The sequence below is a fragment of the Echeneis naucrates genome, chromosome 13 (assembly GCF_900963305.1).
Source record: "Echeneis naucrates chromosome 13, fEcheNa1.1, whole genome shotgun sequence".
In the NCBI taxonomy this organism is placed as follows: Eukaryota; Metazoa; Chordata; class Actinopteri; order Carangiformes; family Echeneidae; genus Echeneis; species Echeneis naucrates.
The window spans coordinates 17,137,696-17,426,053 of NC_042523.1; the positions used below are offsets into that span (position 1 = coordinate 17,137,696).

A 288,358-nucleotide genomic window follows, 5' to 3' on the forward strand; every position below is an offset into this window, starting at 1 on the left:
GTTAAACAGCAGTCAAACTTCCAGTCTTACAAGCTTGCAGTCACCTAGGTAATTTCTTTATGCTATAAAGAATGAGGTTACCATGATACATCTTTTTTTTTTTTTTTTTTTTTAATGAAACCCCTTCTTCAGTTTTCTGTCTTTGAACTTGAAGCTTGAGGCAGAATTAAATAACTTGGCAAAGGATTTGGGATTCATTGGCTTTGCCAGTAGATAAAAAGCAATAAGGCACTTAAAATCCCTACATTTTCTCAAAAATCAGCAGTGCGCCTTATGTATGAATTGTTGTTGTGCTTACTGACCTCAAACCAATTTTATGTGGTACACTGCGCTCAAAAATCTGACTTTGGTAAGCGACAAAGCCTCTCCACCTGATGGATTGTCGGAGCATTCCCAGCTGACACAGGGACGTTGTGTTAATGCTGGTCCTTGGTTGGATATGGGTTACAACGTCATACAACGTTGCATTACTAATTACGTAGTGCTGGCAACCAACCACCGTCCAACATTTAGTCAGTGTTACCTTACTATAAATTAGACGTCAAGCCAACGTTAGGTTTTTAACATAAAGCCTATTTTCGAATCCATATCATAATCCAATTATAATCAAATGTTGGGAGACAACGTTGTTCCAACGTCACACTAACTTCAGGTGTTTGCTATCGCTGGCAACCATAAACCAATCAGAGAACAGTACGCTTAGCTCCGACACTCTTTGTAATACCGGTACGTACTGTGCTTTGCTTTATATACGTTTTATCATGCGCCTTATGTATGAAAATAGACTTATTCGTTGATATTGCGCCTTATAATGCGGTGTGCCTTGTGGTCCACAAAATACGGTATATGTGGGTTTGCATGCATACTTGTGTATGCATTTTTGACTTGCATGGGCCAATGCATGTGTTAGAGACTGCTATCTTTGACTTCAGCATTGCGTCAGCAGAGCAGCGGTGTTACTGATAATTGTCTCTTCTCAGTCCTCTGTCTTCAGTAACAAAAAACTGTCTGTATTGTTCTAGCACGTCTGAAAAATCTTGGAATAGTCATGTATGTTTTATGATTGACATACATTCAAGTCTTCAAGATGGCAAACTTTGATATAATGTGTTCACTTTGGTTAGCTTAAATTTTCTTCTAAGGGGGAAATGTGCTTGAAGAACTGCTATTCTACTGTATCAAATGGATCACATTAAACGCAAGCCAGTTGGATAGTGTTCATTTGTGGATTTTTAATTTAAATAAGCACTGTAGCCAGAGTAGGATTAACTGATTGTTTATGTCACTAACATGCTTCATTAGTAAAGATGAACTCAGCCAAGCAGACAGACGCAGTCTGACAAAACGGGCAGAGTATGCAGAGAAATTTGTGTGGAGACAGGTGGTGAATTTAGGGTTGGACAAAGTTGTGGCACCTTCATAATATAGGACTCCTTTAATTTAATCAAATACTGGCTAATTTTTAGCTTTTTAATGAGCTTTTTAATTGCATTCACTTTGTGAAGCCAGTAAAAAAAAAAAAAAAAAAAAAAAAAGGAGCTAAAGGTGCTCAATGAAACTATTTGCCATCACCACATAACTAACATTGACAGCTGTTCTCTAATGTTTTCCAGGGCTTGAGGAAACATGTCCTTAGCTTCAAATTATATCCCAGAGCTATCCCATTTCATAACATCATAACAGAACATCTGTCTTCCCTCAGCTCAGCATGAGATGATAAAGTGTATTCTTATTCTAACCTATCAAAAAACAACCATGGCTGAAAGTGTTGGTAAGTGACCATTGTCACCATCATCATCTGCTGCCACCAATAAACCGTTTGTTGTAGAAAATACTTCCATATCAGACCTTTAAACAAAGTGAATAATAAAAGTTTGCCTTTTGTTGGTGTTAAATATCAAAGATGGAGATAATTAAGAAAAAGTGAATGAAAACAAATTGTTGTCTCCATCAGCAGGAGGGCTAATGGTTTGGTTGTGTGATAAAGTAAATTATAAATTGACAGTGAGACTCTTTTAAAGACGACAAAGAAGAGAGTACTTGAAGTTTTGACTCAGAAACAAATAACGGGCAAAAAACAGGAAAAGTATCTTGGTGAATGGAAGAGAGATGCAGCATGAGAGAGCTTTTCTCTGATGGATGAAAAAATGGGAGCAGTTTAATCTGATTTAGGAGGAGGAGGATAGGAAATCAGGGGTTGGAAAAAGAAGACAGGGATAGACTGACGACAATAATAGCTTCTTCAAGGGGGGAATGTGAGGCTGATCTTCATCCAAAAGATTTCACTCTTTCTATCAAAGACAGATTCAGCCAAAGCACACAATTGAAACAGCATTGCTTTTAAAAAGACAGCAAATGGAGAGAAAATTGTGTTAATGGCTCCAAATGCTTTTAACAGTCTTAAACACACAAGCTAGACTCCTGCCTTTTCCATCCTCCATCAATGGTACAATTTATGGCCTGTTTGAAATTTCGGTAAATAGAACAGTGACGTGTGAATGTTAGTTAAATTGTCTCTCATTTTGTAAGATATGCTGTTTTTAGTTTCAAATGTGAAGAAGCTGAATATTGTTTTTAAGGCACTACTTTCAAACTGATTGTATGAACATCCAGCAGAGTGTCAATGAAATCTACAGCATGGAGTAATTTATGTGATTGTTATTTAAGTACATGTGCATGAAACTCGATTGTTTTCAGATGTTAGGCAAACTATTCTAGGCGCCTCACTGCTTTGAAAAATATCCCTGGTCATTTAGCTTGCTCATGAAGGGTTAGCATATTTTTGGGAAGGGCAAGCAGAAAATAATGAACCTGAGGTTTTAATCTTTTTTTAATAAATATTTTCATGTTTTGTAATTTGTTTTATGTAAGATAAGCTGGCGCATGAAATTCCATTGGGCCTGAAACTATGTAGCCCTCGACGCTAACAGCCAATATAAGGAAAGCAGATCTTCTCAATTAGCAATCAGGCAACAAACACAAAATCACTGAGCTGTCTACTCATGGAAACTTGGCATTTGGCCAGTCTGATAGACTGAAAACATCTGAACCTATAGAACGCTGGTCTTTTTGCCTGTGCTGTGTTGGTGGTGTGATTAAAGTGTTGTACACTTCTCATTCACAATGGTAGTGTTTCAACCCAAGAATAAAAACAGATGTTTGGGGTGTTGAGGGGCTAATAAAGCAGTTCAGTTCTCCTTATTAAAAGTCAGTGTATCATCAAATGATTTTGATGCCATTGTTACGTTATTGGAACAGGGCAATTAATCTTACTAATGTTGCTGGACTGTTGCTTTTCCTGCAGGAATGTAAAAATGCCTGCTGGGAGAAAAACACATCATGGCCAGAAATATCAGCACCCCTACAATTCGCCAGAAATTACAGCACTTCTCCCAGAAAATTGTTGCAATAACAAATGTTTTGGTATTCACATGTTTATTTCTTTTGTTTGTATTGGAAGAACACAAAACTAAGAGAACAAAAAACCCCAAACCTGATTCACTTCTGTACTGGACAAAATTATTAACACACTTAACTTCATATTTGGAAAAAATAACTGAACTCAATTGTTTCCTGTAGCCATGAATGAATTTCTTACACCTCCTGACTGGAATTTTGGAGTCCTCTTCTTTTGCAAACATCTCCAGGTTTTTCAGATTTGAAGGATGCCTTCTCCCAGCTGCTATTTTGAGATCGCTCCACAGGTGTTCTATGGGATTCAGGTCTGAACTCATCGCTGGCCATTTCAGAACTCTCCAGCGCTTTGTTTGTAACCATTTCTGAGTGCTTTTTGAAGTATGTTTTGGGTTATTGTCCTGCTGGAAGACCCATGACCTCTGGTGAAGATGCAGCTTTCTGACACTGGGCACTACTTTGTACCCCGAAATTCTTTGGTAATCATCAGATTGCATGATGCCATTCGCACAGTCAAGTCATCCAGTGCCAGAAGCAGCAAAGCAACCCCAAAACATCTTTGAACCACCATGTTTGACTGAAGGGGCCGTGTTCTTTTATCTGAAGGCCTAATTTAGTCTTCTGTAAGCGGAAAGCTCTTCTGTTGTTTCATCTGTCCACAATACGTTCTCCCAGAAGGATTGTGGCTTTGCCACTTAAGTTTTGGCAAAAACCTGTTTGGCTGTTTGGCTGTTCGGCTGTTCATGTCAGCATTGGAGTCGTACTGGTTTTCCGACCATAGTGTGCCTTTTCATTCAGATGGCTGCAGATAGTGTGAGCTGACGCTCATCTATCCTGTGTCTGCAAGGCAGCTTGAATTTGTTTGGAAGTTGATTGAAGTTCTTTTTCCACCATTCAAACAACCTTCGTTTTACTCTTCCATCCACCCCCAGAGAGGTCAGCGACAGTGCCATGGGCTGCGCTCAGTGGACACATTGGAACATTAATACCTCTGGAGCTTGACTTGTAGCCTTTAGATTGTCCATGTTCTCCACAATTTTAGCTCTCAAATCCATGGACAGCTCTTTACTCTTCGTTTTTTCCTCCATACTCTACTTGTGCGACGCACAACACAAATGTTGAGTCAACCTTTCTCCGTTTTAACTGGTTGCAAGTGTGATTTACTATATTGCCCGCACTTGTTACTTGACACAGGTGGGTCTAAATTCAAATTACAGAAGCATCAGATGCTTGAAAAGCAATAATTTCTTACAATTTTGACGAGGTGCCAGTAAATTGTCCAGTGCATTTTTTGAGTTCTGTGTGGAGTTGAATCAGGTTTGAATTTTTTTTTACATCTGTGTGTTTTGTTCTTCCAATGCAAACAAAATAAATAAATGTGGATACCAATCATTTGTTATTGCAACAATTTTCTGGGAGAAGTGGTGTATTATCTGACAGAATTGCAGGGGTGCCGATATTTTTGGACATGACTGTATGCGAATTTTCTATCTTCAGTGTTTTCCCGAATGTTATAACTATTTTATGGTGTTAAATTGGCAAACTACCTTTAATCCCCTCACCCGGAGCCCTAGAGTTCTGTCTGACTTGAAATGATAATCCAAATTTTATAACAAACTTGGCTTGGTGAGGTTTAATTATTCTACTGTTACTGGAACCCATTTATTCTGCATTTTGGTTTTTATTAGTGGAGTGAAAAAACAATTTAATAAAAGAAAAGGGCTGGCAGTGTTAATGCATGAATCTCTATTGATTAAAAAGCTGTTACTGACTTTTTTTTTTTTTTTAAATGGCATTAATTGTGTGCTACTATTTTGTTCCTTCACAGGAACCTTAACTTGCCATTTAGCTGTCAGTGGCTTTCTGACACTTCTTACATTATGGAGGTGAATGACAACAATTTGCTTTTGATGGTTTGCTTTACAACTAAAACTACTACTATAGTATTTTATATTTCATACTTAAGGCAAGGCAAGCCTATGACTTTTTTTTTTTTTGAGTCGAAATAAATTGAATTGAATTGTGATTAATCCACAGCTACCGTGTGTTTAATTAGATTAAAGATGAATTGTTTGATAGCCCTGATAGCCCTGATGATGATCAAGACCATTTAGAAAAAACACAAAGTTTCAGTTACCAAGTTAATTATTTTAACAGTATTAACAGGAAAAGAAAATGACAATGGGAAGGCTTCACCCTCAGCTCAGCCAAAAGTGGAGAGGCAGTTCTGCTATCTGTAAGTTGTTCACAGGTTTTAAGCATCTTTCTTATAAAGACACGTCATCTGTGCTCTACAGACAGTGTAGTTTGCATTGATGGCCGAGGGATTAATCTGGGGACAGGTGTAATAGATGGCTAAGAAAACAGTCAATTACTATTGACTGCTGTCAAGTTCAACGTGACCTGTTGTAAGAGATGTCCTCACTGAAAATACTGATGAATAATGATCGTTTGGAGAATCTCCTCTGTTGTTGTATAGACAATTTTACTGAATTTGTGTATGTGCACTTCAATCTCCTGAAATGTAACTGATTACAATAGAAGATTATGCAGTATAATATGGTGGCATCTTTGACACCACTGGCATGATCTTGAGGGAAATAGAACATGTGACACATCCTGACATTGTGTAAATTATGACGGTGCCTGGAGAGGTGGAGATGCTTATAATTATAAATTTACTCTGCTTCACCATAATTGCAATTTTCATAAAATATGGAGAGATGATGCATCTTGTCACTGACTGGCCCAAGGGGTGCATATATAATATATCAAGCATGAGATATTTACTGTTGGAATGTGTTAAAATCTGTTACCGTGCCCATGAAGGATATTTTGATGTGTACATTAAATCCAGTGATTTTTGCCCCGGGGTGAAATGGCTGTTAGAATAGCCCTTCCCACTAAGACTTAACACCTGACTCTGTAGCTGTTTGTCACTCCGTATAATTAACACTAACATTTTTTTCATATGTTCTGTAAAGTTTCTATAATTAAAACCTAATGTAGTAGCCATGAGTTGAAGAGATTTCTCTCTGTAAATTGAAAAATGTGGATTTAGCAAAGGTATGAATCACAGTCTGGAAGTTTCCACAAACCTCATCAGAACGGGTCAGGCACGCAAACAGTCAGTGTAAATTATGTAGTTTAGGGGCATTCAGGGCAGCCAGTCTGGACTTTAGTTCGTGCTACTTAGTGTGTCTATCTGTTTTTATCTCCGGCTATTGTCTGTCTACTTAGATCCATGATATCACACATCATTATCCACATACAGTAACTACTATGTGGGCATGGATCTGTGTGCTTTGTTGTTAGAAATTGATTTATGGCAGTCAGTATGAGGTGTCAGAGAGCAGACTTCCTTTCATGCTGTAGATATCCTGCCTGTGGGTGTTGACATGCCACAGAATTTAATATCTCTGTACTACTCTGTGAATCCCAGACTACTTTAAAAATACACACAGTCAGATACAGGCAGTAGAGCCTGGCGTGTCCTTTCAACAGCTTACCAGATTAAATAAATATCTGTATTTTTCTGTCAACCACTTCTATTTTTGTCTTCGAAGGGAACTTTTGCAGTTTTTTTATATAGGCTTGTTCCAGTAAAAGGAATAGCTAATGTCCTGTTTACCAGACTTGTTCCAGCAACCTCTTTGCCGACACCACAATGATTACATTTTTCAGACTGTCAAAAAAAGATACTTGTGGTGGGGCATAATCTGTGTCACCTGTTTGTTTTGCAGAGGGGCCTGTTACTCTGAGGTGAATGGTTTATGCTGGATGTTTACTCAGCAGGTGCAAGTCATGCCTGAGTGGTTAGGCCTCGAGGATGCTTCAGATTTTCTGCAGGGATAATATAATTTGGACGCTGTTTTCTACAGACTGGTATCTATTAACTATTTTTTTAATTTTGTTGATGTTGAAGGGGTAAAATACACTATAGTAAAATTTGGGGCCATCTGTAACATGTTTTGTCTACTTAAATTGTGTAATAATAGCACACATACACAACTGCTCTACATAAAATGTAAAATACAGAGTAAATGGACAGTTTAATATGGTACTATGTGGAATATATTTCACCACAGAGTTGACTTGAATACAGTCTTCTTTGCTTTAATAAATTATTATGTTTCTCTGCAGAACTTAATGGCTGTTTCAACAACAATGAAACCATTTGTAACATTTATTTATATCTTGAAACTTTATGTGAACATCATTATTTGGATTTACTAGCTCCAATGCACTTCTGTAACTTTGCGCCTGTGGTTAAACATCAACAATAGGAAACCTAAAATTAAACAAGGTCTGCCATTACAGTTACATAAGTAGCTTTTTTTTAATGTTCAATTCAAGGAAACTTCCTTGGTGTGTGTGTGTGTGTGTGGGGGGGGGGGTGTGCAAGACACAGAGGTGTTGCTCATATTGCTTTAATATGTTAACACCATCCTATCATTGTGGGAATTTTTCTCCCTTTTAGAATCCCATCCATAATAATAATCATTCACTTTTAAGATAAAGACTTTTTTTTAAGGATAGACTTAGATTGGTTCAGATTAGAGTTTAAATTGGAAGTCGTCTGGAATTCAAAGTTTGTGTGAGTGTGGACACACAGGCAGAAAACCACATACATCCCTCCACTGTGGTTCTGGTAGAGTTTGTTTTTACGTTTTTTGGTTGTTTATAGGTTTTTAGATTGCTGGAAGTCTCATGTGTTGCTCAGTACTTGAAGGCAAGAGAAGTATAAAGTATAAATTTCTCGTGTATGAAATAATTTACTGCTCAGATAAAAGTAATCGTGGTTTTCCCATAACTGACATTCAGTTTGGAGAAAAACATGCTGTATTTGATTTTTAAGTATCAGACACTTATAAGACATTCATGTTACTGTAACAGTTCCTAGTCTTTTTTTAAGTTAAAATTTTGTGTGTTCAGGCAAACTGATCTAGTGCTGCAGCTATTGATTATTTCATCAGGCGATTTTCCCTATTTGAATGACAATGGTAAAAAAAAAATGTTTACTAAAGATGTTTGTTGCATTATTTTGCATTTCCTTGTGTTAGCTTCACTCTGTGGGCATGATTGCTTTCAGTTTGAGTGCTGCATCACTGAAGACCTGCTGTTATGTCTAAGTTCTGTTTTGCAGTGGATGCACTGCAGTGTTCTTGTTTTAATGCAACTTAAAATGGTCCCACACCTTTTCAGTTTTTTTCTTCTTTTCTGTAATTTCTTGGCTTTGTACCATTGTATCAATGAGTGTGCCGCTGAATACGAAAATGTTGTTTGTCAGTAATAACCATCTGTGTGAAACCTGAGCAGGTCATATCATGTGAGTGAAATTATTTAAATGAAGCTTCGATTCAAGAAAAATCTCCTCAATCAGATTTTGTAACTGAATTAAGCAACAGTGTGCCGTTATGGGTTTGTCAACTCCTATAATGTCATTTGTTTAGTTTGGTACAACACACATTGTCTTTGTGTACTAGAGGTGTGCAATAGTTTGTGTACTAAAAGAACCTATAGTGAAGACATAATTTCGTATAGATATTGAGCAATCAGAGTAGCACTTAGCTTGAAGAACTGCTGCACCTTATTGCAACCTTCTGTCTTGCCTCAATAGCAGTCGACAGAGTTGCTGAATTAATGATTCCTCATCTTTTTTTTCCCCACACTGTGAACTGTTCACCATCAGAGCTGATATATATATATATATATTTTTTTTTTTATTGAATGTCATATTGCCTTGGAACACATCTCTAAACTTTTTGTTGTCAATCAACTGACGAGGTCTGGTTTTTCTACTCGTCTGTGCTTTGAGCTGATTCGAGTTTATTGCACTGGAGCTATCATAAATCTTTCTGTGTTCATTTATGTATGCATAGTAATTGTACAGTCTGTTCCAGTGGCTTCAATAATGTGATAAGAAGCACAATAACCCAACAGCTAGTGTAACAGCCAAAGAAAAAGTGTGGTTTTTTTTATTTTTTTATTTTAGAGGTCTTTAGGCTCGCTAGCATGTGTTTCCTGTTTTTTGCATATAAATACATATATATATATATATATATATATATATATATATTTTTTTTTTTTTTTCTTTTTTTTTTCTTTTGGGTCTGACCAACCCCAAATCTCTCAGTTGGAATTCTCTCAGGCACACACAGGACATAAATTATTTGTAATTCACAGACAAACCAATGACTACACACATTCCTGTTTGAAGTGGTCATTAGGTCGCTAGGTGAAATATGTCTCTGTGATGAAGTTTTTCCAGAAGTTGTTATTTCCTTTGTATGTTGTTTTTGGATTCACTATGTTCTCTTCAGCTCCCATCAGAGGTGGACAGGTCAAGTATGATTCTCTTTGCAAGTGTTTTATTAGGGACACTTTACATTTTCTCTGTAGTGATATGGAGAATGAGTAAGAATTTAGTTATTTTTAAAAGAAAAGAAAGGATGATCATCTATTTTTATCCATTCTGCATAAATAGTTTTTACATTGACCCCCTAAAATATACATAAAAAAAAAAATCAACAGCTATTTTACACACACATTTTATGAAAGCACAAGTTTTATTGCCAGTTTAAAATTGTGCATATTGTTGGTGTCACTGCCAGCTCAGTTAAACATCATTTGCCTTCACAGATACACAGTGAGGTATCTCACCTTGGGAGTTTCATGCTGTCTTCAACAGATTGCCCCATTCCTACTGAGCATGTGTCATAACCTAACCTGTAGGAGTCACGCAGTGACAAGATTATCATTGGCACCGACCCGACAGTACTCTGTTTTCTGCCCTGGCTGAGCTGTGAACTGGACCAAGGTGTCAGCAGGGGATTATTGAAGCATTGTCTTCACAGTATAATGAAGTAAATCTCCGTCCCTCTGCACTTTTCTGCTCCATCTCACTCCCCATCAACTGAGCAGGGTGCTCAGTCAGAGAATGGTTGAATAGCCCCTACTTTGTCAAAGGTCATTTTAAACGATTTAGATTTGTGCTTTTAGCGTCAAGATAAGACTAAATACAATAAATTCGCTCAAAGTATTTATTTATTTATTTTTGGATTGTAGTTACATGCAAAGTATGCCCGTTTATTACATACCGTTTGTTGCACATGCTACTTCTCCTGCTGGAGACCCCTGGTGTCTATTTGAATTGCTTTATTTGCAGTTATATCGGTGTAGTAGTTGACAGTGAACAGTAAGGTTAGTCACAGGAGGATTTGAAAATTCATGTTGCCAAATTATTATATGGAATAAACTGCAGTCATCTCTGAGTTCTCACTTATTGCTGAAATTCAGCATCCTGTGCAGCGCCTTTCAGTTGTTTAAAGTATGATTATTTTATTTTATTTTATTTTATTTTTTTTTTGGTGCTTTTCATTCAGACAGTAAGTGGCAAAGAGCCCGCAGGAAGTAGGAAGAGAGAGAGTGGAATGACATGAGCAGTCATGCTCCATGGTTGGAGTTGAAGCGGGACAATGCGATAATGTGTCGTTAGTGCTGACCTCCTGACTACCTGCGCTGCCCAATCCCTTCCAATTATGTGTGTGTGTGTGTGTGTGTGTGAGATAAGAATGTTATTTTGTGCTGTTTCTCATGTTATCTCGTGTTATTTCTCATTTCAGTGCACTTGTGTGCGCTTGTGTGTGTGTGTCTGTAGTTAAGCTTTAGCATCAAGTAATTCAGACAAATGAATAGGCTGTAAGAATAAAGTGTTCCACAAAGTTCCTTTGTTTCAATAAATAACTCTTTTATTACCAACACCTGCCTCAGGAACAGACACACACACACAATAATGAATCACTTCCATCGCTTTAAGGTAACTCTGACACCCCAGGCCTGATGTTATTTCTTTCTTCCTCTACCCCTCTTCTTCATCCTGAACCCTTTGCCCTATTCTCTTCCAATATAGTGGCGATGCAATACAGTGTCCCAGGCCTGACTTTACAGTAACCAAAAACAAAAAAATCTTTATTTTACTGGCTTTGCTTCCTTCCATCCCTTCAGAAGTTGTGTGTGAAACTTTAAGTGAACACTTTAGCAAAAATATGAAGCTTGATAATTCATCACATTCCCCTTTTTTCTTTATACCACAAAATCCCAGTCATATGTAACACAGTAGTCTGTCTCTGCAGTTGATATACTTGGTCCCAGAGTCATAATGTGGAGAAACTTCAGTTTCTGACTGTTAGGCAAAGCATGAGGGGACACACACACACACACACACACACACCTCCCTTCTTCACTTGCACTTATTGTTAATCATTTATTTAATGGAACAGTTTGGATCTGCGAATGTCTTTTTTATCGAAATATATCAAATGTGCAAGTGAAGCCCCACAAGCAGGACTGTCCTTTTTCTCCTTATGTTGGCAGATTCCTCACATACGGTCTTTCTCCATTATTCAAAAGAAATATCTAATATTCATACCTAAATGAAAGCTGTTCTATAATGTAGTGTGAAAGAGGGGGAAGATGGGAGAAAGGGTGGAGCTGGAGGTCGAGAGGGAGAGAAATGATGGTGTGTCTGTGTAAACTGTGGATGGGTGACTGCTTATGCCTCTGTTTGTTTGAGTGCATTTTGCAAATTACAAGAAAAAAGCAGATAACTCTAGAAGAATCAGCCAAGGGGAAGAAAAGCTGGAAGAAGTAGGGTTGAAGTCAAAGCCTCATCTCATCTCTGAACAAACACTTCTCATCCTTGGAGACAATTTTTGTTGTCTTCTTGCACCAGAGAGAAAAGAAAACAAAGTAATCATCTCAAAATTATGATGCGACTGGTGAAATTGGGTGAAACTGGATGCAATACAATGCTGTCATTGTAATGCATCTTTTTATTTTTTTTTGGGGGGGTTACAAAATTGGTCATCGATGAGAAGAAGGAAATAACAGAAAGAAAAGGAGAAATTGACATTTCTTTGCCCATTTATTTCTGCTATATGTCAGCTCAGCATGTGCCGTAGGACAGAGCTGTCTCGCTACATCTTGTCTGAGTTATGGGTCATATTCTCACCATTCTTTCCAGCACGCCTCAATGACTTCATCAGCTTGCCTCCACCTCCTAATCATCTGTTTGTGTGTTACTTTCTCTACGTTTGTCTGGTGCTCTGAAACCCTCAGTCCTTAAGGCCTTTTTTCAGTCCATTGGTATTTACATCTCTCTACCAACTCCCTTCATTTCTTCTCTCCCAAGTCTTCCTGTCCACACTACCACAAATACAGCAACATGAAGTTGGTATCCAGGATTGACTTGAGCTGAAGCTCATGAGCACAACATTTTGCATTGATAAAAATTCATATTTTACTAATTCTGTGGGCGTTGTGGTTGGCCTTGAATCATGGGTGCTTCATCTGAGAAGAACTGTTAACTCAGTAACTCTGCCTTTTGCAAGAGGAGGTAGCTGAAAAGCTGTCTCTTCAAAAACCCTCAGAAATGACCTCCATGAAAAGTCCATGTAATGTGCAGCTGGTGTCCCAAGGGTAAATTGTGATGCCCTCACTACAACCGCTGGCTTAAAGAAAAATGGAAAAAGATTTGAAAGAGAGTACAATAAGATGGATAGGTATTATGTATGTCAGCGGCCACCCATATGATTAATACATGATGGTACGATTAAATATCAACATTCTCCTTAAATGTGTTTGCAGATATCCACTTAAAGTAACCTCATTAGAGAAAGGGAAACATGGGAAATAACAGACAAGCTATAAAAAATACAAGATAAAGGGAGACGGGTGAAATATATGGAGACGTGCTTGTACAAAGGTGATCAGATGTTTTCGCTCTTATGCTTTCATTTCCTAGTTTCCCAGGTAACAGGAAGGAGATTTGTCTTGATAAGAGAAATGAGAAAAGCATCATTAGAGGATAAGAGAAGTAAAAATATAAATGATAAATCCTAGTAAAAGGATGACATCCAAACCACTGTCGAAAGCTGACTGGATGGTTAGACTAGAGTTCAGATGATCTGGGACCGAATGAACCTAAATGCAGAATCAACAAATTGAATCATTTAAAATCCTGTTTTCTTTACCACTTGTCCCATTAGCTGGGCCTCTTAGCTGGTGTAGTGCTAGACACGTGTGTGTGTGTGTGTGCGTGCGTGCGTGGGGGGGTTTATCATGAACATCCTCCTCCATCACATGCTCACCAGATTGCTTGATGTAAAAAAAACAAACAAACAAACAAAAAAACCCAAACACAAAGGATCAGTCCAGAAATGAGAAGGCCTCATGGATGGGACCGGATTGTAGTCCTAAGAAAAAAAACAACAGCATGAGGGCAGCCTAATCTGTAAAACTAAGTGAGTTGGCATTTGTGTGTGTTGCACGTCTGCCCGTGAGGAAAAGATAAGAAGCTGCTGACAGAAACAAATACAATCTCTCTCTCTTTCTCTCTCTCTCGTATGACTTTCTCTCACTTTTCTGATCTTTTACTTACTATATCTCTCACCCTCTTTTTTTTTTTTTTTTTTTAACAAATTCTGCTCTTTTAATATAATTTTCATCTTCATAGACGTTTTCTAAATAATAATTCAGAACTATCCCGTGGAAGACTAATGGATGAATGGATGAACAGATGGATGGATGGTCAAATAGCTGGCTAGTTGTGGGATGTGACTTGCTGCTTGTATGAGGGTGACTGCTGTGTAATGATAACAGCAGAGGAAGGGTTGCCACAGCAACCAGCGAGACAGGAAAACAGCCTTGAAAGATAAAGAAAAGGACTTGAGTGGAAAGGCATGTAATATTTCTAAACAGTAAAATTTGATCATTGTAATCATCATAATTTAAATTAGCTTTACCATATCATATGGGAGTTGAAGTAAAAAAACAAAATTTTCTTCAATTTTCAATAAATCCAGTAGTAGTAATCCAGAGTTTAATAACACAGAATTACCTCCACAATGTAAATAAATGTAAATGCTTAAGGGTCGTTGCTTCATTTAGTCAGAGCGGTATTGAATGGATTGTGGTCCTGTATTGTCGGTGCAGTGCTGGTAGCCATGCTGGCTCCATTTCAGTGAATATTTGCTGCTACCTCGTCGCCACTCCCTAGTCTAGACAGGAATATCTTTTGGAATGATTGCCTTTTGGGTGCGTTGGTGGGAGGGGGGCACCAAAACGTTCATTCATTTTCATGGGTTGATCCATTTTAGTTATATTTCTCTTCAGTGATAGGAAAAGCAAAGTAATTCACATGTACAAAAAGTTGCGCAAGTCAACTTCAAGTAATGCCAACTGTAATTAATTAATAAAATGGGCATAAACGTAGACTGACGAGTTTAAAATAACAATTTTACCATTCACTGCAATTATCTGACTATTTTTCTGTTTTCTGGTGCTGAGTCACAGGATTTAGAGCATTTAATGGTGCTGCTACCAACTAGAGGTAAAAAACTGTGATTGACAGATGGTTGACTGGCACATTTATACGATCTGCCCCGTGACTACTACCCACAACAAATGCTCAAAGCGTGTGTGGCTTGAATGGTGGACTGTGTCTGCTGTTTGTTGTGGAAAAAATGGATCTAACAGCAAAGCAGGAAGAACAACCTCAGTCTCAGCAGGCTTCATTCAAACCCTTCCTTCCTTTCCTTTGTCTCTATATGCTTGTCTTTTCTTCTTTCTTCACTTCTCTTTTCTCTTTTCCTGTAACACTTCACAGGTGATCAAACAAAACTCTTGCACTCTATCAAATGAGAGCCACGTACGTCAAACATCAAGAACAAATTCAAATGGAGGCAGTGATGCAGGCAATACTTTATTTATCAAAACCAACCAGCTGATATTTTTAATAAAACAACAGAGAAAGACACAATAAATAATGTAAGGAAAGCACGTTTTTCTGAACACAGCAAAGGCAGGTTGACAAAAAACAAACAAACAAACAAAACAAACTAAAATCAGTCTTGTCATAGACTGGCAACTTGTCAAAGGGTGCCCCACCCCCTTCACCCATAATTATCTGGGCTGGCTCCAGCCTTCCAGCGACCCTAAAATGATAAGCACTAACAGGAATGAATGAATGAGCGGATTAAATCAGCACCGTTTCTCACATTTGAAAATATATTAGAACAACCAGTATAACTGTCAGAGGCAGAAGTTGAAATGAAAAGCTGTAATGTTCTTAACGGTCTGATGTGTGGTTATAATGCTCTCAGTTGAAGTGAACTGAACAAAAACATCCAAGCAATTAAGCAAGCAGTTTTAAATTTCAGAATTTGAAATACATGTGGTTCTGTTGTGAAGAACTGGAATGTACACACAAACATTTGTAATCCATAAATGTGCAAACGTCTAGCTATCTGCTGTTGGCAGCTGATTTCTTAAAGGCCCTCAGATAGTTGCTGGAACAGTTACTATGCACTTTACAGTAAAGCATCTTGGAAATTTACACAGTTCTCAATTACCATCTGGATTGGTAGCTATTGAAAATACAACAGTATACTGTGTGTGTGTAAGAGAGAGGGAGATTTTGAATTTAATTCTATTTATTCACTTTCAAGAGTTTACTTTTTTCATGATGTTTTGTGCACTGCTGCCTACTTGTACCTTTTTACTTTGTTTTACTGTGACAAATTTTGGTCAACTTTATGCCTTTTAACTATGCTGTGCAAGTAACATTTGATTTGACTCATATTCCACAATTGCCAAACAACATAAAAGCCACAGTTGCTGTCGTTTCACTCTGACTCTGTAAATCTTCTCTGTAGTGCTCCTCTTTGTTGTACAGAAGTAGTGCTTTCAGCTGCATTCTTCTCTGTGTGAGTCCCACCTATGAGAGATTATGTTGGAGAAATGACAGAAGATGCTGTCTTTTGGCTCTCACAGCTGGGCTGTGTGTATGAAAATGAAAAGCAGATTGTTTGAATGTGCCTAGTCTAATACGATCTACAAATAGACTAAACACACACACAAGTACACACAGTTACATCCTTGTAGATGTAGCCAGCTCTCACAAACTGTTGGTAACCTTCCGCCCTTAAAGACAAAAGGATCTGTTCCTGAGTCGTCAGAGTCGTACTGACTAGACACACACAAACACACACACACTCCAGTATCAGTGTTGTATTTTCAGTATTGACTGTAATCCCACATACATTTTTCAGATTGGGTAGCAGCGGTTCAGATTGTGATATATATCAGGATCATAAAGAAAAACGGGGGAAAAAAAGCTGCTCACTAAAAAAGCAGCTTGTACTGATTGAAATTTAACAACTTACAGTTTTTTCTGTGTTATATTGAAAAGTGGCTCCTCTCTCAGTTCTAGGAGTGTTGGTAATCTATGAATAGGCAACTTGATTGTCCCTTTCCTGTCGGTCACATCTCTTAAAAATACTTCCCCCCCTGTCTTTCTTCAGCAGTGTCTTTCCTCCGCTCTGTCTTTGGGGTTTTATCCATCTGAGCAGAATTCCGGTTAGCGGTTGGAATGCCAGGAATGTTCAGAAAAATGGGCCGAGCACGGCGGCCTGATCTGACATCTCCTTTGATGTGTTGGAGAGTAAGTGATGGGGTGTGTGTCTGTGTGTGTGTGTGTGTGTGTGTGTGTGTATGTGTGCGTGTGTGTGTGTGTGTGTGTGTGTGTGTGAGAGGAATGTAAGTCACTGACAGAGACTGAGCAGGAGGACAGTAGCGTATGATTTGAGGTACAGACAAAGAGAATTGTGAATATATATTCAGACAGGAATGTGCAAGACAAAGGAGCCCTTCCCTGAAAATAGAGCAGCGAAGAATTCAGCATAAATGACTACAGTTTTTGTCTTTGTCTTGTCGAAGCAGGAGTGGAAGACTGAAGTGTGCTTGTGTGCGAGTGAGTTAGTGAGCAGCTCAGATCTGGAGGGCCGTGGTTAGCCTAATTTCACATCAACGTAAAGTGTTATTTTGGTTTACACTTCCTCCAACCTCTTTCCTTCCCTCCGTCTGTCTCACACTTACTTATCTCAATGTGCTCCTGGCAGGAGAAGAGCTCCAAGTCTCTAGACACAGTCTTAACATAACAGGAAAAGATGTGAAAAGGGAATAAAGAAAGTGTTTACAAAGAGGTCTAATTCAGTTCTATTTCAATTTTGTTGATTTGGCATCCATGAAACACTCTTCATCAAAATGCGGTGTTATTAAGATATTATCTAAGATCAGATAACTTGTGAACAATCACAGAATATCTTCTGTAATGTTTCGTAGTTTTATTGTAGAGCCATCTTCTCTTCCCCAAAACACGCACACACACATACACACACACACACAGTATTGCAATATAAGTCTGTCATGCTGAAATGTAAATGTAAGTTCAATATAATATTGGTGCTTCCCTATCTTTGAAGTGGAAAACTTCACTTCATGGTGTACTAGTGTAAATTTGGTCATGTTGATTTCGAGTTAACTGCAAAGTGAAGAAAAGCTGAATAAGAAAAATGTTTGGCTGGAAATATTTTGGTTTAAATTTGGTTAGAGGAATGCACATAGAAAAGTAGGTGAGATCAATACAAATGTGTGTGATATGAGCTGCGATTTGCTAGTCAAATTGTTGCTTTCTTCTTTGCTACATGTCTCTGTTGCTGTTACTACATGAAGTCTTTTGCAAAATATATAAAAGTAGAACTTGTCCAACAGTTCCAGAAGCATGTTCCCATCTTGAATGCCTCAGCGAGGGGGCTGGGAGGGACACGCACACTCGCAAGTTTCATGGTGTGTAAGGAAGATCTCATCTATGATCCAATGCACCTGTGGCCTCCGATGGCGCTGATGCAAAGTGACCTTTGGGGCGTATTTCAGTACCTAAAGGAGACAGAGTTAAGACAGCAAAGATGAAGTGATGGAAGTACAAGCCTTTAAAAAACATTGGAAAGTCATAAGAGATGAAGGCAATACACATGTAATGCTGTGTCTTTTGAAAGTGCGTAGTTGATGACTAAACTCTTGGGGAGTTCAACAGAAAAGAGGAAACACTTAGATCCGTCACGAAAATTTGACAACTCAAGGAAGTCAAAATAAAGATTAGATGTCGAAGGCAAGGTTTCAAAGAAACCAGCATTATAGAAGGAAACTCTGAAAGCCATGAGAAAGCAATTTGGCGTCCCGTTACTCATCAGAGTGGACTACGCAGGAATCTGTGTGTTATTCGAAATGCATTAATTTAATGTTTCTTATTCCTTTGCAAGATAAGTGCGGCCCTTTCACGAAAAACATGTTCAAATGTCTCCATGTGCATGTACACATACATCCAAGTGCGAGGAGTCGTCGTTGAAAGACCAAATTACATCCAACACATTAGCAAAAGTCAAACATCAGGTATTAAAGTTAATGAAAGGATGTAGCAAAGCAGGGTACCCACAGATTACTTGTATGCACATAATGATACAAACAGTATATGCTGGTGAAAAATTAACATTGTGGTTTTTCAATTCTATTCGAATATCAAAGTAAAAAAAAAAAAGGAGTTTTCTGAATGTTTAAAGCACCAGAAACAATGTGAGAAAAGAGGCGACAAGGCTTCATTCAGACTCCCAACAAGTGTTTAAAAGTGCTGCAGAATGGATTCAGATTTCACTATTATTGCCTTTTCTGTCGATCACCGCCATGTTCACAGGTTCACAGCACTAAGTCCTCCAAAAGTGATGCACTGAGCCTTGTTCTCCAAAGCCCCTGATTTACATAAGGACTTCCCAGACCTGAAACAATGGTCCTGAGTAACGATGTATTTCTTCAGACAAGGAGATAAGTTATGAAAGGAAGCAGGGCATATGACTGTCTCCAAGGAGTGAAACGGAAAACAACCGTATGCGCATGTATAGTACACACAAAAGCACTGTTTTTGTGCTTTCAAAAAACAGTCACACACACTCGGATGCACATAGCACAATTACAGTCCAAATCTCACTTTTGTCTAAGTTCCCGTTGTATAATTTTTAACATTGAGAGAGAAAGCAGAGGCCCCTACAGACCATGTTTCAATAATGAAGCTATGCAAGAACAAAGGCACAAAGAGATGGAGGGAAAAGAGAGAAAAGAATGAATGACAGGCTTATAGAACAAGAATGGTGCATTGCAAATGGATAAATTGAAAATGGGAACTGGAAAGAATGAAAAGATGAATGAAGCCCAGAGAGAGTGGTAGAATGATGACAGTGCAATGAGAGAGAGATGGAGAGATTGGTGAGGGAACGACCGGGCCAGCATTGAAACAAATGGAGAAGAACAGAGAGCTCTTGAGGCTGCTGGTGCATTGCTGCTTCATTGTTGATGCAACAGCTGCCTCTGCACGATTTTTCACTGCATCTCCCTCACTCACTTCGTCTCACATGTTTTTAGCCTGCTTTTAGTTTGTACTTAAAATGTGCTGCGAAGTTCAGATGTTAGTCTTGTGCTTCAATCTGCCTCTTGTTTCTGGAGCACTTTGCGCATGGCTCAAGTATACTCTAACATATGCAAAGAGATATTAAATGAACATCTTTTTCCGCCTTCTTAAAGATGCCAGACACATTAAAAGTCATTTTGTTATTTAATCGTGTTTCCTTTGCATAAGCAGATATTAGTGTGAAAGATGTAAAACAATTTAATGACTGACTCAATTTACTTAATGCGGTGTTCGATCATCAGTCTCATTAATGCTAATGATATGATTGTCAAGGAAATGGTTTACATACACAATGGGAGTAATTAGGAATTACATCACACATCATACTCTAACCTCGTGTCCTTTATCTTTTTAATCACAAATAAAAACGGCTGTTTCTTTTATGTCATGCATGTTATATTATTTATGGCTGAGTGTGTCGCTTACTTCCAGAAGATGTGGCACAATGATGTATTATGGGTAGAAGACCCGCTGGTGCGGTGTCAAGCACCAGCAGGGGACAATGTTCTGCTGGCAAACCTCGGGCCCTGCCATTCATGTGGATGTAGATTTGACCTGTACGACTGACCTAAACATATTACAGACCCCTTCTTGGAGAGTGTCGCCTGATGGTTGTGATCTCTTTCAGCAGCCTAGTGCACCCTGCGACACTGCAAAATAAATTCAGGGAAGGTTTGAAGAATACAAGTTCAACAAGCTGACTAAGCCTCAAAATCCCTCAAATTTGAGTCCAATTTGGCATCTGCGAAATCTGGTGGATGAAAAAAAAAAAAAAAAGTCCAATCCATGGATAGCCCACCTCAGAACTTAAAGGATTTGCTGCTGATGTGTTGGTGCCATATACCATCCTCAGAGAATGAGTGGAGTCAACACCTACATGTCTCAGGGCTGACGCGCTGATGCAACATATCACTGTAGTGTAGGTGTGCCTATGTGGAGAGACATACCTCGTGTAGTTTGACCGCCGTCTTGGAGGCCTGACAGGTGCAGCCGTTGTTCCAGTTATTTGATCCACATCCACAGTTGCCTCCGCAACGTTTGACGAGCAGACATCGAGGGAAGAAAACGGCATTGGTGGCCTTCAGCTCCTCACGCAGGTTTACAGAGTAGTTGCGAGGGGTACAGCTGTATCGCTTGACGTCATCATAGAGACGGTTCAAATCAACTGGAGACAGGAAAGAAATCACTCAGTTTTGTTTTCTTTAAGGGAGTTTTTACATTCCACCTGGAATGACGTTATTTGCAATGTCCCACTTTTTGGCTTGCTCTTGGATTTATTTTTTCTTGTATTTTATGTTGTTGACTGTTCAAATCCAATTGTTTATTATGGCGCCTTTTTTTACTTTAATCCACTGCAGCAGGTGCTGATGTTAATATATTAATAGATCCCTTCTTTGTTGGAGGAGTTACACTTATGCTGCACAGTAAGCAACTGCACCAGATAAATAGTTACTTTTTTTTTATAGCACTGGCCAAAAAAATCATGGTATGAAGGAGGATAAGCGGAACGAAAAGCCATTTCAATCTGTACAGTTATGACTTTTTCTGTTGGTTCATATCATCATAAACAGAAATGTGTGGCCTATTGTAGACAGCAAAGAGAGAATGAAACAGAAGGAGGGATATAAATACGGCTAAAGGGGCTGTGATTCACTCATTCAAAACTACGCTTGGTATTGACTGAATGGAAGTGGTTGAGGAGGAACGACCTGCGAGCAAAATTGTAACAGCATTTGAACACATGAACATCTGGAGAGATGAGTGGCAGAGAGACACATTTAGATACAGGCAGAAAAAACAAAGAGCAGAGGAGGAAGGAAGGGTCATTGATTCACTGTGTGGATGTATTGACTTGTAGTCTTTCTTCATGTCATTGCTTTGGAGAAAAATCACTTTGTTTGTGCACTTCAGACCTTTGTTCACTAGCTTGGCTTTCAATGATTCAAAGCTAATTTCAGGAACATCAAAGGGGATTATGGGACAAGCTGTTGGTAAATAAGGTACTAAAGAAAATGTTCATAGGGGAAAAAACGAGGATCTCCAGAACCAAGAGTTTGATTAGAATTTGTATTTCAGTCGGTCCCACTGGTATTGAGAATAGAGACCCCTGAATGACATGCACATTGTTGCCCAGTACAAAGAAAGCCTGAGCCTGATTTGTAATGTGTCAAAGTGAAGAACCATAACAGTTATGTCCAGTGTTTTTATGGATTTTCTATGATGATGTTATACATCATATACAGGAGAGAATGTGTTCTCAGGTAAGGTGGTTCTACAGGTGAGATGTTTTCTGCTTGGCATTATTGCCTGATATCCCTCAGCTGGTGCCAAGAGGTCAGCTGCAAGGTCACCAGTCGGTCTAGGCACCAGCTGAAGCATCACAGGGTCACCACACAGAGGGGAGCTCAACCCAGCTCCAACCCACTGGGTGAGATGTCAGAGAAAGCGGAGGGGGTCATAAGCAGCTCTTAAGAGGAAGCTGAGCCTGAATTGTGGTGTCCTCCAGATGTCTGCCCAGGCGAGATGGCGTGATCCACTCAAGGTTAAGACACGCCTTCTCTTGTTTGAAGCTGAGGCTAATGGCTTTCGATTGGAGGTGCAGCATGTTGCGGCTGAAGAGGGACCCCAGAAGTAGAGGAGCTGGCCCGGCAACCTCTGGATGTAGCTGCTGGCTCAACCGTTCATCAGGTTTAGAAGCCTCAACACCTGATGGTACAGTGTGCGCTGATAGCCACACTTTGAAGGCAGTCATGAACATGGTGGGGGAGGTGGCACACCCCACTTCGACAGCTTGCTGCCTATTCCAAGCTGCTCTCATGAGTTTTTACTGCACGTACCGCACAGGGCAGCTCTTATACATCTTATAGGGAAGCCCATTAGGCCCAAGGGTTGACGATAACCTTGCCTTCGAAATGACCTCTCCCATTTTTCCCAACATAAGGAAGGGAGTGCTGGACGTGGGACATGCTCAGGGCGGCCAAGGGGTGTAATCTGTCTGCTGTGTGTTGCTCCAGTTTCTCCTTTGTGACGTCGAGCTTCCCACTTCTCCTCTTGTCCAGTAACTGTCGGGCATACTTGAAGGGATCTCTGAAGAAGCTAGTCTCCACCTTCTCTCTTCTTTTCCTCCTCCTTCTGATCCTCTTGACTCTCTGCAGTTCTGCAGGTCTTTGTGTGAACTCATCCCACAGCTCCTTCAGGCCAGCTCATTCTTCTGGTTGAGCTTTCCTCCAGTTCCGGTGGAGCTGGCGCCTGGTTCTGACTAGCTGCTCAATCTCCTTCTCGCTTCTTCCTCCTTTGAGGGGCTGCATAATTTTACTTACTGACTTCCCCAAACCTCTCTCTGCACTCCTCGAGGGTTGGTTTCTGCGCTTTTGCCGGGTGACACAAGGTGTCTTTCTATATCCTCAGACATCTTAGTGTGATTGGGTCCTGCAGCACTGTATTTGCTAGCTTGGCTTTGAGTCCCTGTTGCCTGACCTGCTTTAGCAGAGTGAGGTTGCTGGGCTGTCTGCCTTCTGCAAATCATCTCCCCCCTGGTGCATGTGTAGGCCCCTGGATAATGTCGCTTTCTGCCATCTAAACTATAGCTGCACATCATATTCAATTTCCAAAGACAATCCACAGTGACAGCAGTTAGTTTGAAGGACAGAAGAGACGGATCATGTTTTAAAAAAGAAAGCTAAGAGGGGGAATATTAAGGCTGGCAAAAGATGATCACTAATCAACAGCAGTTTGCTATTAAAATCATCAGGGTGATAATCACTACGCTGTCCATACCAAAGCAGGCAGTTTTCCTTGGTAGAGTAACTCTACTGGCCAACTGGATGAACGTTTCAGTGCAACATTCTTTAAATAACAACAAAATATGTCAAATGCATGGAGCGACTGTTTTCTCTACTGTTAAAATACAGAAATGATACAGACAGCATAGATCCTGTGCTTTAGATTGATTAAATACAACCCTATCTGTTCATTATATAAAGACCTAGAGACACAATTTTAGCTTATCAGAGGCACACGATCAGATTTTATTTATAACGCTAATAAAAAGAGGTGTGACAGCTCCTTAATGGGCTCCTGAAATTTACAGGGTCAGCCCTAGCCTATAGACTGTCACTTCGCTACCTCCAGGAAGCCTTTCAGGAAAGGCTGCTTGAATAACCTTTCAGCAAAAGCAACATGACAGGAAAAAATGACTGATGAATTCCCCTTAATGGTAGAACACCTCAGAGGCGAACGGTCTGTAGTCATGCAGGGTCTAAAGTATAATTTGCTGCCAAAGAATTGGCAACTGCCGTGTACAACTGTACAGAATTTCTTTGGCAGATCAAGGGTCAGTTTTTCTTTCAGGGGCTAAAGAATTGACACCATTCTTGTCTCGCTATAATAGCCATTCCTGCAGCCAGGCTAGCTGTTTCACTTTTTACCCTGGAAACGCAGAGGCAATTTGGAGACAGAGCTTGGGTGAATGGGAAAACACATTTTTAAAAAGAGTCAAATACTCCATAAACAAGACATTTTTTTGACTGAACATGTCTTAGGTCATTAGTTGAGTTTTTCACTTCAGTGAAGTATAAGACTTTTTCAATGTAAGATGAAAACATTCGTCTGCTGTATAATCTTTTTCAGCAGAGTGTCTTGCTGAGGTTGGGTTGCATTTTTGTGTTTGCTGCAACAGCTTCTCAACAAAAAGCAGTCAATAGAAAATAGGAACACAATAGAGACAATAGAAACCTGTTAATCCATTCATAGAAATTGCTTGTATGTTACATCAATATAATGATGACAAGTGTGTGTGTGTGTGTGTGTGTGTGTGTGAGAGAAGGAAAGCAAAGGGGGATTGTGTGTGTTTGTGGGGGGGGGATCTAATGGCATTGATAATCAATAAACAATTGGTCACAAAAGGAAATCTTTGCAGTGTGGGTTTCCCACTGACAGACCATGTGAAGAGCCATTCTGCTATATTACATGTAGCTTTACTGGCAGCTTTAGGATGAAAATCTTTCCTGTATCTCCCTTTATTATGAAAAGGCAGAGGTTCCAGAAAACCCCTGTTTTTTATTTTTGTGATTTAAGGAGCAAAATGCCAGATTTTCAGCAAGTGGAAACTTCATAGTTCATGGCAGAATTTAGATTTTTACACCTCCGAAGGCCATGCAAGCTTGAGAGGATGTAGTACTGAAGTACACATAGATACCCTCTACTGCCCTGAGTGCTGTTTCTTAACACTAAAATGGAAATCAGATGGTTGTGTTTGTGTACAATTCTTTGCATGAATATGAAGTCACGTGCCGTGTGTTGCAATCTATGCTTTGACTGTGCAGGTGTGTATAAGCTGTATTCAAATTTGTATCAGTACTTGTAGCACCACGCCTGCGTCTGTTTGAGGGGAATAAGAGCAATCTCAGAAAGTCAGTGGTCTGGAACTCTTGTCAGGGAGCGCGGGAGTGAAAAAGACAAAGACTGCGAGCAAGCAAGACTCTGAGAATCCATGTCACGCTCACAGCCACCAAAAAAATAAAAAAAGAAGTATTGTGTGCGTGTGAAGACTATATACAAAATCTTCTGCTTTAAACTTATATATATGTGTGTGTGTGTGTGTGTGTGTGTGTGTGTGTGTGTGTGTGTGTGCGCATGTGCGCGCGCTACTCGAGGTTAAAGTGTCCCAATTAATATTATGATCAGTCTTACTGTCCTCCATGGGAACAGAGGTGGGTGTGAGCCCTGATGTGTGTCTTAATGAAAACAAAGCTAAGCTGCTGACTGTGGCAGATTTCTGCTCTGCTGCACAAGTTGAATTTCCAATTAGAGCGAGCTACACTGGCACAGTGTATCAAATATCTGCAGCACCTATGCACCTCGCTGTCATGCTGCAGCATCCACAAACTCCCCATTTATGGAACTGCCTCATGCCAGCTGAGTACACACACACACACACACACACACACGCTGACAAATGGAGATAGATTTGCTGTCAGGTGCAAATATTTACTAAGGAACAGGAGAGCCTTTAGGTTGAAAGACAGAGCAGGAGGGAGAGAAGGAGGCACAGGTGAGAGATTGGATCGAAAGTCTGCTGCAAGCTTGAATGCACACACACATCCTTGACCACATTCTCTCTATAAGTGAGGTGTGTGTAATAAGTGTGTGCGCCAAATTTTCATATCTGTTCTGAACATCCTTTCTAGCTGTGCGTCCTCGGGATGAAATCTGTCGGCTCAGTGGCTGCGGGTTGTTGGTGCTGACAGTAAAGAATTGCCTTGAAATGCTGGTCCTGCCTCACCTTTAATCTGTCAGTGACTCATTATTTGTCTCAGAGAGGGGAAAATACTCATTTCATGATGCAACAACTTACGCCCTGCTGCTGTATCACGATACCAGGAGGGACTACTTTTTTCCACAACCGTCTTACTGTGCAGAGACTAAAGAGACAGACATTTCCTCTGCTCTTCTTCTTCCTTTTCTTTTCTACATGGCAAAGTTTATAGAATTACCTTCAACCACAAGACAACCGAATATAATATTAGCCCTTTATCTTACTTGACTCAGACTGGATAATGTGGTTTCAATTGAATATGCAACACTTCATTAGCACATTTCGTTGGCTGCCACCTGTGCTATAATTGATCATAAGGCAGAAGTGTGGCTCCATGATAGTTATTAACATCCTGACTAATAATTTTCCCCGAATTACTGGACGACAGACTTTTTGCTCTGCGATGCTGTATCATTGGGTTTTATGTATAGCCCAATATGTCACAATTGGCCTCCAGCTGTTTGGGTCTCTCTTGGTCAGCACAAGGCTGCATGCCCTCCCCCTCCCCCTCCGTCACACCAGCAACCAGCAACATCGACTGCACCAGTCTGCAGCAAAATACTGTCAATCCAGCAGACACTTTGAGGATCATCTGCAGCACGATAAAATGGGATGAGATCATCATTGCTCTGATCTTCTAGCATCAACGGTACCAAAAAAACATGTAATGAGAAGGCTGCGTGCTTATAATACTCATTCATTATCCACTATTTGTCCTTTACATACCTGAAGGGGCTGGACTCGGTCCAAGCTGACAACGAGTGAGTGAAGGGCACAGTTATGCTTTTAGTCACACCCATAGCCATGTGCAATTTAGAGCCATAGATTCACTTAAACTGCATGTTTTTGTATTGTGGAAGGAAGCTGGAGTAACTGAAGGAAACCTGCAGACATTAGAACATTAAAACTTCACAGAGGCCTCCTGGCATCTCTTATCATGAGATTTTCTTAGGGGTTTACGTGCATTCTTACGACTCGGACGCCAACTCTTTGTACATTTGTGACTGTTTCTGTGTGCTGTGTTGACAACGTGGCGCATGTCTTACCTTTATTATGTCTGCTTGCCAGATGATAAGCCCTTGATCTATAATGTATATGAGTTTGGGTGTAGATGCTGTCCAAGTCTTGTCTCCACGTGTCTGGGTTCAGGGATCTCAGAAGTTGCTCTATAGTGTCAAAGGCAGCTATGGTCCGGTCCAAATCCTCCAGGGAGAAAGGAACCTCTGTGGCTGTGACAGGCATCTGGCCTCCGCTGTCCTGTAAAGAGTAAAGATCAGGAGGTGAAGCCTAAATAATTGATTCCATTATTACTTTAGACCTATTCTAAAACCGATGCTTGGAAAGGGGACTAACATGTAACAAATTGTCAGAAGTTTGTTTGAAATCTGTTGAGAATATAGCATTTCTTCCAACATTGTTGTAGTACTCTAGTTAACAACCAATGGTGATACCCAGTAATGGACTATGTGAATATACTGAATATTTTCTTGTATGTTCAGTGGAAGCAAAGGATGGCTACACCTGTCCTGAAAAATATGGTTTTCTGAAATCTGAAGTCGCTGACAAATGTTCGGTGTGCGCTGTACCAGAGGTCAGCATAGTTTAACTCCAAAACGTTTATGAAAATACGCTCCGGAATTGAAGGGACAATTCAGACCTCCTCACCACCTCAAGGTCGAAAAGAACAAAGAACATATTTTATTTGTGACACTTTCGCCTTCAGATTCTTACGCAACAATTTAGACAGACAGTTTCCAGTAAAATGGACAATATATGTTTTTATCTATCCTCTTCCATAGTGTTGTTTAGATATTTGGTATATTACTCTGGCCATGTGTGTGCGCCTGTGCATATACACACACACATAATTAAACTAAAATGGTGGATTTAGTGTTACTGTAAATCCTTTGCAGGCACTCCGCATCAGTGCAATTGCTGCATATGAATATGAGAGTAGTCCGTCACTTAATGTGTGTCAAGAAATCAACTTGATATCTGGGAATTTTATTGCTCAATGCGAAGCAAGGACTGTACAGTGTTCACCTCAAATCAACAGCCAGCATGAGCATCTATTTATAAAAAATCATGAGGTGAAAATGGATAGTATATTTACATAACTGGTTAGAAATCAGGACAAATAAGAATCACTTCAAAAATACATGTCTACAATTTTTATACTTTGTACCATGTTTTTTTTTTTGTTTTTTTTCTGGTCTTAAGTTTTATACACTGAAAATGGTCAGTGTCAAGGATGCAATTGTCACACCGGTTGATTTTTAGATGTTCGCTACTCCCTGCTGCTGGATATTTATATAGATAGGAGGCAATTCCAATTAAAATTCTTACACTATATATGACTGTTAAGCCTGAGAGTTTAAGTGCCATAATCAGCACTGACTAGCACTCAGACTGCGGTACAAGGGTAAGTGATGAGAAAATGTCAGAAGCTTATAGAGGGGACATGATTCATTAGAACACACATGGGAACAGAAGCACACCTGTGAGATTTGCTAACATATATTGCAAGAGCTTAAATATAGTGAGTTAATAAGTATAAATTAAAAATGATACGGATCACTTGACCATGCTATAAAAAGTGAACCATGTAAAATAAATGGCATGCCAGCTCAACTGAGTATAGAAGCAAATGGTCACAAGCTTTAATACTTCATCCCAGCATCACCGTTATAATGACAGCACTGGTGGTGTTAAACTGTTGACAACATGAATGTTACTTAGAACAACCACAAGTCAATAAGAAAACAGCCCATACAGCCGGTTTGAATATAAAACCATACATGCACATCCTGTCTGCGCTGGCAGTGACACATCCCTACATGCAGAAACACCCACATACATATAACAATTATCAATCTAGGCAGGAAAGCTGCCACGCAGCCCAACGCACACTAATTATTATGATCACATAAGTCACTGAACCCCACTGCTGGTACACATGGATGCCCAAATGACACTGATTACATGTACTTATAAAAGCATTAGTCTAAGGAAGCATGTCATGTTACATCTCAAGCTTCATGCATAATGAATATGGTACAGCGCACACATGCATAAATACATGCTGTGTGGGTGAGAGCTGGCCTATGCAAATGGACTATACATCATGATAATTAGTTTTGCCACCATTCTTCACACGTGGGCTGATGAGGTTGGAGGTTGGAGGGGAGGTAGGCCACATGTTTTGATTTTATTCAAACAAAGTTTGCAAGAATTTTTTCTTTTTTTAGATCCTAAAATTGCAATTGTAATGCATATGTGCATGACTCACCATCATAGGTATTGTGACGGCCTCCCAGTTCGTGGCTGCAGGCAGAGGAGAGTCATACTACAAAGACAGAGGGGCCAAAAGATCTGATCAGTTGCATAGACAATGTATTAGGAATTATAATGAAGACATGACAAGGAAAGCAAATTAAGAAAGCTGTAAATTAATACTACCTCGATGGTACTTTGACTTCTCAGAATGTATATTTTACATCTACTCACATTGTATAGCTGCAATTTGTTGTTCAAGTTAGGAATGTAAAAGCAGATGTACAAGTTGGTCACAAGAATGGAAAGAAACCTCCATCAGTGTTTTTATAATTTCAGGCTAGCAAATATATTCATGTGTCCGCTCGTACAACTCAGGGACTCATGATTTCAGCAAGGAAAAAAAACCAAACAAAAACAAAAACTCCCGTGAAGCCAGTCAGTGTGCCTTTATGTGTGACTGCATGTGAAAGGAATCAGACTCTGGTCAAAGCATGCTTAGGAGATAAACACTCATCAGGCTGACATATTTGGCACACATTCATTCTTGGTTTTCCTCTTCCCCTCTCCTGCGCACACACACACACACACACACACACACACACGCACATACTCATTGTCTCTGGCATCACTCTCTTTACTCACTCGTAAAATCTCACAGGCTATCGAATCCCTTTCCTCGAAGAGTCTTAAATACCATCTCTGGTCTTTGTGAGCAGTAAATCTGTCACAGCTGCACTTCAAAGACACAGTGCCCTCACTTGTCTCCCTCTGTGGGTGTGTGAGTGCGCCTAAGTGTGTGTCTTTGAGTGAAATTGAGTTGACATCAAAGTCTGTCAGTGCACCAAGTTTTTTGTTTAACAGATTTTTACATGTGGCCTTTGGATAAATGCACTCTTACACACAAATGCCCACCCAAACCAGCTGTGAATGAGGTCAGAGGGTTTCCTGTAAGTGTGTGTGAGTGAGCCAGTGAGTGAGACGAGATGTTTACCGACTCCTACTCTTGTTTCCTTTTAAGGTTGTGCTTGACATTTCATGACAAGCACATCTAGGCCATTTAATATGGTTGGAACAAAAAAATAAAAATAAAAGATACACAAACCAAAAGTTTGCTTCGGCTTCTCTTTTTATATGTAATCTGGTTACTTCTGATATATTCAAAATATCTATGCAAAAATATGTTGCTACTAATTAAATTGATCATTAACTTTTGCATACAAATGATTACAGTACTGGCCAAATAGTGAAGATGCAGCCAGATGAGCTGATTCAAAAAGTGTAATATCTGCCATCATTATATTATTATGTGTATAATTAATACAAAACATTGTTTTTGTTTTTTTTTTTAGTTTTTCCAACGGTCGAAGACATTAAATGTTAGATAACTGAATGGGTTTCTGGGAACTAACTTGGATCTTCTTGAGTTTTCCCTATTGCATTTGGCTCAGCAGAATGTCCCAGGAATACCAATTCACAACCCATTGTTGTTGCTTACAGGAAAATCAGTATTGGCAGAAAAGACAACTGCAACACAAAAACAAAAGTTAAAGTCTGAACTTCCGAAGTGTTACAAGGTTAAACCTACTTGACAAAAGATATAAGTGGATTTGCGCACGCTTTAAGCATTTCATTGAGCCTTTATGAAAAAATAATTTAAAAATGTTTTATCTTAACCAACTAAAATGGCTCATTACTTTTGAAAGCTTGAACTGCAAATTAATATAACTTTCACAAAAAAAGAAAAAAGAATAATTTGGGTGAAAAACTGACATTATCAGGGAGTAAAGTCCTCGATTTGAGCGTCGCCTTCAGATGTTTAGCTAAGGATTGTTTTTGGAGAGGTGAGCAGCTTTATTCTAATACCACATAAAGGTCAATTTAGGTCACTCTCTGTGAAAATCTGCCCAAACTTGATGTGTCCAAAAAAACAAATATGCGTGTCAAAATCTGATCTAAAACAGATTTTAGATAATGAGGCTTGACATGAATTGTGGCTGATGTGATGAGCTCCTGTTCACGGCTGTCGTTTCTCATTTATTAAAAGAATAATATCATTCAAGATGCGATCAATATGTGCTTTGTTTTTCCACATCTGATTATAAGTGCTTCAGAAGTTACTTGACTTTGGCTAAAAATCAGCAGCAGACAATTAAATTGGCTCTTGAGAAATAAAGTTACAGCAATAACAGATGAGCAAATATTGAAAAATTTCGCAAAGCCTGACAAACTATTACTTTGCTTGCCATTTTGCGGATCACGTTAATGCTTGCATGGCTCGTTACACCTTCTGTATCACTGTACGTGATGAAATCTGTTGTAAACAATCAGCGTTTTTGATGCCTGCTGTATGTTCAGCCTGAGATGCACGAGAGCACAAACCCAGCAGCAGCAGGATGCTCCTCTGATAATGAGGTGGGATTTAGTTCCTGGGGACCTGGTCCCCGTGAAGACCTTCTATCGTTCACTGGATCTGACCAGTGGCTGCTACCACGAATGACAACAGCGTGCTGGTGTAACATATTCATGTTAAATATTGAATACAGCATCATTGATTGCAACAACTTATTGTGATAGCTCATAGTGTAAAGCAAACGCACACATTTGGAATCTAGCAAATTGCATTAGTTACAGTTTTTATTCAATCCCTTTTCCCCTGCGGGCTTCTATCTGAATCCATTTTCTCTCTCTTACGCTGGAGCCAGTTTGATTTTCCTCGTGGTTTTACTTTCATGTAGTCCACCTCAGTCCATTCTGTAGCTTTCACTCTCTCAGTTCAGGTTGTTTTAGTCATTAGCTGACATGCTGATACCATCTCAGACACCTGTTCTCTCCTTCCATTACTGTTTCTCCTCATTCTCGCTCCGGCTTTCGCTGTCTCCCTCCTTCCTCCCTGCCTCTCTCTGCTTCCTCTCCTCCTCCTCCCTCTTATCTGTTCAACAGGTCTGGAGAGAACAAATTAGACCTGCTAAATGAAGCCACACACACACAGCTCCAGTTTAGCTGAAGGAAAGGTGTTTGGAGTTTGTGTGCATTTTAAAATGGGGGAAAAAAAAGGACACATTCAAACAGCAGCCTTTTGAAAAATGGGTAAAAATGATCCAGGAAGATAAGCCTCAAGAGTTGGATTGTTTTTTTAAATGTACATAAGAGTGATTATTTACCACAAAGAATGAGGAGACAGGGAATAAAATAAATCTGCAGGACTGTCTGAGAAAGACTGATAATGCAGTTTAGGTGATGAAGAATAAAACGATACATGAAGTCATATTTGTGGTGTGTTTAGTTGGTCATTATATGAGACTGAATGTCGTGGACCTGCTCTTCAGTGTGTTGTTGGGGGTAATTAGGGGGCTCATTTTGCTCAGACATATGCCACAAAGCCCTGTTTCTTTCTGTATAACACATTTATATTGCCATAGCAACCCACAAACCTTTGACCTCATATCGTGTGGACCTTTGGGGTCATCTGTGTTTCTGCAGTCATCTTGATTTTATTTGCAATAAATAAGGACACCGCTTCAATCCTGAAAAATATGAATAACTGGAGTTTTTTGGTTTATTTGATACTGTATTCATGTAGAATTGCTCATACGGTAGTAGAAAGCCTCGTTTTGACATGCGTTCGCTCTACATTATGCTGTTAATACAAACTATCCTGTGGCCTTTTCAAATTAAAAGCTCTGAAGCATTCCCATGGGCAGAAAGTCTTCATCACTTAACAGGGCTTTTATTAGGAAGCGTTTCTTATCAACAACAGAATAAAGGACAAAACTAAATGATGAGAAAATAACCTCATGGAGGTTATTAGAGACCCGGCTACAGCTACACCTTTTTACTGAGAAAAAGATGATACATGTATATATTTACAGCAGTAAATATGTTGAGGCTAATACTTCCTTACCTTTAACACTTGCATGAAACATATTGCCTGGCATATGGAGACATTGTCACAATATCTCAGTGGCATTTCTGCTCAAAAACAGGTAAAAGAATGTCAGTGAGCTTCACCATGGCAGTTTTTCACAGTGACGTGTCAGTCCCATTCACCTCACCCCACTGACACATGAGCATACCAAATGTGTTTTAGTCCCCTGCTTAAAATAACTTTAAATAAATGAACTGCTTTCTCCAGTCTGAATTACATTTCCCTCCCCAAAAAAAACTTTTGTGTCCAGAGGTTTCAGGAAGCCTTGCCAGGACAATTGTTAAGTTTTTTTTTTTTTGTTTTTTTTTTTCTTTCACTTGGATGAATTTTGAGGCAATGAGAGCCAAAGTCAGTGCTTTATAACTTTCCTATCCCATCTAACAGATAATTGCTTGGTCATGCTGAGAAATAATATTGCCCTTATCCTTAAAAACTAGCTGTAATATAAAAATACCTGTTAAAGAGCAAGACGTTTCTGTGTGTGTGTGTGTGTGTGTGTGTGTGTGTGTGTGTGTGTGTGTGCGCCTGTGCTCAAATCACTTTCTTTTCACTGAAAATATGTGCTCAACCCCATCTATGATGCTATGTCTCTTCCCCTCCCTCTCCTCTGTACTTGTGGAAGAGGAAGCCAGGGGACATCTTTAAATGCCTCTTTCTCTCTCCGCTGCTCTCGCTCTTCCCTCTTCCCCTCTGATTATAGGGCAGCAGAACATCTTCAAATCAGATTCCCTCTCTGTCTTCTTTCCTCTTCCTGACAGAATGACAAAGCTAATCTCCTTATCTGTTCATTTGACAGCATTTAGGAGAAGACTTTCTCATCTTCTTTTCCCTCCCTCCCCCATCCCTCCCCTTATCCCTCTGTTTCTCCTCGACTGTCAAGTGGACATGAGAGAAAAGACCCATTGGCTAATGGATTTCGGCATTTTATGGCCCATGTTACCAGATCCTCCTCCTCCCTTCCATTCCCATCTATTTATCTCCCCATCATACCACCACTTGACTTTATTGTCAAATGGAGGTAAGAGTCAGAGAAGCTATTTACCTGAGGCATTGCAGTAGTCCTGTTAAACCGAAACTTAAAGCTATGTCCCAAATAACAGCTCTTGATTTTTCATTAGGTGTGTGTGTGTGTGTGTGTGTGTGTGTGTGTGTGTGTGTGTGTGTGTGTGTTTATCTCTCACCAGCAGTGAATAGTAGATTTTAAATCCTGGCTTTGCAACAAAGTAATCATCAGACTTGAAGGTGACTCTGAGTGTGTTGGTTTTGGAGTTGAGACTAGGTGGAGCTTTCTGCCCACACCAGCGACCCCAAATTATAGTACTCGTCTCGGCTTGGTCCTCCACTTCTACAAAGTCATACCTGGGGTGAAGTAGAAAAAGGAGTCGGAGATGATGTGTGACAGGGAAAAGGGGGAGAAGGTTTAAGGATAAAAGAAATTGAACATGTCCAAAAAAAAGAAAAAGAAGAAGTCACTTTTTATTCAAGGTTTTCATTCTTTATATTAATAACTTCGGCTGTTGGCAGTACCATTGTTTTAGCAAGAATTTGGGCATTAACCATTTGGGATTAATCCCATTTTGACCTAATGATGGCGCTAAAGGAGAAATCATCAGGATTAATTGTCTGCGAACCATGTTGTTGATATATTTCAGTCCGGCAGGTGCAGCAGACCAAACCACAGTCTGAAGGCTTCCCCCCCAGCCATGCTGCTAGTAGGGCAAAAAGATACAATTTGTTGTGCACAGCGATTTTCCTGAAGGACGTGCTGCATTTGGCTATTTGTTACCCTCATTAAAACATTCTAGATGATCTTAAGCTTTTTTCATTCGGCTCGTAACGACACAACTCTGTTGTCTCTCCCGGCCATCCTACAAAAGTACTTGACAGTGAAAATTTTCTTGGGAAAAGTTTTCAAACAACTTTGACTAAACACTCTGGCAATCAATGTCCTTGTCAATGAATGAGTCCATCTATCAACTCCTCACAGAAGCACACACACTGTGAATGTTACAAACAAGATTTGCAAAAGCAGCCAAAGCTGCTTTCTCCCCCTTTCTACCTTTCCACATCTTTCCTCCGTCTCTCTTTCCCCCTGCTGCTCCCCCTTGTCTTTTCAGCATAGTGCTTACAAAGACAGCTGAATTGCATATGGGAATTAAAAAGTCTATTTTCTCCCCCCAACCCTGAAGGACAGACTTCTTATAGTTCTTGCCAAGAAAGCAAACTTAAACTATCCGTCTTGCTTAGTGATTCCACCCCCGTATTGTCGATGTTTTTCTCTCACATCCTTTCGACCGCAGTTTATTGTTGGTGTGATAATGTGCATATGTTATTAAATCATTTTCACTGTTGTTTTACTGTTGTTTTACATTCTTCCAACTTCAGAGTAAAGTTTTCCTCTCCTTTTTGTCACTGTGCACAAACAATCTATCATTTTTTCTCTCACAACCTGGTTATTTATTTGCTCTTTCTTCCGTCTGACCTTTCTCCTTTATAGCCACTTGTAATTCATCGGTGCTCCTTTCATGATGTGCCTTTTACCCTTATCTTTCTTTGCTGCTTCAAGGTATTATTGTTCTCTACTTCTACTACTCTGTCTTTTTTTAATCTGAAGACATCTCATGTCATCCTGCTTCCTTCTCTCTGTCTTCTGCTCCAATCATCCATCTCCTCTCCCATCAATTTTTTTTTTTTTTTCTGGTTTTCTACATCGTGTTTTACCTGCACACGCCATTCTCAGCCTCCTCCAGGCCGAAGTGTCCATCAAACTTCAGGTGAATGCGGCTCCCTGGGGGGCACAGCAGTTTCCATGACAACAGCAGGTTGCGGGGGTAGGCGTTGGGGTAGCGTGGGCTGCTGATGAATCCGCCCGGTGCCGTTACCGTGATGTTTTCCTCTTTGTGGTACAAGTCTGTGGTGAGGTGATTGCTGTCTGTTAGTGATTACAACTTATCAGTTAGTTAGTCCAGCTCTAAGTAAAAAAAGCTGCCTGTTCACAGACAAACTCACATAAACATGTATGTTGACAGAGAAGGAAGGACGAACACTGAAACAATCAATCAAAAAAAAAAGAAATGTCTACTCATCACATGAGCTCTGCAAAAACAGGTATTTTCCATTCAGCTCTTAACAGAATATAAAAGACAAACCTTACACTGACATTCAGTCAGCATCCAGTTAGTTTAAATTAACATAAGGACTGAAAAAAGGTTGCCTGTTTCATGTTTTTAAGCATTTACCAAGATTCTGATATAGTCTGACTGACTGAATGATACATTTTGTACAATATTCAAAATGTGCAACAGATATAACATGAAAAACACGCTGAATATGGATCCTTCAATTTACTTTATTCTTTTCTAATGATAACCAAGATGCAGACTAAGTGGGGGGCTTTCTGCTGTGTTGGCTTCGAAAAATGTTACAGTGAAACAAAAACACCTCAAGTACAAATTGCTTGAGAAATGAGTCATACAGATCATCTATAGAAAAAATGGAAAAAATGCTGAGATATCCTGTTTTAACACAGGGTAGTTCTGAGTCTGTTAAATGGTTGTTTTCTTTGATTATTTCTATACAAGTTGGCAATTGGGTTGGCAGCACTTCTGGAGAAAAGGTTAAAGGGTCAACAAAGATATTCAGATTGATTCTGTGAAGGTCGTGAATATTGACAGCAGACAGAAAAAGTTGCCTTGAAACAAAATGGATGTCAAAGGGATAATTGAACCTGATAGTGTAGGAGTTCACAAAAATGTTAACCTTGGTTCTCTGGTGACCAAGAAGCCACACACATCGTTATAATAACTCAAGAGAAATATGGTTTCACAGATGGTTTGAGAGTATGCAGAGATAAACACGATATGGTGCATTACAGTGCGACAGTGCAACAAAGCATTGTTTCACATACACTCTAAAATGGGTTCACAACAGTCCATAGTATTTTTACCCCCACCATACTCTCACACACACACACACACACACACACACACACTCTTAAGTCAGGAGCTGTGCTGATGTAGGCTGACAGGGCTATATTTTCTGAATGCGTAATCAAGGCACCATAGCCTGCACCCAGTGGAGATGATGATGAAACGTTGGTCTGCTCCTCCACCTCTTCAATGCAAACTTCTTCCAATTTCATCCGATCTCTTTACTTTCCTCCTCTCTACTATGGTCAGTAATTCTGTCTCTTCAGTCATTCAGCTTTCACTTGCAATCTGTCTGCTAATTCTGTTTTCAGCAATGAAGACTCTACATCAAAGTGTATGTATGTGTGCATGCATGCGCACATGCTTATAGGCACGTGTGAATGAGAATGTGGACTTTCGCTTAGAAGCACTTATGCTTATATAAATGTATATGCATGTGTATTTGTGAATGTGTTGGTGTGTGCTTTGTGGCAGAGTTTGTTAGTAATAGGATTCTTCCGCTCTGCTGATCAGAGGCCTGGCTGTGTAGATCCATTCAGTCATAAAAGTGCTTATGTGTCAGGAACTTTCACCCACTAAGGTGCCTGGGGAACAGAGCTGCATGTGTGTGACTGCGTTTGTGTGTGTCTGTCGGTGCTGCACATGAGGAAAAGTGTGTGTATTTGTATGTAGTACTTTTAGTAATTTCTACATATATATGCTATATATCACCAGTGTGCAACAGAAGACCTTCTTACACATGCTGTGCTCCTTTGGACAGGCAAACTAAAGTTACGTCTTCTCGTTATTTTATGCGACTTTTCTGCTGATGTCAGCAGCCAAACGACAATCCTCCTCCTTCTGCCACACATTTCTTTTTAATTTGGTTTGATCTGTCAGTACTTGTCCATGTTTTTTGTCTATGTAACTGTTTTGTCCTTGACACTAAAAAGAGACCCGTCCAGCATGTCTCATGGCCATGAAAGTTGGTGATGGTTGGCTGAACATGTAATATGTAGTTTTGTCATGTTCCAAATCGAAGGTTATGATGAATCTAAAGCTCAAGTAGTTCATAGATACGACTTAAATCATTACTGGACATTATTAGTGGCAACACATCAAAAGGACTTCAATTGTGCACACACACAGAATGCGCTGCTCTATTTTGTATCCATGCGCATATTTGCAGGTTTGAAAATATGTGTGCACTCAATTGTTCACGTGTATAACTCACCAAGGTGCATTTATTTTAATATGAATTAGCATTTTGTACGAGAGACTAAAAGCATTAAGAGGAAAAAAGGAAAGAATATGCAAATATGCCCGAATACCACCCAGCTCTTTTGCATACTTCTCCTCAGTCACATCGTTGACCTTACTATAAATTATGCAGTGATGTCACTGCCTCCATGGCTAATTTGTGCAAATTAGGCAATGATGAGGAAAGGGGATTCTGCTAAATATCCAGTCCAAAGAATTGAGAGTGCTGGAAACTATACTTCATTGTATCACGTAAGGCTGTAATTTAGCTAGAGGGCAGAATGGGAATAAGGGAAGGGTCCTTGGGAACTCAGCAAATGTGTGGTGACACAGTGGAATATACTGTGCAGTGCAGAAGTACTAAGTCAATAACACAATTTTCTGTCAGGCTCTGGAGTACAGCACACTGGACTTGAAACTATGAGACACTGACAATGTTGTTTTTGATCGGTGGTGGTCAGTTAAAGTAAAGTAACTGCTGGTCTGATGGCTGATGTTTTTATCTTTTATGAAGAGAAACAAATTTTCCTCCCTTGTTTTCTATTGGTCTTATAATTCTGAAGGTCCTAAAGGTCCAGGCTGGAGACGCCACATTCACAGGTTGAATGTGTCTGGCCTGGGTGGGTAGTGTTTGGAGTGATGATGATAGCAATAATAGCCTTAACAAAAATAATCTTCAGCCATCGTTTCATTTATCTCTGAGACTTGACAGAAAAGTAATGTTCTGCAATCTCTCATAAGATGATGTCAGCGGTACTGATATTATCGATGACAGTCTGACTCACACCACAGGATTTCAATAAACACCCATCCACACCATGTCTGACACTGGCAATTAAGCTCTCAAATCCCTGATCTGACAATTGTAGAGCTGTGAAAATGATGCTGTATGACTTTTTTATGTGTGATGTGTGGATCTGTACTGTGAGTTCCAAGAAAAAGTCATCGCCTCTGTGTGTATTCATGGATGCTTGTCTGTCATTATGTATGTGGGTGCATTTTCCTTCGTTAAACTTGGCTTTCTCACCTCCAGCTCCAAGGTGTGATGTTCTTCCTGGCTCTGTGGGCTATTTCTGATCCAAGTGCCACTCACACTCACCCAATCACAAGCAACCAGTCCGCATGAGAGACAGAAAAATAGCTCAGTAGAGAAAGTGACAGAGTCAAAGGCAGAAAAAAAAAAGACAGAGATGATGATGAAGAAAAGATGTTAACCTTCTCGTAGATTTCTCTTTTGATTAAAACTAGAATTTGGTGAAGTCACAGGTGTACACCGGCCTAATATTATACTGGTGCTGTCTATTCTGCACAAAACAAAGCCTGTTTTTCCTGAGTGACAGTTTGCATATGATACATTCTCGCTCTCAGACACACTCCCACAGGACATTACCTATAACAAGGCAACCCCATTTCCTACATCTGCCATTCCCTGTCTAACACATCCTGTCTGACTTTCATCTTCTCAAAATCTATTCTCATAAGCCCTAACATCATCTTACAGGACATATAATTCACTCTCAACTGTGAAAATCTTCCCAGAGAAATGCAATGTCTCTGCTCTCACCTTTGGTGTCATCCATTTTCTATATAAAAATAGGTGAAGTTAGTTTAAACTACAGAATTGCAACTTATTCTACTGAATATTTAAACATCTGGTGAAATATTGCATTTTCATTTTGTATATGTATGTATAATTTGATTTACTAGCTCATTAAGTGTTTTCAAGTGAGTCTAGTGAGCCTCTAGTTTCCGGTGTTATTTAATTTGACATGATGCTTAGCTTTTAAATGATAGTCTCGTTAAGGGATTAAATGGACCATTAGGGCGTGGCTCCTCTCTGATTGATAGACTTTACCATCAATGGCACCCTGCCTGACATGCATGGATACAGTTGATCAGATCCACCTCTCATTTCCCCTCAGATCAACTTGACTCTCTAAGTTTGGTCTCCTCTGGTTTTATAGCTGCAGTCTACCAACCAACAGTCTACAGATGTGTGTCTGTTCAGGCTCCAACCACAATAAGAGGGTAAATTAAATGTGTTGTTATATTACGTAGATATAATAATGAAGTTATTTTATTATTGTCTTTTATTATTGTCAGACAGAGCCATTCCTTATGCTGAACTAACTGCTGAGCTTACCTTCCCCTTAAAAGCCAAATTCTCCACCACACAGTAAATAAGTGAACTTCACTAATGTATTGCTTTTAATAACCTTAAAGTTAGAAGGGAATGATGGGACCAGGGACTTCAAGAACTATTTCTAGCTGTAAGTACTCAACCTCAGTCAGTCAAACGAGTAAACATTGGTTATACCATATGCATATTTGAGTAATTTGAAAGCTCTAATTTATCTGCTAGTACTATGACTGCTAGTACTACAGCAGAACCATTTGCTTATTCTTGTATTTGGAAGTCTGTAAAGCTACTATACATGAGACTGTGACTGGGCGCATGTTTCTGTGTTCTGGTACAGGACTCTGTACTCGTACCCTCAGAGTATTTCCACCCATGAGAATTAACCAAAGCCTTTTCCATCTGGCTAAATGTTAGCTCAAGGCGTGTGTGTGTGTGTGTGTGTGTGTGTGTGTGTATGTGTGTGCATCAGTTACTGCCTATCAAAGCCGGTGCTGGCTCCACTATTTTGCCACTCTCTCATGACAAATCAGTTTTAAATATTCTCCCTTGTTTCTCAGTCACGCTCGCACAGGCATAGAAGCATGAAAAAGACACACACACACACTTACACACCCTGGGGATGAACACTGCATGCTGAGGGGTGTCAGCTTTGGTCAGCATCGCCCCACATCTCTCCTTCTCTCTTCTTTTCACTTCCGCTATTTTGGTTTACCTTAATCAATACCTGATATGCATTCTTACATATATATATATATATGGATATATATATATAGAGAGAGATATGTAACATTTAGAGAATAAAACCTGCATTCATTTATTGAAAATGGCTTTTAAATCAGTTTTTCATTGTATCTCTCAATTTCCCTGACAGATGTAATATTACTCTTTTTATTTTGATGCTGCTTCACCTTTGCTGCTAAAGCCAATTAACTTCCATTACTTTCTTTTATACAAAGACACCATGCTTTTGTACGGTTCCAGTGTCAAAGTGTGGCGAAGGGGGGTTCTGGAGTTTCGCGTTGGCATGGAGATGAAGGCTGAATATAGAAAGGACTGAGAAAACAGGAGGCAGCTCTTAGTTATTTGGTTTGACTGACAAAATTATGATCGAGAAAGAAAATGCACGTTGAAAGGAAGGCAGGGTGGAGTGGGAAGGGGTGTCCAGTGCATCACGTAGGCAATGCAGGCATTCATTCAGCTGTGGTGAAGATATCCATGAATTATAGAGAAAACTAGGCCTATATATATAATTCCCTTCAGATGGACACAACAAAGCCACTGCATTAGCTTAATGGCCACAGAGTGGTGTGAGAAATGTCATGGGATAACATGGATGTGAAAAGCATAAAGCACACGATACATGTAGATAAAACTCCTATTAAGAGGTTTCCTGGAAAAACTGGCATCAAACAGTAAAACATGTTTCTTGGTCCATAATGTTATTTTATATTTGATGCCGCATCTTTGCACACAGCCGTTAAAAAGATATTACATTCATCACATTTCACGACAGATGCGTGGATCTGATCTCCCATAACATTATGAACATTTAGTGAGCAATGTTTACTTTTTCGTTACAATGGCTCTTCTCATTGGGCGGGTTATTAGGCACCATGGGAACATTTTGTCATTGAAGTTTTTTTGTTGGAAGCAGGAAAAGTGTCTAAAGATACGAATGACTTTGACAAATTGTGATGGCCATACAACTGGATCAGGGCATATTCTGAACTGTAACTCAACATAGCCAGATAATTGTTAGAAGCAGGGCTACTGGAAGTAAAGTAAATAAATTGGTACCAACACATAACATGTTGTGTGTGTCTTTGTTGAAAACTTTGCAGACTGTCCGCGGCTAAGATGTGCACCCGTCAGCAGCTATTTGCCTCTTAATATCTACTGAAACTTGAAAGGTTTGTCTTGAAACATCTGTTCAGAAACATCTTAGTTGCCTGGTAACATAAGCACATCAAACTTTCTATTTCAGTGCTTCTGGAAAATATGGTGTCTGAGTAACATCAGAGAGGACTGTATTGTGGACTCCCCTACTGAGTGAAGTCCTCCACAAACTGCTTCACGCAATAAACACCCCACATGCAAACAGCTCCAAAGCAAATGGAATGAAGTACACAGTGTCCTGTATACAGCAACATGACACAATCTCTTTCGTTCTTCATTTACATATCAGGCAGACGGCTCATATTCTCTGGCTTTCTTTGCTTTTGGAACTCTTTCCTTCACTCATCAGTCAAGTTGCAGTTTAAATCCACGTCTGTGGGCTTATAATTTATGTACTAAAGACTTGAAGGAATTTCACAAAAGCTGTCTTACATAATTTGGGTTGTAATTGGGGGATGAATCTTTGAATTGGGGTCAAAAAGTGTGATTTCACAGTGATCTTGATCTTTGACAGCAGAACTCGTGTCAGTTCATCCTGGGCTGAAATTGGACACTTTTTCAAGAGGTTTCTGTTGTATTGTGTCTATAAGAATTGGATGAATGGATGGATGGAGGGGCAAAACAGATGGCAGATCTGACAACATAATGCCGCAATAAAAGTTCATCATGAACCTGGCACTTGTTCCTTTATCCCATGCCTGAGGAAAAATTCTGTACAATCCAAAACACTGTTGGGTGTACATCAGCATCGGTGATACAAACACTCTAGGAGTGTGTTTGTGTGGGTGGATGCTTTGGGTCTAAGCGCGTGAGCATGTGAGGAGTGGAAGAAATACATGTGCGCTCTGTGAGCACATACCAAAGTTTGGAGGTTTGGAACATTTTGCGTGAGGGCAGTTGGGTGTATGCTCCTGTGTGTGTTCCTTTGAAGCCAACAGAAAGGCATGTGCTGTGACACAGACATTGGAGGTTAGACAAACATTCACAGACACGACCCAAACACGCTTAAATGAGTCCCATCAAAAGTAGACTATATACCCATCAGAGTAGACACAAAGGACAAAATTAATGTGAGGAAAGGTTGAGAATCACGAATGAGACGGAGCAGAGATGAAGGACATTTGAATGGATGAGGGAGGGGGAGGAAGAGACAGTGATGGAATGATGTGGAAAAGGACAGGGGTGAGAGGAAGAGCAGAGGGAGAAGGAAACGGGGTGAGAAAATGAAAGTAAAGCCTGGACAGATAAAATGAGACAGACAGGGAAGCACTGCTGCTGCTATTGTAGTGTGAAAAGAACAAGGAAAGTCCACAAAGCCCCAAGATACCTCAACACATCAAACACTGTGCTGTCTACAGCAAAGAGCATGTCGGACTTAGGCTCATAAATAAGCAAAGATACTAACTGCCTTCTGTGCATGTTTGTGTAAGTGTGTCCCTTGCTTTGTTTGTGATGTGCACCAATTTGTGCAAATTCATCATTATCTTGCTTTTGCCATCTATCTTCAAAGGCAAAAACAAAAAGGAGACATCAGTGCAGAGCCGTGACTCACAATGCCTTTCAATTTTTTTCTTTGGCACTGGATCCTTTTAGCTGGTCCTTACATCTTCACCAGCAAGTCTCAATGGTCCTTTTGGGCCTTTGATTAGCATTAGCATCCACTTAGCTTTTGCAAGTGCCTCTCAGTCATCTATGCACCTGTTGATGGGAACAAATTAGCCTAATGGGTACAAAGTAGAAGGCTGAGCTGCTCTCTGCCAGCCGGGGCAGAAAATCTGTGGTTAAAGTTGAACAGATAAAGTTAAAATTTCCTTTCAGTTTGGGTAAAGCCTGAGTATTTTGAATTTGTTCTGGTAAAGTTCAGGGATATCAGTTGTTGAGAACAGGTGAAAGGACATAACTTATTTGTGTTGTTATTCGCTGCAGTAGAGGAAAACAGCAAAAGTTATTTTCGCTGCATCCCAGAAATACATGCCACTTTTGACCTGTGCGCGCGCACACACACACACACACACAAACAATTTTCAAAGCCCTTTTCAAGTTCCACTTGTAAGCCACAAATGTCAAGTTTTCCTGAGAAGTATTTTCAAAATCCATCATGTACTTGGAGCATCTTTAACTAGCATTTTTACTACTTATTTATATTTTTGCTGCTACTTGTGAATTTCTAGAGCTAGAAAATATTATCAACAATTAAAAAATGAAACATATTTTCTATGCACATTCTTTGTCTATATACTCAAGTCCAAGTAGAAATGTGTGCGAATGAGAATGGGACACATCTGGACTTGTTTCGACAAGCTAATCTTTGTGTTGCACTGAGCTAACATCCAGTGTTGTGGCAGTCCACTTAGCCTGCTGCCGTACTTTGATGTGACGTGCTCCTGTTTAACACCTAGGCTAAACCTGCTGAAAAATGCAGAGAGGACCAACACTTGCTGAGTCAGCGCCGAGGACAGGTCAGTGGAGACATTGCAGCTGAGCAGCTCTGGCAGCTGTGACACACAAATACAGAGGCGGCACACACGAGCGCAGAGAGAGCCACAATATAAGATGCGTGCACATATGGAGGCCACTGAAACGATGCATGTGTACAGAAACGGAGAAAGGGAGAGAGAGCTGTGTTCGCGTAGTTAGTAGTTGGTGGAAAGCCAATATTAATAATACTGATAACCTACATGCTGCTTACACATGCTGACGTGGGCACCACAGAATTTACAACAAAAGGATAATGCACACAACTCTCACTCAGTCACAGAGATGCGTATGCATCGTTTTAAAATCTTACACAGACTGAGTCATAAACATACACAACTACAGCGTTGCAGGGAGGGAAAGCAGTGGAAGGAGGGAACTGAAATAGAGAGACCGGAAGGAGTGACAGATAAGACGGAGAGTGAGAGTGGAGAGACGCAGGTGGGTGTGGGAAGCCAGCTGAAGTTGTAACGACAGACTGCGAGGAGGGTTTGAAGAAGGAGGATGACTGAGAGACGCAGAGGATGAGGGATGAGGGGAGGGACAGTCTTGGGTAACCTCCTACAACGTGATGGAGTGTATTTACCTATACTTCATCAGCAATATCCTCCCTGTGTGTGTGTCTCTACAGATGTATGACTTGACGCAGAGGCAGATTTGGTCTGCTCATTATTTTCCACGGTCTCTTTGTTTCATACTGAGTCTGTACCATTTAAGAATGTGAGCCAGGATGCACTCTCTCTGTTCACTGTTGGTATCAGACTGTGAATTTCTGCTTTGTACAAGTCTGCTTTGCCTAAAGGGTGCTGGTTTGTGAAACTTGTCATGCGCTGAGAAACGTCCAAGGATTCTTAAGATGTGTCAAACGCCTTCAAACTTTGTAAGGCTTTGTTTGTTAGGCTTGTTAGAGTAGCAGTTGGCTCCTGCTGACAGCTGCAGCAGTCTGAACAGCAGGGCTGATGAGGACAATCAATTAACCCTGCATCTCTCTCTCACACACACACACACACACACACACACATACAGAAAGAGTGAGAGACACACTTGCACACATTCACATTATTACTGGCAATGAATTAAATACACATCTAGGGTTACATGCAGTGTATACAGTCCAAATATAGTAAGCATTGAATATATCACAACATAATTGTTTTAGTTTACATTTCAATGATTAGAAAAAAAACCAAAAAACAACAAAAAAAAACACAAAAAATTCACTGCTGCTTTTCTGCATTTGTGTGTGTGTGTGTGTTAGTTCAGCCCCAGCTGGGGGTAGCACAAGTTTATCAAATATCAGCCTTTATCCCTCTAAGGGCTGCTTGGACGCTGTTTGCTAGATGCATGTTTGTGTGCATGTTTGCTCTGAGCGTTGTGTGTGATGCTGAGCAGATGCTGATGTTTTGACAGCCATCCTGCTTTCAGTCTGTCTGCCTTACATCAGCTGGGCGTCTGTTTGTGTCTGTGTGTGCGCGCATCACTAAATGCGCATTTGTGTGCCCGAGTCCAGCGTTGTCTGTGCGTGTGTGCGTGTGTGTGTGTGTGTGTGTGGCCAGAGTACAAGGTTAAGCAATGGTCTGACTGTCAGTGTGTGTGTCTGACCTTCCATCTACCACTGGGATCACTTATCCTGATGCAGGCTCCACTGCAGCACAGAACACCATCCCTGCCCCCTCCAACCTTCTCCTTTTATTTTCTCTCTCGTTTGCTTCCTTTTCTGCCTGTTAACTTTTCTTTCTGCCTCTTGCTCATTTTTTTTCTCTTCTGATATCCCTCTAACATGCCTTATCCCCTCTGTTATGTGCGCCTCTCCGTGCCTGCTATCCCCATTTCTCTCTCTCTTCTGTGTTTGTATTCTTTACTTCTCTCTTGCAGTTCCCACTCTATCATCCTCACTTGCTCTGCTGCTCGGATACCAAAATTCACAGAGTTAATGATGAAATGAAAGCAGGAAAGGGGAAGCTAATGAAGACAAGAAGAGACGGAGGCAGAGGGAACGAGACAGCAGGAGAAATGCTGAGATACACAAATAGAGAATCAGAGAGTGGAGGGGAATATGGGGAGAAACGCTGACAGTTGGAGAAGGAAAGATAAAAGTGTTTGACAGAAGAGGGGGAGAAAAAGAATCTTTTTCATTTGTGTCAGAGCACCATTGTCAGAATAACAAAGACATAGCTCTCAAAGTACACTAGAGGATTTGTCAAACTCTCTCTTGCACTCTCTCTCTCACACACACACACACACACACACACACACACACACGCACACACAAAAAAGAAACCCAAAAACCCCCCACATATCATAAATACACAGTGTTTATCTCTATCCTTCAGCAGGGATGAATCTCCTGGGGTGAGAGTGTCTCCTGCTCTCGTCTTTCGACAGTGTCACTTCTGACATTTGTCATGTTCTCACCCTCACTTAGCCCTGCTTACAGAGACCCACTGGCATCACACCACTTTCACCTGCATCAGTATGTTGTTTGTCAGCAGCTACTGATAACATTCAAAACAAGTGATTCCTTGGTATCTTTGCCTGCACTACTCCCCTTTTCAAGGGAGAGGGGACCCACAAATGTTATTCCCCGCACAACAAATGACATGGTTTCTAGATTCTGTGCCAGTTGTGATGTGTAGGGCCCACAATATTCATGAGGGCAATTTTGTTGCTAACTAACCAATTTGCTTTGCTGAGTTGCCCGTTCCTTGTCTTCGCACGACTGGATTGTGTTTTGGAAGACCATGAAAGTCCATTATAAGGTGGTGTCTGAAACAGTTAATCTCAAGTATTGATGACTTTTATTCAGTCACACACAATTATGTGCCTGGAGAATATGTATAGAGCTGATTTTGGAGTCCTTGTCACAGCCTTGAAGGACATACTAAAATCATTTGTGCAGAGATTGGGGAGGAACAGTGATAGTTTCTTTTTTGATAATTGACCCAATATGTAGATGCGTCGTCTTATCTGCGGCTTATTGAATGCCTTATGAGCATCGACAGTGCCAGGCCAATGCAGCAGCTGCAGCAGGTGTTTCCGATGAGCAGTGCCACAGGAATGGCAACAAAAGGTTTCAGCAAAGTGCAGGATTGTGTCCAATTTGGGAAGCTGAAATTTCTCAGTGCTGTACTACCATTCAACTAATTGATGTATTGATCAATGGTTTCAGCACTACTTGACTTCACTTCCAAGAAGCAAACCGAGTGGAGTTACTCTATAAACTTTACAAGCTGCTGAGGACCTTGTCAGTGGACGTGAGGAGTTTTAAAGCAGCAGCTCTCATAGGGTCGAGGGGGCTCATGTTGAATTGGTAACGATTTTAGTGGGCAGATCAACAAACACACTGAAGGCCACGGAGCCTCATACGGAGAAGAAACCTGTAATAAACAGATCAAAGTTAACATCAATCTGCCAGGAATAGGTGTGTGTTTAGTTTATGAAAATTGGAAAATACCTGTAGTTTACTGTCTGCCACACTGTATGTGTACATAATGAGACCGCAGCTTGATTCAGATCAGCTGGCTTTATCACTCTCTAACTGAAATCCAGGTTACTGCACAGCAAAGCTGCACCAGATCTTTTTAATTCCCCTCACAATCCTCTCAGAAAGCCTGTTTAAATGCAACGCCTTGCCTGAGGGGATATCTATGTAATTAACAAACTGGATGCAAATACAGGGCCATTGTCATACACCAGAGCTACTTGTGTAAATATTAAGTCGATCATGGATTTTAATAGAAGCCGCTCTGGGAGTTTGTGTTGGTCCATTACCTTGCAAGCGACACTAGTGGTTGCATTTTGCTTTAATTTATCACCCATCTGTCTTTTGTGGTTGGTTCCACAATTTCAGTAAATTTACACTTTGCATGTATTAAGTTGACTGTTGGAAACAAAAGCTATATTTGAACTGAAAGTCTCTTTAACAGCTCAGTAGATGTCAGACAAAATGAAGAAAAATAAATTAAGAAAAGTAATTTGCTCTGTTTGGATTTATTATTATTATTATTTTTTTTTACAGTTAATTAAGATCCCAATTTAGTTTCCCTTTGCTAATAAAGACCTCTGTTGCAAACTGCACAATATCACTGTACTTAGTTTTACCGAACAATTAAAAAAGCATACTGTATAGTTCTTACACTGCCACGCATCTCCGAACACATACTCCACTAATGGAAACACCATCAATCACAGTACCTTTTTTTTTTTTTTTAAAACCACCACTGCCTGTTCAGCACACCCCTTCCTCCTCAGGATCATTGTTTTCACACCTCTCCTCTGTCCCTTCTCATGGCCATCACTTGCTCCAGCATTTTTTCTCTCTCTTTCTTTCACCAGCCTGTCAACCTATTTTTTGTAAAACTCACGTATTCCAGAATGTCTCACTTCGCTTCTTCTGTGCTTTACCGCACTCAGGCACTCATCGTCCTTTTAATTATAACCTTCTAAGTGTTTAGTCTTCCTTTTCTGTTCATCTTTTTTTTTTCTTTTTTTTTCGGTTTGTCTTGCTAGCTCTCGGCCATCATCCACAAAAACTCTAATTTTCTTCTTTGCCATCTTTGTTCTCTTTGCGTTCTTCCTTTAATCTCTCCTCCGCTTTCATCCATTGGCCTCATCACTTTTTTTCATTGCTCCTTGCATCTTTCATATCCTTTCTCTGTTTCCTCCTCTCTCCTGCTATCTGCATCCACACAGTGCCAGTCAGATGGCTCAGCCACAAGAACAACTACACATTACAAGGACTCAACATCTGTCTCCCTTTCTTTTTCTTACAGCCTTGCTCTCTAATTCTCCTCTACTGTGTCCCCAAATGGGCTCAATTTCAGAAGTGCTTTATTGGCTTGAACAGTGAGTTAATATAGCAAAGGGAAGACAACAAACATCAGTGGAGATGAACGATTCTGCACAACTCACAAGTTTGCATTAAGAAGCAAGTGAGAGAACTCCCTGTTAAAGCAAGGCTGTAAAATGAGCTATATAATATAGACAAGTGTCCAGTTATCATAGAGCATAAAAACAGTTCAGTTATATTGCACAGTGATATAATCAATTTCTCACTATCTCATTCTCTGAGCTTTAAGAACAGGCCTCACTAATGGATTTCTACCCATCCAGGTGAGTAGTTGACTTTTTTAATCGTTTCTATTGAATTTTTGTGTCCTCAATAAAATTAAACCTGTGCAGAACTTTGGAAAGTGATGTTTGTGGGGATTTTTTAATATCCAACCCGAGCTGTATTAAGCTATTGCTATGAGTCTTCTAGCACAGATCATACCAGACCATGTAACCATACAGACCACAAAGTAAACTAAGATTAGCAAGCAAGCATTTTCTTGCTCAGGGGTCATCTGATCTGTTTCATAGCATTACTTTAAAAAAATCTGTCTCCACTAACTGCAATTTTTGTAAATTGATATGTTTGAGGTAAATCAATATTATATTATACTGGTCATGGCTAAGAGTAGTTTTGTTTTTAAATTATAGAGGAATCATCTATCAATCACTGTATTTAAAGAATAGATTGAAAATCCACAGACTCTTAAATTGAACGTAAATGTGATAAGAGAATAATAATTTGTGATGGCTTGTCTGACTGTCAGCCAGCCTCCCTTATTAAATAATCAATGAATTCTGTAATATCACTTGATATTGTATCATTGTTCTTTGAAACTATCACACAGACGTGAAGACGTATCATTACATGTTTGCTACAGTTTGTCTGTGGTCTTCCTGTGAGGTCAAGCCACTGAATGTTGATTAAGTCAAAATTATGCATTTCATTCTTTTTGCTTTTTCTCTTGATGCTTCAGTTTCAATCAGATAATCTGCTGATGTTTGGCACCATACTGTCCTGCTCTCCCCTTCCAGATGAATCTTATCTTTTCCTCTCTCCGCTCGTCCATTAGTTCTGCTTTCTTCCCCCTTGTCTCTTATCCTTTGTCCATTTTGCTTGTTGGTCCTGCTATCTCTCTCTTGAAGCTGACAGAGCAAAAAAGTAGTAGGACTGGTCTTTTCACTTGGCGTAACTGCCTTTTCTCTCTCCTCCTTTTCTGCCCTCTAACTCTTCTAAGCACCTTTCTAAACCTCTCCCCTGTTGCTCTCAGCCATCACAATCACCATCACACTCCTTGTGTGACTCTAATGTTGCACACACAACACACACTCCGTTTATGTTAGACTGTCCAAGTGGTCAACACCCTTTTTTTTATGCACAGGAGGGAAATACTGTCTGCCAAACATTGAGGGGTGGGGTAACTTTGGCTCATGCATAGACTGTGTTTTCATGTGAAGTGACAAGTGTTTGTTGGGGGATTCCCTAGAAAGGGAGATCCTGTAATTGTGATTTGTGTGTGTGTGTGTGTGTGTGTCACCCTTGGTGGGTGGGAGGTGAATAGCTGTGAGTCATGAATTCCAATAATCTCAGTTACACCCCTCCCTGCCATCACTTGTGTCCTGTAATAACTGATCAAGGCTTAATGTGATGAAATGGAGCAACCAAGTTCATGACAGTCAACTCATACCAAGAGCAATTCTGCATTTGCCTCCCAATCACTGAGGGACAATACATTTAGGTCACTTGAATTGTATTAAATAGTTTACATTTAGTTAACATGTACTCTACTAACTCTACTAAACAGACTTGGATGTGGCATTATTTTGTCGTCAAATGTACTATTCCAACTTTAAAAACTAGATGCTTGCTGCACGTCTTATGTTTGGATGCTGAAGCATGTCCTAATGTCCGTGTATGGGAATGCTGTTGACTAGATTTATACTTTTTGTGTGCGCACATATGTGTGTTTGCGGCTGAGAGGTCAGCGTGGCCTTGTGGTTGATACCACATGCAGAGTTAAGGACCCCATGACATCACAGTAAAACTAACAACACCAACACCAACGCCCAGCTTCAGAGAGCGCACATGCTTTTTTTTTTTTTTTTTTTTCACCTCAAACTTTCATGTGTTGAGGATCCGTGTATGTCAGCTGGAGCAGTTTAGCCAGTATATGTGTTCATGAAGATTATTATTATTGTTACTTGTAGACTCCGTTTTATAATTTGAGAAATTGGGCACAGGGGCATGAGGTTCGTTTCCACTGTTATAATTAGAGATAAATATGACACAAGTTCACAGCCGAGGCTGAGAAAAAACAAAAAGAAGAGTAGTTTCAGTGATTGTTGTCCTGGTTAGAAACTGAGCTCATCAGTAAACTAACTGCGAAGTCCTATTTTACCCTTAACTTCATTTGGGTGCAGACAAAGTCCCAAACTGTGTTGAACAAATATTAAAACCCAGTCTAATGAGTGTACTGTATGCGTTACAATAAATTATTAAAATTATTAAAATATTAACCAGCGTTACAGTAAACTGTGAGCTGTATGCGTGGTCAAAAGAACGCTGAGGTGTGGACAGTCTCACCAGGTGCAGGAGGTGGCGTACATACAGGTATTGGTTTCATACATCATTTATACATCTATCTTGAAGAGAGGACGGCGATGATTTTCAGCCCTATTGTTTTTCCCTGACAGATCATTTTTGAATGAAAAACACCTTTGCCATTTTGCTTTGGCTCAGAAAATGTGGGCTAAACCTTTGGGTGATATTGACTGATTCATCAGCCATCACCTTTTTCCTGCCCCAAAGTATCATTATTGTTTTGGCCTTTAAAAATCAACCTCAAGTTCACGAAGGTTGACTAAATGTGTTGTCCTTGTGCAAGTACATTCGTTTTGTCTGAGTGTGCCAGCGTGCAGGTCTGTGACACTGTTTGCCACGTTATATTTGCTCACAGAGCCAACAGGGTGAAGTAGCTTTTGATTAAAAAGAGCTGAAAAAGATTGAGGAAGATTGGAAGATAAAGACAGAAATGAGAACAGGAGAGATTGGAAGAGGAGGATCTGGAGAGATGGAGTGATATGTAGTGAGGCATAGACTGATAAGGCAGCATTGAGAGAGGAAGGCGACAGATAAGAAAAGAACTACTGGAAGAAAGAGGAAGAGAATCACAAAGATATGCCAGGAGCCTTAATAAAACATGTCACTGCCAGGAGAAGAAGCCATATTCTCCTTTTAGTAGAGTAGTAATTTGCATTATTTGACTAAATGACACAAGCACTGCATGCATGAAGGCTCTTGTAGTCTAGTTTCATAGGCTGACTACAAGTGTGGCCATTTTTATGGGCAGCACATAATTATTATTGTTTTTTTAATACGTGTGGTTCAAGTGTGTCTGAGTGTTACTGTGTCCGGGTATGAAGCGTGTCAGTAATATAGTTGCATAAATTTAGTTACTCTTAAAGTCAACCGGGTCACCAAAGATAACAAGACACTTAAATCTCCAGTAAGAGCACTTTCGTGCGACACCTTTGCTGGGCCTTGTTTTTTTTTTTTTTTTTTTCTATGTTTCTGCAACAGTGATTTAAAAAAAAAAAAAAAAAAAACTAGAGTGACTGTCTGGATGTCTCAATCTTCATTTGTATCAGCCAGAAAAGTCATATGTTACACATGTTACACATGCAGAAGGCTGAATAATCGTATAGCTTTTAGAGTAGCATTGATGTCATTTCCCCTTCTAGAGAAAACAGCATTGTCCTTTTAATAGGCATCTTTAATTGGCTTTAAGTAACAACCATAAGAGAAATTTTTATTGGCTTTGAAAATCTGAAAAAAGAAATAGATTTAACACGTGTCGAAGCTCTGTTGACGCTGATTCGGTTTCCAGCAAACGGCAGTCAGTGCTGAGTATTTCTTCACTTTGCGATGTCCTGCGTTCGCCCTGCCTGAGCTGATGGTTTTACGTTGGCATATAATCAATCTGCTTTTGAAATATATCATTGAAATAACATAGAAAGGTGCCACATTTACATAGTTGCTTTTAACCTGCTAACTATTGTTAAGGGCTAAACAGCCAGCTGGCTAACTGCACCTGCCCACAACAACCCATTCTCTGAGGATTCAGTTTTTAGTTCTCCACTGAAGCAGAACAAGAACTACTGTCACCAGCTGCGGTGGCGTTGGAGTCCATCTGCAGGATGAGGGATGTGCCAACAGGCAGGGTAACCCGGGGCAATGACTGAACTTTCAAGTTAGATTACTCACACTTATAGCACCTCACAGGTAAACAAGAGCAGTCTCAAAACAAATTCCCCCAAATGAACTAAGCCTAACTGTGAAAAAAAAAAGCATTGTGGTTGAAAAGTCACCTTAGATGTAAAAACTGAGAGCCTTTACTTATATATATATATATATATATATATATATATATATATATATATATATACATATATATATATATATATATATGGTCTTCTGAGTGTAGATGATAAGCTGTTCAGAGCAGAAAGGCCAAATAACTTTGGCTTCTTTCTGCATGTTTACATGTGCATTTCTGTGTTTCCTTTTCCAAAAATACACTGTCTCCTTGTGTCAACCTCCCTTCACGCCCACACACATTGGCCCACCCCCTTTTTAATGTGTGCGCACGCACGCACGCACACACACACACACACACACACACACTTCAATGGCATAAGAAAAGAATGAGCAAAATGCTGAACAAATGCATCAGAGAAAACCTTGAGGGGAATTCCTCAAAGTGAGCTAAGATATTCTGTCAGAACACACATACACACACACTGAAAGCACCAAACACCCTAACAGCTTGAGCTTCACCCCTGGATAAAAAACATCAACTAATAAGCAGCAGTCAATCAAATAACAGAACTAAGCTCTCATATTCTATATAAGCCGACTGTGAATACATAAACAAATGGACATGCACACACAGACAGCCCCCCCCCCCAAAAAAAAAGATACTGTCTGACACAGTGTATTGCTGCCCCATCTGAGAAACAGCCTGTCTCAGTAGCAGTTTAATAAGTTAATCATATTCTATGAACAAAGTACCTTATTCTAGTCCTTTAAAGATCTTCAGTTTCACAATCAGCGGTAACTTTAGGACATATTTATCAGCCCTCAGTGAGTGGTTGTCTTTCTTTACCCAGTGAATGACAGTATTCAAAAGAGGTTGAACCATCTCAGGTCAACAAGTGGTTGAAATATTCACAGTTCAACAGTCAAATGAGTTACTCATCATCATCAATAAAGTCTTCAGTTTCAAGTTGCTACCAAGATGGAGCATGTTATTGCGTCTGTCTCTCAAGGCAGAAACTTGGAGAGCAACACTTTTCAAAATTATCGGAGGGAGTTCCCGAATACCGGATTAGTTTGATAAATGGCAAGTGTAGACAGCTCTGCTGTATGTGCAACAATGAGTTCGCTGTTTATTTGGATTTCATTTTTGTAAGATTAATTTAAGAAACCTTAAAGGGAATGAGAAAATAATGGTTTTGCTGAACGTGTTTTCCTGTAGAAAGGGATACAGGCTACAACAAGACTTCAAAACTAAGATAAACAATGACTGAACAAGAATTAGGTCCATATCTTAGTTTCCTCACTTGGTATTTTTAGTAACAGATGCATGAATACAAATAATTACACTAAGTGAATAGAGGCCTTACACACTTATGGGTTTCTTTGTCCTCTGTCACTCAGTGAGAGAAAAGGGAAGGTTAATTCTCCAGGTATTTTGGACCTTGACCAGCTACAGTTAGTGCAGCAGATGCTTTTTTAACAGCACCGACTTTTAATTTCTAACGAGCCCTTTTTGTCATCACTTGCTACTTTTCCCTCCTGTCTGTCTGGGCTATAGCACAGCGCTGTTGACAGTACAGCTGTGACACAAAGCGTAGCAGCAGCTACTACAACGTGCTGGCATTCATATTCGCAGTAGAAAACTCTGCAACTGTTTTATGTTTCACAGGTATAGGTCAATGGCTGAAATATCCGTGGATGTAGGACATGCATGGCAGATTGGGTTCAAATGACTTGTCAGACAAGTCATTTTATGAACCGTTGAATGCAAATTGGGAGACAGGATTATTGAAATGTCTGCTACTTGAAGTTTTGACCTATCCCTCCATGTTATTCTTTTCTTATAAACACACACCGGCAGGAGTGTGAGGTGAAACAGGCCCTAGGGGCAGTCGTCCAGGTTAGAACCTAATACAGTGGTATTTTCACATTTCTCTGCCAAAAGAAGCCCAGCAGCCGTGTGTGTGTGTGTGTGTGTTAGTGTAAACGTGCATGTGTGTGTAATCAAAGTTACTGTAGCACTTTGACTTTAGCCTCAGGGCCAAGGGAAAAGTAAGCACGGCGCACCTGCAGGAAGTTAGATAGCAGGAGGCTCAGGGAAACTGAAGACTTCAGCTCTCCTCTAGCTGAGGAGTGTGCTGCCACCAATGCCCGGACACAAATACGCCCCATCGTCATGCTCCATGAGGGAAGAGTCACCTCACAGCTTCTTCCTCAGCAGCTCTCTATCATTTCACTCATCTTTTACCAGCTACTTTCCGTCAGTGGCAATAAGCATGTCACACTTTCAATCAGAGGGTCCGTCAACAAGGCAGCCTACCACAAGTCCATGTTGGAAAAATAGAATCATGAACAACATTGAAGAGCACTCAGTGAAATCACATCAGTATTCAGCTGAGGGAGAAAACAGGCCTGTTGGGAACAACGCTGCATCGCTTCCAGTCCACCTTTTATTAAACCTTTTAAAAAGATGTCCAGTTTAAACACGTTCATCACAGCAAAAACTACTCATCAGGACTTTCCCACAACATGGTCATCACTGCCGTTTCCCTGAGCAGAGGAGACGCGCCAATCAGCAGGAAAACAACACGCAGCGGCATTCAGAGAAACAACATGAGAAAGCGGCTCACCGTCTCTCCTGATGTTGCCCCTCAGCACTTTGGCTGTGGAGACCTGCGCCCTGCCGACCCCTCCGATGGTCCCCAATAATAACACCACCCACATCTGGATCACCGCCGCTCCGGGCATTCTGACAGCGAACTTTATAAGTAAAACTCTTCCACCAAAGTTGGTCTAAACTAACTTCCCAGCCTGCAGCTCCGCTCCTCCGCCTGCTGACTCCAGCTCCGTGTCCCGGAGCGGCCGAATACCGGACTGGTTGCCGTCAGACAGCCGGACCGACGGCAGGTGGAGGGTGATATAGCACCGATCACGGTCAGACCGGAGATCCCAGGCGCCGAACTTCTTATCAAAAATATTCTGTTCAGTCACCGAGAAATATCCCGCATAGTTTTCCCGAGTCGGTCTGAGCGTCTGCGTGATCAAAGTCAAACTTCGCCAAGTGAGTTGGCTGCGCTCACTGCGTGCGTGTGCGCGCGCGCGTGTGGGGACTATGGGTGTGTAACTGTAAATAGGCAGGAGGTGAGAGGGAGGGGTGTGGGGGATATTAGACTTCAATGGACATCTATCAGTCTGGCTCCTTAACACTTCCACGCATTGAAAGTGAAATGAGAACAAGGTGTAGTTTTGTAGGGACCTCCGGACAGCAAACAGTCCAGGAGCTCACTGAAGACAGTGGAAGTCTTAGTTCTTATTGGTAGGCGCAATTCAGACACTTCAGGAAACAGCTGACATGGGTTTGCTTGGATTTGGATGCCAGAGTAAAGTTTGTTGTTAGTGGAGGAAGATCTCTCTCTCTCTCTCTCTCTCTCCCCCCCTTTTTCATCCTGTTGGCAACCGCAGGATTGCTTCAGATGGTACCCTGCTGGTTCCTGCTCCCTCTCTATGTTATATAATCTTTTTTTCCAAGATCACTCGCAGCCTTCCAAAAGGACTATCACAACTAGTCTAACACAGCGCAGATTACATGATCGCACTTGTTGAAGAGTAAGTAAATCCAGGACATGGTCTGCCAGGAATCAGTCAATAGGCAGCTGTGTGTAAGCCAAAGGCAGACCACTTCAGACAGGAATCATGTTTGAGGTAATTTTAGAAAGTAAATACCACAGTGATTTATCTGCTATTGCGAAATACCAATAAATTGGTATTAAATGACATACCTGCAGCAAAGAGGTGCCGTCAACATTTCTACAGAGTTTGTGCAAGCGTGTCTGACCCTAGTTCTCCTATACGGTCATTCGTCTTCTCCTTCTGTGTCCTCACTCACTCAGAGGTTTTGGCAGATATTAAGTACTGTCAAATATCACGATATTTCCCAACGTATACAACATCCTTGACTGCTTCGTTGCTGCTTGCAGCTTTAATATTATAAGTATAACTGCATTAACCTACCCCACCGCATGACATCGAATATTGCAGGATTTGGGATGAACTGGACTGAGAGATTACGCTTTTGGTATCGCCCTAACCTCACTCTCTCTTCGTATTTTTATTTGCAGCAACCCTTCTTCTCTTTCACTTCTTTCAAGCCGTACTCATGCAACCATCATATCTAACACTGAGAATTATTTCAACTTATATTTGTGGAATGAACTTGTCAACTCGAGTTTTCTGCTGACTCAGCACAAAGCCTCCCTGTTGCGCAGAAAATCGCTAATGAGTAAGGATGCACCTTTAAAACTTATAACCACTTAGGGAATTATACAGGTTATTAATGGGGGGGATATTAGTCTACTCTGTCGAGCTTCAAAGGCATATGCACCAAGGGAATTAATTCAGAGGAGCACTTAAAGATCCCTTGCAGGCAGAGATGTATCATCCACCACACACATCCACACTGACCCACACAGATATATTTGAATCTCCTTCTACCTGCCAAGATTGAAAGTGAACAATATCCAAACCTCAACATGGACAATAACTTCACAAATGAAGACAAGAACACAGACAGATCTAAGCTCAACCATGTGATAGAAGGATATTCTGTAAACACTCTTCCAATTTAAGGATGTTTGGTTTTACTTGAATACAGGCTCAGTGAATTACAGTGCACCCCTTGTAGCAGATATGCTTTATAATCTTTTTCTTTGTGTGTGTGTGTGTGTGTGTGTGTGTGTGTGTGTGTGTGTGTGTGTGTGTGTGTGTGTGTGTGTGTGTGTGTCTAAATGACACAGCATTTGTCTTTTCTTTCCCCAAGCAACTTTGCAATACACAGAGGTACTGTGGAGCAACCTTAATAATATCAAATGAGTGTCTGAGTATATGCGGGCAGCTGGTTCGCCTCAAGGTGGATATGTCAGCCACTAAATTATAAGGTGCTGGTTAAATTCCCGTCACTGATAGAGCTGTCGTAATTGCTGAAGAGCCCTTGAGCTAAAATTTAAACAGTACTGTCTCTGGTCAAAGGACAGTGTAAAATTGAAAAAAGGTTCAAGTTTAAATTTGCCACACGTGCTTTCATAACAGTATGTCCTGTTTAGAACAAATTTGTGCGTGTAGTTATGGAGAGGCAGGAATATTGGAGGTAATTGCCGGGTTGTGACTCCAGTGATCTACAGGGCGCAGTGCACACATTCCATGATAGGTTCAATGAATGACTTTGGCAGAACACAATGACAAAGCAGTGGGATTTCATTTTTCCATCCAAAATAAGTTGCCATTTGTTGCCCCCACTATTTTAATTATTTTCCATGTCATGACAAAATCCTTCTGAGATACAGTTACAGCACATTTTATTTTCTTTGGTTTTTCAAAGAATGAACTACATGAAAAATGCATTTCTTTGTAAAACATGAAATGAGAAATTCCACCTTTTGTGCAACACTTTAAACTGAATAAAGATTATTTTTCATCCTGGCTTGTCACCATTGAATTTTATATTCCATTTTTAGTAACGTTATGTTTAAATTCCTAACCCCCCTGCAGGAGTGAGGCAGTACCTGAGGGCAGACAGCAGGGTTTTCTTGCTCTCTTCTAATTTGCTGACAGCCTAACACCCTGGCTTTGTCCCTTCTTTTCTAATTTTGCATTTAATTGTTATTACAATAATGCAAATGCTTTGATTCTTGCAGCGATTGAAAGGTTTTATCATCAAAATCAAAATATTTAAAATATGCTTTCTTGCGAATCTAGCCAGACCAGGAAGTCTTAGTTTTATTTACTGCAACTGGAATCAGTGAAACTGATCAACTCCTAAAGGAAAGGAAGTGGCAGCATTAAACAAATATGACTGAAATATATTTTTCTGTGGAAAAAAAAGCTATTACATAAAAAAAAAATCACATCTCGTTGTTTTGTTGATAGAATTGAGAGACTTTGATTGTTGTTGTTTTGTTTTGTTTTTTTTTCTAATTTTATTTACCTCTGTACTTTGTCTGAACCAACCTGTCAGGATATAGACAGTATTACTGACAACCCATTCAATTTTTTTTTATACAAGGGAAGGGAGCCCAAGTGGTTCACTTAATTAAGTGCATAGAGTAATGCTAACTCCTAACGCATCCCCGCTTCGAGTTTGGCCTGAGGTGCATGTCATCTGCTTCCCTCTTCCAATCTCTCCAATGTAGCATCCCAAAGAAGGCAAGAAATAGTCAAAAATATCTGCAAGAGAAAGTCTTCCATGCAAAGTGCAAATTAATGCAACTTCAGTGTAAAGTGACACCAAATACTTGTTTAGGAGACATATTTAGGTGCTATCCACTTGTCTCTATTTCGTACACACACTCACACTCCCGTTGTTATAAAAGAGTTTCTGGTTTTGGTCCAACCAGGCTGGTTTCCCAGAATTAGTGCAGTCCTTCCCATGAATGTGGTTCCATCAACATGCACATCTGTGTATATGCATACTGTGATGAAAGCTGTGCTTATAATATGAATAACAGACTTATTTGGCTGGTGTTTAAGGTTCTAGTGTCTGAGCCATTGTGATATAAAAACTTGGATGACATGAGAATTTGAAGGGAAGGAGGGAGGCCAAGGTGGAGAAAGATAAAAAGTTAGTCATATTTGGGAATGAGATACCAATACTGGAAGGAAAATGAGGGCAAACTCGTCTTTTTGGAGAAAAACATACAGAACAGGGGAGAAAGAGGGATTAAGATCTTGATTTCGTGAAACAGATGCTTTTGCCAATCTGTCAGTTGCCATTTGATACGTTCCATGCCACACATGTAAAAGTATCTTTCTCTACTCATTATTACAATCAAAAATGTAACAATTATATAAAAAAGTGTCTGCGTGTGTGTTTGCTCAATTGGTTTGAATGCATGCTGCCTGTCTTTGGATTCTGGTATTCTTGTTTTGCCTGTGTGGGCTGCAGTATGTGCGCAGGTAAGCGTGTATAAATTCTGCCCCCTTGGTTTTATTCTTGGTGGAAAATGAGTCATACATACGCAGGTGAAGAAAAGTGCCATGGTATTTGATTTTAGCTTGGTAATGGAAAGAATTTTAAATGCAACTCTAAATCTAGAATATGTGAATTACAAAGCTTGTCTTGCTGTTAAAACTTAGAGACGTTTGGCCTCAAAATGCCAACGTCTCTGAAGACACTTCATCATATTTAATGGCCTGGTGATGACAAGCCAAATGTGAACAGGTCAAAGAGCATTGGCTCCTTGTCTTCTCTTTTTCTTTTGTCTGCCTATTTCTCCTTTTGTTCTCACCCGCTTCTCATCCTTTTCATCCTTTGGCTTAATGTCAGATGTGTGGGGATAAGCTTTGGGCTGAAGCAGATGCGCCCAGTGTGTGGATGTGTTTATTGACCAACGTGTAAGCTACGACAGAAAACTGTGAAAACCAGTTTCCTTTGACTTATTCAGGCCTAAAAAGCCATCATGCAGTATTTGAGCTTTGGACTATACAGTTCAGCTGTTGTGTGTGTTGATCAGTGGCAGGTATCTGGGAATGGTGCTGCCTCGGAGCAAGAATGTTCCAGGTTTGAATCCCAGGTACGTTCTCTGTGTGTACGTTTTGGCATGAACGAGAATGGCCGTTTGTCTCTATATGTCGGATGGACTGCTGTGTTTGGAACGTACAGAGGTTCAGTCAAAGTGGATTGTGCTCCAAGTGTTTTGCACTGACTGTGGTTTAACAGGTCGTTTTGGCAGTTAGTGCTTGTTATTGTTGTAGAACGTGATGCAAAGTCAAGCTGACCGAAGCAGCAGCAGCTCTTCTCTCTGATGGACTTACTGAGTTTGAACAGCCTTTAAAGCCCACAGGAGGGTTGCCCTTTGAAACTAAAATCATATGAACACGTTTCTTTGAAAACTCTATTTCTGCTCCCAGTTGAGGTGCTTAGTTCATTTCCCTGAAAGTTGTCATTGTTTCACAAAATTAACCAAATATTTCTGCTGCCTACGCAGATGACTCACAAGAGTGAATATTTCTTTGCAGAAATTTTTGGTTTAAAAAAAAAAAACAACAAAAAAACAACATATGACCGTTTCCCATTTTATTTTTAATTTCTTGTTTGTCTTCAGTGTGTTTGTTCAAGTCAGATGGGCAGATTCCTCCATGTTCCCACAGTACCCGGCCTTTCTCGGCTCCCCTCTGGGAATCTCTTAATGAGCTCAACATCTGTGTGTCGATGAACATGCAAGTGTGTGCGTTTCACAACGTGAGTAATGAGGTGTGTGGTTTTTGTAAGATGCATTGTGTGGGGGAGTGACAGAGATGAGTGTACGTCTATAGAACATGTTGAGGATGCACGTTTAGGTAAGTGTGTGTGTGTTTGTGTGTTCTGCAGCAGTCTTGTACTGAATTTTCAGTAATTAGAGATTCTGTCACTCAGAGTTGTAGCATCCTGTATTTAACGTGACTTCACCTTTTGAGAAAGAGAAAAAGAGGACACATCAGCTTTAACTTTGACATGGCAGCATATTGATTCGTTTTTAGGCTACACTTCAATTTTTTCTAACTTTATGACTTAACAGACTGTTAAAAATGTAGCCCATCCAAAATCATAAACCACCGTTCAAGGGTTCATGTAAGTGATATTTTCACACCAAAAAATAACAATTAATTAATGAATAAAAATCATTCCAAATTCAGCCAACTAATGCTTGATTATTATTATTATTATTATTTTTTACAGCAAAGAACACAAAGACTGTGAACACTGTATTTTGAGGAACTGACATTCAGAACATTTTGATCCTTTTTGGCCATTCACTTGGAGGTCACCACTTCCAACAGTCTATGTATTTCTTATTGCCACGCTCTAATTTTTTCTTTTTTGCGTTGGATCCTCATCAACTGTAAGAGTTTCACTCAAATGTTATTTTATACCATCACACATAATACCAGTCTTACGTAATAGTGTTCTGGGTTTTTTTTTGTGAGTGTGAGTGCTGTGTGTGGTTGTTTACACATGGGTCCATTATTCATGCTTGTATGCTTGTGTTTGTCACAGATTATCTGAAGCTAGGTGTATTAAACTGACTTGATACAAGCAGCAGGGGAGGATTATTATGACAAGATTATCTGACCTCGGATTCCCTGCACTCCACTGACACACTTCTCTTGTCTCCAACTTTGCAACACACATTGCATTAAAATAACACAGTGCACGCCATATTTACACACACATTTCTGTATCAGACACGTACATGCAGATACTCACAGGACAATTACCGGCTCTGGAACATGAATCTTGACAACAGTGCATGTTGGCACAGAACAAACCTTTAGATGTTAATGAAATGTGAACAAAAACACATTAAATATACAAATGTGTACACACACACAGACACAAAAACATGCACAGAAGTCAAATTTTACTAAAATAGAAATACACTTAGCCTACATAATGCAGATCATGCCATGCTTCCTCTCACCCCCTCACACACACACTGAACTTGAACAAACAAAATACGAAGCGCAGACAGTGCTTTCTAGCAAAGCTGATAAGAGTTAATTGCCTTAGCTCCTTATTATCAAGCACACAACAGAGTCATAAAATGTTAAATTAAATCCTTTACAGTCATTATGAGGATGTAAAACACTTTATTTAGCGCCCGAGTGTTAAATACCGGAATAAAACATGGACACGGAAGGATCACACACACACAAGCAGAAATAAGATTTACTGTTACATTGAAAATTGTTTATTCTCCTTAATTTGAATGAGGCAGTAAGAGCATAGTAATCTCATCATACTGAATGATCCAAATACAGTCTCTTCTCTGTGATTCAAGGTTCGGGGAAAAAAAAAGAAAGAACTCTTACCCTAACATTTAAATCCTAAAAGTTTGCTTTAAAGTGGAAGGTCTTGAAATAAATTCACTTTAGCGAATTTAATCATCAAACTTTTGTGGTTTCCTATTAGACCAGTCATTGTCAACATCAAGAAGAAGACTAATGATATTGTCATAGTCGGAGCACCAAGACATGATTAATTAAACCCGGATGTCAGTAAAACAAAACAAACAAACAAAAAAAAAAAGACAAAAACAAACTACAAACAAAAGAAACAAACCTAACACACATCACAAAGTCCAGTTTGGATAGCGTGTTTAATTTTTTCATCTTTTCATGTCCCATGTTGAAAGTCGAAGGCCTCAGACACTACAGAAATTGCACATGAAATGCACCACAACAAAAGCACAAAACCATACAAATTTCATTTGAAAACAAATCCAGTTTATTTAGCAAGTTTACAAACAAGTATATTAATGTGCAATCCGTATGTGGCTTTTTGCTTGCTTATTGTGATGGGACTCCAAAATTATCCAGAATTGCGAACACACCTCGACAGCGCGGTCGTCATCACTCATAATCTGTGGGGATCAGGTGTTGGAGCCGAGGGAGGAGGTTGGGGGGGGCGATGTTGGCGTCGGTGGCTGGCAGAGCTCACAGGTGCTGCTAACTGGGTTCATTAAAGTCATGCTGATTAATGAGTGGCTGCAGCAGAGACAGTGCGGGTGATGCTAGCGTTAGGAGTGAAGCTTTCACGTTTAACATATTAATAAATGTATGAAATAATACCAATCAGAAGGCGACATTTTGGCGACAAAATGAATAATCAAGCAGTAAATATCAGTGAATCCGGAGTTGGAAGCAAAATGCAGCAGCTGGACGCTTCAGTGAAAAACTGTGTCAACCGATGTCAGCCTGTAGTGTTTGGAAAGTTGCTCCGTTAATAAAGAAAAACTCAAAATCAGCACTTGTAAGTCACAGGGTTGTAACGATATCTGAAGTTATTACTATTATAGGAGCGGTAGTGTAGATAGCAACACAATGGCTTAGCATTTGTTAAAAGCAAATACCGACATGCAGAAAACTGCCCTTTCTTTCCATATTGAGTTTTATTGCAGAGCCCATTTTGCAATAATGGAGTAGTACGCAGCCATTTGTGCTGATTCATGAGGCACCAGAGGCTACGGCGCTGAAAATGTTCTCTTAGCAAACACACAAAGTTCTAGCCAAAAAAATGACCAAAATGCCGCGCAACCTCGACTAAAAAGTGACTCGACTTGTCTACGATACAGCGTGGATGAAGCGGCTGTTTGCCCTTGTTTGGATAGATGCTCTGATGTTCCAACTATTCAGGCGCAGGACATGGCACTTAAATTTTATGTATTTTTGTGTATAAAGGACCTCACGGCTAAATTGTAGATATATTAGAGAATGATGGAAAAGATAAATGACCAGCCAAGGAGGTAATTTGTACGTATGACCCTTTAGGTTTTGTCCCATTACAAATTTAACTTGTCTGATTTAACTCAGCTGGTGTATCATTATGATTAATAAAGTGCTCATACTGAGCCGTAATTCAGCTGAATAGAAAGTATATTACTGATATTGACAATGTAACTGATAGCCTAGCCTCCTAGCCCCTCCTCTATAATCATAATATACATACACATCGATAATAAACTCTGCTATGTGTGTTAAATAAAGAGGCCGAGAGGTTTGAGTAACTCCTCCACTGTCAAATACATCGTATGCATCTGTTTCTGTGCAGTGTGTGTTTTTGTGTATGCCTGTGTGTGTTACTCTAATGGTTATGCTCTCAAGTCACAGTCGAGCATTTAGCTGCTTGAACTTTTCTCAAAATTGTAAGATATGTTTACACACCTGCAGCTATATGTGTCAGTGTATATCTGAGGATTCATTTGGCGCTTGTATATTTTTGTGTTTGCGTGTATGCGCCTGTGCGCTGTATCCAGCGTTGTGTTTCTTATTCCCTGCAGAGGAAACAGCCATCACAAATGTCAAGTAGACCTAAATGGTCCATTAATCCCTGTGCTTCACTCGGTGGTCTGAGAGATATTTAGCATGTTATGTGACAGGATAGCCAGATGTACTCAGTTTCTCTCTCGCTCTCTCTCACACACACACACACACACACACACACACACACACACACACACACACAGACACAGTGGAGTGGACAAGGACTCGTTTTCTGCTCCTCTTTCTTCTCTCGCCCTCCGCCTCCCTATAAAGTTGTGCGCAGTTTTGTTTACAGTAATTGTTGACTGAAAAAATTGCTCCCTGATGTCTAAACTTGCAAAATTCCAGCAAAGGCATCGTCTCAATTAAATGTAATTAAATCCTTTGATTTGATGGAAATGTGCCACTGACTGACTGAACAAGGTTTGAGCCTTTTATTCATTCTCAAATGAAACAATCTGAAATGCTTTGAGAGAAGGGAGCTCTTATTACATCACTGCTTTTCATTTCAGTGCGCATCTTAAGACAGGAATAAACTCCAGCGTGATGCAGTACAAGTGCTGAGCCCAATTTGTTCATTCTTTTCATCAATAGATAAGTGATGAGGCTACAGAGCAGGGGTGAAAAAGAAAAATTCCCTGTTGCAATGAGATATGCATTGAATTGTGTTTGTTTTATTGTGTAGGGAACTAAATTAATGATAGAGAGTAAGTGTACACAAGATGTTCATCTCTTTCCACTGACAGCTGTAATATTTCCCCTGCAGATTTTCAATCAGTTTTTCAGTGAGCAATGCAGTCACTATGGAATGCAATATTTCTGCAACATCAGTTCAATAGGAGCAGCTAAATTGCGTTGTTTATGTGGCCATGGACTTTTTATTGCCAACAGTGACATCAAAACTTTTGTGTGATTGATCGACGAAGCAGTTATCCATAGTTTCTGCAGAACGCTGCACACTGTTGGCGTTACCAGCAACTGGAAGACCATATATCCAACGCATGAAGGACCGATTAAGACAGAAATAACTAGATATTCAACTAATAAACAAAATTAGAGGCAATGAAAGGCAACATGTTGAATTACAAAGGTAACTGTTAGGCTGAACAGTTTAGAGATGTTGACCACAGAGCACTTTAATTATTTAGAAAAATAATTCTTCACTTCGCATTTCCCTCTTTCAGGGCTCAGTGGAAACAGATCAGTGACCTGTTTTCCATTAAATCTAACATTTCTTCAAACTTGAATCACCAAGGGGTGTGCCCTCAAACATTGCCCTCCTTCATAAACGTGCCCTTTGTGTATTCACAGCAGGGAGCAGCTGCTGACCGCTGGGCTGCTGCACCGACGCATTCGTGGGTTTTAGTGTTTTTGTCTGTGCTAGTTTTTTGCCAATTCAAGGGATCAAACCGATGATCCTCTTCTCAACGGCTTTCTTCTTTCACATTTAGGTCACCGCCAAACCCCAAACCATAGAGGAGCTCATAGCAGCACTCGTGGTTATGCGCTGTGAGTGGGGAACTCACTTTTATTACACACTAACCAGCTGGAATTGTACGAGCTTTAAAGTGCAGGTGAACGCTCACTATCGAGCATGTTTCACATTCAGTGTTTGGTTGTCTAAACTGCTCTCAGAGCCTGAAGTTGCCTAGAATATAACTGTTTCATCCAGCGCTTCCACCCACAGCTCCCATTCCTCTGGGGAGCTTGTCATCACCCTTAAAACTAATCATACCTTTGCAAATCCAACCACACAGCACCCCGTCAAAACTGTGAGTTGATAACAAACTGACCATGGTCCATGCTATAGTGTCGAATTATTTGAGCTACATTTTGCCCATATTGCATCATTATTGCAGGGATACATTTGGTCAGTGTAAAAAGTTTGTTTTTTTCCATTTAATCACACTTCAACCATCTTCTTTATTGAAAAAGACAAAAACTAGACAAAAACATTCACTAACCAAAGATGATTTTTCTTGCATAAGTTTCTGTGACATTGTAAAAGGAAAGAAGATTTCTTGGACTAGTATTACATCACAAACACAGCACAGACCTTTACTGAATTTAAAATCTAAATTCAGTAAAGGTCTGGGAGTGTCACAATCTTATTTGTTTTCATAATTTACTCTGATTGCATTCATTATGTTATAGAAATACATGCAATCATATATTTCCCATCATCATTATTCCACTTATCTTCTGTCCACTTTTCATGCTGCACATATTTCTAAAGTGCTCCAAATTCTAGAAATATGAGCAGCATGTCAAGTTACAGGGGCAACCAAGTGAGGCAGAAAACATAGATTTGTCTCTCTGTCTGGCAGCGCTGCCAGCCACTGAGCCACTGTGCTCCTCAAAGGATGCAGTACAAACCAAGGATGTTGTGTCTGAAGAATGAATTATACTGTACCGTAGGAGGAAAAAAAAAAAAAGAGGAAGAGGTTTCTGCAAGGAAAAAGGTACCAAACACTGGAGCAAATCTTTTATTTAGTGCAGGAAGTAGTGCTTAGGAAAAGTTGATGTCTATCATTACAACTTTCACTCTACCTTTATGTTTACTTGTATTTTATTTGCTTTGTCAGAATTTTGTGCTGATTAAATTGCCTTTGGGCAGTTAAGTTTGTTACTTTTTTTTTTTTTTTTTTACACTTTATGATGAGCCATATTTTTCATAAAAGCAGATTTGGCTTGGATGTAGGAGGAATATTGTCAAATCCCTGATGTTGGCAGTAATATATGTGAATTTTTTTATTTTTTATTTTTTTCTCCCCTTTGGCTCATGCATTCCTTTCAGCAACTATTGCTGAATGGCAGGAAAGTTTCATGCTGATTTGTAGTGTCCCACTTTTCCATGGGTTTTGTTTTCATTTACTAACCCTCTAATTATTGATTTTGGTGAAATCAATATGATTGGCACCGACTAAATGTGCATAGCTTGCCAGTTCAAGCGCTCGGTGTCTACCGCTATTCCACTCACTGCACCTTCAGGCACTCTGAATGAAAGCACCCACTTACATTCACTTAGTGTGATTACATTTTACTGTATATTTCCTTATTCTTACATTTAAGGCCCCTGGGTAAATAATTATTTGGCAAATTTTCTTTCTGAAGTAAATAAGTAATCATCTCTGGGTGGTTTTCACTGCGTGGTGATAAATTGGGGGGGGTATTTGTTAGTGAGAGGGAGAGAGAGAGGGAGAGCCTGTCAGGCTTCCAGACTGAATGAGGAGTGGAGAAAGGCAAGTTGTGTCTGAGTGAAACAGAGAGAGGAGAGTGGGGGGAGTTTTACATAAAAATGGGCTGCAAACCCCGGAGTATGAGCACGATGAGTATATCTACATCCAGCTGATTCAGCTGGGGTGATCAAACACTCTTGTCTTGCATTGCAAACACAGTGGCTGTGTCTTTATCTCTTCTGTCTTTTCATCTCTCACTCACTCTACCCTGACTCATTTCTCTTATCCTCTCTATTCCAGTTTTTTTTTTTTCTTTTTTCCTTTTTATGGATTCAAATTACGAGATATAAAACGGCATCCTTCAGAATTTATTTTTATGTGCTGCTCTGCAACAGCTCCAGAAGCGTTGTGCACTCATGTTATTTGATCCGATCACATTTCAAGTGCATCCATCATCCACTTTTCAGCTTTGGAACTGTTGTCAGCTTTCAAAAAAAAAAAGGAGGAAAGAAAAAGAACATTTTTTATTACATTTGACTTTCATTTGCTAATTAGCGACTTTTAGTGTGCAAATTCACCCAACTACTTTGGCATTGTATGATGTCTTTCTAACTCTTTGATCTAGCTTTTGTTAATCCCGCAAGTTCTTTAGTAAAACCTTTTCATCCCTTCATCTTTGCTCTGTTCCTTCTTCCACCTTCTGTCCATCTGTGTTTCCACGCCTTTATTCGCCCCGTCCTATCTCCTTCTCCTCTCCTCATCCTCTGTCCCTCCATCTCTCTGTGCTTTGCCACCTCCCTTCTTTTTCTGTCCTGTAATCATCTCTCGTTTTTTTAATTTCCCTGGCAGACAGCTTCTGTGCTGGTCCACCTAGTCCCAGGCTTTTAATTATGAGAAAGCAGATTAGACAGGCCACTCTCTACCCTGCTAATGGTAAATGGTAAATGCACACATATGCACATGTGCAGGCACAAGCACTTAAGGGCAATGTTATTCCTTCAGAAATGCCATTTCATGGTTTTGTGTTTGCCTTGTTTTATACAAACCTATGCTGGTAGCAAACTAAAGAAACTGCAATTGTATTGTTTTGAAATATTTATGCAGACACACACACACAGTGTGTAGTAGTATGCCCCGGGAACTCACTATGTAATTAATATTTATACTTCCTTTTACCTCCTTGTTGATGTTGCTATTGTTAAACTTTGTGTTTGTGCATATGCCTGTGCTGTGGTCCATATCAATCACCCATATCGATGTAGTCGTTCTGCAGTTCTGCTTTTTTTTTTTTTACCTATGTATTTGTGTTTCATTTGGTGGTTAGTACATCTGTCTTTCTGAACCATATAATATCTGATAATTCAAGGGTTTTTGAGTCATGGGTTATTCTGTGACAGCAGGGCAGAGCTGTCACAGTTCTCCTGACACAGCAGTTGAGTCATTCATGTTACTTGATTTGTTACTTATTCACTTGTAATGACAGATTGACAAGTAGAATAGCTATAGAGCCCGAAGTGAAAAGAAAAAGATAAGACTCGCTGAAAATGTTCTTTAATTGGTGTGTGGGAGGAACAAGACCATTCACATCCCTCATATCCTCCACATTTAAATTAAATTGATATTTAATGCAGTTGAAGTGTGAATAGAATGTATTATAAATGTGTAGCTTGTGATTTTCATGGTTTCATTTTTCACCTTTCTTCAGAGCTTCAGATTCAAAATGCCTTAGTAAGTGTGTTATTTAATGTAAACTCCAAGCAGATATGGTTGTGCAAATCAGCATCCAAACACTGCAGTTAGGAAAACTCTGAACACATTTAATACAAGTTATACTAAAGCAGATTTTCACATCTGACAAGAAAGTTTACTCTGTATATCTGCATTTTTGCTGCAGCTACTGCAGATTTGTGCAGAAACCTTGTTTAGATTAGATGAAATGTGTGTTGCGTCTTCCCAGCACTTGACAGAGAGTAAATATGGCTCTCTAGGGAGTAAATGTTTGCGTAGGAGTGCGTGCCTGTGTGTGTGTGTGTGTGTGTGTCTGTGTGTCTGTGTGTATGTCTGTGTGTGTGTGTGTATGTCTGTGTGTGTGTGTGTGTGTGTGTGTGTGCGCGCATCTTTTAACATCTTCAGGTGGTCATCAAACTCTTGTTATCTCCCATTTTTTTCAGCAGCCTACTCGGGTTTAGTGTTTGCATGGGCCTGATTAGAATGCCTAAAGCATATGAAGTGCTTCCTCTGTGTAAATGTGCTCAGTGCACACATGCACATATTATATTCCCACACATCATATGTGTGTATTATTCCTTCGAATGGTTCTGTGAATAAACATGAATCTGTCCTTTCCTGTTTTCTGCCCAGCAGGCAGCTTCTGTTGTATGCAACATTAACAACTGTTCTTTCTGCTGCAGCACAACAGCTTGATGGTGACTTGGAGTTTGTGGAGATCAGTGTTGGTGTTACTTTGAAAAAAAGTAATTAGTTAGAGTTGTTAGTTACTTCTCTCAAAAAGCAGCTGACTTAGTAATGGAGTTACAGTAGTTACAGTATATACAGTATACAGTCTCTACGAACCAGGAAAGTAACTATGGCCTTACATTTTTAATCTATATTCTGTATTCTATATATATAATATTTTATTTTTTTCCCTTTAATGAAACTTAATATAGACTGAGAGAAGCGGTGGTGACAGCTGTTTAATAAGCTCACTTATAGTAACAGTTAAGGTGTTGTTGTTGTTGTTGTAGTAGTGATGGAAGCAGTAATTACTTAGATTAACCGCCACTTAAAAAATTTACAGTTTATTTTGCCACCGCTATTCCCATCACAGGTGGGGATACTTTAGTTTTATATAAAAATATGTAAACATGCTCAGACTTACCAATTTTTGAGACAAGCTCCTTTTTTTAAGGTTTTAAAGTTTGACTCATTCTTTAACCTCCTCTTCTTATCTCCACCGACCTTTCCCCTCTTTACTCATTTTACTTGAATTGCACTTTGCTACTTTCAAATTTCGATCTGTTTATTTCTTATGTTCCACGAAGACACCCACACACATCACTTAAAATGCGACTCCAGTGCTGCTGTTTACTGCTACAGAGACTGTGATTCATACTGAGTGAATGCTCGGCATTTTAACAATACACAATTAACATCTATTCAACAGTTCACCCACTAAATGGTGACCCAGTGACATCAATTTCAAATGGCAAAAATTGACTGCTTTTCTCAACTTAATGTACTATTCATTTTGTTTCCCCATTCACACACATACATATATATATATATATATATATATGTATATTCATATGGTGCAGCTTTATCACAAACATACTCACACACTGATCATGTGTCTGGGGCAGTTAGGGCTTGAATATCTCAGCCATGTATACTCCAACGGGCAAAATGGAGGAACTGGACATTGGACCACTGACAAACTGCCTTAGTCCCATTTTACTCTTTTGTTTTTTATGTACACATCCATCAATCCAGAAACAAATAACCGCTCACACTCTCATCTGCAGGCAATTTAGAGTTACCAATCAACCTAAACGTGAATGACTTTGGACTTTGGGAGTGTCTGAGTATCGGAGCACACCCACGCAAAAAGAGCATGCCAACTCCACACATAAAGCCCCAAGGCCTGGTAATTGAGCCCAGAGCCTTGTTGCTGTGAGGCAATGGCCACGCCACTGTCCTGCCCCTTACTCTACACACCCTAAGATTAAACTTCACTCGCTGGTCAAATCAAACAAATATCTGTCACTCTTTGATAAATCATCTAAAAAATTAATAAAAAATTAAGTCTTTCTGATGATTTCAAGTCATTATTGAATTCATTCATTCATTTCTGCTCCTGGTTGTTGACTAGACATAATATCTGTCCTCCCCTCACAGTGACATATTCATTTCACCTTTCTCCTCTGCCTGTTCGCCTTCTTCTCTCAGCTTACTGGCAGTGATGAATTAACGCCAGTCAGAAAAACTGTCTGTCTGGTTTATTGCCTGCGTTCTCTGAGAGTTCACATGTGTATAGACGTCACTGCACATGTATGCGCTGTGCTTGTGTGTGTGTGTGTGTGTGTGTGTGTGTGTGTGTGTGTGTGTGTGTGTGTGTGTGTGTGTGTGTGTGTGTGTGTGTGTGTGTGTGTGTGTGTGTGTGTGTGTGTGTGTGTGTGTGCTGACTGATATGCCCTCAGAAAGCCAATATAGGACCAGCCCTCACTATACCAGGGATGGATCAACGCTGTTTTCTCTCTCACTCAGTCACTCACACACACACACACACAGTTATTAATTTCAGCTACACTGGATCAGTTCAAACTAGAGTAACTCTCTTTAGGGCTCTTCTTTCCTTGCACCATGGTAACAGCCTTGAAGCCTGGCACAGCATATCATCGACGTGCAGGCCACTCTGTATGTCCATGTGTGTATTTTGCTCTCATTCAAGTTCTCAGTCCCTTTGATGAGCAGTTAGGTGGCATGTTTATAATAAATCTCCAGTCAAAATAAACTCTGATTTAGTTGACTGGTTCAAGCTACAAATCTACAATTCTGACGGCATGGCAGTGAAATTACCTCACCACTATCTTAAGTTTTTGAGAAATCAGCTTCACTGATTTCTGCTGCTACCCTGCAAACAAAATAGTGTTTCAGGGGCATAAAATAAAAATAAGGTTTATTATGTAAGTGTCTATTCCTTCCATAGAAAGCAGCGTTGTGGACCATTCAAAGCAACAAGGACACCAAAATACATTGACAGCCCAACCAGTGGCATAGAATGATTTCACTTTGATGTCTTAAAATGTCAAACATTTATCATACAGCCATTAAATTACGCTGGTCCAACCATGACCTTGTCAGATCACAGAAAGAGGAGCCAAAATGACTTCATCAGACCAGACCTTCACACAGGCTGAAATATAAATATGCTGAACGCTACCATCTCAGTTTTTGCCCAGTTACAACGTGTCAGTCTTTTTCACTTTCCTGTTTTCTGTGTCTTCACTGTTGATGTGTGTGCACAATTAAGTTTGAGAAAAACAGGCTTTTGGAGCACCGGCAGAGAAAGATGAGTTAGAAAGCTCATTTAGCTGCAGTTAACTTCATCTCTGTCTCTGTATCAGCCATGACATTGCCTTTATCAACCATTTACCTTGAACCTCATTCTGTCTTTTCAGGACACGTACAACATACAAATATACACCAACACACACAGATTTCCAAATTCACTTTCAACACTTTCAAGTCAGGTCAACACAGAGATTTTGCATGTTTAAATAGAATCAGCTAAGATGTACAAAGGATTTAGTAACATTGAAATATAAAGGCCATTAATCATACGTTTACACACATATTCCATCTCTTAGAAAATACAGCAGAGGGTCTGACTATGAATAGGAGTTAAAAAGTGAAGTGCCACCCTGTCTGTGAATGTGAGTCCTCCTGCCTTTCATTCTTCAGGAAGGTCAGCGTTAACTCTGGAAAGAGAAAACAGTCAAAGCCAAGTCAGACTGCAGATATCTACTTTAGTGCACACATTCTCACGCAATTACACACACAAACCTACGGAGGAATGACACAATAAGGGGCAGTACCTGTGGGCCAGCGTTGTCTTCGCTTCGTCTAGTCTCATGAAGTTAAGTGTCAGTTTGTGTGTGTATGTCTGTTGTTGTAAGAGACGTGGGGGTTGGTCTGTGTTTGAGCGCACCAGTCAAACCAGTTGTGAAACGCCCCTGTGGATCAATAAAACCTGCACACCCACACAGACACGGTGGGATGCAGGTGTGGCTTTGTGCTGCCTCCTCACCACCTGAGCTGAATTGCTGATAGCACGTCTCCGCTGTTGGAATAGCTAATTTTAATTAACTGGTGCTTAGAAATAGGCCACATTAATCTGGAGTGAACACGATTTCCTACGAAGCCCACTCTGTGACCATTGTATGTTTACGTCGTACAGTTTTAATTAAGTCTCCATTTTAATTTCATTACTCCTACTCAGCCACCTATTTCTCTTCTCTTCTCTTCGTTTTTAACTATTTAGAAAGATTTTGAAGAGTAAAGGTGAAAAAGGACATCTGCGCTAAAAATTCACTGTACAGTCGGATGCTTTCTGTAATACGACGATTTTAATTTACAAATCTGCTTGTTGTGTTCCAGCACACGGGTTCATTTCATCGCCAATTAGAAAAACTCAGTTGCGTGTGTTTGATATTTTATGTGCGTATCTTTACTAAGCCTGACAAATATGTAATGTTTTTATGGTTTTATGAATGGAAATGTTCATGTGTTTCAGTAAATCAAAGCCAGTTTGGTATGGTAGTGGAAATATGACTTTCCTTTTTTTTTGTGTGTGTGTGTGTGTGTGTGTGTGTGTGTGTGTTAATTAGTGTTTATAGTGTTGCTCTCCAGCCAGTAAAACTAGAGCAGCAGTAAAACAACCTAATTGCCCTCGCAACCCCTTGAGGAAGAGAGGGACAGAAGGTGAGAGCCGATGGAGTCAGTGAAAATAGGCTGGAGGAAAAATGAATAAAAATAGAACAATTAGGTAATAAAGAGATTTTACTCTGTTTTAGAGTGATTGGACCCCAACTGAGAACAATTCTTAACAAATTAATTAAAATGACCTAAAAGAATCAAGTCTATATTTGTTTGAGATGACACATGATGTTTTTTAGTTTTTTTTTAACCAGACACACAGACATTTCACATTTCACTTTCTGCACATCCTGTGTGGTGTTTGAGTTGTTACACTATTTAATTGAGGGTTTTTTTTTTTTTCTTTCTTTTTGTGACAAGGCCAGTGACCAAGGAATTTCAGCAGACGCTACATGCTGTACTAAGGACTGTAGTGTAGTTGTGCTAGGTGGTTCAGCGACAGCCTCACACACAGATCAGAAATGAACAGGGAGTGGGTGATATAACTGAAGGTTGGATGGATCACTTCTGCACTGTGGCCATTAAATGGAATTATTTAATTAAGGCTCTTAATGTTTCTCCAAAAGATTAAGTGATTATGTTATTGTATGACTCAAATGCCACTTAATTTTTGTATCACTACGTGACATAATAATAGTTTGGGCACAGCTAATTTTACTGGGTGTCATCTTGTGCTGTCAGACAGCAGAGCAGCTGCTCAACTTTTTTGATAAACAATATTTTTATATTTTCACATAGGTCTTGTGAAATTAATAGAATTTTTGATTTAAAATTGAAACATTCTTGAACTTTCAAAATTTTTTTCCGTCCCCACCCATTCTTTTACTTTCATATCTTCACATGAACACACTCGTCCAATTGCTGTGGCTGATGGTTTGTGTCTGCATGTGTATTCAAAGCCAATGAGCAGGGGAGCCTTCGAAAAAACAACTAAGAAACCCCAAACTGCATTAACTTACGATAAAAAAATTGTCAGCATTGATTAAGGAATGCATTAACGTGATAGTAACGTGTTAACTTTCCCAGTATATATATATATGTGTGTGTGTGTTTGTGTTTGTCGTTACAGGAGGCATACACACACATATACATCTGAATTTGTTCAGAAAAGATATGTCACAGTGGATGTGTGGCTGTATGTGATGGTACGAATCACATCGTATCCAGTGTGCGCGTGTCTTTGTGCGTGTCTGTCGGTGTGTGTACCCTGGAGGTTCCCCTTGTCATGCATTCTGAAATTTGCCCTGCAGCTGTTCCACTGAACAGCTGCTCTCTCCTCAAAGGCTGTCTCACGTCTTCTGCTCCCATTCCTCTCCAGACCCATCCCTCTGTCTCTGTCCATTTCTCATTTCTCTCTCTATGTCTCATTAGGTGCTGTTTGTTGGTTCTTGCACTTGCTTCTACAAAGCAATCTACGTGGACGTGCACCTGAGTACCTCTCAGATTTCATTACACCGTTTGAAACATCACAAACTTTTCCTTATTACTCATCTCTTCAATCCAGGCAGCATTTGAAAATCGTTTCATCATCTGTTTCCACCCAGATGTATCATAAAATAATTCCAGTCGCCAACGCCACAAAAAGTTTAGGTCCATGTTGTTACTTACCCGCACTCAAGTCAGAGATCTGATGCCTCACTGTTTAAAACATTTAGTTGGATGGAAATCGAACACAAAAAAGATTTAGAGCATTGCCCCGTCCATAACTTTTTGAGAATGAATTAAAATCTTTGATTTTATTGTCATATGAGCTTTCTCTGATCAGATTTAGCAGATTTCAGCTGCTAACTTTTGTTTTGTTGTTGTCCGCAAATAAACTAATCCGTGACCAACAAAAGACAAATAGGAGGTTGTTAGGGGCTAGCATCTTTCAGACTTTAGCCGGACCAGGCGATCAGATTTAATGTGTGACTGTAGGCTGCGTCCTGATCCTCTGGAGGAAGTAAGCAAAGGCAGGCCCATGTTGCTGTCATCAGTGCACGGCGCATCTCTTAAAAGTTACAATTTAAGTTTTAAATGCACAATTTTTATTAGAATCATCCATCCCGAGTCAGTCCTTTGTTATTTCTTTATCTCTGTTCTGCCTCGCTTTCTCTCCATGTCTCTCTTTGTGTCCCACACCTCCCCCGCTCCCCTCTCCCCACTTTTCAATTACAGAAAGGATGGATAGAAGTGAAACATGACAATAAGGCATTTTTCTATTTCTGCTGGCCGAAATGGAGTAGGCTATTGAATAGTGGATGAGAGCAGATGAGTGGGCAAACCAGTGGCTCATATGTGGGGCAGGAGACGTGCTCCCCTCTCTCCCGCATGCAGGAACACAGCACTGCTTTTTCCTCAGCGTATCGTACCATTTTCATTAAATCCAACATTATACTTCCTCACGGTCTCATTGTTTCCTCCACCTCTCTTTTACCTGTCCATCTCTGCCTTTGATCTCACTCTGTCTGTGTTTCTGACAAACTCTTTTCCCATCTACACCCCAACTCCCCTCCTTCCTTCATGGGCTCTTTAGATTTTTAATGAGCCTATATTTAGCCTTGCTGGGTAGGAGGAATGTTTCTAAAGTATTTTACCCTGAACAGCATTTCTCCTGTCACCTTGGACATTTTTTTCTTATCTGCCAAATGCAGTTTATACTCGGATTTTTCATCTTCACCTTGTATCAACTCTTCTATCCATCTTTCCTTCACTCCAAGAGATTCATTACGACATATTAGATGCATTAGCAGAGGGAGAGAGGGCTAAATACGTTTGTATCCAAATAATAACAAGTTTTTTCCATTAGGAACTTTTCCTCCTGCTCTTGTTCCCATGATATGGTCTCTGTGTGTGTTTGTGTGCATGTTAGTGTGGATGTGTGTGGATTACTGGCCAGCATCCATACTCTAAATCCCCAGCAGAGATTTTGCTGCTGTTTTGAAAAAGAAAAAAAGAAAGAAAGAAAAGAAAACAGTTTGCAGAGGGCACAAAACTATTCTTCAACATTTCCTCAAGTGTCCTTGAACAAAACTTTCAGGTGCTGGTCTCACTCTTCAAAATGCCTGAATTTGTTCATTCCACTGATGTTCTGCATGAATTTGTACTGTAATGGTTAAAATGGATGGAAAACAATACAACTTCTGGCCCACAAGAGCACAAGCATCCATGATACATTTGTCACTTACTGTGAAAGGAAACTAGAGGGTCCACATCTCATTTGTTTGTGTAGCCATTTCTCTTCAGGAGTTTTTATAAACATGCAGAGAAAATACATGGGCAACCTGCAATATATTGATTTTAGTATTTTCTTAAAGGAAGTATACCATATTTGGCAACAGAGAAAAAAATAAAAGCTAAATTTAATATTGGCTGACCATGTCATGTCTACTTCTGAAACAATACAATACATAACTCCAATATCCAAATAGTTTCTTTGGGCCTAAGGCCAGAAACTCACTTGATGCGGCATGTGTGTGTGTTTGTGTTTGTGTGATGGCTGTGAAATGTCTTGGTTTTTCATTTGGGCGCCCCTTTTAATGTGTCTCCTCCTGCCTCAAAGATTAATTTTCATGATGTGGCGATGTGGACATCTCCCAGCAACACTAGTCATGGAAAAGACATCCTGGTGGAATTAAGATTTTTTCTGTCATAAATGATAAAAAACTAGTTTATACTGAGGTGAAACCAAACACTGGTGCAGGATGCAAACTCTATGTGGAGGGAAAGAGCAGTGGCAAACATGGAACAAGGCAGGAAGTGAGTTCCTGGTGATCTCTTTATATTTTAAGCAGTAACGGTTTGGAACTGATTTCTAAACAAAAAAAAGGAACTCTGATTTACTATCTCCCTTGTTTCTGCCCATTTTTAGATAAAAACATCATAACATCATAAATATTTCAAGCTCAAATATGTTGTTTCAGATGGGTGTTTGTAATGTGGAGCCCAGAGTGAAAGAACTCTGTCAGTGTTGTATCTTAAAAGGTTCCTCTGCTGTGTATCTATACGATCAGCTTTAGTCACCCTCTAAGAAAACGGAATCACGTGGATGTGTTATTAGGTATGTTTTAATGACTTAGGACGGCACATTACATTTGTTTATGGGCTGGAAAACGCTTTCATTCCTCCAAAAATGGCTAAATATAAGGGCAGTATGTACTGGACATTTCTAACAATGACCACCATGACCCACGACAAAAAGTCATGAACCTGTCATGGAAATGTTTGTTACTCAAGGTGGATAAGTTCCTCTGGCACAGATGCACACAGACAAATTAGTGCTGAACAATACAATAGCAGGAAACACGTACACACACGCGCAAATGCACTTACACACTAACACAACTGTGGAAAGAGGATGGTAGATGCACAAATGCTCAAGAGAGCAAATGTGCTGAGGAGGCTAAAGACAAAAATGACAGAGGCACACAGACATATGAATGTACAGGCACACACACACACAGTCGCACAAGCTCAGAGAGCTTTTCTCAGCCATTAAAACTGTTATCCAGTGTTGGTGGGGGATCAGTGCTGTGGCATTAAACTTTGAGGAGAGCTTGCTGTCAGGCAATGGTTCCTTTATCACCTTTGGATCCAGCATGAACACATCTGCTTCTCGTCTGACTAGGTTCTTTTTCCTCCGCAGCTTCTCTTCCAGACTCTTTACACCTCTCAGCACTTTTCACTGGAGGCTCACCTCTCCCCCGCTCACTTGCTTTAGATTTACTCATGACAACAGAAAATCTGACCTGAGTGTTTCACCTTGTCTGAAAATGTTGTCACCGCATGTCTGGTTTTATTGTTTCTGTTTTAGCTTCATTGGTAACCCTTAAGTAGCTCTTTTTGTTTGTCCCCTTCTTTTTTCTCTTTTTCTTTCAAATATGAACTGTCTCACACTTATTATCAATTACTGACATATATACAAATGCATCGTATCTATGTATCTAGAGCCGCAACTATTCAACCCCTGAATGCACATGAAGTATGGATAGTAGGTATGACTAGTGAAAGAATCTGAACTCAGACAAGCTTATATCACTGCTTTAGACTGAAAAGTTGTTAGTTTTGAAAATATGTGAATGAAATGATTTTAACCTGACCTAACCTAATTCAATCGCATGAAAGACCATTTAGAAAAACAGCTGAAATCTACTTTTCTTTCTCTAATTTTGCCACTCTAATGCCCCCATTTTTATTGCTTGATAACTGAAAGTTGGCTAGAACACACCAAGGACAGAGTCTGACCTCCTGACTGAAGCATAAATACACACACACACGTATGCAAACGCACTCAAACACCTTTAATCAGGAAAGGTTGGGTTCCTCTTAGAACACATGATTGCTGTATTCTGCATGATTGCCTGTTTGTGTGTGTGTGTGTGTGTGTGTGTGTGTGTGTGTGTGTGTGTGCTCACAGGTGATCAGGAAACGGGGAACTCCAGGAAATTCCTCAGGGCATGAGAGAGAGCATTCAGATGAAGGAATGCACACTCACATGTGCATTCAAACACAAATCAAGTTATTTATGATTCACAGCTGGGTGGTTTTCAGCAAGAACCCTTTTTAATTTACTTTTTTTAATCTGGCACAATGCCGCCCAAGCTCTTACACAAGCAGGAATATTAGTCAAAAGATGTTAATCATAAATAATAATAATAAATAAAAACACCTGTCAGTTTGGGCAATTAATTGTCCAGCAGTCAGATTTCCGAAGATTGCTAATATAAGATACAGTTGTAGGCAGAAGCAGATTAAGTTCTTCACCATCTGATGTTTGGTGTGAACAAATGTTTGTTAGACTGATTTTTACTGTAGCTTAATTGCACAGCGGCAAAAATGCTGAATGAGACTTGAGATTTTGGACATCAGTCTGTCTGGGCTTCGCAGAGAGTTTCAAAGCTGCAGAAAGAGGGAGTCTGTTAGCTGTTTGTGGCTGAAACATGAGCATCAGAGCTGAAAATTGAATTCATTTTGTATCTGAATCCAGTGTGTTTGTCATCTTGGCAAAAAGACATTCCACAATAAGTGCAAGGAGAGGAGATACGCAAATACGCAACGATTTAGCAAGATCACAGTCTAATTTTAAATGAAATTTAATGCCATACCATTAAAGTACGATACACGAGACGACATCTTGTTAATGCTTTGTGAAAAAATTATAAGGGAATTTCCTCCTGCAGCAATTTATGAATAACAAAAGAGTAGCGATGCCGCAATGTCCTCAGAAAAAAGAAAAAAAAGAAGAAGAAGAAAAAAAAAAGCCAGTGCCACAAAATATCAACACACCGAGTAATCTGTCATACCGTAACCTTAGTTGGAATGATAATGTCCTTTGTGGTCAAATGCTCCCAGGAAATGCAGCGATCTTGTGGAGATGGGATAACTGCCCTGACAAGCGTAACAAGAACTACGCTGCAGCGGCGAACAGGGGGGAGAGTGATTCATTGTTACGGTGAAGTATGAAGGTGGATTGGGGCTGCTGAGCCTACCTGCTGTCTGCAAGAGAATGAGAATACTGATGAAGATGAAGCAGACAGATGGAGTGTGAGAAAGAGAGAGAGGAAGAGGCAGACGGGGAGTAGATGACAAGAAAACAGGCCGCGGTAATGGCGGTGATGAAAGGGAGATAAATGGTACTGTATGAGGAAAGTTAATAAACATTGTGGCTCCTTTCCTCGGAGAGGAAGAACTGGAATAAGAGGGGAGAGACGAGAAGAGAAGAGAATAATGGTTGAAATCATTGCGTTCCCTCTGAGGTCGTCCTCATTGATAGATGATGGAAGAACCAGACAGACTGAACGTGAAAGACTGAAACAAAGAGCTTTAGAGGAACAAATAGCTCATCTCATGTGTTATCACATATTAATCACAAGCCAATTATCAGTTAATGGCACTCATGTGAATTTCCCCTCCCACTGGTTTTAATGTGAATATTGTTTAATAGTCACAAATGCAGAACACTTAACTTTCCTTCCATGACCCTTTGCTATTATAAATATTCAGTTGAATACAGCAACTTCTTCCGTTATCTACAGGCTGGTACTGTATATAGATAATCTATAGGCCTGCGGTTCCTGTTTGGAAAGTTGATTTTAAACTAATTTTTGTTGGTTTTCATTGTGCATTAGCAAAGAAGAATGTGAATTGTTTGTTTAAAAAAAAAAAAAAAAGTTTTAGATTTCTTCTTCTTCTTCTTCTTTTTTTTTTTTTTAACTGTTATTATTTTTTACTGGCCTTGGCATCTGGAATCTCTTGGCACTTTATCGGCGATTCTTTTGATTTAGTGTGACTTTACTGTATTATTCCGCCGTGTGTTTTGCATCAACCAGCAGCAACAGATGCAAAATTTGCACCAGATTCACAACCATTTAATGGCCTGCAATTTAATTGTGCACAAAGACCTTATTATTGAGCGGCACATGGTACTGTCGGTCGCGCTGTTGAAGGTTCTACATTGAAACCGCAGGTCTGAGGTATGTATCCCCTGTGCCTGCATGGGTTCCTCCCACAGTTCAGAGACGTGCATGTTTAGGTTAACTGGTGACTGTGAGCGTGACAGATCGTGTATCACAATATGTTGGTCCTGTTTAGGGTTCATCCTGCCCTTGCCTGCTGTCGGCTGGCACTGGCTCCAACCCGACGCCTCTGATGGATAAGAGCAATAAGATGATGTATGGAAAATGTCATCATGTCACTGAATTAAGTTTTAAGTGAAGAAATAATTTCTACTATTTCTAATAAAATATATATTTTCAATATGTTCTTCAATATTCAAAATTGGGATGATTCTTTTGACTTTGAAAAGTAGCTTTTTGCTGTGTTTTAAGTTGCTGCTGAACATTTTTGATGAGAACAATCTCACTATGAGAAGCTCTCTGCTGATATTGAGTGGCTCTCGTGCCTCGAGTATCTACTGTTATAACACTGTACCTGTTACCAACTCTTGAGAAAGCAAAATACGTGTGGCATGGTCACCACTTGTATACGTGCAGCTAGTGAATGTTTTCAGACCATGGACAGGGAAGAAAAGTAGAGGGAAGGCAAACCTTAACCACTTTGACTATAAGAGTAGGAAGAGTGCGAAGATGAGTAGATGAGCTCAGGAGCATGTGAAGATACAAACCCAGAAAGTGACACATACAACAAATGATGGCACAGATACGCTGGCACTTTGTCAACCTCCTCTGAGTGGGAGAAGGAAGAAAAAGGTGGTTAAGTGGCAGAGGGGATGCTGACACAGAGGGAGGCAATTAGTATGAGAGTGAAAAGTTGAAAGTGACACCGTGGTGGAGGAGACAAACTGAAAATGAGCAGGGAAGATTTTTGAAAGAACAAAGTAGGTAGGTCACGGAGGAAACCTGAGGGAAGAAACAAATTGGAAGCAACGTGCATATTCAGTGACTGAGAATGGGGGGAAAAAAATAGTGGAACACGAACTCTGATGTCCAAAACAGTATCACAAATATGTTTTAACCATAACAAATGTGAGTGCTGTACATCATAACTTTATCCACACAAGATCAAAACACTACAGGATTATATCATTTACCTAAATAAATCTGTTTTAGAAAGTTTGACACTTTGGCTAAGGTTTAGTTACGACACCAAAATAAATTTGGGTTGAAATGTTAGTTGGTGGTTGATGGTTCGGGTTGCCACTAATGCTTTGTTCATGTTATGGGAGCTTTGCTATTATGTTGTCAATAATGAACTTAAAAAATCTTAGTCCCAGTCTAATAACGGTGTCGATAGGTAATGCAGAGCTCAGGATGCTTTTATTTTGCTCAAACTTTTGCATGCGATGAGGCAAGCGCCGCCATTGAAATGGCTAATAACCCGAACAGAAAAAGCATTAGAAAGATGTGTTGACTGTGTGATTGAAACAAGTATTTATCTAAACCTGCTATTTTCAGCTGGGCAGTTGCTTTCTCTGGTGGTCATTGTTGTTTCCTGTCGTGAGAGCAATTTTGAAAGCGCGCAGGGGAAAGAAAACACAGATGTATGCCATCTTTACCCCCCACCTACAAATGTTCCACTGGGTAAAAAGATTACATAGTTTTGGTCAATATAATGCTCAATGCACAGTAACATCTTATTTCCACTGTAGCGATTCATTGTTTTGCCCAGGGTTGGTGCTGTGTTTTGTACTACTGATGGGTAACTGGATCAATACAGCCTCTCGTCTGGGATGGTTTTGTATCCACTGCTGATTTAATGCAGGGCTATTGAATCTTGAATTAATCAGCGAATTATATTTTCGCTGTCGGCGCTCAGCCTAAACTGGTCGTGGTGCGTGCCGTTATGAATGCTACAACTTTCCTGAGGCCAAGAATTGTTCGAGAACTGTTGTGATGAAGGTTTGGGCTCGTATTTTACTGCGTGTCTACCCAATTACCTCCGAGGCTTCCCACCATTCTCCCCTGTCTACATGGGTGTATGTGTGTTCCACATTTCCAAACAGTCCATTCAGTTCCCCTTTTGAGACATGCACTTGAGTATCTCCATACGAGTGTGTGTGTGTGTGTGTGTGTGTGTGTGTGTGTGTGTGTCTGTGCACATCCTGTATGTGTGTCTTTCACGCTGCTATGTGGCCACCCTGCTGTAGTCCTTCAGCTCCCCAGAGTTTACTTGTTTGAGAGAGACGGACAGAATGATCGAGACACATAAAAGGGGTTTTAAAAGGAGCTGCTGGAATAGAAAGAATGAAAGAAGGAACCAGGCAGAGAGTGTATTCTACAGATGAGAGGGAGTGACATTCAAGGAGGAAGACGATGAAGATGGCCCACATGCACATAGAAATAAAGACAAGTGAAACGTCATTGGGAATCAGCACTTCTCCCTCTGAACAACCCTTTTTTTTTCTTTTTTATACAAAATCATTTAAATACAAACATTAGCCCTGAAAAGCAAGATAGTAAAATTTGTCTTATTTTAATAGGGGAAAAAAAAAAATGCAGTTTTCTTATTTTGTTATTTGCACACACAACGACTTGAGCGAAATGAACAAGTGAGTGGGGAAAGATGTACTGCGGGGATAACAATGCCAAAGGCAAAACAGGGAAGAAATGAAAATTTCATTTTCAGTAAGAAGAGATGGAATTGGACACTGACAAAAAGAGAAAGAGGCAGGAGGCGGCCTATGAAAAGGATGACAAAACTGCTGAACGTGAAGATCAAAACACCAGAAACCTCGAGTGAAGTACAAGAGGGAGAAAAGTGTGAGAGGTGAAGAAGTGATTAACCGCACACATATCCTAATGTCGGGCAGCCAACTCCTCAAACTCAGGTGTTTGGAGAGGATGAGAGGTCAATGACGTGGAGTGTGTAGACGCCTAATGGCAGCGCAGAAATAGTCAACACTTGACAATTATTTTCATATAATTAAGATTTAAACAGCAGCTCCAGTCACAAGATTAATTAATCGTTTGCTCTCACTTTAATTAATTCCTTCACCTTCATCACCAAGCTTTGTGGGAACAGGAGTGTTTACTGCATATTGTTTGTGTTCTCTGTGTATGGCTTCACTACTCACTAAAATGGGTTTTGGATAAAGGACAGCGCCATGTTAAACGGGCTCAAGTAAAAGAGTAGGTTTACAGGACTCAAGTGATTAAATCTATTCTGTAATTTTATTACTGCTGTTACACAGTTATTCTCACAGAGCAAATGTTAGTTTAATTGATTTCTATCCTTACAGGGAAGCCATGATCATCAAGAACAGCTGCAGCACACAACTATCATCGCCAACATAAGATCCAGATGAGGCGATTAACAAAGATTTGGCAGTTCGACCTAGAGGAGGAGGAAACGACATTGCAAACATCAAACTACTAGGAGGGGAGAACAAGGTAATGAATGAATGAAGGATGAGCCATAACACATTTGGAGGAGGTTAATGGAGAAAATTTGAGTTTGAAGGTTGTTGGAGAACAATGCAAAAGTTTTTTGCCTCGTCAAAGGAGAGGAGAATGTAAGAAGTTTAACACGCAGAAACGGGAAAGTCTTAAAACCTACAGCGAAGAATGAGGGGCTGAATACGTAGGCAATTAAGGTGTCAGCAGAGTCTTCTCTCGTTGTGCGCGTACATTTTTCTGATCATTTTTGTATATTTAGTTAAAGCTTTTGTTCAAAATATGAGCAGAAGGCTCATGAGGCGCTTCAATGGAATTTACTTTCTACACTGTCACACATTAAAATGTAACTTCCCTGAGGCAAATAACACATTTGACTGCGGCAGTTGTGCAACATTCAGCAATCATACATATTAAAGTGTTTTCTATCCTCATTGAAAAGGCAGGCTGAAGCCATTGGGTGTAATAACAGAAGGTATTTTTCTGCCATTTTCCACAACATAGTGAAAATGCAGTTTGACAGGCGTGATTAATCCATTGGGATGATTGGTCCAAATAGACTACCCCCCCCCCCCAAAAAAAAAAAAAAAAAATAAATAAATAAATAAATATAAAGAAATATATACGTCTATATTTAAAAATACATAGATTTTAAAGTGTTGGCCATCAGTCGTCTGGTCAAACATCTGGTTTATTTATGCTTTTATTCATTTCTTCTCTGTGGGATGTGACCACTTGATCATCTCAATCAGACACACACTATCTTTCACACGCGTTTATCCAAACTAGTTTTCTCGAGCTGTGCACTTTGCATGAACTCACAGAACTCTGATTATTATTCGCTACTCTTTTTGCTCTCTTTCCAATCTGCACAAGAACGCTCACAAAGTCCAAAATACGGAAACAACTATAATAAACCCAGGCGGCAATTTACTGGCTGAACTTTCTCTCAAACACTTTTTATTTCTGTCAGTCATTGTAATCATCATCATCATCATTTCCTTATTAAGAGGACATTTTGGCAGGTCACTGCTGCGTCATAGCTCTGCTCACGACTTCAAGGTTCAGGCTAGTATTAGGTGTAAGTCAGGATAAGGGATTGGCATTTACCTCTAAGTAGTAAGGTTAAGGTCGGGGCCTTAGGAACTCATTGTGTCATTCGTGGCTGTGGTAATACAAACCCTCCATCTCTGTGCTGACCAGGATTTGGTGACAGGTGGAGAAGTCTCACCTATCAAGATGGTTTAGACTAAGATGTTGAAATGCCTTGTGGTTAGGTTATTTTTTTTTGTATTTTATTTGTTGTTGCTGAAGTTGTTGAAATGGCTCATCAGTTATGTCGGGTATGAATTAGGCTTTTATGAGACTTTCATTGGTCCAGTGCAATTCCACAGTTAAAATGTGCAATTGTGGCGTTGACTGCTTCTATTGCTCATAACTTTTGTACTGTATAAACATAATATATGGACATGCTAACAAGGTTAAAAAGTTTAACTTCATTGAAGGGGCGTTTTCAAATTGGGATCTTCAGTATCTACATTCACATTTTAGAGCATCACAAACTTTTGTAGGAAGTCTACAGATGAATGCATGTCCGAGATTTCTTTGCTCAGTTAGACTTTTCTACTGTCCTTCCTTTCTGCTAAACTCTCCCGCCATCCCTTGTTTCCTTCTCGGTCTCCTCTTCTCTTTGAGTCTTTAGTCCTCCCTCGCTGTCCTCTTCTAAGTCCTCTTCTTTTTTTCTTTTTTTTTTTTTTGTCTCCTCCTTTCACTCCTCCTCCTCCTCCTCCTGTGGCTCATCTCTTCATGTCGCTCCCTCTGCGCTGGGAGGTTGAAATTGAATGAAAGTAAATGAGCCCAATGGAAATCCCATCTGAGATGCTCGGGTCTTTGCAGTTATTAATTAGCTGAGATATTAATATTGGCATAAGCTGCAGAGAGGGAAAACATGAACAATCCTGCATGTAAATAGAAATGTATACACAAACACGCATACGGTACGCAGTAAGCACTAGGGTAAGGCAGGAAACAATCGGAACTTGTACAATACAATATTCAGCTTGGACACAACCCGAGGAAATTAAATGGAGCGGGAGGGGAGAAAGGCGAGACACAGACAGGGGGAAATAGATGATTTATGTGGCTTGGTTTTGACATTTTGTCCTTGAGGAACTGCATTTTAAAGGAATATTCCACTAAATAGTCACTCACGCCTCGATGAGCTCTGAAAGGTTTCTAGATTTTTCTTTCATGGCGGATAGGGACAGTCAGCTTGATCTTGAAGCAGTGACAGTAAATCCATGTAGTGACCTAAAATAAAAAATGTTGTCATTCCCCAGGAGAAATGTGGTTCATAAAAGGTGCTCCAGAATAGAAATACAAACATTACTACAAAAACAATCCTAGAAATATGTGCCTACTTACGAGTTACAATATAGATACAATGTAAAAATTAAATAAATAGAGTATAAATATAAATGTACACTGTACAAGAGACACAGCATGACCAAACAAAGGACATAACGAATAGAAAAGTCTAGTTTACCTCATTTTTTTTATCTAATCACCTTTCAGAGCAGCTGACTTTCCCATCAAAATGTTTAGGAACTAGTTTACAACTAACAATGACTGTAAATAGCTGAGCCTAATCTGTGATCATAAAACTGCTACTTACTCCAACCAGCTGTACAACTCTAGGAAGCTGTATATCTACTCACAGCCTCCTTCTACAAGATTGTAGAAGAATATTTGCCAGGAGTGCTTAAAGGTGAACATATTTTATGATCACAGAGACATAAATTATTTAATGAAAGAGATTTTGATGGAGTCAAATGCAGAATTAAAGCTTTGAGCTGGAGGGGAAGGAAACTGCATGTACAGAGAGTTTCATGGGCCGAGTGAACATGGAAAAAAAAGTCAAATTTCAACAGAGGCACTGACGTGTAGCGAGGAACTGAGGTCTGTAATGACGCTCATGGTACACAGAGTACAAAGAGCAGGTTGTTTTTTTGGTGCAAAATAATTGCACTTGGCCTTTTTCCAGTTAACCGAGTTAGATAATATCTGTGGAAAATAAATGGTGCTGAAGACAAAGTGTGTGTGTGTGTGTGTGTGTGTGTGTGTGTGTGTGTGTGTGTGTGTGTGCGCGCGCGCACATACACCAATGACAAGAGTTAAAGAGTTATGCAGGCCATTTAGGGTTGTGATCTTTAATTGTTTGTCTAAATATATGTACCAGGAAGCTGGCCAAGGATTTATTGTGTCATTAAGTTATTCTGTGAGCAACAATTTGATCCGCTCAGATTTTTTTTTTTGCCACGACACTGTAGAAATAAAGTTTGACAAATTTCCATCTATAGCATGCTGAATTAGCTATCAGCGGTTTCTATTTGCACTCTGCCCGCAAATGAATAATCGGTCCAGACTGTTTGCTACCTGGTTATAATTAAGGATAATCTTCCTTCTAATGAGTTTGTGGATGTATTTTCATTATGAAAGATACTGATAGTCCTCTGAAGGTAAAAGTCACTCGGAATCCAAATATGTATTTTGACATATGACTCTGAGAAGCAGTGTGATTTTGATGCAAATTGTGATATGCACTGGAGGTTTGACACTACCTCATTTTCCTCGATGAGCTTCATCACTGCCACTGCAGTCAGATAAATCAAACTACAATAACTTATTTCCTTTCATCTTCTGAGCACCAGCAATACTGCAGATTGACTCTCTGCAGTATCTTGGCTCATGTCTGTCCAGCAGAAGACAGTTTTCACTTATAAAACCTGCAGCCCTCCAATCTGTCCAGTTTTTAATGGCGTGTTAATTTTAACCAGCTGATAGAATTTAGTGACTGAGATATTATGAGCTGTTGGTTTGAATCTAGTGCCAGCGTTAATAGATAGGTGTGTTTGCATTAATGCTTAGAGAGAGTGAATCAGGCAGTTTAGCCTATTTAATGCATATTTAGCACTGCAGGGGGAAAAGTCACAACTTCAGTTGTAGTTTTTTCTTTCTGTTCTCCTCTGTCTTCGTTCCTGGCCTTTGTTTTTATTAACCCATTTGTACTGATTACTCATTCATTTGATACTGTGTTCTCTGAAGGCTGCTGTGTTTCCTTCGTCACCTTTAAAATACATCCAGCAGACTTCAATTTGAAATCTGTCCCTTTCTCTGTCTTTTCACTTGCTATCATTAATTTATCTTTGCACTTTTCACCTCTGACCAATCTGACTTCCTTACATCTTCTCTCACAATTGCACAGTGCGTAGGTTTCTGACTGTTTCCCTTTATTTTGTTTTCCTCGTTTCACAGGGGGGGGGGGGGAAAAAAAAAAATCAAATTCTTTTTGCTTTTAGTTGCCAAACCTCTCACTGTCACATATAAGTACCACTACTGAACGCCCTGACCAAAGTACTGTCACACAACAGGGTGCACAACAACCTCTCAAATTTCTACACTGCTAGAATAGCAGTTTCACACAGTCAAAGGCCCTCTGAATCGTAGAAATAACAGGCACCGCATTTTGAGTGAATCAGGGAACACGGTCCTATTGCTGGTGTTGTTAACCTTAACAATCAGTTCTCTAAGCTGCTCTGTCCTCACTCAGTGTGGAATAGTCACCTGACAAAACTCTTCACACAGATTTTTCTGCAATAGAAGTAATCGCTTCAGCATCAACATAAAAACTCTCCTCCACGTACTCTTATGGACAGATGCACTTCTTGCATCCTCGTCCATTTCAGAGTGAACTTGACTAACAGGCCACAGGTACATGAAGCAGCTGTTTGAATGTTCTTGCGCTGCCCATGTAAGCTTGCTCGGATAGTGAGGTAAGTGGGTGTTATATTCTGCTCTACTCCAAAAATCCTTTTAAACCAACACAGCTGAAATTTCATACGTTGTCTTCAGCAGTCCTTGGTCATCTCAACCTATTTTTTACTCATTCTGATATTTTCCTTGCTGTTTGCCAGCTGCAAATTGTCCCCTATTCTCTGCAAGTGCTTTTCAACTGATACTGATAATCAGATTTTTGGTGCAACAACCCACCACTGGACTTCAACTGACTGATTTGAGCCACTTTGATGCTAAACGCTGGGGCTCTATATGCTTTTGTCCTTTTTTTTTCTTTTCCTTTCCTTCCTGGAGCATCAAGCCTTTCCGTTAGGTTTACACTTACCGTCCACATATAACACCTGAAGAACTTTCCCCTTACCCCCTGAACTAGTTGTATCCATGGTCTTCCTCTCTTATAGTCGAAGCCATAGCAAAGGCCAAAGCCATGCGGTTTGTCCGTGATTCATCTTCCACCTTTGCACTTAAATAAGATCTTGACTGGAAAACATTACTCTCTACCAAATGCCTTAAATGCTAAACAGTCTAAATTATGATCATATCAATGATTACTATCATGGTATATCACACTTGAATCATGCTGTCAGTCTCAATTAGCCCCTGTGTTCAGAGCCGATTTAAATATTCACTCGTTCCAATGCCACGTGAAGTCTCTTCCAGCATATATTGTAAGGAAGTGACTTAAGCAATGAATCAGTGTCACAGGCACATTCATAGGCGAGTCTCTAATCCACATTATCGGGTTGTATGAACAAATTCATGCAAACGGTGGACATTTATCCGAGTCACCATGTCAGTTTTTAAATAATTATTTATATGTAGTGCTGTACCTCAAAATACAGTACTTACCCTAAATTTACACCCAACACATTACACACAAACCTGCTCTTACACGCACCCACACATATCATGCTGGGTCGATTTGCATTGCGGTGTGAAGCAGCTGTATCGATGGGCAGAACAGCTTTTATTGATAAGGCCATAAAAGAGAAGGGAATCTTAATATTAATAACTCACCACAAAGCTCTCCTTCGTATATAACACAGATATCATTAACTGTGGCACTGCTGTCACACGGGTAATGGCTATAATCAAGCTCCCGGCAGCAGTAAAAATTGAGAGTATGACTGTGTGTGTGTGGGTGTGTGTGCATGTGTGCCCTTGTGTATGTCCGTATGCACAGTTGTCTAATGAAGGAGCACAGCATAACCCTTTGAGTCTTGTTTTGACAGGGAATGGATAAAGCAGGGCTGCATGCATGCGGGGAAAGAATAATTTGGTGTGATATGGCAGTGGTTGGTAATGTTTCATTACATTGGTTTAAAATACAGAGCCGAGCAGACGGGTTTATCTGTGGTTGTTTAGTATAGCTCCATGACATGTGTAAGAGGAAATTTTGAGTCATTTCTCTAAATCTAAAATCTAAAATCTGTAAATCTAATTACACCAGTTACCCCACAATAAATGGTGCAACTTATACATTACAATGCATGTTGAGCTCATGAGCACATTTGTGCATATCATGAATTATGAATACCTGTACGATGCTTCAAAGTCGCTGTACTGAGTGGATAGCACTTGTGACAGAAAAGAAATGGGCAAAGAGAATGAATGGATGGGGCTGTAGATTATACCGGAGGGCTTGTTCAAGCTGTTTCCCTTTAAATCTCCTTTAACTGATGTGAATCCTTTTTACTGTGCCGAAGGGGTTACATGTGGAGTATCTTTACTGGCTTCTAGAACGTTAATTTAATTTAATTTAACATTAGGCTATGCATTTGTATATGGCCAAATCCACATGCAAATAGAGATGGTGAGCTCCAGCGAGTATTTTTAGTCTCCAGCTTCAGCTCATCCCCTCTGATGGACTCAGAAATCATTATCATTACTAGTTTTATTGTTTTGTGGTTGTAGCCAATGGTCGCATTAGTGGTAATATTGTTAGATTTAGTTTAGCAAAAAATCCATTTCGTGCCATCAGTTTCAAAATGAAAATATGTCTTTTATGGCCACAAACACACAACGCGCACAAATTCACTCATTCTTTAACACTCACACACATTTATCCTTTAACATACAAATGCACTCAAGATTTTGCCTCTAAAAATGGCTTCCTAGCGGGAGTGCTTTTACCTGACTGATATTTTAGGATTAAATATGTAAGAATTATCTTCAAATACAAGGAACATGGTTAATGCATTAGTGAAAGTGTGTATGAAACAAATGACAATCCCTGTGTTCGTTATGAAGTACTCTATTGCTTCACAGCGTTCATCACTTCTGATTCCACACAGGACACCCAGGCTCCTTTGAATAACTGCATGAGGTGGATGATGAAAAAAATCCATCAATTCGTGTCAATGCAACTACATTAAGTTTTATTCGCTGAAATAAAAAGAAACCGCTGTACAAAGTAATATCAAGTACCTTCGGCCATTACATTATGACCACTATTAGGTGAGGTAAATAACACCGACACATGCCGTTGTGACCATCGTCACAAAATAATTAGCGCAGTGAAAGAAGGTGGTCTGGTCCCATGAGCCAGGTTTTGCTTTACATCATCCAGATGCTTGGGCGCCTGTGCAACACCTACCTATGGAAGACATGGCACCAGGATGCACTATGGGAAGCAGGCAAACGTGTAGCGCTCTTCAGTACAGCTGTTGTTGCCACCATACTGCGACGCATACCGAGATAGTTAGCAAGTCTCCCTTCAAGGCACTTTGTCTTCTGCATGCTTTTTTGAATCCAGTGTAGCAGTTGAACTCAAAACAAAACCACAATTCAACATAACTAACCCTTTCTGGTCATGAATAAGTAATAAGCCCATCCCTTACGGCTGTAAACACAATGCAGTGTAGTTAGGACTGTCATGTCGGCTGTGCCTACGCATAAATGTGTGTGCGTTCTCGGCAAATGTATGAAATGTCATGAATGTGTGAGTGTGTGTGCTTTACTGCTCTGTGTTGTTTTCTAAAGGAGCGCAGATGGGTGATAAATAAAACCCTGCAGAAAACACATTTTATAACAGGAATCAAACCTTCATCCAACAAATCTATCTCCTTAGCCAGCAGAATATTTACTGACAACTTTTATTTTACCCGACCCAGGAAGTCCTGTCCTCTGTAGTCTGGTTCAGTAAGCTTATACGCATCATGCATTCTGTGTTTGGTGAGATTAAAGCTATGAAAACAGTTTTGAAGTATGAAAACTAGTGTGCGACATTGGATCCAAAAATGTATCAATACCTGCATGTTTCTCTAACTTTTAATTATTTTAGGCTCCAATGACATGAGCCTCAAATTACATTTATTGATTTAGTTTGAAAAATAACAAAAGCACAGTTTGCAATTTTGTTGTATGTTTAGTCCAAATATTTTGCTGAGAAATTTGCTTGTGTAGCTGTATCTTTCCAGTCAGGGCTCCTCAATAGAAAATCTATTTTCTCATTTAAGTATACATCATAAGAAAGACATACAATCAGATTATTTGGAAATGATTTTGTGCATGCCGCTGATGAGGATTATTTTCTTTGGTTTGAATGAATGAATGCTTTTCATCAGTTGATAAAAGGAAAATTAGCCTTTGTATATATGAGGTTGGAAATGAAACATTAACTTTAATTTTATTCTTTTCAGTACTTATTATTCAAAGGATTATGAGACAGAAAGACACAGGAAGGTGTACATACTGTGTAATTACTCGTTCAGGTGGTAACAGCAAAGAACTTTATTTCTCAGTATATACAATATAACACAGCAGAAAAGCTGCTAAAGCATTCACTGGCATGGGCCTTTGCCGCCGCCGCTGCACCTATCCCCTGGAACTCCCTCCCACTAAACATCAGGAATAAAAACCATCTATTCAAACTGGCTTTTCCTTTTTTTTTTTTGCAAAACTTCTTTGAGTACCTAAGTGCTATATAAAATGTTTGTATATATGTATGTATCATTATTGTCATGAATATGATGGAAATCGTCTTTTGTTGAGCACTTAATGCGCGGTGTGTCAACTGGCCCTGACCCTGACAAGCAGCCAGCACGGCTGTAGATATATTGATACAGGGTCTATGTAGTGTGTGTTATGGTTAGAATGAACGCTTCTGAATGATTTCAAAAGGACAGTTTAGATAAAAATAGATTGGAAGTCATGCAGGTTGAGGGGGGAGTTAACCTTTGGTCATATATTATGGATGGCATGACTGGACCACCGACCGTGTTGGGAGCCTGTGCTGCACAAGGGAACCAGAGAACAATCTAATCAGGAGAAGGAGCAAAGTGAGCAATGACAAATCAACAACAGGTGCAATAGAAAACTGAAAAACACATTACAAAGAGATGTTAAACTATGTGTATTCGCTTTATGCGATGGTTAAATGGCAATTTATTTGCAATCACTGTTAAAAGCAGTGGGTTCTTGGCTGAGCGTGGAATTCTAGCAACACATTTGTTCCATGGAAACGAAAGAGAGTATTTTCGCCTCATGAGAGGATGTCAGGACACATAGTTATGTAATATCTTCATTGTTGAAACCACATTAATGAATTTTTCATCTGAGAGTGGCTTCCTGTGGAATCAACAGTTTGTGACAGCCAACGCTGACTGGAATACACAAGCTTGGTTTGTTTTCAAGGTCTGGGGCTTGTATGCACTCACTCCTTAGTGCGTGCCTTGGCTGCTGAGAAAACAGCCCCCCCTTTGAATGCAAAACAAAAAAATTAGGCTCGAGCAACAATTTCAGATGATGTGGGCACAGTGCGGCAATCAGAGTGAGGCTTTAATGACACAAGTGCGATAGCATCTGTCACTTCGTGGAGAACATAAACACTTGATGCATTATAAAAGCAACTGTCTTTACGAAAGAGCAAGATATCCTCACATAAGCATCAAGAAATTGTCGGCACTTACTGCAGTTAATGATGCATAATGCTGCTGATCACATCAGTAATCAATGACATACAGTATATCCATGTTAGTCGCTGTGCTGAAGCCAGATTTAGCGCTGACATCAGAGGAGGAAAAGTGTCGACGGCACGAGATTCTGGCAATTAAAAGAACACTTACTTACCACGGTGTAGCCGGTTCAGTTCCTGTGTTGGCAGCATAAATGAAGGCCCATGTCAGCAGGTGATATGTATCAACTACAAGTATGTGTGTGTGGGAGCAATCTCACATCATTTAGTTTGTTTACACACCGTAGCATGATAACACGTAATTGTATATGTGAATAACACGCTGACGGCTGTTAATAGGTGTTTGTGGCTGCAGATGACTTAAATTTCCTGACTTGGGCAATTATCTACCCACACTCTGTCACTCTGCAATGTTCCAGTGCCAGACTGATGAATTTATGTCAGTACATGAACTCTAGAGCTACTAGGTATCATTGTAATCGGGGAAAAGCCATCCGCCGAGCATCTGTGATCATTTCAGATGACACCAGAATATTCTGATTATAATGTTGTTGAGGTCACAGTAACCATTCTCCATGACACAGACAAATATATTCCTTCCTGCAGTATCTCCGCTTTTCAGTCTCGAGGAGGGATCTCACCCACTGTAGGGTAATAATTTATTTATACCGAAGATAGAAAGAGCAAAAGAGAAAGTCAGAAATAATGAGCACAAAGTTACAAGAAGATCACAAGATCATACCATACAGTTTCTGTCATAATGTGTTTGTGAAAGCACCATGCACAATATTGGGAAGTGGGTACTTTGTAAAGCTTTACCTCTTCTACAAATTTGCACTTGAAAAACCGATTTGGGGCTTCTTTTTTTTTTTTTGTCTGCATTTGTCCTCATAGCAGAACACCACAGGGTGTCAACTTTATATGAGATTGATGTAGTTATAGTTTCACAGCTAAATATTTTATTATTTCAGTGCGTGTGTGTGACCAGCAGCAGCCCTCCCTGGAAGCTAGTCTGCTGATCTTTATTGGGTGAAATGAGCTTTGTATGCAGTCAGAACAGTCTGATAATTAATGAACTCTCGCGGGGCTTTTCATGAATGCACATGCTTTGTTTTGTAGTTGTATTGCGGACTTCACAAATGTAATTGTGAGGCCCACCTGTAATGTAAATTCATACGAATTACTGAATGTGCATTCACAAAATCAAAATTTTGAGACTGTCCTGACGTCGCAGGTCAGCCAACAGTAAAGCTGTCAATCAAATGTATGTTTCTGATTGTCAAATTCATCAGCCACTCGCATGGAGAGGCTTAATCAACCTCAACCTGTTAAGTGACTACCCCCTCGTTGTAAATCATGCAGTGTCACTGTATTAGTTGAAGCCAACTGTTTATTGTCATTTATTGTCAACGGTTTAAGTGTGGAGAAATGTAAGGGGCCATATGATTAGCTACGAAACAAAGCATGTGCATTTGTGAAAAGCCCCGTGATAGTTCATTAATTATCAGACTGCTCTGACTCCTTAGCTTTGTGTGGCAGGGAGGGCATACATATATTAATAAATAATGAAGTGACTATTTCTAAGTCAAGCTTATTGTTTAACTTAATTTTATATTTTGGACATTGCAGAAGACATTAATACATCACGTTAAGAGAACCTCTAACTCAACTTTGCATGTCATTGTGTTTCTCCAAAACTCAACTGAGCTTCGCATCAACATTTTCTCTGGAAATGAAATCCCTCCTAAAGCTTTGACAAACAACTTGGAATTTCCACAGACAGCAAGGTGGCATAGTGGACAATGAGAAGGGCGCAGGTTCTGTTCCCGGCCTGGGGCCTTTCTGTGTGGAGTTCTGCTCTCCCTGTGCCTGCGTGGGTTTTCTTCTTGGTGCTCCTGTTTCCTCCCACCGTCCAAAGACATCGTGTTTAGGTCAATTGGTGACTCTAAGTTGAGTGTGAGTGGTTGTTGGTCTCAGTCTATGTCTATGTGTTGGCCCTACAATGCCCGTCCCCAACCCCCATGTGAGCTAGGATTGGTTCCAGCAGCCCCTACAACCCAGAAACAGATAAGGGGTAGAAGATGAATGAATGAATGACATTAATATTCGAAGAGAATTTCATGATCACCAACCTTTAGTTACCTGTATCCACACACTCACGGGGACCAAGAGACAACCATCTCAGTCTTAATTGAAAGATGTAATCTTGCAAATGAAAGCCAAGAAACATTCAGAGTGTGTGTGTGTGTGTGTGTGTACGTGGGTGTCTGTTTATGTGTACTGATTGTATGTGTGCAAGCCTCCAGAGACTCACTGGTCACCTCTCCTCATTTCCTTCCGTATTCTCCCCTCCCTTTTTTTATTTGCTGATTTCATTATCTCTCCCCTTCTCTGCTCACTCGCCCTATACCCCCTTAATCCTTCACCCAACCCCTCAACTCACCTCCACTGTCCCTCATGCACATTCTCCATCCCTCCCATCTCTTTATTTGCCACTCACATCTCCACTTTCCTTTAATAATTTCTGTTTTCCAATTTCTGCCTCCATTCCTCACGTTCCTTTCGCCCCTGTCATCCCACGCACTTATCCACTCAATCACTAATTTCTGCACCTCCCAATAGATGTCATGTCTCTCAGCACAAGCTCCTGCTTTTCATGCTTTTTCATACCTCTTTTTTTCCTTTATTTACTTTTATTCTTTTACACCGATTTATCCACCAGGTAACATCTGCACGACAGGTCTGCAGAGGATGTACAGTGAAGGCTAAGTTCACATTGTGTTCTATTGTACATTTTTCGATTCCCTCATGCTGCTTCATGTTGACAGCGCAAGTAAAAATGGCCATTTTGCTTTAACCATCAGTTGCTGTCTTTCGACTGGCATCATACTTTCTTGTCTTACTGATGACTTAAGGTCTGTTACCGTACATGCCAAATTTGTGGATCTGAACAGCCATGAGGTTCTGCAACTAGAGAATCTTTCCTGCATATGATTCCTACTTGTACTTTGTACACACCTTATGAATGAAAGGGAGAAGAAGAGCAGCAAGAGCCGCAGGTGGTCATATAGAAATAGAGAATATTGAGTTTAGAAGATAATAAAAGAAAAAAGTGTCATTGATCTGAAACACTGCCGCTCTAGACCTGCACAGCACATCCCGTGGTGCATAGAAGGGAAGTAATAGCTATCATTACCTGCAGGCAACGAGATGTATCCTTTTCCTTTTTTGCCTTTTTGAATATATTTTGCATTCATGTTGGCGTCAGATTTTTCCCTTTCTTTCCGTTTCATTCAAAATGATCACACACAGACTACTTGGTGACTTCTCTAGCAACATTAACACCTTGACTCGCGGATCTTATGGAAGGTGCACGGGAACGGGATAAAATGAACACAGATAAAGGCTTCACATAACATTTCTGGCATTTATGTCCACTAGCCTCCCATTTTTGTATGTGACTGTACACAGTGAATACAGTAGTGCTGGCACACTTACTTCCTGAAACAAAGCTGCATGCATACAAAGAACTGGGCTTAAGAAAGAATCCAAACATTGTAGAAACATATGTTTGTTTAGGAAAAAAGGCATTTACTGGCATTTAGGAGTGGTGGGCAGTTGTTCTGACGGTATGGTGTGGCTCTGTCACCAGCTTACACTTAGGTTGGCGTGGAAAAAGGCGTGGAAAGCGATAATATATCAGAGCTGTATCACTTACCCAAACACACATCAACCTCTGAAGGATATTTGAGTTATTCACTGGTAAATTGGAATCTCTGTGGGTGGAAAGGAGAGATTTTATATTAGGTTCAGCCACTGGACATCAGCACCAGAGCTTATCCCTGAGACACACTTGTGGACACTTGCAAAGAAGATGACCTATCAGTGCCCCCCGCTGTCTGCTGCACATCATACTGTAATGGGAAGGGCTCCAATGAACTGTAGGACACTTCAAATAGCCGGAGGGATATTAATGAAGAAACACTGAGTTTCAGAGCTAAGACATAGATTCTTTGCTATGTAGAACTATGAGAGGGACTAAGAAAGTGATTGAATTGACTCACCAGGAGGTGAAACACATTTGTTGACAAACTCTTTATGGAGTCGCCATAACAGGTAGAGATTAAACTGTATTACTGAACCCTTGGAGCTCACAGACCTACTTCCTCAGAACAGACATCAATGCTTTGTTCAGTGAGAGCCGGCGTACAATGGTGACAAATTCAGTATGACCACAGACCCCGAAAAGGACAGAAAAGTCCCCAGCAGGAGTACATTCACTCAGACTGGGCGATGCAGTATCCAACAGAGAGATGTGCACCCTCTTCTTGTTTTATGTGGCTCAGCATTGAGCAAGTAGAGGTTCAAGTGAATTGAGGGCAAACTGTAAAGCTTTGCCAACCCAGCTGGGCCTGTTGGCACATGAAAGGTAGAAAGACAGGGTGAGGACCTTTGATTGAGGTACCATTCACCTGTCAAGATTTGCTGGGAGGGGGGCAACATTCACTGAGCACTGATGGACCTATCGTTGGCATGAAACAGAGATGGATTGAAAGAGAAGAGATGAAGGAACAAGACAGTAAAGACAAAGTGAAGGGGGAAAAAAGAAACGAAAGATGTGTGCGATGATAAGAGCAGAGAGGTTATAAGGGCATAAAGAAGGACTGAGCACATATAGAAGACAGAAGGGTGGAGAGATGGGGAGGGAGGAGATGTGAGAGATAAATGAATGGAGGGGAGTGAAGCTGCTAAAATGTCATGTGGGAAATGTAATGAATAAAAAAAAAAAAAATGTGACAGGGAATTTTACCGACCAGAATCCTTAGAGGGACAGACAATGAAGAAAAATGTGAGGGAATGAGCGGCGTGTGATTGAATGAGGAAAGAGATTTAATGTTTCAGCTGAGAAGAAGCAAATGAAAATGAGCAGAACAAGAGCTATTAAGTAATGGCCAGATAGTGGATGGTCCAGACAGAAGGGGGGGGATCAAAGTGACTGTTTGAACCAGAAAGTGATGGGGAAGGGGTTGGTGGGGGGGGGGGGGATTGGAGTAGGCAGAGACAAGCTCACAGTGGGGGCCCGTCTTCCGCTCAGCTGTGTGTCTTGGCTGGCTGTGAAAAGCTGCTCTCTTCCTGTCAGCACAGGAAGCCCACAGGGCGCCATTGTACTAGACTCCGAGGGAGAGACAGGGACATAGAGAGGCACGGACAGAGGTTTGATTAATTTAGTGGAATTATTGTTGAATTTAATTCTCTGAAGGTTAATTGATATTCAAATCACACAAATGGTTTGCTTTATAGCATCATCTCCTCAATTTAGCCGCTGCGTATTTACATGGCCAATGCCACGTGAGTCTCCCTGAGACAAATTAGAGAGTGATTTGTGTTTGTTGGGGTTTAATCACAGTGCAAATTGCCGACAAAGATGGAAAGAAGCTCCCCTCATGCATGGTGGCTCCTCCGAGTCCAGCTAAGGCCTCGTAGAATTAGCTGCCAAAAGTCTGCAGCAGTGATTGGTTCTCCTCCAGGGACACCACACTTTCAAGTCCTTTCAGTGAAATGAGAAGAATCTTTCATTTGCTTTTCACTTGTTTTTGTAAGTAATTGGGCATGTGGCATATTCAGAAGAACCCAAATGGCAGTGCACAGCTCCAGGTTCAGTGGTACGGTCGTGCTAATGCTTTTAATTGGCTTTTAAATTGCATGTCACAATTTGACCAGACAATTTTTTTTTTTTATAAACATTATTAACATTCTCAATTTTTGTCGCCCAGTGTCTGGCTATAAGTTTAAATTTACACTTGATTTGGTTAATGAAGCATTGAAAACAACAGCTCTATTATTGCAATATGTCCAAAGCCTAACTCCTATATATTGCTTTTGAGATCTGGTTCAGGCATCCGCCCTCACAGACCGCCCCCAGGTGGTCAGAGTGGGGGGAGGTGATGCCAGGACCTCTGATTCTCAACATGGGCACCCCCCAGGGGTGCGTTCTGAGTCCACTGCTCTACAGCATCTACATGCATGACTGCGTAGCCTCCAGCAGTTCACCCTCCATCATCAAGTTCGCCGATGACACTGTGGTGCTGGGTCTTATCACTGACAACAACGAGCAGGGCTCTCTGAACCAAGTGGAAGACCTGGCACTGTGGTGTCAGACCAACAACTTGGCCCGGGATGCCACTAAGACTAAGGAAATTGTGGTGGCAGGGCAGAGGGTCCCCAATTTTAAGTACCTGGGGGTGCACTTCACTCAGGACCTCTCATGGTCTCTGCATACTGAGCGCTTGGCCTCAAAATCAAGGCAGCGGCTGTACTTCCTTTGGCAAATGAGGAAGTTTAAGGTCTCCCCCTCCATGCTGAGGACCTTCTACTCTGCGGCTGTTGAGAGCATCCTCACCGGGTGTATCTCAGCCTGGTATGGCTGCACTGCACGAGACCGGGCTGCCCTGCAGAGGGTGGTGCGCTCAGCAGAGTGAACCATCAAGGCACCCCCCCCCCCCAACACTGGAGGCCACATACAGCAAGAGCCACGAAAATCAGGCAGGACGCTTCTCAACCAAACGCTGGCCTCTTCACCCTGCTGCAGTCGGGCAGACGCCTACGCTGAGAGATTGAGCAGGAGCTTGTTTCCACAGGCAGTTAGACTACTTAACTCCGGTGGACTATAACTGGCACTTTTTTTTTTTTTATTAACCCCTTTTTAATTTCACTGTATGTAGAATGCTGTTTCACAAACATGTGAGCAATAAAACTTTGAACTTGAACTTGAACTCTGCAGCAACGCCACAGCACTCAACCATGCTGATCTGTCATTGCAATGCATTGATTATTTTGCACGTGAGGAAGTGCAAGAGCGGGAGAGAACAGTTAAAATGAGCTTCGCAGACTATTTGTTGTTTTGTTTATGTGTGCTGTGTCTTTACTTGCCCGCACTCAATAGCATGCTCCAGAGTGCAGTCGCACATCCACCTTGCCCCATTTACTGTACGCACATCTTGTCTTCCATATGCACGGGTAAGTTGTTAAATGTCACAGCAGTGACATGGCTCCAGAAATTTGAGTAATTGGTAGCAATGTGTGTGAGTGTGAGGGGGCAGGGGGGAGAAAAAAAAAAAAAATGGTGAACCAGTACAATGAGGAGAATGGAGCTAAAAGGAGAGACAGAAAAGGCGGCGATGAAAGACAAATACCACAAAATAGCATGTGGAAAAGAAGCGGGCAACAATTCCTCAATTTGGAAGCAACTCATAAAAGAAAGGGAGATGATAAGCTACAAAGGATGAAAGCGAGTGAAGCACTAGATGAATTAAATATGCTCCTGCAAAGAACACTCTTGAGAAGTGGGGCACGGATATCCAGGGATATCCCTCTGTCTTTTTGGGGTTTTTTCTTGCTCCCTCCTTTTGTCCTGGTATAATGCCCTTTCCCATGGTGCTACTTGGCTGCCTGCCTTAGTTGTCTTTCCTTTTTTCCCAGCATTCTCTTTTGTGAAGTTTCTATTTTTTTTTATTTAAAATGTTATCCTCCTGCCTCATTTAGATTTTCACTATTAAATCTGATTTCAGTGTTTCATCATTTTATCCAACTCTTGGCTCCTGCCCTATATCTTTCTTTTACAGCCTGCCAGGAGTTATGGCATTATTATTATTTGGTGGAGCACCTTTAGTGTAGTCACACATGCCAACATTTTCTTTTTTAATACCTCTAACCTCAGTCTTTCTGTAGTTGCTGTACGTGATACTGGAGAAATAGTTTTAGAAATGTTTGCTCATTTCTAAAGAAATGAGCAAGCTTCTGTCCATTTTTCCTACTTCTACTTTTACTTTACTTTTTTCATTTCTATCCTTCAATAATATTTTTCCTTTCTCTTCCCAACTATTCTGCTTTCCAACTCCCTGGTCTACATTTCTCTCCATTATAATTTTCACCCTCTTGTTCCTCCTGTTAAACCGTTCCTTACTTCAACTTGTCATTTCAAACTCTCACGGCTCATGTTTTGTCTTCTCTGACCTATTCTGATCTCTTTCTACTCTCCTTTCATTCTGTTCCTCTCATCTATTTGCATCCTATATTCTTCTCCTATTTTTTTTTTCATTTACTCTACTCATTTCTCTTCCTCTTCTTGACTTGTCCATTCATCATCTCTCCCATTTTGCCGCTGTCATGAACTGTTGCTACCACAACTCCACCCCCAACGAATGTCAGCATGGATTAGTTGTAGGGCTGCCATACTCTGCTCATTCACCCCGATGTTTTTATATTACAGCAAGGCTATGCCATAGTACGCACTACTGCCCATTTGACACATGGATGCTAGCGCTGGGACAAACCACCCCGGGCAAACTTTCTTAAGCACTAATTCTAACTAGCTGCCAGCTACTTAAGACAGAGGCCCCACTGTGTATTCATATGTTGCACAGTTACAGTGTCAGTGCAGGGTTTATACAGCCAATGTTTTCCTTTCGTTTGATTTAACAGTTCCCTTCTGCAACCATTTTTTGCAGCTCAGATTTATTTACAGCAGAGGATTGCTGAGCGGACCAACACAAAGTGTAAATGTTTTCACCTTCGAACAAACTGTATCATTGGCCCAGCCTACACTGTTACAGAGAAGAAGCTTTATTTTGAAAAATTCAGCTACAGTTTTTTCAACCTTTGCTTTTACTTAGGAGTCACTTACCCTTACTTACCATTATCTCATGATTAGAAGTCCCAGCTTTTTCTTGTCTGCGATGTGTAATGAAGTATACCCGCAATTTATGACAGATTAAGTGCACCAGCTGCGATGGCTCACTGCTAAAGTGACATGAAATAAGATTATTAGACATTTCTGTGGACTTCTTGCTGTGATCTACATACCTGAGCGTTAATCGCTTACGCTATAGTCACGTCATGCATGGACACAAATAAAGCAGATCTGCAAAGCAGCTTTATATAACCTATTCCGCTCTCATTGGTGGTTTGTGCATTTGTACATGGATAGATCTGTAGTATTCTGAAAATGTTGTTTACACTTCACCTTTAAGAGCTGTTGGGTCCCATGCAGCACCATCCCTCACACTCCATTTGCTTTACTTTCTTTCTACAGAATGATAAATGGGGGACAAAATGCAGCTTTGGCAAAATTTATACCAAAAAACAAATAGGAAAATAAGTGTTGTTTATCCATTAAGACTGATAAAGAAATCTTCTCCTCTGCGTCTGTCCTTGTACAGTTACCTCACAAAGCCACTTCCAAAACATTGAGCGTGCGTTACTGTATCGAGGCTTCTAAATGTGTTAGAGTACTGTTGACAGCCACACATGTGTACCCCCACATGTAATGCCTGCGCACAGACATGCACACTCCCCTGTCACCCCCCATTATCATCATGATCATTTATTAAATGTGGCTTCCGCCAGAACAAGAGGGACTAAGAGTGAGGGAGCTCAGGGGAAGGAGGGATTGCTTTCTTAATTAAACGAGGGGAGAAAAGAGAAGGAGCAAGGCGCCACAGGCTTGGCTCCTTTGAAGAAAAAACATTATCTCATTCACTGCATTCCCCTGCTCCTCGTTTCTCCCTCTCTGAGTTGGCTTAGTTACTCTGCAGCAGTGAACACCCAACACACACACAAAGACTCACACAAAGACACACACTGCAGACACACACACGCTCTGTAGCTCATTTCTTTTGTAGAGGTGTAACATGAGAATTGTTTCTCTCCAGGTGACGTGAAACCATGTTGGATTACATAACATTGAACACTGAGAGTTGCATTCCCTCTCTTTTTCACACAAACGCACATTAACCCAGATACACACACCTTGGAAGTCAAGAACATGTACTGTTACTGTTTTTTGTTTGATTCTTTATTTGGGGCGCGTGCAGCAGTAAATAAACTGAATTACACAACATACTGTATATTCATGCAGTAAAAATCAACCTTTGGATCCACACAGTAATTGTATCATATGTGGGATTTGGGATTGGCCCAGAGAGAAAAGTGTTAAAAGGAAGTTAGAAAAAGAGCTTTATTTCATATAGAGAAAAGAACCAAACAAACGATAAAATCAGGAAATTATTGCCTTATCAAGAATTCGCATTTTGTGCTGACATTTATCTCCAAAATCACAGGCACAAAAGAAAATGCACTCCAACAAGATCTGTGCGTGATCTGTGTTTGTTTATTTTTTGTTTCTTCCCTTTAATAACTGGTCCCCTCAAACCGACAAGTAGCGTCAGTGGAGTGATGGTGGATGGTACACAAATGTTCTCCTGTTTGGCTCAAGTTGCAGCCAGTCGAAAAGCTGAACCAAATCTCCTTGATTTGCTCAAACAGAACTCCGTAGAGCTTTGCGCTCTGGTGGAAGCTCTGAGGGGATTTAAACCCACACTCTGTCCTCTTCAGTGGCTGCAGGAAGCATACAAAGAGAGCATCTCTGAACACAGCCTTTTTGCCGAACGCAAAATGACAAAAGGAAATATATGACACGTACACCAAACAGTGAAACGTTTGTGCCCAATAGAGTAAAACAAACTGTCCGTGGCACTTTTTAAAGCCCATCCATTAAGAGCTTTTGGTAGAAATGGGTGACAGTGTAAGTGTTTTCTGTTTTTGTTGTTGTTGTTGTTTTTTTTTTTTTCAAGGGAAATAAACCTAAATTCAACAGGCTCATTCAAACCATTAGTGGCTGTCCCCCAACATGATGGCTGGCCAATTTTTCCTTTCACCTGAGTGTGTGTTCTCTAAATCTAGAGACCTGGCCAAGGTGACAGCATCATTAGCTGACTCACTCCTGTCATGTGCAACGCTGCATTGGCCTGCTGATCCTCACAGTTTGGGTTGCTTTGGGTCAGAGGTGACGGGCGCAGTGCATCAAACTGATCTTTGAAAATAAAGCTCCCCTCCAAGAAAAAAAAAAAAAAAAGCCACTTCAATGTACGTGGGCCACGTCTTATAATGGAAACATCGACAGACAGTACAGCGTTTGTCTCATAGTGCCTGAATCTCGACTTCATCGGCACTTAGGTGGGCTAACAATCCAAGAAGTGTTTTCCTGCAGCAGAATCTGATTCATGGTGGGTTGACTGCTGTAGAAAGAGGAGACTGGTGTGCTGCACTACTGGTCCAGACATTTACCACTTACAAACAGGCCCAATTCTATTTGTGCCCGTTGATGAGCCAAAGATGTACCAAATGTGCGGCATTGTCTTTCCTTCTGTTTATCGTAGTGTTCAGCTTTTACACTGGTTCAATAAACTGCAGGAAAATGGCTTCAGATCAGGGATCAAGGCTTTGATGTATTAGCATCCAACACCAATTCATTTGTTATCATGCTTACAACATGCTTCTAAGCATCTGGTAAAGTTTAGGGAGCTGTTGTGATATAACATCCCATCTTTGTGCTTATTCTCTCCTTTTCCTTATTCTTCTTTACTTGTCTTATGCGTAGATTTAGCACCTCTCCCTGTATGTTTAATAAAGCTTAAAAATGCCACTGACTATTTCCTCTTAAGCCGTATAACAGTTATTATTATTTATTCATCAGGATAAATACCCGCGCAGAAAGAGAAAGAGAGCTCATTGCACTGCAGATAAAGGTCATGAAAGGTTAGCAACTTCTCCTACTGCTCACAGTCAGCGCCATCAGAAAGAGAGAGAGAAGATGGTGAGAGCTGAGGAATGAGATGGAGCATACAAACATATGGGAGTGGTGGGCGTGTGGAAGAAGCAGAGGTGAAAAATGCATTAGAGAAAAGAGAAAAAAGCGAGGACAAGCGCAATAAATGGAGAGCAAGAGGTAGGACCTGAGGAATGAGGGATGGGGGGGGGGGCATGAACCAAAAAGAAAAGAGAGTAGAGATGGCAGGAGGTTAAGAGAGATAGTGGATTGCACACAGTAGACCTCTGACGGACGGTTGGCATTTAGCTCCCCGCTACCTCCGGAAATAACTAATTAAGCATGGACTTGTGTGTGTGTGTGTGTGTATCTGTGGAGGTGGACATGCTGCTGCGTGAGGACAGGGCTGGGAACTGTTAGGGGAGAGTAAGTGATTTTGCTTTGAATTGCAACTGCATCATGTTTGAAATTCTACCTCTTGTGGTTATGTATTTGGTCCGAAGCACAGTATTCACCGTGCAGTCAGCGCCTTGTCTTGTTGGTCCTTCTGTACATTTTAGTTTTAACTGGGAATTACAGTAATTATGTCTAACTTGCAGCACTTATTTCTTGAAAATGGCTGTTTTTATGACACTAGGAGCAAGAGACGAAAGCAGCAAAGAAATTAGGCTTTTGCCAAGTTTTTAAGATGCATTCATTGAAATTGATTGATTGATTTGTTTTTGGGTTTTTTTTGTGGGTGTTTTTTTTTTTTGTTTTTTTTATACGATGAATGAAAGAAGAACTGCACAAATAAGAGCACTGACAGATGCATCTCTCTTAGTGAACATCCCTAGTTTGAAGTGATTTTACACAAACTGTAGAGACCTTAACACTTGCCAAATGCTACAAGGTCCTGGCAGATGAATTTGTTTTGATTTACTTTTCCATCCAGTCCACATTTTATTTTCAGACCATCCCCTTGTGAAATAAACCTCTGTTTGTCTTGTTTTTTTTGTTTTATTTTGTTTTTGTTTTTTGTTTTTTTGGCTTCTTTGCATTCACCGCCCATAGTTTCTCTAATGCTGCTGTGTCTGAGAAGTATGGGATTGCTTTTGTGGAAGTTTTCCAATACAGTTACTGTGAGCCAAAGGTATATAACCTCCTGGCAAGTCAAAGGATGGTTTTGGAAGGGCATTTTCATATTTTTCCCCTTTTTCCCTCTAATATCCAAGCAGTCCTCCTTTCCTGCTCATTTGACATTCTCTCAAATGGTCGAAGTCTCTCTATCAGAAAAATTAACATGGACAAACTGCGAAACCTCTGAACATTATAATTGTTTTATTTTTTTGGAACATAATATCCTTTGCACTGAATTTGGATTATTGGCATGGAACGCAAAACACTCAGGAGCTACCTACTTAAACTGACCAGTTTTGAACATGACTTTCAATATGCTCAATTATAAACACCCCGAGTGGACACATTATAATTTCAGCTGCATGGGCGATCAAGGCAGAAAAAGAAGCCCCAGAGACCATATTAAATGTTAGAGATTAGCCTTCAGCTGCATGGTATTTTTAAGTGAAGATCACACTTTGAACTGTCTGTACATCATTCAGAGACCCTGCTTCTCAAGACACCAAAAGACTGACCCACAGCCAGGGGTGGACAGTAACAAAGTAAATTTACTTGAGTATTGTACTTATGTCCAGTTTTTGAGTATCTGTACTTTATTATTTATTGATTTATTATTTGTGAGGGATACTTTTACTTTCACTTCACGACATTTTCTATTGATGCTCTCGTTCTCGCTACTTTTGCGCTCGTCTAACATTACTCCTTCATTGTTTTTAATTGCAGTTGTTTTTGTAACACACACCTCTGTGTGTGTTCCATGTCCACGATGTGTAATCCTCATCCTACCTGGATTATTTCTACACAACAATAACCCTAACCCAACACGGTTCAACTCCTCATCACTCACAGCTGAATACAGGTCTAAAAAACGTTAACGAGTAATGTCCCGGTCCTTGTGCGTTGTGTCTGAAGCAGTGCAGTACTTCTTCTAAATTTGCGGTCAATGTTTTTGTCGGAAACCTCAATAAATTCCTCTGCTTGACAGGCTACATGCTCTGGGTCAGCAGGTCCTGCTTCCACGTACTCTGCAAGGTGTACAATGTCGACCACCAACTCCCCAGAAAGTTGAAGCACATCCTGCGTGGCCGCCATGTTTTGAAAGACTTCCAGGTTTCACCAAAGCAATCAATTAGACTCGATTCACATTAGCCTCGTCCAGGCCAGCTGACAGTCTTGCCTGGGTCCAGGACAAGATAATCTTAGATGCCCCCCACCCCGGGGCAGCAGGCAGGACCCTCCCGTGTCTCTCTCTCTGTTACCTGACTGCAGCTTTGTTGTTTGGACCTGACCAGACTGGACCAGATCCCTCCACAGACCGGTTCTTTAGGGCCTCTTTAGCTGAAGGTATGTTTGAGCTATAAACATGTCTGTAGCAGAATCACATCAGTGTATTGTATAATGACAATAAAGCTACTTTCCTTTCCTGTATTTCCTCAGGCATTTTTTATACTTTTACTTAAGTGATATTTTGACTAGGCTACTTTTGCTTGTATTGGAGTAATATTTGACAAGGAGTATCTGTACTTTTACTGAAGTAGTGAAGTTGTGTACTCTGTGTGTACTCTGTCCTCCTCTGCCCACAGCCTATAAATAAACCTAATCTGTCCCCCTTCCTTCACTTGAGTTATGCATTCTAGTCATTCTAGTCTTTATTCTAGTTAATTTGATACGGTAGCTGACACAAACTTACTGAAAGCTTTTGGTGAAGTTCCAGAGACAAAAATTGGGCCTTGTCTAAAACTTAGTGAGATGATATGGGACAGCTTATTGTTGCCAGTTTTTACATTGTATATTGTGTTATATTGTGCGAGTTTAACCAAACGCTTTCCTCGAAGACGTTTTTTTCTGTCGTCCATCTGGTGTCTCCCTCTGTGGCTTGTTTGTCCTGTCGATTACATGAAGGTGGGCCAGTGAGTCAACAACCAGGAGGAGATCAGAGGAGATTCTATGATAAAGTGCTGATGTATTAAAAATACAAGCTGTGCATTTTGGTTTGCTAGCATCCTCAGATTTCTACCGCTCATTGTGCATTTAGTTGTCTTTCGTTCAAACATGTACACACTGGACTACGTTTAGCTAAGTTTCACCTCGGCATTCATCTATCGCCCACTGAACCTATGCCTCTAAATTAAACAAGAGGTTACTGGAAATTTCATGGATATGATGTACAGTGCTGCGTTGCTATGAATGTATCTTGCACACTTGAGCCACATTGTGAAAGGAAATTAGAATGCAAAAATAAAACCTGCCCTGACAATTGTTTTTTATCCCAAACATGAAGAATTTAACCTGAGTCCAGATTAATGTACACAAAAAGAGAAAACGCACCTATTGTATGATGATGTGTATTGCTGCTCCTCTTTCCACCCTTTTGCATCTTTTAAAAAGGGCTAAGATTTGTGGAAAAACTCAAAACAACCTGGTTTCAGTGATATAAATGCCATTAACAGCACATAACGGCTGCTTCTCAGGAAGAGAGTTTCCGTTGCAGCGCTAAAATCAGAGGTGGAGGGAGGGTGGGGAACAAGGAGCTGAGGAAAGAGGCAGAGATGTCAAGACAAATGACATAAATGAAGAGATGAAAAGAGACATATAGAGAGAAAGCTTTTATGGCAAATGGTAGAATGACAAAATTCTCTGGAGAAAGAGAGAAAAAAAATAGTCAGAGATGCAGAGATGAAAGGAGACAGGTACAGCTTTCTTACTAAACCCCACCCAAAGTGCTCTTCGAGTACTTTGCACTATTGGCAAACACTTCTCACACTCCTACCAGCACTTTCACAATGTCGTGATGTTGAAAAAGCTCTGCAGATAAATTTTGCAGACCTGAAATATATTCACATGCACTTACATACAGGTTAGCTTTAGCTTTCCAGGGGAGGATTAGGCACAGCATGCTGGCACATTTACTTTGTATGGATGCCAGTTTTAACACACACAACCTTCCCTGTGTTCTTCCCTTTTCAGAGCAGACCAAATAATAACAAAATAGGTAGAGGGTAAAAGAAATAGCAGCACAAATAGTTCAGAAACTGTTTTAAAACAGATTCACACATCTGCGAATGGTCACAGATCTCATACAAAGGTGAAAAAAAAAACTCACAGGCAGCATGGCTGCATAGTGGTTAGTCTCAGGTTCGGTTCCTGACCCTGGGCCCTTTCTGTGTGGAGTTTCCATGTTCTCCCCCTGCCTGCGTGGGTTTCCTCCCACCGTCCAAAGACATCCTCTAAATTGTCCGTAGCTCTGAGTGTGAGTGGTTGTTGGTCTCTGTCTGTCTCTGTGTGTTGGCCCTGTGATGGACTGGCGACCTGTCCAGGGTGGCCCCGCCCTCACCCAGTGTGAGCTGGGATTGGCTCCAGCACCCCCCATGACCCGGAAACAGATAAGGGGTAGCAGATGAATGAATGAATGAATTACACTCACACCTTGGCTTTCATGAATAAAGTACTGCCAGGCAAGAAATGTGCACACACAGACAGACTCACCAAGAGCCTTGCACATGCACATTTAGTACATGTTGTCATTTGTGCGGTGCAGACATGATTTTCTGCTGTTTGCAGTGAAAACAAACAAGCATTCAATTATTCATGTTGATTAAGGAAGCAGCTCTGTTTCCGTGTTCCACTAACAAGCCAGACAAGGGGATGGCAAGAGAGGGAAAACTGCATTTGTCTTCATTCCCATCAGCACATTCAGACACACACACACTGCAACACAAACACTGTCACATTCAGCGAACTGCTTACTATCCATTAATGAGACACTGTAAATCATCTTCTATATTGGTGGGTTGGCTCGCTTGGAGGCTCATTTCGTCTTCATTATGTTTATTTTTCAACAATCCTGACTCAGCAGAAGTTGAATTGTCGGAGATGCAAGTTCATTTGGAGTACAGTCACCACACAGGTAGTCTCCATTTAACCACTTATGTGATTTAGGCTCGAAGACAAAGTGGCGGCAATGACTTAATGTCTTATGTAGATGAATACTTACAACCATATACTTTGTATTCTATTTTTCTATTCATATTAACACACTTTGTGGTGGTTTGCATTCACCTGACGTTAAATGCATTTGTTGTTGATCGCTGAATTAAAAACAACAACAGCTTAAAACACTTTAAATACACATTCAAGTTACTAAACAAAAAACACTGAAATCAGAGAATAAGGTATCTAGTTAATGAATGCATTTGTATTCATAAATGCATGTAAATATTCCAAAAACATAGGTGGGAAAATACCAACATTTTGATACTGTATACTGCACCAAATACATGTAAACAGCTTGCAGGAGGAATTTTTAACTACTGATTTGAAGAAATGTTGCAAGGAAATCTTGCTGATCAATCCTTAATACCTACATGAAATCAAACTGGCAAATATGTAAGAGGGCATCATTACAGATGACATGAGTTAAAATACTCAACAATGAATGCCATTTGCTGCAGACATAAGAGAAATGAAAATAACCTATGGCAGTGACTGCAACATTGCTTAGAAACAGTAAGTAAAGTTGAGTAAAGATGGTGCAGAGCGGTTGTTCTTTCAAAACTGAAGGTGGACATAATTACAGCATAGACACAAACACCACATTTTTCATATTCTCACAACTCACACACATGCAGTGTTTGTTGGGTTCAAAAGGAGATGCTTGGACCAATTCCCTTCTTTTGAATATTCATGAGCACCTGCTTTCAACCAAACGCTCATCACATCACCAACACAGCATTACCAAAGGCACATACATGTGCCTCTGTAAGGAATTCTACCTTCATCTGTCAGTCAAAGCTTTGATTTTGGAGAAACGCTGACAAATGGAACACCTGCTTTAAGAAACACCAGTCTATAAATACAAAAGCGTTGTTGAACAGACTGGGATTTAATTATGGCCAAAACTTTCGAATTCATTATTCATGTTTTCATTCAAACTCAATTATTTATTTTCTTTCTTTTTTTTTTTTTTTTTCACGTCCTGTTCGACAGCTGGGGTAGGCAGTATGAATGTTCCTGGCGCCTTGTTGTGCTGAAACAGTTTTACTCTGCGAAAGAGGAGTCTGACATACTCCTCCTGTCGCCATCTGCGTTTAACTTTATTGGCTATGGTATTGGTTTATTGGTAAAGCTACCGGGCTGAGGCTCAGGAGTGGATAGAAAGAGAGAACAGAGGCAGGATAAGGAAGACAGGAGGGGGCGGGGGGACATTCAAAAACAACAACAGAAACAGCTAAAACGACACCAACAACAGTATCAGCAGAATCAATGAGAGCATTGGTTCCAGTGCAAATTCACCATTTAGTTTGATTTAAAATGAATGTATGGGTGTGTGATTATGTGTCAGTTGTATACTTTGTGTATGTATGTGTATGCTACCGTTTGTGATTAGATTGCTGTGGGTAGCTGACTGTAGCTGATGTGGGGAGCCGGATTCAAACTCAATTATAGTGAATGTGTATCAGAAGCCAGAGTCCAATGTGAGTAAAATGCCATGTAGTGGAGTATGATTTTGTAAAATTGATCATTAATAATAATTTAGTAAAAGAATAAGGGAGCCTGAATTGTTGAATTTTATTGTTGTCCTCATTATTCCACATCCTTTTTGATTGTTATATTTTAATGTGTCGCTGTGTGTGACTGTGGGTAACACTTTTTTTGTATGTGTGAGTGAGGATATGTTCTTTCAGTCAGTAAATGTTCATGTTAAAGGTCGGAGGGGATTTCACTGCAGAAACGTTCAGCAATGTTCAGCAACATGGCTAAAACTATATAACACTGTATATGCCGTGTATCACTTCAAATGTATACACTCCTGTTTGTATTGGGTGATGAAGGTTTTGCCCCAGCAGCCTAAACAGGGTTTATCTGTGTTCAGCAGTGTAAGGTGGAGCATCGGGGCAGACGCCTCTGCCTCAGAAATCCAGTAACCATTTGCTATTTAAGATGTAGGTTTGCATATGCTTTCGTTAATCCTAAATAACTACCAAAGCATCACCTGAAGGTGCTGTCACACAAATAGTTTTTCATGAGGATGCTACTTATCAGCACTATGAGGAAATATTGTGTCACACAGGATGTTGAGGTGGAGAATCAGAACCAGAAAACCTCCAACAGTGCAAAACTGGCAAACTCATCCAAAGCAAGTAGAAAAGAAACAAAAGAACAAAAACAGGAGAATCTATTTGACGGCAAGGATCAGAGAGGCATAATTTACGATTTCATCATTGTCAAGCGTCTACACACAGTTGAGGTAAGGTGGATGATTGTTAACACACACACACGGAGAAAGAGAATACAAGCCATATCACAAAAGCCTTAAGATGGAGACCCCCATGATTTCTTTGAGGCCAATTCTCCACATGCACTTTCCCATCACAGGGATCATGTGCTTCCCCTTTCTCTCTCTCTCTCTCTCTCTCTCTCACACACACACACACACACACACTCACACTGCTGTAAGCCATGATTGCGGGTAAACCTCAGGTTATAACTGAGGGAAGTGGGTGGGCGAATGGAACAGAGATGGTCAAATACATGGTTTGTGTGTGAAAGAAAGATGAGCTTCGAGTAAAATTTTACTCTTTGATGCATTTAAATGGCTCTGGGAAGTATTTCACACAACGTCTAACAAGGAGTATTAAGGGGAAAGGAAATATTGAAATCAGATAAATGAAGGTTTTTAAAAACGTAACCCTAAACCTTTGAAACAATCACTTTCATCTGTTACCTCTGCTCTCCTGTAAATTAATACATTAATTACACTTTTGAGCTTTATCCCTGTTTGTAATCTAAATGATTAAAATCTCACTTTAGGATCTTTCGTGAAATCATCAGAGGTGAAACTACCATCATAAAAAGAACAGTGCAAACACTTGATGAGCGAAGAACAGCAAGTTATTAACTCTCAATATGAAATGAGTTCATCACATAATTTTTATTTCAATAGATAGACATAGCGCCTGGGGACATAACGGTGTTAATGACAGAAACAATCCCCATTTTGTATTTTTGGCCACATATTGAATGTGTTAAAGAGTTCAATTTTGAAATGCAAGTTAATGTCCGAGTTGCACAATTTTAATCTTTTCAAAGGTTTTGAGTTTCGAATAGTCAGCTGTATGACAAGGAAGGCAAAAGATGGGTTGATCATCATACTAGTGGCGAGGTAAAGAGATGGGGAGATGGAGGCAGAGGTTTGTGACTGCTGCATTAGCCTCTGTGCTTGTCTCCCTCCAGTACCATTAGCATATCATTAGAAAACATCTGAACTCACAGATGTTGGTCTCTTAGCCTGGCAGGCTTGCTGAAAAGCTAGCACACACTCAACACGCTCACGTACAGGCTGACTGAAAATCGAGTGCACTCTCAGGGAGAGCAAACATGCACGCACACAGTGTGAACTCCCAGATGTTTTACGTTGACCCGTGGCAGGATCCGAGAAGAGGAGAAAGGAGCTGGCACAGATCTGACTGAGAGATTCTGTTTGCATTCAGTTGGAAAAAGCACATTAAAGTACAGAATGTGGACCTGCAAACCCAAAGATGAAGCCAGACGATTTTTTTTTTTTTTCCTTTTCATGTGCGCACAAATGCATATGCATTTATTTAAATCTGTATTTGTACACATAGGTAAGCATTTGTGTATCAGTGTGCATATGTACTCATACACTCATATTATCCGGGCAGTTTAGAGCCATCTGCCAGCCTGTAGGGACAGGGCTGTCTATGATCTGTCAAGCAGTCTGTATTTAGTCTGCCTTGCCAGAACCAGAGTGAAGCAGTTAGACAAGGTGTGTGAAGATGCAGGACCATTGCAGAAGCGGGTAATCATTATCTGACAGGCACCCGCGGATGGTGTTTAATGGTTTTGGCAACTGGCCCAGCTAAGTCATTAGCCTGTCACCTTCATACCATCTCCTCAAGGATTTATCAAAAACAAAGAAATAAGACATGTGCAGACTGAAGCACAGCGAGCGCACAATATGTGATCTCTCGTGGCGGTTTTTATAGACACAATGAAACAATTTTCAAACTTAAATATTTATTATTTGCATACCATGTATTGACGAAACATTGACGAAATAATGAAGGTCAGCAAAAAAGTAGAGGATTGAAGGGGTTGAAATAAAAGTGTAACATTTGAAATTTTACACATAAATACAAAAGTATTGATAAAAAGTATTCTGTGTAAAACATGCAGGTCATTTTCTGACAAGGAAAAGGAATATTAGGAATCTTGAAAAGAATGCTACTTATATGTAGGATGTACAAACCCAAAGTAACTTTATATAGATTCATTGGACCATGTAAATACCTAATTGTGTAATCTTAGTAATTTACAGTGCATATGCCATCTGCACCACACAAACAATGTATTCATCTCACCACACTGAGTAGCTGTTAGCATTAATGTTCATCATTGGCAGGGACAGCGCTCTGAATGCACTAATATGCAGTTAGAGATCCATTGAGCAAATAGCAGGCTTTATCTGTGAATTATGTCAGGAGTGTTGACTTTGATTGTGTATGTGTGTGCGCATGCAGTTTCACACACTGACTAAAAAATTGTTAAAAGTATAGGTTTTGTACAAGGAATGCACTTGGTATTAAAAATCTCACTGTCGTTCATTGTAGAGAAGTTGGTGAATAAACTCGACCTGATTGATCGGTTATCTTTCATCATTATTTCCATTTCACGTATTGTATTGAACATACGCATCCAAGCGCTCTGTGATCATCTCGTGCAGTAGTTGTTTTCTAATGTTTATGCATGTTCAGGTTTATAACAACATCCACGTTTGCGTGTCTAAATCAGTGCACTACCACTGTTTATACGTTTGTCAATCATGTGTTTTTCATTTCTGGACATTGTGAGTCTTTGAAAACAACAATGAATTGTGTCTTTTTGACACGGTAATGAGTGTAACTGTGCTGGCCTAATCTGTGTATTATTAGCCACTGCAGTTCCAGCTGCCTGCAATTTAGTGTGAAGTTAATTCTTGCCAGTCATCATATTGATGTCGCATGCTGCCACTTTGTCACCGAATCAAACCATAATATTGTTTATTTACAAGTCACGGTTTATTTGTGCAGAGGGCTGCGATCTGACAGGTCCGGCAGACTGACTGGAGTCTGTTACGTTAACGAGCGTGCTAGATCCGTCAATTATCAATGTTTTTTCACAAGAATCTTCAAAACCCCTCAAACATTTGTGAAACTACATGGATGTTGCTTCAGCCATGCAAACCCGTGCACTATTATAGAAAGAAAAAGCTCTAATTAACTGCTGCCGCACTTTGTAATTATCGATTTCAGTTGAAATTATTTAGTAAATACTCTTAGAAAAACACAAGGGCCATCCAGACCCACTCCGAATGCAAGATGCAGTAAACTTGCAGTTTAATAAGAACAACAAGGAAGAGCATGGATTTGTATAACAATGAGAAAAACATCACCCGTGACTCCTTTGCATGCTCCCCACCTTCTGTTCATTCATTACTTTTGAAATATTCCATCCATCTTTTCAATGACAAAATGAGCCTGAAGTCACAGAGGCTGAACAGTTGCTGCAGCATGTTATAAAAGCCTGCGTTCACCATTGACTTGCATTGATCCTCACCTTACTTAGAGTAATGTGATCAGTCCCCAGCTGGAATCCTATAGTTTAACAGCATCAATTGATTTGTATCTGCTGATTGTTGTTTTTGTCTATTTCCAATAAGATACAAGATAGCTGCTGGGAGGTTGTATGGGGGAGCTTGCGTGTCAGGAATATGCAAAAAAGAGATTTTCTTCATCAGGAATAAGGAAAGAAGAAGCAATTTCACTTGGAACTATAGATTGAGCTGGAAGGACATAGAAGCTTGAAGGCAAAAGGAGATGAAGTGATAACGGTGCAGGGAGATACAGAGAGGGCTGGTGGACACTGATATTACGCTAATGATGTGCTGAAGGAAATGCAGCAGGGTTAAGAGAGGGATTTAATGCTGGAAGATACACTTAAAAGGATGAGTCATAGGGTACATGGCTAAGGTGTAGGACTGAGCTGTAGGAAAAGGAGCATGACGAGGGTGATGGGAAGGAGGGGAAAAATGTTGAGACTGATGAGTCTTCACAGGCAGAGTACAGCGAACAAGAAGTAGACGGATGGATGGATGAATAACCAGAGATGATGGTGGATAAGGGAGGGTTATTCGTGCAGTCTTTCAAATGGGATTGATAAAAATGTACCGGTAAAACATGACACCTGTGAGTGTAAGACAACCGTCTGTAAGAGCGAGATAGCTGAGTTTTTGAAAAAAATATATATGATTTAAAGGTGGTTTCTACCATGCACACCATTTCTGATGTTTCTGTCCCTCCAGATCTTTGACTATTGTCTCTGGGATATAGATGGGATGTAGATGAAAGATTGGACAGGCGGTCTTGTGTTGACCTACACTGTGCTGAGTGTAAGAGAGGCTGTCACGTTCATGTGGATTCCTCAGTTTGGTGTATTAGAATGCTAATTTATAATAAATAGGTGGTTGGTGGTTTGTTGGCTAATGCCAGGGTTCGGCAGTAATATCCATGGCTCCTCCTGACTTTAAAATAGTAAGCCCCAAATAACTTTCAAAGGCGAGGAAAGTGCCGTGCATGTTAGCTCACTGCCATCAGTGTGCACGTATGAGTGGAAAAATGGATGAATGAGAGGTAACTTCTATACTGCCTTTGATAAAATGCCGTATAAATGCAGCGTGTTGGCTTAGCATAAACAAGGAGTGTAACAGGGGCTCATGGGTAAGTCAGAGTGCTGACAAAAATTTGACTTGATGGCTGAAAAGTCAGTGGTCTGCCATACTTTTTACATTTCACCCTGAGTTCAGTTTACTGGCAATTCATTTAAAGGTTGATGACATGAAAGTAACAAAATGTAATCACAGACTGGCCAACCTTTGTGTTCGACATAACAATAGTTAACTGGTGGATTAAAATGAAAATGGCTGTTTTTTTAGTGGACAAATTGACCATGATTCTTTCCACTTTCTGACATGGCGGTGAAAGGCAGTCTCTCAGCCATGATCCAGGTTCGGCAGAGTTTTAAAGGCAGTTGAGATGCTGACGTTGGGCCCAACAGTCCATGTCATGTTTGAACTCTGGCCATGAGAGACTTGTTATTAGACTTGTTAATTTGTTCAGAAAAAAGTACTGCTGTCCTGCCAAATTGATGATAATCTTAGTCTGATCAAACACCTTTACCAACATGAAGTAAAGTTGCAGAGTAAAAAACTGGAGAGGTGGAGAGTTCCTCCTCAGCATCACTATTAGAATGCCAATTGTCCCTCAATGTGGTTTGAGTGCAAAGCTAACATGAGTGTGTCAATTACCACATGACTGTAGCACTCTGTGTTGATGTGTCTTTATGACCAGGTTGGTATATTGACTGTGAACTAAGTAATTGACTTTGGTCAATTCAGCAGACAGAAAGAGCGCCTGGGAGCATGGATGTATTGATGAATGGATTTCGATGTATAGGCTACAGATATAAAGATTAGACATTCTGTGAGATAGTGGCGAGAGAGCAGTTTTCCACTAGTGTGACATCAGCTGTATGCAGAAAGATGTGTGTTACTGTGTGTGTATTCTGTGAGTGAAGTTTAGTCTTGTAACCCCCATTTCAAAACATTCAGCTAAACTGTGTATGAGAAGACGGCAGTCATGCAGAAGCATTTTTTATAGGAACGTTATACATTTTAAATTCACAAAATATAATTTTTTTTTTTTTTTTTATATTTGTTGGCTTGAAAAATGAATACATTTTTGACATTTTTCAAATAAAATTCCTTCAGCATATATTAAGGACTCATGGTCAGTTTTCCGCAGAAATTACAGCTGCACAATACACCCAATAACGTTTTTAACAAAAGACAAGCAGGAGACAGACAAAAAAGAAGAATGCTGGGAAACATTTTTTGTGTTGGTATGTAAACCAAGATTGCTTGTTTTGTTCATTACTTTATTTTTCCCCCACACAAATCCTCGCAAGGACAAATACGGATTTAAATTGTAATATCATTCCAAATAGACTCCCTTAATGCTATACGATCCTTTAGCTGTGAGACAGGCGTGGCAACCACTGATATGCCCCAAAAATTCACATTCACTCTCAACTGAAGGTCTATGAGAGCACACAGAATATTCACTCAGCTGATCTTGTGTTGTATGGCTGATATAGGCCTGTTTATGTTAGTGTTAGCGACGAACAGGAATTCTGCTATGTTCTAATATCACTCTCTTGGTTGCTTTGTTTGATGCAAAATCACATTATTCAAAAGGTATCTATTATGCTTACTCATATGTATTACTGAGAAATGAAAAGGCTGGATGTTCATGATTCATGTTTTCCAAAAGCCACTGAAGTACCCTAATTAAACTGCCTTTAAACACCAAGTCACACATGACAATTCACCCATCTGTAAGGAGACAATATCCCCGTGGAGAGGCAACACAAACATGCTGTGTGAGTTCAATCATGCAAGCTAGAGTTTAAAAACATCCTTGTACCATTTGTTGTATAATGCTGTTGGGGAAAAAATAAATGTGTAACTGTGCCACAACGCTCAGTACATTTGTCGTAAACCCTTTGGTCCCAAGTTGGCCTGTGCAAGTATGAGAAACCTCACTGCTAAGACAGAGCTGTACAAGTCATTCTCACTTTCAGTGAGCGTCCATAAATAAGAGAACTGAGTGAATGAACGCCCTTTACATGACATTTTGTTCAGAATATTACATCTGCCAGTGGTGAACTAAAAATAAACCACAATGCATCACTGTGACCATCAAAACAAACTATATGATGGCTTAAATCTGGTCAACCGGACAAGTTTAACAAAATTCCTGACAAAGTTTGCACGCGCATCTAAAGCTATCTTGTTGTGTAAAGAATGGCGGATTTGTAATTTTTCAAGCTTAATGTTTCACAACCAGGACAGTCTCTCCAATAAAGGTTTCTGTGGGGGACTATGGTGGATTAATCAGGTTTGAGGACAAGTCAACATCTTATGTTGCAGGACTGAATGCTGCACGTATTGCCTATATAGTGAATCATCGTTGGCTCTGCATTTGCAGCCAGTGCCAGTGTCCAGGGAATTCAACTTATTTCTGTGTATTCAGAAGCATTTCCACTCAATAGTGAAATATTAGTGTAAATCCACATGTACCATTCATGTACATGTGGACTGTGGGCATCATGATGAGGTTTAGTACAAACCAATGTTTAGTGTGCAAGAATGAAATATCAGCGACTAATCTCTACTACACGTCATTTTTTTTTTTTTTTTTTTTTGGCATGTTCTTCCCCGACATTACTGTGACATGGAGGCCGGTGAAGCCGGAGCCTGCACAACTTCACCAATTAGCACATCTTCCATCAGGGGGCAGGTAATCTGCGGCGATCAGTGAAATCTCCCGGTGTGATGTTACAGTGAAGGGCAGCGAAGCGCAGTGAGGAGCGCCTCCTGTTCCAGCACCATGGACAGAGTCTGAAGGGGGGGGGGGGCTGGACACGGGCTGTTCTTTTCCCGCCCAACATCTGCCCCAGTACACACACCAACACAGTCTGTTACCCCAGACCACTGTGCATCAGAGCTCTGTAAATGGAAGATCATCTTTAGTTGGGTTGTTGTGTTATCTCCTGTTTGGTTCATAAAATCTGCTTTAAATCAAACAGGAGACCGTCACTGTGCGCCTCGCTGGGTCCAAATCTCACTTCTGACTAAATGACCGTTCTGTGTGTGTATGAGAAGAAAGAAAAAAAAAAAAAAAAAAAAGGAAAGGTTTAGTGTGAAAAATCTATTTGATTTGCCCCCGAGTTCTGCGGACGACAGGTAAAACCCCTCAGAGGTGGACAGACCGCATCTTTCAGCGGGACAGCCGTGAAGCATCCCTTTCGTTTCGCCATCTGGAGAAATGAAACTGTGCTCTCAGACCGTCTGTCAGTTTTACCGACCTGGGATCAGCCGGCAGAATGTGAATCCCCCCTTTTTCCTCGTTGTGAGCTGCGCGGAACGTCACATTAAAATGGGGCTTTATGGCGTTTTGCTGAAAGCTGCCGTTTCTCTTCCTGCTGCATCTCTTTGCTCCGCCAGATGTGTTGTGCTCGTGAGGTGGTGACGTAGAAATAACGATGACTTTAGCGGGATCCCCGCAGCAGTGGGCGACCTGAGTACCCCCCCCCCCACCCCCTCACCCCCCCTCCCCCGCCGCCTCTGTCAACCTGGACCCGGAGTCAGAGTCGGGTTTGGCCGAAGAGGGAGCGGGACCGATGCGTCATGATGGATTGGCTTTGTAATGCAATTAGTAAGGAGCAGGCGGAACGTCTCTATCTGCCCCATCCTCACTTCAGTCTGCACAAACACTGATGACGGGACTTATCAAGAGTCTGGCTGCTCCCACCTTAAAAAAAAAAAGAGAAGTCTTGATTCAGGAAGGATGTCCATGTGCTTTCTTCTTGTCTTGTGCAAACACGTGTTTTTGTTTTAATCGCCAATTGCGCTAGGGAGTGGTGACATGAACAACACGGTCCAGAGAACTGCTGTCAAATGGATGCTGATGGGGGGGGGGGGGTGGGGGCAAATAACAGTGTGCACGAAGACGCACGCACGCCCACGCGTTCTCTTTGTTTTGGAAGCTTTTTTCCATCCATGTCTCCTATCCTATCTTTATCTATAAACTCCAGCTCCAGCGTCACAGCAAGGGAAGCACACAGGGAAGGAGGGGGGGGGGATCATCTCACTGAGATGGAGAGAGAGAAGGGGGGGAATAGAGTGTGTGGGAATGGGAGAGAGAGAGAGAGAGAGAGGGTGCGCATGTCCAGTTGCTCCATGCAGACTCTTCTCCCAGCTCTCCTCATTCTAGCGACTTTCCCCACTCTTCCCCTCTGCCTGTCTGTGCATGTGCGCCGGACACACAGCTCTGCTGAGCGGACACTGCAGGGGGAAGAACAAACCCACCATGGAGTAGGAATACATCTGGACAGAAACGGGAGACAAACTCATCTTTTTCTTCTTTATTCCCCATTTCTTTCTGACGCCTTTTTATTTTCTCCTCCTCCTCCTCCTCCTCCTCTTCTCTCTCTCTCTTTCGCATCACCCTCCCCCCCCTCCCACCCCCCTCAATCTCTCTCGATGTCTCTCAACAGTTTCTGAAGGGATTGAAGGATAGAAAAAAATGAGGATTATTCTTTTTTCTTGGCACTTTCTCGGGGTGTATTCCGCCCTTTGGGGGCTGGCGACGGGGGCTTTCCCCAGCTCAGTGCAGATAGGTGAGTTGGAGGGTTGCTGATTTTTACGCACAGACACTCAGATGTGGCACACTACGCTGAACATCAGCGGCTTTTAGTGGACGTCAGTCAGCCAGGAGGGAAAAGACAGAGGGAGGTTTGCTCAGAGAAATTAATGTTAAACACAATAAATTCAAGAACGTGCATCTACAGACGCATTTCTCGTTGTGGTGCATCTCTTCCCTCTTGTTTTAATCCAGGAAATGTTGCACCTCTGCTGTGACTCATGGCTTTCTAAATGCACACTAACTCTTTCACTCTGTCTGTCCTTTTGCTGTATTTGCGTGTATTTTAAAGGCTGGTCTGAGCTCATGAATGTTTCAGCATGCTTTGTTCCCTTCTAGTCTTCTTCACTGTTTAGACACTGCAGCAACCCCCCCCCCCCCCCCCCCAAACACACACACACACACACACCCATCTCTCTCTCTCTCTTCCTGCCCTTTTCAGTTACCCCCTTCGTGCCTGTGTGGGAGAAGCATGTCTTTCAGCTTAACCTATAAGTTGGCAAAATCTGGATTCTCGTTGGTGTATCCTGAGTGCAGATGAGGCACAAATGAAGTCTGTCTTCTTCTTTCTCATGCTCTCCCTCTCTCTCTCTCTCTCTCTCTCTCTCTCTCCCTCACACACACATTCATGCAGGCATGTGTGTGATAATGAATGCACTGCATCACTTCTTGTGGTGGTGGTGGTGGGGGGGGGGGGGCAGCTGGGAGGTCCTATAATGAAATTCAGCTCCTTGACTCTGTCTCCCTACAGCTGCCAATAAACTTAATACTCTAAATATTTTCTGCCTGGCAAACACACACACAGACACACATTTCTACTGCGTTTCACTACATGTAAATGCAGTCATAAACATGCACACATTCTGCATGCTGCAGCTGCAAATAGACATCCGTACATGCGTCCAGCATGCCCGTGCACATCTTTATACAATATACATACATGTGTGCACACAGTGAACTTGACTGCATGGACATGGACATACATACATGCTGTATTAAGGCGTTTGCAGAAGAACATGCAGTCACACTGCTTCTCGCCCACTGGCCGTCCTCCTTAAGCACTCAAATATACATACTTGATCAGTCTCTCAGCTCTCCAGCAGTTCGCTTAAGGAGTCATTTGCATATCTCTGCATTGCAAACAAGTGTAATTTTACTGGAGGCCCTAACAGTTTCTTTTTGTTTATGTGTGTGTGTTTGTGTGCGATTAGGAGAGCAAGAGAGAGAAAGAGATAGAGACAGAGAGAGAGAAACTGACACAGATGAGAGTGTGTTTTGAAATTTGTTGTAGAAACTGGTGCAATAATGTGGCATACTGGGACACTGGCATGTCTCTGAATGCGCATGTGCTTTGAGGTGGAAGTGGAATTCTGCCAAAAAACAGAAACTTTGTGTTTATTAAACTATACAATAATAGAAAAGACAATCAAAATGTCTTTCGTGCATTACCCCTAAGTTTGTCAAGCTGTCTTTGCATATGCATGAGTGTGTTTGGCTTTGCTTTCCCATACAAAGATGATTCAAAGGCTTGCGGCGAGGTAAGGTCCATGACTGACACGCATGCAGACACCCAGATGAGTGACAGCTTTGTAGTAATGATTGCTCTGTTCAACGCGCTCTGCCTTGCAACTCCTCCCTTGTCATCTTTTCTCCCTCCTTCTGTTTCCTCTCTCTCTCACTCTCGCGATGCAACGTCAAGGCTTCACAGCCTGTCAGTGTAATCCAGCCAGTTTTAGCTCAGTCTGATTCAGTTAACCTTAGGTCGCATCACTTTAATTCAGCCCAGCATACTGTATGACATCATGGAAAAAGTATCATTTCATTGAGACAAATATTGAGCAGTTACATTGAAGGTGTTTCAGGTATTAGTGGGGAACACATACGTTTGCTTTAATATCAGCTTTGAAACACTTGATGTTTTTATTATTATTATTATTTTATTCATTTATTTATTTTATTTATTTATTTTTTTTTGCATTTTCTGCATAATGTTTGTAATCCCACTGTGGTTACTTTGATTTTGGGTCTTTTGTGTTGAGAACAATGAAGAACAGTAGGTACTTGCGTCCTATTGGATCATTTGAAAAATTACTGCTAATCTTTCACCTTTGATTGTCCATGTCTACTTACAACCTACACTGCACTGAGTGATTTAAGTGCTGGTCTTGCATTGTATGTATTTTCACCTTATTTCAGCATAGATAGCAGTTTTTGTTTACACTACATATGTAATATCTCTTAACATCTTGCTTTTTTTTTAATCTTCCTCCTTTTGTGGACTCCATATTTGCTACAGGATGTTTTATATTTTCCCGTCTTCCCTCACTCTCACTGAAGATGCACCATATTGAAGGATTATCTTCTTTTTTCTAAGCTAACTGACACGAAGCACTCACCTTCCCCTTCTTTTCTTTTTCATGGCCCTTTCTCCACCTTTATTCGAGTGACACCTTTTGATCTGACCTTCCACCTGTTTTTCTTTATATTCCCTCCAACTCATTATCTCTTTGACTCCATTCATGTCAGCTGAGTTTTTTCTCTTTTCTTTTTATCTCATTTTCTTTTTTTCTGTCATTTGCCAATTTTATCAATGAAAAGCACTCTCTGGGTATGTTAGTGTGTCTGCGGTCATGTTTGGTGTGTGTGTGTGTGTGTGTGTGTGTGTGTGTGAGGACAAGAATGTGCTGAAAGACAAATTACCTTTTGTAACAAAGCTAATGAAGATCTTGGCTTTCTCCTCTCCCTCCCCTCCTCTGTTTTCTCTTCCTCTCCTTGTCCCTGTCTTTCTCCCTTTCTCACCACACTCTCATCCTGCCCCGCTCCGCCCTACAATAACTCACCTCCTTTCCTCTCCATCATTTTCCTCTCCTCTATGCCCTCTCTTTTTGTCCTTCACTCTAGGCGGGTTGTTCATTAGGAATACTGATCAGGAGTATACAGCATTTCGACTCGCTATTTTCCTTCACAACACCAGCCCTAATGCCACGGAAGCGCCCTTTAACCTGGTCCCGCATGTCGACAACATAGAGACTGCCAACAGCTTTGCTGTCACCAATGCATGTAAGTAAATAATCTAATTCTTCCTCTCTATCTCCATCTCTTCTTTCTATGTTTTTCGGTCTCTATCTTGTCCATCCTCATCACACTTACTCTAAAAATGGTTGGGTTAATTAGTATCTCAAGTTATTTAAAGGATCGTTATCTTTGTCATGCAAAATTCAGGCGCTGAGTTTCCTGCTGTTGGCTTGGCTTTGGAAAGAGTGGTTTCTGCAACTGTTGCTGAACGAATGGCCATTTTTGAAATGTTGAATTTTTATTAGGTGTTGTAAAATGCAGGCAGCGTCACCAGGAAGTTTGGCCAACAATTATTGGCAGCCGTGGTTTTTAAACATACTTTTCCTCCCCCATATGTTATTTGTATCTATTTCCACTTAACACTGTCCACCTAATGTGCAAAAAGATATTACCCATCACAAATTATTGGAGATCATGTCAGAGCTGAGTGACTATGACACTACTGTTTTTCAAATTTGATCGAGTTTGACATTTATCACAATATTTCTTTTTTGCTGATACTGTCAGAGCATCCCGACTGAAGGCTGAAGAAACCAGAGGTTGATTTAGTTATAATGTTATATTGTAGAATATAATTTCCTAACCAAAACAAAGAGTAACATATTTTTCAAAATTTGAGCACAAAATGTTTTCTTTAAGTTTTTACTCCAGACATTACACATTCACATTGAATGAAATGCATTCAACTGGTCAAGACAGCAGCAGGGTTGACAAGAGCAAGAGAAGATTTAAGAGTAGCTCTCTTTCCCCCGTCAAGAATCTTCTTATAATTATTTATTCCTTTTTTCATATCTGCAAAAAAGTAAACAGTTCGCGCCTTTTTTATTTTGTAGAAAAGCTTATTAATACCACTTAAGTACACTTTGCTAACTAATAGTATGAATAAAATTCCTGCCAAGTGATCATCTCAAATGTTTGTAGAGGTAGTGCAAAACCCTAAAAAATTAAACGAGCGGATCGCACCCTCTGACACATTGAAGTACACACAAAGGTAAGCATGTTTACTGCGACGGCTCTGGAACAAGCCTTCAGTGAAAAAACAACAGCCGCACTAACACCAATAGCACATGAACTCGACCTGCTGCTTCTGGGCGCATTCTCATTCTCTGTGCGGTCGGAGGCTTCGAGGAGATTGGCTGCGTTCTTCGTCTTGGTTGCACCAAACACTGACATATTTCGCAGACCGGCTCAGACTGCTCCTTGACACATTTCAAATCAGCGAACCAGGTCCGCTCAATTGAGGTTGTATGACCTTTTTTTTTTTCCAACACTGTCGGTTGCTGATGGTAACACCTGTTTGCTCTGACAGTCATCTTCATTGTCGTTAGCCTCTGCTCCTCTCCCACTCACGTCTCTCCTCTTTGCCAACTCTCTTCAACTTTTCTACTGATGGCTGCAACCCGCTGCATTTCAAACACGTCTCCTACATGCCAGTCAGAAAAGACGGCCATTGGCTGCTTGCTGATTTGTTCATATCTGCTGATTGATATTGAATTATGCCCAAAATCTAGAATTGTTACTGACAGAAGTCGTTTTGGAAATAGTTTTATCACCCAGGCCTGGTGTCAGCTATAAAAATAGTCTTTGAATGGTTGCAGACAGTGGTGAAAATGGGTCTTTTGTGTTGAGAACAATGAAGAACAGTAGGTACTTGCATCCTATTGGATCATTTGAAAAATTACTGCTACTCTTTCACCATTCCTGTCAGTTCTCTGGGAGCTGAGATATAATCCCCCACATTGCCTCTTGACCTGGAAGAAAGACTTGCAAATGTTTGTATGAGCAAACTGATGTTGACTCGTTGAATATGAAAATTGCCATCATATGAAATCATCCAATGTTTTGTTTTTGTTTTTGTTTTGTTTTTTTTTTTTACAATTTCATGAAGGATGTAAATCATAGTTACCCAGGGTGTGTCAAAACATTTTCGTTGTTGGAAGAATTCTCACTTTCTGGTCCAGTTAGGATTCTGTGTTTGACATTGGCCTGTTTTCTGTCAGATCATAAACAGTGAGAAAATATGCATAGCCACTCTTTATGTTCGCTGTCCAGACTGTCTGATTTTCAGGATCATGCCACACCTTCGCTTACACGATGATTTTGGACCTTTTTTCCCCCCATAAGAGCACTGATATGGCCGGTGGAAGGGGATCATAATGGTGTTATTTTTTCAAGTCAGTCTGCTCTCTTTGAATGCCAACTCAGTGGTTGAACTCTAGCCTTTGCTTACAGTGGTTTTACAGAGTTGTCTGAGGGAAACTGGTGAAAGCTGCACTTATTTAAATGCCTTGAATGTAGTTAGATCCATATCTACTTGTCCTGGAGTGTGTTTATGATTGAAATGGCAACAAACTCTGTGTGACACCCTTCACTTGCTCATCTACCTCCTGATGAGCGAGTGCATTGTAATGTCATTGTATAAGAGGGGAGAAAGATTCAGCTGTTTCTTTTCATTTGTTTTTGTGAAAGGAAATTTGGGTTTCCTTGCAAAACTTGAAGGTGCTATTTTTTATCATCATAACATAGCATCATATCTTGCCATACCATGTCCCGTTGCATCCGTCTCACTTTAGGGACATTTTCAAATGATTTTACTGTAATGTTTTACCTCCTTATCTCATTAAACTTTAACAAATGGACCACCGGGGATGTTAACTAGCAAGCACAGCAACAAAATCAATACAACAATACAGGGCTTCTCCTTATGGTATTATATCAATGTATTTAACAAGGTTCTTTAGATGTCCACCAGTTGTGAACAAAAGCTGACTCAGGTCCCACTGTCACACAGGGCTCCTGAAACAGTATAAATGTTTCTAAATAGGACTTCAAGGTCTGACAGAGTTTGATGACAATAACTAAACGTTATCTTGCTCATGAGTAAAATGAATTTAGATATCTTCTAGCCCTCGGAGTCACATCAACTTATAAATCAAACTGTGTAATGCAATTTCCAAGTTTGTTGTTTCCCACCCCATGTTTTTGTCGCCACACATGAGTGAATAGACACCTCCAGTGATTGGAAAATTAATAGTCCATCAGCCTCCTCCCACGCAGAACTACGATCACATGCTGCATCTATTTCTGCTCACTGCTAAGCAGTGCAAATGGCTGGGATGCACAATACACATCAGGTGGCCTTGTTATAATGTGAAGGCAGGATTATTTTTATTTATTTTTAGTGAGAAAAGAGGGGATGCACTCACAGGCTCACAGAGAGGCCCAGTTAAGAGAGTGACAGGTTGGGTAAAAAACCTGATGGATTTTTTTGACATTCTGTCGTCTCACTGATGCAGCTGACTGACGGGCTCTTGCATGTTTTGCTCAATAGCCACTCCAACCCTGTTTGAAACCTTTGTCTCTCTTTGTAATTGCATTCATTTTTCTACCACCCAATGACAAGTGGTTAAGTTATTGGAAATTCTCACTGTGATAAATACAATATAGAATATAGACTACCTCCATTTGAAAGATTGACGCAACCATAAAAAAAAAAAACTTAATGAGTTTTATGATTTCACATAGCTTTGGTGAGGAGTTCAAACAACGTGATACAAAATGTTAACACTGTCAGCTAGCGATGAAAATTAGATTTATTTATTTATTTATTTTTTTTAGAGGAGACAAAACTGGGAATGTATATGTTAAAGGATATTTTATCATTGTTAATAAATCATAAAAGAAGACCAGAGCCAACACTGATTGTTTAATATTGTGTGTTTCACAAAAGTGTTATTGCATGCTCCTCCGTTTAATAGACTAACTGAAAGACCCTCAGCATTAACGTCCTGAGGAAAGATGTGTATGTCTGCACTCGTTCCTTTATTTTCATGCACACAGCTAGTGTTGTATTTTGAGTCAGTCCTGCCTCCTGCTGCTGCCAAATACTCATCCATGACTAAGAATTGTCCTGAACAAATTCACAATTTATTCCTGTTTGACTAAATTTTGCTGAAAGCTCCGGTGCCCAGCTGTTTTAGGAAATTAAGTCGACTATTTACAAGTGAAACTGTGTGTTTATGTACATTTTTACAACCCAGTTTTAAAGATCTATGTCCTCGGTTAAAACACACGGGGAGAAGGCTTAGACTCACAGTGATACCATCAAGGTCAGAAAGTAATGAAGGATGGACAAACACATTGCTGTCTTTGGTCATTTCATGGGGCAGAACGCCTGCCTGTCCTCTGTATGTTTGGGCATTTAGTTTATCTTCCTTTATCAGTTTGTTTATTTCTGTTTTTCCTGTCCGGAGTTTGTCTCCACACACATAAACACACAGCCATAAGAAGTGTTTGGAGAATTAATCTGCTGTATCTGAACTTTCTGCTCTCTCTGCGGGCCTCTCTCCCTCGGCTAGTCTCTCTTTATGCCTCTTCTTCGGTCTTGTCTACTTCTTCTATCTGTCTCATCCTGTCTCTCCACTTCTCTGGTTTCTGCCCTATCCCTTATCGCCTCAGACTCTGTCTCCCTTCCTTTGCGCCTTTATTCTTTGCCATGTTTTGCTGTCCACCCCCTTAGCCAACCCCTCAGCCCCCCCCCGACCACCACACACACACGCACCCTTGCCCAGGCGTGGTGAATGGATCTCTAAATTAATCCCTGACTCTTGCTCCGGGTGTTGAGCAACGCTCCAAATTAGAATAGAGAATTCTGCCTCTGACCTTGGCTACTTCCTCTCCATTCTAGTATTCAGGAAGCATGAACGGATCATAAAAGTCCCTGGTTCCCATCATTTTTTTCCCCCTATTCACAGAGGAATACAATCCATTTTCTTCCTTCAGGGTCACACATCCATATATCCTCTGCTGTCAATCTTCCTTTGTTGTTTCCTGTTCGCCCATGCACACCTGTATGCCTGTCTCTTTTGTAGTATATAGATATGTACTGTCTCTGTACCTTAGATGTGGTGTTTTAGATGTGCTCTCGTTCTTGCACCTGTATATATTTATGTGTGTATGCACCATGCAGAGGCACATAAAGAAGACAAAAGCATTCCACTGGGCCTGCTATTTCCTATCTTCATTCCTTGGCATATACGAAAAAAATTTGCATGTGAATTAGCATAACCGACCATTTCATATATATATATATATATGTGTGTGTGTGTGTGTGTGTGTGTCCACACTAAGTACTTCTGTGTACCCCCTGTGTGATGACTGTGTCTGTGCAATGAAAAAAACCTAAACAAAATGTTTGAAGAGTTTGTGATGGCGATAGATAGACAGTGATGAGGAAATTTAGAGGAAAGGATTTGCAGGTAAGAGGTGGTTATATCTGATTTGTGGTGCTAAAGTTGAAAGACATGACGATGTGTTGCCATGGTGTTAAATGTGACTTGTGATATGTGTGATAATACTTGTTTGTATCTATTTCACATCTAAAACTAAGGTGAGTTTGTTTTTTTGTTGTTTTTTTTTTCCTATTCTGTGGAATTTATGATGATAACGTGTAGTGTCGTATGCTGTCATTGACTATTGTTGAATCTTGCAGTGATGCATAACATAATCTGTCATCTAGAGTTAATATAGATTGTACCTCTGCTGAATCATTCACAAATCAATACGGTTTATGTATTTTCGACTGACACAGATTGCATTTAAATCTTGGCTGTGCCTGATAGTCTTTGAAGGCTGATTGAGTTGGTCTGAACTCTCGCAGTCAGAATCTCCTTGAGTTGTTGTCCTGTTTTGTCTCTCTGTGGTTTGGTGTTCAGGCCAAAATTTGGTGGTCATGATCATGAATTAGTTTTTGTTTTGGTTTTGTAGACCAAAAAATATTGTTATTTATCGTCACATCTTTATTCCCGTTAAGTTGGATGAATATAACAGTCAGATTACTTATGTTTGACCTTACTGCCACATTGCCTGTTACGCTGCTGTGTGCAACTTTGAGAATAAATCTTGTCCCTAAATGCACTTAAAGATGGGAACCTGGGCCATTTCTGATGCAGTGTAATTGGGTGGCAGTCATTGTGTGACTCAGTCAGGGTAGGTTAGAAACAATCTGTAAGCTCTGCTGGGTGCAATCAAAGAAAACAGTATGTCATAAAAACAGTAGTGAAATCATAAACAACACTGGGATCATTATACCGAGGCGCTGAGAATGGGGTCGCCGCATGCTCTGTTCTAATTGCCATAATCTCTCCATTCATCATAGTGTCTTATTTGAAGTATAAAAACAAGGGTAGCTCCGCCACCAACATACAAAACACACAACTACTGCATTAAACTGTGTATTCCATTCCTTTCTGTCTGAAAAGTTATTAAAGTATTCGATCCCACATGGCCCTGTACATCATTGTGCTCTGTTAAATCACAAGTTGGCAAAAATCAGATGTATATATAAATGTTTTCGCTTGAAGTTAGTCCTGTTTTATGGTTTTAAAGGCTTGACACAGGAGTCAGGCAAATCAGGTAACACCGGACTCGGGTCATAGCTTAAACCTTCATACATAACCGCTCGAGCAATACAACCTTTATGACACCGCGGAGCTCATATGCAACTTGGAAAAAATGGAGCTGCGCAATTTTATATTCTCATAAATTTATGGGGCACCAGCTCCTTTAAGAGCGAGGTTTGATTCAACCTTATAATTATTGGATTTATATTGGACTCAGTAAATCAGACTGCTATTGGAAGTCGAGAACACTCTATTAAAGTGACCTCAGACCTTTACCTCAAAGTAACACACAGGAAATGACTGGGTTAAAGTTTTTGCGACAATTTCTTGATAACTAACAAGGTGAAATGTGATGACAGAATATATGACACAACAAAGTTGAATGCCACCAATAAATAATGTCATTCAGCAGCTGATGTGAATGTCTAATGTTATGATTAGTAATGAGGGTGGGGGGGGGTATTTAAATGACTGTTGCTTATTATGAGCGCTTCCTATGAATCAAAATAAAGCTAATGATTTAGTTGCACATCGACTCCGCAATGAGCAGGAAAAGACTTTGCCTACTTTTGTTGGTGTTGAGACTCTCTCAGTTAGAACCCGGTGGAGCTGGCGGGATGATCAGTGACGATCTACTGCTCCCGCAGGCGTCATTGGTTCTGCCAAGTGTCTCTCTTACAGGAGAAGAAGTCTTCCTGCAGCGCTCGTCTGCGCCAGTGTTTCTTTTTCTGTGGCAGTCTTTGGTGGGCGTGCAGCCGTTGTTAACTTTCGCTGGTCAGTCAATGGAGAAATATAAATCTAGTTTTAATCACTTCGCTGAGCTCTCTCTGGAAGAGGTCATGAAGGGCAGCGTGTTGTCAAATGCCACAAAAAACTTGAAAAGTCTTTGGGAGCAAAAGTCAGGTGCAGACTCAAAAATGGGGAAAAAAGAGAAGTCTTTTTCTTGGTTCATTCCCAGTGGGCAAGGCTCACTCTGCTGGCATGTTAACAATCTTTGTCATTTTGGTAATGTGCCATGGGTCGTATATCTGCCCTCCATGGACCACTAACAGAAACTAGCTTCCTCCTTATTATATACAGTTACAGTTCTAGCAGTATAACTGGGTTTTTCAGCATTCCATTATTCAACCTTAGACATAAACAAAGAACAAACTAAATAAAATAGCCCACGCTGTCGGTTCCAAACTCCAACTGATCAATGACATCTGAAGGACTAATATTTTAATTTGATAACTGATTAAATGGCACACACAAAAGTTCGATGTTTGATTGCAGATTGTACCAAATCTGGTCTCACCACAAACGGCAGCACTATGGCGTCATGTTAGCTAGATAGTAGAATTGGACACCCCACTTAATGGTGGCCTTGTTTTGTGGTTGTATTTGTGCATAGAAACATTTCCTAAATGATATCGTCTTGGTTACGGAACAGCGTAGCATTTGTGCTATCTTGTTTCACACAGACTCAAAAATACAACTGGGAATGTCAGAGAATTTACGGGAGAGGTCTGTTTTCTTTGTGATGACCTCCATTGATGAGGAGAGGATGGAGGGCTGGTGTTTATGTGGGTGTGTGAGTTCACAAGGTTTCCTTAGTGCGCAAAAGCTTTTCCAACAGTCTCTCATAGTATATCTCTCAGATGTTTTCTTTTTTTTTTTTTTTTTTTTTTTTACTGGCCAGGAAAGAGAGTCTCCTTGTCTCTGTTTCTTATCTAAATGATAGTTTGATGGTGGGGAGGTAGGAAAAGATGCTTTTAGTACCACAACACCAGCCTGCTCTCGACTAGCTATGTGCTGGCGTTGAGCAACTTTCCGCTACATGGTGTTGTTGTTTATTGAAAGGACGTTAAAGCAGTGATGATTAAAAAGGCACGTGTGTATCAACACACACGTAAGAAAAATTTCATTCATCAGTATTCCATATCACTCTTTATGTCCAAGGTGGGCGCTGTGATCAGATAGACTGCTAATAGACCCTGCTACAATGTAAACCCCCCCTCACTTACTCACCCTCCCTGACACATATGCACATTGATTTGCCAACCTGTCCATATATTTCCAACTTCCTCGCATGCAGCAATTCTTCTTCTTAGCGCGCCGCTTTCATCAAACGCCTCACTCATCTTGCAGATGACTTGAGAAGCTCAATACTAGCCCCATGCTATCATCTTTATTTCTGACATTTTGCATGGTTCTATATCTTCTTAATGGCCAGACTGAGGAAAATAGAGTGAAATGATATCTGAGACCCTGGCAAGGCAAGGGAGATTTACATTGCAGCAGGCCTACGTTTATCTATGTTACCGTGATAGTGGAAGTGCCAGATGACTCTGATGGGGCCCTAAATGGTTTTCCTGGCATCAGGATGCATTGTTTGGTTCAGAGTAATAGCACAACAACAGATTACTCTCAAACTTTCCCATTTCCAGGTACCTTTACTGGTGCAGAATTTCTTATTCACCAGTTAGTATTAATTCTGTAATCTGAGTGTTTAAAATGTAGCTGTTACTTGAATAATGACGACGAAGCAGTAGCAAAGAGTAAGTGTAGATACAGATGCTCAGTTGGTGTTTTTCCATGCAATCCGTGCTTTACATAACGTCAGGAATCTGGCCCCTGCGAGCTTTAAAGATGGCAGCTCCACCGATTGAGAGGTTCAAAGCGGCCTGTTGAATTTAATGGTTCTTATTTCACCCAGTTAAGCCAACTACTTAACAAGTTCCACAAAGTATCTGGGCTGATATTCACAGTATTTTCTCTGACTGACTGTGTTGGAGTTCATCTAAATTCTCTGTTATGAGTTTACTGAGAATAGCTGAAATAGGAAAAGCTCTGAAAAAAAAGAGGGCTTAGGGCAGGAAGTGAAAGAAACTAGTGAGACCAGAGTCAGCCAGTTAAAATCAGTGTTTGATGTCTGCCACGCACACTCACTGAATGTTGTCTTTAAACCAGATGCACTGAAGTAATGGACTGAAAGAAGTGGTGCAAAATTTAATTTCTTCATTTGAATGCTTAAGGACTCATCTTAATTTGGTTGGCTTCTGACTCAGTCTCTAGTTTTTGAATATGTTTTCAATTTTAAACTTCTTCCTAAATGACTTGAGAAGACATCACAGGAGTGCTATGAGTGGATCACTGTCACAAAGTGAAGCTGTATATAAAAGGAAAATCAGCTTGTTTGATTCTCTTGCAACTGATTCGGCAGAAAAATCTATTTTTTCTTGTCATGCTGTATTTGAGTTAATCACTGCTATTTCATTTTATTTTAACAGCATTGTTGTCAGCCAGTTGAACAGATGCTAAATGCAATTTCACATCTCTTGACAGTATCTGCACAGATCCATGTTAGAGTTCTTCACCACAGAATTGGTTTTCCATTTTCTAATTTTTCTTTAATCTCCAGCAATGACCCAAATGCTGAAGGGTATTCACCAGTGTGCACATTTGTGGCCCCTGTGAAGTGTTATAAGTGCTCCTTGAGGAACCTGCCTGTTGCATCATTTCATTTTTCGGGGGCCTGGGGGGCGTTGGGCTGCAGCCAATCCCAGCTGGCATTGTGTGATATGAAAGAGCAGCAGAACAGATATATCCAAGACCAAAGTAGTTCAGGAATAAGATTAAAAATGACCAAAAGATACAACTGGGTAGTTTTATTGTGAAAATGCAGTTTTCCTAAACTTTGTGTTGCGAGACTGTTATCATGAGCCAATCACATGAGAAGGTCAATGATGACGATGAGGCAAATCAAAACAGTCTTGATGAGAAATTTACACCAGTCAAATACAAATTGAAGCCAACAGAGGGAGTTGTGGTATTTCAATATAAATGAGTTTTTTAAAAACCAATCACACCCCAAATATTTTCGGACCCAGCGCCAGTCGCAGAAAACACCCATGAACTGTAGGTGCACAGAAACTTTTAGTTGTAAAGTAGAACGAGCCGATGAGACAGCATCATAGGAATCGTATGGCGTCTGTAGCTGCACTCAACTCATTTGAATGAAATTTGTGGCCCTGCAGTTGTTTTAAGGAAGATGGGTTAATCCGAAAGTGTTTTTTTTTTTGTTTGTTTGTTTGTTTGTTTTTTTGCAGGTTTACAGACAACCAACCCTGAAGATTGTCGAGTTATATCCTCCTACAACATGATGCAGTGTTTTCTCTGGTTCAAGTGTCATTAAAGTAACAGCCAGAGGAAGACTGCTTTATAAAATTTTTGTGGACAAGGAGGAAGTGCTTGTTTTGTTTTGGTTTTTTTGGTTTTTTTGTTTTTTGCTGTTGTTTTTTTTTTTTTTTCTTTCAATCTGGATATGAATTAGAGGTCAGAACCATGTTATCTTACATATTTTTTCCGGCCTCACTAGAAATTTTAATAATATTTTTAGACCATTAAGTGTATCACACTTCACATTCCCTCCAGATAATGTGACTTCTCTTGAATAAAAGGCCTAACCTGTCACACACAAATTGGCCCACACATACACATACACATATATATATATATGCACGCACACACAAAAGCCTGTGTCTGTCAAATATGTTTCATAAAGACCCCTATTTTCCTGCTGGGCATAATAGCTGCACTGTAAATGGAAAAATGACTATTTCCCATGTGTTTGTTTTCACCCTCTGGTGTTTGGAAGATGAAAAGCATGAGATGAGATGACAGTGGATTTTAAGTGTTATGCGTCGCCTGAGCAAAACACAACGGGAATTACACTGGATGGAGCCATCTTTGCGGTAATTGTCTGTGACATCTTTTTGTTGTTCTTCAATCTCTTGGCTTGGCTGCTGTTGTCATGTTCTGATCAAAGGATTTCCATTTGTTGATTCTCTCTTCCGTTCCTCTCACTTTGCATCTCTGCCTGTATAAGCACATGCAAACACTCGCACTTGGCACAAACGACAAACGTGGTTTTCCGATTTTTGTCTTCCTTATTTCTCTCCTCCCAACTTCATGTAGTTTTGCTAACCATTTACTTCTGTTAACCTCTGTCACCCCTTCCTCTCACTGTCTATTCCTGTCTCTCCCTCACCGTGCTGCTGACATTCAGAAGGTGTTGTGATGGTGAGATACGTAAGGCGCTCCGTGTGTCAACACCTACGTCATCACATCTATCAGCTACAGTATCTGTTGGCTGGTTTTAGTTCTTTTGTATAACTTGTATCACATTGATAAATTACTTCTAATATCGGATCACATGCATTTTTAGTGCATTTAACTTTCTTTGATTTGCTGTTGATCAATCGTTCAATCAATATTTCTCACTCTCAAACACAGATACATGAACGCGCACACACACAAAAAGGAACTCATCCCCATACCTGTGTTAGTGTGTGTGTGTCTGTGATTTATGATGAGGATGAAAGGAAGGGCATGAGTTAATATTGATGAGTACTGCCACTCACTCCTTCTCACTGAGGCCCACTTAGAGATGAGAGGCATGACCTTTGCACACACACAAACGTATACACACTCACACACACACACACACACACACACACCAATGTATGCCCTCAAAAAACACATTGTATTATAAAGCGATAGAGTTCTGCTCATTCAATGTTCAATTCAATGAAATATTTCCACTCTCACCTTTTTACTGCAAACTGCTGAAGCATCTGTCTTTGCATCTTTGTGTGTGTGTGTGTGTGTGTTGTTTTGCTCAACATTCGTTTAAAACAGTTTCAGCTTAGTAGAACATCTCCCAATCCTCAAAAGCAGTGTCAGCCTTGGGCCAATTCATCTCTGATGGCCCATTGGTATTCAGGAAAGATAATAGATTGCTGGGTAACCAGCAGGTGATTCATCATATTTACAAAATGGGAGGAGACAGAGGAGGATGCAAAAAAGCTATTAAACTGATCAGAGCAGCGGTGGGGCTCATGTGAAGAGAGAGGAAGGCTCTCGTGGAAGAAGAAGAAAATGATCCATTAAGCGTTCTCTGGCAATCACTGTTTGGGCAGATGCATATGAAGATGCAGCAACGAAGGGCACACACACACACACAAACACAGAGACACATCTGTGCAGCACAACCAATTCATTTAGCCGCTGTGCTAGAATGAGATCTGGATGTTGTGTTTGTTTGGACGTCTTTCTGTTTGTCTATTTGTTTACTAGCCTTAGAGGTAAATTTCTTCTTGACAGCATTGGTATTTAGCTCCTTGAGCTCAGTGGCTGAACTGTGTGTGTGTGTGTGTGTGTGTGAGTGAGAGAGCGCACTCATTTGTGCGTCTGTTTGAAAAGTCACATCACAGGTTGCCCACTCACATTCTGGCTCCTCTTGCTGAGGTAGAGGAGTGCATCAACGCACACACACACACACACACACACACACACACACTCGATCAGGCTCTTCAGACAGTCACAGTGATGGATGGACACTGTCTTGCTTCTATTTTTGCCTGTGAGTCTTTGCCTTTTTATCCTTATTACAACCTGAAGAAAATCCCAGTCTCATAATACAAAACGCAAACGTCTCTGAGCAGTTCGCCAGGAGAGCCATAACAAATTGTCTGCATTTGCATGACTACTGTGTGTGTTTTATGCCCAGCAGGTTTTTCCTGGCTGAGCCCCATCTTTCGTGTTCAGCCTCCTGCCTTTTGTGCTTCTGAGACAGCAGTGAGGCACAGCACCACATGGCACCACTTGCTGTCTCACAATGAGGCTCCTGAGCGGTTTTTCCTCCATAATCACACAGAAAAATGTTGAGGTAACACTCAAGTTGTGGACTCTTGCTCAAGATGCTTATATGTGCAGTGTTAAAAGTCCAGAATCTTCACCCATGATCCGTGGCAAGGCTTATATCTAATCTGTGATTAAATAACTGATAGAATGAGGGCACAGTGGCCGAATGGTTTTACATATGAAACTCACAGTATGACCATGTTGTAAAATAATGATGAAGCTCTGCAGATACCAGCTCCAGCATGATACTGCTGTCTTCCCTTTGATGCGTCGGGGTAGTAACGAAGTTCCAGTAATTTCACACACTAATATTTTTAGTTAACGTAAGACTGAATTAGTTGTTATGGTCAGCTGTGGGTGCTGAAACGCTCCCACTCACTGTCCTTTTCGTTCTAATTGCCTTATAAAGTGCCTCTAATTGAGAGCCAGTAAAGGTTTAGTCTTAAGAACTTAAGAAGGTGAATTTGAAGTAGTGCTTTTAATGATCACTGTATTTCCTCCTTTGATGCTCACTTTCTAATGTTAGATTTTTTTTTTTTTTTTTTTTTTTTTGCCTCACTCTGTAACACTGGCTCGTTAACACGAAAGGACCAGACAGCTTTTTCATGATTTTTTTTATATTTTCTACCCTGTGATTGAAAAGCAAATTCATATGAGTGAAGAACTCAAGAATGTGCCCCTCATTCATGAAGTATTTTAAAATGATCTTCGTATTATGAAATCATTTATGTCAAACTGGGTGTCAAGCAGAGTCAGTCTACATGACGCATTTTTCAATCCTTTCTTCTGTGAGGGCCCCCATTTAGTGAGGCATTGAGTTGGGAAATGTAAACTATCTGAGCAACCACATTACCTCTTGGCAGTGAGGAAAGAGTTCAAAACAAGGTCAAAGCCTTCCCATCTGGGGCTCTTTTAGTTGGAGGAGTCACCAGAGGGTGCGTACTAAATGGGATCACAGACTGCCTGGAGGACCCCACTGCTGTTATCCGCCCCCCTCCTCTCTCTCTGATTCTCTCAAGGTAGAAAGGGCCGCTCGCCGTCCGTTCCACATTAACCTAACAGTGTCCGGACTGCTGTAATCACCAAGGTGAATAAATATTTGTGCTTCTAGAAATCTTTCCTCTTATTATGGCCATTCTGTGTCCATCTATCCAGCTGCCTGCAGCGTGTGTTCCATTTTAATTCAAGTAGCTAAACACCATTCATGAGCAGAACTCATTGTGTGTTGGCCGAGCAGCTGGAGGGAAACACTCCACTCTGAGACCCTTGATTGCAATAGCTGTCAAAGAGTACAGTAGTTATAATTACACATATAGAGGTCCCATAGGTAAATGTGAATCTGTGTTTAGCCCGTCAAGCCAGCAGAATTCATTTTTTTCAGGTGTTGGGTTTTTTTTGTTTGTTTGTTTTTTGTTTTGCTCTGCAGCCTCTTCCTCCCTCCCTCCTTTGTCTTTTTTGTTTTTCTCTTGCAGTTTTTTTGTGTTTTTAAGGCAGTAAATGAGACTAGAAAGGAAATTTATGGGTCAGGAATGTGTTTAGTGCCTGCCTGATGATGGAAAGGAGGAGAGAGAGTGAGAAAGGAGGAGGAATGAAGACAGGAAGATAAATGCAACCCTTTAGCTTACCCTTTGATACGGGTCATTTGAATATATTTCTGTTTTTTAAATAATCACATCTATCTGCAAGTGCAAAGCAAAAAACGCTTTACGTGCTGTGTGATATAGCACACATAATTGTCTGCTTGACGTCCTGTGAATTACCGTCTCGTCTGTTCTGTGTGCATGAACTGATAATTGTGTTTGTGAGACAGTGACGGATCCATGAAAACACTCCCACAGACGAGAAGCTGCAGCTATGACAATCAGCTCTTGGTGGGGATTTTTACATCACGTCTTATCATGGCAGTGTTATTCAGACTATGAATTACAGGCATCAATGCACATGTACTTAAATTCTCTCGCTTACTCACATGACTAAAATCATGCACATACACACGTCCCGCTCTCTCTTCACTCATTCTCCCACGGGCTCTGGTCCTCATCCTAACACACACACACGCGTGGTCATATGCTCGAGGGGGTGGTAGGATGATAGTACAGATGGCATACTGGAGTAATATTCTCCATATGGGAAGGTAACTTCGTCAGAGCAGTTGTCTAGGGAGAAGGCGAGAGAAAGATTAGATATGCAGAGAGAGGTGGAGGATCTGTAGTACATGGCCACAGTATCATACAGGACTGGATTTAGTCATCTAGAGTAATTGCTTTATTGTACTATGCAAAGATGATGGCAGTGAATGTGGTTAGAAAAAACAGATAACAGCTGTAGGTGTACGCTGAGCTGTTATTTATTTATTTTCAGACTATTCCTCTTTAATATTGTCACTCTTGTGACAAGATAAATATGTAGAATTATTTATAGCGTAGTAGAATTTAGTGATAAGCATGAGGAGGCTCTCCCCTGAACCTACAACAGAAAGACCTACTCAATACTCTTAGTTGAAACTCAAATATTGACTCTCTCAGAGATTTAGTGTTCATTTCGTTCCAGTGGGGTATTGCAGGACTAAGGTAACTGTGGAGCAAGCACTGGGGTGATGTGAATACACAAATTGATGGACACAGATGAATTACATTGCATTCATTTGGCAGATGACTGACGTATAGTGTTCTCAGGCTATACAGGAACAAGACCCGGATAAATTGGAGGCGCAGGAGAGCTGGGGTTTGATCTGGGCTTGGAGGTGGAAACGCACAGCTCCTTCGCTGCCCTGTGGGCCAGCAGCTGAGGCTTGAACTGGATGCAGGCTGCCAGGGGAAAAGGGTAAAGAGGATAAGACTAATGACTTCACTTAGTGGGTCGTTGGTTGTGGTTTTAACGCTGCACCCCTCAACATGTGCCGTGGATCGGGCTTTCGACGCGACGTATCACGCTTTAGCCAGACTCAATGCAACTTCATCTCATTCAAGTATCTAAACCTTCTTGGTTAGGAAATGAATAGAAGCACAATTATTACCCCAAAAATGTCCATGACAAAGGGTTGCACTGCAGGCCCACTCAGTTACAAACAGTGCAAATGATCAGATTCAACATCTTCACGCAGTTTGTCTTACATTTCCTTCACATTTTCCAAAGATAAGGCAATAAATTACTTTTGGTATTACCTCTTGGTACTCCTCCATACATATAAGTTCCAGCTCAGGCAAATGCAGATATAGGGAGTTAGATCCCATTTGATGCTGTTGCTTACCGTGTGATTTGCTGTATGATGTCTGATTAGCGGGTTGTTCGAAACACTTTCTGTTGTCCGCTCAAACATAGATTTTTATGTTTCCTTTCTAGCTACATAAAATTCTCTTATTTTTGCTGACAAAGCTTTTTGTACTTCAACTGTATTAATGCAATACATCTATATATCTATATAAATATCCCATTAAACAAATTAATATATAAGTACTTAGCCTCATTCCTAAAGGCTGTCTGTTGACAGATGACCAAAGTATATACCGAATAATCAGCCCTGTCATTCATTACACTACATAGATCAGCTCTAACAACTCTAAAGACGGGAGGTTGTGGATTGTAGTTCTTTTTCTGCAGAACAAATCTGCTTTTTCGTGAGAAGACTCGGGTTGAGCTCTGTGGACTTTTTTAAGTGCTGGCTTGCTTTGGATGCTTCATTAGATGCTGCCAACAGAGAGAAAATGAGCGATGCGAGAATCTAACCCTGAAAAGACACATATGACACCAAGTACAAATTAACTTTGGGAAAGATGCTTTTTCTTGTTAATTGTAAAAATAGGAGATATTTTTTCTTGGGCAGATTTCAGGTGGCAAGCTGCACGAGTTACTGAGTCCCTGTACATGTGCTCTTGCGTTCGTGCTCATGTAGCAGTCCATCAAATTATCCGTCCTGTTTGTTTGTGGTTATCTACATACAAACAGCTTAGCCTCGAAGCAGACAGAGTGAGTCATTATCAAACACAGCTCCTGGTAGCCTGATGGTCGGATAAGGCTTTGAAAGAGTATCTGCACATGTGTGAAGATGTGTGCGCAGTGTATAACCCCAGTGGTTTGTGTAAATGGCATAGTTTTGGCTTGAGGACAATTAGTGTGGCTGGCCAACGTCAGAGAATGACAATGAAATGAACAATTAATTAATTTAGCCCTGTAACCTAGAGGCGAGGAGATGTTACTTCTGTTTACCAAAACGCAAAAGAAAAGTTGATGACCCTGGTTTGAGTATGAATTCTTGACTTATTTTTTCAACTCCACACAAGTATGTACTGATACCAAGTAAGGCATAACTCTGACAGCTCTTAGTAAACCTGCTCGATGGTGAGAAGCATTCCGCTGATGTACAACAGCCTTCAAGCAGCGCTTGTCATCGGTTTGGTCCAGGTTTCCAAGCAAAGCAGTTGTAAATAAGATCATGTATACACATTGAAGAAATATAAAGAACAGAAAGCTTCCACTCGAGCTGCAAACTCCAAATCTGTATGTACCAATATAATCGTGTCATCGTGTTTACACATCTTGTTTCCCGTCTGGGTAAATCGGTATTTATGCACTGGACAGCCTTCATGGTCAATGGTCATTAAAAAACTGCAGGGCTTCAGCTTAATCTCACTTCACTTGAAGTTCATGAATGCTGAATTATCTGCTCCTACAGTGCCTAGAGTACCTGCCCTTTTTGTTAGCAGAACTGATATTTGCCTTTGCTCAAAATTACACGATGTGCATATGTTCTAGGAGAAATTTGACTTTGATTTGTATTTCCGAAAGCTCATAACTTTTGAAGCTGTTCTGAATTGGCATCTGTTATAGTCCATTTGCAGGGTATTTTTTCTCATTGAGTCTTGTTAATATCACTTTTTCCTTTAAAAAAAAAAAAAAAAAAAAAAAAAAATCTAACTATTTAATGTCTTTCTGTCCACTTTCCTGCTCTATAATAAAACTTTTGCTCATATCCATTTAAGGCGCAGCTACATTATTTAAAAAATATATAAATTTTCAGTCTTGCTAAAAATTACAATGTGGTATGTCTTTATCTTTAGTTTCGTTGCCCAATGACTTAGAGGCCTGCTTGTATGCCATTTTCTGTCATTTGTCTGGGGCCCTGAAATGCTTCACTGGTGCAATACAAAGTGAGTGCTTTATCTGAGGGCACCTCAACGGTGGTTGTTGAGAGAAGCTATTAATTGCTCCTCCCTGTAGCCACACTTGAACCAGCCATCCTCGATCTATGGTGCTGTTCAGTTTACTTTGACATTTAAACATGTATTTCATGGTTGGATCACTAGTGTTACCCCGACATTTGGAATAATGATCCTATCACAGCAGACTCAGGTTTCCTGTCACTGGCCGCTGGTTTGAGCATTGTGTCGAATGCAGTTCACTGGGTGAGAGCCTCAGCAGAAGGCTGACATGTATCTTGAGATGTTTTGGGAAGAAAATTGGTTTCGCCATTTCATTATCCCTTCACTTAGAAAGGGCAACATAAATCTAAAGTCATAAACCAATGGAAACATTCAGAGATTAGGTTTTGCAGTTATGTTTTACAGGTCGGTTTAAATGCTTTGTGGGCACTGAAATTCTTCAGCAGATTTCTGCAGAAAACTGAAAAGCAGAGTTCATCTGTCATGTGTGGTTTGGTCTGTTAAAGCTCAGAGAGAAAACGTGTGCACTGATGCTGTGAAACGTTAGTAAGCCCATGTGAGGTTATGGTCGACTGTCTTCAGGGAAGAGGGAAATTTATGAGCACACTTTGATGGTGAATAACACAGAGTGTGTGTGTGTGCGTGCCTGTTTAGCTTTCATAGGGAGAAGTTGACTTTTTGCTCGGGGACAAGGTTTGCTGCCCTGCAGTGAGTCTGTGTGGGCAGATTCCTGGGGGGACTGAAAGTGTAGTTCCACACAGAGGTGTTTTGTCCTCTTGCTCACTCCCACTGCCTGTGCACTGATGGTCTGAACTGGGGATATTGCTGATTATGTCGTGTGAAGTATTAATCAGTCATCGTGTTTTGTGTATAGTCTACTAATTAAGAATCAAGCCAGTCAATATACTTAGACATGAGTAATGTAAAATAAAACTGGTCCACCAGTGAGCTGCTACCTTCCTCCCAACTCACCCACAGCACACAATGATATGAAATACGTTCACAAAAGACAATAAGTTCATAAAAGAGTAGTATATTATCATTTTATATTTCACAGTCAGATTTTGTTTTTCCGTTGGCTGTGGTTTGAGAGCAATGGTCGATCCCCGACTGTAATGGCCACGTTCTTGCCCATTTTTTACCTTGAATGATCTCTCAGTCTGTCAAGGTAAATAAAAACAACAAATAAATACTGAGCTCCAGATGAGGTCCTAATTTCTCCTTGGCTGATCAAAGGATTTAATTGAGGTCAAGATCATTTTCAACAGCCGCTAGCTGCAATATAATCCAGCAAATTATGCAAGATTATTCACTGCTCACTTCCTAATTAGTGTCGGCTGCCATGCTAAGCAATGTGTTTTCTTTTTCCAACCCACTTGTCCAAATTGTTCTCTGGAGCATATTTTAGTTCTTGACAAGTACATTAGCATTGGAAATAACTTGTCATCATGAGACACACATTTTCTTTAATGATTAATATGTTCGTTTTGGATTCCCAAACCTTCTGTCTAAGACAATCTGTGTTTACTCAGACTGAGAGCTCAGAAAACAGCCACTGTCAGTCACTGGTGGTTTGTTTGAGAGGGTACAGTTTCAGCCATAACTTTTGACGCTTCACATTAATGTGAAAATGTTGTGTTTTTCAATCCTGTACTGTTACTGGAGCTCATTTGGCTTTTTGATTCCAATGAAACAATCTAGCAAGGCTGTACAAATCACCCATTTCTTATATAGAGGCTACTAAAAGATTTGTCGCCACTTGTGCAATAAACCAACAAGTGCAGATAAAGTCAGCCTGTTCCTAATGGTGTGATATTACTATTATATTGGAGCTGTAAAAGTGTGTACTTAATATTAAACATTCTGAATCGCTCATCTGGTGAAGAAACTGCACCGTATAGGAGGCTGATGTTGTATGTAATTAAATTCCTAAGGTAAAAAAAAAAAAAAAGTGAAGCACAGTTGTGTTATTAAATGGATAAAATTCTGTGAATTGTTGTTTCTTTTTTGTGTGTTTTTTTTTTTTTTTTTTTTTAAGCTAGCAGTAAGACTCGGCAGATGCCTGATCCATGGTTGCTACTGTTGGTCTGAGATGATACGAGACGTTTGGAAGCACAAAGCTCTTTGGGTAAAATTGGTTTTTAATTTTAATCACACTGGCACACTGAGGAAAAACATATGTCCAGCTCTCAGCTCTTGAAGAAGCACGCATCTTTTTTCTGCAAATAAGAAGGTATTTTTTATTATTACAGCAGACATTGCAGGATTTGCAATTTGCCGTTCTTTTGCCCACCATGTGCAGAGGAGTCTAACTCTTTGAACCACCGTTTTCAAAGCAATAACTGTGCTCTGCTCAGATGAGTCAGTTGAAATTTCATTGAAATGAAATGGACTAAAGATATCAAATCAAGTCAAATTCCCCCCCTCAAAAAAAAAAAAAGAAGACGTGGCAATGGGAAGGCAGAGGGAAAATGAGGGATGAAGAAGAAATAGAGGAGGCAAGTGGGAGAGTGAGATGGATGGACCTAAGGAAGAATTAGGAATGGCGAGGTGAGAAGTGAGACAGCTGGAGAAATGAGTGTTGGAATGTCATTTCCGCTGTTAAATTACTGCTCTGTTTATCTCCTGAGCACACTCAATCACTGCGGTCCTCCTCAGCTGGAAAGGCATACACACCTACACAGGAATGAAGACATTTTTTATTACTTTTTTAGGACATTTTATCAAGTAATATTCGTCCCTTCTTTTTTGTTTAAAGAAAAAAGATACAGCACGCACACAGAAATTCACAGATGTAGTTTTTGGCTTGATGTGATTCTCTCACCTTTCTGGTCTGCTGGGAAACCACATTCCCTTTCAGTTTGCGCTCTATCTCTGTTATGCATACTCATATTTCAACATCATAAAAGAAGAGGCAAGGTCAGGAATAAAATGAAAGTGATAGTAACAAGGGGACATATTGCATTTTTTAGTGCAACAAAAGGCAGTTGGATTATAAGATAAGGTTAAAGGGTTTTTTTTCCCCCAGCAGATTCTCAATTCGGTTTATCTCGACCTAGTTGTGCTTGGTTCTCTGACACGAGAACAAAGTTTTGAAATGAGATGTAGAAATTCGTAATCCAACAACTTCTGAGCCAGAAGTAGAAGTCAGACAAACAACCTTAATTATGTGTTAGTTACTGGAGTAGGGAGTGTCAGACTGAGCTGTTGTTCTTTTGTGGAAAGCACACCAGATGCAGCGCTACTTTTGGCATTAGACATTCGTCCAAAGTCTCCCCACTGCAATCAGTGTTAGAAAATTTGCGGAAATTCATCGGAAATTGCAGCCACTGTTTCCAGACTGCCCCCCTAACGCAGTACAGCATCAGCAATTTCAAATAATGCTGTTTAAAAAAAAAAAAAAAAAAAAGTTTTTGTTCAAATGGCAAAACCACTGCAGAAATGGCAGCTCATGTCAAGCAGGGGATGGAAGAAGTTGGATGTTTTCATAGAGGCGGTTGGGGTGGATGATTGGGTCAACAAAACAATGAAAACCTCAGCTTTTGCTGCAGTAGATTGTTTTGTTTTCCATTTCTATCAGTTTGGTAATGTGATGGAAAACTGATACAGTAGACGTTTAAGATTGAAGATACATACAAAATGAAAAATAACAAGACTATTTGGTGCAAACTGATATCTCTACGTCCTCGGCTCTCCTTCTGCATCTACTCATTCTCTATTTGCCACTCTGTGGGATTACACCACTCAGAAGGACTAATCACATGGAGACGTATCAAAATGCCTATAGGTAAGACATGTTCAGAAAGAAGGCTTTGTGCACTCGGGGCAGACAGCATGTGGAAAAGACAAGCGGAGAATATTTGAAGGGTTGTGCACAGCTGTAAAACTGCAAGGAAAATAAAAGTGCAGCACAACAGAGGAGAGCATGCCAAGTGAGCCACACCACAGGAAAGCAGGTTTCTCTGTGTGGAGGGAGATGAAAGTGCAGGACTTACATAGGGAGTGAGTGGGTTTCTCCTCCTGTCCCCTCTTCTCTCCTCTCCTTCTCCCCCTTGTCTGCATCTCTTTCCCTCTTTCTGTCTCTCTCTGTTTGTGCCTTTCTCCCTCTATGTATGTATATATATGTGTGTGTGTGTGTGTGTGTGTGTGTGTGTGTGTGTGTGTGTGTGTGTGTGTGTGTGTGTGCGTGCGTGCATGTGTGTGTGATGAATGACTGTGTTTGTACCGGATAGGCCCGCAGGGTTTTAGCTACTGTTAGTAGTGCTTAAAGATGACGGGAGTAAAAAGGCTCTCTGTCACATCATTCTCTCTCCCCCTCCCTCTTTTTTACACACACACACACACACACACACACACACACACACACACACACACACACACACACACACAGAGATTAGCCCTGTTTAAAGGGCCGTGTCCTAAGGGTATCCAGCACAGCCTTTGACAGGTGACATGCCGTTTCTCTCTTATCTTTTCCCTGCCCCTCTCTCTCTTACTTTCTATCTTTAATCTATGTGGCTGCAGACTCCATTGGTTTGGTGAGGCATATTTTTTGCCACCTATTGTTAATATTTTATATGAACCTCCAAACATTGCTGTGTGTGTGTGTATAAATGCATTTTTAACTGGTGTATCATGCTATGAGCAGATATGCTTTGAGTTGCAGTTTTGCCCTGAGCCTCTTCTTGCCAGGTTCAGTATTACAAGATTTATAACATGCCTCAGTGAGCACAGGTCCCAGGGACATTTTTAATGTTACCATGATAATCAGCATTGTTCTAATCCCTCAGGGGCTTTAGATCTAAAAAGTTGGAAAGCTTATTGTAACGCCTGCTCTACAAAAAAAGCCTGTTACACTATGATTACACATTGATTGTTTTTGGTTTTGATGTCATTCACCATGCTGTCAGTGTATAAGTGTATAAGTCCACCACCGTCAGCTAAATAGCCAGTTTATCATTCAAGGACCCCGTTTCTGGACACTCATTTTTAACCGTTCTGATTTAAATGATCTTAGAAGGCGGCAGATAATCCTGCCGTTATTGGTCTATGGTCTTTAAGTGTTTTTCTGTTGTACTGAGATGCACAAAATAGAGTGCATGAAGTGGGACTACGTTTTAAAGGCAGTTCATTTATTTATTTACTTTTTTTGTACAAAATCTGGCAGACATGTCAGTTAAGTAAATGCTGTCACCATTGTGTCTGTTTTCGCTGCTGTATTCCAGCTTGAGTCAAAGGATTTCCCTGTTGGAGTTAATTTATTTGAAATCATCTGGAGGTGTTGTGACAGGTGTGTGTGCCTAACATGCCATGCATAATGGGTTGAAGCAGAACAGCGCAAGGTTTGTTGGAAGACAACTTGGTACAGTGTGGTAACCAAAAGTCGACATCAGCAGCTTTGTGAGCATTTGTTCTTTTGATGGAAAAGCAACAGCCGAGCCCACTACCTGTCACTGTGTGTGTGTTTTTCTGTGAAAGATGAGCCTGATGTACCAAATAATGTGCTGAGCTAAGGGATATGAAGTGGAGATACTAATGAGATGTCACTAAAACGTGTTCATTTCATCATGTCTATACAGCACAGGAAACAGAAGTGCTGATTGGTCATATCTACGGCTCATTGGACTGAGATAGTACCAGTTCCAACCAACATCAGTGTTTATTCAGTTTTGCATGTAACTCAGTTCCTCCCAATTTTCTTGCCAGTCTATGTTCAGTGGACTAATGCAGAGAAATGCCACAAACTTGATATTAAGAAGGAATTTTTGAGGCCTGTGATTTCCCTAATGTGTAGGGCCTCATATCACATTGCGAGAAGGGAGGAATCCAAAAATATCTATTTATGAAATATCAATTTCACACTTGTTCCGCCCATTCAGTATTTAAAAAGCAAAGAGCCTTTTTTTTTCTCCTTCTGCTTAAATGATTGCCAGAAGTCATGGATATGTTAAATTTATAAATGTATCACTTGCACTGTTCATAAAAGACAGTATTCTACTTTATTATAGATTATAGCTTGTGCATGGGCGGCACGGTGGAACAGCGGTAGGTACTCTGACCTCACATCAAAAATGTTCCAGTTGTGACTCTAGTGGCCAGCTGCCATTAGTCTGCCTGGTGTTTGCATTTTCTCCTTCTGCAACTTATCCTGGGAGACCACCACCAAACGGTAGCTCGGGTTAGCTAAACGCTGCATAAGCTGCTACATTATGACCATGTCCTCTGAATTTCAGGGGTAGGAGTGGACGAGCTCTGAAATAGTACACAAAAGATATAAGAAAATCGACAAAGTCAAACTAAATAATATGTAAATGAGCTCTAAATTAGAGAGAGGATCAAAAGCAGCATCATCTCCTTGTTGTAGTAAACATTTACCCTTGAATAATGGAATGTGGGGACCATGACTGTCTTTGTTTACTTCACTTTGTAAATGTTAAATGCTCATAAAAAAGAAAGAAAGAAAGAAATTCCCCTCAAGCAAGAATTGCATTATGGGTTATTGTCATTTTTTTTAAGAGGTTTTTTTTCCTATTATTATTCTTGACTTCGCTGCACAATGGAGGAAGCCGCATGTCAGCAATTATTAGCATATTCACTCAGTGCAACAGCACCAAAGGCCATAGAGATAGCTGTGCCCCCTTCCTGGGTACCCGCCCTCATTTTCCCCAATCAGTACCCTTATTCTTAGAAGCTTTATTCATGCAGCCTGAGGGACGGGGCCTGGAGAAGAAGTCGTGAGGAAGAGCAGGTGCAGAAAAGTGGAAAGATGTAATCAAAGAGAATAAATAAGTAACAATGGAGTGTGGCGGTCTTACGCAGGAGCCATCTCTCCTGCTGTCCCTCACCCCTGACCCCTTACTCAGCCAAAGTGCCAAAAAAATGAAATATTAAAAAGGAAGATATACTCGGGCTAGCTTCTGAGTACATGTGTGTTTGCTGATTTCATTTAATCATCCAAATCCAACATGTGGATGCACATACCCACCCACACAGCCTCATTTCCACCCCTTTCTAGTTCTTACTGGCCTTGAGGGCAGCCTTTCCTACCTTTCCCTCTCTGGCTCTTTGTATATATCTACCTTCAATTTCCTGCTCTCTCTGCAGTGTCAGCTTGGCAGAAGAATGCTCCCTCTTGTCAATGTCAGAGCCCCATGTGGGTTTTGGAACTACTCGCTTCCCCTCTTGCTTCTTCCTCTGTCGGTATCTTCTCTCAATCCCTCACTGAAAACAAGTGAAGCCCCCTTCTCCCCTTTCTCTCTGCGTGAGGCAGGTCTGTGAAAAGAGGGAAAGATAGACTGACGGGAGAAGACGGCAGACAAGCTGGATGAATGGCCTCTTTCACGAGCACAGCGAACTAGACACGCACAGCACAGCACAGCACAGCACACAATAGCTTAATCACTGCCTTGTTGATGAAGCTATTGCAGCTCGGTTATCTTGTAAACTGTGTTCTAGCAGAAAGGATCAGATATGAAATCCATATGGCGAATGAACTCCACTGCCGATTGTCAAGCTTTATCTTTCATCTTGTCATAATGCCGCTGCTTGAGGCCCGATGTCAGAAGCATCTCATCGAGTCATTGATGTTTGCATGATTGGTTTTAAAGATTTATCTTAATAAACTTGAAAGGTCTCGAGTTACAACCTATCTATAAGGTATTCAACATAAACTATAACTAGCATATGTCTCTGGGAAGGAAACTCATAACTCCTGTTTTGTTTTGCCAACTTCAAAACAGTTGGCTACTGCCTAAAAAGCTATCCTGCATCCAATCACATTTTTGTCTCTTCTTATGAAATAGTGAGTTTTCTCTCTCGATGCTTTTAGCCTGTCATCATAACATCTCAACTTAATATGGATGACAATTGTTGTAGATCCCCCCCAAAAAATATACATTTTTATCTGGGGATGGATAAAATGGAGAGCCATGTTTACCCCTACCAGATTTAATTTGATTTAATTTTAGTCTTTTGTCATAGCCTGTCTTATTATTTAAACATATTTTTAATGAAATTTCCTACAGCTTCTGAGGTGCTGGTGTCTTTTTCTGAAAAGTTGCTCCATTGTGCTGCAATCATTGTTATAGTGTTGAGGAAAAAATATCAAATCCATAAAGTGACTGTGCTCTCTGCAAGATACTATTGATCCCTGGACTATGCCTCCTCTCTTATCTTCATCACGCTTCGCTCTAACAGGATGTCACCACCGGTATAAAAGTCGCACTTCACTGTGTCACAGAAAGGCGCTTTCACTTTGGTGTTTTCCTCCAAAGCGAAGCCAGTTTTTCTAAGAAGTCCCGTGATGGGTTCGTCACAGGTTATCAATGATTAAAGCATTTGCAGGCAACTGGAAACACTGTACTTTTTGCTGCATACCATTCATATCAGTCTACAATTTTCTGCACGCAACCCGCAACCCTCCTCAAAAAAATCCTGTGTTTTGAACATCCTTAGCAATTATATCATATTGGACTTATCTTACTGCAGACTTTAGATTTTTTTTATGTCATCACAAATTTATTACTTAGGAGTGCTGAGAGCTGCTATAAAACATTAGAGAGAAACAGGCAGAGATACCCTGCGAGGAAGTACCATCCACTGATAACGAGAGCTATGCCATTGATATCAATGAGGTAAAAGAAGGTTCCACTCTTGTTTGAATATTCACCAAAATGAAAGGCAGCAGCATGAACTGACATTTGGGGATTAACATTCAAATTGGATGGGACTAAATACAAAGCTAAACAGAGTGTGTGTAGTTGTATTCATTATTAAGCCTCTCCAAATGAGACTTAATGTTACTTTGTGTTTGCTGGTTTCCCCGACAGGTTTGATATTTGAAGTGAATATGTTCAAATCTAAGATGAGCACCAAATTAGCTTTCTTTATTCACTGAGAACTGTCTCCATCAGTGGAAGCCATGCCTTTATCATATATTTTCATTTATGATGGTTGTCATATAAACATAGTACACCCTCTGTAGCCTCCGTTTTGCCCTTTTCATATGAATCAGCTTTTTCCGTTATGATAGTGCCTTTAGTACAAAATGTAGGCTTTTGCTTAGATTCTTATTTCTAAGCTCGGTTTGTGCTTTTACTACTATTTTACATTTGTGACTCAAAAAATAGTGTTGTGTTTAGTCCCCACCCAGTGCAGTGAAACAGTTTAATTTACACACTTATCTTAATTTAACCACTTTTGTTACAAAAAAAATCCCACTCTTCTTTGATTTATTTTGTTGTCATTATTTTTGCAGTTCACACTTAAAATGTTTTTCAGCATATTTATAGCTAAAGTTGTTGAGACTCAACCTCTTGCTTCATTATTGCTTTGCGAACTCTCCTGCAGAGCTGCAACAGGATATATATGAGCTGACGTCTCTAGAGGTTGCTATTGTAAATGGCTTAAAAGTGAAATGTCAGTGTAAGGCATTGGGCAGTACATTTCTCTCTAATTATATAGCTCATAAAGCTTCTTATTGGCATTTACATCTCTCCACTCCCCCCACTGCACAGCCCCAAGCAACATCAGGAAGAATACACCTTACGGCTGTTAAACTAGTTTGTTTTCTTCCTTTATTTTACTTTAGCCGATAAGAGGGGTTTATAGCATTTTTGCATTTTCTCAGTTGCTGCCTGTAGAAAGCTGACTCACAGCGGTTGTTCTCCAGACTGGTGGGTGAGAAGCAACTCCAGCATCAGGAAAGAAAATCTGAAAGTTTGACGTGTGGTTATGTGTGCGTTTCTGTTTGTGTTACAGAATCGAGTCATTATGCTATATTTGCTTGTTCGCACAATACAATTCCTATAGCTAATGATGTGTATCTGTATACGTCTTACTTTTATGCTGTGCTCTACAGCAGTGAATCTGTTTTTGCTGCCATGTGAAATAAAAACAAGCAACCACTCTAGAAACATAAATGCTGTCCTGACGATGAGCGAGGGCGGAGAACCGACGCAAAGAAAGATATTTGTGTGTAAAGTATTGTGTTACTTCAGCGTCAAATCTTCTTTTCTTCTCCGCGTTATGAAACTTGGGCGAATTTAAATATGTGGGAAATCAGGCACAAATAAAATGATTCAGAAGGAGACAGGGGGATAGCTGCAGGGGAAGATGCAAGGATGCAGGGGCTGAATACTTCGAGTTGAGCATTGCAGATGAAGAGAGAGTTGTAAGAACAGGCAGGTGACTGCACACCAAAAAAAAAAACAAAAAACAGATACATGGAGATATTTTAACAAAACAAGTAAAGGGAAGCAGTGAAAGGTTAGAGGAAGTCTCAGAGGACCTATTGTGTCCGATTCTTTTACTGTGATGATGATGCACTGTGCCGCTGGTCCCCTCCTCTCATTAAAGCTTTATGAGGCAAGCTTAACACACACTTTATTAGAATGACGCCACTGTCTGGCACATTCTTACCTTGCGGCGGGGTGATGGTTGTGATGGTGGTGGAGGTGGGGGGGGTTGCTGAGGAACAAGCTCATCAAGACGAACGTCAGAAAGGCAAACATGGGTGGAAAGAAGAATGAACAAGTCGGAAAAACAACACCAGGATCAGCCAGCATTGACAGAAAGTGAGGGAATAATGGAGCAAGGAAGTGAGATATGGAAAAGGGAAAGAGACAGAGGACGGGTGGAATGAAGAATACCTGTTATGTGTGTCTGAGTGCGGGTCTTGGTATTATTCAAAAATAGAATAATTGGGAATTTAGGTTGTCAATATATCCTTAAGTTTTGATGGAGGCAGGAGGTTGGTGAAAAATACAATATCTAGTCAGTAATGTTGCAGACTGTATCCAGGCCAGTAGTTTTAATCAGGGTTTTTTTATTTATTTTTTTTTGACAGTTGGCATGGGAGCAGCGCTCCAGACTGCTACCCAATATGCCAGTTCATATGTGCACCGTTTTCTTTTCATACTGCTGCTTTTCTATTTTGGCTTTGTTCCTCAAAAAGCAGCTGATCCAGAAAATGCAAATTGGTTTAAAATCGAGGGAATGGCATTTGCCATGACACTGCTGTCAAAGACATTCAATTGTATGTAGATTTTTTTGTTTTTGTCCTTAGAGAGTGTAAGGACATAATTTCTCACAGCCAAGAGCCATTTCTCATCAGTGAGCTGCCGTTGTGAATTTTCCTTTGAGTCTGAATATGGATATGATGCTCAAAATTAATGTCTCCAGTTGCATTTTGCCACAGCCTTATAATTTTGCTGTTATTTTGATTTCAGCTGAACATTTGCTCTTCCCTTGTGAGCACATAATTATAATGCCAAATTTAGTGATTTAGTGTAAACATCTTTGTTCATTCCAGATCCTGCCAGACTGTTCTGGTATCTTAGTAAAATACAGCACCTGTCATCAAATAGTTTATCACACACAGTCCCAACTCTATAACCATCTGTCATGTTGGTATGTGCTCTGAAGTAACAAATCAAACCTGGAAATGCCAGAAAAAAATCATCTTGGAAAACACTAAGAAAGTTGACTTTGAGGATACCATGACTCAGCTCCTGCTGAATGACGTATGCTAAGTATGTAGAATGCTAGTACACTGAATTGAAGACATTTAGCTCCTGTCATAATCGGAGACTAAATCCCTGCCTTATCGCCTCCGGGGCACAGGGGCCTCGACTTTGTTTAATTTCCACAAGCCAAAGCGTCAAAGCTGCATCTCCCTCCGTGTTTACCCCCACTGAGGCTTACAGCTGATAATGGAATTACCTCGAGTCCCAGGAGGAGGAAGCGAGAGGGAGAGAGAACAGAAAGGGGAGGCAGTCATCGAGGAAGAGAGGCTGAAGGAATGCGCTGTAGATGGTGGAAGTTTAAAGAGGGAGTCTTCCCTTAAAACAGCAGAGAGAGGAAAAGGTGTGCGATGAAGTGATGCCCACGGAGGTCAGGACAGGCAGAAAGTGGGAAGACGTGAGCGGGAGATGACGGCCGCCAGTCTTCGTTGACGTCTGTTTACTCCAGTGTGACGTGTTACAGACTGGAGGATGAGTTATGATACAGTACAGGATGGAGCTCAAGCATTACATACTCACCTGGATTTAGCCGAAAGGATGAAGGCGAGAAAGAGAGAAAAAGTAAGAGGATGAATCATTAGAAAGAGAAAAGAGGAAGAGCTACTTTAGTTTCTTAGTTCTGAGAAAGTGACATGTTTGTGTGCTCAGTTGATTTGTCAGAATATGCAGGACTTCCCAATTTACAGACCAAGTGCAATTTCTTTCTGATTAGTTTTTATTTTTTATTTTTTTTGGGGGGTGAGCAGCCCGGATGAATGACAAACCAAAGCAGACCAAATATTTTTGTGGAATGGAGATAGCAGAGGATGTCAGTGCCTCTCTGTCATGGTTGAAAGCTTCAGGGTGTTTGAATACTGAGTTGCAGTGCTGTAGTGGAAAATGACTTCACATTTGAAGTGAGCTCCATGCTCGGTCAAGGGGTTTTATATCTACGTGTGTGTGTGTGTGTGTGCGTGTGTGCATGAATGGATCTTAAGGATGTTAAGTTCCAAGCAGGTGGGGTTTTTTGACTGTAATTTCCTTCACAGCTATATGAGTAGCCACATCAGGTTTGGCTGGTGGGAATGATTTTATGCTTGTAAGAAAATTTTATAATTGCTTGCCAAGGGCTTGTTGGGCAGTCAGATTTCCACTCATGTACGTACAAATGTGTGGGCTTATATTTTAGAGCCATACGTATAAAGGTATCCCTGGTGGGAGAGACAGAGGTGTCTCGTGCTGCTTTGGATAAAACGAAAGACTCATCTAAAAGTAGACTTTTATGTTAAACTAGTCTGATTTACAGATGTTAGCACACAACCCTAATGAGCAGCGAGAAGATAGAGCAAAGAAATGTCACTCATTAAAATGTTTGACATGTTTAACCAGATTCCATTGTGAATTTATTAAAGAACCATCTGTCTGTCTTTGTTTGGTCTTCTTATTTGCCCTGTCCTCCTCTCTTCATTTGTAATTTCGCTTCAAAGCTTTCAAAAACACTGCCACTTTTTATATTCAATGTTTGTGTCTAATTTTCTCCCATTTAATCTCATTTTTCCCCTCTTCCATCCTGACCCCCCCCCCCCCCCCCCCCCCCTCGCCCCTCCCTCCTTCTCTCCTACATCCCCGCACCAGTCTGTTCTCAGTATTCGAGGGGAGTCTTTGCCATCTTCGGCCTTTATGACAAGCGCTCAGTGAACACGCTGACATCGTTCTGTGGGGCCCTGCACATCAGCCTTGTCACACCCAGTTTCCCCACTGAGGGGGAGGGCCAGTTCACCCTTCAGCTCCGGCCATCCATCAGAGGGGCCTTGCTATCGTTGCTGGACCACTATGACTGGAGCCGATTCGTATTTCTCTACGACACAGATCGAGGTAAATATATAATTGAGTTAGGTATACCCCCTCCTTCCCTCTCTTTCTCTCTCTGACCCAGAGTTTTGTTCCACTTGAAGGTTTTGCCTCTTACATAAAATTTTTCTTTGCCACTGTTGCCAAATGCTTGCTCATGGTGGGATTTATTGAGTCTCTTTAAACAGTTCCAAAAAGAGTTTGGGTATAAATAGAGTAGAAAAAGTTTCTTATAACTTGGTGCTATATAAATATAATTCAATTTTATGTTTGATTTGTATACAAAATTGAGAAGTGCAAACATCCAGATAATTCAGTTTTTCACACAGCATTATTGCTGGACCTTAGGGATAATTTGTCGCTTTATCATATGAAACCAAAAACCGATGCAAAAAAATAAAATAAAATAAAATAGATAAGTCATTATTAGTCAGTAGCACTCTTAAAGTCAGCACTTATTTTGTACCAGAACTGTCTAAATGACTGACCCTGGACCAACATTGTGTTCTTATGGGAGATATTCAGGGGCTCTGCTGTGAACAAGCAACTGCTACTGTGAATGGGTAAATCTGTTGTCTTCAATAGCTGGGCTTGGATTCAAAACTCAGTTATGGAAGATTGAAATAGATTTCTAAATTAGCCTGGTTTCAAAATACTTGTGTGCATCCACAACTTAGCTGTTAATTTGGTTTAACGTCGGAATAACACACAGTGAACACTATGAGACTATAATCAAACCAAAATCGCTTCATTAAAAGTCTATTTACCCAGGATTAGTAAAAACACAGTGAGCGGAGCTGCACTGCTCTGATGAAAAGGTACAACTACAGAAAGCGGTTGTAATTTGAACCCAGAAACTCCGGTTTGGCCTCAACTCTCGCAGCGTTCACCTGCCTTTAATTTAAACATCCCATCATGCAGTGCATGTAAGTTAGTGAAGCAGGCACAGCTGATGCCCTCAGCACCTAACCACTATCATGGGAACACTTGGCTCATTATCTCTCTCTCTCTCTCTCTCCTTCTCTTTCTGTCTCTTTCTGTCTCTTTCTGTCTTTCCGTCTCTCTATATCTCTTGCCCACTCACGCATGCAGACACAGAGAGAGAGAAACACAGGTCAAACATGACACAGCATCCCCAGACCGAAGAATAGTGGCATGTTTGGAAATCAGTGAGCTGCATTGTGTGTATATTTTTCAGTGAGTGTGCAGTTGTGTGAGCTCTGTTTGTGCCTTTGCCAGCCTCCCTCTGGTTCAGGTTGTCTGGGTTAGTGCCCAGGGGGTGGCAGAGGGAGGAAGAAAAGACGTGGAGCAGCAGAGACAGGTAGGTGAGTTGAGCCAGCAGTGAGGGGAAGCAGTTAAAAAAAAATAATAATAATAATAAAAAGGCATGAAAGCAGCAAGTGCAAAAATGAGGGAGGAGATGACAAACAAGGTGGCAGGAAGAGGAGATTGGGGGAGTGGATGGGAGGTATTGGAGAAAGGCAGAGGGAGATTACAGAGAGGGCGAATAGGAAGAGCAAGACAATAGACGGGATCACAAGCTCCTGGGGATATACAGTAGCATATAGCAGGCGGAGGAGGGGGGAAGATTGAGAGAATGGGCAAAAGGAGGGGGAAATGGAGCGAAGGATGGATGCTTAGAGTTTGGGCTTTGCTCACCCATGACTTGGCCAAGGCAGGGCCGTTCATTATAGGCTCCCATCAGGCCCTGCTGCCGGTAATGTGGTGGAAAATGGGCAGTAACATTGTGATCTGTTTTATGCTCCCTGCTCTGTTCTGCTCTACAGGCAGCCCACTGACACACACTCTCTCTCTCTCCCTCACACACATACACAATCACACGCACACACAACATGCACTCAAACTGAGGTGCATTCATGTAGCGACACATGTATATGTATTCAGTGCGTGCCTTAAGTTATGTCATTTCAAACAAAACACATGCACATTAACAACCCAGAGACAAGTTCAGCCCTGAACTCAAAAGCAATCACTGAGACAGACTCATCAGTTGTGAGGCCAGGAAGGTGAAAATAAAATAATACACAGCTTTCACAAACAAAAACTTTGTGATTACTGAGGCTTCACATGTGCTTTTTTGCTCCAACTGACGCAGTAAATAGCTCCCCAACACAAAAGCAGATGGTAACATTTAGTACTGTTTCACTGGAGTGTTTGTGTGTGTGTGTGTGTCCGTTGGTGTTGCTGTGCATGTGTGTTGGTTCATGTCACTCTGTTTTTAAACAGGCATATGCTGTGTGGGTCTGTGATTCTTAGTGTGTGTACATATTTTTATTTAATTTCCATCCAATGGCCATTATTCCTGAGAGCAGAAACAAATCTCTGGAGGTGTGAAACAGGTTACAACCATGATTTTTGACAAAATTGATGGTTGTAGCTTGTGCTAAAAGCTTCACTTAAAACCTTTCAACACAAGACTGAGCACTGTGTTGGTGAATGATAGAAAGGGACGCCTGGAAATGCTGTGGTGATTTGAAGCTTTTGCTGTGGTCACATTGTTGTAATTAGCTTTAGGTTTTACTTGAAAAACTGCAAAAATAAAATTACTTTGTGTCTCAACCTATTAGAGCATTAATTCTTTCTTTCTGTTCTTTCCTCCCTTTACTCTCTGTTGTCTAGGTTATGCAATACTGCAGGCAATTATGGAGAGAGCAGGGCAGAACGGATGGCAGGTCAGGACACACAGAAACACACACATCCTCGGTGACAAGCCAAAAAACAAGCACAAGCACACACAAAAGAGCACTCCTGATGTGGCTTACATATGTAATGTACCTGACCACACACAATGCATACATAATAATTAGTATTTTTTCCATGTATTCCTCAAACACGGTCATTAATTTGCTGAAGGGTGAGTGTGATTAACCTTATTCTTTCATGCTGTTTGTGTTTGTATGCTTGTACACATTTCCTGTTTGTACGCATATGCACACACGCGTGCATGTGTGTCAACTCAGGTGAGCGCAATCTGTGTGGAGAGCTTCAATGAGGCAGCGTATCGCCGCCTCCTTGAGGACCTGGATCGACGTCAAGAGAGGAAATATGTCATTGACCTGGAGCCAGAGCGACTACAGAACATCCTGGAACAGGTACTATTATTGATGAGATTAACAAAACTACCTCAGCGCACGGCACTGACCTCATAGCTTTAATAATAGTGTTATGAGAGTATAGTGATACAGCGGTCACCAGTGTAATCGGTGCGTTAACCCAACTTTCTTTAATGTGTGACATTCTTTGAGATAAAAAAAAATATATATATATTATGTGTCGTATAGAGCCTATTTAGCAGGATGGACAAAAGATGAGTTCATCAGTAATAATTATTGTTGTGTGTAAGTATGAAATAAACGTGTAGATCTTGTAGTTTAGTAAGGCTCTGTTATTACCGCTGAGATGATGACATTGATAGAGAGCCCATCGCTGGCCTAGACCGAGCACTTAATATTTCATAATGAGATACAACCGCACTACAGTGGCACATTATTGCGACTTCTAAACCACAGTCCACAGCTGGGGTAAGTGATGAAAGTGAGATCCTATGAGAAGATTTTAAAATAGCTTTTCTAATTATTGTGCTGTTGTATTACATATTTTTTTTTAATCCATTGTGTGTATGACTGGTATTTGTCTGGGTATCTGCTGTCGGTTCCTGTCAGCTAGTTGCAACAGCACTCCTTATGCTTTCTGACATCTGGAAAGAAAACAAGGTTTGAGATTTCCCCTGGAGTTCTTAATGTGGAATGAAAGATGTGGCTTCCCCAACAGCCACATCAGTGTGTTACTGCAGTAACGACAGCATGCTGTCCACGCAGATATAGATATCGAGCATTGACACGCACAGACAAATGCACAATGCACATACCGTATATGAAGGTACACACTCTGACACCTTATGCTTGTCCAAGCTCATTTCATTATTCGTCTGGCTTGATGGTTCAGTCTTGAGCTGACAGTCGGTGCAGTAAATGCAGATTCTCATACAGCTACACAACCAGACATCAGCAGCAGCAGCACCCACCAACAGACTGTTTATTAATTGGCTTCTGTGGTGAGCGCACACACACACACTCCTGAGACAAGCATGCAGACACAAACACACTCTGTCACAGTGTGCTTTACATTGCTGGCATTGGCTAGTGTTCCTGCTCTGAGACAGATACTGCTCTGTTTGTCTACCCCTGCCAGCTGCGATCTGTGTGTGGGTGTGGGTGTGTGTTTGTGTGTGTGTGTGCATGTGTGACTGTGCATTTCTCTATGTCACTGGATACCTCATAGTAGATATTTGAGTGAGAAAACTAAGATCAAATAATCTATAGCCCGAATGAAATTATATTACAAAAACGATTTAATTGCATGAAGTTGATGTTTTTACAAAAACTTTTAAATACTAAAAATCTATTTGTGTATATCCACTCACACTTCATTTGTCCTTCACTACTTATCTGCAAAATAGTTGCAACAGAATATTTAATGTTATTATTCTTGGTCTTTCCTCTCTTTCCTGGAGGGGATAATATATTTCCCAAACATCCTTCTTATTAGATTGGACTAGGCTGGCTAACAGAGCTCTGATCCAGGAAACACTGCTGAAGTTCTTTAGATGTTGAAAGGGGCAGTAGAACCAACCCTCACAGGCTCATACTATTTCTTCTTTTAATCAGCATGAGAAAATACCCACAGCAAATGTTTGGGGGAAACAAGGGAGCCGCAGATGGGAAGGAGTCTCCTTTATTTGTAATTTGACTCCCGAGCCACTGCCCCTAAAACTTAATTAAAACGCTGCTGATTGGAATTGCACCTGGTTAACTACACTACATGCATATCAACAGATAGCCACACAATAATGTTTGTTCTTTCTTTCTTTCTCTCTCTCTCCCTCCGTTTTCTTTTCCAGGCTGTTAGTGTGGGGAAACATGTAAAAGGTTACCATTACATCATAGCAAACCTGGTAAGAACCTTTCTCAGCGATTATTTTCATTTATATTTGTATATACACATATATGACAGAGATATCAGACACCAGGTTGTTTGGACTCACAACAGACACAAACAATTTGAGCGTAAAACTTTAAAAGTCTGCCATGTAGTTATCAGCATAAGACCAAAAAAAATAAAAAATGGTTTGCCAGGCTCACGTTCTTCTTTAATGTTTCCGTCTCTGTGCCATTTTTCATTTTACTTAGCAAGAGTATATTACCATCTGTCTCTCTTCGACAAAGTCAAGCACTAGGACGCTGCCAGAACCCACATAAGTAAATGAAGTATTGTACAGTCATAATTCCTAAAATCTGTTCAAAGGCATTTCTCTTCGGAAAAAAGGGGGCACTGAGCTCAGGTCAAGCTTGATAGGTTCTCAGCGCTTTTAGCAATTAGCATCCATCAAACCAGGATAACTCTCTAATGTCTTTACTCTCTACCACTGTATCTCTGTTCACAAGTTCATCACTGTGAAGTGTCACACTAGAAGCTATGAAAGCAACTGCATGTTAAGTAGGGGTATAAATAATCAGGTTGTGTGGCGTGTTTGTCAGTCAAAGTGCACACACTCCCTCAGAGGGTTTTGCCACACACTTCTGCTCTACAGTACCTGGTCGAGGATGACTTATTCATTTTTCTTGTGCTTGTATCATTCCTTCTCTCATAGCATTTCTTTTTTTCCCCTCAGGGTTTTAAAGACATATCTCTAGAGAGATTCATGCATGGTGGAGCAAATGTGACAGGTTTCCAGCTGGTGGACTTCAGCAAACCTATCGTTATTAAACTGATGCAGCGCTGGAACAAATTGGATCAGAGAGAGTACCCCGGATCTGATAGCCCACCTAAGGTGATTATACACATTGTCCTATCCATTAATGCACAGCTCTAAACAAATTTCTGTGGTGGAATGACCAATGAAATACGCACAAACACAACAGGCATTGGTTTTTCCTCTTCATAGATGATTAGGTGCTATCTGATGTGATATACCTCCTCAGCCAATCTGAGTGTGACCTCAGGATGTGGGAAAAGGTGAATTAGCTTCTGAATGAGTAGGAAGTTCCTCGATGATTCTGTCATTTTGCATCAAGGTTAACGTGATGAATGCAGGCGACAGACACTCTTACTGTATACTCCTCCTCTCTCCAGTCACCACTCTCTATGTCAATTTTCTCTCACTAACCTTGTCGCTTCCTCTGTCACATTAACGTAGCTCTATTTAGTCAATCCACTCTGCCCTTCTTTCCTGTCTCTGTCTCTTTGTCTCTCTCTCCTCCCTCAGCACACCTCTATTGACCGGGTACTGACCTGCAGCCAACTGCGGTTGATTTGTGCATATATTAACTGGAAATATGTCCACCTACTCATTAAAAATACATCACACTGCAGCTTTCTGTCCCTGGCTCTCTGGCTGTAGCTCGCATGCATTCAGACACAGATACATATGTAGTAACTGTTATTGGTTCTGCTTTATGTTGTGGAATCTCCCGCTGATGCATGTATATAATGATTCTTTAATTTTGGCCACATGCCACTTTTCACCAATACACATGTGCTAATTGACTAATCATAATTTTCAGTGTCACCTCATGAAATCTCATTAGCAGATGACAGCTGCCTTATTAATCTCTTAATGTTAATGCACGTCACTAGGGGTAAACTTATTATGTGTGTTTGTGTGAACCCAGTAAACATGCTGAGATATGCAAAATCAAAGCAAACAAAATTTGTCTCTGTTTTCAACTTTCAGAAGTGAAAACATCATTGATAAAATGCATTCAACAATTCTTCCCACATTGCAACAGTAACAAATTGAATTTTCCCTTTTGCCTTTTGCAGACAAGTAACATGATTTTAATGATTTAACACAACTGAAAAGTAGATATCTCTGCTGACAACAGATGCCAAATTGCTCTAGGCTAATTGATGCTATGTAAAATCTCGGCTCAGTTAGCCTTGGGCCCACTCATAGCCTTAGGCCAAGTAGAACTAATAATGTGCAGTGTGAAAAGCACCACTGGGATTTTTCCCTTTTGCACAAGAGACCGGATTTTAAGCTGGCTGCGTTTGGCCATCAATCAAAATCTCGTAACTCAGTGATTCAAGGCTTGTGTGCCTTGAAATGAGCTCAGGTGCACCTGGAGATTTGATGAAAATGATCAGTGACCGGGCAAAGTTATATTTTAACTTCATAAAAATGTAGCCACAATGCTCGGGATCAAGCATATCCTTTTGAAGTCACATTTCTTTTTGGACATTTCAATCAAATTTTTCACACCTTTCCCCTAATGGCATGATCTGAATTTCAATAGGTTTAAACCAGCTGTTGTATATTTACTTGGCTGTATTTATCAATGTTTGTTCATGACTAAAGCAGTTAATGCTTCTCAGGCACCACTGCAAAACCCATTTTATGCTGAGGCAAATGTGCCTGTCAAATAGGATTTAAAGCTACTGTTTTTTGTTTTTCAGTTTCTCATCTCATTTTTAATGAACAATTCATTTGTGTTTTTCCAGCGTGTCATTTCCTGAACGTTTCCTCTGCTTCATTATTTTCCACAGAGTACAGCATATGGTGACATTATGCACTCAATAAAAAGCATAACTATGTAGCAATATTTGTTTAGCTGCACACAGGCATGAGGCAAATGGTCATCACAACATCGGGCTTAATTCTCAAACGGTGTACCTCTTAAATGAATAGCAAACATTGATAGCATAGAAGCAAACATACACAAAGTGGAGATGCTTACATGTTAATGATTACTAATGTTTGCCATCTGTACCATCTTAATTTAGTATGTTAGCTTGCTCACATTTTCCAATTTGTGCTATAGACAGCGTACCGCTGTGGATGAAGGGATTGTCATTAGTTTAGCAGGCCTTTTCCCATAAACCAAAGTAATGGACAAATTTCAAAAAAGGAAATATCAAATTCACTGAAAATCCAAACCAAGAGATGAAACTGAGGTGCATTGAAAGCTTAGCGGCCTGTTTTAACTTGATGTATTTTAGCTGTACATGGAGATTCAAACTGATCCTAGAAATTAAATTTCACTTCATTTTCAACCACTTATCTGTTGCGGGGGGAGTTGGGGCCAATCCCAGCTGGCATCTCAGGCGAGGGCAGGATACACTGTGGATATGTTGCCAGTCCCCCGCAGGGCCGACGCACCAATTTAGAGTCACAAATTAACCTAGATGTGCATGTCTTTGGACTGACGGCCAAAACCGGAGGAAAGCCACACAGGCACAGGGAGAGCATGGTAACTCCACACAGAACGCCTCCAGGCCCAGGAATCGAACGCTTGGCCTTATTGCTGTGGTTGAAACAACATCATCCACCATGCCGCCATCCTGCCCTGATGCTCGAAGTATAATCCAGAATTTGGCTTTTCTGAGAGCCAACACATTTTCTCCATGTCCCAAAGGTGTTTCTGTCCTGCACTCAACAGCAGCAGAAAACAGTGTGCAACTTGTCTCAGTTTTGTTGTTGTTTTTCCCCTTGATTTCGATTCTATTGTCAGCATCTGTCAGTCACCCGCCTAAAGGCTTCTTTAGTTTCAAAGAGGACGGATGAAAGCAGAATGACATGGTTGTGCAGCTTTCCAGAACACACCTTGTGGGATATAAATCAAGGGATTACAGTAAGAGAGAAAACTACCTGCTGAGGCATAGAGAGCATCGACAGAGTTTTTGCTCTTCTCTCCCATTTTCATCTCACGACTTGTTTCTGCCATGATGTGAAGGCAGCCTGCTGTGTGTTTGACTGCCTGTGTCTGTGTGGTGCTGTGTGTCTGTGTGTGGGCTGGATGGAGGTGTTGCTGCTGAGTATGTGCTGCTGTTCCCTGCTGTGCTGTTTCTTACCTTTAATGAATTTGTCCATCCATCAAAATCACTGCCATTTTTAACTGTTTCATCAGAGAGGAGACGTTGCTAACTTATCAGCTTTTTTTTTTTTTTTTTTAATTTAGTGTCACAAATTTGGTAATTCACATCAGTTTATTTTGACTTGTATTTATGTGTTTATGTGATTAGTCACCTAGCACGGACAAATGTGAACACAATTCCTACAAAAGAGCAAGCATGATTGCTTGCTTGGATTAAGCCTGCAGCAGATTTAAATAGACTTCTTTTTTGTTGTATTGTATTTGTTTATTTGTTATAAAGAAAAAAATATAGAGAGAGATATTTTACCAATCAATCAAACCAGAGACTGCAATTACATTTATGTGTCCTATTTTAGAATATGACCAAATAAAGCCATATTTATGAATGCTGTTGAAAATCAAATTTTCAACATCAGATAGGATTCCCTGACAAACTGGCGTTAATGTCATGATGCAATGATTTACACATTCTAATCTAATTTCTAAGGCTTTAAAATCCTAACTCGTTTAAAACTGACACGCTTGCACTGATGGTACATTTACAGTGGAAGTGACTGAGGGGGAAATAAAAGTGACAGAGTGACAGACTGGAGTGCAGATCAGCATGTGTACACAGTGGTGAGGTTTGCTTTTGTGGCGTTAAGGTGATCCGTGGTCACCATCATAATTCAGGGCACATGGCAGGAAAAAGTTATGACTGGGGAGTTCATATATGATCTGCAGATGATTGTAGATAAATCAAGTTCATGTATTCAAAATGCAAGCTAGATGCATATTTTCAGTCAATTTTCAGGGTTTAACGTTTTACGTACTGTGTTTTGGAAGAATCAAACACAAACAACATATTGGAGCTTGGACTGTTCCAAATACACCTTGAGCAAATGGAGGATTTCCTAAAATTTTTATTTCCAAACTTTGTAATGCCTCTCCCTCATTTCGAAGTTTACCTTATGATTCATTTTATGAGAGGATAAACTTTTATCATTCTATTCACTTAGACTGACATGGCAGAAGAATTTATTTTCCTGTCAAAACATTTTTCAGACCTGTTCAAAATGTAACTTTCCTTTTGTTTCGTCCCCCTGTTTTCTCTTCAATTCTTTAGTACACATCCTCTTTAACGTATGATGGCGTCCTTGTGATGGCCGAGGCCTTCCGCACCCTTCGCCGACAGAAAATTGATATCAGTCGCCGTGGCAACGCTGGCGACTGCCTGGCCAATCCAGCTGCTCCCTGGAACCAAGGAATAGATATGGAGCGTGCCCTCAAACAGGTTGGCACAGCTTGTATCTTTTGTCACTTATAATGGATGTGTTGGCAAATGGCAGATGTTCACAAACGCACATGCAGACACAAAAAGACATATCCATGCCAGTAAAACAGCTGGCACAGAAAAAAAAGGTGGTGGTGGTAGGGGGGTGTTCCAGCAATACGGGCTGTCAGTTATGTATTTCAAATTTTTGGTGAGACTTTGACGGAGAACACACACACAAAACTTGTATTGCTTGCTTGCGGGGAAATGAAATGAAAGACTTTTTGATGCCTTTTTGATGCAGTTGGTGGTCAGTGTTTTTTCTGCATTAGCCATTCACTGATTGACATCCAGAGGCAGTTATATTTTTTCCCCATCTTTACTGTGATTGTTGCTCTAACTCCAGGTGCGTATTCAGGGCCTGACCGGTAACATACAGTTTGATCACTACGGTCGGAGGGTCAACTACACCATGGATGTGTTTGAACTGAAAAGCAATGGACCACGCAAGGTAGGAAAGCTTTGAATTTGTGAGTTAGACAGCACTGAATATGAGTCGGTTCTCTTCAGCGAATGTGAACTTTCAGCAGCAAAGTAAAAAATAACTTTGCTGCTGAAAAGTCTCCATTAAAACTTGAAGGCTAAGACTTGAGCCGACTGTTCCACAATTATTTTTGTAACTTTAGCTGTCATGTAACCCTCACAATGGTTGATTATGAAGATTGAATGCATTTCCTGCATCATTTTCCCCATAGTCCTTGGTTAATGACTGCCTTACTGCGGTTTTGAATAACTTTAAATAACTGGAATTGAACCATTGCTGCTTGTGTTTTCATAGCCACGTAAAACTCTACATTCACGTAAATAAAGAACATTTTAACATTAAAAACTTAATTCCTCGCCGTGACTGCAAAAAAAGTGGGAAGATGAATCTCAGGTTGGAAGAAAGAATATAATACCATGTTCCAACTTCTCAAGTATTCCTTTGACAGCAATGTATGCTTATTGAAAGTTCTTGGCTCGCACTCAATATTTCTCAATATACTTCTACAGTCGCAATGGGAAATTTGCTGGCATGAGTTCATTATGATGACTGTTTGTCTCCAACTTACTTAGATTACATTTCAAGTTCCCAACCTAACAATTCCAAACAATATGTTATTTTTATTTACCCACTTATGTGAATCATAGCAGCAAACATACTGGCCCTTGGTTGTTATGATAAAACACACATGGACTGTACTGAGAGAGACATGCCATCTGCCATGGTGGTCACCATAGTTCAGACACAACAATTACTTGGTTAGCTTGTGGAAAAGGGGATCAGATTGTAGGCTCCCATCCCTCGTGCCACACAGTCTGCATTGCACCGAACCCTTACATCCATCCTCGTGGTCGTTTGTAAGGTGATAGCCCTATTTAATTTTTTCTGGATGAGCCCAACCGGACCTGGCTACAAGACACTCCCAGGTCTAGTTTCAGGAGAGAGCACTAGGTCTCTGATTCCAGGCAAGGTTCTCCAGCTCATATCTTACCTATTTATTGGGTTTTTAGACATTGGCCCCTTCCCTGGTATCAATTTGTCTTGGGGGACCTTAGCAGAGGATATTGCACCCGACAACAAAGTCCCTTCAGTCACTGGAATGTCTTGGCACCCCGCCCCCCCCCCCTTTTCACACACACACACACAGGAGAAGCTGGAAAGCTTTGCTTGGCGGAAGGATGTTGGAATTCACTGCTTAGCCTTCCACCACAGTGACCTGGCCCTGGATAAGCAGAAGAAAATGGATGGGTTCACTATTTTCACATTGGAACTAAACATCGGTCTCCTGTGTCATATTCTTCTGCTTTGCTGACCCAACCAGCCAACCCCAACCTCTTGCCGATTCAGACTTTGTCGCTCAATATTCTACATCAATCAATCTTAATTTTATTTTCAGTACCTTAAATTTCAGCCTTCTTTAAACTGACATAAAGACTGATTGTTGGCTCTACACAGTATTTTCTTTGTACCGCTCAGCGTCTTACGCTCTTTCTCTCTTGTCACCTCCAGATTGGATACTGGAATGACATTGATAAACTTGTGTTGGTCCAAAATGAAAACGCTCTGTCTAATGACAGCTCAGCGATGGAGAACCGGACAGTTGTCGTCACAACCATCATGGTAATATATCCGCTGACTGCTTTCATTCCTACATAATTCGGGCTTTGAGTGATTGTCATTGTTAAAGGACAGCTTCACACCATTCTCCCTTTTTCAATTAGTTCCAATGAACCATGACCATAAAAATCTGGGGTTAATTTACCTTAGTGGCTTCTGAGATACTTAGTGTCAGAAAACACTGGAATGCAAGCTGTGTGAGAGAATTTGAAAAAAAATTAGCTGGATACTGGATGAGCTGTATGACTTGAAAAGCACTCTCAGAGCACAGCCAGGAGGGAGTGGCACTTGTCCAACTGGAAGATTACACTAATGTCTCATTAGAAGGCAAATCTAATGCGGACCTCAGATCACCATTTAGAAGTGACCTCAGTCCAGTCTCTCCTAATGGCTTTCACACAGACACCAGTCTGCAGCCCAGTTTAATTATTCCTCTTTCCTCCACAAACAAGGACAAAGTGGGGCTAATCGGTGGATTTGTGCACATCCTCTGCTTACATTTGATTTCACTTCACCCATCTGCAGCCTTTTTATGGTGGCCATCTCCTTCCTGTAAATGCAATCAGTCTAATTCAATTGGGCATGCAAAATGATGCAAGTGAAAGCAAGTCAAAAGACTAATTTCAGCCCAGAGATAAAAACCAAGCCACAGATGCTTCAGCTTCAGCAGTTCAGTATTTTATTTCGAGGCACAGTTGCTTTATCCAGCAAATCCCGAAGTATGACCAAAATATCTGTTGTTGCACTCATGACAGTTTCGTGATGTGAGCAAATGTCTAAAAGACTGGTCAAAGAATTACACTTAATAAGTAAAATACTTGGGTGCCTCTAGTGGCATTATGCGGTAGTCACAGGTCAGGTTAGAGGAAAACAAGCACCAAGTGCTGCAGGAAAGACTTCAGAAAAATTATTTTAGCTGCACTAAATGTCCCCAGTGACAGCCCACCTTCAGATATGCATACTTTAACTGGCCATGTATTAAACCTCCCTGGAGTATGTGGTGTGTGTGTGTGTGTGTGTGTGTGTGTGTGTGAGCCAGACCCATTACAAGAAAGTACAAGCACATCAGCGCAGACAAATAAATAAAATGGCAGGTTGTTATTCTGTTACAAAAACCTATTTTGGATATTTGTTTGTTGTGTTAATGGAACATACTGTTTGTATGGCTCTTTTTCTTGTGTTTCTAACGACATTCATTTTGTGTGGTTGTAAAAGAGATGAGTCTGTAAAGCACAATCTAGCAGTTTAACAGCTACGAGTGTGTCTGTCCCTGTTGTTCGCTCCCTTCCCGTGTTTGTCTGTCTCCCTCTCTCTTTCTCTCTCCACTCCTTACCCTGCCTGGCTGTCTCTCTTTAATTCCACCTATCTCTTCAACTCCCCACAGCCTCTTGTTGTTACCTACATGCCTCCCCACACCAGCATATTTTTCTGTGAATGGTAACTTCAGCAGGTCTTGGCCCATGTTAGCTCAGCCACCTCCTCCTCTTTGCAGCCTCTGATGATGAGGAAGCCTCTGCTGCGACACTGATGCCGGGTCTGCAGACAGAGCAACAGATTGAAACAGACTCACATGAGTCGCAAACCCTCGGGACAGACAGAGGACAGAAAGCACTTATAGAGTAATGTTCTGTACAAGTACAGAGTGTGCTTTGTCTGTGTTTCATTGTGATGCCTTTTTTTTTTAATGTGTGTTTTGTTTGAAAGAAAAAAATCTTTTTTTCTGGAAGAAATGTCTTTGTTTAGGAGTTTTTGGCAGTGAACCGGTGAAGAGTTGGGACGCCTTTGTCAGTGTGCTTCTGCCTTCCTCTCATGACAACAGCTCTGTGAGGGATTCTGTGGCCTCTGTCAAGATTTGACATTCAGCTGCACAAAATCACCAGACCATTGGACAGTCCTGTTAATTCATTCTTTTCCTCTTTTTGGGGACCCAAAAATTGCTACCATATTCTCTGCTGCACCACAGAGCCCAGAGGAAATACCTCACCAAATTAACTCTCTATGTCCTTTTCGGAGGAGACTCAAGGATCAAGGAATGGCGGTGCATTTTGCAGCCCTCATCTGGCACCACTCTCCCGTCATCTTCATCATTTTACTGCTCCATCCCTTTATACATGTCCTCGGTCATACCTACACGGTCAACTTCTCCCTCCTGCATTTCAGTTTTGCTTTGGGTATGTAGTGCCAGGGCCACTTCTCTGGAGCACAGACAATCAGAAAGACGCTGGAGTAATATTGCTTTTGCTCTGTGTTACCTGACTGATACTGTGTTTTCACACTAATGGCATGAAAGAAATGTATTGATCTGACATGGTTCATTATCACCACCCAAATGACGAACACATAAACACAGGTCTTTAAGCTGTCACAAAATAAGTCATATATACATGTACATTTATAAATACATCAATACACATGCTTCAATAGAGCCAGTGTGAGAAAAATGCATTGGTGAGGATTGATTGTTAAGCCTTTTGGGGTTTCATTTGCTTAAATATTATATCATCTATAAATATCTGACTATTAATTGATTAAGACAGTCCTTCAACATTCTCCCCCTGCTGCATTTATTAGTAAGAGATCAATCAGTTTCAGTCTCCCTCAAAGCTCTTCATCAGCATGAGGATCAGACATAGAAGGGTGTTGTACATATGTGAGCTTATGAAACACAAAGTGCGTGACAAGTAGCTCAAATATTCTCCCACCAATGAACTTATCCCAAGTATCTTGGATGCTGGCTTAAGAGGGGATTTGTAAAACGTTTACTGACTGATGCGCTGGGTGGCCAGGGACAAGTATAGTATCAGGTTGAAACATTGGCCGATCGATCAAAAATATTTTTGGACTGGCTGGTTTGTCTCTCGGGCGACTGACTTACTTAGCAGGTGTGACTGTTTATATGGTTGGCTAACTGGGTGTAAAGCTTCTTGCAAACATGCATGCATTCATACTTCAAGCGAGTTGACTTGGAGACAGACCAGCTGACATGGTGACTAACAGACTTGTTAGTCGAGTGGCTGACTGACTGTTGACCGGTCAAATGCCTGACCGCCTCTTTTCCTTTATGGCTGAAGAGCTGGGAGATATTCATGCTGACTCATTGGCCCAAATATGGGGCTGGGTAGATGATTATGTACTATATATGTAGTAATTAATGAATGAATTCACTGATTGAGCAAATGACTGAGTCAAACAGACTGTGACTAACCGACTGCCTGGCTCACTTCTCCCTGTATATGAATCAATCCTCGCAGGTTGATTAAACGTCTCAGGGGTAGCCTGCTCTTAAGAGGACAGTCTGGCTTTTTACATGCTGAACTGATTGAGAGTCAGGTGACCATCCATTTGGGTGCCTGGCTGACTGGCTTAAACAGCAGGTCCTGTCTTCCTTTTTGGCTTCAGTGTGAGGTGTTTCATGTCTTATCAGCCCCAACCATTTGCTTCTACAAAGCTGTTTTCCCTCTTTTGCCCCTCTTCTTCTTGACTTTGCATCTGTCTTTTGTAGCCCATCCTATATCTCACTTTCTCCTTCTTATTTTTTTATTTCATTTTTTCATATTCTCTCTTTCTCTTTATATCTCTCCTGCTCACATTTCCCCTTTCTCTTTCTATCTAGCTATCTATTCTCCCTGTAGCTCTCTGTTTGTATTCTGAGCTGCTCCTTCATCTTTCTTCTGCAGTTTCTTGCAGCTACCACAGATCCCTGTACTAAGTCCTTTTCCCCAACTGTTTCTATTTGCCATTCCCTCCCTTTCTTTTCCTTTCAACCTCTCGAGCTCTTCACCTGTATTTTCTCTCCTCGTTTCAATTTCTCTTTTGTTGCTTTCTCTTGACTCATGATGCTTCATTTCGCCAAAGCATGCTCCCTGCAGTAAATACATACACAGACATTCAGCACACACACAGCATTGGCATGACTACCTTCACACAAGTGGCTGGGGCAAACTGATAACAAACCACAAGGATGCTTAAAATTGAAACTGTGCTACTGTTGGCAGAGCTCCCATTTGCACCTATGTATCTGTATGTGAGTGTCTGTTTATATATGGTGGCATAAGACTCCAAATGAATTAAGTCTCCAATGTATCCTGTCGTGATGACAAACACTTGGCTTTATAACATGACAAGCTTGGGGGTAATTGGATGGTGAAAGGGACAAAGATGTCCACATTTTCCTTCTTTGGACAAATTAAGTAAATGATTCCACTTCAGCGACTGAGGATAAAAAATGAAGCAAAAAAAAAAGAAAACAGTTCAATTTTCATGGCTCCTGCCAATCACAATCTTCCAGTGTAAGATTCACTCACTGGATATGTGAAGGTGAATAATCGTTCCAAAGCACGCACTTGTCTTTCTAATGTGGAGCCAGAAAAAATGACATGGGTAGAATAAATCAGAAATCATGTTCTACACGACTTACAACTCAAAACGATTATACTAAGGAGCCAATCAAATCTGTTTTTTGGCACCAGAATTATTCCTCCACTCTAAAGCGCATCATTTTAATCCAACCATTTCAAATCTTGTTTGTTTGAAGACTTTTTATGTAACTTTTCTTTTTTTCTATTAATTTTCAGTAAAAAATGGTCAGAATGTAGAGGCTTTTGTGAACCAGACTCTTGCAACAGCATCACCTTTCGATCCAATCAGAGTTAGTGAGTCAATTACTATATGAAGGCCTTTCTGGTTTACTCACCCCGAGGCTTCAATGTAGTTTCCAAAGTTGAGCCCTGAGCTTGTTCTAGGGAAAAAGAGGAATCAGTTATTTCCATTAAAAAAAAAATCTTTCATAAGCTACACAATAACAGTATGTAGTAGCTGTTTTGGTTGCAGGTTTAAATATCTTCTGTATTTTCTGATTAGAGACCGGTTAGAGGCTGGCCAGAGTGTCACAGATTAGTGAGAGGCCGGGACAGCAGAAGTAGATTCATCTGATTCCCGTAAAAAAATGAGACCAATGTTGCGCTTTTAACAGTTTAGGCGGTGTAATATTTCTGAGGCAGGGGCAGTGACTTCTGCTGGGGGCTTTTTAGTCTCATTCTGGTGGCAAAACATAAAGACAAGGCTCCAGTGTTGGTGATGAATTAAGCTGTCTCCTAGCTATATCTTCTAACAGGTCCAAACTGATATGAATGAGGGAATCTGTCTTCTCATTGTTAGCACTATTAGCATCTAAGCTAATTGTCATATTTCCCAAAAGGTCTATTCCGGCACAATTTACTTTGATAACCAAATGAAATGAGTACTATTTGCCCTGGATTTTAACCTCGGATTTATCTTTGACTTTGAAGAGTCGTTTTTATAGACGTTTGCACCAAATATACAGGCAGCTCATTGTCAATCACCTGAAGAAATGCACCAAATAATCTCCAGCTCAAATTTCAAGCGTATTGCATCCGTGCTCGCAAACTGTAATGACACATTACCAATATCATTTTCTGGGTCTGTCAGTTAAAGTGGTTGTAAAACTGAAGTCACTCCTTGCAAGCAAATAAAATAAACTTAATTTCTTTTTGGACTTTATGGCTGTGTTGATCTGTTAGAGGGAATTTACTTGAAACCATTGTGCTGTTCATCAACACTATGATTCATGTTGAGTCAGTGAAATGAGTGCCCTGAGACCTGCTAATGGCTCTTACGATGACATTTTAGGAAAAATGTCTTTGTATGTTCTGACAGCACACACAATGGGGCCAGTTTTTTGTTTTTGTTTTTTTTTTTTGTTTTTTGATGATGACATTGATGAAGTGTTGAAGAAAAATGTTCAGCATAAATGAAGAACTGAATTTGTATTTCTTTGGTTGTTTTTCAAAGCCATGTATTTTGCTTGAGCAGCTCCTATATTGATGACTGAATAATGGGTTTTGAGAAATATGGTAATGCCATGCATTGCGTGTCTTTGTTTGCTTTAAAATGTGTGTTCCTTTCATGGAAAAATTTGTGATTATTCTTATTGCTTCATAACAAAAAGAAAACTGAAGCATCAAACCACCACGTGTTCTGCTCACACATGGACAGCTCTAAGTACATTAGTTCACTCCTGGCAATTAAATGCATCCATCACATGCATCTCAGGTAACAACTTGTGATTGGATCTCACTTCCATGCTCCATATGCAAATAAACATGCATTTAATATCTGCAAGGCAAAATGTGCTGTTTTGACACACCAATGTTGTTCTGTGCCTGTGAGACGACAGGTGGAGCAAATTAATTACGTTTTAGCCTTTTGAAACAGAAAAAAGAAAAATCAATACTTGTCAATAATAGTCAATATTGATGTTGTACCACCCGCCCAACATTAGACGGTAGCAGACAATATGTCTGCTGACTTACTCTTCCACTCATGAAAGAATGAGGCCACATGTGGCCCAACCTTCTCCAAAGGTGGCGAGAAAGGTTGGATTTCAAATGAAACCTCCATTCAACAATGCTGCATTCACTGTACTTAGTGCTGTCCGGTTTGGTTCCTTTCATTTTTTTTATCTCTATTTGCTTTCAATGTGATTCTTCTTAAAGAGCAACTGAAGAATGTGTCTTTTGTCAGACTAGCATAATAGCTCAGTTGACACCTTTTAAAACAGGTCAGCCTAAAAAAAAAAAAAAAACAAAGACTCTAATTTCACTGTTGTTGCTTTCAGTGTGAACCAGTTTCCTGAATGAAGAATTCAATTCAAAATATGTTACATTTTTTGTTTTGTTGTTGTGTTTTATGAACTCTGTAAACTGTTTCATAGCTTGGGAGTGCTGGATATTAAAAAAGCCTGCTTGATTAATTAGATGAGATTAGTCTTTGATTAAAAAGGGTTTGATAGGATTTTAATAGGCTTGCTTTCAGTTGGATTACAGGGTGAGCAGCCTCAGGCATAATGCCATAACTCACTGCTGCTGATGGATATGCTGTCAGTCAAAACTCTGTGTGTGTGTGTGCGCACATGAGTAGTGTATGTGTTACTTTTCTCTTGGTGAACTTCCCTGTCATCACATGCATGTTTGCGTCCATGTGCCACATATGATAACTAAACAACATTGAACTCTGCTCAATTTTTTATCTTTTATCCTCCATTTTTCGTTCCTGTCTCATGCCTTTTGCTCCTTTCAGCATTAGTGTTGTTCTGAGACAGGCAGTCTTGTATAAAAACAACCCAAAAGTTGAGTAAAAGTTACAGATCCCTTATTAGAAAATGACTAAAAGGCAAAGTCACCGATTAGAATATTATTTGAGTAACATTTTTAACAACTAAATGCTGTCAAAAAAAAGACATGTTTTCAAAAATTAGCAATTACCATATTTTCAAACAACCAACACTGTTTGGTAAAGTTCCAGCCAAAAGACACAAGGCCATCATTGTTTTGGGCTTAGTGCCTGCAAAATACTTTTTTAAGACTTTTTAAAGATCTTCTCAGAATATTTTAAGACCTCAGCGCCACACTTAGCAACACATCTTCAACTTACTAAACAACTATAGTTTGCAAAGTTTAAATCTTTAGTGCATACGAAATGGCAGAACTCAGACAAACTGGGAGGCACTAAAGCTTAATAAATTAAATTAAATGCAAGGTTTATTGAAATATATCTTAGGACACAGCTAGTGACAGCCTGACTTTTTACTACTCACAAGGACAACTTGATGTAAAATATAAATACCGATCAAAACTGATGAGATGTGTCCCAGTTGACTGTATATGTGGTCCTTGACAGCACTGATACTGTCAAACTTCTTTTTACAGTCTGTACATTAAACCTTCAGTCATTACTTAAACTAAGTCATCTCCGACCAGGACATCGCAAACTTATACTTTCCAATTTCTGTGTCTTAGTCTGAGTCTCACCTCACCTGACCATCACGCTTTTTTCTTTTTCTTCTTCTTTTTTTTCACAGTAATGAGAAGTGAAGGTGGTTATGGGAAATGTAGTGCAGTAAAAATATGCCTTTTATATCGGAAATGTAGTGAAGTTGCCAGGAATAAGAACAACTTAAAATAACTTAACTTAAAACACTTAACTTAAAAAAACTCCCTAAGTACAGTAACAAGGTGTTATTATTTCGTTTCAACAAAGCACTGCAGACATGTCAAGGTGCCAATGGATCCATGTAAAGTCAGGGAAAGGTCGAAAACATGGCAGTGGAAGTCAGATATATAACATCTACTGCTGACATGGCCTTTTAAAATCAAACTTTTTTTCCCCGATTCTTCCCGATGCCACAGTTTCTATCAAGAGTTTTCTGACAACATGGTACATCGGTGCGATATGTAGGTCCTTTAACAATCTAAAAATATCTTAAATGTATGCAGGTGTAACTTTTAGATTGCTGCTTTGGCCTAAAGTTGTGGTAAAATTTGCCTCATGACAAAGTGCATGCTTAGCTTTGCGCTCTGCGTTTTCATATTGCGTGTTTTCCAGGATGCTGTATGCTGCGATGCCCCTTTTGGTTTCATTTAAAAACAGGTTATTTATATATAAAATATATAAACTCATTCAAAGGAATAATTTTCCTTTCTGTCATTGTGTGTGTGTGTGTGCGTGTGTCGTTATCCCAGTGTGTACACCCAAAACTGCCATCTTTTCTTGAGAAGCTTCCTTCTTTCTATTATCGTTGCTGTCATGTGCGTCCAAACAGTTGTGTCTTTCTCCCTTTATGCTGGTTTTACAGGAGGGTCCCTATGTGATGCTCAAGAAGAATTGGGAGCTCTATGAGGGTAATGACCAATATGAGGGATATTGCGTGGATTTGGCTTCCGAGATCGCCAAGCACATTGGAATCAAATACAAGATCTCCATCGTACCGGATGGGAAATATGGAGCGAGAGATCCTGAGACAAAAATATGGAATGGCATGGTGGGAGAGCTTGTGTATGGGGTAAGTTTGAATGGCACTTCTTTTTTTTTTTTGGACATTTAGTCTATCTAATGCTAGAAAAGTGTGTAGAAAAACCCATCAGCACCTCAGACCTTCAACTGGACATCACCCATGAGTCTCTGATGTATGGCTGATAGTACCACAGACCACAGGCCCTCATTTGATAAGATTTGTCCCAGGACATCCGTATCGACATTTTCGATTCTAGATATTTCATTGAAATCCAAGATCAGGGTAGACAAACATTCTCTCCTTGATACATGTAATTGGAGTAAGGAAATAATTTACCTTTTTCATCGGGAGACTCAGGAGACCTCTAAGGGGCGATTTGGTGTTGCCAGGATGGGTGATAATACTATAAAGAATGAAAATGTATGTATGTACAGTAATTAGTGGATAGAACTTAACCCCAGAAATATCACAAGTTTTGGACAGCGAAAATGTGTTGTGTCAACTCCTCTCTGGCCCAGCTTCAGCTTTACTTGTAATGAGCCTATAGGCCATATATAATGCAGGGCCGTTACACAGTGTTTTATGTAAGCCTGCTATTGTGACCCAACCATGGGCTTTCACACTGTGATGAGGAAAGCTCAAAATAGCTCTCATGTTGGACATAAACTCGAGCTGTGCTCCTTAGTTACTGTGTCGGTTTGCTGCAGAAACGCTGTGTCTGGAGGGCTGTACTTATTTCTTGAGAATTCGGAAAGCGTGTTAATTATGCCATTGACGCCCATGCACCGTCTGGGATCTCACATCACTGTCTCAATGCGAAAACTTTATCAGCATGCAGAAAACAATGCCAGTCGTCACTTTGTGGAAGAGCAAAAGTGGAGACGTTGCTGCGACAGAATTAATTAGCCTCCGGAATCTGTTGCTATAGTGGAATGTGACACAGCAGAACGGCTGCACTGACTAATCAGGTCTGATTTGTTCCCAACACTCGCTGTCCTTTCCAATGAGTCCCCTGCTACATCAGGAAGATTTCAGCACTTTGTCTTCTGTGTCTCTTCAAATTTACTTTTATATCTTGATTTTACTTTCTATGTTTATCTTTGTGACTTTCATCTCCTCTTCATTCATGTTGTGTACCATTGTCTCCTGCTGTCTAGCTCAAATTTATTTTATCGCTTTCTTTTTTCAGATTCTGCCCATATCACTGCTGATTTCCATGTCTTTCTTTTGTTGTATATTCCCCCTGCATCATCACATCTTCCCTCCTTGTGGCAAATGTAGTTGGTTGAACGTGGACTGCAGATGCCATTTAGACGCTTAGCTTCTGAGAAAGAAAGACTCATTGTGCTGATAGAACGATGTTTTACTCCTACAGGTTCATTTGTGTTTGTGCAGATGTGTTCAAGACCCTGTTGACTCATTTATATTCTGGCAGTGTCACTTTCATGCTTTTGTATAAATTACTTCTCTCTCATTCCAACGGTTTTCATTGTTGCGCTGCTCTCTCCTTCAACCCTCCCCGATCTCCCCTTTATTCTCTCTTCTACTGCACAAGTTCCTTTTCGTTGCCTCCCTTATTCCCTCCATTGCTCTTGCTTCAAACACCGCTGAACCAATTCCACTCTTGTCTGTTTAAACTGTCCTTTTTTGTTTTAATTTTTCCTCCTCCTTCCATTATTCTCCTGAGACTTTCTCATTCGAAAGACAAGCGAGTTCACAAAACATACACTACATTCTCACCTGTTCTATATGTAGGTGCCATCAATCACCTCCACTAGCACATCACTAAACTAAACAAAACATATACTCTTCTATCCCACCTTGTCTTGCTTTTTTTTTTTTTTTTTTTTTCTTTTCTTGCAGAAAGCAGAAATTGCCGTGGCTCCACTGACCATCACTCTGGTCAGAGAAGAAGTGATCGACTTCTCAAAGCCCTTCATGTCTCTGGGAATCTCTATCATGATCAAAAAGCCCCAGAAATCGAAACCGGGTGTTTTCTCTTTCCTGGATCCGCTGGCCTATGAAATCTGGATGTGCATAGTGTTCGCTTATATTGGAGTGAGCGTTGTTCTGTTCTTGGTGAGTGAATGTTAAAGTCAGGGACTATGAGAGCTGGAAGGGTTATGAAAGAAATGGAAAGGAAACATAATTTAAATCCAGTCAGCTACTGTATGCTATTCTGATAGATCATCATCATTAATCATCATCAACATGGGCAGAGGTGATGGGTGCCCTTTTCTGATGATCATGAATATATAGGTGCCTTTCAGAATAAAATGCATGGATGTTTTATAGATTAATAAAACCCTTCAAAAATGCATTTAGTTAATAATTTTTCAGCTATTGTGACATTGCCTTTATCTTACCATCTTCAGGATTAAAGAAAGCTTTAATCCAGAAAATCATTAGTTACTCAAAGGCTGGACTGAAATAACATCACAGGAGTCTCTGCACGCAAGATATGCAAATATTTGATAAAAGATTTAAGAAATGCAAGTTCACATAGTCAATATCCCATTGGCATAAATCCTTTGACACCAGATTGTCTGCCTGCTCAAGGAAACATTCTTTTCTTCCATTGCAAGAAATTAAAGAAATTCACGCTCTCTGATTTATTTGGAGTTACTTTGCTTAACATATTTCTCCCTTTGTTCATTTGCTTCTTTGTGTATGAAAACTTAAATGCATTACTTTTTAACACCTCCACTCGTCTTTTCTTCCTTCATACGCTTGGATGATCGCCAGCATCTCTTCCTTTTTTATGCCGTCCCAGGTTAGTCGCTTCAGTCCGTATGAGTGGCATGCAGAGGAGCCGGAGGAGGGTGCCACGGAGCAGGGCCCCACGGACCAACCTCCCAACGAGTTTGGCATCTTCAACTCCCTCTGGTTCTCGCTGGGAGCTTTCATGCAACAGGGCTGCGACATCTCACCACGGTAAGGGAGGTGAAATGGAGTGTGCGAGACAAACAGATTTTCTGAATGTGCAGACGGCGACAAGCAGACATAGAATGAAAGTATTTGATTCAGTAGGCAGGAGGTGTTTCATAAGTGTGTGTGTGTGTGGGCTGGAAATAGTGTGTATGTCTAACTGTGTGCGATGTTGGAGGGCTTGGGTGATTCAGAGTGTTGACAATGTGAATCACCTCTCTTAGCACATTTCTAGCTTTCAATGGACTAGACTGATACTCCAAGACATGTGTGCCATAGAAGCTTACGATGTGATGGAAACACATACACGGACACAAGCGTCAACACGAACGGGCAGACAAAAACATAAAAAGTGAGAAGAAGTCCAGTTGCCATGTCCATATGGGTGTGCAATGGTGGGAGATTTAGCAGGTTTTCTAGTTGTGTATGAATTTTTAATGCACCAGCAAGGAGGCAGAGTCCAGCTGTATTTTTAGAATATTTATAAGAATATGGCATTTTATTATTGATAACCTGAGAATGCAGTTTAGTGAAAAATTCATGGCCGTCATCCTCAAAGACCTTTAGGGAGCAAATCTAAGGAGAGAAGGAGCAGCTCTGAGACCGTTAGTCCAAAACAGAGGATTGAATGCAAGGAGTGATAGGTGATGAGCGCAAAGACAGAAAATGTATGAGCTCGTAAGGAAATAATGATTTAGAGAATAATGAGTTTGCAAGTAATCGAATGGACACTTCTCACTTTATCATAGAGGTTTGTATTGTGCTGGGGGACAAAGATGTATCCTTTTAATACGCACAGCTTTGCTACAGTGTAGTTTTTATGAAAACACTATGTAGACGTGAACTTCCTGCATTTTTTTTTTTTTTTTTGATTATCTTGCTTATGTCCTTGTATCTCTCCAAAATTTCCACTGCATTCCCATTCGCACAGAAAGGAAGAACAAACACATTGACTATCCAAACTTTTTTTTTCTTTCTACTTGCATTTAGCTTTTCCGCCTTTCTCGTTCGCCGTTTCATCCATCTTGTTCACTTTCATTCTGTCTTCTACCCATCTCCAACACCTGCCCTGCCCCCACCCCCGCTCCCTCATTCTCCCACCACCCCTCCCCCTCCGCTTTACTGTGACTGACAGGCCAATTCTAGCCCAAACGCACAAAGTGGAGAACACACATCGACTTCATGCCACCACATTCACACTATCACACAGGGTGTGTATATAAATACACAGAAGCTTTGCAAACTGACTGTGACGACTGCTTGCACACACGTGGGGGGAAAAAAAAAAAAAAAAAAAAAAAAGCCAGTGCAGTTTCACAACAACCCAACGCACTCACGAAGATCTCTCCATCGCTTGCAGGCGGTTATAGATATGTGTGATGAGCTTCAGCTGTCATAGCAATAATGTGATATTTAACATGACGCTAGTGTTGGTCATGTAAATCACCTCACCCTCTCTCTTCCAATAGAGCACAACTGCTGTGCCAGAATTACAGGGACTTTTCTGTCACTCATATTATTATTTCCTCTTGTCCCTTTCGTTTTGTTTTCTGGGCTTTTCATACAAGAGAATAGGTTTCAATATAAACTAAAAGTCTGAGATGTCATTCTAATGAAAGCATCTCAAACAATGATAATTTATGATGTCGATTATAAGACTTAAGCTGCATTCAGTGGTGTTTCTGAGGCGATAAGCGAGTACGTTTACGGAAACATTTATTTGAATTGTGGAATGCAATCCTCCAATGTGTGCAGAGCACAGCTTTTGAGATGCATAACATTTTTTTGGGATAACAAACATAAGCCGAATGAGTGTGCATCGATAAGAGGAGGCTTAGGTTGAGGAGTAAAAGTACTAAGAAAGAAGTGAATCATGACAGCTAACAAAAAACGTGCTTGCACACCGACTCCAAAATATCATTATCAATTGATATTATCAAATATCAATACACATCCGATCCCACTCCTTGGAGTTGGCATACAGACACAGCTCTGGCTTTTTTACTGTTGTATTCCAAAAGCCCTGCACCTATATCTGTTGTCATTATGATGATGTTCTTTCCTCACTGATTGGGTTGCGCAGGCAAGAACAAGCAGTAACATAATCAGCAATGAGTTCAGGCAGCTGAAAACAAATTAATTCATACAGCATGTTATCAGACTATGTCTAACAGCAACAACATTGAATCGCAGGGAGGAAAAGCAATGAATCAAATGAATAGTGATGTCATTGACGGTGTTGTGCTCAGCTGTATATTGGAAAAGTGATGGACAGAATGCAAACAAGAAAGCTGGAGAGGAAAATTTTGTCTGCCTTATCATCTTCACACACCTGGCAAGTTGCTGTGTGAAATGTGCCCATTCTTGTCTAATCTTGGGTTGTTGGTTTTGGTTTTTTTTTTTTGGAAAAGGTAGAAAGCTGGTCAGAAGTATTCCCCAAATTCCAGTGTCGAGGGACAAGACTGAAGATGACAGCAACGCATGCCAATGTTTCTCAATGGCAAATGAAAAACAAAACATTAATTGCACACATTCCCGGCAATCACCTTGTTTAATCTGTCAGTTTTACTACTATAGCACTCACTGTTAGCATTCCTGCATCACCGCCGTAATCATCATCACCATCATCATCATCATCATCATTCTAGCATTTAATCAGCTTAACCTCCTCCCCAGCACCCCAGCATCCACCAGCCACTGATTGTCAAGGACTCCGAGGGAAAGGACAATTGTTACCATCATCCCTTGGCCTTAAGTGGGTGCTGCAAGGAGTGATGAGGCTTGAGTGACTTGCTCAGACATCAAAGACTCACTTTACCATGCGCTCATAACCATTGCGCATAAACTGACTGAGTGAGACGCCTCAGTAATGACACAATTCATAGTTATGCAGGAAAAAGTAGGGGTCATGCTCAAAGAGTTAAATTAACCTGTTCATTAGATAAATTGAGGAAAAGAATTAAATAAGCCTCCAGACCAGGCTTTCTGCCACAAAACCCTGTGATGGATGAGTCCACACTGTAACACTGTGCTCTGCAGAAATACGAGATCATGTCTTTAGAAAGGGATACGTGTCATGCATATTGTGTCATATCACTTTCTTTCTTTGCCCTCTGTAGATCTCCTTTTATCTCCCGTTCCTTTGTGCACCTCTGCAGGCAGGCAAGGTCACAGTGCTGCAGAAATGCGCTGTAGCTCCAGCAAACACACAGCTATTATCACATCACAACACATATCCCCTCTGCCATGTGCGCGTCCACAAAAGTTTCCTTTTAAGTGAAACAGCCAATATTTATGGTGCCGTGGTTAGCACAGTTGCCACTGGGTTCCTCTCTGATACTCTGGCTTCCTCCAGGGTGTATCCCACTCTCGCCCAATGTCAGCTGGGATTGGCTCCAGCCCTGTCCGTGACCCTGACAGATAAGCGGTCTAAATAATGGATGAATCGATATTCACTGATTCACTTTGTCAGTTTACCTTCTGTCTACTACCTGCACAGTAATGTGTCTGCTAACAAGACAATGAACAACTCATACATGGAGACTCCATAATACAATTATAGAGCCCTTAGTGCCACTGATCACAGAGTCGTTTGAGTACAATGTCATCAAAATTCAAATTAAGCCGTTTTTATGAGCCTGTGAATCTATTTCTAGCATATCCTGTGATACACAACTGGCTTGCTGTTTTAAGCGGTGCTAACTGAGACATCAAGAGCATCAGCAACTCCTCACCTGCAAAGTATCAAAAATCTTAGTAGTTTACACTCAGCGTTGAGGTTCACTTTAACAGTGGAACTGGGAAAAAAGGGACAGAGGCAGCTATGACCATGAGAGATTTCCTAACAGACTGAGTTAAATATATTGTTCTTCTGTTATTATATAGTTTTCGATCTGAATGCGTTTGTATGTCTTTTTGGATGCTGTCTGCCTGGTCACTTATATTTGTGTTGTTGTTTTTTGTTTTGTTTTTTTTATTGTGGAGGAAGTACACATTCCCTTCTTGTATTGTGTGTCATCTCAGTTTGTCTTATAACCTTCATAAGCATCTGTTGGCCAACTGGTCCATGTGTGGAGATTTGTATTGTTTGACTTTATACGAACTGTGTGTGTGTGTGTGTGTGTATGAGGGAGAGACTGTGTGTATAGTGTATTGTGTATTGAGCTGCCATAGCAGGTCAATTGATATTCAGTGCGGGTCCCTCTCTCCTTGCTGCAGTCATCTCTGCAGTCTGGGAGACACAGTCAAACACACACTTCAACACAATTCCACCACTTTTATGCTCTCTTTCTAAAGCCACACATTACACAGCATGTGTGCGATGTCCCGTCTCCATTCTCATGAGACACAACAGACACTTTTTTCTCAGAACACTCAGCTGTGCTCTCCTTTCTGCAGACACACTAACTTTCCTTCACCTTTCCAATCAAGCCGAAGGTAATGACAGGCAGCAGACATGAATGCGTTTGCACACACCTTGTGAGAGTGACCTTGAGTTGGTATTTGCACCACCCATTTGTCCTCTTTTCGCCATGGCTTTTGGGCCCCTAATATCAGGGATTGACCTAGTCACTGCCTAAATGGGGGGCAACAAAACGACAGACAGATACGTGATGGGAGTGGAATTTTCTAAAGGGTGAAATGAGTAAATGGCAGAAAAGTGACAGTGGGTAGTAAAACGTGTGTACGTCGAGGTAGACCAAGAGCAAGAACAAAGAGGGGCAGAGAGATAAAGTGATCTCTAGTGAACATCCCAGAGGATTTGGATCTGTCTCTGTCAATAGGCATCTGAAATTACAGCTCTCTTCCTCTGTGTGTGTGTGTGTGTGTGTGTGTGTGTGTGTGTGTGTGTGTGTGTGTGTGTGAATGTCATGTGTAAGTATTGAGTAAATGGCTGCTGGTGTGCTGAATAGCCAATGGTAGCAACAGATCCAGCTAATAGCAAGTCAGACTACGACCGAACAATGAGGCTTGCTCACTAATCGATCATCATTCTTAAAACCAAGTAAATGAGAGGTGAAATGTTCATTCATCCATCCTCTACCGCTTATCTGTTTCTGGCTCGTTGGGGGGTGCTGGAGTCAATCCGAGCTCGTTCTGGGTGAGGGCGGGATACACCGTGGACAGGTCACCTGTCCATCACAGGGCCAACACACAGAGGCAGACAGAGACCAACAACCACTCACACTCACACCTACAGACAACTTAGAGGCACCATTTCACCTAACCATGATGTCTTGGGACAGTGGAAGGCAACTGCAGTAGGCCATCGCAGGCCCCAAGCCTGGGAAGCGAACCTGCGATGTTGTGATGTTGGGCAACAGCGCTAACAACAATGCCATTCTGCTGCCCGAAATGTGAAATGTCTTCAATGAAATGAATTTTCTTATAACTCCTAAGTATAACTTCCTCACTCTTCCAATCTTGTTTTGTGTCTTATTATGTCTTTCATTATCTGCCAATTGCACCTTTAATCTTTAATCTTTTTATCTGATGTGCTCTCATGTGTCTGTTTGACTTCACAGCGTTTGTTCTGCCTCCGTCTCCCAAGGAGTCTGTGGCTGTTTCAATCAATCAGTCAGTTTACTCTATATCACACCTTTCTTTCATTGGAGAAAGATGGAAAACACCAGGAAAAGAATATGAAAAAGCTTTTTCAGTGTCCCTATGATCTTTTATTGTGTCCTAATCATGCTCTATATATCTTCAAGACATTAATAACTAGAAACTCATTTATTAGCATATCTGTCACCATGATTTGATAAAACGTGTCCTGTTTGCCTCCCAATCAGGACACAGCAGAAAGTGTTGCAATTCCCCTGAGAACAAGCCTCAGCAAACAAGGAAATTAGTTTTCTAACAAACTCATGATTTGCATAATCAAAAGGAACGCATGGCACCCATGATGTCTGCCGTGTCTGAAATAATTTTCTTATACACAAGGTAGTTTATTTTAATAATAAAAACACAATGGAGTTCAGAGTGATTTACAGAGAATTAGAAACACATTAAAAGAAGACATCAAAATCATATTTAAAACAGAGAAGAGGTAGTTGAACAGAAGATTATTAAACAGAAACAAAAGCAGTTAAAAGACAATGGAAACTGAGGCACTAAAATTGCATTAATTAACAAAAAAAAAAAAAAAAGGCAGGAGCAAATAAATTGAATAAATAATGAAATAAAGAAGATTGAATATATATTAGCGTTGTAAATTGAGCTAATTAGCACTAAACGCTCTTGAACCCTGCAGAAGGTCGTTCTACGATCTGATGCTCCTCACATCAGGAGGTCGCAGTATGTGACAAAACCGTAGTTAGAGTTTGACACAAATGAGACCTTTCTCACCATAGATAGAACTGTTACAACGTGTTGTAGCAGTTAGTGAACAATCATAGTCATCCAGCTGTGGTTCAGTCTGTGGTTTGTCTGGCTTTGTTGAGGCTTTGTGCAGGTTTTTCCTGTCCAGATGATTGTGGTTACTGTCATTCTTGCCTTCAAGAGTCGTGAGAATTTAATTGAGGATAAAACTACAGGAAACATCTTTGTCCTCCATTAGTTCTATTTATCTGTTAAGACAATAAAAGAGGGAGAGCGATCGCATACACGCCCTTTTGTTAGGTGCACTGACAGAAAAAAGCTGCATAGCTCAGAACTGTGTGTGTGTTTGTGTGTGATAGTGTGTGTCTGTGTGTGTGTGAGCGAGAAAAAGAGGAACAGCGTGCCATTAATCTTTCACACAGAGGATTGCAGGGGCAATCTGTTGGCTATCATAGATGATACATGACCCGCTATAGAACGGTTTGCCTGTTGCATACCAAGACATCAGACACAACTGCACACTCAAACACACATCACACAGGCATAAAGAGTGTGCATGGCAATTCAGATCTACCGCACAGCAGCAAAAATGTATATGCACATATGGCCATACTGTACACACATACACGCACACCTCCACATTCCCAGGTCTCCTCTGAAGGAAGCACGCTCCGTCGGCCTTCGGTCGGTAAACATGTTCTCCAACTTCTCTCCAAGAAGTAGTAGCGCTCTCTTTGTCATTCAGCCACACACACAGACATGCACATACACACGTAGACAAATCAAGGACAACACCTTTAGAAAAACACATGCTGTTCATCATGTTGTCCTCAACCAACCTGTTTTTGCTGCTCTCTGTAGTATAGTCGTCTTTGTTGACCTCTGAGACACAGAATCATTTCAGATGCTTTGTTTTTGATTAATATGCCACGCATAATATGAGTTGCCCTCATGACGTGATCTGCTTTAATTTATGCCGTCAGTTATTCCATCAAGGTTCGTTTTTGCTCTGGACTCCCTATGCACACTTTTCAATTAATAGGATGGTGGAGTCTATGTTCTTTTTTACTTCAGATTTGAATGTGATAAATCTTAGGTTAATTGAATAGGTCGAACAAATTGTTCTCACGACCCAAAATAAATTTGTTATAAAAATGTGCTATATGCATTCAGTAGCTGCACATGCAAATGTATGGACTTAATAAATCTATCAATCAAGTAAATAACTTATAATAAAACAAATCTAGAAATACTTTCTGCTATCGATGGATGTAGCATGTTTTGGGTGACTGTGCAAGAAAAGAAGGGTCAAATAAGCAGTTGAACAACTTCACAGTGTGTGTAGATGACTGTGAAGTATGATAATCAAATTTTTCATATGTATGAAGGGGTCCTAGTGAGGTTTGTTTCATTGGGTATTCACACAAAAAGATGTTTGCTTTGTGTTGCTGCTGTAGCCAAACTGCATCCACAGTATGAGTTTTTCTGCTGCCAACTCAGAATAAAGACCACTAAATAAAGTCATGTTCACAGCTGAGCAGCTGGCTGGTTGTAAAACTTGATGTGTTCTCTGACTGCAGAGTCTGTCTGCGCACCACATCAGTCCAAAAGCTTAGAGGGGTTACAGTAAATTCCCACCACAGCGATGTGGTCACTGGTTTTATCCAAAGCATTGAACTCAGGAACAGAGATGTCACTGCACTGTGGCTGAGTGTTTCAAACAGAGGACATATTTAAATAAGGCTGTAACTGGTATTGTCTTAGTGACACTCCCCCGGTTGTGGTATGCACAAATCGATGTACCTGCTCTCAGTGCCTTTATGGCATGGATGGATCATGTTTGTGCTCTCATACTCATTCATATGAACATACAGTGTTAGCGTGTGCTCCTTAATCTTCTTTCCACCTGCATCAGTCTTCTTGTTATGCTCTCTCTGTCCACGTTCCTGCCATCTTCTCCTTTGCTTGGCTGTGCATTTATTCCTTGCTTCTTCTTCCTATTTGGATGTCCACTCACTCCATCAGGTCAAATTAAAATGCTGTCACAGTTCGTTTGCCATCTAACCAATCAGATCTCATGCCCCAGCCAGCCTCTGCAGGAGACCCCGTAGAACCTGTGAAAATGAGTTTCGAAAAGTGCCAACCTTGTACATTACTCCTTTACTTCTTCTTCTTCATTTTGTCCTCTTCCTAAACACTGTCTCCATGATCATGATCGCTTTTTTATTTCTGGAATGGAAGACAACTACCATATTTTTCATTGGCTTGCATTGTCTTTATTTTTTACTGTGAGTGTAGTCATACAAATGTTTTTAGTCTTTTTTCCATTACTTTGAAAGTCCGTATTATCAGTTAATTAGCTACTACAATCCTTCACAAATTTTCATCCCTGTATAAAAAAAAAAACAAAAAAAAAAAACAATGTTTCCGTGGTCTCCTAATAAGTCTGAACACAATCTGACAACTTCTTCTCAAGGGAATTCATTACAGTATAGGGCGCTTTCATTAATTCAGGTAAACAGATCAATGCCTCAAGGACAAATGGCATCACTTCTTACTTGAGTGGTGTATGTGTGTGTGTGTGTGTGTGTGTGTGTGTGTGTGTGGTAGGATTGAGAGGTGCACCGGTTTTTCTACAGCAACAAAATGTGGAGTTGCTCCAAAAGGTGATAATTTATGCACAGTCAGGTGTCGCTGCACCTCTCAGCTGTCTCACCGCTCTCCAGCATACACACCTTAAAACCCGAGCCATCCTAAAAATAACTCATAAAACTGCTTTCGCAACATTGTTGAGGTGCTGCTATGAACATAAAGTGTTTATTTTATTATTATTATTATTATGAAAACACTTTAACGCAGCTCCGCTCTGCATTTTTCAGCTCGTTATTTTAGTTTTTGGGTGCGTGACTCTAAATGCTCCCATAGCATCAGCCCAGCATGGACAAGCCGGACAGACCATTGGTGACCATCAGAGAGTATTTAGCAACTTAGGTGCAAAATTTTGCTCACAAGTGTTGGCGAAGACATAAAAAAAAGCTACAGATAGTGAGTGTTGGACTAACTACCATTTACCCGGCAGTCACAAGCACGAACCAGAAGTAATACTGATGTTGTGCGGTCTTTGGTGTATTAACGGCCTATTCAATTGTTTGGTATCCTTGCATATCAAACTTTGTGTCTTTGTGTTTTCAGTTTGTTGCTTCTTCCCCCGAGTGGCCAATGAATCAATTTCTTTATTAAATATTTATACTTTGATAAATACATGAAATGATGGTTGGTGGTTTCTGGCTGGAGGTTAGGTGAGTCATTATGTCAAATTTTTTTAATCACTGATTTCCTGAGGAACATGAATAGCATGGATGTATTCATACTGAGACAAAGCTCCCTTAAACGAAGCATTATTTTTATACAAATAACAGTTGGCAGCCACAAGAGAGGGGCAATAAAAAGGACTCGTGTTATTCTCTGTGAATGCTCTGTGATTTTCATACTTGATAGAAAACTGTGAACGTATGTCTCACCCAATACTCTCTTCCTTTGCTTTCTCACTCTGTAAAGCGTGGGTGTTTTATGTCCTCTTTGCACCTGAGACAGCTTCATGGTGTTTTTTTTTTTTTTTTATTTATATATTTTTTTTATTGACTACAGTGATTAAGGGAAAACGTCACATTGTGCCATCATCTCCCATCTTAGTCTTCTCTTTTCTCATGTGGTCATTCATGCTTGCTCGCTTTCCTTTACTCTGTGAAAGCATGTTAGCAAAATTAATTGCCACTTACTTTGGTGCTTCAGCTCGCAATTGGTAGATAAAGAAAGTAAACATGGAGGAAAAGGAAAGAGAGATGAGGTTCGTAGAGCTGGAGAGGCGTCCTGATTACAATCTGTTTCATGTAGCCTTTTGTTGTCGCTGAATTGGTTTGAGGCTGAGATGCACACACTGGTGTTAAAAAATGCTTAAACCATGCTTGTGTTGTGTTGTAAATCTCTTATTCAGGAACTAATCTTATCTTAATTATGTTTCATTCCCTGTTTTTTCTTTCTATCTTTTAAGTTCTTCTTTTTTATCTCTATTTACCCTTATCCACTACTTTATCTTTTACTCTCATTCTCCTAATTTTTCATCTCTAATTTATTTCCCTCATCTCCTAAATGATGCCATCTTCCATCAGTTTCTTCTTAATCTGCATTTCTACCTCTTCACTCTTCAAACTGTTTATTTTTTTCTTCTTCTTCTTCTTCTTCTTCTTCTAACCTCTGTTCCATCTGTTTTCTCTCCAGGTCTCTGTCTGGACGTATTGTCGGTGGTGTGTGGTGGTTCTTCACCCTCATCATCATCTCCTCCTACACAGCCAACCTGGCTGCCTTCCTCACTGTGGAGAGGATGGTCTCACCCATAGAGAGTGCGGAGGACTTGGCTAAGCAAACAGAGATCGCCTACGGGACATTGGACTCAGGTTCTACGAAGGAGTTTTTCAGGGTACGGGCCAACACATTCTGCTCATGCAGGTTTCAGGCTTTTGCTGTTGTGCTTTTACAGTACTGGTTAGGTTAAATCACGATCTTTTAAGGATCCCACACCCACAATAAATGTACAGATAAAGGTCTAGATGGCAACCAGATTGTTTTCCAAGAAAGCTACACCTTTAGCGACTCTTAGAAGAGTCTGGCAATCCATTTATGAGTCCTTCCACCTTTTCTTTGGGTGAAGTGTACACATACTGTAGATCCAACAGCCCTTTGTGAAAAATGTACAAAATGTAGGAAAAAGAGAACGTTAAATAGGGGAGCAGATGCATTTAATTGTCTGCGACCCATCAGTTATATACACAAAGCATTTTGATGAATAAAACTTAATGAATCGCATGAAGATATAAAAGGGCACATCAGGGTGCAAAGGGCAAAAGACCCCATGGCTGCATAGGTAGATTGTCAAAGTCAAAACAGGGAAGACATAGAAAGAAGTATGAGGGAGGTGTTTTCTTCGTTAGTGAACCCATGCAAAAGTTCAGCAACAGAACTCTGGGCTGGGTGTAGGTGGAGCAAAGACGAGCGATCTGCAATAATCCAGGTGTGAGGGAAGGTTTGAATGGCTGATGTTTTTCTCAGTTTGAACCGAGAGAGAAATAAATTTTGAAAATGGTGCACAGATGAAATTTGTGCCTTTCTCTTTGCAGTTAATTTGTTCATAAAAGTTAAGAAATGGCTTTGGAGCAGTCTATTTAATAATAATAGGGTCACCATGGGGTTTTTAATGCTTTTGAATGAAAAACAGCAATCATAATTCGAGTGGAACAATTATTGTTTACATTACCCCTGTGACATTTAATACCTCTCCTGTCCTACCATACAAAAAGCAGTGGTGATCTTGATAGCAAATACTACGGAGCAGTGACGCAGGGATGGGCTAGGTAGGCTAGGAAGAGGTGGATAGAGCCGAACAGAATAAACCACAGGGAGCTGTTAACAATTAAATAGCAAGCAAGAAATGATAGCAGAGTGAAGTGAAGTGACCCAGAGCAGGCCTAGAGCGACTTCCCCCTGACCTGTTCATGTGGATTGCAATTACATGAGTTCTCATACACAACACGCACATTTGTGAAAAGCTTACGATTCTAAACAGAAAAACTTTCTGCCGACATGGGCAAAACACTTGAGTTGTTGCATATTCACAAACAGATCCACTCTTCCGTGTAGTCCGCCATATATTTGGAACGATTGTGATTGTGTCTTCAGATATGTATACACGTACATATTAATTCACACTTAGGCTTTGTAAAAATGTGCACACTCGTTTGTATCTCAGGATGCGGGGGAGGCAAGGGGAGGACGGAGGCGATAGCAGACAGTTTGTGCTTCCGTGAGAGGCTCTGGCATCATCAACATAACAAGCGTGCTGAAATCTGTGGAGGGTGAAAAAGCAATTTACTTTCCCACAGCTGAGGGGGATTCGCCACCACCATTAATTATCCGCGTGTGTTTGTGTGAGTGCACATGTACGTGTACGCAAGCAGACATGTACGCACAGTGTGTGAGTGTTTACATATGTGTAATGTGATTTTGAGTTCAGCTCACACGAGCAGATTTCAGTGCTGATGTATATTTAAGTGTTTTTCATTGTGTCGAGGCCTGAAGGTGACTTGCAGCATCTATTTCCTCCTTCACAGTCTCGCTGATTGTTAAAGAATACAGAAACACATTGTCACGCATCCATCCCTCCAAGGCCAGATGGTACTTTATATGTGCTTGACCATGATCGTCACTGTCTCTCCCCCCTCTCATTCTTTCTAATATACATTGTATACATTGCACATATGAACACATTTCATTGGAGCTGGGCAGTGAAACTATGTGATAGAGGAATGGGGCAAATTAAGGAGGATGAATGGATGGATGGCTTCAACTTGGTTGATAAGATTGATATTAGAGCTAAAGGTGCGAAGGGATGGTGAGAAGATTTTTTTTTTTTTTTTTCCCAATTATGGACTAAATATAGGATGAGAGAAAAATGAGGGGCTTAATGGTCCTCGTGGATATGAGTGACATTTTTATGGAATAGGTGTCCGTCACGCACTGGCAACAAACTTGCACACACGCATGCACACCATGCCAGACACTGGTTGGAGTTTTAGTGAGGCCGTGGCTCGTCACTGGCAGAGTGACAAAATAGCACTTTATCACCAGGAGAGAAGGAAAACAGGAGGATGTCGGTTTGACCCCGCCGCTTGTTATTTTCACCCTCGAGTACACGCAACTCACACAAATGCAATCTTGGACACAGAATCACACCTACATATACTGACACTCACATACATGCAACTCTGCACAGAATATACACAGTAAAAACGAAATCTAACACTTCATCCCAGATACATGTTCTCTGAGGCTCTTCATTTTGCCCAGATGACTAAATTCATCTCTGCACAAATCACTATGCCACTATTCCAGTCATAAGCTCATTTGAAGAGAGATTGATGCCTGACTTGTCAGGGGAGCCATAGTGTTACATTTTAAATGTGGTTATAAATGTCATTATATGCCGGAGGATCAAAATGGAAGATGGAAGACAAAGCTCTCCATCAGCGGTGTAATTTTATTCAAGGACTATAACAGTCAAAAGCCTCAGCAATTTACTCTATATTGTGAAACTGATGAAATGCAATAAAAAAAATTCAATGCTGCATTGTTGTTTCCATTGAAGATGCATGGAAAAAATATTTGTATCAAATCAATAAGCAACTCTGAATGTCATTGTGTCAGTATACAGAAAAGTGCACGTTGTTTTCATTTTCTCTGCTATCATGTTTACATCCCACATTTTTCACTCTTGTCTCAGTGAAGTTGGCATGTACATTTGATTATTAAATGTCTTGTTAAAGACGCTGCTTAAAGCACAGACATGAGGTGTGACTGGCCATCTAGAAGTACACAACAGTGTTGTTGCTTTAACAGTAAGGCACCAGTCTTAAATGATTAAGCTCCCATTGTGCTTTTTTTTTTCTGTCTCTCTTTTTTAGGGTCAGCAAACCATAACCCCTGAAAAGTTAGAAATGTTAGTTAGTTACTCAGACTTCCATACCACGTCTGTGGCTTCCAGCCCAATACCTATTCATTCTCACTGAAGGCATGCATTTAAAAAAAAACAATGGCAGTACAGAATATGTGGTTTATTAGGGCCAAGGAACTGTACTAAAACAGCTGCACACTGTAGTTTGCAGTGGACTTCATTCAATCATGATTAAATGCTTCATTTGTCAGTGATTATTTTTGAAAAGCAGACTAATCCACATTTGGCTGCTGAGTGTTCCCAGCATCAGGACAGTTTCCAGTGTGTGGAGCTGACCCAGAATAGGATAGTATTTATCGCAGTAAATTAGCATATGAATAAGATGCTCACTGATGTGTTTTAACAAATGTCCATGTCAATGAAGCAAATGTAAGTTGATTTAAAATTTTCTATTTTCATTGAATTTTTCAAGTTTATAGGAATAAAAATATACTGTATCTGAGATACTGAAATGCTGTGAGCGAGCTACTACATTGTAAGTTTTTATCAAATTAATAATGAGGTTCAAAAATCTTCAAACTAACATTGTGTTCTTTGCTTTGTGATTCAAAAAATGTTTCCTTATCTACACCTATCAAAGGTTAAGGCTATTTGGGAGGGACAAGGCTATCTTTCTCTCTGTGGGTCATCTTTTTTCTTCAAGCGAAATAATTTCTATTCTCTTCACTTGGTCACAAAAATTATCCTCCATGAGAGTATCTGACCTTGTCTGTCAGAAAATTAACTGTTCATTTTCTAATTAGTCTTGTCATGCCTTCACTGTTCCAGAGGTCCAAAATAGCCGTGTACGAGAAGATGTGGTCATACATGAAATCTGCTGAACCGACCGTCTTCACGAAGACCACTGCAGAGGGCGTGGCGAGGGTCCGCAAGTCCAAGGGGAAGTACGCCTTCCTCCTGGAGTCCACCATGAACGAATACACGGAGCAGCGCAAGCCTTGTGACACCATGAAAGTCGGGGGGAACCTGGACTCCAAAGGATATGGCATTGCTACGCCGAAAGGCTCACAGTTAAGGTGGGTGGAATAGTGTAACAATAGGAAACAGTAACCTCGCTGATACTGTGCTATTGATGCAATATTCCACCTACCCTGCTGTGCCTTTTATACTACTTGTGCATTAACCTATCACTGCTGTCAGGTGAAAGCACTTCTCCTCCAAAAAAAAAAATTAAGAGTTTAGTCGCAATTTATACCCTTTCAGTGCTCAGGGTCAGGATAATTTGTATTTTATTTTGAACTTGTAAAGAATGATTTGATGGATTTTCACCCAGCAGCAGCGATACACATAGACAAGTCTGTTGAGTATGTAGATTATGTGTTTCATCATGCGTTCCTCCCTTTTCTTTCACTTTTTTTTCTTTCTGACTCTTTATTGCTACTTCTCTGCTAATTAAGGGCCTGTTAGCTTCATTTCTTCGGTCTGTGTCACTGTCATTTGTCTATCCCTGTTTGCTCGTATCCATCCCCTCTCGCCTCTTCAGTCACTCTCTTTCTCCACAGGACCACCTTAAAGGTAACACTGTCCATTTGTCTGTTGTCTCGTCCCTTTCTTCCTGTCATCTTCAGAAATGTTAGTCATTATGATGATGATGATGATGATGATGATTATTAGGAGAGATTTGTCAACTTTATATGTAACTGCAAGGAGGGGCAGAACTTTAGACTACTGCCACTACATCCAGGGCCACAAGGGGGAATTCATAGATCCACAGGAAATGAAGAGTATGAGATGGGAAGCAGAGGGGCCTGGCCAATGGGGGGACTAGAAAGTAGTCACAATACAGGATCCCACATCAAATGAACTGAATTACATTAAAAAAGGAGAGTGTTTCTTATACCAGTTAAATTGGTTTTTAATTGAAAAATGCCAGATTAAAACCTAAATCAATGAGTAATAATTTTCGGTGTGTTTTTATAATGACAGTGTCAAATGATGGAAAGAAATGAGAAAGAGTGAATATAGTTACTAAAGGTGGTCATTCTCTTTAGATTTTCCCTCAGCAGGCAATTGTTAACTTGAGGCCAAAGTAACAGTCCCAGTAAGTTTTAACTAAAGTATGCTACCAATGCAAATGATTGATTTTTCTGGTGACTGACAGAAGTATAGAGATTTTGTCCTCACAATCTAACAAGTGTCTGTTGAGGGGAAATAATTGACTGAATTCGGTAAAGACATTTCCTTTCTCTTCTCTCCCTCCATCTCTCCCTGTCAGCATTTCTGATTTGCCTTATGAAAGGCAAAACACAAAGCAACCCATCAGCCTCACGTCCTGTCACTATAACTTTCCCCTGCATGCGGTGCAGACAAGTCGCTCCAAACCCCAGTCACTGTAATTCAACCCCATTTTTCCTATGAAAAAAAAAAAAAATTGGTTTCTCCGTTTATGGGGGAAAAGTGACAGACAGCGGGTGGATAGGTCCTCCTTTAAGCCCCCCCCTGAAAACACATTTCTGGGACGATCCACGGTTGTCTCTGGCTTCTCTCAATCAGCGGGAACCCGATCTACTTGGTGCACGCATGTGGCTGGGAGTGTGCACGTCAAGTGTGCCTGCCTCTCCTTTCGGTGCACTAATCACAACCTTAATTTGACTTGATGAAGATGACAATGAGACAAAGCAATACACTGATTAAATGTTAGGATTGTATGCCTTCTGATTTAGAGCTACTTTTGATATGATCATTGATATGTGACTGTAATTATCGTGAAACACAGATATCTTTGAACTGTTTTCATCCATAGTTCTTATGTTGATGAGATTATCCATGGCCTTTAGCTTAGATCACCCCAGAGAACACTGTCTCTCGCTCTCTCTCTGAACATCTCGATTATCTTTATGCGGAGCACAAAACACACAGACGGTCGATTTTTTTTTTTTTTTTTTTTTTTTATACCAGCAAAATTTGGAAACATGTGAACAGTCAATTGAAGTGACTGGAGAGCGTCTAACTTTTTTTTTTTTTTTTTTTACGGGATGTCATAGGACTTCCACAAAGTCAGGTTTAATAACAAAGGGACTGTTTAACATACAAGTAGAGAGTGACTCCAGTGACCTTGTAGAAATTAGCCCAGGTGATTAGAGCATCCCTCATGTGCGGTCAGGGTGGTAGATGAAAAGAAAAAAGCGGAGATGCACCAAAAAAGGACAGATACGACTTCATGAATTTATGAAGGACGTGTGGGGAATAAATGGACAAAATCATTCATCTTAGCTACAGTTATATTTTGTAGACCACCTTGTTGACATTGTGATAAGGGAACAGACATTTTGCACATTTAGGCGAGAGTCACTTGCAGGAAAACTGAAGTAGCAGGAGGCTCATCAGTAGAGCTGATTGCTTCTCCAGGTCTCATAAAGCTGCTGTTGGATTGTCTGTCTCAAAAAGGGTTTAGCTGAATCCAGTATAATGATGCACACAGGGTATGATACTGCCATCCACAGTCTGGAGTTTAAACTGGCAGGTTGGATGGAATGAATGTGACCTTCCAGGTGAAGTCTGGTTACACTATATGTCAGTAAGATCCAAAAATCAACTTTGACAGACAGGGAGATAGAAAGAAGACACATAAGCCATAAATAATCCAACACCAATTTATTTCTGTTGAAAGCATGGACTCTTTGAAGTGTTGTTGACGATGTACTGAAGTGGCAGTGAGAAGCACTAACATCTGACAGCTGAGTTTGTTCCTAAATTACACGAAATGCACAGAGTACGACATTTATTTTTTTCTGAGCTTTTGTTTAGAAGCCCTCTCAAGTAGTGAAGCCTTGTGTGGAGGCTTTCCACAATGCGCTTTTAAACCTTTTTTTGGAAAATATCTGTTTTCAAGTGCATTACGAGGCAAAGAGTGTAACTGCTTTAGCAACTTATTTCTGTTTGCTTTTAACATACCAGCATGCCGATTTTGATAATATCCCACCCTAATGCGTTACAGCTCCTGCCAAAAATAAAGAGCTTGGATGTAAACATGGAGAACAAAAGAGCTCAGGCACCCGATATTTAGTAGTGTCCATGAAATTTGTTTTGAGGTCAATCCCTTCAGGGGTGAGAGCAGGAAGCCTGTCGGAAACCAGAACAACATACCAAAATTTAGCCACACACACACATGCAGCCAGCAGGAAGGGGCAAGAGCGCCAGCAGCAGGAGATCAAAGATCTGGTTAACACAATTTATACCATCAATCTGGCACTGACTCTGGGGAATCCTCTGTTACTGCCACCCGGTAAAGGAGAGTGACATGAAATGTTCGTGTTACAGCGGCAGAGTATAGCCACCAGACGTAGAAAAAAAGAGAAACACAAACATAAGCAAGATAAGGTAAAAGGAAAATATCATAATATAAATATAAAAACAGAAAACAGAAACTGTGAGTTCTGTGAAGAAGAAAGAAGAGTCAAAGAGAAAGAATAAGAGAGAGTGTTGTCTGGGGTTCGTCCCCCCCATGAACCTACCTGTGTCACCTGAACCCATCTGATTTCTCCTCCCTCTGCTCCCTCTCCTCCTCATGTCCCTCCCCTTCCTCCTGGCTGTGGTTCCCCACGTCCATCTTGTCTGTCTGTCTCTCCGTCATCTGCTCTGACCAAACTATCTTATCTGTCCCTCCTTTTTTACTTAAAGAAACGCGGTCAACCTGGCCGTGCTAAAGCTCAACGAGCAGGGCCTGTTGGACAAATTGAAAAACAAGTGGTGGTATGACAAAGGAGAATGTGGCAGCGGGGGAGGGGATTCCAAGGTTAGCCCTCTCTGTCTGCCCACCCCACCACTAGGGGACGGGGGCTGCTCACCGGCTGGGCAGCCTGCGACAGTCCCCGTCCTGGGAGGGTAACGCATGCATCTGCCCTGGTAAAGTGTCAAGCTGTAAACAGGGAGGGCCAAAGTGACACCCTAAAAATCTCCTGGGACCCCCTGCGGTTTCAAAAAATAGGCACAGTGTTGCATCTGTTGTCAGGTGTGTGCTTTTTTTCGATAAAAGGTTCAGACTCATTGACAAAGATGAGACACTTTGCTTGTTGAGATGCAAAGAAAGTGAGCATGTCCTGCAAAATTCCCAAAATAATATAATTTTGGAATGAAATCAGTCATTCAGAGACCCCAAAAGATACCAACAAAGTGCAGGAAGAAAAATAGCATTGCACTTATTATTTTCGAAGGGCTTTGACAAAGATGTGCTAATGCCACTTTGAAAGGACACAGTGTGATACGATGGTAGGAGCGTTCAGACATGGACATGTGGAAAAGAGAGCAGTTACTGCCAAGACAGGAATATTTGCCCCGTCGTTGCAGCTCTGGGGAGACGAGACAGAAGAATGGCAGGAAGACTGCATGCTGAACCTTATCTCTCCTGCGGTTTTTCTCGAGTACATGGCAGGCCAAAGAGGTTTTAAACGTGTAATAGGAAAATGAGACCCCAGTGAAACTAAAGCTATCTCTCAGATTCCTTTAGTCTCAGGTTGACTTGAGGTAGAGGGGAGGATGAATAATTAATAGAAGCAGAATTCAATTAAAGGATAAAGTTTCCGTCTTCTCCCGTTCGTTTGTAGAAATTTGAACTCTTCTGTTCAGGGTAGTTTTTCTTTCTGTACGCTTTTCTGCGTTACGTCAGGAATCAAACATTTATAACCCAGTCCGTCCACCCTGCTTTTTCTGAAATTGAAACAATGCCGGCAGTTTTACGAAGCTGATAGCAGGCTAATGTGCTCATAACATGACTAACGATGATGTTCTGCAGGTATTGTTTCCTCCATCACAGATTAGCATGCACTACAAGCACTACACTACATTACAAAAACTTTACAAATTATAATAGTGAGCACAGGTGCAGATTAACTTATTACAATTCATTGGAAAAAAAAAAAAAAAACTTTACTCAATTTTTAGCAAATAGGGCCAGTAGTTGTTTACACATTTATGTTTGGACCAAGTTTGAGGTAGCTGATGAATATTAGCTACGCTGATAGCATATCTAAAATTATATCACAATCTTATAAAGGACCGTTGAGGTAAAGGGAAGAGATTTATTAAGGAAAAGTCATCAGTGCAACAGAAAAATGTGTATTCTGTATCAAGTTTGGAGCTTCCACCGTCCCTTAGAGTCTGCAGAGTCTTCAGGCTGCATGAGGCCCTCAGACTCAGTGCGGTTCACTCTCCCAGCAGTGGCACAGAGCTCACCTAATGCCAATAGTCCTGGCTTAACAGTACTCGCCTCTGCTTCAGTGCAGGATCCGCTGGGGTAGTATGGATGTGTTACCTGAAGTGACAAAGGTGGGTCCCACTCATATGTCTGTAGCTCGCTTTAGCTCCTCGCTCCCCCCAGCCCCTCCTCACCGAGCATACACACATGTAATCAGTGGGATCCATGCTAGGTCACTTGATCTGAACAAAAAGTTTTCTATGTGACTAAGCTGTGCAATGCAAATGTGTAATACCCTAATAACATAAAATAACATGACCTATGATGTTATTTATGTTATTTTTACACGCGAAGAACCCCAGTAAACCTTGCAGTTTTGAAACTGAGCGAAGCAGGCGTCTTAGACAAACTGAAAAACAAATGGTGGTATGACAAGGGAGAGTGTGGACCCAAGGACTCTGGAAGTAAGGTCAGTCTCACGCTGCTGCGGCCCACAGAACGCTAGCCTGAAACCCTCATCCTGAATACGCTCCAGATTACTGCAACTACTGTCTCAGAAATAGATTTTAGACACCTGTCCATCAGCATGAAACACATAGTTCAAAACAATATGCTCCAAAGTAGACTAGACTGTCCATCTAGATGTTCCAAATTTCTTTCTCTATTTTGATGGTCGAGCACACTTATCTAGATCTGCATTAGATTCATTTTTCTTGTTCAGTTTCTGTAGCAATCTGTGGCATTCCCATTTTCACTACAGTCAGCATTAGAACTCAAACGTGAATTGCAGCTTTCATCGGCCAGTTTTCACTCTCATGTTTTGTTTTGATCTCATACACAAGCCCATTTTGTCGGCCTGACGCACATCCACCAGATGATAATATCACTTTCTCTGTGTAACTTCAGGAAAAGCTTTTTTTGCAAATATTACTTAGTCTGTAATCAGGCCAAGGCTACCTATTTACTTCCATCATTTGAAGTAACACATAATAATGCTTTATTTTACAGGTGCATGTTGTTTTTCTTTTTAATATTATTCTTGGTGATTTTTTGTGAAATATTCTGTTATTTTGTAATAAATAGCAAAATTTCATTTGAAATCTAATCAGCAGCATACATGTGATAAATAATTTACTATTATAGATGCAGTGCAAATCAAAATCCAACTGTGATTAGAATAATGGTGATTAAAGTTTTAAATAACAAATTGATAAGCACTATCAGGGATAAACACCCCAATATCAATTATAAATCCATTAAAGCGCAATACAAGTTACAAGTAAAGAAACTGCCCCCATTTTCCTGTAATCCAAATGATATCGTTCAAATTTTCACTGATATTATTCTTTAGAATATGACAGACTACCAAAATAAAGCATTACAATAGTTTATATGAACTTGGCGAATGTTACAGCTAATTGTACTGCCCATCTTGACAGTTAAAGTCTTTCACTAAAGAGTATAAAAGAAGTTGTTCGACAATATAATTTTCGGACTTATGGGCGTTTACGTAGACGTTAAAAACTGGCTAATAAAAGTCACTAAAATTACTGTGAGATGTCATCACCACTCAGATTAAACCCTGCTCTGTCATGTATTCAAGTGGTTTACACTATTTTTGATTTATATGTGATATAACATGTCGATTCAAATTGTTTTTACATGACTGTGTTGCCGTAGAAACGTAGCGTGTGCTCGTAGTCGCTGCTGTGGTGATATACAAGTAATAATTGTAGTTGCAGAAGTAGAGTTTAATAATGTGTCCAATAATCATTCGTAGTCACACCATATAACGTGAAGCACAAAACTACAGTAGAACTACAATAACAATATAATTAGTCTCTGTTTTTTTGCTGGTGAATGGTTTCCATGTCTTTGTGTCTAATCTGTTCTGCCCTATTTTCTGTCTGCTTTTTCCTGCCTCTTTATCCGTGCTCTCTCTACTCCTCCATATTATGGCACCCCCTTCTCTCTATTCGTGCTTTTCTGTCTATCATCTCCCCATCATTCACCTCTTCCTTTATCATTTTCCTTTCCATTATTCTCATTTTCTACCATGTTTCTATTTCCCCTTCTATCCCTTCTGTGATTCATGCGCCCGCTTAAACTAACCCACCATCTTGCCTTGCCTCCCCTCGCCTCACCTCACCTGCCCTCATCTCATCTCACCTCACCTCGCCTCACCTTTCTCAACAACCCCCTTTTAACCCTGCCAACACTTGGCCTAACCCCCCCCCCTTCACACACACACTTCACCCTGACTCCATCTCTCCAGGACAAGTCGTCTCAGGCTTTGAGCCTGTCCAATGTGGCGGGGGTCTTCTACATCCTTGTGGGCGGCCTGGGCCTGGCCATGCTGGTGGCCCTGGTCGAGTTCTGCTACAAGTCACGGGCCGAAGCCAAGCGCATGAAGGTGGACCTTAGCCCCCCCCCACTGCCCCAGCCCCTCCCCCAGCACCCAGAATCTAGCCACTTATAGGGAGGGGTACAACGTGTACGGCTCCGAGGGGGTCAAGATATAGGGGTAGGATTTAGAGGCTCCCATATAGGTGGGGTAACGCTGGTGTTGATCATGGTGGTGGTGCTGTAGATTATGTATTGTCAATGTAGAGGCTGTCGCAGCAGCCCCCACGCAACCGTGTTGTTCTTCATGTGGTGATGAGGATGTGGTCAAGCATTGTGGAACCAATTTAGCTTTTAATCTTCTGTGAACGCTTATTTTTGCTTGTTTTGTTTATTTTTTTTTTGGTTTTTGTTTTATGCTTAAATTTGGTATGATTTTTTTTTTTTTTTCTTTCTTTCCTTCTTTTTTTTTTTTTACAATCATTATTTTTTCATTATTTAGCACCTCACTAGAATGGGGTTAGATTTATGTAACTACAATTTTGGTTCCATCGTCTTTGGCTGCAGATGACGATATGGTGATGGTGATGATGATGATGATGATGATGGCAATGACAGTGATGGCAATGCTCTTTGCCAAAGACTTGACTAGGCACCTGCATTATTATTTCAGTTAATAGCTAACACGAATATTGATGAGCAGGGATGTACAACTCCAGCCACTGAGTTTACCATTTAATTATCTGTCTATTATATAGGCCTTCAACTTTGGCCAAAAATTATCATACGTTGTCAAATACCCTAAATACCTGCCATTTTTGCTCGAAATATTGTTCAGATAACTAGCATATTATTTGACTTCTGATTTAAAGAATCGATTTTCATGTTTTACTTTTGTTACATAACAAAAAAAAAAACATAACATAACTGCTTACTAGCCAAACAAATTCTGCATGCCAGCAGAGACGTAGTGCTGCGCAGAGTGCATATCATAATCTCTGATGACCAAAGCTCTAACCAAGCAATAATCAACACCCATCCACTTTAAGCAAGAAAATATATGTATGGCAGCAAAGAAATCTCCAAATCGTCGATTCATGTTTAAGTAGTGTAAATTTCTGAATTGTATCAACAGCAGCGAAATTACAGTGGATGGAAAAGGACTCGCTGCTGTTGTTGACAAGGCTAATAATAAGATTATAAAAGCTTCAAGTGCATGGCTTAATAAAGCCCTGAACCCATATGTGAGGACAGTATATTTATCGTGCTAGCTAAATAATTATGGTGTTGGTGTAGTGTTTTGTTGCGACTGTTGCAATAACTATGGGTTTGGAGCTGGCAATTAAATAGTTTCCATCAATAGTGTGAAAGATATTGCTGTAGTTTTCCTGGATTTTCAGAATTTAAACCAAAAACCAAGACTCTACTGACAGTAAGTTTAAAAATGCAAATGGTGAAGTTGATTTTGAGGTTAGTGTTAAGTCAGAAAATACACCATAATTGGTGCCAGTAAGCCAAATCACATGTAAATTGTTCTTACTAGGACAATGAGTGTTTACTATGTACAGGTAAATTTAATTTTAAAGAGGTAAGAATGAAGGTATGAATACATTCTTTGCAAGAGTTGTTTCCTGAAATAACTTTCCTCAGCTCTGGTGACTCGTAGTGCCGGTATTGTGTCATCCACATGGTGGATTCGGAGTTGTGTACCCCTGCTGTTGTTGCTCCAAACAGGCATTTTGACAGATTCCAGCCCCGACAACTTCAAAACAGCCCAGTGGCTTAGTATTCACGTAGAGTAATAATTGATGAATCAAACACTTCACATAGAATGGCTACTTAGTGATAATGTAAAAACACGACTCGGACTTATGATCCAAAATTAACTGAACTAATTAACTGAGGTGAAAGAAAACGATTTCACTTCATTTTGAGGTCATTTTAATGACTGTCCTTCGATAATTATCCACATCAAAGCAGATGCAAAAATAAAGACAGCTAAATGTGATGCACTAAATTCTGACTCATATCCATTCAAATGTAACCTAACCAACTTTAAATGAAGGGTAAAGTTATGATAAGCTATTTCATTCGGACTATGCTCTGGAGCAATAACAATGGCCTTAATGCCATCTCCTCCATGATCGTAGTCTGCTATGAAACTCTCTGCCATTTTTTTCGAAACGAAAGGTTTCGAAGTTTCAGTAATAACCATAAAAAAATCACATCTGAAAAAATATGTAAGTCACAGAGTTAGCAGCAATGGTCAGTTATATATATATTTCTTTTTAACTGAGGTTCGAGATGCTGTTAGGTCAGCATTGTTTATATGCTGTATAAACGCTATTAGTTTATAAGCAGAAAATTGAATGTCACATCCCATCACAGAACAGGGCCGTCCACACCCTGACAATGTAGTGTTTCAGCTGTCACAGATATTAGGAGTCTTCCAAAACACAGACTTTGTTGAATAATCACAGAGTAGCCTTTCTGTGCGAAGTGTCATCCAACTCTGAGCGGTATAGTTAGTAGCTCCCTCTCTATAAATCTGAAAAAGCACTCCTTCGTGTTTTCCCCCTGTCTTTCCAAAGTCCTCCAAATCCTCACCTGGATCTGTGAGATTATTGAAACACAGAAGCCAGAAATGCATGATCACCTATGAAATGCAGATGTCTATGACCTAAATCCTCGTGTCCACTTTGTGCGTGTCTGTTGACTGTTGCACCGGCTTTTACCTTTACGTTTGCCTTCATTCGAACTGTGCCAGTATTTGATGTGCGATAGCTTTAGTGTATAGGTTTGGGGTGCAGTCACACCATGAACATGAGCTACCAGCCCAATCCACATCCTGCTTTAGTTGTATACTGCGCTCAGGAACACTTAACAAGGCACTCTTGTAATTTCAAATTTCAATAATTTACCTCTGATTTCATGCTTTCATGCTGCAGATAATGATCTTACTGAGAAAAATATTATTTTTTTTTTAATTTGAGGAAGCAAACATTTTGCAAATGTTTAAATACCATGCCTTTAACAAAAATAGACTTGGTATCCAAATTGTTGCAATTAATAACTAAGTTTGATTGCACTCTCAGACCTTTCTAACTGTTGGTTCGGTGTGCGTCCAGACACTTGCATGTATAAATGTTTTTAGTGCATGTGTTTGTATATAAATATTGTTGTCTTGACACAGTTGTTTGCTGTTATTTTACAGTTTCTATGAGATGATTTTTTTCTTCCAATCAAACTCTCCACTCTACCATTCCCACCCTCTCCTCTGTTCTCCTTGCCATCCTTTCATATATAGCTGTCGTTTTCTGAAGCCATGCGGAACAAGGCCCGTCTGTCCATCACAGGAAGTGTGGGGGAGAATGGTCGTGTCCTGACGCCAGACTGCCCCAAAGCCGTGCATGCTGGCCACGCCTCCCTCCGACACCCCGGCCTTGCAGTGGTCTCCTCTGGACTGCCCTGAAAACCAAAAACACCTGCCGTGCCTTAACGACACACAAACATTACAGACTTCGGAAAAGGACACACATTCAATCACACATAAACACGCAATCGTGAAGTTTCAGAAACTCAAATACAAATACTCACACACAGAGACACAGAATACACATTTTTACACACTTAATACACACAGACTGCACATCATCATCTCACTTTCTTGTTGCCATTGACTTATTTTACAAGAGACAACTTGAACTACAGCTTTGGAGTGAACAGTGGAGATAAAAAAAAAAAAAAAAAGGACCACTATGACTATCACACTTGCCTGCAGGATTCTTTTTTTTTTTTTTTTTTTTTTTTTTTTTTTGGGGGGGGGGGGGGGGGGGGGGGGGGGGAATACCATCCTGACATCAAAAAATCAACAGGAAAGCCAGCACAGATTTACATGAAATGAAATATGAGCTGTGAACATGACCACAAAACTGATCATGATGATGATAGTGATAAAGTTGATGATCACTGCTGCCGGTACAAGAAACAAAAAATCAAAAAAAAAACCTAACAGGTCTGCTCCTGCTCCTGCTCATTGGACAGCGATGGCCAATAAGCCACACCCCTTGACAACGCCTTACTAAGACTACATTGTTTTCATCATCATCATCACCATCATGGTCATTATCATCTTACCTTGCCTGCAAAGACTGAGTGCCAGGTTTTATCACCCTTAGAAGACCAGAAAACTGTAAGCTTGAACGTTTGGACTGTGCAAACCTACTACTTTGCCATGGACTGTTCAAATTGAATGAAATTGCTTTCTTACTACGCATATAGAATGATTTCTCACCCAAAAAGTGAGATAATCAGCCAATATAGAACAGAAGTAACCTCGAAACACATATACACTGTGTGGCTGATCTTGGCCACAGAATTCACAGGGGTTTGTAAAACAAAAAAAAAAAAAAAAGAAATAAAAAAGTAGTAATTAATGAAGTTTGTCATCAACAGCATCATTGTGGCAGTAGAAATGCTAAATAGATTATTTTTTTGCCAAGTGGCAAAGGCAATGTTGGATATTCGGTGGTGGAAAGAAAAAGAGCAAAACACATGGACAGATATGAAATGGCTAACCTAACAAAGAGCTTATCAGCAGGTGCACAGGAGGAAAAATTGAGGACATGGGAATAAATATGGTCATTATAGCGTTTAGTAATAACATCTTTACACTTGTGGAAGGAACTTAAGTCTCCATGACCCCTTGAAAAATGTATCCAAATCCAAAAGTGTAATTTTTCTTTCCTGGCTGGTAAACAATTTGTTTCAATAACACTGTGCACCTCATTTGACTTAAATAATATGAACCTACTGATACAGTTTTCAGTTTCTCTAGAAGTATGGAGTCCGTTTCAGGGGGGTAGTTTGGTTGTCATTTGAGATCCTTAGTCATTTCCAGTGGCCGGGTAGAGGTACTATATCAGAGAGCTTGCTTTTTAAAAACTGTTGTAAATAACTGCGTAGCAAAACAACTCACTTGTCTTTTTTAATCATCTTAGATAACAATTCATTGCAATAATGAATATAAAAGAAAATGCCACTACTTGTAATTAAGATAAAAATCTTTTTTTATGAATCTACATATTATATATAATACAAATAAATATATATCTATAGAGAACATTGTTCACTGATTGTCCGAGGCCATGGCATACCTTCTGTTTAATGGCTGTTTTTTGATAACTTAAGAATATTGATATGCCACAGTCTTTGTGTGTCCTACCCAACACTGAATGTCCCATCTGGTACTCACACGGACACACATGTAGAAACACGCAAACACATTGCTACATACACAGGGTCAGCTCTTAATGATCGCTCCAGCACTATGAGAGGATCACTGTATTTTTTTTTTTTTTTTTTTTGGTCTGTCTGTTTCACCATTAGTTATTCAAACACTTTTCATTGTCTGCCAATGTTTTTACCCCACAGTCTCTGTTTTGGTGGGCCACAAAGAGCCCCTGAAACAGCGTGTAGATGCCAGTGTTCAACACGGAGGCCAATACAATAAGAGCACATTTTGGCAGGCCTCAAGAGAGGATGGGCCACTGTGATCACTGTACCGTAGTGAAACAATGCTGTCTGACATTTCAAAGAGTGGAGCATTTGTGTTGCATTTCATACCATCTCAGTGCTTCTTGTCGTTTGTCTTCTCACCAAATGTGACTCAGCTACAGGGGCGGTTGTACTTCCTGAGGATATAATTGAATGGGTACCATCGTGCTAAGTTTTTTAAATCTGGCATGTACTGTATGGCACCTCTGCTTACTGCCAAATTTGGGGTAAAGAGAATATACATGATACTTGCATAGGGCAGTACAGTCTGATATGGTAGTTGGGAATGTTATGATATTGTATTTTCTGCTCTGCTCACTTCTGCTTTTCTTCTGTGTTCTCCTTTTATAAAATCCTGCAATTTTTTCTTGTGCCCCGGCTCCCTCCTCTCAAATATTCTTTCCTCTGTTTTCTGCTTCCCTTACCCCTCCGCTTTAGTGTCCCGTCCTCTCTTGCTTTCTGCTCTGCTCCACGGCAAAAATAATGGGAAAGAGATAAATCAAAAACCTCAGACACCAGTCAACAATCTGAGTTTCTTCTGGCACCTTTTTCAGAAATTACATGACTTTCATAATGTGACCTTTAACGTTTCAAAATCACACACACACACACAAAAATCCTTTGAAAAACATCTGCTTTCTTAAATTCACACACATACCTCAACATGCATCTAATATAGCCAAGTGAAACTCAACAGATAGAGGCATAAATAGAAAATAATATCATAAAACAATGAGTATCTCAAAGAGAATATTAAAACAACTTTCTTCACATCTGTCACAAACAAGGGGATCAGTGCAACAGTACTGAAGCAATCCAGCATGTAAGAAACAGTGGGTTTCCATGGTGGATACATTAGTGAAAGACAGTTAACACTGATCTGGCTATGACCAGATACCATTGAGTTACACTGTACAAGACACTGCTGTGTTTCTTTCTTTGCCATCTCCAGCCCTTCGGACTTCATGCGTATAGAGCAAAAAGCTGGCTGCTGGCTCCAACACTCTGTTTCTTTCTTCCTTTCTTTCTTTCCATTTGGTTTCTTTTTTCTAGTAAAACATCAAGGCTCAACCTGTTCTCTCTGTGTGGTTATTTCTGCTACCTGCTGGCCTTTTTACAGCAAAATCACAGGAGGTTCTTGGGGAGTTCTTCATTATATTGGGGCGATCTCTTCTTCGTTTGATGTGCGACCACACAATCCTGTTTGCATTGTGGGAAAGTGTCAAATAGAGCAGGGAGCTTTGGGGTGATTTTTAATTCCATCACCGGGGGCGTCTACCTTTTGTCAGTAATTCAAAAGACTCTAGGCAGAATCAGGTGTTGTGTTTGACTATGAGCACGGTCACAGGTGTTGAGGACACGTTGTCTTACAGCTGTGGTTCTTGTTTGTTGAAGAAAAAAAAAATGAAACAAAAGTAAAATCATACTGTTCTGTCTGACGAATTTTAGCCATCTTTTTGGAGAATCCCCTCCACCCATGCACCTTGCATGAAGTTGTATAAAATCAATGCTAATTATTCAAAATACCTAAATTAATTAAATATTCAGCATTTAATACCAAATATTATTTGACAGACGTTACTGCAACATCTTGCAGATTGTGTTTTAGAGACTAAGCTTACTGGATTTTGAGTCTGTCACTCCAGAATACACACTACTGAGACGCAAACAGTGTCAGCAGGTTGTTGTAGCATCAATATTACAGTAGATGATAATGCTTGAATCCCTTCATTTAAAACTTTTTAAGATGGTGAATAAGACCATGGATCTAGATTCATGCCAACAGATTTGTGAAGCTGTCCATCTGTTGCTGAGAGGATGTGGTAATAAATGCTCGTACTGAATAAAACTAGTTGTTTTTGCCTGATAATAGCCACTTTTATGAAAAGTTCATGCACTGTAACAGGATTCATCCTCTGAGGCCCGAACGTTGGCACAAACTCTTGCTCTACTTTTTCCAATCATTGCTCAGACAAAGTGGTGGGCTGACTGACATTCCAAGAGCTACCCAACTTGCATGGCTATGAATTACATATGTTGAAATACAGTAATCACTCCTGGCCCTAGATTAAAACTTTTAATGTATTTGTTGACGGCCATCAGGGTCTTCAAAATCACAGCACAGCTGCAGTGGAAGATTTAACAGGGGATGAAATTCAAATGACAGCCAGAATAAATTACTTTGGCCTTTGATGTGTCTTCAGCTGGAGTTTCCTTTTTCTATTTTTGCAGCTCTGCCTTCGTCTCTTTTGTTGTAGACCAGCATCTTAGGAGTTAAAAGCTCCCTGCGGCGATTTTGTCATTTGGGCTCCTTTTTTCAATCCACGGAGACGTAACACTGCTAATGCAGAGCCATCACTGACAAGCATTTTCCATTATTTCCCATCTCACTCACACACCCTGACACACACACACACACACACACACACACACACACACACACACACACACACACACTCACTCACATACCATGCTGGGCTATTACTGACAAGTATTTCCCATTTGCCCAGAGATGAAGCAAAATAACAATTTTAAGGAGGTTTTGCCACCTTTTTAACCTTGCACCTTCACATACAACTGCCCCTCCCCCAGCATCCCCCCCCCCCCCCCCCCCCCCCACACACACACACACACACACTAACATTCAAATTACCACCTGTATCGTCACTGGAAAGTGAGAACAGCCTTTTCACCTTTTTATATTTGCTGGTCCATTTCGTCCCCACTAGCTTTGCATTATGCCCAAATCTTTTATACCTCATATTTCCAAGATGAGAAAATAAAATTTTTATTGTATTTAATCAGAAAGCCTTGATGGAATTTGCTTTTCCACTCTTTGTTTGAATATAGATCTGTACATGGCCCTTTTATAGGGACTGAAGTAGACTCTGTCTTCATGCTCGTTGTTCGATCTAACATCTTAAAGACTGTTTCAAATAGTGTCTTTCAGAATCATGCGTTCACGTTGCCATTCAGGGGCAAAAGTGTATTTTTAGTGTTATGCAGATGATGCACAGTTATTTGTGTTACCTTCAATGTAATCCTTATTACTACTATGAGATATCAAGATTTCTTACATCTGAACAAGTGAGCAACAGATCGGTGTCATTTACTTTAGTACTTAACTGCTGATGACCAAAGGGAAGGCAGCTTGTTCTTACAGTCTACCTGACTATCTGAGTGTATCTCAGGCTGTTGAAAACATTTCAGCTTCCATTGCACTGTACAGATGCTCCCTCTAATGAATCTCTCTGAAGTCATTTAACCCTTTAACATTATACAGTCTGGTTTGATTTTTATTTGATTTTATTGATATTTATTAATTCGCTGCATTGTATTAATAGGTACAAGTAGGCCATAGTAAATGTGGTCTTCTCTACCAATGATTGGAGTCCAGATAAATCTAAAGAAGGCCCTTTATATATAGTTTTCATCTCACAGTCAAAATTTACACTTAAAACCAACACGTCTGTATGCATTGATCTGCCTGCTTCGAGCCCCCTGTTTCTATAAGAGCTCAGGTGATGTTAGTGTTTATAGAAAGTCTCACAAATAGATTTTTGAGTTAATATTTTTTTTCATGCATTCATGCATTATTGAGTCAATATACAGATATAGTATTAAACATTTTAGAACTGGTATGTTAAAGAAAAGTCCCCTGCTTACATTTCACTTTCACTGAAATCCTCACTAGCCACGTTTTTAGGGATACAGCCTTTGTGCAGCACATCAGTGCTATCAAGGTGATTTTTTAATGCGTGTCTCTTTCTTTTTTCATTTGCCTGCATTGATCTGTGAACCCCTAATGGGCTTCTGAAGCAGCATCAACAAAATGCAGGGGAGACAAAAAAGTTGAATTGTCTTCGTTTCCTCTTTTGCCGTTATTCTTGAAAGGCAACGCTGAGAACATGAAGACATGAGATAGACCACAGAGGCTGGTCATCAAAAGCAGCACTTTGTTGCTTGGATACGTAATGTGCATTTTCTTCCATTCTGACTATTACAAAATTTCTCTGGAAGTCAAATTTGTTTTACTCCACAAAGATTTCTCAGAAACTTAGTAACATAACGCCACAGGGAGAGCAGGAAACCATAAAATGAGGCACATGTACATGCATATCAGGAACAGACTCATCGTCAAAGAAGAAAAAAATAATAAAAAAACAAGACTGCTGTCCAGGTGATGAGTTCTTTAAAGACACAAACTGGTATAAGCTTCAGAAAAACATGGGAAGAAAGAGTAACAAATTGCTTCATCACAGTAAAGTGGAAAAGATTAGAGCTTAATTCTGTTGGAGGGCATAATTTCCAGCACAAAACAGCAGAATACAGTTTCTATTTGCACTTGTAACACAACAGAAATTAAAATATGAGCTGAGGAAAGCATAACCATAAAGCGGTCTTTCATTTAAATTCATCCCATCATCCAAACCAAATTTGCAGGAGCTGCTCACCAAATATCTTCTTTTCCAAACTGTAAGAGTTATCTTCACACACACATCACAGATGGAGAAGCACTGGTGAAAACATTAAAAATGAATAGCTCCTTCAATGTCAGCACCCTCACTGTCACATGTCATGGCTCACTGGGACAGTTACTGTTATTGATATTATTGTTAACAAAAAAAAAATCCAAATCACATCTATTTCTATGTAAACTATGTAAAATCACTATGTACAAGTAGCATTTGTGTGCTTTTGTTTTTGTTTGGTTGTTGTTGTTTTTTTTATTTGACAGCTACATTATTTGGACAAGCACCCATGAAGTTGACTGACTGATACAGAATTGATGCATGAGAGCAGCGTAAGACATAATGACAACATTTGGGAGATTGTGTCGCATTTTACAGTCTGTACTGCATATTTTGCGTATGATTGTGTTTTTATGTGCTACTTAACATCTTATCAAGTGTATGTAAGAGGTTCTAAAAAGTTATCAGTTGTTGTGTGCCAAACAACTCCTTGATGTTTTTCGTCATGGTATCCTTTCTCTCCTGGCAACCATTTTGCAAAGACTTTGTAAGGCACTGCTTTATCGTGATGGTCATAAATATGCCAGCTTTTCATCTCGGACTTCTCCTCGGCCAAATCAATACTGATCATTTAATTATTTAAGGATATGTGTGTGTATAGAATTAATGTTGATTAGGGAGCAATTTTTGATGCAAAGAGTCATCTTTTTGGAATATTATTTATTTGCCACCTTCACCCTCAGCTTTCTCTCTGTAATCACCTTTTTTCTCAGTGGCCCTGATGAGCTTTGTGCAGCTACATTCTCTCTTTCTCCACCTGGAGGCGTTCTCCCTCAGTCTGTAGTCAGCCGCCTCAAATTTGAACAGCTGAAGTCTCGTTTTCTCCAGCTGCAGTCTCTCCTTCTCCAGTTTCAGCCTCTCTGTCTCCAGATCCACCACAGACATCCACCCTTTACCTTCCTTCTCTCTCTCCCTTTGTCCATTGTGAGTACAGGATAAGGAAGGTGTGGAGGACGAGGGCGAGCCTTGTTGGGATGGCAGGTTAAAAGAAGAGTCGACATGATCTGATTGGCTGAGGAAAAAAAGCTTCAGCCTCTCTCTCTCCACCAGTAACCTCTCTCTCTCCAGCTGCAGTTGTTCTCTCTCTACCTCCATCTGACGAAGTCGCTCCTTCTCCACCGCCAAACGGTCTTTCTCCACTGCAAGGCGCTCTGTTTCCACAGCCAGGCGTTGTTTTTCCAGCTCCAGGCGCTGTTTCTCGACAGCAACCAGAAACCCGACTCCCGCGTTGTCATGATTGTTGAGTCCACTCAGAGGGTGAGGCGGCATCCCCATCAGGCCAGCAGCCAGCGGCAGGTCTCTGCTGGTTGTGGAGGTGGGAGCCTTGGAGGAATTGAGTGTGCCGAAGTCACCGTGGGAGTACACATCACCGACATGACCCTCACCACGTGCCTCAATGTCGCTGAACAGGGTGGGAATATCATCTTCATCTATTTCTCCATCTCCCATGTCACCATCACCTTCCAGCTAAGGGGAAAGAGTGAAATTCTTAAAGTTTACTCATTATACAATTATTGCTATTCAGCTTCAGAGAACAGCTGTATGAAGTCACCCAAATGTCTCAAAAGAAAAGAAAATAACCCTGATGAAAAATAAAAGACAACATGGTTAAGATTCATTAGGACAACAGCAGAGTTGAGCCATACAAGAGACTAAAAATCAGTTTTCATGTTTCAATTTCATTTATCCTTGACGCCCAGATTGATACTTTAGTTTAAATGCTGGTGTTGAATTTGTCTGGGTTCACATATAATCGGTTTTGAGCCACTTAAAAGAATCTCAGAGGTCTCAATTGATTTACACCCCAAACCAATGAGAATACAACTGATACTTTATGCGCGATATATTTCAGATGTTGTGGGCTGACCAAGAAAGCCACCTCATATATTACAGAAGCAATAACACCATAGGATAAAACGACTTGATTTTTTAGGTAATAATTAGTAATAAAAAGGTTTAACAGCACAAGAAAAGCAGGCACTTTGTGCAGTCACAAAAAGTTACCTTTTAAATTTCAAGTTGAAAATGAACCCTAATTACCTCAAACCGCTTTAATTTAATTCAGTATGCACCTTGTGAACCTGCATGAGCTCAATCCAAAAACAGGATTAACAAGAGCCACTTAAGAGCTACATGATCTGTTATATAATCACAGTTATATATTAACATAACTACGCCTGCCGAAGAAGATATTCATTAACCTAATTAAATTAAAATGTAATTATAATATCTAATCAATAAGGGAATTTGTCTGATAACAACAAAACATCTGTTATTCTACACAGATGACCTACTGGGAGAGATGTGTTTCTGTTCCTTACTCTGTATTCACTGACGTCATCCTCCATCTTCATTTCTGGTGGCGCCATCGTGTCTTGCCCACTTGGCTCGCCAAGGGCCTCCAGCTCCGGCCAGTCACAGTGACAGTCCTTTGAGAGGCCTGAGAGGTCCAGAAGCTGCTCGCATCCAGACACAAGAGAAGCTGCCTCATTCTCTGGGGAGGACTGATCATACTCCATTTTTGGGTTCAAAGATGAGGGTGAGGAGAAGGAGAGGGAGAGCTCAGCCTGAAGTTGCTTTCTCTTCATCAGTGCACGCCAGTCCAGGTAACGTCGTTTCACCTGTAGAGGATAAGGGAAAGTTCAGACAGTAAGCAGTTAGCATAAATATGGTGTGCTGAAGGAACTTTGAGAAATAAAGACTAGAAGATTTGTTATAAATCTGATCAGAACAGCTAAATAAACCCACCTCAACAGCGGTGCGTAGCTCGCCCTCCCCCAGTGAGTTGACACCTCTGGCCACTTCTTCCCATGCCTGCCTTTTCAGCTCATTAACAGCTGTATTCTGACAGACAGAACAAAAGCAAACAATTTGATGTTTTTAATTTGACAATTTAACAGGATGTTTTTATGCCCATGGAGCCTGATGATGCATGAATACGTTCTTGTGCTCTCTGTAACACAAAACTGTAGCCTGGTGTTCAGCCCAACCCATATAAGATATCTGAGGAAAATTAAAATCTTCTTATTACATATCAATTGATAGTTTTAACAGGTTTTCTGTTGTTGCTGATGTTGTTATTTTAGAATAAATTTGTCCAAGATGTGTGAACACATGACACTTTTGGAAAAAACCAGTAGTGCTCTCTGGTGGACAATTGAGATAATGAGCTGCTACTTTCAAATTATTTTAAACATGGCATTTTTTTCTACACTGCATGTGTGCACTTTATCAGCGTACAGGTCGTTGCCAGTGAATCCTCTAATATAAGAAAATATATTGTGATTGAAGAGTCTGGTTTTACTGTTTTTTGATCTTTTTGTCAAGCCAAGCTTGACTGTTTCACTGTGGCAAAACCTCCTTCGAAGTTTATTTGTGATATGTGTTCTAAATCTGAAAAAGAGTACAGCATTTTTGGCAGTAATGAGTCTTCATTAAGGAAAAATGGTTTTAAAACTTAGTTTCCAAATTTAACTTTGAGGTTACAATGAGGTAGAGAATGGTGGAAAAGTTCCTCGTGAGACAAGACAGGACTGTTGTGCTCTTTCTGCTGCTGCTGCTGCAGATCTGTTCAATCCGGCAGCCTTCAAACAACAGAGATCATGCAGAATGATCAGAGAGGATCTACACCTGCTGTCTGGAGAACAACACATCCCTCCTCTTATGGATCTCCCTTATGAGAGTCTGTGTTTCTCTCACGCTGTAGTTGCTCTTCCTTTTCCTCTTCAGATGTTTCACTTGCAGGAAATCCAGCTTGGCAGCGGAGTGGACAGGAATACAGAAAGAAAAACAAAGAGACAAAGAGAGATAACTTGTGGAAAATGGACAAAAAAGATAAGAGTACAGACAAAGTAGAAAAATAAAAGATAAGGTGTCACAGAAGAGAAAAGGGATAATGGAAAGAGCTACAGAGCAAGACGGGTCACAAGTCAGAATAAAGATGCAGACAACTGTGGATGTCTACTTCAAAAATGTGTCCATGTACAGCAATGTTTCATCCCCTCAAAAGCACATCCAGTATCATTGGGGAGATACTATTCTATGGTTCCAGCAGTCCCTGGGAAGTTTCCACCTAGGAGAGCAATCTTAGCTGTTACACTACAGGCTGCGTAACATTTGAGAGGAAAGAAGTGCATGTAGCTGCAGAGGTGTTGGAGGAGTCAATAATGAAAAGTCTTCCTTTTTTTTCCCCCAGTTTGAGAAGAAGGTTCACTTGTTGTCTTGAAGATGATGTTGCTAAAGCCGCAGAGGTTTAGTGTAACAGGATGTCTGGACTAGACTGCTACCAGGTGAGTTTGCATCAGTTGAAAAGATATTACAGACTGAAATGGCTTGGCAGTCTACCTGCAGGAAAAAACAAAGATTTGTAAAGTTGTGAGTGCAGCAACCAAATAGCGAAGACAAAGAAATCGGTTGCATTTAAAAGGAGATAATACACTGTACATCACGTGACACTGTGAGTGAGAGATCCGTCAGTGACTAAAGTGTGTAACAGTAGTCAAAAAACAGGCAATCGACAGAAATGCAGAAATGAAAACATAATGAATCTGCATATTCTGATTTGTCAGCAAAGATGAACTGCTGATGTACCAGTTGTCTCTGCGGCCCTTTAAAAAGCAACATGCCTGTTTGGCTACTACAGCCAAATAATCAACAACATGTAATACATTTCATTTCATAGAAAATATTTGAAAAAGTTGGAGCACATTGAAACATTTTTCAACTACATTTAGCAATAACGTTTCAAATCTATCCCACAATTTACAAAACACCTATATGCTATGTGTGCTTCCAGGTTAGGTCCTCATATATCTCCTAGATATATCTAATATGATATTTTATATCCGGAGGATATTGCTCTATGAGATCCTCATTTTTCTAACCAGACGCGCTCAACACAGTTTCACCATCGCGATCAGTAAAGTAACGTTGTTTTATGTGACGTCCATCCTTCCGGCACCTGCCAAAAAATTATTATTTCTGAAATATTGTGAAAACAACTCACCTTGAGCACACAAATGTACCGCAATCACAAAAACATCGGAGAAACGCAATTTTTATGGTGCTTTCAAGGAGCCTCGGAGAATAAGACTTTCAAGGGTCAAATTGTGCTGTTGATTAAAATGGCAGTCGGTAACAACTCACGGGGAGAATTGTAGCAGCTTTTTTTTTTAAATATTATTAAAAGATTTTCACTAAAATGTGGAATCTCGGTCGTGTGGACATGGCTGCGCTGGGGAGACATTTCTATCCACTTCAACGCGACCAGATCGTTATGAGAATATTCCTGGGAGCAATTGAAGGTGTCGTTATTCAAGCGCTCTTATTGGTCAATCCTCCACCGCGCCCACTTATGACGACATTGACTGTCGCCCGGACTCACCGTGGTCTCGTCCCAAACAGATTGTGTTTGGAGAAGTTTTCCGAGCAGCGCTCACTTTACACATGTGGCTCTTCTCTGTGAGCCCCTGAACGTCTCAGCTCAAAGATTTCGCCAGTGTTGTTGTTCGGCCGCAGCTCATGCTAACGCGCCATGCTAACGTTAGCATCCTAAAAGAAGTCCGGGATGACGGGGTGGGACGGGCAGCCCAGGGGATGCCGTCCGTCCGGTGGGCTTTTCGCTGCGGGGGGTGGACACCCGGCAGGGCCGAGTGGCTGCTGGCTGCCCGCTGTGTCCAGAGAGAGGAGAAAGACCGGATCGGAAAGTTTGTGTTCGCCAAGGATGCTAAGTCCGCCATTGTGAGTCTGACTGCGAGCTTTCTACTTTTCGTGAAGTCCAGATGCTCGGAATGAACTCTGTTTTGTCCACCAGGCCGGCAGGTTGCTGCTCAGGAGGTTCGTCTGTGAGCGGATGGGCGTCCCCTGGGCAGAGATCAGGCTGGAGCGGTCTCCCAGAGGGAAGCCTTACCTGGCAGCTCCTCCACAGGTCGGCCAAAGTCAAACAAAGTAAAGTAAACTATTGTACGTCGTTAGAAGAGGTTATTCTACTGTCGCCGCAGTGGATGATGGGAGAAATGTTGTACAAATAGTCGCCTTCCTCTGCCCAATTTGTGAACACAGGAAATAAGTAATAACTTAGTGGTTAATACTGACTTATTTAGTTGTGGATCTTTCACCCGCAGTGATTTATTAACGCCCACATTACACATTTGTAATATAGAATATGTCCTTATAGGAAGCATTATAATTATAAATTACACTTTAAACTCTGTGTGTTGCCACATTGTGCTAAAATTATTGAATAATCTAAGATGAATCTTAAGCACTGGTTATTCTAAGGTCTAAACACATAATGTATGTTAATTACATTATACTTGACTGTTTGGCTAGGTTACCTGTTTTCATTTTAATACTTCAGACAAGAGACTCCAAAATAGTCCCCTTTTAGTCTTTAATCTTGACTGTGCGTATTAACTAAGTGTTTCTGATCTGCCTCCTCACTGTCTGCACCCAGATCAGCTCAGATTCAGCTGCTACCTGGAGTTTCAACCTCTCCCATCAGGGGGACTATGCTGTGCTTGCTGCAGAACAGGGCATGCAGGTGGGAGTGGATATCATGAAGACCACCATGCCAGGTAAATGCTGAATTTAATGTTTTAAACAGTATTAATAATATAAATCACTATTTTCAGACGTTATTTGTTCGTAGGTCAAAATTTAAATTTCTGAGCATCTAGGTTTTTTTTTGTTTTGTTTTTCTTTGGAGGGTGGGTTTGTTTTTGTTTTTTTTTTGTTTATTGTTTTTTGTTTTTGTTTGTTTTTAACCAGGTACAACAAACGCTAATTCTTTGAGAAACCATAATGGTTACATATCTACAGTATATATCTAAAACTGCTTCCACATTAGACCTGAATGAACAGGCGCACACATGACAAAGCTTGAAGCTTTGAAGCTTGAAGTGGGTTCCCACTGTAAATCCATATTTTTCTTTTCAGCCACACAAAAAAAAAATTCCCCCCACCCACCCCAGAAATAGGGAATGAAAAGACTTTTTGAGAGGAGGAGTTTAAGAGGACAGTTTGGCATTGAGCAAGAGAATATTGTTTTAGGACAAAATAAAAAAGACCACAAATGTGTAACAAAACATACAAACGTACACACAGATGGAGGAAAAAAAATGTGGAGGGACATTTTTTACAGGATTCTTTAGTTTCAGTTCATTTAGAATGAGATTCGAATCAATGTCCAGTGCATGCCAGAGTTTGTAATTTTCAAGCCACAGAAATAAAATCATAATTGCTGTTGCTCGGATAATGGCAAAAGTGTGAGAGTCAAGCAGCAACAATCTGTGTCAGCTTCCCACTTCAACCACCTCAAACTCATGCCAATGAACTAACTCACCGCACGTCACCTGTCAGATGTGGGTGTTATTGTCCAACTTAACCACAAGGTGTCAGTGTTGTCAGTTAAGTAGGCTAAGGGTGCTTGTGTGTACACTTTGTGTGTTTGTGTATTTCTGTGTGTGGGAGTATGCTTGTGAGTCCACATGAATCTAAATAACTTGTGTGTGGAATAATATTAACACCATTTCTGTTCAGAGTTGAGGTTGTCCTCTACCTTCCTATCAGTTCACGTTGCCTTCCCTTCACCTCTCTGCTGTCTCCATCTTCTTCTTGTCCTCTCTTCTCTGCCCTCCCTCCCTCCAGGTAGCAGCTCTGTGCCAGAGTTTTTCCGCATCATGACTCGTCAGTTTACAGCGTATGAGTGGAGCACCATCCAATCAGCCGGCTCAGAGCATCAGCAGCTTGCTGCGTTCTACCGCCACTGGGTAACCATGGCAACCATACTACCCTGTCATCCGATTGCATTGCTGCTGGGCCATACATGTGATGTGTGTGTGCAAGAGAAGGAACCATAGACAGAAAAAAGAAACATTGCTCACGCTGAGACACGTTTCCCTATCTGTTTAGTTCTGATTGCCTTCCCCAATCACCACATCCCAACTTCATGGACACCCGTTGTGGTCATTCTACCTTTCTTTTTCCTCTAATTTCTCTTAGACACACATACACAGATGGACAGCAAGAGCAATGGTGGTGCTAAGTAAAGATGCTGTGAGATTCAGAGGGTGGCATAGAGACGTCAAACTCTGATATCATCACAACACTGTTGACTAATGGCAGAGCTACACGGTTGCCATAGCAATTAGCCTTATAATAGTGTTACTGTGGCTCATTGGCTGGACACACACACAAAGTCAGTCTTTTGTACACACACAGCATTATAGACGTGCATGAATTCCCATCTGTTGTGGTTTTAGGTTACTGAGACAAAATACACACACAGACTGTCTTTCTCAGCTTTGTGAGATGTATTAACATAATTTTTTGTTCTTAATGTGCTGGTAGTGATTGCTTGCACGCAACTGATAAAGTTTGCTTCCTTTCCACCAAGGCCCTGAAGGAGAGTTTCATCAAAGCCATCGGCACAGGTCTGGGATTCAACCTGCAGAGGGTAGAGTTTCACTTGCCCTCCGAACCACTCATACGGGGCCAGGTGTCGCGTCAAACCAGGATGCATCTAGATGAAGAGGAACAGAGCTGGATATTTGAAGTGAGTCTGTTTGAAAACAAAAAACACCCCATTAGGCAGCCTGCAACATTTTCTCCTTTCATTTGCCAGATTTAGAGGCACTCGGCCAAACTGTTTTATTTTCTGTATTTCCTATGAGACTCGAAGCCTGTTGAAGAGACAGTGCGATTAATTTATATTTTAAATACTCAGTTTACATCTGTTTCAGGTGGAGTCGATTGTGTATTCTTTTAGGAAAGTAAAATGCATTGCAGAAGTTTGTGTCACACATACAGCTGACAAAATTGGACATAACTCAGTTTATTGATATAAATTTGTCACATTTTTCTCAGTTAGTTGCAACGCTAACACTTCAACTCAACCTGAATAGAAAGCTTATTTCATCACAGATGAAAATTTAACTTAAACAGCACTCACATAACCACACAACACTGAACGTAAGGCAAAAGATTTGATGAATAAATGGACTTTTATCATCCATGGAATACCTTCCCACTGTCCACAAATCAATCAACAAACTGAAACTGCAGCTTACATATATAGTGTGAAATTGCTTAGCATGTTAAATAGCAGTCTCCACAATGTGGCAGCTGGAATCAGCACTGATTCAGCCACATAAATACACATGAATTCAGTGTTAATGCTGTTATATAAACATGAAGGCTGTAATTAATTATAATTCATGGTCATGCATAAAATGAAATGGAATCAAGTAAAATGTAATAAAACACACATCTACACACCTGCCTGTACTAACACACTTAAATGTAACAGGTAATTTTTCCTATGTCCACAACAACGACAACAGCATGTTGTCATGTGATCAGTGACTGATTGCAGTTTCAGACAAACTTGAGAATCGATTTCACAGCTTTGTCTTCTATACAAAGAGACCCACTCAGAGGCCAGACTGTTAACAGAGAGATGAGCTGTGTTGCTGTTGACCTCGCGTCCTCTGGTTCACTGTGTGCTGATTGGCTGGATCATAGAACAGCTAAGATTTACTACTTCCTGCTGACCTTACTGGACACCACCCTTGCCAGACATATATACACATATGACACATATAACAGGCTGTAACAGCAGTACTCTCTTCTTTATTACCAGCAAAGTAATGAAACATTAAAATTAGGATACAGTCCCTGGTGATATTCTTCATGTCTCACTCTCCCCAGCAAGATCACTTGTTACTCCCACATCTACATACTCAGCTTTTGGCCTTTATGTCCAAGTGTGTTTTGCAACCATCATAGACAAAATAACAAATTTTACCTGGTATCACAGGCACCACTAGTAAGCACAGCAGTTATCTGACTGCACCAGAGCCTTAGAAATCATGTAGACTGAAAAGACATGACAATAATCACATGAATGTATTCGAGGGATCACACATGATGAAACGAATGCTAGGTTATGTATGAATGAGCGTCTGATAAGGATTCCTGTGTACGCACTTTTCGTTGTGCTGTGTGCATTTCTCTGAAAATGGATTAGTTTAAGGATGATTTTCTCATCTCTTAAGAACACCCAGTTACATATCGTGTGCTGATGTGTGTTTCTGTGTGACTGTGCAGGAGAGCTTACTGGAGGATGAGCATCATGTTGCTGTAGCACTTGGACCAGCAGACACTACAGACTCTGTAGTAAGAACACGTTGGCATTTGCTCATTTCAACAATTAATTTTTCAACTTTTTCTACAATTAAAAGAAAACAGATATTACTTGACAATTGTCCATTTTATCAGCACAACAGGCTTAAAAATAAAATATATTAATTAGTAGAACATTATTATGCATTACTCCTTTCTTTTTATAATGAAATCATTTCTTTTTTTCCCTGTGACCCTCAGCCTCATCTTTCATCCCTTCCTCCTCCCAGTCCATTTACACTGCTGTCATTCAGCGACCTCATTGCCTCAGCTTCACCTCTGACAGAAGAAGACCCCGCTTACTGGGAGAGCTTCAAGATGAAGGCTGAAGCTCCACAGAGACAGAAAGAGATACACACCAAATCCAAATAACCAACCCGTCTCACACTGACACGTCCCTGCCATACATACTGACACACAACTCTCAAAAGAGCCAAGAAAGATACACATATACACAAAAAAATTACATGTTTCTCTCAGAGGACTTCAGAATCTATACAGCATTCAACACGCCATCTTTAGAGCCTCACTTCAGATGATACAAAACCTTTGCAATGTGATACGCACTCAAACATACTGTACAGTCCATCAACACATCAAATGACATGTAGTTCATTTCCTGTCATGCGTTGAGACTACTAAAAAGCTACAAAGAAATAGTTTTAGGATCCACATTGGGCACCTCATTATCAGGGAGTGTGTGGCTCTTAAAGTATATTGGTATATGATGTAATTTTTTTTAATATACAAATGGATGGTGATAATTTTCTATTAATCACATTTCCACGTTCATAGGCAGACCATCTGTGCATCCGACTGTGATTTACCTTTGCTGTTAAAGAGTGAAAGCTTGTAACAATGTCAGTTTTACTCTTCAGCTCTCTTTTTTTTACTTGCTATTTTTTTGTTTAATACAAAATCTGAGATAAATTTGTTGTACATTGTACATTTTTGATCCCTCCAATTCCTTAGCCTAACACCTCTGTCTTTAATAAAAGAGAATAAAGGTAATGAAACCTTTAGTGTTACACATTTCAAGAGTTAATGTGAAGAGTGAAGCATATTTCATCTCGTACATCTTATTTTGCATTAATTTGCCTTGTTTATATCACAAAGACTCTTTCAAGTATCAGTGATTTAGATATAATGTGCAACCTATATTGTGCATATTTGTGGTGAGATGCTCGTGTCTGCTGTCTTCTGAGTCTAATTGTTTTCTCACATTTCTGTTTTCAACCTTGTTCTAATCTTACATTCGCCCTTCTTTTTTGCATGTTATCTCTGCCATTTTGAAACTTTCTTTCTCTCCATGTGTATCTAGTGTGTCTATTTTGGTCAAGGACGTTTAGTTGACCATAACGTTCTCTCTCTCTGTCCCTCTCTTTTTCTTTGCAGTTCATTTCTCTCCTCTCTCTCTACTTATCTCTCTGGAGAACCACCTATTGATACGCCGCCTGTTTCTCTCTGCATCGCTTTAATTCAGTCACAACCTATAATCAGAAGCCTTCTCACCTGCACACAATGTAATGACTGGCTATCAATGGAAGTTAAAGGTCAAACAATATGTATGCACCACATTCATAACATCCCACACTTATTACTCACCCGCTTCCCTCCCCTTCTTGGAGGTGAACAGATACAGAAAAATGACAAGATCAATAGTTAAACATTTGTAATGAAATGAGAGTTAAAATCAGCCAATCAATTCTAATCCATAACCGAAGCCGTCTTAAACTTGCAGGCAGCTGGGAAGGGACAATAATTGTTGCTACATTTCTTCAGCTTTTGTTGTTTTTATATTCCTTTTTTTTTACCTTGTTCTTTTCATGGCACTGCTTCTCACCCAAGCATTTCAGAACGATACAAGGAAGATGCAACTAACAAAGTATCGAGGGAAAGACTTTAGTTCGTCAAGCGTGTGTGTGTGTGTCTATGTGAACGTGTTACCGGGAATGGAAGAAATAGTACTCAAAAACATACATATACACACAGTCATCGCCTCCAGCTGGAGCGAATTACTTTGCCTCCTCACCGCCTTAAATCTTTCGATCTGTGCAGCAGTGAAGGGGAGTCCAGGCAGCGGGGTCAGACTGGAGTCACAAAGGCTTTCCTCAGAGACAGGCCGTTTTTAGTTGACTCAAGTTTACTGCTGTGTGTGTGTTTTCGGCATCAGACTGAGAGTTTAGCCTGAGGTGAGTGATGAAATCTGGCTCAGTCTCCTTTTTAGGATAAGTGCAATGTTTCTTCATCTTCTGGAGAAAATATTTTTGACTTCTGACATATTTTAAAAATAAGACTTCTCAACTGCATAAGTTTTTTAAGCTCTTGCTTTTCAACCGTTTCAGAGAGAGCAACACCAGTTTAATTCAGTTCTAATAAGGCCATTAGAATTAATCTTGTAATATCTTAACAAAGAAGGGACTCTAAAGTGGAACCTGACAATTTCCTTATTAGTTTACCCGGGCTTGACAGTGACAGGTTCGAGAAATATTCATGTTTGTTCCACTGGTTTCAGTCCAGAATGAAAATGATCTCAGTTTTTATGAAATGTCACTGCTGATGAAAACTCTTTACTGTACTGAGAGCTAAAATATACTACTAAATAAATCAAAACCAGGCCAACCAGAAAACTAACTGTCATTTTTCATCTAACCAGTTAAGCAATAAATCAGCCATGCTTTTGCTCAGTCTTAAATCATAAAAAAAAAAAAAAAAAGGCGTACTGAAAATGTACTCTTAAGACTACCACTGCATTTACTTCATTTACTGCAAAATACCTTTTCTTTTCCAAGCTTTTAATTCGCTGGACCTACTTCTTATTTTAGCATATTTTCAGTAGCATTTACTTGGAAACAAAACAAAACATAAAAACAATTTCACACAATTTCCCTAACAATTTCACACAAAAAATGTTTTTAGTTTTTACTCTTACTTTCACTTAACTAATTCATTATTACATACTGACATGAGTCAACTCTGCTTTACTGCTTTACTAACAAACTGCAGTTTGCTTCGAAGTCTGGTTTAGCATAACAGCTGGCGCCATTTGCGATTAGCCTCCCAACTGACATCATTAGTGACCTTGGGAGGTTTTTTTTTTTTTTTTTTAAACCAATTACAATGACATATTCTGTACTGCAACAGTGTTAAAAGTAAAATACCTCCTACTGGTTTTAAGAGAAGTATCCGAACAAAGCATGTATTGTGCTTTCCGTTCACCACCAGGCTAATATCAACAAGCTAAAATAGCACCTCCAGTCTGTGCCACGTGCTAACGTTACCAGACCTAAAAACACAACAAGGAGGCCCTTGAAGAAAGTGGCTCCTCAGTGTCACACACTCTGGAAAGTTAACACACTGCAGCCATGTTTACCTGTGCTCAGAAATGTGTGTGTGTGTCCGTGGCCCTCCGAAAAACAAAAAGGAATCATGAATCATCCAAGTCCAAGTCCAAAGCGGTCCGCACACGCAGGAAGAGCCCTTAGCTAGCTAGCAGGCTAAACTATTCTGACAATGACATAAGCTGACGAGCCAACAGAAAAGTAAAAAAGTTCGTTGAGCACATAACCTACCCTAAAGCTCCACGTCCACGAACTGCCTCATGAAACGAGCACCCAAACGACCCTCCAGCTGAAGCGTGTCTTCCGGAAGTCCCGTTGTCTTTGCGTGACTCTGAGGTCAAACATACACACAAATTTTACCTGCTTTTGTCAGGTTGTACAGTCAATACAGTTACTAAGTTAATATTACCTGGAGTGATGAATAATATTTAAATATTGATATGAGTATACACACATATAAACATCAAATAACACATAAAAAAAATTTTGACATTTTAAAGTAGAAGCATTGAAAAAATATTTCCTTGTAAAATTCAAACAAATAATCAACGTTATAATTACAAGACCAAAAAACTTTTTCTTTTTTTTTTCCAGTGTACGTATTTGTCAAAAGGTAATTTTATAAGATTGGACATTTCAGTTGGCAGTTTTCCCTGATTTTGATCCACACATTAGCTAAAAGTAGGCAATCTGCAGGCTGTTTGAAATGTGCATCATGCAAAGCTAAACCTAAATCATGCCGATGCTTATTTTAGTCCTAAAGCCAAAGCATGGATCAGCAGCAAGAGCTAACTAAATGTTCAGGTTTATTCAACTTTGCAGCTCTGGACAGGTGTCTGAATATGAGCCAGAACACCCTGACACCACACACACACGTTTCCAGTACGTGACATTTACTCACCCATCTACTACATGTGCAGAGCAAGCAGCCTTACGGCACACATACACACATCTGAACGACTTAATCACGACTACCGTCGCTGCCCCATTTTCCATATGTAACTGGGGCACCTATCCAGCCATCTGTATTAATGAAAACCTGTGTGTGTGTCCTCACAGTTGTCTGCCCGAGTGCAATCTAAAGCTGCAGGCAGGCACGACAAAGAGGAGGCGATAGGAGAAGAGAGGGTAGCAGGAGTTTCTTCATTTTCCTCAGTGAGCGACGGGGAAGTGAAGAGAAAAACAGGGAGGCATCAGGAAGGGAAGGAATTAAACTGTGATGGTGAGCGTGAAACGAGAGGACAAAGCACAAGCAACTATGAGAGGATTTGAAAAGAGTTTTTGAAAATTGCTCTTTTTTCATTCAAATTTCAGTTCCAATTTTTGTGTGTAATTTCTTCTAAATATCAAACATCAAAAATGAAAAAGGTGACTGTCCTAAGCAAATTCAGGAAAAGACAGATAACAATTGGAACTTCCTGGCTATGATGCTCTGTGTTGCTATGCTATGCTGCTTATGCATTACAGTACGGTGGCGTGGTGCACCACAGTGCCTTTGGTCTTACAGGACCATGCTGTGCAGGTGTCAGATCTGTTTTTGTGTTAAAAAGCAGCACAGGTTCACCAGTGATTCACAACAATGTTATTTGGTATGGCTGCTCTTGTGATTTTGGTTTACTGTAAGCTGCTGTCTGAATATTTTAGCTATTTAATGAACACAGATTTGTTGAAGTCACCAAAATACAGTTACAGTCAGTTACTGTGCAGCAATGCAGCAACTATGTACATTTGCAAACACAACAACCCATCTAACCATGTACTGCAAGCTTTAAAAAGGCTAATGCATTGAGGATACAAATAAAAACACCTCCATGCTAACTCACACACACACACGCACATACAAGCAGAGTAATTTCCTTTGACAGGATGAGTGTCCTGTGGGAGCAAACCATCATGCATCACCCCAAAAATAAACCTCACTCCAGGGCAGGTGATAAAGGGCACGGGCATCGCACACATTAGCTTTCAAATACACATCCGACCAACACTCAGACACATACAAACACACCAAGAGTTGAGAGGAAAAGTGATGTGAAATGTTGTCCGGAGTAAAGTTAAAGGTTACCAATTCAACAAGGTCTCTGCTTTACTGAATTACTTTAGATATTCTGAGTCATTCGTGTCATGCAAGGTTTTCATTCCCTGTATAGTTTTTCTTCATAGTCAATATTATCATTAGCAGTTAAGAACTTCAGCCATTTATCCATTTATATTTTGTCCATATATCTGCCAGGAATATCATCAGCAACATACAAGAATGTAAAAAACATCTTGCACTCAGCTGCCTGCACTGGAAGAACATTTCACATCCGACCACACAAACAACATCAACAGATAAAAGCTAAAAGTTAGTAAACCAAGATAATCACATACCTAATCCACCATTTAGACTCACATCTTCGAGTTCCATCAGATTTATGGTCAGTTCTTGACTTAAGAAAGGTCAACAGCTGAAATATTTTCACACAGAAAAACATGCAAACATTAAATATATGCAGGTAAATTCATGTTTGAAATGAAAAGAAAACTTCATGCAGCAAAAAAAAAAAAAAAAGAAAAAGAAAAATAACAATGACAAATGACAGTGAATCATTTGACGCTTATCGTTGCCTGCATTTAGTTATCAGGCCATGAACCTTTGAGCAACTTCCTCCACAGCACACTTACAACTGAAAACGCATGCGAATGAATGCACGTACACAAAAACACTCAAACAGAACACAATCATTTTCACACGCACACAGTGAGGATCGTCGAATTGTTGTTGCAGCTGAGGCATAGAAGACAAATAGATCAAGTTCAACAAAAGGCAAATGTCAAACAGGTCGGGGGAATGTTTACTGATAAACTGTATTTAAACTCTGTTCATGTGGTGCTCAAAACATGGACGTCCGTGATATTACCCTACATATAGTGTGCGTTCATGCTCGGTGTGTGTTTACTCAAATTTGAAAAGAAGCAGAAGACAAGAAGGGATGAAGATGATGGATATGGAATATGGAGGAAGGAACATTCCAATCCGATGTCCTCACTTTAATCTGCCTATAATTCATAAATGGTTTTCTATTTATCTTATGTGACGAATATCTGTTGGAATCAAACTATCCGTGAAAAATGAGTATCCAAGATTAACATGTTTCACTGTTATCTGAGTAAAAAATTAATTACACTTGATGGAATTGGGTTTGAATTCTTGAGAGATGGTATTCTGGCAAATGCACGTCTGTAATTTTACTGAGAATTTTTGGATGTTGAAAAAAAAAATCACCCAATCTATCACTTCATCTGCATTACACGGTATTTACAGCACAAGTTAGGGAAATGATTTACATAACTTGTATCTGGATTTCTACTTTTGTGGGGGGGGTCAACATCCCCTCTAACCAGAGATGTGATGTGGTGTGTTTTGCCTCCTTAACACTAATACTTCATTCACAGAAGCCCCACACAGCACATCCTCTGTAGAAATGAGATTTCAAGACATCATAAAATTCTTGTATGTTTACGTGAACTCAGCTTATCCCAGAGATTGCTGGTTCCACTTCCTGCATTACCACATTGCTTAAATTTTGTTATTCTAACTACTGATGTTTTTGGAAACTCATAACCTCCAGTCACGCAATTTCAATGAAAACGGCAGTGTGTTTACTTTACTAATGATGGGGTTAATCTGCTGGTAAGTTCTCAATGAAATCATTCTTTATCAACATTAACTGTGCACTTAAAATATGTATTTCCTTATCAATATCCATCCGATATCCATTATGGCAACCCCTGTTATTTATCTCAAACCAGTGAGTAATAATCTAAAAGAGAAATCTGTCTCAGTCTTTTAACTTCATCTTATTTGTTCAGAGAGAACAAACAGTACAAGTATGGCTACGTAGGTATTTTCAAACAGGTATCTGCCAAACTTCTGAATCTCAGTTCTTCTTCTCAAAATCACATCTGTCTAGAGGGAATGAGGAAGACAACAAGTCCCTCTTTCCCAGGCTTTAAATTAAGACAAAATGTCAAAGGTGACCTTAAAAAACTTGTACTGGGTCAAAGAAACCATTCTCAGTCAACAAATCTCAGTCTACAGTATTAAAGGTTAAACATGATATATATCAGGAGTGTGAAACTCCTCAAAAAAACAAAAAACAAAAAACAAAACTTCAGGATCTTCTTTCCATTCACTGTCTCCAAACACAGTTAAGGGGGGAGGTGAACAGCGTAAATCCCTTAAATCCTCAACAATGTATAAAGACATACAACAGATGGTGTCTCCCATCTCTAATCAGCTGGATGTTTGCAGTAATAATGGATTTCATGATTCGATTACGTGGCCTAAATGAGCATCTAATGAGAGCATGGAAATGAAGTTACAGGATGTTCCAGGAAGTGGGAGGTTACTGACAGTGTAACCCTAAATCACGGCCACAACACACACATACAGAGGCGAAGCGATGGGTGGGGGCGTGGTGATTGGCAACGGGGGTCAGTGCATCATGGGAGTTACAAACAGAAAGAGTTGGATAAAGTTTGTTTCATCAGCTGTGTGTCTGCGTCCAGCTGGATCCTTTGAACAACTCTGGACTGACTTCAAAGCCTCACACACACCCTCCTCCTTCTGTTTCAGTGTTACAAAAACAGTATGAAAGGTCAAACATTCACACCAATAAGCAGAAATCCACATTTTAACATTTTAAAGGAATAGTTCCAGGCGTTTAGACAATAACAATATTCTCTTTCTTGCTGAGTCACTTATGATTTTGAGTGAAACTGGAGACAGCAGCCAGTTAGTTTGGCTGTTTTTAAAATACTTTGTATACAGATGTGAAACAGTTGGCCTGGAGGTATTCAAATCTTTTTAAAAAGTTTCAAGTCCTTGATGTGTGTGTGTGTATTTCTTTTTTTTTTCTTCCATCAAAATGTGTTATTGTCTTTACTTAAACCTGAAAGCCATTGAGGCTAAAAAAATAACATGGTCTTTTTTTTTCTTTTTAAAATCTCAAGAGATCTGATGTGCGTTTCTTAACTGATAACCACTCATAATTCCAAATGCCAAAATATTTATGGTGTGTGGCTCTTTCATTAACCGTATAAAGATGCATATTACCTCCAATTAGAGAGGAAATATAAGCAATTAAGATAGTGAAGGTCAAAGATCAGTGACAGGATGTTTTACCTGACAGAAACAAAAAAGTCAAAGTAAAAAAAAAAATAAAATAAAATTATATATATATATATATATATATATATATATATAACATTTAAATTGCTCATATGGTAAAAATGTCTCAGTGGTTCTGTATTGCTGCTGACTCCATCAGACAACTGAAGTAAGCCATGAACTCCCACAGGAACAGTTGGCTTACATTGTATCATTTAGCTCTGAGAAAAACCTATGGAAAACTCTGACTAAATGTGTTTGATTTCAGAGTTTTAGGTCAGATTATTAGAGATAAGCCACGCTTTCTAGGGCAATGGATATTACGTCTGCAGCAACGGTGGGGCAAATGATGTGGTTTCCAGTAATCCTGTCCCAGCTACACCAGACAGTGATCTCTGAGATTAACAAGGATTTCATATACGAGACCAGTGGAGACTCTGATTAAAATGATAAATATACGTTCCAGTATATTTGAAAGTTTCAGAAAAATGAATGCAGAACGGTGTTCGGACACGTACAGGAAGTGAAAGTGTCACAGACTTGTAAATATAGCACACAAAAACACAAACATTCAAGCAAAGGGCAACCTACTCACACTGCATTGCGAGGTTGCCTCTGTGATCTTTTAATTTGCTTGGATCAACATTAATCCCCAATCCTGCTCATCTCTTTCCACTCTGGTGATCCTGGTGGAAAATGTCAGAGCGAGGCAGGACGTGGGTAATGCTGCATGTTTGCGATTAAAACGCTCTGTCACAGCCATCAGAGGAAATCATTTGCCTAAATATCTTTCAGGTCTGTTAATAAAGGCTCTTCAGCAGTTAGTCTTGCCTGTATTGTGAACTCTTTTTTTGAGTGTGTGTTACAAGTAGCTATGTTTTTGTGTGCACTATTCTATCAAATACAAATATTCTACTCATTGTGTGGATTATTTTATAAATATCTGACTTCATATTTTAAGTTGGATGTGGTAGCTTTGCGATCTCAAGAAGACATTTTGTTTGGCATCAAATTCTTACCTTCTCCTGAAGGGTTACAACAGTATGGAAAGATGGCAGTAACAGAAATGTGTGGACCAGCTGCTGAAAGGACAGAGAGACAGATGAGATGCAGACACTGACTCATTACTGAGACTCACGCCCCCTTTGCGGAATTGCAGCCACAATCTAGATATATACAACTATACAAAAATGAATACACACACACACACTTGCTGTCTAATGGGGGTGTGTCTGGGGGGGCGTGTGGACATGTGCTGTCAGCCGGAGTATCTGACAGTTCGATAACCAAACAAAAAGCAGGTGGAAGATGAAGGTTATCCTTTCCTCATGAATCTCCATCTACACGTTGACAGCATACTGGTACATATCAATTAATGAAGGCTGGAAGCCCATAAATCATGTCCCCTGTTGTCCAATTCATTTTTCTATTTGCTCTTGAAATAGGGATTTGTTGTGCTGCACTTGTCACTCAGGTTGTTTGTGGTTCGATTCATTTGTAGGGGTATAGATAGCCTGCAGGATTACCCAGCGTCTCCTCCCTGTGTGTGAGTGTGTGCATCTCGGCAGGGCCTTGGCACGCTGGTTATCCAGCTAACCTGATTCTCGTCATGTCTTTAACCAAGTATAAGAACTCTTACTCCCCACTCATCCTCCAGGTTGTCCCGGTTGCAGTGTACCTGCACAGTACCAGCCATTCCCCTCCTCGCTTCTCCTGCAACTGCCACAATCCTCCGCCCAAAGATTTCAATCCATCTCCAGACTTAGAGAGACTGTCAATGAAGAGTTTTGATCTGAACTCAAACTAGTTGTTCTACGTCTGAATCTGACAGTAATCCAGGCCGTAACATAGCCAACCTGTTTTCACGTTGATATGATCCATCACCAGCCAGCCTGCTATAAAAATGGCCAAGTGTATTGTGTACAAGTGTGTAACATGAGAGAGACAAACCCACTACTCCTCAAAATTCTGCATGCAAGCAACTTCAGGGCTTTCCATTGCTCAATTAATCAGTTGGTTCCAAAAATGTTAGAAAACAGTATATCACTTTACATTCACATTAGATGAAAGAAATATACAAATATTTATATGTAAGAAGCTGGTTCCAGGAAAATGTTTGGCTTTTTTTTTTTTTTAACTCATGACTCTTAACAATGAACTGCAAATGTAATCGACTGATGGAACTGTTCAGGTATGTCCCAAATGGTGACTAATTTTGAAATGAAAAACAAACAAACAAAAAAAAAAACTATAAGAAAAGTCCATAAACCAGAACATTTTCCTCCAATATCAGAAAAGAACCACCATCTTGGTTCATGGTCAGTCAACGCCAATTTTGGTGAATCATGCTTTCAGCAGAAGCTCTAGCAAAGATGAAACTGAACAGAAACCAAATACAACCTCTGTGATCCTCAGGGAGGGTCACACAGGACAATATCAGAGAATATCAGAGTGCCTCCTCAAAAGATGAATCCAGGAGCGGCGTGATTTATGTTAACGCAGAGCGCTCTGACACACAGACACCAACTCTTGGCCACCCTCATAAATTCCTGCCAAACCTTTAAGACTCAGCACCCAAAAAAGTATCCCTGCTTCCTGTTTATGATAATGAACTACATTACATTCCTGTAGCATGTTAGCTGTATGTTGTTTTATGCCACACCCTCCTCTCTCTGGTCTGAGCAGTGAAAAGCAATCCATGTGACATATTCAAACCACCCACAGCTTATTAGTCTAACAGAAGAGCATTTGCATATATGCATGGGGTGAAGGGGTAAAAGATAAAAGGAGGAAGGAAGACTAGAGGGCTGGAGGGTAAGAGGAACGAGGAGAGAAGATGGGATGGGTAAAGCATAAGAATAGATGGGTGGGACATCACTGAAATCACCATTTAATGCTCTGCACAGCTGCAGCTTAAATGCAGCTACAGACATAGAGCTCTGCCTGTTATTATAGTTTACATGGCAACCAGATTCCCTTTGCATCTTGCACGCTGACTGATGATTACAAGCACAGTTTGAAAGCATCCATGTACGGTCAGATTGGTCAACTGAAAATGACAAAGTACCCACTTAAATAGTCCCACATCTTCTCTTGAACGCTTATTATACATGAGAGGTTTTCTGCTCAAACTGGTGCAGCTACGTCCTGACCTGTGAATCTAATCACATGTCAACCACCATCGTGAGTCTTCTTTTAGGGAGAGGATGAGCTCTATGGTAAAGCTGCACATCGCACAAAAACAGATCATGGGGTCAGATTAGAGAAGCTGAAGTATGATCGTTTAGTCGGCTCACACAAGCTAGGCCTGATACCTCTGACAAGTCAAAATGTCTGCGATGATTACCTGTGTGACTAGTGGTGGCAATTTGTCTACAGTGAAATATGAAAACGCATCGAAACACTCATTAAATCCATCAGGCTGGTTATCACACAGGAGGGGGCAGGCCATCTCGCAGTGAGCAACAATCGCAGAGAAAACTCGGAGAAGTTGAGGAACAAAAGCAGCTAAAACGTCAGGATGATGCTGATGGGAGACAAGTTTTCAAGGACCAGTCAAAATAAAAACCTTATTGATCTTTGATCCAACATGGCCTCAAACCTCACCAACTACACGGGTCTTTTTATTTCTATTGTCTGATACAACCAACTGGAAGTACACAGTCAGACAACTAAAATACAGTGATTCCTTCGGGCAGTTTTACTTTTAGGTGACGACTGTCAGTCGGGTTCTTTGTCAACATTCCTTCATTCATTCATTCATCTTCTACTGTTTACACATTTCCAGGTCACGGGGGCGGCTGGAGCCAATCCCAGCTCACATGAGGCGTGGTCGGGGTACGCCCTGGACAGGTCACCAGTCCATCACAGGGCCAACACACAGAGACAGACAGAGACCAACAACCACTCAGACCTACGGACAAGTTAGAGTCACCGGTTAACCCAAACACGGTGAGAGGAAACCAAGGCAGGCACGAGGAGAACATGCAAACTCCACACAGAAAAGCCCCTGGCTCGGGAAACAAACCTACTACCTTATTGCTGTGAGCAATAGTTGTTACCTCCATGTGGGAACTGAACGCACTCTCCTGTGCCACCCAAACTGCTGCCTCATGCCGCCTTTTCTTTCTTTTTTTTTTTGTGGGATTTGCAAAATGATCAGTCGAGCTCTGTTATCTGAAAAAAGTCGCCTTAGTAGTTGAGTAGTATTGTGACCTACACTCACCTGAGGGACTGAAACATACTGAAAAAAAGGGAAAATGAGGCGTGTATGAATATCTAATATCTAATAACTGATGTTTGCTTGTTTTTTGTTTTTTTTTTTACCTTCCTTGGACACAGTCATACAAACGCTTATGCAATAACAGCCGCAGTCTTTCTTCCTTATTAAAGATCCTGCTTTTTTTTATTATTTTTTTTTTATTTACATCATATAAGACAGAAGATGTGCCCTTAATGTCAGTCAGAAACCAGCAGTTGTCATCAAGCCTCTGCCACATTCACACCTGATTCCAACAGCATGGTGAAACAGGGTTCATGTCCAGAGCCGGCTCTAAGTTTACAACAACATCACTTCTGGCACGTGACGGCCTGAGAGAGCTCACAATGAAATGATTTCTTATATAGCACAAATATTTTATTTGTTTTAAAAAATAAGATGATTAACAAATCTTATGGAGGCTACTCTTTTCATGAAGATGAATCTGGGTGCAATCAGTTATATGCATCCTTTCTCTGAGCGGTTGTTTTCTTTTTCCTTTTTTTTTTTTGGAAGTTTTAGTTTTGTTTTTTTTTTGTTTGTTTGTTTGTTTTGTCTTGATGAGGACCCTGGACAGCGATGGAAAGCATCGACCATGTCTGCTTTTGCTGTTAAAAACCAGGCTAATTCAGAACCTAAAGCAGTTTTCCATCCTCACATATCCACTGTTACTGTAAGTCAGTGGGGATGAAGATGATCTTCTCAACAAGACAGGTTATAACAATCTCCTTCAAAAAACATATGTTAAGCAAATTTATTTATCAAAAAAAAAAGAGAACAACATCATGCTCATTCAGTTAAATAAAAATTTCTTACTTACAAAAATCATTCAAACTGTAATGTATAATAAAACAATTATAACAGCGTTAATGACTGATTATAATTTTTCCTTTGATTATCGAAAAAACAATTTTACTTGTAGGTATGAAGGTTTTTTGGGACAATAGGATGTTGGGAAAACAGGCCTGGCTTCAGATGGCACACATACTGACATGATGTAGGATCTGACCGAAACAGAAAAATTACAATAAAGCAGTGGAAAATGTGAAAATGTCAGACATTTTTGTGAATTATATATATAAAAAAAAAAAATCTGCTAAATAACTTTATTATAATTTGAAGTTCACATTAGAACATTTTAACCCCATCCTAGATTGTACAGTTTTGTGACAGGTACAGCTGTCCTTCACTGACAAATGCTCACCTCAGTCTGTTCACACATTGACATTTGTATTTGGCTTCGTCTCCCTGGACACTGGACACTGCACACTGGACACTGCGCACACACACATACACACTTCATGTCAGGCTCATATTGTTTGTATTTACCGTTTGACAGCTTATACAGTACAGCTCAGGTGTATTGTATAACTGTGATGTGCCTGTGCGAGAGTAAGTTGCCAATAATACCGCAGAGAAACAGGACCTGCAGCACCTACAGGATATGAATCATCAGGTCTGACCACAAATTTACACATTTTGGCTGCAGGACACAGACGGACACAATTTGCCTCGGTGTAATGTCTCCTATTTAGCCTAAATGAAGAATTTAGGCACCGCTGAAGTTGAATGTGAAAGACACCTGCACAAGACTTTTGCTACAATGGACTTATTAAGTACATATTTATCCATTACAGAATAGCCAAGATGTGTGTCTCTATATGAAAATCTTGGAAACAAAGATTTTTTTTTTATTGATATACAGAGAGCCAGAGTAGTGCTCTGGCACTGTGTATTTTACAAAACTTGCACTTGCTTATGTAATTTAGTAGTCAGACATGTTTGCAATGGCAATTAAAATAGCATCCATTGTTAACACTGTTGTCAAAATGAATCACCATTAATGGGCACTTCCTCATCTTTCCTTAATGGAATCTGTATCTAATCCTGTCTATTGGGCTCCTGGAGTGGAGTGTTTTGTGGATATTGAACCCTGTAGTAATAACACCAATTTTCTACTTGTCCCATGTTTAATCAACTACAATTTTGCCCAAGGGACTATTCATAGGTTAATTTCTCCATATTATTATTATTTTTATTTGTATTTTTTTTAAATAAAACTGCAATAGAGCTAAATCCACTTAACATATCTTGGGGGAAGACTGTTGTTTTCATAAAATGGCCAATGAGAGCTTTCAAACATTTATGAAATTACATTTAATTCTAAGATTAAGGCTAACCATTTTCTCAGGCCTCCAAGACTTTGGAAACTCCAATCAGCTTCTTAGAAAACCAGGTGAACTTTTTACTGAAGAGTTTACTTTTGCATGGCAGGGATGTCAGTGTTTGGAAAAGAAGACATGTCAAAGCGATGCTCCTCTGAATCTGTTATTGTACATATACAGTATGAATGGCTCCCAGGTGAGTGCTGCAGATTCTGCTTCTCTATGACAACACAGAAATATAAATGTCAAAGTCCTTTTGGTTCCAGGAACTGTTTCAGCTTTGTTGTCAAGAGGCTTCAAATGTAGTGAAAATAACGTTGCTTTCTAAGGAGCGAAGCAAACCTCCCCTAAGCATAACATGGAGGATCATTTGTCTTTATTACAGTGTGTGCTGTAGATACATTCACTTGGCTTAAGATTACAAAACTGACCCATTTAACAATTGCACCTAGTTGAATGTTCACACACCTTTTCTTTGTCTTCCCAATATTTATAAGCTAAAAACTCTACTATCATGATTCTAGTGATTTATCTTTATCTTTATGTGTTATGTCTAGCCTGTTGTTAGTTCTTTACTTCATAGTATACTTTAAGAAATAATTAAAAATTAGACATAGCTGTTTATCATTTAGAGTCAATATGTATAATATGAGGTCCAATTTTTTTTATTTTTTATTATTTTATTTTTTTCAAAAATACATTTAGTTGTTTTTGTAAAATTGTTATATTCTTTGCCATAAGGGCCTTTATAAAACTTTGGAGGAACAAAGCATATCTGATGTTCCAGCTGTCTGAGAATCTATTGGCAATAATGAACTATGATGTTTTACAGTCAGTCTCAGGTGGATTTATCTGCTTTCCATTTCTCCTCCCTGTTTCTCTAATATGGCACATGACTTGTGTTACGCTGGTGTCAGTCTCTGCGCGTCAGTGAAGGGAACTTTACTTTGTTTTTGTGTCAGAATTTAATTATGGTTCTGATCTTTTCCTACAAGCTGTGTTTTAAAAACAGAATTCAAATTAGCCTGTTTTATCTTGAGTTTCAACAATCACTGTGTTATTTGGTGAGATGGAATGAAATTATTAACAGTTTTGTTATTCAGCTATTTTGTCAGAAACCTAAGCCACATTTTGACACAAACCTTTAAACCAAAAAATAGAAAATGCCACCTTTACTTTAAATATCCTTAATTGTTCTCAGACCTTTGTGTGTTTGTGTGGAAATACATATGAAGTCTTACAATAGAATAAACATTGTATGATAGAATAAATATATCTATCAAGATTCAAAAGTTTAAAAATTGTATATTTCATTCATTTCAGCCTTTGTTTTGTTGTGGGTTTCTTTCCTTTTTGGCTTGTTTTTTACTTTTCAGGCCATTTGTTTTTCAAATTCTCAGATAAAGTTGATTTTCATTTGTATGTCACCAAAAAACAAACAAAAAAAAAAAAAGAACCCAGAAGTAACAAGGTAATATGAGTTACATTAAGTCAATACCCAAATGTGCCGAGTCTGCCACTTGTTGTAGACAGTTTATGCTTTGCCACGTCTGGCCAAGTGAGCTTTGCTGTAGTCTTCCAAAGGCCTGAGATTTCTCACAACAAACAAGTAGGGATAAATTCAAATCTAATATATCTAATATATCTGCAAGGGTCGAGTGTATATTCTTATATCCACATGGAAAAAAAAAAAACGCAATTAAAAAAGGTTATATGTAAATGTGAACCGTGTCAAGCGTGCATACTGTGACTATGTGTGCTAGTTACTATAGAACTATACTGTCAGCACTGCATCGTGTGTATTATTGGTTGATCTAGGCAAAACAGATGAATAGCATTTCAAATGCTTGATTGATCTCTTTTGAGGAACACTTGATTAATTTTACTAGCCACTCATGACACACCTAAAATGCAGTACACAAGTACACAACTTGTCAGGACTCCAGGGGATTCACGGGGATAAGGTTCTCCTGACAGGTAGGATCATTAATTCAGTTGCAGCTGATGAACTTTGGCACATTTTCTCACAGAAATATTTCACTCTGTATAGCTAATGACAAATCAATGCCATTGAGATATCTCATAACATGATAAATGACGTGCTCCTTGTTTTGTTTTATATTTTTTTTTCCCCCAAATATTTAAAATGAATCCATCTTGTGTTTGTCCTGATTTGATCAGTAAAAAGGCACTGAGCTAAGAGTAATTTTCTGTTCTAAATAAATTACCTGCAATGACGTGGCTGGATTGTTGTTGCTTATATTTTGTTGTGGGTTGGAAGCAGAAAAGGCTCTAAGATCATCTTTACATTTTCAGCTTTTGCTGTCTGATGACCTTTATCTTCTTATCTGTGCCTCATTATCTCTTCCCACCCTAAGCAACTCTTGTTAGATTGACAGATGAATGTAACCAGCATCAGAATTTGGGAGTATGCCAAGTAAAGCATGACATGATTTAGGGACAATGGAAAGGAGAGGAAGCAGGGTTGAATTGCTCCTCAGCAGTGGTCTTCCTTTTATGAGCCCCCAAGATGCACGGCAGATGTCTGTGTCCCTAAAGTCCATACAGGTTTATTCCTCCGCATCTACTTTGCGAATGGAAAGTGGATTTGTTCTATTTGCGCAATTCCATTGCTAATGAGTGCAACAGTGGTTGTGTAAATGATCTCTCTCCAGGTTTTCTCCAGGAATTGTTGCCTGTATACCTCAGTGAGGGGAACATTTAGGAGAGAGAATCACTGAAGAGGGCTGGACTCCTTGAGCTGAGAAATCCAGCCAGATATTAAGTTTCATATTTAGGTTTCTTGACTAATTGCCTGATCAGTACACTTCCTCCAGCAAGTGTCCGTGTGAGACAAGCTCATTTGAACCATATTTCCCTGGCACAGGGGGGATGAAAGCGTGTTGCTCTTTTCCAACTATGAGGACAACATTGCTGTGCTTCAAGTTTGACAGGCCATCCCATACACCTGAATCTGTTTTCATTTAATACAGTTGCATATCCAAAGATCCAAGTGATCACTTCCCAGGATGCATGTTTCCCAGGTTCAAATCCAGCCTCGTATATAATGCGCGTGTATCTGTTCATTTCAGTCTGTGTATGCAACCTACAAACTTGTTTCTCTTAGAAACATGGTCCCAATGCTATAGGAGACTTTCCTCATAGAGGCCGGGGGAGCGGAGCGAGAGCTGGTCAGTGAGGCGTGACTGTGAGACGTCCCCACCTCCAGGAAGTAACATGTCCCAGGGATCTCTTTGGGAAAATTCTCAGGGAGTTCCAGTCGTGAACGAGGTACAAACGAAAAAGAACGGTCATCTTTCAGCAACCTGTTGAGAAGAGAAAAGAAGGAGAGAGAAAAAATATTATTAATGAATACTGAAAACACATGCACATATATTTCTGAACTCAAGTGATTTGCAAATAATCATTGCATGCTGCATGTCCATAAGAGGATCTTATTCCACAAAAAATAATGGGTGTATGATTTAATGCAAGACAATATCCATGCTTACATGCTTATTTGTGCGTACTGTCTGCATTCTGCAGCCACTTACTGGTAAGTTGTGGGACTAACGTTGATACACCTTGGATGGCTCCCCGATTCAAACTTGCTGGCCAGAGTCACATTGTTCCCGAACAGGCAATAACGTGGCATTTTAACCCCCACCACACCTGCCAACACTGACCCTGTGTGGATACCTATCCTTAGCTGGAAGAGAAAGGGAGGCGAGGTGGGGGGGGGGGGGGGGGGGGGTTAGTAATTAGAACCAATGTAGAGAGATTAGAGAAAAACAAGAATCTAAACAGAGCTTCATGCATATTTCTTGAAAAGACATATGCAAATGGCCCAAAAATTTAAGTTATGCAGCAGCTGTATTTATTGTGTCTTTGTGGAATTCTTTCTTGTGTTCATGCATGTTGACTGTCATCATCTCATCCTGTCTTGCTTTGAGTGACAAGAGCTCGAGGGCAATAAGTGTAACCTGTACCACAATTTAACCGACCATGTTGTCAATGTAATTGAATTACATATTCCCAACAGACTGATAGCTTTCATTCCCACAATGATTATTCTGCAACAACAAGGCCATCTTGATTCGAACAGCAAGTCTGTTGATCCGCCGGATGAAAGATGCCCTGTAGCAATCATTTAGGTTGCTGTTCTTATTATAATCTGATATCCTGCGGCAGCAGATTGTAAGCGAGGAAAATCTTAAAATGGCAAGAGTGAGAGAGAGCAATTTAACAAACAAAGATTGCTTCCATCTTCACTTAATTATATATATAGGACAGCAAAATGGTGCCCATATTATAGCTTTGCTGAAATATGAATCTATAAATGGTCTATAAAAATGCAGGAAGCATCAAAGCTATTGAGCCATCATTCCAGTTTGACCATCCCACTTCATGGCCTCTTGACCAACTATTGATTTCCTCCACTTGGGAACAAGTCATCACACATCCAGCACGTGCACACACTCAGGCGCAGAAAAACCAGAGGATCCAGGTACACATCTAATGCTTTACTTGAGCATCTCATCATCTTGGTAACCAACACCACTGTATGCATGCCAGCACACTGTGAGGTTGTCATGGCAACAGCAGATGACAGGGTAGTGAGGTAGAAAGAGCACGGAGAGACGGAAGGACAAAAGGAAAGTTACAGATGACAATGGAGAAGCATGTGGTTGGGGGGGGGAGCGATAATTAGAAGGCAAAACTTTGACATCACTGGAGGCAAGATAAAGACAACCAGAAAGAGAGAACAGGCCTGTAGGTGCACCACCGTGACCTATTTCTCTGCAAAACTGCTTACAGATGGCCGTGCACTTGTCTACCTGTCTCCACAACAGACAACCACTCACAGGAGCATACAAACAAATCTGTATGCAGCACCCACTCACCTCTTCATTTCTCTGGTCTCAAAACACAGACAGGGTAGCATTCACATACACTCTTCCCCTCCTTTTTCGCTGTGAGTCAGCATGTACAGCACATGGGTCTAAGCAATCCAATGAGCAGGCAAAGGGACGGAAAACCAATCAGAATAGAAAGTCGCTTCATGGTTTTCCATCCTGAGTTACACACTTGATTAATTCATTGGTTGTAGTTAAAAAATAAAAACTATTTGTCTAACAATTTTATACCGGCCTATACTTCTCAAATGTGATTTTTACAGCTATTCTCTATTTTATATACGGTAACTTTACAGAATAAACTACTATTTGATTGATTAATTGATTATTTAATTAATGGAAAATAAAAAATGGCTGGTTATTTACAGCACCAAAGGGTCCGCAGGTCCTTCGTATTATACTAAAATTGTCCCCTTATTTGGTTTGATAATGTATAATAACACTGAAAGCACAATTCTTGTCTTGCATGTAATCTAATAATTTGAATGCAATCCCGTCAACAGTTATTTAATCGAACTGCTATTGTGCTAAAGCAGTTTCCTTGATGCCTTCACAGCAGCATGTGAAGAACAGGATGGGAGATAATGTGCACAAAATGCACTGCAGAGCTTAAGGTGCTCAGAACTGAATTTTTTAACAGCAATAGTTTCATGCAAATGAAAAATAATGCAGTGAAGAAAGTGCAGTATAGAGGGTGCTATAGTGTGTAAAAACCATAACAACATTGGCATTGCATCCCTGATATCAACACCCATTCGCCTACTCCTAAACTCCCTCATACACACAGATGCAAAAATCATGCGACATGGCTCATACTGATGCAGAAAGATAGATGAAAACAATGTTTGTTTGTTTTTTAATGAGTTTATCTCTTGACACCTCACTCTTCTGTATATTTATCTCCATGTCCCTCGATCCTGATTTTCTCACTAAACCATCTCTGACAGCTCCCATGCTAGTTTGCATAACAAATAATGTAACATTGGCTGGGGCTGAGTGCACTTACTGACCAGGATTTATCACACTGAAGTGCTGAATATCTCTATAACTCTTCTTCATACCAACATGAAGTGAACAGAGTTAAAATTTAAAAAGGAAGAGGTCCAAGGTATAGAAAAACAAATCCAGTGGCTTTGAAGGAGAAATTAAAAGGATGGGGTTAAAGAGAGGCTGCAGAGGAAAGAGTTGGGGGTTGGGGGCAGAGAGAGAAAGTGGAAAAGTGCAAGAGAGCAGGCCAAAAATGCTTGGCAAGGCCTTTCTATTTTGAGACAAATGAGCAGTGTTGGACACGCAGCAGTTCACAGCGGAGTGTCCTGCCTGTTATTCTCTCTCAGCCGCCTTCATTTTGTCATTCTGTATGAATATTTTTAAAGAAGGCCCGATTTTATTTTATGCTTCCAAGTGCATAAAAAACAAGTTGTAAATATCTTGAAATGGCAGACCATTATGGTTTTTACCAAAAGAAACAGAAGTAGCAAAAGTGTGTTTGTCAGGGGCCAAACCAGAGCCAAAATACAACTTAGTGTATGACTTTGACTAATATTTATATCATTGTATATTAGGAGCCTGACCTGGAAATCTGTCATGGTAGAGTAAGAGGGATGGCTGATCTTCACTTGAGCCTGGACTTGAGGACAGAAAAAAAAAATGATGTCCCTTTTTTCATTCCACTAAATTAACCTGAGAGATTTAAGCTCAGTTCCCTTGGCTGTGCCTTTTCACTTCCCTCCATACTTCATCACCTTTTCTCTGGTTTGCTCAGAGCCAGTTATAGCTGTACTAACTGCTGATTGCTATGGAAATAGTAATAGCAATTGAAATCATGGGTCATGGTGTTGTCAATAATAATAAGAAGAAGGATGAGGGTTGTGGGGGTGGCTGGATTTGTAAAAATGAGCACAGAGAGAGCAGGACAGTAAGGAGAGGCACAAACTACTGAAGAGACAAAATGCTAAGTTAATAAATTCACTTTTGTGAATTATGACACAAGAATGGCATAAATGTAGACACTGTCTCAGACTTTCATGTTTCATGTTTTCATGTGTGAAGAGTAAAGGACATAAAGGACATAAGCTGGTCAAAAAGGATTTCAAGGTTTCTTACCGTAGACCAGTGTAGCACAGCACGACGAAATGACATTAAGTTGTGTGAATGTAACTATGATAGCACAAACTAAACAATGATAGTACCTGCCTAAGTTGGACTCAACACCCATAACACCAGCTGCAGAGCATCTGAGGAAAAACAGCTCTGCCTTTGAAACTTAACATACCATGTTAAGTGATTTCAGTGTCCCACGGCAATCGTACAAAATAAACAATGACAGAATAAGACAAAACAAAAGGAGCTTGTTATATTGCATGCTGTCCAGAAAGAAAATGAAGCAAATTTATGTCCAATACTGAGCATAAACTAGAAAAAAGAGTAAACCATTTGAAAACATGCTTCCTGTAACAGTATCAAGGACCCATTGGGAGGTTGTGTTATGGGAATACACTGGAAGCTCAGCGACAGCATGTCGTCATACGTCATCTTCGTGCAACAAAAATCAAGTCCAAATTTAAAAAGAGAGTCAGACTATGATCGAGCACAGCCTATACAACTGACAACCAGCACACACAGAGACACACGTCATGCGTTATTTGCCATTCATCCATCTGTCAGTTCAGCTATCAAATACTGACCATACCATAATAACACAGACCAAACAGTCTACATCCTGAATTAGTCAAGAATGTGCAAATACCTGCACAAACATATTCAGAACCAGAAAATTGCAAACTGTTAGGTATAATCAGATACATCTATTTGGATAATTTACAATTACACTGTAACAATTAGATGATTAATAATTCATTCAGAAAATTATATCGACGACTACTTTAGTAGTCAAATACCACTGTTTCCAGCTTCTCAAACATGTAGCTCTAAACGTTTTATGTCATGCATGGTAAGTGAACTAAATGTCTTTTTTAGGCTGCATTAAGGTTTAAAAATTGGTTGTTTTGGCCAGTAGGCCAAATCCAACATGCTCTCATGCACACTCTGAAGTTCAAGTTGCCAAAAATGTATTATCTACTCACCCTTTTCCCAGTCAGAAACATTTTGTGTCCAAGTTTCTGCACAACTTTCAATGTAATAAATATAGTCTTACCTCTATCTCTTGTTTTGGCGCACTAACAGTGGAGAGGCTTTACAAAAATAGGCATTAGGGTTTTTAGAGCCAGTTTCATTGAATGCTCCCAACTTGGAACTGCAGCCTGGACAGACCATTGTAACTATCAACCTTATGCCAATTCTCTGGTCATTACTGCCTGAGACACTGCATGAAAGAAAACCTACCTTGATTGGTTTCCCATCAGGGGTCAACACTTCCTCAGAAAGCTCCATCATCTTCAGAGCCATGTGTGCAATTGGCCTTGCATGACTATCGACCTTCTTGTGAAGTCCTCCTGCCACACAGTACGCATCCCCTATTGTTTCGATCTGTACGAAGAATAGAGATGGAGGGGCGGAAACGGAAATTAGTAACTGTGGTCGTGAATGTAATGCTGTTGTGTGAAACTCAGTAGCAACTGAACAACTCATGGCGTATCCAGATCATAACAAACATCGAAAGCAAATCCTTTGTGATAGAAGCACTAGAACATCTTTTTCTCTCTCTTGGTTGTTGTTATTCATTACAACTCTGACTGTACTTAGTCTAAAGTAAGACTTTGGGAGCATTTTCATAAAGCCAAATCATTCCTGGTCCCTGTCAGCCTTACAACGCCAGATATGACCATAGTAGGGAGTTTCCTTGTTGAGGAGAATTATTCCCCAAAGCCAAATAAGCTAATGTGAAAAAAAACCAAAGAGTAAGCATAATTTTTATTGGCAAGTGATGACAGATCTTGATGACATAACAGCTGACAAAAATCTGCGTAAATGTCACATGGGGTGAAAAGGAAGGGGGGAAAAAAAAGAAGCGACAAACTGTTCTCCTTAAGGCCAAACACCAGCTAAATCATTTCAACATTGACCATGACAATGGCCCCATATGAGCACCTCAGTCTCCATGCCATGTCCTCCTGTTCCTGCTTTACCTTTTATACATCACACTCCACAGATAAACACATAAATCCTTTCACGTGTGTTCAGAAAGTACATGTTGTCATCACAGGGCCTGAGGTAATGAGAAAGAGGAAAGATGATGGCAAAGGTGACAACAGAGAGAAGTAAGTGTGAAAGGGTTAAGAGAAAAAAGGGATCCGATGATTGAAGGTAAGGATGATGATGAGGAGGGGGAGGAGGAAAGACAACAGACCACAGTGACGACAGTAATGAGGCCCAAAGCCACTCTGTCAGATGGACAATATTGACACATCCTTGTTAAGCTCAGACAGACTGGCCATTAATCAGTTACTTTTTCCACAACACACTCACATACGCACACACTCTAACAAAACACTTTAAAGACCCCAAGAAATGAGGGATGGGAAACTGTCACTTCCAGGAAAACAATTACTGTTCAATAATGACCTTCTTCTGCACAGGCCATGACATTTTTTTGGCATTCCCAGGCCGCTAACACTTCTTTCTGGTTGTGACGCCATTGTTTCCCAGTCTAGACTGCCCCTGCATGCCATCTGGTATCACTGTGTGTATACAGCAAACGTGTGCATCTTTCTGTCCACTGACCTTATAGACATCCAGAATGCCACATTGGTAGTCAAAGCGTGTGTAAAGCTCGTTCAGCATGGAAATGACCTGCATGGGTGTGCACTGGGCACAAACAGCAGTAAATCCCACGATGTCTGAGAACAGCATGGTGACGTCATCAAATTTGCGCGCAGGCACTGGCTGGCCCTGCCACAGTTTCTGCGCCACATCACCTGGAAATATGGAATACAGGAGATCCACAGTTCTCCTCTTTTCCTCCTCCAGTGCCTGGTGAGTCCGTTCTAATGTGGCCTGGGGATAGGAAGGAGATTATGAGGTTTTGTTCTCTCTGCTTTGCTTTGATGTAAGCGATGCTGAAATGTGGGAGTACTGCACCAAATTAAAACTGCTGCCGTGTGTGTGACCACATTCATGTATTACTTGGATTTATCTTTCATTATGTGCATCTCCATATGCTTATTTGTGTCTGTAGGCAAGCCTCTTGATGCCAAGTCTGTCTGATGCAGTGCAATACGATTGTTTAACCAGGCCTGTCAAATAAGATACAGCTATTTATACAAGTGGCCTCAGGGAGTAGTTACAATGAGGGTGTGATGCAGTGAGCAGTTAAACAGGATCGGGTCGAGACGCAGCGACTTGCTCGAGAGTACTTTGAAAGACAAATATGAGAGCAAGTCTCAGGAGTCGTGATCTTTTAGACTGAAAGGATTTGAACAGGCAACCACTCAGTACAGCTAATGCAGTGCTTTTAATGTTAGTGACTGTTTTTGCACGTGATTTAAAACTAGAATAAACACCTACGAAATGCACTTACGCCTGCTTTGTTTTTATGTGTTTTTTAGTGTTGTGATCACAGGTTCTAACTTGCCAAGTAAACAACGAACTGTAGACATTAATGGACAGTGACCAAACCTCTTGGTATTTTGGGTTTCTGTCTCTTAACATAAATGAATTTAACAGTACAGAGATCAGCGTATGATTGGAGACGCACAAAGAGTGCATTGCTGTATGTCATGGTCGTTGGTAAAGTTGGTAAAGTTTAGTGGTAATCCCAGCACGACCGTGTCTACATTCAAAGTAGGTGAATCTCACCACTTCAAATTCACCCATGCAACAGCTGCTGCAAAAATATTTAGTTTTTATAAAATATGAAGAAGCTGTAAAGAAATAAAACATCTTGCAGGTTATTAACATTAACAAATTTTCCTCAGCTTTGTAAATGTGAACAGTCCCAGATTCAACAATCGGCCATTTTACCTTGAGTTTATCCATTCTCTTCTTGAGGCCATCCTGGGCCTTGGCCTGCTCCCCCACCAGAATAACATCCCGCGTAGCATCATGGATGGGGATGTCTGATAGGTGGAGACCCCTGCCCATCAGCTCCTCCAACTTATCAACACGCGGTGAGCCCAGAAACATCAGGGAGCAGGACTCAGGAACATGAATCATCTGACCCTTCAGCTCCATAACCTGGCAGAGCGAGCAGTCAGAAAAGTGGAATGAAAAGTCAGCACTTTTTATAGATCTCTTTTAGAAAAGGTATTTGGATATTTATATTTTATTTATATACACACACCAAATAACACAACAACTGCAGATTACTCTGATAGGGATGCTACATTGAATTTAATTTAGAGAGGCAGGATCTAATTTATTTTGTTTCACAACCTACATGGGCAGTGTGTTTAATAAAAGTGGAAGTGAAATGGGAACTACATATGGAAGAAATCCATCAAAATGTCCTTGAACAACAATTACTTGACCTGTAGTGTCATGCATATACGATCTTAGTGAAGATTAAGTATTTAAGTATTTGTACTTTTGTACTTTGTATTTTCCTCCTTATTGCGCTAATGAGTGACTCCTGATCAGACGAGCTGATCATTTGAATCAGGTGTGTTGGAGCAGGAAACATCTAAAACATCCAGGACCGGAGCTGGAGACCTCTGGACTGGACCAAACCCCTCCAGAGACTAGAGACTGGACCGGATCCCTCCACAGACCGTTTTTTTTTTTTTTTTTTTTGAGCTATAAACATGTCTGTCGCAGAATCACATCAGTGTATTGTATAATGACAATGAAGCTACTTTCCTTTCCTGTATTTTCTCAGGCATTTTTTATACTTTTACTTAAGTAATATTTTGATGAAGCTACTTTTACTTGTATTGGAGTAATATTTTACAAGGAGTATCTGTACTTTTACTGAAGTAGTGAAGTTGTGTACTCTGCCCACCTATGCTTGCTCACTAGCTTCTTGGCATTTGCTCACAAGCATACATACACGATGACAAATATGTGCGGGACCTGGTTTACACAGGTGTACGGAGCAACAACACAACACACAGAAGCGAGAGACCGGAACAAGCATCTGTGGCAGATTACCCAAAGAGATGTTGAGGAAAGACATTACTGCCCTTTTGAATATGAATCTTGGCTGTTTCATGGTGCAAACTCAGCTTGAGGCCCTGTGGATGAGCCACTGTCCTCCCACAATTCCTCTCTCCTCAGTTCTTGTCCCTTTTCCTTCCCTCTCTTAGTTTTACCAATATTTCCTTCTTGTTGTTATATTTCTCCCTCTCCTCCTCTCTGAGCTCTTCTTCTTCCTGTCCCCCACATTCCCTCCCTCTCTCTTCCTCTTTCTCCAGAGTGTCAGATAGATTATTCCGCCAGAGAGCACATTGCAGCCGTGTTTTATTTATAGCACAAGGCTCTCCTAGGTCTGCATAATGCATACAGTCTACATCTACACACACACACAGACACATAGTATCTCTCTACACAGAAAATACTGAATATATTCAGCAGGGAGACACACATACTGCCTCTGACTTCTCTGACATACATGTATATAAACACGCATGCAAACATACACACATATACAGTTTTTAATCTACAGGGTATGAGTTCAAAACACACCTATCCCCTGAAAGACGATTCAGTGTATGTATATATATATATATATATATATATATATATATGACAATATGGAGGAACATGAGCTTACTATCAAATATCTCCATGGAGACCATTAAAGGGAAGCCAGATGCAAAATGAACGACATATTCTTAAGCAGCTTGTACAAATGTACTATTCTCTGTTTGTCTCTGTATTCTCTCTCTATCGCTCACGTCTCCAAACATAAGAGTAGATTTTTTTTTTTTTTTTTATATCAGTTATATCAGTTAATGTAAAGCAGACATTTTTAAAGTAAGTTTCAAAATTTCCATTTTTCTTTCTTTCTTTTTTTCTGTTGGCCATCATTTACAATAGTGTAGCATCTGGGAACACAGTAATATGCTTCGTTTAAGTCAGACAGGGCAACATACAGGTTTGGTGGCTTCACACTTTCACCATTTCTGTTGATCCTACAAAATATTTTGATTTCAATAATAAATAATGAGAAGATTTTATTAGTCACAGAGCTTGGGAACACACAAGCACACATTCAGGTTATCATCTCTATTTGCACCATATTGAATAAAGTCCACACATTGCGTCCTGAAAACTATGCATGATTTCCTGCAGCACAAACTTGGCAAAGCAGCATTGACAGCTACAATTAGAGATTATGTATTTTTTATTATTTTTTGATTAGTTGATTTCTCATAGTAGTACAACAATGACCAGCAGGAAAGATTGTGCTGGTGATGCAACTTGCTGTTCACCTGAAAAAATTGCTCCAGTGTCTGCGTCGATCTCATTCTCTATGTTGCTCTTCCAAAACACACACAAAAACAACCTTTGTCTTTCTCTCTCTAATGCATGGATACAAACACACTAACACACACATTCGCACACCCCTGGAGGCAGCTGTGTTGGCCTAGTTGTGCGTCTCTGTTTAACTCAGCTCCTCCCCTTCTGTCTGCATCTCCATCATCACAGCGCAGAGATAGAGGAAGTGAATGAAGGAAGAACAAAACAATCATGGTTAGGAAAAAGAAATGAGCGCAGACAGATAAGAGAAACAAGGTGGGAAAGCTGGACGAAAGCAGAAAGTCAATGGAAAATTTTTTCTGATTAATATTAACACTATAGCAATTCTGAAAACCTCATGAGATGGCAAAATCTCAATAAAAACAATGTAACAAAAACTGGACTTGACTGAACTTTATGGAGGCAAATCCTTTATAAAAGGAGATAAAACACACAGCAAACTGTTCACAGATAGTTAGATTTACATTTATAACACTATATATTTGGCCATTAAAAAATTATTTGTATGGAGGGTGTATGCAGTAAAAATCAAAACGCTAAAACCCTTTATGTCTGTGGTAGCCTGTTTTTTTCTTAGAAAATCTGCAGATGGCCAGTAGATGCACAGTATTTAATGCATATTTAATCTCTTCATTGATCTGGCTTATCATTAAATTATAGGTGTGCTCACAAAAGCGTGCAGACAAAAACTATAAAGAAATAATTTTTTTACTTTTTCATTTCCTTATCACATTTCACTGAAGCCATCTTTGCATGATAATTTCACCTATTTTAAGTTCTATTGATTGATGTCCTGAAGCGTTGACACTGTCCTTTTTTCCACATGACTCATGCAAAATTTGCGTGTCGAAGCACACTTGAGGCTTGTGCTGTCTATGTGAATGTTTTTGTGGCATTTAATCGTAGGAAGTGAGCAGCAGCACACATGCTAATGTGCATTTCACAGATTACAGATCATGAAAATAATATACATATTCAGGCTACTGCCACCACAGGCAAAAGATGGATGAAAGACACATGAAATGGAGAAAGGGGAGAGGAAGAATAGAGTCAGAAAGAGAGGGGGAGGATAGTGAACACACATGGGGAGAGAAACTGGAAAGGAGGTTTGACAGAGAGACAGAGAGGTGGAGAGGAGGATAGCGGGAGGTGGAACGGACAGCTAATGGATTGTCTTTTGTGAGCAGACTCTACATGTGAACACTCATTTGCATGAACAAGTACAAGCTCCAAACAGCAATGAGTCAATGAGTCAGCCTTCCTCTCTCCCTTTCTCTCTCTCACACACAACACACACCACACACACACACACACACACACACACACACACACACACACACACACACACACACACACACACACACACACACACACACACACACACACACACACACACACACACACACACACACACACACACACACACGTACACGACTACAAATGTAGTTAATGCAGCCACAGAACAAAAAAGTAAACAGGCACACACAAACAGGGTGCAAGAAACAAGGACTTGGGGTGTTCTTGGTGCTGTTTCAGATAGAGTCAGCAGCTTAGAAGCTTAGAAGTGCTGATCTTAGATTAAAGATAAAATCACAAATGTGCAGATAATTCATTTTATTTTTCAGGCTGAGATTGTGAAATAAACACACGGTGTCATATAACAGGATCTTACATTACATATATGATATAAAGGTCTTGAGAATGCTCCAGAAATGTATGGTTTTGGCCTCCATTGGGCCCAAAGCCTGGCTACATCTTAAATAAGTTTCTGATCAATTTGGTCCACATCTTGGTTTCAAGAATCAGACTTACAACATCTCTTTCATGTTCATTACTTCATACTTCTGACCCCTCTGCCCCTCTGCCGTTCTCCCCTGTATTTTCATATGGCCGTTTTGTAAATTCTGAGTAGGTTGAGACAGAGAGGGCAGTGGTTTTCAAAGCACTCTTCACTGAACAAACAAACCTTTGGTGCAGTGATTTATCTTGAAGCAGATCAAAGGTGGCGTCAGTGTAAAGACTCCCTTTGTACTCAGCAATACAGCTGCACACATGCACATAAAAGTCAACCCTGATCAGTGGAAGACAGTAGAATTTGCTAAATATCAAGTATGGCGTTGCAGATTTCATGGTTTCTTACGCACACAAACGTTACAAAAGAAAAGAGCAGTAGTCCTGCTGAAGAGCCGCTGAGGTTAAGGCTTCATCTCTTGGTACATGTTTGGTCTAATGCTCCAGGTATGCTATTCACATAGATGTGAACTTTCAGGAGCAAAAACAAAAGCACAGAATTATCCTGGAAACGAAGCCAGAATAATGACCCCAAGAGTCTGGGAACTCTGGGACATTTACCGCAGTAGCATCACTACTGTGAGGCATGTGTTGCGATTCAGGGATTCTCTGTCTTGGTCAACTTTGATTTTTTAAGACGAAGAAATTGTCCGCCTCCATTTACATCCACAGTTTGGCCTGATGCTGAAGATTGCAAATAAGTAATTCTGTGTTTGTTCAAAATCACCTCTTAAACAAGCCATGTGATGCAACAGCTACTTTTCATGTAATTACTGTCAAGTTCAATGTATTTTTTCAACTCTGATGAATTATCCAAAAACCTGGCTACTGTATGTCAAAGGCTGCTTCACAGGTACTGACTGCTGCGAGGGAAGTGTAGTGTGAAGGAAACAGGATGAATGAGATGATGCGCTGGTGGGAGGAGGATCTTTGACAGCACTTTGTGCACATTCCCTGATGTGCTGACCACAGCATTCACAACAAGCAGACAGAGAAGCAATCTGACCTTTTCAGTCAGTCTCTGGATGTCTACTGCCCGGCTCATTTCCCTGGACGATGTCAAACTGAAAATCCTTTACAGGCCTCTCAAATGCGCACACACACACACACACACTGGGCTGCACAGGGGGGTGTGGCCTCTTTACCTTGGTCTGTCACCTTCTCTTGGTGCCCTTTCTTTTGAAAATGTCAGCCTGTCCTTTTCTTTTTTTTTCTCTCTTGTCTGCTTCTCTGCCCAGGTGATACAAAACTCATATGCCCAGAAAAAAAACAACAACAACAACAACACAATGTCCGCCAACCCTGGTCCACAAGCACATGCTGCAACACAGGCCTTTGAAGAGTTTAGAGCTTAGAGGCAGCGTCTAACTTTAACTTCAGGCATGATCACAGCTGTCACACACAAAATGGAACAGCAAAAGGCAGCAATACTGACTCAGGGAAAACAGCGTGAATGTGCTGAAATACCTTTTAGACCAGTGGGCAGCAGATGACACATGATTTTGAAGTCATTGACCAGGAAAAAGATACCTCAGCAAACCCACAACACACACACGACTCGACTTCCTGTCAGTAACATTGCCAATATAAGACAGTTAGAAACCAATAGAACTAAAATCTTATGAATGTTTTATTTAAAATAATTAAATAAAAACAACTCTATGGTTCTTGACAGTTAAGGGAGATGAAGACGCATACACACGCACACATACAAGAGTGAGGCAACAATCAATATAATCATAAAAGTTGTATATTTAAATAAGAAACTCTGTTTTACTACTTTTACTATCTTCAACAAAAACACAAAAATGTTAAAATATAATGGTAGAGCTACCATCAGCATGTGTAACAGGAAAACAAAAACAAATGTGGGAATGTGTTAGAGAACAAATAGGATTTGTGAGGAAAAAACAGATGTTGATAAGCAACAGAGTGGAAAAATATTATACATTTATGAGAGACACTGGCTGCAACGAGATAAAAGCAGAAAAGGAGGTGGACTGTGGGGTTAGTCAGGGTCAGACTGTGAGAAGGGGAAGCATGTGGCGATTGCTGTGCAATATTTCATAGACCTGCTTACATGTGTGGGGGATCTATGAACTATACATAGTTGTGTTTTGTTGTAAGCTATGAAAAAACAAACAAACAAACAAACAAACAAAAAATCTGTTTGGCTAATGCAAAACCAAAGTTAAATCTTTTTTCATCAGAGAAGCCCGACTGAACGAATCCTGGGGTGCTCAGTCAAATAAACATTTTCTCACTGCTCAAAATTCACACTTTGTGTCAGACTGAGTAAAGTTTCTCAACCACGGGCAAAGTAATTGGCACGCAACTGAATATGTTTGGATTTAGGACTCTTGTTCAAATCAGAGATTTAAATATATCCTTTGATGCAGGGGAAATTATAGCAGACAATATGTTACCAATGCAAATTGTATTGGTAGTGCAGTACGACAAGGAAAAAATGGCAGGTTTTCACCTTTGGCAACAAACCTGTGGTGAATTTGTGAACAATGAAAAGGATATCATTTTGCCCTTTGGACAGGCCGTCTCTGTATTTTGTAAGGCAGTTTGTTATGCTCCGCTGTGACTGGCACAGCTGTTTAGGGAGTGTGGGACAAGTAAGTAACTTGCTGAGAGGATACTGATTTAGCATCATACCCTCTAATACCATTTCTATTCACTCACACTTGTGTTCACAGTCCTGCCTTGGCTGCATGACCGAAAATAGCAGGTAAGCATAGAAAGATGCTGCACTGCGCTGTCTTCATTTTAACAGCTCTCTTTCTCTCATTGCACAGAGAACTTGCCAAAGCTAGACAAGATACCTATGAGATAATGCATGATATGAAAATGTCTTTTTGCCCTGTACGATGCAGTTCCTCAATAAAGCTATAGTCAAGGGTCAGTTGGTACAGAGCAAATGTTATCATAAAATTGGAAAAATCTTGTGGTGAAGAAAAGAATGCGCATCTTTTGGAATCGCTTTTATGCGTACGAGGAAGGACTTTTTCAGTTCAAACACACTTTTTTTAGTGCTATTTTGTATTTAAACACTTGAGCATACGAATACAAATATACAGAGCAGAGAACCCCGCCTGTGCTGATCGTTCTCCAGGCTGCCAGTTCTGTTTAGCATCAGGATGTTTGGCGCTGTCACTGACAGCCTGCGGAGACCATCCAATCAATAAAGAACTGGATACAGCATAAAACTTCCAATTGATTAATTGTTTCTATCAAATTAAAACCAATTCAGACCTCACTCCTTTCCTGGCTAGTGGGTGTGATGTAACATGTAGGTTGTCACAAATACAGAGCCCAGTAATAAAATGTTTGGTTTTCATTATAGATGGCACAAACAAACTTAAAAGACAATCACACTGAGTGCCTCCCTAAAAGTCAGTGAGGAAATAACTGATTCACCTTCACCAACCTTCGGCACTACACTCTGTCATGACATTCACTCTCCTGCCAATAATACAATGGAAACTAGTGTGTTAGCATGTAATGGTGACATTTGAAACAAAGAATGAAGCGCTGCAAGGGTTCATTTGATAACAGAACGAACAGTGATGATAACATGTTTAAGGTGATCTTTGATGACAGAGGAAATATATTAGGTGTGAAAATGGAGCAGTGCTAGCACAAAGTATCACTCAGTTAAAAGTGCAATAGAAAATTGTGTATTTTACTATGTCTGTGTGTATTCTCTATCATCCAGGTCATAGTCATATTCGGCCATCATTGACTCGAACACAACTGGACTTTGGACTGGTTTGTCAAAGACGTTTCGCCTCTTAATCTCAGGGGCTTCATCAGTTTGGAACGCATCGGCCTGACTAGTCCTCACTCGCCTGACAAACAGCAGAGTTGGACCCAGGTATTTAACCTCTGCGGGAAGGACTTTATTATGTAATTTTCTATTTTACTACGAATCTACCATATTTTTAATTTCATTATCATTGATCATATAATGTGACCAAGGCCAACACACAAAATGGTGCAATTACCAAAACTTGTTAGGTGGCCAGCACACTATTGGGTGGCTGGATCGCTTTGGAAACAGAGGGCACCGCTATGAATGCCCTCCAACAGAGACGACAGCTGTCTATTCACAGTGCAGCCAAATGGTAGGATAGCACCTCATACAAACCATTGCTTTTCTAGTTTAATCTAGCCCTTATATCCAATATAAGGATATATTAATACAATAATTCTACATGGTAAGTACCATGAGTTTAAACGATGATGTGATCTGCGATTTTTGACATTACCTTCTCCTTGGTGCCAGCCTGTGTGGTATCGGCCCTGGTGCGGATGGTAAATGGGGATGCAAGCCTCAACAGGATGCCCTGAAAAGAAGGCTCCATCTTGGGTGAGACAATCTCAAAACAGTCCCTGAACGAGAGGCTCCGGTGAGGCTCCATGCGCGTCTGTCTCCTCAGTCCTTCTCCAAGCTGCAGAAGCTCCATCCGAGGCCCCAGGACAAGGTGGAAAGGAAAGGCTCGGCAAAACGTGGCCAAGCCAATGCGCAGATCACTGGGGTTGGTGGAAAGTGAGAGTGGGGGCCTTTTGGAACTCGCTGAAGCAGTATTTGGAAGAGAAGACAGGGAAGGAGCGCATGTCTCCTGGATTTGGAAGGACAGGCAAATGGCAGGAATGGAGGTTAGGAAAGGAGAGGGAGGAGACGGGGACGAGGACGGTGACGGTGAGGCATTGGGGGATGCAGTTGGAGTTGCGGATGTGGAGTCACCGTCTGTGTGTTCCGTATCTTCGTTGGGTAATAAGGGAGTTAGAGGTGGAACCTCTTCCACCTCAACTTCTGAATGAAAGATACGCCTGGCAACAGCTCTGATCAACCCCGGCATAACCAATCCAACAACAGGAGCGGGATTAAAGCAATGAAGAAGTAATACTTTCCCTCTTCCATTTTCTCCACTTTCTCCAACTCTGTCCAATTTTCTTCTTCCTTTCCCTTCCTCATGGGGATCCTTGCACTGGAAAGAAGGGCTCTCAGATGAGGCGCGGCGGCCTGTGGAGGTGCGAATATGTTCCAAAATGGCATCAAAGCCATTGAAGAAGTCCTGGAGGTTTCCACCTACAGCCCGAAGCACTCGTTCATTTTCTTCAAAGCAGAGGCCAAAGAACTCCTCACCAAAATGCTCCCGCAGCTCGCAGAATGGGACTCCTAGGAGGGAGGAGATGAAAAACAGAATTGCTCTCGATTGAGGACACACATAATATATCAACATCACAGATATAGATACACACCAAACTGTATTATTTCATATGCACAAATATGCACTTGAACATTTGATGCACATATTGTCTTGTTATAGCTACATTGTTGAATGTAACTCAAAGCTACCTCAGCATCAAGATTTAAAATATGCAAAAATAAACAGAAAATCAAAGTAATCCAACATCAAAGCCTTGCTATAATAACAAATATAAATAACAATAGATAAAATAATCATGTGACATGCCCACTGACTGAATGATCAAAAAACAGATAAGCTTAAAGGATTTCAGCAAAACTGAAACTGAGACCCGAACTAAAAAAACATGACATCCAAAAACAACTAAACCAGAACAATCCCAAAATGTGCTTGAACATCACAGGTAACAACAATGCCTGTCCAAAACTGAAGTGAACTCTTGAAGATTAGCGTATCATAGCAAGTTGTATTTACATCCGCATGCACAAGGACGACATGGAGCAAAAGATAGTGACAGTCAGACGGATGTGTAATGAGCAGTGACATTGGGATGTTGTTTGTTTTTTTTTTTTTTTTTTTTGGGGGGGGGGCGTCACATGACATTGATCAGCATTGTGAGGACCTAAAACAGGAGCTCGGAGCAGGACTTCGGTCATACAAACTGAGAGGATTCAGTTTCGGATGGTTAGGCACACATAGCATCTTTGGCTCAGAGGCCACCTGGAGGCTTCCCTGCAGATGTATTTCAGGCATGTCCAACTGGGGGGAGATCCCAGGGCTGATCCAGAACATGCTTCAGGAATTATCTATCACATCTGTCCAGGAAACAACTTCGAGATCCCCCAGGAAGAGCTAGAAGACTTCGCTGGGGGAAATGATGTCTGCTTCCATGATTAGCACCTAGATAAGCAGCATAAAATGGACGGATGAATGGATACACTGCACCAAGTCAGCTCCACTTTACTCATAACCGTCTGTCCCAGTTGTTGATTGTGTAACAAGCTGCAAAAAGAGAGGCTATAATTATACATACACTGCTTCCACCAATTGAATCAACGGCATACCACAAATTCGATCTTGGCTTTTATTTATTCAACTGTGTTTTTTTTTTTTTTGTGCGTGTGGTATCTTTTAGTCAAAGCAGTGGTGGTATCTCTGCACAACAAAAACACAGGACAGTTGAGGAGGACTAGAATAAGCTGAAAGATTACAGAGTTTTTGATGGTCCAGAAGTTGTACTGTGACTCACCAGGACAGTGTATTTGTGAAAGGTTTTTTTCACATTCATATTCATTGAGACAGTAAAATCCTCCAGAGTGAGTCATCCAGTGTGTGTGTGCGTCTAAATTATTATATATTTGTGTGTACATTCACACTAGCTAGGCCGTGAAACTGTATCTCTCATTTTCTTTTGTCTGAAATGTGTTTTAGAGGTGTTGCCTCTAGTGGGTGGTCCTGTGTGTATGTGTGCAGGAGAGTCAACACACACACATATATACAAACACTCCTAAAACTGAAAGATACACGTAGTGCGGAAAAGAAAAATGATCCTGGAATGTAGTAAAACAAAAGGTACAATCGAAACAAAGCAGTGGCAAAAACAACTCAGGCAGAATCAAAATGACAAAGCGTATATCCACACACACATTGAGGTAGATAGGTAGATCAGTTGGTAGGTTTTTACCCCGCTCTCATGTTAATATGCATACATCCTACTTTACTGCACATACTCACCCAGGATGGTGGCCATGTACTGTAGGATTTGCAGGACATCCTCCTCTGAACCAGAATTCTCCAGAAATGGACACTTCTCCTCTCTCTTCTCTCGTCGCCTCTCCTCACTGCCATCTTCCTGACACCTGTTAAAGGCACACACACAGGACAGGCCATGCTTAGCCATGAGATCAGCAAAAAAGTGAATATAACAAGGTGGTCAAAAGCAAATAACAGGGTGAACATACATGAGGTACCATGGGCTTTTTCTTTTGTTTGAGGTGTTTTATGCCAATAGCCATTCAATTGCATAACACTTCACTCCAAACTGTGTTGTCAGCAGGACTTATTTTTTCTGATTAGGGTGACCTGACACTTGGATCGGCCTGTGCAGGTTCATGTTTGGCAGTCACTTAGATGATCCACAGGAAAAATGGGAAATATGTGAGAAGGTCTTCTCAACAGTGGTGATGAAGAAAGGGGCAATCAAAGCTCTCATACTTCTCCATGCAGATTTATTATTCACACATTTGTTCTACAGAGGGAATATTGTTTGTTCCCAGGTTGGGAAAAAAATGATACTGTATCTCAGAATAATGTTGGTTTTAGTACTCATATCAGCATTTTTGAAGTATCATTTCATACAAGTCTCATCCACAAAGAGACAAACATAAACTAGTGTAATAAAGTCCAATCTGCATGTGTGACGACGGGGATGCCAAGACGGGACTGCAGGTGGACAGCCAGACACTGACAGAGCAGCTGAAGAAGGAGATTTATAAACGAGAACAAGGACAAGACAGCAGGTGAAGAAGACAGTCTTACCTGATCTCTTGCTGTCTGTAGAATTGTAGAGTTCGCTGTAGAGCCTCCTGAACAGTCTGTGTCTGTAAAAAGGCACAGCAGCATTAGACGAGTACACGTGTATGTGTGTGAATGTGCACTCATTGTGCATTGATATGCATACAATAATACATTTATTCACAGAAGGGGAATCGCTGCCATCAGATCAGTGTTCACGAGTGTTCACATTTCTAAATCAATGGCATACAGTATATATTTGTTTATGGAGACCATAATTGTTGCTGCGAAGGCTTAAGAGAGCAGGTCACACATCGAAGCAGAATGACGACCCTGTCAGTACGAGCTTCCATTTAGTCGATTCAGTGTCACAGTCCTGGTATTGCAAATGCAGCCTCACGGTCGCACTGTTAGGTCCTAATGGGACACTTGAATAGAACATAGCCATCTGTTACTAATAACCCCCCCATGCTTTTCCTGCTATGACACGTAAAATGTTGCTCATAAAAAGGTTTGTCTTTAAAGCCCCTTGAATTTGGATAAGAAGTAGAACATATTAAAAAATTTACACAATCCGTTTTCAAATTTCCTCTCATCTAAGTTGGTTTCATAGTATTTTTTCGTATCATTAATTTCTTTTGCGATTTCATTTTTATACTTCCAACTTTCAAATGTTTAAAAAAAAAAATGCAAATGTAGCAATAATTATTATTATTTCAAAAGTACCAACATAAAAATGTGTGTGTCTGCATGGGGATATATGGAGTCAGTTGATTTTGCATTACTGACCGTCTAAGCTTGAGAGGGTGGGTCCAATGTGATTATCTGTGATGTAGCTCAAATTCTGGGCTGTAGTTTCATCATTAGTACACAGTGTGCCAGCTGGAGAGGTCACTTTGAGGCCTCTGCTCATTCTGGACAGATACAGGAGGTAGTGTGTGTGTGTGTGTGTGTGTGTGTAGAGACAGTGAACAAGTAAAACACATTGTAGAGCAAAAAAAAAATAAAAAAATGAGCCAAGGAGGTGAGAGAAAGACTGTAGGTGTATAGTCTTTCTGATGAAAAATATTTTGTCTTTTAGCTACATAGAACCACACATCAACTCAGAACCGACATGACCAGGATGAGATTTTTACTCACGCAGCTGTGTATAGCTGATATCTGAAAAAAACTAACAAACAAACAAACAAACAGCCCACAGTTTTTCCAGCTACTTGTGAGAGAAAACACTCAGGACTTGTGTGGTTGGTTTGGACTAGCATGGTTGTACCAATATCTACAGTACGTGTGCGCTCACATGCTCCAGTGATATTTTCTCATCAATGTCCCCGCTAACTGCATCCTTGATTCAGCTACTCATTTACCATCGAGCATGCATTGTAGTATGTGCACAGAAAACTGTACAGCTGAACCAAACAGATACACACACACACACACACACACATGCGCAAACACACTGTACACATAGATCATCATTAGTCTGCATTGTTACAATTGCTGGCATGTTTACTGTACACACAACTCGAGCCACTCACACATTAATCTCCTGCTGTTGTACATTCAGCAGACCTGGTGGTGGGATATGGGATAAGATTTTAGAGCACACATCATATCCTATCATACTAGTAAATTAAACATATTTGAGCGGAATTCAAAAAATAACCTGTAATCTGTGTAAAGGCAGTTTGTAGATTGGTGAGAAGTGGTAGTGGAAAGATCTTCCAAAAAAAAAACAAAAGATTCAACCAGGAGAATAAACTCTCAAGTTGTCTCCTTACGAGACATACTCACACTTTACTTTATGTCTATCCGGTCTTTTTTGTGTTCCTACTGTATTGTCTTAATCCAAATCACTCTCTCTCTTCTATTGGCTCATTTACTTTTCGGTGGGAGGGAAAATGAATTTCCCCAATAGTTTGTTGCTGCATAATGCTTTCTTTCTATGCGAGGCTCAGTTATACTTTTCGCTTGGTGACGCCGCCTTTCTTTGTGACTTATTCCCTCCACACACACAGAACACACAGATACACCCACACACACTAAGCAGTTGATCAGCACTTTATATCCTCTTCTTATTGCATCTTCCTCCTCCAAATTTCTATTAGCATGAACTGGTTTGGTCTTTGGCAGCAGAGAAAGAGGTGCTGCTGCTTCAGCACAGTTGGAAACCTTCCACTGCTACTAAAGAAAATAGAAAGTCATTCACCAGATGAGATCCTGCGAGATAAATCCCAGCATGAGACACATCAGGTGCCCCTGTCTGAGAGTAGGCAAGTAATAAAGCAGGTGCAGAGAAAGCAGTTGCTGTTGCATTGAGTTTTGTATGGGTATAATGCAGCCAGCGTGCTGGACATGGCAGGGGTAAATATTTGGCCTTGAGTGGGTTTAATGTTTAATTATATCCAGCAGTTAATCCATGCAAAGGCTGAATGCATTTGATATCAATCATTCTTGGCAAAAATGAATGTAAATTCTGGCTAGATATAGAGGAATTTAAATATTTTTAAATTTAGCGAAGTGATTAAGGATATCCTTGTTCCACTTAGATCATTTAGAGCGGCTACGCACACCGTACTGTAGTACAGACTGATTTAGCTACTCATAAAATCTTTCTCATTAGCTGCGTTGAAGATGGTATAGATACATCATAGCAAAATGGAGGAAAATGTTTATCTTTCTTATTTAAATCAATTCTCCTCAGTTACAGGCACAGGACAATATATATTCCTGTGTATTTATCGTTTGAGTTGTTTGAAATTGACATATTACTTGTCGAAAAATTTTGAACACTAAAAATTTTCCATTTGTTACTGAACTTTTCATAGTGTAATGTAACTGTGTTTATGAAATTGAGGCTGAAAAAAAAAAAGAGAATTATTTATTCTAACTCTGTCTTTTTACGAAGAGAGGGTTTGTGAGTTGTCAACTGAGGTTATTCACCTCTGCTGACACCTCTGTTATGAGATTATTCACCGGACCTGAACTGCTGAAAATCCCAAAAGTTGGCCAGTCAAGTCAAGAATGACTGGAGACATCATCACCTGCTGCAACATCCATTAGCATGTTGACACTGATGAGTACTTCACGAGCACTACTGCTACTAAAAATAATACGATGCATTTTATTTGTATGGCACTTTATCAAATACTAAAAGCTTTTTACAATAAATAAGCAGTCACTGATACACAAGAGCTCTGTATTCATGATCACACAAATTTGTACACCAGGTTTTGAACCTGTATTTTATGCTGTTGTGACTTTGATTATGTTGACAGACTGACAAAGTATTCAAAACTGCCTCTGTGGTATTCACCTCTAACCATTAGAGGGTATGGAGCACAACGTGTTCTTTCACCATTTCAAGAAACTTGACCCATTTATGGATCACACAAAGAATATATTCACAGACACACAGCAAATGTCAACTGGTAAATTCTATATCCACCTAAAAGAAATCTACGCTTTAAAAATTCTTGATGGGAAAGATGAAAGTGGATTTACAGACATTAGCACACACAACTGTTCCACCCTTTTACAATTTGTGGCCAGCAGTCTGGCCCTTTTGATCAGCATCATGGTTCGCTAAGCTAATGGTCAGCTTCTATGTGTCGACACAAAACTGAGAGAGAAATGAATGTTTGCATACGTGTGTATTGTTGCTTCTGGGTCAGTGTGGTCAGAGTGAAGATAACCACAGAGAGCAAGCTCTGTTCTCTCTGTCATGGTCCATTGCAGTCAACAACAGGCAACTGCACGCAGTCACAGTGTGTGTGTGTGTGTGTGTATGACAGAGAAAGAGAAAAAGAGAACAAAAAACAGAAATAAATGTCAAAGAAAGAAAAATGTGATTGTGACACCACATTGCGACAAATCTGCTGGGTATCATCACACCTCAACGCTCATATTACACTTCTACCTCATCATAAACTCACACAATCCTATTCCACCAAATCATACCCAAATATACAATACCACACACTTGGATATACATCCTAATGATACAGATGTGAGATAAACCCACATACATGCAAACCACTGACACACTTCACACCCGTTACTACTGTAATGCCCGAAGGCAGATCCTCAGTAACTGTGCTTGTGTGTGTGAGTTTATCAATCTTTAGCACACACTTTCATGTTCAACAAGTCTCCTCACGCAGACACACACACACTTATTACATTGTCCTCGAGTTCGTGTAGCAGTCACACTATCTCCCATCGGTGAACCTAATGACTCAACCTGACTGCCAACTTCACAGTGCCTGAGAAATGTACTTCTATATCTATCTATATGGCAGTCATTTTGATGGAAGAAGCATTAATGTGTCGAAACACTGTAAAAGGACCTTAGACATTAACCCTTTCCATGTCCTGACCAAAGCACATCACCATAATGGCTGTTCCGGTGTTATATTTAAAATATAGATATATATTTATGCCCAGCTGATAATATAATTGCACTTACAGGCAAACAAATAAATGCTTTCACAAATGCATACATGCATCCATAGTATTACTCACATGTAAATGCTGGATATTATCATTATCGAATGTGACACTGACCTGTCTTTAAGTGTTGCCTCTACCATATCTCCTCACAGATCTATTGCAAACCACAGCCCATATAGAGCTGCAGCCCAGAAATTAGGTTGCTGCTAACTGGCCCTTTCCAAAATACATTAACTTCACACTTTTCGTCATCCGATTTCATTGTTTGTAAGGTTCTGTCTGTGCAGGCCCCTCCGAGAATCATCACCTTTGAGTGGACAGTTTAGTGAATGCCTGTCGCTGGGGTCTTCAACTCACAACTTGCATTTCTCATCCATCCCAGGGGAGGCTGGGTACTGTGTTCAAAGTCCCCGTTAAAGAAGCGTCAGTCAGGAGTTGTAGTCTCAAAGTCATCACTGCCCCACTGAGGCAGCAATATTAGCCTTTAGGGCTTGGTTGGCCCAGTTGGCCCAGTTTATAAGAAAGATTTCTTTTTTGACAAAGATCATGTGACTTACATGCAACTAAAGTTCCCGTTCAGTATTGCTGAGCACATATCCCTGTTTCAAAAGATCACATTTTTACATATTTGACTTCTTCATGCTCTGGCCAAAAGTTTGGGCTAAACAAGGTGAGCTCTTTAACATCACTGGTTGTCACATAACGTCAGGATTTTAAAACATTAGTTCACTAAGTTGCATTTCTTCATTTGAAGCCAGCAAAGCCGCATGTCTTAATTCCAGTTTATATTTAGATTTTTTTTACTGCAATGACTGAATTCCTAATTTTAGGACAAGCTACTTGACCTCTCTAACATGTAAACAATTATTTTATAAAAGTAAAAATGGATGATGTGGGATCTTGTCTTTACGATACTTCCAATTGTAATTCACCTTGATATAATTTAATTAGGCTCCTGCTTTAAGAAGATGGTGTGATTGATTGATTAATGTGAAATTTCACATTCCACCTCATTTGTATTTTGTCCATGTCTTGTCTGTCTGCTTCCTAATATATCTCATTGTTAAGCAGGGACCACATTACGGGAGATGCAATCAAATTTCAACTATGCAATAGCAAATGCCCTAATCACACGCCATCTATCACAATTGTACTCAGTTCTAATAGCTGCTATATTACATTACAGCCAGTAATACAACTGAGACACGGATTGAACAGAGACACACAAACACAGTAACAGGCTCATTCGTCACACTCCTCTCATCATTACATATCCACATACATGGCATGGGTATCGCTCTCTTCCTCACAACAGCATGCCTATTATACAATCTACCAGATGATTCAGGCTCTGAGGTGAAGGATGGAAAGAGTTTTTTTTAAACACACACCTCACACATGCCAGTTCATAATAAGAGACTTAGTCTGAGATTTTGATGAACGACTGTGGTGCCATATTTGCCCCTTCCCATGGTGTCAAATGTTTCCCCTCTGAACTCTGGAAATACCTTGAGCCTGTTTATTCTGAGTAAGATCTGAACACCAACAGTCATTGATTTGGTTAATAATGCCAACCTCTAATTGTCCATAATATGACAGGTAATCAATAACTTAAACATTTAAACAACACATTCAGCAGCCTCAAACTGCCTGAAATCTGACTGAATATTTTCAGACTAGGTGTCTCTATGAATCCAACACTACAACTTTGCTCAGGAATAATAAAAAATCCTGTATCTTGTGTCAGATTGCAGCTCTAAAGACACAAGCTGCAGTCTTACCGTGGGCGAGGTTAGCCTCCTCAGGCTTTCTCCCAGCGAGTCCAGGTTCACCCGTCTCCTCCGGGTCACCCTCTTGTGGGGTCCGACGGGTCCTTGGCGCTCCTCGCCCGCCGGGCACGCCGACCGGTCGGTGAGGCTGCGGCCGTTCCAGAGCAGCGCTCTGTGGGAGGAGGGGAAGGAGGAGAAGGGGCAGCCGCGGGTCTCCTCCGCCGGCTCCGAGCCCCCGTCCCCTACGTCTCCCCCGGGGCTCTCCAGCCCGCAGTCCGAGCCCACGGAGCTGCTGAACGACTCCGAGGAGATCTTGCGCGACGACGAGGACATGGTGATGGTGAGGAAGAGGAGGAAGAGGAGGAGGAGGAGGAGGAGGAGGAGGAGGAGGAGGGTGATGGCAGCAGCAGCAGCAGTGTGGAGGACGGTGATGGTGGTGATGATAAAGATGTTTCAGCCTGATCCGTACCACGTCCACCTCTACGCCGGGGAGTCATCAGACTGTGAGGGCGGGGGTGGGGGGGGGGGCAGGTCCGTCTATATATTTAGGTTTGCATATGAGTTGTGCATGCGTGTGCGCGCCTGAGATGAAGTCCAGGACTGTGTGTGTCTGTGAGTTAGATGCATCTGGGTGGGGGGGGGGGCACTAACGGCACGCAAACATTTATGTAAGGGGGAGGAGGTTGGTGGTGAAGGGTATCACCTCTTAATAACCGTCCTCCTTCTCCCCCAATACAAACCCAACCTGCTCCCCGGGAACCAGACAGCCCCCACCGGGGTGCGTCACAGCAAAACAATCAAAAAAAAAAAACAACAGTAACAACCAAAAAACAAAATAAATAAATAAATAAAACAATACGAAGGTTATCCTAAATTAGAATGAGGCCATTTTTAGAGGACATTGCTTTGAATGGCCAAACTGCAAGACGGAAAAGAAAAATATGCAGGTCCACCTCGGTAATTCCATCACATGGTAATTATTCCTCCGGCACATCGTCAATGTTGGCACCCGAAAATGTGTCGTCCTTTCGGGGAGAGAAACCTCCAAAGACACGGCAGATAAGTCCTCCTCTGGTGCTCCCCTGTCCCGTCCCGTCTCTCACCGATGCTCCGTCGGTCTCCTCTCCTCTCGGCCCGGTTCTCCGGTGCGCGAGGTGGGGGGAGACAGGGAGACACCGGGAGCGCGCGCCGCTGATGGATAGATGTAATATAGTGTCACTTATAGCTTCCTGTGTTAGTGACCTCTTGTCAAGGCAACACACAGGTGATGGTTCTTCCGTGAACTAACTGGAAATGACAATCAAGCAACATCTGAAAGTCATCAAATAACAGTCACAGCCAATAAACCAAGCTAATGTGCCAGATGTGTTCAACATGAGGACAAATGCGGCTCCACAGGAAGAGATCATGGAGCTGGCAGCAGTGGTGCAAGGTTGTTGCCCGCCATCAGAGAGTGGGATGATGGGATACTCATGTCTGGCACTAATGCAACCATGACCTTGACCTTGATTGGCAGAGCATGTCTGTTCATTAAGGGGCCCCAAAGGGACAAGCAGAGAGAGACACTCAAAAACACTTGATGCATCATGCAAGTGCACATGTCTGTCCGTGCACACAGACGCACACACACGCAGAACTCAGTTCAATTTCCTGGAGGTGTTTGCTAATTCATTTGGCTTTCTGGAGCAGCATGACCCCAATAGGTTGCGTAGAATTTTGCTGCCTCTCTCTTACACACACCCACGCACTCTTAATTCTCTCCAATCCTTATTTTCACAAGCACACCAACACAGTCTCTGTCTCTTCTTTCTTATCTGGTCACTATTACCAATCCCACTGCCATCCATCAGTAATAACATGGGCATTTAATAAAGCCAGCACTACAATGGAATAAATTATGTTCCAGAGGAGATAAGGCAACAAGCTGGGGGATGGCCATGAACTGGCAGCCTGCCATCGCCAGCTGAGTGCAGGCAGGTCAGGAGCTCAGCAACAGTACTTCCTGAGGCATCATGTTAATCTCGCTCAATAGGTACATCTAACATGGATGGCATCAAACGTATGTCAGCACAAGATAGTGCATGTGCATATAGGTACAGTTGCACTCATCACAAATTAACTATCTTCACGGCACAATACTCCTCTGACCATCAGCGATGCTGTCCCAAAAAACTGAAACAAACTGATGGAGCAGTTGCTATGTGGTGATCTTAGTGTGATCATCCATGCAATTTGAGTCTTATAACAATCAATTGGCTCAAATTATGAGAGTCAGAAAGATGTAAATGGCAATGTATTACTTTTCAATACTTTTAGTATTTTCTAAATACTCTAAAACGTGTGGTGTGGAATGCAGAAAGAGAAGACACACAACAACAAGTCCACTAGGTGTCTTTCCTCGAAACAGGCAGTCGCAGAGACACGCTACATCTCTTTCAATAGCTGGACAATTATATCCATATATCCAAAACAAAACTCACAAACCATTTGAGTATTTCAGTGCCGTGTGTGTAAAGCATTTTATCTAGCAGGTGTGTCAGGTTGAATTTTGTGTTACGGAGGACATTTTATTATTTCCCCAAATTTTTGTCAAATATTAGTCAATGAAAAAAAAGCTACAGAGGACAAAAGAGCTTGGTGTGGTGGGGTTGCAAAATAACACAAAAAATTGTGTGTGTGTGTGTTAGAAGCAGGGACAGGAAAAGGGAAACGGCGCTCTCAGTCATAAATCTGCCCCCAACCAATGTAATTGGCCATAACCATACATCACTCCACGTCTCTGCTACTATTAACCATGGAGCGAGCCCTCTCTGTCACTTGTGCAATATAAATAACATACTGTCTTGTCCCAAGGGATGGTTTCCACTAAACAAACAAGGCTAAATAGTAGCTAATTGCATGTTGTGGGGTCACAGTATAAACTGCATTACAGCCCCAGATGAATTTCCTGCAGACACGTCCAATTAACGTACATTATGATTGCTGGTTTATATCTGTATGTATACATTTGGATAATATTCATATTATACTCACCCAACGTAATCAATTGTTAAGCAAGCTGGATGACAAATTTAATTACAGTAAATCCACTGTAAATTGGATGACAAATTACAGTGGATTTACAATGGAACTGGCTTGTTGACACGTGAATGATACATAATCTTAAGTGTATTGATTGCTCAACAGCAGAGACACGGGGCAGATTTTCCTCCTAGCTGGAAATGAATTTTCTCCATTTCCCAGTGTCCCTCCTCACAGGAAGTGAACTTAGGCAAACACTCTTGTTCAATGTGACATGAAGTAATTGCAAGTTGAGGAGTGGGGTGAATTCAGGTATAATATTTTGTTTTTGTTTTTCTTCCAGATTCCACTGCAGATTATAACAGTTAGTCCAGACTACATAAAATAATGGGATTTTTTCAGTTGCCCTAAAATAAAATCTAATGTGATGAATGATTACCGAACAAGTTATTTTGTCATGTCTGCCAAAGTCAATTTTTTCTGGTTGAGTTAGACAACTATAACTTTTCAAGTCATGCAGGTGAGCAAGCAACATAAACACTTCTTTGTAAAATGTACTGCCATTTACATTTTTTTTTAACAGAAGGTATATTGGTTTTTGGTTTAAATAAGGGATAATTGTAGTGAATGGGCCTATGAGAAGTAAGATAACTGGAAATATGTTCAAAAATAGGGCAAAGAAAAATATACTGTATTGCACAACCACTTCCTATCACAATATTGATGATCGGAAGGTGGAGTTGGTATGGTCACTGGCAGGAATGATTTCCTGTGACGCTTGGTGATGAATCTCAGTGAGATATTGACTCTGATACTGCATTTGGCCAGCAAATCATTGAGCGGGTGGGAGGTGTTATCCAATAGAGTCCATAGTTTGGACATCATTTTTCTCTCTGACACCACTGCCAGGGAGTCTAGTTCCACCCCCTACAGATTAAGTTTGGTGAGTCTGTTGGCGTGTGCTACCTTCAACCTGCTGCCCAGCACGCCACACCAAAAAGGGGTAGCACTTGACACAACAGGCTTAGCATCATCCGGCAGATGTTAAAGGAGCTCAGTCAGCTCTGGCCCTTCTGATAGACTGCTTTGGTGTTCTTGGTCCAGTCCAGTTTATTATCCATGTGGACTGCTAAGTACTTGCATCCCACTACAATGTCCACAGAGGCCCCCCGGGATGGAGATAGGAGTCTTAGGCACCTTGGTTACCCTCAGGTCCACAACCAACTCTTTTGTCTCTTGTGAAGTGGATCTGAGATGGTTACCATCAGGACAGAGTCGCTCCCCACAGCCCACCTACGCCTCTGCCACCCTCTAACCCGGAGAACCCAACAGATGCTGTTCGATGCACTGGAGAATACAAAGAAAAAGGCTCACAGTGCTTGCCAACTTGTCTATGTGACTGCACATGTTCAGCAGGTAGATTATGGCTTCCTCAACTCCCATTTGGGGCTAGGAGGTGAAGGATGTCGACAGGCTGTCCTGATCATAGGTCTAGAGTCATAGATGTCAGTATCACTGGTGTGTAGTTTTTGGAGCTGCTGGGATGCACCGTCTTCGGCACAAGGATGAGGCAGGACATCATGTACAGCACAGGGACCATCTGATATCTTAGGCTCAGGCAGAAAACACAAAGTACTCCAAACAGTGAGGAGATACACACTTTAAGCTGGCGCCGTGTTTTTTTTCCCAGAGCATTCCAGAGAAATTATAGTCAAACAGTTTTGGTATCATCAGTATATTTTCAAGTCAGCATCAATACTCAATCCCAATCCACCCCGCCTCCCGCATATCTATATTTCTCTATAAACACATCTTTTTCTGTATATACGCATACAGTTTTCTACGTTTACATGTTCCGTTTCAAGCATATTCACATTTGTACCCCCCGCACATATGCCTATATACTCATTTACCCGTATGAGCCTCAGAACATCTCCTACATTCTGATACAGGGAGGAAGAGAAAATGGAAAGCAGGGAACTTTAATTAAACATTAGGGCCATAGAACCTTAGAACAGGGATATATGAAACCGGAATAGAAAGAAAATAACAGTAAAAGTTTCAGCACAGTTGTAGGGAGATTATCTAGCAAATTTCAAGATGTAAAATTTGGCTGTATCTAAAGAAGACCCACTTTGACCATATCTTTAAGAATGTATCTATTTACAAATTAAGTGAAAAGGTGATTTTCTTTCACATTAAATATATTTCATTAATTGTGTCAACCCATTCTGTTTTTGTGGAGGTGTCAGGGTGCAATCAGTGGCTAGTGATAGTTTTCCTGGCTGGCTATGTTTCAACTGTTACAATCAGCTAGAGGATTTAGGCATGAAAGTCATGTTGGCTTGAAATTAAAGCCAAGTCTCAAAGTATGAAGTCCTTGAGCCTCTACTGACTCAATTGACTCACACACCGATGGTGCGCTTTAATTTATGGCTCAAAATGGCAGCTCAGAAAGTCCTAAAAGCCCGAGAGTGCTGTTTAACTGTCGTCTCACCTGGTGAGGTGTGAAGGACACTATGGAGATGACAAATGGTGGAGGGGTGGAGTCATCAATTGAAGGGTACAGGATGAGCTGCAGTGAGGAGGGAGTTGGGGTGAGCATGGTTGTTGTTTCAATGAAAGTAAATATGAAGATATCAACAGTTCCTGGATATTGTTTGCCAAAATACCAACCTTATAATACAAAAAAAGCATTTAGTCTGCCAGCTTGTTTGCCATCAGGTTTGCTTGGTGAAGTGATGATGATCTTTCTCCTAATATGACACTTAGAGATTCTTACCCATTTCAATTCAAATCACAAGAGACATAAAGTAATTAAATTCTACTCATAGGGGATTGTGAATGTACCACATGATGATTATAGACACAGATTATCCTACATTAACAATGTACTGGCTGCAGTATCTGCCTTTGGGATCTATTCCTATGACTCCCACCCAAATTGTCTCCTTCAGGTTTTATAAAAGAGGTATAGATTCACAGAGGAAGGCACTGTCTCATAAGACTGCACAGCATCTGAAGGCCTTTTCCACCCAAGTGTGACTATATACACAAACAGTGTAATAAAAAACCAATTGAAAATCCTCTGAAACCTAGAAATAGGTGGGCCTCTGGAGAGACAAGCTAATTCAAGAACCAATAGCACAGATGAAAAAAATAATGATGAGGTCGCCTGCCAGGGTAAGGTGGCTGATTACTCACGAGGAGTGTGTGTGTGTGTGTGTGTGTGTGTATCAGACTAGGTGTGAGTGCTGCCAAGCTGCAACACGTTTGCTTGAGTATAGACTTGCTCATGTGGGTGCGACGACACTGAGACCTTTTAAAATGACAGCTGGGAAGGATCATGAGGGCACAGAGTACAAGATTAAATCCCTGGACTGGAGAGCAGAAGAGGGCAGGATTGGTAAGAGATGCTGGAAAATAAGGTTCATGCCACCTATGGATGTGGCTCCAATTTAAGTCTTGACTGCAACAAACTTCTAGATATCCACTGTATCTATCCCCAAGGCAGTTGTGCACCTGTCATAAAGTGATGCTAATTAATATAAAGTGTGTTTTGTTGGATAAGCTGATGGCTTGATGGAAAGCTCATCCCAGAGAGGTGGGGGGGGACCACTCCTGTGCCTACATACACGCACATGCTCTGGAGCAGACATGAACAGACAGAACATGCTGTGGTTTGAGAACTTTTTTGAATTAATAGTATAAAAGTTGCTGTTTTGGGGATGTATCCAAGGACAGATGCCATTTTCTGTTGCTTCTGTTTCTGCGAACGGTTCCAGCTGCTTATATTACTGAAAAAACTCACTTGGTAAAGATTGTTGATATTTACACTGCTTGCTGAATTTGGACCCTGAATCTATGATTATCCAAAACCAATCAACAGCGATTGCTTATATTGTTGAATGGAAATACAGTTGCTTTAGCAAAATATTTTTTTAATCAGCATGTTTGATATGCACACTGGATGTATTTATGATTACAGGGGTTTACATCAAACAGTGATGGCCACTTTCATCCACAGTGCATAACTGGGGAAAACAGGAAACTTTTTAATGAAAGCTATGAAGATATAAATAATAATAATATATATATATTATTTATTTTTTGGAGCACTTTTAACAATGCTCAAAGATGCTCAAAGATGCTTGAATGACTGTATACAGAAATGAAAGTTTAAATTTGCTGTGATATTTAATATTAATGCATGACTGAATAAAATTTTGATCTTGAAGGTTTTGCAGTGTAAAAACATGTAGATAACAGCACAAATCAAATCGTTATTTTTTTTTTATTCATATAAAAAATGTTCGCATAGTGGCAATCTTAAAATTTTACATTAAATTCTGAATTTATAGGTGCAACAGGATCTGCACCATGCAAAATACATACACTTTTTGCACAGTGAGTATATGTACTTAAGCTTCTTGGCTTCCCTAGTGTGTGTCTATCTTACCTAACCCTAACCTTAGCTCTCTGTCTTGGTACAGTCATACGGCTTCCACCATTTTGCGAACTGCAAGACTTTTTTCCTCTGATCGTCAAAATTCTCTCTGATCAGTTTCCTCCAACGCCGAGGCTCCAAATCCATCATGCCTCCAACCACTTCCTGTTAGGGAAAAGTGAAATCAGGATCAGAATAGTATTACTGCCAGTTTTATTGCCAGGTATGTGTAAACATACTAGGACTTTGACTACAGTGTTTCTTTCTTGGAGACATTAAGGGAAAGACAAAAAAAAAAAATCTATAAATATATACACACACATTATATGTAAATGTATTAAAAAGAGGTACTGCCACTATATAAAAAAAAACAAACTATCAAATAGAGAAGCTTAAGAGAAGTTTAATCCTTATCAGGCTCAGAGGCGAGTTATAGCTGTGACCCACTTTTACACATGCACAGCAACGTTTTATAGAACTCCTGGAATCAACAACAATGATTCAAACAAGCAGACCTTTCCAAAGTAATGGGGGAACTTCTGTTCATTTTCAATGACATGAGCAAATCCTCCCTGGAGTCCAAAGTCTACAGCAAAGTAGGGCAGACCTCGAGGAACCTGGGTCAGCAATACACAAAAAACTATTAGGACAAGCATAAAAATGAGAAGAATGAGAAGAGTCTGAGAAAGAAATAAATCACATGTTCGAAAAAAAAAAAAACGAATAAATTCACAGGAAAATAAAATGGGAGTTTGAGATATAAAAACATAAAGATAATGAGAGCATACAGAGTGGCGGATGTCCTTAGAAGAGAGGTCAACAATCTTCTTGTTCATGGCCCATTCCTCATCACACTCCATGATAGCTTTCTGGAGAAATAAAGAAAATAGCTACCACACTTTTCTATTCACTTGATTTTTATGCATTAAACAATACAATTAGACAATACCAACAGACCTTAAAGTATATGGGTGCCATATCGCCCAGCTCGCGGGGCAGTGGGATACACTCTAAGACCATGTGTTGTCTTCTGCGTGGGTTCATATGCGTCTCCATGAACACACAGTCAAGCTCCTGGGACTCAAACATTCGCACCAAGGCATGCCGGAATAGCTAGAGACAGCAAATTGGAAGTGAACTTGCTGAATTTTTCATCGTTTGAAAATAAACTTTTTTTGGCTTTTTGTCAATGCTTTGGCACTAGATCACTGGCTAACCTGCATTTCTGACCAGATATCTTCATCCAACCCTGTGGCAGAGCAGTGATGCTGGAGAGGACAAATGAGACAGTGGCCCTCAGTCATGGAGACTCCTGCAGGCAGGCTCAGGTACACCTGGACACAAAATACCCCCCCCCCCCAAAAAAAATGTTTATTGAGACCTGTCAACGCACTCTCCCCACTACGCCACCGGCGCCTCATATTACACACTTTTAAAACTGCATCTATTCATAGAATGAATTTTAACCAAATGTTTAATTCAATCTAGACCTGTTAGATTAACTACTTTGGAAATTTTATATATACACCATTACAATGGTGTTCAAGATTAAAAAGATATAAGTATAATACTTGTTTCCTTTTCATTTTATGACTGTACACTGAAAGTATTTGGGATTGGACCACTGGTCTGATAAAATAAGAAAGCTAAAGCAAACTCCTAATGATTTCAGCACGTTTTTCCTCGTACTCCACTAAGTCTATACTCATGATCCCTTACCTTGTTCCCTATTGCCACAATAAGGTGCTTCTGGAGCTCTTGGCTGCTGAAGCAGTGCTGGCATTTCTCCATAGAGGCAGCCAGCCTCCTACTCTCCCCAATGGCTCTGTTCCTCATTCTCTCCTCATCCCTCCCCTCGCCTTCTCGCTGCGCTGCACTTGACACAAACATGTCGTCCAGTGTGTAGTTGTCGCCGTCTGTCTTTCCCATCATCTGAAGAGTTGAGTGGAGTAGAGGCAGTGTTTAAGACAACAGGCACAGCAGAGGACATGGAGAAGTGGGAGAGGAGATTGGGGGGGGGGCAGAGTTAGAACAGAGTTAAACAGTGTGATCATTATTTGATTATATCCGGAAAACTCACACTTTGATAAAGCAATTATCTTGTGTGGAGTATTTAGGCAACTTAAGGATATATTAAATGATGTGGGGCGACATGTTTTGTCTCAAAGTTGAAGTTAATTATCTTCAAAATTATCTTAAGACTACTTTTGAGATAAAGACTGTCCCTGGCATATGGCTGTAAACTTCACAAATTCATGTATTTGGTGCCAACGTAATATTACTGTCTCTACAGTTTCCTCTGCAAATTTGATGAGAGAGAGAGAGAGAGAGAGAGAGAGAGAGAGAGAGAGAGAGAGAGAGAGAGAGAGAGAGAGAGAGAGAGAGAGAGAGAGAGAATGGATGTATGGATGGATATATGTATGTTGATCTCTGTATGTTAACAGTGTGAGGCAGGATAACACATACTGGCTCTGGAGTTTCTACATCTGACTCTGGTCACCATAGCAACAAGGCAACAGGTTGGTTTCAGTGTGTATGTGAGAGAGTGAGAGGCAAGCATGGCTGAAGTGTGTGTGCATCACTCGCTGTGTAGGAGAGTGCGTGAGTGAGAGTGAAAATTGGATTAGTTTAGTGACAGTGTGGGAGGGAGGGAGGGAGTGTGTGTGTGTGTGTGTGTGTGTGTGTGTTGATTGAAGTGAATGTCTGCAAAAGACCAAATATACAAGCGTGCAGCTGCACATGCAACATTTGTCCAAGAAACAGTTATAGCTTAGAAACAGTATTTTCTTACACACACAAACCATTAAAAGGTACTCACACACACACACGTAGAATATTTAGACATAGCATAGTGTTATTGACATGTAGCAGGAAAGAGGAAGGAATCGTTTGTGTTTGGCACACTGGTCATACAATAAGAAAAATCCACCACAGCAAATCCCCACAAAATACTACTTTACTTTTAACAGACTCTCTCTGAACAATGCACAAACCTAAAAAAATTGCTGTGTTCCCTGAAAAGGAACCTTCACAAATGATGGAAAGAAATACCCCAAGGGGAGACCATGAGATAAAGACAGGTTTCCCATCCCGCATCTCCACAAGCAGCAGCAATTAGAGGCACATAGAGCTGAAACTCTGTTCTGAATGTATATTCATAGCTGACAAATGGTCGTGTTGAACTTGAATGTGTCAAATGAAAACTGTGTGTCTTTGATATACTTTTATTTTATGCATGAAATGTAATTATTAATCAATCATTAGCTCTTTTTACTCCCAAATTTTAATGCTAAATTGAAACTGTAATCTCACCTCCCCCTGTAGGTCGCAGAAGAAGAAGGTGTCAATAGAAAATAAATAGAAGTAAAAGTTAATGCGGGACCATTAAGGACAAAAGTAAAACAGAAGAGGAATAAGTAATAAAAGACTAAACAAATCAAAATGTAATGCTAAAAGTGTGTGACAAAGGCCATGGATCAGGATGTTAGAGGGTGAGTGCAAGGGAGCAGAGATGACAAAAGAGAGAATAATTCAAGGTGTACCATAATATTTTGGAGGATAAACATGAAATTATATCAGTAAGGATCTGTCAACAAAATTAGGATTGAATGAATCTCATTTGTGCACTTAAAGTCGTGTTGTCAAAATGTCCATGTCCTGTGAATTGTGACAGCTGCCTCTGTTGTAGCAATTCTCCAAACACAATGTTCACAAAGCCTGGCATTAACTTGCAGCAACAGCTCATAATGTGAGCTGGGAGCTTAGAAAACAAGCCAGCAGTACAGTTAAATCTGTTGAAATATTACACTGACCTTTCAAATCAATATTTTTACTCAGGGGTCTGTAATCTTGGTAGTCAATTGAAACTACTGTTTGCACACTGGCACCATGAAGCTGTGTCTTCACACGTGTGTGAGAGTCCATGTGTGTGTCACCATGTGTAAGAAAGTGAGGTGAAAAGACAGACAGAAGAGAGAAAAGAGAGGAAAAGGGGGAAATTAACAATCCTTGTATATATTCTTATATTGATCAGGATATTAATTTGAACATGAATCTGCTCAGTGAGAATTTTGACCATCTGCTCGTTATGAAACAAAATTTCATGGTATTTTAGTCAGCAGCTGGCAAGTCTTGCTCTAGACTAAAAACAAGGGCAGTTGGGCAGTTACACTGACCTCTAAGCTGCCTGACATCACAATGTCGTAGCCCTACAAAATGCAAGTGGTACAAATGTACTAAGTGTACAAATCAAGCACCTCTTAACATTTTAAAACGGCACCTCTGAACAAATTACTGTAAATAATTTTCCTTCACAACACATAACAGATAGAAGAGAGTGGAAGAAATGTTTGAGGGGAAGGATTAATGAAACTGTGAGGAAAAAATGGACATGTACATAAAAGTATTAAAAAGGAGAAAAAAAGGGGGGGGTAAAAAGAGAAGTGCAGTGTGATACAGAGATGGGAGGGAGCTGCTTCGACAAAATACAGTTTTCTTCCTCTCTTGCAGATCATAAATCTATAGCTGTGATTAGAACTGGTATTTATAGAAGTTCTGCCATGGTAACAGTAAATGTATTTTTGGTGTCACTCTTTGTAGGTGCAGAATGGGTGTGCATGTTTATTTTTATAAACAATCAAAGTGTAAAGGACAATGGGTGAAGGCCAGTGACTGTGTGTGTGTGTGTGTGTGTGTGTGTGTGTGTGTGTGTGTGTGTGTGTGTGTGTGTGTGTGTGTGTGTGTGTGTGTGTGTGTGTAAAGGAGTAAGGAAATGGTAACGAGAGGAAGTAAACAAAAGGGGAAAATCATTGCTTGAGCTAAACCACTTGTCTTTCAAAAAAAAAAAAAAAACATGGCAACGCCTTCATCTTTTTGACTGTTTACTAATCCTTTTCATTCTCACACTCACCTGTCACGATTTTCACACTACTCGCCTTTATCATATTCACATCTTCTGTCTGAAAAATGTGCCTCAGCTGTTGGAAAAATGTCTATTTCAAGCACACAATGTGGAATAGAGTTGTTGAGTAGTGGTAAAGTAGCACCTTTCCAAAACTATGATAACAGAATTTTTTTTATATTTGCCATTTTTCTTGTTGTTGTTTGTTTAGCTGCCCAAACAGACATTTTTGACTGTTAGGTTTCTCAGTTACTTATCATTTGTCCTGTGTAAAACACATTCTTACTCAGTGCTATGATGAGCATTACTAACTGATCGGCCTATGAAAAGACAGTAATAGATAATATCTGTGGAGACAAAAGGAGACATAGAAGTTCTACAACAATTCTTAAAAAAAAAAAAAGGTAAAAAATAAAGTCATCTTTTATCAACCAACTACAAAATTAATGACCTCTCAATAATCTTTGCACATCTATATACAGATGGGACAGATGGGATTATTATTATTATTTTACAGTTAGTGTTTAAAGAAACTGTTTCAGAATGTACTTGTTAATGCTACATTTGCTACAGCTGTAAAATCCACCAAAATCCATAATGTGCAATGTCACATTTAGTCTGTAAAATGTTCTAAAGTAATGAAACCACTGTATACATTGCAGTGTAAGTAATGTAATCTGGCTGCGCTGATTATTTTTCATTAGTACTTATTCTATCAGGTAAATTATTTTATTATGGCTAACACTCCTCATTCTGTCATTAATTATCTTAGTCCTAACTTGTTGACAATGCCAAGTTGTGCTCAGCCAAATCATTAGACAGTTGCTCTCTTACCTTGGCAGCCATGCGAGAATAGAGGGCATTCTGATCCTGTGCACTGCTCATCTTCTCCCTCCTCACCATTTCCTGCAGACCAAGATTGTCATCGTCCTGGAAATAGCGTACGCGCTGGCCATCAACATGGGTCTCAATCTGAAGCAAGGGGCAAAGAGGAAAGGAGAGATGAGGTGCTGAAGAAGAAAAGTGAAGGGGAAACAGACTGACATCCTTGAAACACAAACTATGGACAGATGGACAGACAGAGAGAGCCTGACAATGAGAGAAACTGAGGGTGAGAGGCAGTGAAGGAAACAGAGCCACTCAGTGCATTTATAAAAGGCACAAACCAAGAACAGACTGGAGAGCTTTGTTTACATCAAACATTTAAATTCAGAGTCAGGTAGAGTTTCTGCTGTCATTACACACTGATGAATACCAAATGACAAGGAACTAATAGCAGCACACAAACATCTCATTTGCTTCTCAATACCTCCGACTGGTAATTGCAGTAGTGTGCAGGATCTTATCTCTGTTGGCTTCTGGTGCAGATTTTTATTAATTCTTCTGCATAAAAGTAGATTTTATTATCGTTTGGCTAAGTAGAAAATGTCCCTCCCTGATAGCCAGTAATTCTCACCCACTTTCTAGACCATCACTTATCTCTCTCTTTACCGGTCTCTTTTTCCGCCGTCCTCCATGGGGCTCCTGATGTCCAGAGGGGGCCTTGACTGGCCAGGCTCGACCTGATTGATCTGTTCTGAACAGCAGGACCTCCTGATCTTCAACGGAACGACCTGGAATCTGGAAACCCAAAACACAGTCATTTTTTGCTTGTTTTTTTCAGGCTGTAAATGATAACTATGTATCAGTCATTGGATGGAGTGCATCCATTACTGTGAACTGCTTCCAGAGAGACAAGAAGTGGCTATTTTGCAACTTTTATTCCAGTAATTATTAGGCTTCAAGCCAAAATTGGCAAATATCCAAAATTTTATGTGTGAACACAATGAAGACCAGATATTGTGAAACTTGATCTTGTCATACAGTATTGATTATAATTGTGCAAATACTAAATTTAGAACTCCAGAGAAATAACATATCCTGATAAAATTGCTTCAATGACAATTTAGTGCTCTGCATCAGTCTTTTCAAAGATCAAAAAGCTTGCTTGTTATGGATCTTGTTCACCAGGATCTGAGCCACAAATGTAAAAACACTTTGTCTCATCTTTTTATGTAACACTCACTCACAGATTGACCACTTTCAGGAAAAATTGTCTTATGTAACCACAGACAGTGTTTTATTAGGGAGCCAATAAAAGACTGGACGTTAACTGACAAGAAGAGACAGACAAACAAGATTAAGGTGGGAGTAGCAGTGAGGATCGGAGAGAGTCAAAGGGAACAGAAATACACAGTAAGATAAGCTGTAAGAAAAGAGAATTATCTTTTGCCTCAGTCAGCACAGTTGGGTTTTCTTGGGCTCTACATGCACTGAAAACTCTGCATGTGTATGAGACAGAGAACGAGCTGTGTTCAGCCAGAAGTCTTCCATAGAAAGACAGACTGGAAGGATCTCAAATGAGTGCAAATCAACAGCACTCCATCTTTAAGAGGGCTGAAGTACCTCTAAGTTGATAAGTGCACTAAAACCTAAGAATTATGACATTTTCTCAGAAACCTTACAGAAGATTCCACCGTGATCTTTAAATTCTAACAGGAGAGCCATAAGAGGAATGTATCTGGCCTTACCAAAAAGTTTAATAAAAAAGGTTCTATAAATAACCTCAGCCTGCTCTCTGTGTGTTTATAAAGCTGTCTGGAGTGTGCTCACGTCGGAAGTACGCAACCCGTTATCCCGGATGTGTGTGTGGGCAATACCAATGGGAGGAGATACACAAGTTTGGAGATATGTCTAGTAGGAGTGTGCCATCAGCTTGAAAAGACATTTCTTCCAATAAAAGTCTGCTAAAATGCTGCTGTTTCTGTACTGAGCTCAAGATGCAAGTGCGGGGCAGCAAGGAGATTTTAAACAAACAAAATCATCTTAAAAGCAGTCAGAAGTAAAAACAGAGTTTGATTTCATCTGCTTGCAGTATGGTGTGAGAGACTCTTGTGCTGTGTGGAGATAATTTGATTATAAATCATCTTTGTGAGGAAATTTTGTCCAGTGTTCACAACATCAAAGGATTCTTCTGAGAGTAAAGGCTTGGTTTTATACAGTCTTGAGTGTTTGGATTTGCATTGGGAATAGGAGAGGACATAAAAGACCATTAGATAAATCTGATACAGGAAGATTTGTCAATGTGTGCTAGGGAAAGGGCTGTGTTTGTTTAAACCTGGGCATCTTTTGAGAGTTTATGGATGTATCCAATTCAGGATGTTGTGCCTGTGTGTAGGAATTTATGAGATTATATATCTGATACTGATACCGTCTGTTCCCACGGGTGTGGGGGGTGGAAGGGGGGGGCTAAAACCAACACAAAACTAATGCAATCTAGTACAACAGCCTGCAACAAATCCTTTCTTTATTAAAATTAAGTAGGATGTCAAAGGGATGTCAAACTTTGCAGAGGCACAAATTAGTAATGTTGAATTACATTTTGTTAGGAAGAAGGCTCTCTCATACTGTCTCTCTCCTGCTGAACACAAGTGATAGCTGTGCAAGACAGGTATAATCTACAAACCTGGTTTGATTGAGCCACTTCCTGAAGCTTCTTTCTGGCAGCATGGCTCTCTTTGGCCTTCCGTGCCATATCAAGTTGTGATTTTAGCTTCTCAACCAAGTCCTGCAACACACAAACCCACAGCTTTACTGACATATAAAAATTAAGATTCTTGGCAGATATGAGGTTATACAAGGAGATTTAACTGATTGTCACATTATAAAGGTTAATAGTTGCAAATATCACAGTATGTAAAATATATTCGGCTGAATTTAATACGTCTTGGGTTTTTCGTGGTTATCAAAAATAAAATAAATAAATAAATAAATTTGAGGCTAAACACTAAAAAGAGAAAAGCAACAGTAGACAGTCTCTGGTCACTCCTATAAGGCCATATTGCTGGGACACCTGTCAATACATTAATGTACAGCAAATTAAAGGGCAACCCACAATCAACAACCACACTAACAAACACACTCGCAGACTCTGAAATATTGCTCTGATTGCTTTGTCATGAAGGGAGATGCTGGCTGTCAGCTTGGATTGATAATACTTAGGATTATAGGTCTGAAAGTGTGTTGATCAGTGTGTGCAGCTGTGTTTTGCTAGACAGCATATTAACACGGTCTATGAGAGTTCCCAATGTCACTCTTACCATTGATATATGAAGACCCACGGGGAGCTAAGTGCACGGATCAATGAATGTAATAAATTAATGAATTCTCTGATGTGCTTTTAAATCTACCCAAAGGAGGAAGCAAAGGTGTTAGGAAAAAGCAAATGAATTGCCACCCGTAAAGCTAAATGCAGCTTAATGCAAGTCCACCCTTAGAAAGAAATTTAATTTAACAATGAAATTGAAGACATGAAAGACATGTTTTATTGCATATTTACACCACACAGTAAAAGATAACAGCTTAGTAAGAGTCAGATATTTTATTATGTTTTATTTATTGACTGCATATGTGTTTACTTAAGTATATTTGCAGCTTGTATCCATCCAACTATTCTATTAATTCTCTCAGACTTAAAATGCTGAAAGCCAGAGCCTAATCATGTTAATAACAATAGTGTTTTTCTGATTGGAAGTCATAGACTGACAGTAACATCATGATAACTTACTCACCGTTTTGCCTCTCATCTCTGCCTTCACCAGCTCACTTCCCAGTCTGTTCATCTCCTCCTCTGACAGGAGGGGAACCTCCTCTTCCTCCTCCTCACTTTCACTCTCACTACTGATGGGATAGTTTGAAGAGCAGATTAAAACCAAGAGAGGAAAAGTAAGTTAAGGAGCAACAAACTTTTCTGGTTTAAAGTCACATTGTAGAACCAATTAGATAAATTTAAACGTATCTGACCAGTTGGTTAATGGCAGTTCACAACCAAATTAATCTGAGCAGTGTCGTCCTTGTGAATTAATTTGATAGAATACCAAGTCCTTTAACATAAAACTTGTTTTTGGCATTTTTCTTCTAACCATTTAGCTGTCTTCTGCGCTCTCACGGTGTATCTTTTATGATTCATTTGCGTTGCTGTGCCTCCCAGACATCATTACAGCTTTTTCCTGTGAAGATCTGAACTGCTGCCTGGGAAGCATCGTTCTAGACTATTACACTTCTCATAGCCTCATTTCCTTCTGCTGCCACACTGCAGACTCGTTTCATGCTGCAGGGGTTCCGGGTGCTGGTTTACCCAAACAACTTAGCCTAATGAGGCAAAGTACAGAACTAAGAAGGCGTTGCAGGGCAGTGGTACACCGACATCTGACCTACCACGTGGCTATACGCTGAACTGCATGAAAATATACAGGCTTATGATGCAAATACTCAGACGTTAAGAGTCATGTTCAAAGTGTTATTGCAATTGAGTGTGTCACTTTCAATGCGACAGCATTTTCATATGTGTTGCATGTCTAGCATGATGAAGTGCATAATTTCAGTAAAAATTGATTAAATGAAGAGGACAATGTGAAGAAAAGAGGAGTGGGGTAGCATGGTGAAATTAGCAATAAGCCAGGTTGGCTGTACAGCTATTAAAATCTGAAATATCAGAGATAATACAGGTCTTACAGTCTCAAAACCCATGTTGAAAAGCAGATAAGGGCTTTAAGAGTTCTTCCAAGTGCATTGTAATTAATCAAGTACATATGTGGAATCAGAGCCAATTTTAATGGAGGTGAAGGTGATTTCTGTGGGAACATCTTTACTGGATTGTGCTACATTAACATGATATCACAGGCATGGCTTTTATCCACTGTCTCATAAACATTTTATGAGTGCCCATAGCTTATGTTGTGTGTATCTTTGCATGTGTGGGCTCTACATAGGGAGCTCTTAGCCGACAGGCCATAAAGAGAATTTCAAACCTCTGGGTCCACACTGATCTCAAGGGTCCTGATTTGAAATGCAGGAGCAATGGTGGATAGATAACTTAATATATGTACTAGCATTTCTGTTATAGTTTGAAACAATTATACAGCAAAATCCCCACTGTAACTGAGGGGTGCGACAATTTGTTGGACTGCGTAAATATAAGAATAAATTTTCATCCTCTCCGTTAATTCTGTGTTTGTGCCTAATTAAATAGAAGCACTCGAAGAAACATTTAGCAGGCTGTAAGTGTGACATGATTCTGCTCTTCTAGATTTCAAAAACAAGCTGCAAAACAATGGCTTGACAGTTGGGTGCCAGAGTCTTAAAGAGTTTGGATATACAGACGTTAATGCTCACTGTCAATATCACCTATCAAGATAATGGCACAGAAAGCTTAAAACCTTGATGTTGTAGCTTTGTCGCCACGTGGACCATCTCCAGCGGTAGATGTAGTTTTCCCAGGATCCATCTCTTTCTCCTGCAATGGTTTTTGCAAGCTCTCAGATTCTCGGGTGGGATCACTGCTCTTCTTCCAGGATGGAATTTTGGTAATTTGTGGACTGGAGTTGTCGTCATCAAAGTTGGGTTTTAGGAATCCTTTGGATGGCCAAGCTGGAGGACGACGAGGCTCTGAAGCTGCAGAAGAAAATTTTTTAGAA

The 288,358-nt window shown here is 40.4% G+C and overlaps 6 protein-coding genes across 11 annotated transcripts in view; 2 read left to right on the plus strand and 4 right to left on the minus strand.

Moving 5' to 3' along the window:
* Positions 1–15,165: 15,165 nt before the first annotated feature.
* Positions 15,166–57,181, minus strand: pdgfd (platelet derived growth factor d). Its single transcript, XM_029517996.1, has 7 exons — positions 56,746–57,181; positions 36,010–36,199; positions 34,470–34,647; positions 29,377–29,433; positions 27,134–27,344; positions 20,719–20,936; positions 15,166–18,192 (listed from the first exon to the last, which is right to left on the minus strand). The coding sequence occupies exons 1-7, from the start codon at positions 56,861–56,863 to the stop codon at positions 18,058–18,060; spliced, it is 1,107 nt and encodes a 368-aa protein (XP_029373856.1). The 5' UTR covers positions 56,864–57,181; the 3' UTR covers positions 15,166–18,057.
* Positions 57,182–122,074: 64,893 nt separating this feature from the next.
* On the plus strand, positions 122,075–208,999 carry gria4a (glutamate receptor, ionotropic, AMPA 4a). 4 transcript variants are annotated; one of them, XM_029518349.1, is made up of 19 exons: positions 122,075–122,105; positions 124,088–124,144; positions 127,069–127,227; positions 158,626–158,865; positions 161,482–161,534; positions 161,823–161,954; positions 163,763–163,816; positions 164,534–164,692; positions 168,841–169,008; positions 169,394–169,498; positions 171,041–171,151; positions 179,802–180,008; positions 181,824–182,039; positions 182,734–182,894; positions 193,488–193,686; positions 197,542–197,789; positions 201,394–201,508; positions 205,182–205,319; positions 208,557–208,999. In XM_029518349.1, exons 1-19 carry the CDS (start codon positions 122,075–122,077, stop codon positions 208,719–208,721), a joined length of 2,718 nt encoding a protein of 905 aa, XP_029374209.1. In that variant the 3' UTR covers positions 208,722–208,999. The 4 variants fall into 4 exon arrangements, with proteins under 4 accessions (XP_029374209.1, XP_029374207.1, XP_029374208.1 ...); XM_029518347.1 differs by lacking the exon at positions 122,075–122,105 and having other exon boundaries at positions 124,051–124,144; XM_029518348.1 differs by lacking the exons at positions 122,075–122,105; positions 201,394–201,508 and adding an exon at positions 203,261–203,375 and having other exon boundaries at positions 124,051–124,144.
* A 5,240-nt stretch (positions 209,000–214,239) lies between these two features.
* Positions 214,240–220,784, minus strand: msantd4 (Myb/SANT-like DNA-binding domain containing 4 with coiled-coils). The gene is made up of 5 exons (XM_029516665.1): positions 220,721–220,784; positions 218,968–219,287; positions 218,086–218,181; positions 217,659–217,958; positions 214,240–216,804 (listed from the first exon to the last, which is right to left on the minus strand). The coding sequence occupies exons 1-5, from the start codon at positions 220,782–220,784 to the stop codon at positions 215,998–216,000; spliced, it is 1,587 nt and encodes a 528-aa protein (XP_029372525.1). The 3' UTR covers positions 214,240–215,997.
* Positions 220,705–226,525, plus strand: aasdhppt (aminoadipate-semialdehyde dehydrogenase-phosphopantetheinyl transferase). 2 transcript variants are annotated; one of them, XM_029518370.1, is made up of 7 exons: positions 220,705–221,076; positions 221,150–221,263; positions 221,797–221,912; positions 222,985–223,106; positions 223,733–223,891; positions 225,445–225,513; positions 225,721–226,525. In XM_029518370.1, exons 1-7 carry the CDS (start codon positions 220,904–220,906, stop codon positions 225,889–225,891), a joined length of 924 nt encoding a protein of 307 aa, XP_029374230.1. In that variant the 5' UTR covers positions 220,705–220,903; the 3' UTR covers positions 225,892–226,525. The 2 variants fall into 2 exon arrangements, with proteins under 2 accessions (XP_029374230.1, XP_029374231.1); XM_029518371.1 differs by having other exon boundaries at positions 220,933–221,076; positions 221,150–221,267; positions 221,802–221,912; positions 225,445–225,510.
* A 16,377-nt stretch (positions 226,526–242,902) lies between these two features.
* On the minus strand, positions 242,903–269,808 carry gucy1a2 (guanylate cyclase 1, soluble, alpha 2). Its single transcript, XM_029517967.1, has 9 exons — positions 269,488–269,808; positions 263,282–263,343; positions 262,478–262,602; positions 259,799–260,712; positions 251,274–251,486; positions 250,035–250,307; positions 248,697–248,840; positions 243,993–244,147; positions 242,903–243,764 (listed from the first exon to the last, which is right to left on the minus strand). The coding sequence occupies exons 1-9, from the start codon at positions 269,806–269,808 to the stop codon at positions 243,545–243,547; spliced, it is 2,427 nt and encodes an 808-aa protein (XP_029373827.1). The 3' UTR covers positions 242,903–243,544.
* A 6,684-nt stretch (positions 269,809–276,492) lies between these two features.
* Positions 276,493–288,358, minus strand: part of cwf19l2 (CWF19 like cell cycle control factor 2) — a 16,963-nt gene continuing 5,097 nt past the window's right edge. Inside the window, exons 9-19 of one of the 2 annotated variants that reach the window (XM_029517444.1) lie at positions 288,101–288,335; positions 286,454–286,559; positions 285,349–285,450; positions 283,335–283,463; positions 282,678–282,815; positions 278,663–278,875; positions 278,161–278,277; positions 277,901–278,056; positions 277,732–277,812; positions 277,459–277,560; positions 276,493–277,108 (exon numbers count right to left, since the gene is read on the minus strand). In XM_029517444.1, the coding sequence (XP_029373304.1) occupies positions 276,968–277,108; positions 277,459–277,560; positions 277,732–277,812; positions 277,901–278,056; positions 278,161–278,277; positions 278,663–278,875; positions 282,678–282,815; positions 283,335–283,463; positions 285,349–285,450; positions 286,454–286,559; positions 288,101–288,335 (1,520 nt within the window). In that variant the 3' untranslated portion in view covers positions 276,493–276,967. Of the gene's footprint in view, positions 277,109–277,458; positions 277,561–277,731; positions 277,813–277,900; positions 278,057–278,160; positions 278,278–278,662; positions 278,876–282,677; positions 282,816–283,334; positions 283,464–285,348; positions 285,451–286,453; positions 286,563–288,100; positions 288,336–288,358 lie in introns of both variants that reach the window. The other variant, XM_029517443.1, reaches the window with a different exon arrangement.

Coding starts and splice junctions, on each gene's coding strand:
- msantd4 (XM_029516665.1), bottom strand. CDS start 220,784: ATGTGTAAAGTGAGCGCTGCTCGGAAAACTTCTCCAAACACAATCTGT. Junction 218,182..218,967: donor TGTTGTTCTCCAGACAGCAG/GTGTAGATCCTC, acceptor TCTGTCTGTCAG/AATACAGCTGTTAATGAGCT. Junction 217,959..218,085: donor AGCTACGCACCGCTGTTGAG/GTGGGTTTATTT, acceptor TATCCTCTACAG/GTGAAACGACGTTACCTGGA.
- gria4a (XM_029518347.1), top strand. CDS start 124,051: ATGAGGATTATTCTTTTTTCTTGGCACTTTCTCGGGGTGTATTCCGCC. Junction 127,228..158,625: donor CTTTGCTGTCACCAATGCAT/GTAAGTAAATAA, acceptor TCCCCGCACCAG/TCTGTTCTCAGTATTCGAGG. Junction 193,687..197,541: donor CTACGAAGGAGTTTTTCAGG/GTACGGGCCAAC, acceptor TCACTGTTCCAG/AGGTCCAAAATAGCCGTGTA.
- gucy1a2 (XM_029517967.1), bottom strand. CDS start 269,808: ATGTCCTCGTCGTCGCGCAAGATCTCCTCGGAGTCGTTCAGCAGCTCC. Junction 251,487..259,798: donor AGGCTGGCACCAAGGAGAAG/GTAATGTCAAAA, acceptor TCGCTCTGCCAG/GTTATGGAGCTGAAGGGTCA. Junction 243,765..243,992: donor GTTAGTCCCACAACTTACCA/GTAAGTGGCTGC, acceptor TCTTCTCAACAG/GTTGCTGAAAGATGACCGTT.
- aasdhppt (XM_029518370.1), top strand. CDS start 220,904: ATGACGGGGTGGGACGGGCAGCCCAGGGGATGCCGTCCGTCCGGTGGG. Junction 221,264..221,796: donor ACCTGGCAGCTCCTCCACAG/GTCGGCCAAAGT, acceptor CACCCAGATCAG/CTCAGATTCAGCTGCTACCT. Junction 221,913..222,984: donor CATGAAGACCACCATGCCAG/GTAAATGCTGAA, acceptor CCCTCCCTCCAG/GTAGCAGCTCTGTGCCAGAG.
- pdgfd (XM_029517996.1), bottom strand. CDS start 56,863: ATGCCCGGAGCGGCGGTGATCCAGATGTGGGTGGTGTTATTATTGGGG. Junction 34,648..36,009: donor GCTGAGAATGGCGTGTGCAG/GTAAAACACGAT, acceptor ACTTCACCCCAG/GTATGACTTTGTAGAAGTGG. Junction 27,345..29,376: donor CCGTCACAATACCTATGATG/GTGAGTCATGCA, acceptor TACTCTTTACAG/GACAGCGGAGGCCAGATGCC.